The 262357-nt window shown below is 30.7% G+C and overlaps 22 protein-coding genes, 2 long non-coding RNA genes and 3 other non-coding genes across 47 annotated transcripts; 11 read left to right on the top strand and 16 right to left on the bottom strand.

The window, feature by feature from the left end:
* Positions 1 to 2628: 2628 nt before the first annotated feature.
* LOC137834612 (UDP-glycosyltransferase 88F5) lies at positions 2629 to 9356 on the top strand. 2 transcript variants are annotated; one of them, XM_068642686.2, is made up of 2 exons: positions 2629 to 3440; positions 8558 to 9356. In XM_068642686.2, exons 1-2 carry the CDS (start codon positions 2681 to 2683, stop codon positions 9229 to 9231), a joined length of 1434 nt encoding a protein of 477 aa, XP_068498787.1. In that variant the 5' UTR covers positions 2629 to 2680; the 3' UTR covers positions 9232 to 9356. The 2 variants fall into 2 exon arrangements, with proteins under 2 accessions (XP_068498787.1, XP_068498788.1); XM_068642687.2 differs by having other exon boundaries at positions 2649 to 3440; positions 8567 to 9356.
* Positions 9357 to 12642: 3286 nt separating this feature from the next.
* Positions 12643 to 15014, top strand: LOC137834613 (UDP-glycosyltransferase 88F5). 2 transcript variants are annotated; one of them, XM_068642688.2, is made up of 2 exons: positions 12643 to 13435; positions 14211 to 15014. In XM_068642688.2, the coding sequence occupies exons 1-2, from the start codon at positions 12679 to 12681 to the stop codon at positions 14882 to 14884; spliced, it is 1431 nt and encodes a 476-aa protein (XP_068498789.2). In that variant the 5' UTR covers positions 12643 to 12678; the 3' UTR covers positions 14885 to 15014. The 2 variants fall into 2 exon arrangements, with proteins under 2 accessions (XP_068498789.2, XP_090158143.1); XM_090302017.1 differs by having other exon boundaries at positions 12660 to 13435; positions 14220 to 15014.
* A 1212-nt stretch (positions 15015 to 16226) lies between these two features.
* LOC137836182 (uncharacterized) lies at positions 16227 to 20765 on the top strand. The gene is made up of 2 exons (XR_011085200.2): positions 16227 to 16350; positions 16498 to 20765. It is a non-coding gene; the product is annotated as an uncharacterized LOC137836182 (long non-coding RNA).
* Positions 20766 to 22302: 1537 nt separating this feature from the next.
* LOC137834614 (UDP-glycosyltransferase 88F5) lies at positions 22303 to 28219 on the top strand. 2 transcript variants are annotated; one of them, XM_068642689.2, is made up of 2 exons: positions 22303 to 23133; positions 27358 to 28219. In XM_068642689.2, exons 1-2 carry the CDS (start codon positions 22371 to 22373, stop codon positions 28026 to 28028), a joined length of 1434 nt encoding a protein of 477 aa, XP_068498790.1. In that variant the 5' UTR covers positions 22303 to 22370; the 3' UTR covers positions 28029 to 28219. The 2 variants fall into 2 exon arrangements, with proteins under 2 accessions (XP_068498790.1, XP_068498791.1); XM_068642690.2 differs by lacking the exon at positions 22303 to 23133 and adding an exon at positions 25911 to 26839.
* A 270-nt stretch (positions 28220 to 28489) lies between these two features.
* On the bottom strand, positions 28490 to 31668 carry LOC137834615 (nucleoid-associated protein At4g30620, chloroplastic). Its single transcript, XM_068642691.2, has 7 exons — positions 31390 to 31668; positions 30679 to 30833; positions 30078 to 30178; positions 29963 to 30002; positions 29276 to 29347; positions 28757 to 28813; positions 28490 to 28659 (listed from the first exon to the last, which is right to left on the bottom strand). The coding sequence occupies exons 1-7, from the start codon at positions 31478 to 31480 to the stop codon at positions 28585 to 28587; spliced, it is 591 nt and encodes a 196-aa protein (XP_068498792.2). The 5' UTR covers positions 31481 to 31668; the 3' UTR covers positions 28490 to 28584.
* Positions 31669 to 35055: 3387 nt separating this feature from the next.
* On the bottom strand, positions 35056 to 39894 carry WRKY2 (WRKY DNA-binding protein 2). 3 transcript variants are annotated; one of them, XM_068642692.2, is made up of 6 exons: positions 39306 to 39894; positions 38297 to 38752; positions 37278 to 37466; positions 36165 to 37039; positions 35925 to 36080; positions 35056 to 35813 (listed from the first exon to the last, which is right to left on the bottom strand). In XM_068642692.2, exons 2-6 carry the CDS (start codon positions 38723 to 38725, stop codon positions 35291 to 35293), a joined length of 2172 nt encoding a protein of 723 aa, XP_068498793.2. In that variant the 5' UTR covers positions 38726 to 38752; positions 39306 to 39894; the 3' UTR covers positions 35056 to 35290. The 3 variants fall into 3 exon arrangements, with proteins under 3 accessions (XP_068498793.2, XP_068498794.2, XP_068498795.2); XM_068642693.2 differs by having other exon boundaries at positions 38297 to 38812; positions 39306 to 39893; XM_068642694.2 differs by having other exon boundaries at positions 38297 to 38771; positions 39306 to 39697.
* Positions 39895 to 47926: 8032 nt separating this feature from the next.
* On the bottom strand, positions 47927 to 52316 carry BRL1 (BRI1 like). Its single transcript, XM_068642695.2, has one exon. It carries the CDS (start codon positions 52121 to 52123, stop codon positions 48434 to 48436), a length of 3690 nt encoding a protein of 1229 aa, XP_068498796.2. The 5' UTR covers positions 52124 to 52316; the 3' UTR covers positions 47927 to 48433.
* Positions 52317 to 60550: 8234 nt separating this feature from the next.
* Positions 60551 to 63794, bottom strand: LOC137834618 (immune-associated nucleotide-binding protein 9). The gene is made up of 6 exons (XM_068642696.2): positions 63743 to 63794; positions 63314 to 63538; positions 62500 to 62768; positions 61280 to 61444; positions 61094 to 61189; positions 60551 to 60880 (listed from the first exon to the last, which is right to left on the bottom strand). The coding sequence occupies exons 2-6, from the start codon at positions 63516 to 63518 to the stop codon at positions 60701 to 60703; spliced, it is 915 nt and encodes a 304-aa protein (XP_068498797.1). The 5' UTR covers positions 63519 to 63538; positions 63743 to 63794; the 3' UTR covers positions 60551 to 60700.
* Positions 63795 to 66444: 2650 nt separating this feature from the next.
* LOC137834619 (COP9 signalosome complex subunit 6a) lies at positions 66445 to 73825 on the top strand. Its single transcript, XM_068642697.2, has 9 exons — positions 66445 to 66990; positions 67497 to 67585; positions 68439 to 68532; positions 70277 to 70338; positions 70448 to 70526; positions 71098 to 71190; positions 72038 to 72138; positions 72586 to 72641; positions 73281 to 73825. The coding sequence occupies exons 1-9, from the start codon at positions 66684 to 66686 to the stop codon at positions 73360 to 73362; spliced, it is 963 nt and encodes a 320-aa protein (XP_068498798.1). The 5' UTR covers positions 66445 to 66683; the 3' UTR covers positions 73363 to 73825.
* Positions 73826 to 86543: 12718 nt separating this feature from the next.
* On the bottom strand, positions 86544 to 91949 carry LOC137834621 (immune-associated nucleotide-binding protein 10). The gene is made up of 7 exons (XM_090301943.1): positions 91572 to 91949; positions 90759 to 91027; positions 89760 to 89924; positions 89192 to 89417; positions 88006 to 88274; positions 87179 to 87343; positions 86544 to 86944 (listed from the first exon to the last, which is right to left on the bottom strand). The coding sequence occupies exons 1-7, from the start codon at positions 91777 to 91779 to the stop codon at positions 86717 to 86719; spliced, it is 1530 nt and encodes a 509-aa protein (XP_090158069.1). The 5' UTR covers positions 91780 to 91949; the 3' UTR covers positions 86544 to 86716.
* Positions 91950 to 93019: 1070 nt separating this feature from the next.
* Positions 93020 to 95370, top strand: LOC137834622 (immune-associated nucleotide-binding protein 9). The gene is given in 7 exon segments (XM_068642699.2): positions 93020 to 93112; positions 93326 to 93550; positions 93732 to 94000; positions 94275 to 94439; positions 94525 to 94620; positions 94994 to 95098; positions 95100 to 95370. Coding segments are annotated over 6 exon segments (867 nt in total). The 5' UTR covers positions 93020 to 93112; positions 93326 to 93345; the 3' UTR covers positions 95127 to 95370.
* Positions 95371 to 97237: 1867 nt separating this feature from the next.
* On the bottom strand, positions 97238 to 102999 carry LOC137834623 (ankyrin repeat domain-containing protein 2B). 3 transcript variants are annotated; one of them, XM_090301944.1, is made up of 9 exons: positions 102953 to 102999; positions 102228 to 102342; positions 101822 to 101970; positions 100962 to 101171; positions 100726 to 100874; positions 100446 to 100614; positions 99388 to 99480; positions 97768 to 97907; positions 97238 to 97657 (listed from the first exon to the last, which is right to left on the bottom strand). In XM_090301944.1, the coding sequence occupies exons 2-9, from the start codon at positions 102229 to 102231 to the stop codon at positions 97558 to 97560; spliced, it is 1014 nt and encodes a 337-aa protein (XP_090158070.1). In that variant the 5' UTR covers positions 102232 to 102342; positions 102953 to 102999; the 3' UTR covers positions 97238 to 97557. The 3 variants fall into 3 exon arrangements, with proteins under 3 accessions (XP_090158070.1, XP_090158071.1, XP_068498801.1); XM_090301945.1 differs by having other exon boundaries at positions 102228 to 102438; XM_068642700.2 differs by lacking the exon at positions 102228 to 102342.
* Positions 103000 to 109416: 6417 nt separating this feature from the next.
* PEX5 (peroxin 5) lies at positions 109417 to 121745 on the top strand. 2 transcript variants are annotated; one of them, XM_068642705.2, is made up of 16 exons: positions 109443 to 109719; positions 109800 to 109928; positions 110068 to 110197; positions 110986 to 111179; positions 111774 to 112025; positions 112873 to 112989; positions 113656 to 113814; positions 115628 to 115821; positions 116279 to 116525; positions 117184 to 117268; positions 117627 to 117736; positions 118068 to 118292; positions 118753 to 118818; positions 120415 to 120509; positions 121035 to 121118; positions 121383 to 121745. In XM_068642705.2, the coding sequence occupies exons 1-15, from the start codon at positions 109603 to 109605 to the stop codon at positions 121114 to 121116; spliced, it is 2202 nt and encodes a 733-aa protein (XP_068498806.1). In that variant the 5' UTR covers positions 109443 to 109602; the 3' UTR covers positions 121117 to 121118; positions 121383 to 121745. The 2 variants fall into 2 exon arrangements, with proteins under 2 accessions (XP_068498807.1, XP_068498806.1); XM_068642706.2 differs by having other exon boundaries at positions 109417 to 109719; positions 121035 to 121745.
* LOC137834625 (vacuolar protein sorting-associated protein 9A) lies at positions 121224 to 127196 on the bottom strand. 2 transcript variants are annotated; one of them, XM_068642707.2, is made up of 6 exons: positions 126915 to 127196; positions 126294 to 126441; positions 124924 to 125094; positions 123361 to 123537; positions 122610 to 122910; positions 121224 to 122298 (listed from the first exon to the last, which is right to left on the bottom strand). In XM_068642707.2, exons 1-6 carry the CDS (start codon positions 127019 to 127021, stop codon positions 122039 to 122041), a joined length of 1164 nt encoding a protein of 387 aa, XP_068498808.2. In that variant the 5' UTR covers positions 127022 to 127196; the 3' UTR covers positions 121224 to 122038. The 2 variants fall into 2 exon arrangements, 1 of the variants encoding a protein (XP_068498808.2); XR_016520725.1 differs by having other exon boundaries at positions 121878 to 122298; positions 123347 to 123537; positions 126915 to 127149.
* A 1078-nt stretch (positions 127197 to 128274) lies between these two features.
* Positions 128275 to 142590, bottom strand: LOC137834626 (Zincin-like metalloproteases family protein). Of its 6 annotated transcripts, XM_068642708.2 has the most exons (17): positions 142378 to 142589; positions 141879 to 141960; positions 141236 to 141288; positions 140617 to 140671; positions 139711 to 139849; positions 139558 to 139612; positions 136505 to 136727; positions 135527 to 135622; positions 134691 to 134810; positions 134462 to 134587; positions 134215 to 134370; positions 133053 to 133169; positions 132470 to 132595; positions 131565 to 131632; positions 129856 to 129991; positions 129554 to 129719; positions 128275 to 129427 (listed from the first exon to the last, which is right to left on the bottom strand). In XM_068642708.2, exons 1-17 carry the CDS (start codon positions 142554 to 142556, stop codon positions 129159 to 129161), a joined length of 2166 nt encoding a protein of 721 aa, XP_068498809.2. In that variant the 5' UTR covers positions 142557 to 142589; the 3' UTR covers positions 128275 to 129158. The 6 variants fall into 6 exon arrangements, 5 of the variants coding, with proteins under 5 accessions (XP_068498809.2, XP_090158315.1, XP_090158316.1 ...); XM_090302189.1 differs by lacking the exon at positions 140617 to 140671 and having other exon boundaries at positions 142378 to 142576; XR_016520906.1 differs by lacking the exons at positions 128275 to 129427; positions 131565 to 131632 and having other exon boundaries at positions 129583 to 129719; positions 142378 to 142590.
* A 1086-nt stretch (positions 142591 to 143676) lies between these two features.
* LOC137834627 (uncharacterized) lies at positions 143677 to 149082 on the bottom strand. 5 transcript variants are annotated; one of them, XM_068642710.2, is made up of 9 exons: positions 148970 to 149082; positions 147975 to 148214; positions 147726 to 147835; positions 147212 to 147252; positions 147043 to 147119; positions 146085 to 146193; positions 145159 to 145172; positions 144330 to 144431; positions 143677 to 143917 (listed from the first exon to the last, which is right to left on the bottom strand). In XM_068642710.2, the coding sequence occupies exons 2-9, from the start codon at positions 148017 to 148019 to the stop codon at positions 143801 to 143803; spliced, it is 615 nt and encodes a 204-aa protein (XP_068498811.2). In that variant the 5' UTR covers positions 148020 to 148214; positions 148970 to 149082; the 3' UTR covers positions 143677 to 143800. The 5 variants fall into 5 exon arrangements, 3 of the variants coding, with proteins under 3 accessions (XP_068498811.2, XP_068498810.2, XP_090158319.1); XM_068642709.2 differs by having other exon boundaries at positions 147975 to 148194; positions 148970 to 149080; XR_016520907.1 differs by lacking the exon at positions 143677 to 143917 and having other exon boundaries at positions 144416 to 144431; positions 147688 to 147835; positions 147975 to 148194; positions 148970 to 149077.
* Positions 149083 to 151075: 1993 nt separating this feature from the next.
* Positions 151076 to 153693, bottom strand: LOC137834628 (uncharacterized). Its single transcript, XM_068642712.2, has 4 exons — positions 153507 to 153693; positions 152637 to 152765; positions 152096 to 152233; positions 151076 to 151474 (listed from the first exon to the last, which is right to left on the bottom strand). Exons 2-4 carry the CDS (start codon positions 152763 to 152765, stop codon positions 151286 to 151288), a joined length of 456 nt encoding a protein of 151 aa, XP_068498813.2. The 5' UTR covers positions 153507 to 153693; the 3' UTR covers positions 151076 to 151285.
* Positions 153694 to 155143: 1450 nt separating this feature from the next.
* Positions 155144 to 157017, bottom strand: LOC137834629 (uncharacterized). The gene has a single exon (XM_068642713.2). It carries the CDS (start codon positions 156701 to 156703, stop codon positions 155255 to 155257), a length of 1449 nt encoding a protein of 482 aa, XP_068498814.2. The 5' UTR covers positions 156704 to 157017; the 3' UTR covers positions 155144 to 155254.
* A 3877-nt stretch (positions 157018 to 160894) lies between these two features.
* LOC137836183 (receptor-like protein EIX1) lies at positions 160895 to 164172 on the top strand. Its single transcript, XM_068645035.2, has one exon. The coding sequence runs from the start codon at positions 160967 to 160969 to the stop codon at positions 163955 to 163957; it is 2991 nt and encodes a 996-aa protein (XP_068501136.1). The 5' UTR covers positions 160895 to 160966; the 3' UTR covers positions 163958 to 164172.
* Positions 164173 to 164416: 244 nt separating this feature from the next.
* On the bottom strand, positions 164417 to 164488 carry TRNAD-GUC (transfer RNA aspartic acid (anticodon GUC)). Its single transcript has one exon. It is a non-coding gene; the product is annotated as a tRNA-Asp (tRNA).
* A 967-nt stretch (positions 164489 to 165455) lies between these two features.
* On the bottom strand, positions 165456 to 166038 carry LOC150027406 (uncharacterized). The gene is made up of 2 exons (XR_016520762.1): positions 165731 to 166038; positions 165456 to 165589 (listed from the first exon to the last, which is right to left on the bottom strand). It is a non-coding gene; the product is annotated as an uncharacterized LOC150027406 (long non-coding RNA).
* Positions 166039 to 179731: 13693 nt separating this feature from the next.
* On the bottom strand, positions 179732 to 179803 carry TRNAD-GUC (transfer RNA aspartic acid (anticodon GUC)). Its single transcript has one exon. It is a non-coding gene; the product is annotated as a tRNA-Asp (tRNA).
* A 12221-nt stretch (positions 179804 to 192024) lies between these two features.
* On the bottom strand, positions 192025 to 192096 carry TRNAD-GUC (transfer RNA aspartic acid (anticodon GUC)). Its single transcript has one exon. It is a non-coding gene; the product is annotated as a tRNA-Asp (tRNA).
* Positions 192097 to 196878: 4782 nt separating this feature from the next.
* Positions 196879 to 197904, top strand: LOC137834632 (21 kDa protein). The gene has a single exon (XM_068642716.2). The coding sequence runs from the start codon at positions 197206 to 197208 to the stop codon at positions 197773 to 197775; it is 570 nt and encodes a 189-aa protein (XP_068498817.1). The 5' UTR covers positions 196879 to 197205; the 3' UTR covers positions 197776 to 197904.
* Positions 197905 to 217148: 19244 nt separating this feature from the next.
* LOC137834631 (pectinesterase inhibitor 4) lies at positions 217149 to 217930 on the bottom strand. The gene has a single exon (XM_068642715.2). The coding sequence runs from the start codon at positions 217897 to 217899 to the stop codon at positions 217273 to 217275; it is 627 nt and encodes a 208-aa protein (XP_068498816.2). The 5' UTR covers positions 217900 to 217930; the 3' UTR covers positions 217149 to 217272.
* Positions 217931 to 228309: 10379 nt separating this feature from the next.
* On the top strand, positions 228310 to 231714 carry LOC137834630 (pectinesterase). The gene is made up of 2 exons (XM_068642714.2): positions 228310 to 229325; positions 230859 to 231714. The coding sequence occupies exons 1-2, from the start codon at positions 228413 to 228415 to the stop codon at positions 231551 to 231553; spliced, it is 1608 nt and encodes a 535-aa protein (XP_068498815.2). The 5' UTR covers positions 228310 to 228412; the 3' UTR covers positions 231554 to 231714.
* Positions 231715 to 234517: 2803 nt separating this feature from the next.
* LOC137834634 (NAC domain-containing protein 7) lies at positions 234518 to 240806 on the top strand. Of its 3 annotated transcripts, none has more exons than XM_090302795.1 (6): positions 234586 to 235161; positions 235584 to 235622; positions 237520 to 237707; positions 237772 to 238043; positions 239301 to 239577; positions 240127 to 240806. In XM_090302795.1, the coding sequence occupies exons 2-6, from the start codon at positions 235594 to 235596 to the stop codon at positions 240459 to 240461; spliced, it is 1101 nt and encodes a 366-aa protein (XP_090158921.1). In that variant the 5' UTR covers positions 234586 to 235161; positions 235584 to 235593; the 3' UTR covers positions 240462 to 240806. The 3 variants fall into 3 exon arrangements, with proteins under 3 accessions (XP_090158923.1, XP_090158921.1, XP_090158922.1); XM_090302796.1 differs by having other exon boundaries at positions 234588 to 235161; positions 237772 to 238047; positions 239308 to 239577; XM_090302797.1 differs by lacking the exon at positions 235584 to 235622 and having other exon boundaries at positions 234518 to 235161.
* Positions 240807 to 262357: the final 21551 nt, after the last annotated feature.

Genomic DNA, 262357 nt, shown 5'->3' on the forward strand with positions numbered 1-262357 from the left:
GTTTTTAATAGAAAAATGATATACTAACCTCCTCCAATATACAACTTCATTTTTCGATCTAATGAAAAAAATACTATTTTTTATATTAATTAAATGATATACATTCAAGCAACATGTTGTTGTGAATATATTCTTTAAAATGAATAAATATCAAATTTCATTTGTTTGTAAAAAAAATATAACACCACTTTCCATTTAAAGATTGATATGGAATGAAGAACTAAATAAAAAAGAACAATTTTTCTTGTTGTTTCACCTTTTTTTGTTGTTGTTAACAATTAATTGGATTCTTTTAGATTGAATTTGGTTTAAAACCTTAAAATCAACTTTATATATATATATATACTTATTGTGAAAATTAATTGTAGTTAGTATTTTAATTAACTTTAATAATGACAAAATTCATTTTAAATCATTGTTATCAAACATAAACAAATATTAAAAAATAATTGAAGCAAACATGGTGGGAGATAATTAATCCTTCTTCCAACACGTGATGCTATTTCTTAATATACTCTTGAATATTCTTTTATTTTTAATTGAAATTCATAATATTTTATAAAACACGAGGTCCACTATATATTAAATAATTGCCTCCTTTAATTATCTGTTTAACCAAATTTATGTCTAATTTATGATGTTTAAAATTTTTTTAATGAAAAAGTATTATAAATGATTCCAACTACGTATTCTTAACTACGAAAATAATTAAAATAAATTGTTTTATATGTAAATTTAGTTCAATTTAAGATTTCATTCCTTCATTATATCAGTATTGATATATCACAGATTTACTTATATATGATATAAAAATTATTTACATTAAAAATCATGTTTGACTTGATAGTTTAAATAAAAAAACTCATGAAAGTTTCACAATTTATTTTAATTATTAACTTTATATCGAAAACACACTTACAGTGATGTTTTTCATCTTTATAATTTTAGAAAACTAAAATTTACAAAAAAAAAATTGACGTAAATTAGCAATTTCATTCAAAACTTATATCAGAAAGTGCATGAGAAATATATTAAACATGCAATTATTAGTTTTATTTTAAATTTAAAACAAGTAGAAAAGTCAATAATAAAACCGAAGACTTTTTTAATCACAAGATTATTTTAAGTGAATGTTGATAATCAAAGAACCCTACCTAATTAGGTGGTAGATTATTTTAACATTATATCAGTTGAATGAACTTCTTTCTAAACTCTTTTAAATAAATAAGATTAAATTTTCCATAAACAAAAAAAAATTAAAACTTATAATTTTTTTATAAATTAAAATATGCAATAAAAAAATAATTTAATAAAGAGGAAGATTGGTCTTTGAGGGAAGAAAAGCTATCTTATGACAACCAATGTTTTTATAGACAACTATTTCATAACGTGATTTTAACAATAAAATATTAAATTAGTTTAAAAACAAATTCATAAAAATATTATTTAAAATTTAAATAAGCTGTATAATAATAATCTAAGAAAACCGAAAGTATGTTTTAACACCCACGTTCAAATTTCTTTTTCTGCACGTGTTCCGCTTGGTGTGCATAAAATAAAGAAATAAATTATTTTGTCGGTGTCAAGGAATCTATCACAGAAAAGGACACACAAAAACTTAAATCATATATTATTATACCTTTTCAATTTTATATTGTTATTTTTTTAATAAGATTAAATATGTTTTTTTATAATCTTATATTATTCAGATATTTGTTCAAATCTTATATGTTATCCTAGTGTTCTTACAATCTTAAATATTGTCTATCAAATTGTTTATGTTTTTTTTCTTCAAAATTCTGATTGTTATTTCAAGTTAAATGAAATTAATGTAAGTGATCCAGTTCAGAATTTAAAATAACATTACTTTTGGATCAGTTGGCACTGGACGACCGAAAGATTTACATTAAATGACTTAATTAAATAAAGAATGTGGTTATACGTGGAACGAGTAGTTATAACCTTCGTGAAACGAGTCAAACACGTTCTCTGAAACACTTCCTGGATTTCAGGAAACCACCAAGCACAACCCAGAGACTACTAAGCATGTCTCTAGCCATCAGTTGCTGGGCCCACATGGCCAAGGCCGAAGTCAACCTACTAAAGGAACTTCTGAAAGAGACGTTTTTTATATGATCAAAGAATTTTCACTGAGCACCATCACTGACTTAACCGTCGGAGTACAAGGTACTCCACCGACTGACCGAATCACGCGAAGAAAAAAAGAGACTTCAAAAATAGGTACAACTTTTTATTATTATTATTATGAAAGTAGCATCTTAACTGTTCTCAGAATTAATTCTATGCACATGGAGACATAACATGCACAGTCCTTTTTACTGAGAGACAGGTAGGCCTTCGGTTTTCGCTGAGTGGAGGTTTTGTTACTCAAGAAAACTCCCATTTTAACATTTGGTATATCGCGTAATATAAAAATAATTGAAATATTTATTTATTTTTTATATAAAATTGATTCATACTACACCACACAAAAAAAAAATCGTATTATAATACAATGAAAAGATATTTAACTATTTTTTAATGTTATTAGTCTAGTTTGTTTTTTAAAAATGAATAAATATCAAATTTCATTTGTTTATACAAAAAAAATATATAAGACCACTTCCCATTTAAACATTGACATGCAAGGAAGGGCTTGAGACAGTGAAGGATAAAAAAAATGGAAGAAGAAAGAATAGTGATGTTTCCATCAGCAGGCATAGGCCACATTGTTGCCATGGTTGAGCTTGCCAAGCTCATCAAAACGCACCGTTTCTCCATCACCATCCTCCTCACCACCGGCCTCCTCGACCACCCCTCCATCGACGCCTACATCCGCCGCATCACCGCCCTCCACCCCTCCATATCCTTCCTTCGCCTCCCCCGCACCACCCCCGCCACCTTTACAACCGCCGTCAGCTTCGCCGCCAAAGGCCTCAGCTTCAACAAAAGAAACGCCCCCCACGTAGCCGCCACCCTCACCCAAATCTCCAAAACCGCCACCATCAAAGCCTTTGTGATCGACCTCTTCTGCGCCACCACCATGGATTCAGCCTCTTCAATGGGTATCCCAGTGTACTTCTTCTTCACTTCCGGCGCCGCCGTTCTCGCTCTATACTCGTACTTTCCGAAACTCCACCAAGAGAGCAGCGTGTCGTTTAAGGATATGGTCGGGGTGGAACTGCGCGTGCCGGGCAACGCGCCGCTGAAGGCGGTGGACTTGCCGGAACCCATTTTGGACAGGTACGACCCTGCGTACTGGGACATGCTGGACTTTTGCACGCGCCTGGCGACGGCGCGTGGGATTATAGTTAACTCGTTTGAAGAGCTTGAGCCTACGGCGGTTAACGCAGTCGCGCAGGGCGCGTGCTTTCCAGATCCGACACGTGCGCCTCGTATTCACTATATCGGTCCTCTCCTCGCGGAGCCGCAACAATCAGGTTCTTGCAATAATTCAAAGTTTCATATTAAGTCACAGCTATCAAAATCAACAATAAAATAATAATCAAATAATTCATATTTAAATATTCAAAATTTATATTAAAAGTGTATCAATAATATTAAACAAATAATTTTAAGTCTAACATAATTTTTTTTTAAAATTTATATAAGATGAGTTATATATATATTAATTGCTTCATTATAATATAATCATATATTATTCTGATTATTTAGAGTAGTCGATGTTAAAAGTAGTCTATATATATTTTCTTATTTTAATTTTTTTAATCTATTTGTACGTATTTTAAAGATAAGACTTTGACAAAGTTTTTAATTTTAAAATAAATAATATTTCACATTGACTATGTTATCTCTCAGATTTTAAGTTAAAATTGACGTCATCTGTAGGTTAAGGGTTGATTCTAGTAAATTTTGGATCTCTAATATATTAATATTGATAAATACTAAATAAATGTAAAATAAAATTTTAAATTAATTCAAGTGTTATAAATTTTCTTTCATCAGTGAATAAATTAAAAATATTGAAGATGCCAGGGTTGATTATTGTTATTTAATTCGCTCTTTTATAAATATATAGAAAAGAATATTAATTAAGTTGCAAAACTTAACGTTGTGATATTATAAATTTTTGTTATGCACATTATTTCTTAAACATATATTAATGATCAAATTGATTTGTTGACCAAATCACCAAAATAGAATACTTTAATAATTCCATAGGAAAGTTCTGTTTGTCCTTTTGCTAACTTTTCCAAAGAGTGTGGCAAATTTTAACGATAAAAAGATATTTTCATATTATTTTTGTCATGTTCTAAGTAATGTCATATTATTTTCAATAAATAAATTAATATTTTACTCTAATGGGTTAGTTTAAAAAAACTCTTAAATAGATTTCATTACTTAAATGACTACACAACATAAAATTATTTATTATCCGTTTGATTTTTAAAAGAAATAACATAAAAGTAAACACAAAACATTTTAATTCATTAAATTAGATGACAGCTTTTTATCTTATTTATAATAAAAAAATTCAAAAATTATTCTTCTTAATCTATGTGGCATAAATGCAGTATAAAAATAGAAAATTATTGCAAAATAGAGGTTCAAATTTCAATCTGTGAAACTAAAATCAATCACAGCTAATATTATTTAACAAAAAATCTTTTTTTTTTCTTTTGTTTGATTATATACTCATATACTCTTCCACATTGGTTTTTTTTTTTTTTTCATTAATTCCCTTTTATTTTATGATCATTTCTTGTTTCTATTTTGGTTGTTACTACTTTATTAGGTGTTCTCATCATCCAATTGAACCCATTTTATTGTTGCCGAAACAATTCAATTTAGGTTATTATTATTTTTTTAAAATAACTCAATTCATGCCTATTGAGAAATTATTATATCTAAATATTTCTTAAACACATTTTTATCACGTTATTTTATTTTAATAGGTTAACATTTAACATTTATATTAATTTTATATATTTTAAAATTAAATTTTTTAAAAAGATAAGCTCACTCAGTGAAAGATTGCTAAAGTTTAATGTGATCTGTGTAAATGGTATTATAAAATTTCCATCTCATTTTTTTAATTATTATATATATTTAAATAACTATATATTCTATTAAAATTAAAATTACTTAATCTCTAGTTGTGGATTTGATATCTCCAAAAATGAAACTATATATCATAGATGATTTAATAATGACTTGACCGTAGATGTCAATAAATTATTTAATACTAAAAATAGAGATTTATAAGATGAGATTTTGAACTTTCTTATATGTGTTTTTCTTATATGTGTTGTAGGAACTAATTGAAGGAAATAAGAAAAGACAAAAGGTTATAGCAACTCATTAAACATAATTGCATAAAATTGCAAAACTGATCTTATATATATATATATATATATATATATATATATATATATAATAATTACAATTACTGGAAGCTATAAACTAGGAATATTAACGGGCCTGTAAATTGACCATTAATGCAATATAACGGTAAAATAGTTTAAGGGTAATAAAATCTGAATTAATAATAATAAAATCTGAATTAATAACCAACATCCTCCCTTAATTCTGATTTAGAACAATCTTCCCAATTTGAGTCATGATATTGTTTTTCTCAATCGCCATCAATTCTTCATTCATAGCCTTTTGCCATTTGGGGTGTTGAATGGCATTGGCAAGTCTCACAGATTCTGAATCAGCAAGAAAAGCAAAGTGAACCAAATCTCCATTGTCATCAACTTCATCATCAAGATTTACTTCGCAATCTTGAAGATGTACAGGTTGTCGTTGCTGCCTTCTTGGTCGCTCCATCATAGTTGCAATTGGAGTTGCAATTTCAGGTTGAATTACATCTTCAGGTTGAACTGCAGGTGCTTCAGAAGTGACTCCATCTTCCACATCATCATTCAAAACATAAATATATCGTTTTTTTGAATCCATTTCAGTTGCTACATTCCATTGTCATTCCTCATCTTCGGTAAATGTAACATCACGACTGATAATCACTTTCTTTGTCATTGGATTGTACAATTTGTATCCCCTATGCTTATATCCAATGAAAATGGTCTTCACTGCCTTATCATCCAACTTTGATCTTGTTGCATTGGGAACATGAGCATAAGTAATTGACCCAAATACCTTGAAGTGTTGCACATTGGGTTTGAATCCACTCCATGCCTCAATCGGAGTTGTGTTAGGAACACTCTGAGTGGGTGATCTGTTTATCAAATATACCGCACATGTTACAGCCTCAGCCCAGAAATAATTTGGCGTACCTTTCGCTTTAAGCATGCTCCTCGCCATGTCCATGATGGTTCTATTATTTCTCTCAGCAACTCCGTTGTGTTGAGGTGTGTAGGGGCATGTTATGTTATGTTGCAACCCAAGTTCTTCACAGTGCCTCTTGAATTCATTAGAGTTGTACTCACCTCCTCCATCACTACGCACCATCTTAATTTGTCTGCCACTCTCTCTTTCAACAAATGCTTTAAATATTTTAAAGTATTGGAATACCTCATCCTTGCTTTTCAATACATAAATCTAGGTTTTCCTTTAAAAATCATCAATAAAGGTTAAAAAATACTTATTACCTCCAACTAATGATATGTTCATCGGGCCACAAACATCTGTATGAACAAGCTCCAAAGGAAATTTTGCACGCCAAGGCTCCTTAACAAATGGTATCCTGTGATTCTTTCCAAAAATGCAAGCCTCACACAATTGATCAGGGTGATGAATATGGGGTAAACCATTCACTAAATTTCTTTTGGAAATATTTTCCAAACTCTGAAAATTTAAGTGCCCAAAGCGTAAATGCCATAACCACGATTCATTATTCACTATTGCATTCAAGCACTTGAAATCACCCATATGAATATCTAATGGAAACATGCGGTTTTTTGATAAAAAGGATTTAAGAATCAAACTACCTTTTTTTTATCAAAAATTGATAATTTATTTTCAACTATGTGCATCACATAACCCTTCTCGGCCAGTTGCTCCATACTCAACAAATTACTTTTCATATCAGGTACATAGAAAACATCATAGATGTACCTGTGATCACCATTCTTCAATGTGATAAGAATTCGCCCTTTTTCAGTCACCGGAACGAACCTGCCATCACCGAATTTCACTTTTGTGCGAAATGAGTCATCCAAATCTGCAAACAACTCCTTCTTACCACACATGTGATTTGTGCAACCTGTATCCAAATACCAAGTATGATTGCTTGGAGTTTCATTTGATGTGGCTGCCATTAGTACTGCATGATCCTCTTCATCTTGTTCATGATTACTGTCTTCTTGAGCACAATTGGCAACATGATTATCACCTTTTGATCTGCACTCATTTGCATAATGGCCACCTTTATGGCAATTATAACACTCAACATTTGATTTATTATAAATGCCTCCTCGTCCTCCGCGTCCACGTTCACCATAAGAGTTATTTGAACTTGGATTGTGATTGGAACCAATGTTGTTTTGCTCAGCGCCTCCATGATTCTGGTCACCACGACCTTTACTACAATAAGTACCATGTTTATGATAGGATCTACCAATTGAGACTTGTGCTTGTAAAGCCTGTTCAATTGGTTTTTTCAATCTTATTGTCATTCATCCGCTGCTCATGCGCTCGTAGGGAACCAGACAATAACCTTACTGTCATTTTTGAAATGTCATTGGCCTCTTCAATTGCGGCAACAACATGTTCAAATCTGGGAGTTAAAGATCTCAAAATCTTTTCCACCTTTGCCTGCTCCGAATGTGTTTCACCATTGCTCTTCGTCTGATTTGTCAAGGCAAGAACTTTGTCTATATAGACATCAATAGTCTCTCTGTGGTTTCCATCTGCAGCAATTCATATTGGCATCATAGGGTTTAAAGACGCACCCTCTTGATCTTATCATCACCTTTATAATTGGTTGACAAAATTGTCCAAGCCTCAGTAGCAGTTGTTGCTCCTTCTATCTGTTCAAACGTCTCGTCATTCATCCCTTGATGGATGAGATACAAAGCCTTATTGTCTTTTTTCTTTTGATCACGATGCGCTACTCGTTGCGCCTCAGTTGCATTACCAGCTAATGCAAATACTCCACTCTCAACGACATCCCATAATTCATGATAATCAAACAAAACTCTCATTTGCACACACCACCGATTGTAATTTTTTCCATCAAGGATAGAGACTGATAATTGGGTAGAGTTCATGATAACAACCTAGCTCTTGATACCAGTTGTAGGAACTAATTGAAGGAAATAAGAAAAGACAAAAGGTTATAACAACTGATTAAACATAATTGCATAAAATTGCAAAACTGATCTTATTCATTTTGATTCACTCAATCATATATATATATATATATATATATATATAATAATAATAATTACAATTACTATAAACTAGGAATATTAACAGGCCTGTAAATTGACCATTAATGCAATATATAACGGTAAAATAGTTTAAGGGTAATAAAATCTGAATTAATAATAATAAAATCTTAATTAATAACCTAACATGATATGAAATGTATCTCTTGAAAATGTGTGATCTCTATGTTTGGTGTCTTCTTCAGATGGAGCAGAGCGAGGAACAGAGAGCAAAGAATGTCTGAGATGGCTAGATGAGCAACCAAGTAGAAGCGTGGTGTATCTGTGTTTCGGAAGCAGAGGATCGTTCTCGGTGTCACAGTTGGGAGAGATAGCAAAAGGGTTAGAGAGAAGTGGAAAGAGGTTCTTGTGGGTTGTGAAGAAGCCATTGGAAGAAGATGGAGCAAAGCAGGGTCAGGAGTTAGCAAAGCCAGGGGATGAATTCGACTTGCCTTCACTGTTGCCAAATGGGTTCCTGGAGAGGACAAAGGATCGAGGCATGGTGGTGAAAGCCTGGGCCCCGCAGGTGGAGGTGCTGAGTCGTGAATCGGTGGGTGGGTTTGTGAGTCACTGCGGGTGGAACTCGGTGCTGGAAGGGGTGGTGGCGGGGGTGCCAATGGTTGCATGGCCGCTGTATGCAGAGCAGCACGTGAACAGGGAGGTGATGGTGGGGGAGATGAAGGTGGCGGTGGCGGTGAAAGAGAGGGAGGAAGATGGGTTGGTGAGTGGTGAGGAAGTGGAGAAGAGAGTGAGAGAGGTTATGGAGAATAAGCAGATCAGAGAGACAAGTGTGAAGCTCAAACACATGGCTATGGCTGCTGTTTCACACTCTGGATCCTCAACAACATCACTTGCCAACTTGGTACATTCATGGATTTAAGGAAAATGTTACTTTCACCATGTTAATGTTAAATTGAGATATATTAGTTTATAACTCTAAGTTGATGAATATAAACTTTAAAATTATATGGTTAATAATGGATTGAGAATTCCAATTTTTTATACTATCACCTTATTATAACTTATATATAGTACTATTATTTTAATATTTTTTTATATTATTTAATTATAAATTTATTTTTTATTATATATATTTATTTTTAAACTAATCACATCCATAATATACCAACTTAAAGAATTATCAAATTATATTTTTTAAATTATATATTATTATTTTTTAATTATAATATCGTGTCTATGGTTTTCAATATACCAACATTTTTTTTTCTTTAATTTACTTAATAGCACCATTGTCAAAATTGTGTTTCGTCATTTGATTTGTAATGTTGTAAAACTAGATGAATTGCCAACTTGCATCACTCATGGAGGTAATAAGAGTTTATAGTTATGTAAAATATTACTTTCACAAGAGTTGGAATGACACCAATTTATCACTTTATCACTTTGATGTTACACAGCATAATTTTAAAATTATTTCTATTTAAATAAAAATTATTTCATTTCTCTTCATATAATATTTTAGTATAAGATAACATTTTTTAATAATATTGGTATAAATTTTATGTTTGTAATTGATACATTATTGATATAGAAGTTTAAGATTTATTTTGAATTTAAAATAAAACCTAAAGAAAAATAATAGATAAACATATTAGATTAACTGAGTTATCATTTACCAAAATGAAAATTGTGTTGATTCTAAACATGTTTTTATCCAATTAATTTAGATGTTATAAAAACTTCATTTTTTCATCGTATACTCTAAATATTCTGATAAAGGAATAATATATAAATAAGGAATGCTAATATTTCTTAATGTACTCTTAAATATTTTTTTTCATTTTTAATTGAAATTCATAATATTTTATAAAACACGAGGTCAACTATATATTCATAATATTTGTAATGGTTTAAACTTTAAACTAGATATTATAATAAAAAATAATTAAAATGTGTTTCTTAATATATATACAATTAATAATTGTAGTATGAAAATAATTGTAATATCTCACTTTGTATATGAAATTATTTTTAGTCTTTTTTTCAAGATTTATTGATTGTTGATGTCCATTATCATTACTTCTACTAGGTTAATAGGTTAATAAAGTGAAATCTCAATTTTATATACAATAGAATTAATTTCAATCATTTTCATGTGAATAGTCTATAATAAAAATATAAAAAAAAATTAAACGTTTTCAATATTATTAGCCTAATTTATTTTTTTTGAAAATGAATAAATATCAAATTTCGAAAAATATATTTAAACATTTTGAATATTAATAATCTAATTGTTTTTAAAAGAAAATTGATATACCTATACAACTCCATATTTCGATTTAAAATTTAAGTTTTTGAATGGAATGACAAAAATACTATTTTTTTTATATCATTAATTAAATGATATACACTCTAAACATGTTGTGAATATATTCTTTAAAATGAATAAATATCAAATTTTATTTGTTTGTAAAAAAAATATAACACAACTTTCCATTTATAGATTGATATGGAATGAAGAACTTAATAAAAGACAATTTTTCTTGTTGTTTCACTTCTTTTTCGTTGTTAAGAATTAATTGGATTCTTTTAGATTGAATTTGGTTTAAAACCTTAAAATCAACTTTATATATATATATATATATATATATATTTATTGTGAAAAGTAATTGTAGTTATTATTTTAATTAACTTTAATAATGAGAAAAATCATTTTAAATCATTGTAATAAAAAATAATTGAAACAAACATGGTGGGAGATAACTAATCCTTCTTCCAACACGCGATGCTATTTTAATATACTCTTAAATATTCTTTTATTTTTAATTGAAATTCATAATATTTTATAAAACACGAGGTCAACTATATATTAAATAATTGTCTCCTTTAATTATCTTTTTAACCATGTCTAATTTATGATGTTTAAAAAACATGTACATATTCACTGATCAATGTAAGTGGCTGTCCCATACAAATGCTTTTTAATGAAAAAGTATTATAAATTATTCCAACTTCGTATTGTTAACTATATATACATTCTGCACTTATAGTACTAAAATAATTAAAATAAATTATTTTATATGTGAACTTGATTTAATTAATTAAGGTTTCATTCCATCATATATTGATATATTACAGATTTACTTATCTATGATATAAAAATTATTTAAATTAAAAATCATGTTTGACTTGATAGTTTAAATAAAAAAAACTCATGAAAGTTTCACAATTTATTTTAATTATTAGCTTTATATTGAAAACACACTTACAGTGATGTTTTTTCATCTTTACAATTTTAGAAAACTAAAATTTATAAAAAAAAAATTGACGTAAATTAGCAATTTCATTCAAAACTTGTATCACAAATTGCACGAGAAATATATTAAACATGCAATTATTAATTTTATTTTAAATTTAAAACAAGTATAAATTTATGACAACCAATGTTTTTATAAACAACTATTTCATAACGTGATTTTAACAATAAAATATTAAATTAGTTTAAAAACAAATTCATAAAAATATTATTTAAAATTTAAATAAACTGTATAATAATCTAAGAAAACGGAAAGTATGTTTTAACACCCACGTTCAAATTTCTTTGTGTGCATGTGTTCCGCTTGGTGTACATAAAATAAAGAAAAAATATTCTTTGACATTGTCACGATATATTTTTATTGTAACTTTTTCAATTTCATATTAATAATTTTTTAATAAAATTAAATATGTTTTTTTATAGTGCTTGTCACGACTTCAAATCTTATATATTTGTACAAATCTTATATATTATATTTATTTTTCTTATAATTTATCCGACAAATTATTTTTACTTTTCTCTACATTGTTCTACTTAAATGTTGAAAAGAATTGAGTATATGCAAAATACTCCGATATTTAAATATTTTCTAGAATGTTCTTAAAATTTAATTTATTCGAGAACAAATATGTCATATTAAATTTTTTTTTTTTCTTTTTTAGTTTCAGTTGTTTTACTTGAATATTTGAGAGGGTGGAGTATCTGGTATCTACTTGGATGCAAAGATACTTTGACGCTCAAGTTAAATGGAATTAATGTAGGTGATTTAGTTCAGAATTTATAATAACATTATCTTTCATCACGAAAGTTCTCTCTTATTTATATTGTTCTAGTCAATCTTATTTTATCATAATAATTAAGAAACACTGAATTTTCGTATTATAATACAACAAACAAGTATTTAACTATTTTTTAATGTTTTTAGTCTAATTTGTTTTTTAAAATAAATAAATATGAAATTTCATTTGTTTATACAAAAAAAAATATAAGACCACTTCCCATTTAAACATTGACATGCAAAGAAGGTTTTGAGATAGTGAAGGACAAAAAATGGAAGAAGAAAGCATAGTGATGTTTCCATCAGTAGGCATAGGCCACATTGTTGCCATGGTTGAGCTTGCCAAGCTCATCCAAACGCACCGTTTCTCCATCACCATCCTCCTCATCACCGGCGTCCTCGATCACCCCTCCATCGACGCCTACATCCGCCGCATCTCCGCCCTCCACCCCTCCATCTCCTTCCTTCGCCTCCCCCGCACCACCCCCGCCACCTTTACAACCGCCGCCAGCTTCGCCGAAGCCCTCAGCTTCAGCGAAAAAAACGCCCCCCACGTAGCCGCCATCCTCACCCAAATCTCCAAAACCGCCACCGTCAAAGCCTTTGTGATCGACCTCTTCTGCGCCAACACCATGGATTCAGCCTCTTCAATGGGTATCCCAGTGTACTTCTTCTTCACTTCCGGCGCCGCCGTTCTCGCTCTGTACTCGTACTTTCCGAAACTCCACCAAGAGAGCAGCGTGTCGTTTAAGGATATGGTCGGGGTGGAACTGCACGTGCCGGGAAACGCGCCGCTGAAGGCGGTGGACTTGCCGAAACCCATTTTGGACAGGTACGACCCTACGTACTGGTACATGCTGGAGTTTTGCACGCGCATGGCGACGGCGCGTGGGATTATAGTTAACTCGTTTGAAGAGCTTGAGCCTGCGGCGGTTAACGCAGTCGCGCAGGGCGCGTGCTTTCCAGATCCGACACGTGCGCCTCGTATTCACTATATCGGTCCTCTCCTCGCGGAGCCGCAACAATCAGGTTCGCTTGCATGCAATACTTCAAAGTTTCATATTAAGTCACAGCTTACAAAATCAACAATAAAATAATAATCAAATAACTCATATTTAAATATTCAAATTTTATTTTAAAAGTGTACCAATAACGATCCGAAGAATTAGATAACTAATATTAAATAATAATTTTAAGTCTAACATAATTTTAAAAAATAATTTTTAAGATGAGTTATATATATATATATATTAATTATTCTGGTATAATACAGTGACATATTATTTAGACTAGTCGAGATTAAAAATAATTTATATACAATTTTTTTTCTTTAATCCATTAGAAGATCGTGATATAGATTTCTAAATCTTAAAACAAACAATACTTTGGATTCACCTTAATGATACTTTCTCTCCGAATTTAGGTCAGAATATCAGTGTCATGTATCTCGGAATTTAGGTCAGAATATGAGTGTCTTCTATATACATTGAGCTTAGTAAATTTTGGATCTCCAACACATTAATACTGATAAATACTAAATAAATGTAAAATAAATTTTTAAATTAATTCAAGTGATATAATTTTTTTTCAGTGAATAAATTAAAAATATTGAAGATGCCAGGGTTGATTATTGTTATTTAATTTGCTCTTTTATAAATATATTGACAAGAATATTAATAAGTTGCCTCTTAGAAGATCAATTAATTATAAGATGAGATTTTGAACTCATTTATATTTATATATTATATATTATGAAATGTTTTTTGTCTGGGATTTTCAAAATTATTGTGTTTGGTGTGTACAGATGGAGCAGCAGCAGGAACAGACAAGAAAGAATGTCTGAGATGGCTAGATGAGCAACCAAGTAGAAGCGTGGTGTATCTGTGTTTCGGAAGCCAAGGATCGTTCTCAGTGTCGCAGTTGGGAGAGATAGCGAAAGGGTTAGAGAGAAGTGGAAAGAGGTTCTTGTGGGTTGTGAAGAAGCCATTGGAAGAAGATGGAGAAAAGCAGGGTCAGGAGTTAGCAAAAACAGGGGATGAATTCGACTTGCCTTCAGTGTTGCCAGATGGGTTCCTGGAGAGGACCAAGGATCGAGGCATGGTGGTCAAAGCCTGGGCCCCGCAGGTGGAGGTGCTGAGTCGCGACTCGGTGGGTGGGTTTGTGAGTCACTGCGGGTGGAACTCGGTGCTGGAAGGGGTGGTGGCGGGGGTGCCAATGGTTGCATGGCCGCTGTATGCAGAGCAGCACGTGAACAGGGAGGTGATGGTGGGGGAGATGAAGGTGGCGGTGGCGGTGAAAGAGAGGGAGGAAGATGGGTTGGTGAGTGGTGAGGAAGTGGAGAAGAGAGTGAGAGAGGTTATGGAGAATAAGAAGATCAGAGAGACAAGTTTGAAGCTCAAACACATGGCTATGGCTGCTGTTTCAGAATTTGGATCCTCAACAACATCACTTGCCAACTTGCTTCATTCATGGATTTAAGGAAAATGTTACCTTAAAATTATTCTATTTGGATAAAAAAATTATTATTTTTTGAATTATAATATTCTGTGTATTTTTTTTCAATCAATTAATAAAATAAAATGAGACCACAACGAAACTATTATAAAAATTTTGTAGTAAAGTTATAAAACTAGAACAAGTGGAATGCCACCAATTTATCACTTTAATATTACACCATATAGTTTCAATGAATAAAAATAATTTTATTTTTCTTTGTAATAATATGATGGAAGATTATCAACATATATTGGTATAAATTTTATGTTTGTAATTGATACATTATTGATATAGTCAATCTTTAGTATTGTACAATCTTTTCTTCTTCTTTTTACCTTATAAAACACGAGGTCAACTATTTATTAAATAATTGCCTCCTTAGATTCTCTGTTTAACCAAATTTATGTATAATTTATGATGTTTAAAAAACATGTACATATTCACTCAATGTTAGTGGGGGGGTAGCCATATCCCATACAAATGTTTTTTTTTTAATGAAAAAGTATTATGAATAATTCCAATCAGCAAGATATGCACTTAATCATATTTTCCCACAACTATGCCTTACAAATCAATATTAATTAGCAACTAATATTAATTATGATTAAATATGTTTTTTATCTTGTAATATAATTCAAAATTAGTTTTTATTTTCTTGTTCAAACTTTTAAACTATATAGATAATTATATTATGGAAATAATTGAAATGAACTTTTTATAGGTAAAATTGACTCAATTTAAGATTTTACTTCATAATTCAATGAAAATAACTATATTAGACATAACTTTGCAACTAAAATAATAATAAATTTTGAATTTTTTTAAATATATTGATAGTCTAAATTTGAACTAGTAAAAAAACATTTTTTTATTATAAATAAAAAAAACAATATTGATCTCTATTAATTAATATTCTATCTCCACTCTTTCAAATTAAGTATCATAGACTCTTAACATAAGCCCTATAAATTAATGACCATCAAATCCAATTTAAGTAGATCTAAATTATGTGACTAATCATTTAGTATAAATTTTGTGATCAACTTCCATCGAATTAGTGACAAGGAAATTAGTACTAGAGTAATTGAAACTTACTTAATGAATTAGAAGAATTTAAAACAATGTTCAGAAATTTCAACAGAAACTCCAAAAAAATATGAACAAATGCAGTAGCAATTCTAAGTACATTTTTTATATACATTGATGGTATTTGAAATGGCCTGCAACAAAGTACAATGTTGGGTGGTTCAGCATTTATGCATAATTACTATTTGAACAACCCCATTTACCATCTTCTATTAAATCATCCTCTTCCCTCTCCTTTGGAACACATCTCAACTTCTTTTTCTTCAGTCTCTCAAACTTTTCATGGTGCCTCCCATGTTCATATTTAAACTGTTACCCTTATGGTTGCTTCTCAAATGGCTACACCATGCTTCATGAAATAGGTATACCTTCTCTATCAACTCTTTTTTCTTTTTTCAATCTTCCACATCACTGCTTTTGTTTCCTACATTTTAATGGATTTGTTCTGTTACTCACTTTTTTGGAGGCATTCATCAATAATTCCTTTTACTTGTTTAAATGTATGACAGGAATTCGCATCAGTTCAACAACTTTCCGTTTCGGTTAATTTCTTATCAGGTTTGTCATGTTTCGCAACCAAATCTTTTTACCGAAGTCCTTCCACCAAGCTTTCAGATCCAATATTATCGGTGTGAAGTATATGTCCCAGGTGGTCTTTGAGTAATCGTTACCAAAATGTTTATCAAGCTGAAGTTTGCTTTGTTGGAGGGATTGCAACTTAGTATATTCGATGACTTTAAAATAAATAAATTTTACAAAATTTGAATCTAATATATTTTCAATTTTGTAAAATTTATTTATTTTAAAGTCATCAAAATATATTGAGGTGCAATACCTCCAACAAAACAAACTTCCGTTTAAGAAACTTATTGGTAACGATTCCCAAAAATACAATAATCCGAAGATTACCTGGGACATATATTTCATATCGATAATGTACCTGAGTGGAGAGATGGGGCCCAGGCACGGTCGGTTGGCGTGGTGTAATTGCTGACGTGTTGATCTTCTTCTCCTCTGGTCGATTGTCCTTTCTTGCTGTCTCCTTTGGTCGGTCGTCCCTTCGTGCTATCAACTTCGGTCGGGCGGGGGAGGGTACCTGCGAAGGCACTCCGACGCTCAAGTAAGTATGAGATTCTAAGCGCAGTTTCGTAAGTGAATGAAAACGTACCTTTCTCTGGCTTGAGCACAGTATTTATAGGATTTTCCGTTCGCTTTCTTCACCATAACCACGTTGGCTAGCCATGTGGTGTAATGGGCCTTCCGAATGAATCCAGCCTGTAACAATTTGTCGGCTTCCTCACGTGCGGCTTGACGTCGTTCCTCGCCTATATGTCTTTTCTTTTGAGCTATTGGTTTAGCTTCTCTATACAGTGATAATCGGTGAGTGATAACCTGTGGGTCTACGCCAGGCATATCAGCGGCTGTCCAGGCGAAAAGATCGGAATTTTTAACAAGTGTCGTCCCGACGGCCATTCGGTCGTCCGGTTTCAGCGAAGTACCGATGTGCGTAGTGTGGCGATCATCGCGAAGCGGGAATGGATGCAAGTCTTCTCCTGCTTCCATACGGGGATCGTCCATGCGAGGGTCGAGGTCAACAAGGGCTATCATTTGACGACGGGACATGTGTCGTCCGGAACGCCGTGTGGGGGAACGTCCTCGTTTTTGCGGGACTCGGTCGTCCGTATTGGTTGTATAGAGTCGTCGAGTTGGCTCACTTTTCAAACTTGCTACATAGCATTCCCTAGCGGTTTTTTGATCGACATGGATGGTTGCAATGTCGTGGTTAGCCGAGGGGAATTTCATGGCTAAGTGTGGAGTGGACACAATGGCTTTTAATCTGTTAATGGACGGACGACCGAGCAGGATGTTGTAGGAAGTTTGTGCGTTAACCAGGAGGTATCGTACGTTTATTGTTTTATGGGGGCCGTCTTCCTCACCAAAGGTTGTGTACAAGTCTATGTACCCCTTAGTATCGACCCGTTCACCTGAGAACCCTACAATTTGTTCGTTATAGGGCTGAATATGTGCTTCTGGGATGTGCATTTTCTTGAAAATGTCCCAATACAGTATGTCGACCGAGCTACCCTGATCTACCAAAGTCTTGGCAATTGCGAACTTGTCAATTTCTACAGTGATGACCATGGGGTCGTCCTGGGCTGGATCTATGGCTGTAAAGTCTTCGTCAGTGAAAGTAATCGGAGGTATATGTGGACGCCTCCTCGTGGTAGCATGAGCGGACTGGATGTCACGAAGATGTTTCTTTCGGGCGGAATTTGAGCACCCGCCACCGGCAAATCCTCCAGCTATATAATTTGTTTCGTGGTTCGGTTCGCCCAAGTTAACGGGTCCAGCAATCATGTTGATGACTTCGCGGATTCGTTGGCGAGGTCGGGCGTTTCGGTCGGGACTTGTGCTACGGGGGCGTGTACGCCGAACGGGGCTTTCGCTGCGTTTTCGCGAAGTCTGGCTACGGTCAGTGTGGCGTTTGTAATCGTTACGGTACGACCGGTCGACACCACTGGAAGGACGGTCAGTATTCCGTGGTGGGGATCTTGAACTCCTTGTCCTCTTGACGAACTGCCGTAAATGGCCAGCTTGGATGAGTTCTTCAATTTTATCCTTCAAAGCTTGACATCCTTCGGTCGTGTGACCGAAATTCTGATGGTATTGACAACGCTTAGCAGTATCTGCATTCGATGGTGTTTGATACTGCTTCAATGTCGGGATTAGGTCCGTTTGTAGTGCTTCATCTAGGGCTCGTCCCCTCGGCACAGTTAAAGGGGTGTAACTGTTAAACCTGGGGATTCGGCCTCCCCTATTCCGGTCGGACCTTGGAGTGGTTCGGACAGTTCGTTCGATCGCGACTTCTCTTTCTTTGCTCGGGGTTTGGTCTTTGAGGACTCCGGATCCGACGGTTTTGAACCGTTGGTGGTAATCAATGTGTTCCTCGATTTGCATGAATTTGGTTGCTCGAGTTCGAAGGTCTTCCATGTCTTGAGGCGGCTTCTTGATGAGACTTTCAGTAAAACGGCTCGGCCGGATGGCCGAGACCAAATGGTGCAATGCAACCTCTTGTTTGAGCCCTCGGATGTTCATGCATGCTTTGTTGAACCTATCTAGAAAGGTTCTAAGAGATTCACCTTTTTCTTGTTGTACCGCTAGGAGAGACATGGAGGACATGTGATGCGGTCGGCTAGTGGCATATTGAGTGGAGAATTTTGCGGCTAGGGTGTCAAAATCGTTAATGGAGTTTGGAGGCAGCTCTGTGAACCAGGTAAGAGGTTCTCCCTGGAGCGACGTGGGAAATACTTTACACCACACATTGTTATCTGTGGTATACAAAGTCATTTGCGTCTTGTAGACATTTAAGTGTTCGTCCGGGTCGGTCGAGCCGTCATAGAGTTTAATGACGAGGCCTCTCCATTTGTCAGGAAGTGGAGTGGTGATAATTTCGTCTGTAAAAGGATGACCCCTTTTCCTTGACTTTCTTTCGACTGTTTCAGCTCTGGAAGCAGGATTGGTATTGGCAGGTGTAGGTATGCGAGAGGCGGTTCGGTCGGCCATATGGGATTGGCCTTCTCGTTCGGGATTATCGACCTGTTGTTGGAGTCGTGCATTCTGCTCTCTTAATAAGGCGATTTCTTCTTCTTGGCGGCGTCTATCTTCTTCTTGGAGGCGTCTATCTTCTTCATGTTGACGATGGTCTTCCATCCCCTTTTGTCGCAGTTCCTCCATCTGAGCTTGGAGGATTTGAATCATAGTCATCTGTTCTGCCATAGCGTCGTTGTTGTTTCTTGTCGCAACCATTATAGCTTCAAAAATTGAAGATTTGCCTCGGCCCCACGGTGGGCGCCAATTGTACCTGAGTGGAGAGGTGGGGCCCAGGCACGGTCGGTTGACGTGGTGCAATTGCTGACGTGTTGACCTTCTTCTCCTCTGGTCGACTGTCCTTTCTTGCTGTCTCCTTTGGTCGGTCGTCCCTTCGTGCTATCAACTTCGGTCGGGCGGGGGAGGGTACCTGCGAAGGCACTCCGACGCTCAAGTAAGTATGAGATTCTAAGCGCAGTTTCGTAAGTGAATGAAAACGTACCTTTCTCTGGCTTGAGCACAGTATTTATAGGATTGTCTAATGGGCTTTCTATCCCTTGGGCTCAGGGTGGTTATGGATATGTCTTGTCAGTCGTGCTCCGGAATACCCGGGGAACATATCTTCTCTAAACGCATATTCCTTATTCTTCGGAGGTGTATCTTAACCACCTTAGCCTGTCACATAAATGCCCTTACATTTATTGTGTACACGGCCGGTCGGCCACGTGCGTTCGTTTCCATTTAGTGTATAAGGCCGGTCGGCCACGTGCGTTCGTTTCCATTTAGTGTATAAGGCCGGTCGGCCACGTGCGTTCGTCCGGTGCCTACCAGTACAGATAATATTTGATCTGAGAGTCTGATGAAAGAATTTAGTAAAAAGATTTGGTTGCGAAGCATTGGAGCATTGTTGAAAATGATACTCACGAAGACGTATGTTGTATTTGAGGCCTATTTGGAGTTGGGAATATTAGTAACCAATATGTTTTTTTCATTTAATTTTAGATGGTTGGTCTATCTGTTTTTCTCCATTGGAAAGAGAGTGACCTTACACTTTCAAGAAGAATAATAGAATCTACACTTCTATTGTAATTTTGTTTCTTATATTTTACAAAATTTACATTTTGAATCTTATTTTTATTTTAGTTTTTAATAATCCATAATTTAATTTCTATATATTTTTATGTAATAATGCTTCTTTAATATTTAAATTCTTTGTAACTTTATTTAACTTTTAGTTTTAAAAACTATTAAATTACATTTAGTAACAATTTTAAATAACTACTTTCCTGTGGACATCATACCTATCATCCCAATTTCACAATGTCTTTTCAAAATAATAAAAATTTAAACTGAAAAATATTTTTTTTTAGATAATTAAAACATGAAAATTTATAAAAATATAGAGGTGAAAGAAATAATTAAAAGTTTAAAAAAATTACAAATTATACAAAATATAGAATCAAAATGCTAAGCATATCTAACATCTAAAAATGCATATTGTGATTGATCTATAATTTTATGTAGCACTTGATTCATTCTATGGGCTAATCTTTAATATCTTATACAACTCACAATCAATGATATATGTTTAAATTTTTCTAATCCTTGTGGATTTTGCACCTTAATTAGGTATGAATTAATGTCAAGAATCAGTGCACAGGTTCCAAATTTCTTTAGCAATGATTTTGTGTGTGCACACAAAATTCATTTTAAATCATTGTAATCAAACATAAAAATAAATTAAAAAAAATTTGAAACAAACATGTGGGAGATAATTAAACCTTCTTCCCCACACGATACCATATAAATAAGGAATGCCAATATTTCTTAATATACTCTTAAATATATATTTTTTTTAATTGAAATTCATAATATCTTATAAAGCACGAGGTCAACTATATATTAAATAATTGCCTCCTTAGATTCTCTGTTTAACCTAATTTATGTATAATTTATGATGTTTTAAAACATGTACGTATTCACTCAATGTTAGTGGGGGTAGCCATATCCCATACAAATGTTTTTTAATGAAAAAGTATTATGAATTATTCCAACTACGATCTAACTATATATTCTGCAATCAGCAAGATATGCACTTAATCATATTTTTCCACAACTATGCCTTACAAATCAATGTTAATTACCCACTAATATTTAACTAGGGTTTTTCTTTATTTATTATAACTTGAAATTAGTTTTCGTTTTCTTATTTAAACTTTAATCATTTAGGTGATTATAGTGTGTAAATAATTAAAATGAATCATTCTACATGTGAAATTGATTTAATTTAAAGTTTTATTTCATCAATTCATTGAAAACAAATTACAAACAGTTATTGATCTCGACTCTTAAGCGACGTGAGACTATATATTGATCATACTGGAACAATAGCTTCAATCGAGGGTTAAGGGAACGAATTTACGATTCTCACATACGACATTATTGTTCTGATCTCAAGTTCGAAAGATAGCATCGTTAGGGTCAATTACCACATTCGAGAAGTATTGTTCGCTTTGGAGATCAGTACTCCATCACGATTTTGTCCTTAAACAATTTTTTAATAGATTAAAAAAAAATATTTAAATTGCCCATTAAGTCGACTAGTAAGTTATATAGTACCGTAACTATATTAATTAATATCCTCTCTCTCAGTTCAACCAAATTAACCTAATCAACCTTAAAGATATATATAATTAAAGCACATGAACAAAACCAAAACCAAAAGAAAGAATTCAGCAGCTACAAATTAGGTTTGACACACCAAATCCAACCAAACCAAAAAGAAAGAAGAAAAATGAAAGAAGAAACACTAGTGTTGTATCCTGCCCTAGGAAGAGGCCACATTGTTTCCATGGTTGAACTTGCCATCTTCATTCTCCAAACTCACCATTACTCCATCATCATCCTCCTCACCAATGGCTTCCTTGATCACCCCACCATCAATGCTTACATCCACCACATCTCCACCTCTCACCCTTCCATCTCCTTCCTCCACCTCCCCCCCACCCCACCTCCCACCTCCACCACCACCGTCAGCTTCGTCGCCAAACTCATGAACTTTATGAACAGCAACACCCATAATGTAACCACCACCCTCTCCCAAATCTCCAAAACCACCACCCTAAAAGCCTTCATAATCGACTTCTTTTGCTCCTCCGCAATGGAAGCAGCTTCTTCACTGGGAATCCCACTCTACTACTTCTTCACTTCCGGCGCCACCGTTCTCGCGCTCTTCTCGTACTTTCCGAAGCTCCACGAAAGTGGGAGCGTGTCGTTTAAGGATATGGTCGGGGTGGAACTGCGCGTGCCGGGCAACGCGCCCCTGAAGGCGGTGAAGTTGCCGGAACCCATGTTGGAGAGGGAGGACCCTGCGTACTGGCACGTGCTGGACTTCTGCACGCGCCTCTCGAAGGCCCGTGGGATTATTGTGAACACGTTCGCGGAGCTGGAGCCTGTGGCGGTGCAGGCCGTAGCAGACGGCGCGTGCTTTCCAGACGCGGAAAGTGCACCTCGTGTTTACTGTATCGGTCCCGTGATCGCGGAACCACAAGAATCAGGTACTATAAACGCCGTCGTGTTAAAATCATTTTCATTACAATTTATACTTATGGATTTTGACGAGGAAGTTGTAATTTATAATAGTAGATTTTAAAAATAAATTTTCAGTTATTAAAATTATTTTTTAAATAAAATCTTAAAATCATGCTTAAAATGCAAGCATAGATTTATTATTTAAATGAATAGAGTTTGAGATTAATAAAAAAACACGAAGTATTTTTTGTCTTTTAGGTCAATTAAGAAAAGAAAAAATTATGTGTCTTAGTATTTAAATTAATAACATAAGAAGGTAAATAAAAGAGACACTAAAATGAGTCACTCATTTGGAAAAAAAAGATAATTGATGAGTGGTTAAATTACTAATAGTCACTATAACCTGCAATTCAAACACTATTTATCATGTTTGAAGTAGTTAATTAGAGATTTAAGATTCATAAAAAGAGTTCAAAAACATTGGATGAATGTATAAGTATATTAACGTGACCACTTCATACTAAAGATATTATGATTTCTGACATAAATTTAATAGTAGGATATGATTCATAATAAAATTAACAAAATTAGTTAAAATATGTTATAAAAGTAAAATACAAGATAAATATTAAATGATTTTACCTCTTAATTATTTTTTGGAATAATTTTCTCTTCTTTTCCTTTTTTTCATATAAATGGTTTTACTTCATTTTTAATACCAAAGTCAAAATAATATATATAACATATAATTCAATTATAAATTAAGATAAAATTTATATAATATACATCAACAATATTCTGAAAAAAAAAAATTATAATCAAATAATTTTTTTTTTGAAATCATCTAAAAATTTAGCTTCCATGACTACAACTTATTCTTTTAATTAGTTTTACTTCCGCTTGCACTTTTAACTTTTTTTCTATCTTTTATATTCTTTATGTTTTGAAATTCAATTTAAACTTTTTTATAATTTGATTGTGTATACTAGTATGAAAATTTTAAAATAATATGCTATTTTTATATACTTGGAATATATACTATAATATGTTAGTACACTATAATTTATTTGGTTAGTTTAAATTTTTAATTATTTTAATGTTTTAAAGTCATTTTCTTAGACAATTTTTTTTATTGTATTTATAAAACCAACGCGTAGAAGTGAGAACCAAATCCCTCGCTTTTGAACTAACCCTTTTAATCTTTCTAGACCCTTCTGAACCCTAATAATTAATTTTTTTTACTTTTCGATATTTTTCATCCTAATAAATGAGGTATATGTGTAATTGTATAAGAAAATAAATCAGAGAACACTGTAGAAGAAAGTCGTGGAAGTGTTGCGCATTTATTGGTGACGGTGGCTCTTTTTATAAATCTTCCTTTTCCATTTAAATATGAGTTTCTAGTTGCTACAAAATATACTTTTAATATTTGAGATCACATATAGCACATAAAGAACATTTTTTTTTTATATGAGTTTTCTTGGAATCTTCAAGATAAATCTCTTATTCATGATTTCGCCCGCATTTGTGTAGGAGATAAACACATTTTCTTTTGCAGATATGTATTTGGTAGTTTTAGAGTAAACACATTTTTTCATCTTTGAAACAATAATGGTATATTTATCTTAGGAAGTTGAGAAAAAAATAAAATAAAATATTATCCTGAAAACACAATGTCTCTTTTCTTGAAGGTGAAGTTAGTTTTATTGGAGCGAGAATTTTTATTATTATTTTTTTTTTGTGATTAGGTTTTTTCTCATACTTTTTTTAGGTTGGTTTGTCTTCTATCATATTTATCTTAAATGTTTTAGTTTTATACATTCCTTTTTATTGATATCTTTAATGATAAGTATCTTCAATGATAACACGAGTGATTAAATCTAACAGTGACATTGGTTGTGTTGTGTCTCCGCTTCAATTGTTATTTGTATTACGTCTAATATTGTGAAATTTTTTCAATCAATAATTTGAAACGAATTCATCAGACAAGATTATGTTATTTGCTTTAATATCTTCAAGCAAACAACTTGTAAATGTTGATATTTTTGTCTTCAATCAACTAGAATATCAGTTATTTGAAAATTCAAGAAAAGAAGAATAAAGATATCTTTACCTAAATCAAAATAATTTAATATCACATACTTTTACATGTGAGACTTCAATTCATAGTCCAAGTCAAGCATTCGTTTATCTGAATCTAATGTCCTTGTCTTCAATTATCTTCCGGCGATAATAGTTTCTGATCACGAACCTTTTGTCTAAGAACGTCTTTGATAATATATTTAAGAATAAGAGTATAGTATCTCAAATATCTTTTGTTTCCTTATAAGAGCAATATACATTGAACAAATTATTAAATAACACACTCAACAAGATGTGACGAGATACCTTATTCACATGAGTTCATTCTTCAATTTATTTCATAAACAAACTGAAGTCTGATTTGAAAGTTCTAAGAACAATAAAAACTCCATACATATCTAAACTCACATTCTTGTCGACATAAAAAATTATGACCAATGAAAACTTCAATTTTTAAAATATCCCAAAATTTGCAAAAACACACATTTGCAAAAACACCATTTATGTGTGTGTTTGTATTCATAGATAAAGGTGAGTAGGAAGCCAAATCCTACTCCACACAAAATTAAAAATAAATCATACTCTAATATCAAAAGAAGAATAAGGAGATCTTTACCTAAATCAAAGGAATTTAACATCACATTTAATCTTTCCTATATATAATTGTTTATCACTTACATCTTATTCAATTTATCTACTTTTACATTTAAGACTTCAATTCATAGTTGAAGTCAAGCATTCCAAGACTCCATAATTACATAAAATCTAGAACTAAATACAAAATATTTTTCTTCTTCTTTTTTCCCCATAAAGAACACTAATATAAATGCAGCACCTTGGCAAGAGTGTCACATGGTATCACAAAGATCTGAGCAACCGAATCAACGAAAATGGAAAAAGATAGAATTGTGATGTTCCCATCACCAGGAATAGGCCACATTGTTGCCATGGTTGAGCTTGCCAAGCTCATCCAAACGCACCGTTTCTCCGTCACCATCCTCCTCACCACCGGCCACCACGACCACCCCACCATCGACGCCTACATCCGCCGCATCACCGCCGCCCATCCCTCTATCTCCTTCCTCCGCTTCCCCCACATCCCACTCGCCGCCGCCCCAACCACCGTCAGCCGCGCCGCCAGGGCCTTTGCCTTCATCAAAGCAAATGCTTCCAACGTCGCCACCTACCTCTCCCAAATCTCCAAAACCACCGCCGTCAAAGCCTTCATCATCGATCTCTTCTGCACTTCCGCCATGGAATCAGCTTCGTCCATGGGAATCCCGGTCTACTACTTCTTCACTTCCGGCGCCGCCGTTCTCGCGCTCTTCTCGTACTTTCCGAAACTCCACGAAGAGAGGAGCGAGTCGTTTAAGGATATGGTCGGCGTGGAACTGCGCGTGCCGGGCAACGCGCCTCTGAAGGCGGTGAACATGCCGGAGCCCGTCTTAGACAGGGGCGACCCTGCCTACTGGGACATGCTCTACTTCTGCACGCACCTTCCCAAGGCGCGTGGGATTATAGTGAACTCCTTCCCAGAGCTCGAGCCTCTGGCGGTTAACGCCGTCGCGGATGGCGCGTGTACTCCAAACGCCGAACGTGGATCTCACGTTTACTATATCGGACCACTCATAGCAGAACCCCAACAATCAGGTTTCGTCTCGTGGTTCTTTCTTCCGCTAAAAGATGTTTTTTTTAATAATAATTTTTCTACTTTCTTTCAGATTCTTTCTTCTTTCTCAACATTCAATACAAATTAGTTTTGTTCTTACGTTTTGGTCTCCGAATGCCATGGTTGACTCTTCTTTTACTTTTTCAATGCTATTGTCGACTCTTTTATTAATTTTTGAAGGATCTTAATTAAAATATTTTTTAAAAATCTCATGTTAAAGTTCCTACTTTTTTGGAACTTCTCTTACACTTTCATCGCCATGTTAATGTCAATCAAAGGATTTAAGCGAAGATTCATTGGTAAAAACCCATATAAGAAATTATTACCCCATCTGTAACCAAAACTTTAAGACTCTAGCTTTATGAAGTGTTTTCTTATATATTGCTTAGTTTTTTCATTTCTACCTTAAAAAACTCATATTTCAGTTCCTAAGAAATGCTTTAACGTATTAGTAAATTACGTGAATTTGATTGATTTAGCATTGTTTTGGTTTGTGCAGAAGGAGCAGCAGGAACAGAGAGCAAAGAATGTCTGAGATGGCTAGATGAGCAACCAAGTAGAAGCGTGGTGTATCTGTGTTTCGGAAGCCGAGGGTCGTTCTCAGTGTCACAGTTGGGAGAGATAGCGAAAGGGTTAGAGAGGAGTGGGAAGAGGTTCTTGTGGGTTGTGAAAAAGCCATTGGAAGAAGATGGAGCAAAGCAGGGTCAGGAGTTAGCAAAGCCAGGTGATGAATTCGACTTGGCTTCAGTGTTGCCAAATGGGTTCCTGGAGAGGACCAAGGAACGAGGCATGGTGGTGAAAGCCTGGGCCCCACAGGTGGAGGTGCTGAGTCGTGACTCGGTGGGTGGGTTTGTGAGTCACTGCGGGTGGAACTCGGTGTTGGAAGGGGTGGTGGCGGGGGTGCCAATGGTTGCATGGCCACTGTATGCAGAGCAGCATGTGAACAGGGAGGTGATGGTGGGGGAGATGAAGGTGGCTGTTGCTGTGAATGAGAGGGAAGAAGATGGGTTAGTGAGTGGGGAGGAAGTGGAGAAGAGAGTGAGAGAAGTGATGGAGTGTAAGGAGATCAGAGAGAGAAGTGTGAAGCTCAAACACATGGCTTTGGCTGCTGTTTCAGACTTTGGATCCTCCACAACAGCACTTGCCAACTTGGTTCATTCATGGACTTAATTAATTCACTTCCTACCACCATTGTCAAAATTGTGCTTGATCATTTGATTAGTAGTGTTGTAAAACTGGATGAATTGCTTTGTATTATCTTTCTGATCATCTTCATCATATTTGATATAATACTCATACATTTTACAAAGCAATCTCATGTACTATTTTACCAGAAATTTCAATTTACTGTGTTAGATTAACCAAAGTCCAACAGAAAAGTTTGATGGTTTATTGACTATTTCAATATGTTTTTTAATATGCTCATTTCCCTAATTCTCTCTGCATGAAAATGAAGGCCTTTGGATGGAAGAAATTTCAGATAGAATTCATAGAAGAGAGGTTTATCTGTAATTCAAACTATTGTTCTTTATGAATAGTTAGCATTCTAGAGAAGGTATCACAATAATTTGATGCTTGGCTATTGAAGCTAACAAAACTACTATTCATGTCAACCAGATCAGAAACTCAGATTTCAAATAATTCTAGGATTACATTTCTTTCTGAATAACCAAGAGTACAAATCCACAGGCATAGTTGCAAAATTGAATAGAATTAAAAGTATAAATCACTTCAATCCTTCACTAAGACCTGGTGGCATTCCTAAGCTCTGTGCAAGATCATTCATCCTTTCCTTCATAGCCTACAAACATAAGCAATAACATTCTCTTTCAATTCAATAACCACAAATGCAAATGAAAATTTGTTCTTTTCTTCCTCATAAAGATAAGGATTTTTACCAGGACACTCTTCTGGTGTGCATCCTTGTATGCCTCAGTGATTAAAAGCGAGAGTTTCTGCAATCCACAGGTGTTTAATAATGAATAATAGTTTTATTATTGGCATTAAAGACCACATTTTTTTGTAAATAAAACTAGGGTCCTATTCAGAAAAGTTTCTTCACAAATGCATACCCAAAACATTAAAAGATAAAATGACTTGAACTTCTTCCTTAGTTAAAACCAACCAATGCACTTCCAACTTCTACAGAACTAGTTCATTTAACATTTCCAAAAGTTGAAATGCAAGAGTTTGTTTTGACAAGTTCAATGCATTTTCTTTTCATATATAGAAAATGAGAATTTTTATGATTTTAGTAAAAAGGTCCAAACCAAAGCATTGTTCTTCACAATTAACATGAATGAAAAGAAAGAAACTATAATAATGAAAGGATCTAGTATTTAATCCATTATCCTCCGATATTGATATAACAGAAAATAGAATATATAAACACAACATCACTTGAATTATTTACTTACTTCAGCTCCCAAATCCATAGCTGCCTCAGTAATTTCGGTTCTTACAGGTTGCTGGTTCCCCGACAGTGTCACCTAAAATTATACATAATCAAAAGTAAGTAACAAAAGATAATTATACTTACAAATTAATACATCAATATTGATAATTTAATGCAAAAATCATGATCATGAATAAGGATAGAAAAACATAGCAGTTATTAAAATTACATTTGGTACAAATAATGAATGACATTGTTCCATGAAAAACCTCATCTATATTGAAGTTGATTGTCACTTTGTTAGAGAGAAATTTGTGCCTAGGGTGATCAACTGGTAGATATATTCACTAAGTTACCAAGGGATTAACTACACATGTAACAAGTTAGATTGATTTCATATCGATGTTATTAGTTTAAAATAGGATAGCTGAATATATTCTATAACAACACACGAAATTCGATAGATCCGTTTTGGTCTAAACACAATTCATCATTTCTTTAGTGCAGCTATGTTAGCTAATTCCATTAGCACTTCTTTAGTTAGATTCTAGTTGGTAAAGCTTTCTGACAGTAAAAAAACATAAAGGGAGAATCAAAGAATAAATTATTCTGCTGGGAAAAACATAAAAAGGTTACAAACTTCAAGAAAGAGACAGATAGACAAACACAAAGAGGGCAAAGGGGAGGAGAGAGAGAACAAAAATCATACCTTCACTAACTCACCCTCACAGTAACCATCAAACTCTGCTCTGCATAATAGAACAAACGCTTGTTTATAAAAAGAAAACAAGCAAAGCTAAAACTGTATAATAAGAGAGCCATACGCTGCAAGTTCTTTCTGCACCCGCACTGCTTCAACTTGGACAACCATTTGTGCCTTCTTCACAGTCTCAAAAAGATTTTGCATGTTTCCAAGAATTCCTGCCTAGAACAATTCCACAATAAAATGTAATTTGTCAACTATAAATATCCAATACATCTAAAAATTCGTGTTATAACCAATGTACTTAGTATCTAATACATTTAAAAATACAAAGCATGGAAGTTAACCAAGATAGACAGTTGTTTAGGGGCTTCTGTAGTTGCTAGTAGGTACTATTAAGGTGACCCTTAGACTTGGATTCCTTATTTCTTATACAAGGAGCATGTTTGTGTAAGAAGTATCCTAAACAGAAGTATTTCTACATTTTACAAATACCACCTCTTGTTAGAGAGTAATGTGTGTGGACACAGCATCAAAATGGTGTGACTGTAATGATCATAATGCTTAGTTCAAATAAAAATTTCAAATAGCATAACAATTATGTTCGATGACCATTCTCTTGCATGTGAATGAAATAAGTAATCAAAGGAGAAACATGGATACCGAAGAAAATATGTGATCCCATCAGTATAAACATGACATTGACTGCACGAAACACTAACCTTAGAAGGAGCATCATCACTTTTTCCATTATTGTCTTTCTTCCCTCCAAATAAGGCATATAATCGGAAACATCTTTGGCCATGTCCAACTTTCCGACAACCACACCGAGATAATATCTTTACATCAACTATATGAGAGCTGGAACTTAGTTTACCTATTTCACAACAGCCAACTATGAGTAACTATTGTGGATAATTTTGTGAATCAAAAGCAAACATGCATTCCCCTTACATAACCCAATTCTCACTCTTATAATGTTCAAGTTCATCACTCTATCATCTAGTAAACATATTCTCAATCAAGAAGGTAAATTTTTCAATCAAGCCTTAACTGCATTTTGATTTAAAAGACAACTCTGTGGATAGAAACCCCACCAAACTCTCAACAACTCACATCAAAATAAACCTCCAGTTCATTGTCATAATTTGAAGATAGTTTCACTCTAAACAAAATGAAACAAAAAAAGGGGGACTTCATCCACATCAATACAAATAAGATCCCCTACCCAACAACCCAAAAACCACAAATAGACAACCCTCATGAAAATTAAAAAGTAAGCAAAAGAGCAGAACAATTTAGACAAACTAATTGAAACCCCAGAACCCAAAAATGACAAAAAAAAACAAGAGACTGGCAGAAAAGGGAAAAAGTTGCAATTTTGACGAATCTGGAGAGGACCCAAATGAAAATGAATGGGGAGAAAGACTCACAGAGAGAAGCTGAGAAAGGGGCATGCTTTGTCCGGTGACAGAGTCCGACAGCGTTTGAGAAAGGGGCAGTGAGAGAAGGCGTGGTTGCCATTGGGTTGCAGAGGATGAAAGAAGAAGATGGAATTTGGGTTTTGAAGAAGGATGAGATTGAAATGAGAAGTGTTGGATAAAATTGAAACAAGAGGTTGAAGTTTGGGTTTTGAAGGTGGATTATGATTTTGGGACAAGTTTTGATTTTATTTTGCCCCACTTTTGCAATGTCAGCACTGCAGAAGCATTCAAATTAAAACTTTCTTGTTTAATTATATATTTGTTTTCACTATTTTTTTAATTTTGTTTATTATCCAATTTTTAGAATCAAGACAAATTCAATTTTTGTGTTCAAGTAGGAGAAATTGGGTTAGGATTAGAATTTTCACTTATTTATTTTATTAAATTTTAACAATTTTGTATTAATTAAATATTTTCTTTATTAAATATAAAAAGATTATAGTTTTAAATTGAGTTACTGTCAATTTTTTTCTTTAATTGGATGAGATATTTGTTATCTTTTTTTTTATATATTGTTTAAGTCTATAAGAAACTTAAAAAGTTAATTAATATTTACTTTTTACTTCTAGTTAATAAAACTTAATAATTATAAGAGCAACAGAGATAAACATGACTCTAAGCTTTTAACCTGAAAAATAAAAACACAAAATAGTTTAAGTTTTTTAATAATTTTTCAGTTTCAAACAATTTGATATACTTTTGAATATTACTTTTAAACATTTCAATTTATAAGTTCAAAATATTTTAAACATTATAACTCTAGTAACACTCATTTTCGTCCGGAAAAATAAAGTTTAAAAAATAAATTAAATTAAATTAAAAATAAAAAAACATAAATCTTTAAAATTGTTTTCTTTTTTATATAAATTATAAAATACCATTTTTTTAGATTTTTATCATTTATTTATATTTTCGTTCTTTAAGAAAACATAAAATTTTTGGGCTCAGCCCATTTTGTTTTTAACCTAAATAAAAAAAATTCAAAAAATCAAAACAAAATTAAACAAGATCAAAAACAAAATATGTTGTTGCTGCACACTTTTTTTTCCTCTGGCGATTTGTACACCACCTCTATGCATGATTTTATGGTGCAGGTTTCACTTTCTGCAAGTTCTTTTTTTTTCTCAGATTATGTGTTAGTTTTTATATATATATATATATATATATACTGCTTTGTGATTTCATTTCCTTTACAAACAAATTGGATTTCTATTGAATGCACCACAAATTGATCATTTGATTAGTAGTGTTGTAAAACTGGATTAACTGTTTTGTATTATCTTTCTGATCATCTTTATCATATTTGATATAATACTCATACATTTTACAAAGCAGTATAATTTTACCAGAAATTTCAATTTACAGTGTTACTAATTTAAGTCCAACACAAAAGGTTTTTTTTGATGTTTTGCATAAGATTTTGTAAGGTAAACATTAGGTTTTTGCTTAGTACATCAGTTACTTATGGTAAAGTTTGTATTTGTTAGAAAAGATAGAAAATGGGATTCCGAGATCCTCTTGCTTACTGGTAATTAAATTTATTGATTAAAATCTCATAATTCAATGGAGAATTATAAAGAAATTCAAAAAGTTTAATCTTTCATACAGAAACAAAATAAAAGAATTATAAGAAAAAAGAAACTAACAAAATCCCGTGGAACTTCGAAGAGATTGAATTTAGAAATACATTAAGTTTTGGTCACATGTTGTTTGATGTATAACTTGCATTTTCTTTGAAAATGTAAAACAAAGTAAGATTGTTGGAGGTGTATGGTTTATTATCTGGTTTTTTGAAAGGAACAAGTAATGGAGCAATCTACAAGGTGAACTTTTGGCATTGGTTTCCATGGTCTTAACATTTGAAGTTCAGACTTTGTTTTGACCAACTTTGGAAAGATGATCTTGCATTGATTGAATGTTGTTACAGATATTTTGTGGATGCATTCAGAGATGATGTAAGGATTTGTTGAGGGGAATCAATGATGATGCACATTATATGGATGGATGGATGGACCACAACTATACCTCACTTAGGTCACATTTTCATGACTCTTTTCTTCCTTCTAGAGCTTTGATTTCCAATTTGTATCTAAACTGCTCATAGTTCCTTCCTACTATTGTTTGTGTGTGTTCAAATGAGTGGCAAATTTTTAACTCTTTAATCAGAATTTTAGGATGAAGATTGGAAAATGATTGTATCATGTTTAGCATAATCTTAATGTTTATTCTTTTAATCACATAAGTAGGAAAAAATAAGTTATATATTGAATGTGTAAGATTGTTTTCCTTATTGTTCCATCTTACCCACAAAATATGTGATTGTTAATATTTATTAGATAATATAAATATTACGCACTTGTAACCGTCTGATTAAATTCAGTTAAAGTATCAGAAATCGCTGATAACCGTTTAGAGTAGACATACTCTAAAGTAATCATAAATGTGTATCTGTGAAACTCAGCACCCTATCTATGCGGTTATTGATACTCGTCATGAATTCTATCACTTACAATATAAGTTCAAGGACTATTTCTCATTCACTTTATACTTGATATTCACTTATTACTCAGAGATTATTATATTAGTATTGACGCAACTATTTCTCATTCATTTTATACTTAATATTCACTTATTACTCAGAGATTATTATATTAGTATTGACGCTAACGTCGAAGAGTATTTTGTAGTTGGACTTTTCCTCAACATTTGATTATAAAATTCGACAACCCTTCAAGGAGAAGCTCGATCTTTTACCAACAACTCGAATCTCATATATCAGAAGACTCAGTACCAAATATAGTAAGAACGTTACATTAACAATTATTTCTAATTGATTGCTAATGTGACAATTAAATTTAATATGAAAAATGCACGTATGTCAATTATAATTGTTTAATTAATTTATCAACTTCCTTAATGAATCCTTAAAAATATACTATACATTAAGATTACCTTTTTTCCTTCGCTAATCTAATAAAAAGTTTGGCAGTTTTATTAACCAGTCGTGATTCAAAAGTTTGGAGTTTCATTTTTGAAAAAAGCAATTAATGTTCTAAAAAATCATGGTACAATTATTGATATTGGAATTTGGAAATAAGATTTTAAAAGTGGGCTTAGAATAATTCATAGTGGAAAAGATCACTTTTGAAAGGAGAATATATAATATTGACTTTTATATATATATATATATATATATATATATATATATATATATATATATATATATCTGACATCAATCAATTCCCTTTAAGTGGAAAATGTTTCAAAATTAATTAAAACATTGCAGAATTATCAAAATGAAATTCAGCAATATAAACTAATTATATTCAAACATTTAAAACCAAAATATTCAACAACTCTATGAATTCTATTACTAACAATATGCAGAACAAGTCAAAATAATGCAGACTTTTTGCTCCAGCTATTTAGAGAAATGATGTTATAATTTGACAAAGATGTTGCAAAACATAATCAAATTATTCTATAAAGTGTCTTGGTCAATGTTGAATCTAATAAACACAGTTTTCTGTCAAGAACAAATCTCAATGAAACACAATCTATCAGTATCATAGCCACTATGTCTTGAATTGACCTGGATTTGTTGAATGCAATATATCAGCAAATTGAACAACATATACCTTTGACATGTGAAGAATGTCAAACATTACAATGAAAGTCTGATAATGAAAATGTTCATCTATGTATGCTCGAGCATTACACATGTATATACTATATATATGTATGTTATAAGATGTAAACATTAGTGTTTTCTTTGAAGAAAGAATCAGGGAATGAAATTTTACATGTGAGGTCCAAGGGGCATGCGACTCATGATTTCTTGGTACACTGATTAACCATTTGGCAGGTTAAGGCCACCACCACCCTCCACATTTGGCTCTCCCTTTGGCATCATGAAACCAAAATCGTTTGAAGGATTTTGCTGTTGCTGCTGCTGCTGTTGTTGTGCCAAGAATGGATGAACAGGCATAACAGGGAGCTTGGCTTGCATGTGGCCTAACCCTGACATCGCCAGATCCAAAAGCATGGATTGGTTCATGCCGAAGGAGAAGCCATGGGAATGTCCTAGCTGCTGCCTTCCGGGTAGGTTGAACGAGCCAAGGGACGGCCTCTCGAGCCTTCCCATGCCATTGTGTACTTGAGATGATTCAGGTCTGTGAACATGGGTGTGAAGAACACCAGAAGCTTGGCCAGCACTGGAAGTGTTGGCATTGACATGGCTGCTGGCACGAGCAGCAGGAACATCATGGTTGTGCTTTCCCTCATAAGTAGTGATCACGGATTTAAGGTCATGTGAAGCTCTCTCCACATGTTTCCTTACTGTGCAGCCTGCATTTGTGCACTTGTAGTAACTCCTGCAGCAAAACAACAACATTCAGTCAGATTTTTACCCTAAACCAAATGATGTGTTGTTACTATAATTTCTGTTGTGAATGCACAGACAAGATCAAGAGGAGAATGACCACCTTGGGTTGGGATTTCCTTTGACAACTTTTTGTCCATACTTCCGCCACCGATAACCGTCATCGAGGATATCTACTTCACTGGTAGTCTGTACAACAACTCTAGGCTCACGGATGGCTCTAGTAGCTCCACTCAGGTCTGCATATGATTCCAGTTTCCTGAGAAAATCAATCATTGATTTCAATAAGCAAGACAAATAAATGTTAGTTTTGAAAAATTAAAAGATAATGGTAAGTAAGTACCTTCTCTTAGATTCTGATTCATCTCCTTCCCCATCATAACCTAATGATACACTACCATGTGTGCCTCGGTCGTCTTCTTCTTCTTCGTTAGAAAAAGTAGACGAGGCATCAACTGCCTCTCCTGAATCAATGAGAGTACCAGCATTTTGACTCTGCAAATTGGTGGACTGGTTGCAGTACTCGGGTCCGATAGATGCCGATGATGTTGCTTCAAGGTTTTCGTGCTTCCAGTTACCAGCTCCAGCAACATTTCCCTTTTGTACATTACCCCAATCCATGTCGCCCTCACCACCATTGTGTGATTCAACATGTTCAGGGTTGTCCACTTGCATTTCAGTGTGAGGGTTGACCGAACCTATACCTGACCGACGATTTGGAGGAGGTTTCGGATGGCTGTGTGTTCCCTTGTAGATGATCTCGGTTATATGGCCCTCATGAGATCGTTCTACTTTCTTCTTAACCTGACAGTTTGGATGCGTGCACTTGTAGTAACTTCGAGGGTACTCGCTGCCTTTCACTTGCTTTTGGCCATATTTTCTCCAGTTATATCCATCATCAGATGGTGTGCCCCCAACACCACCAGTCAATGAATCTCCATTGCCTCTTTGATCTCCTTCTTCATCTCCATGCTCTTCAACTGGAGTAGAATGTTCAATGCCACCACCAACAGCATCAAAAGCCCTTTGATCAGCTGCAAACATTTTAATATCTTTTTCGGGAGGTGATTCAACAAAGTCTGCCTGAAGATGAAGACCACTTCTGTTCTCAGTTTGAACTTTAACAGCATCAACACTTTGAGAATGAAAGGAATTTTCTGACTGAGCCGAAACCTCGATACCATGACGTGATTGTTGAGGAACTGTAGTTGGATTTATCTGCAAAACAGAGGACAGACTAAATGACCAAAAAGGAGAAATAGATCTAAATATCATTGCCAAGACATACTGTAAATTGTCAACTCACTACATCAACCCCATACTATATCTAACCTGAATTAAATATCAATAATTGCATAACAATGTGTTCTAATGACATGGGATGTTGACCAGAAAGTAATCTGTCAAAGAATAGTATCTAAATGTGGTAATAAAAAAATTATTAGAATGTGCTTACTTTTCTTCCAGCACCATGATAGAAAGAGGAGCCTGAGTCTGTTGCTGGCTTGAAGGCAAAGGATGATGCATAGATATCATCAAAGCCATTATCCTTGCATTTTTCTGGAGCATCAGATGATAATTCTGAGTGCCGCATGTTGCCATTTGACATAAACAGAAACTTTCCAGTTGTTGGAGATGGCTGTGCCTGAAATTACATAGATTCATAGTTCAATAGGAGGCAGAACAATGTCAACAACAGAACAAGGAACCAGTTTCCGACATCAGCAGACAAATTACTATTGGTGCATCTGACAGAAAGTAAAAGGAAAAGTGATAACATGAGACTCTAAAAACTAAATTTGCACCATCTGTCAAGAAAGAGAATAAAAAAGTGCCTCATTGCACAGCATTCAGAGCAGTAAGAATCTAAACAATTTATAGTTTCCAAGTTGACAATGTAACACTATAAAATGAAAATCAAATCCAATTATTAGCACAGTCACATACCATTACCAAGACAACAGGGTCCTACCTATCATTCTTTTCAAAGTTAAAAGGACCAACATCTATTTAGATATAATTCTATGCCTTAATGCACCACTACTGTCACAAAAAGTATATTGAAAAAAGAAAAAGTCACAATGAGACATGATTTTTTTAAGCTGTTCTAGAGTATACATTCAAAATTATGATGTAATGAAATTTGAGGAGTTTAAGAAAGGACAGAAAAGAAACATAAGGAAAGCACGAAAATTCCAGAGGTGAAACAGAAAGGGTCATACATAGGAAAACTCGAGATCAGAAAACAAAACCATTATACACCTTGAAGAAATGACCTCGTATGAATCCTCAGAGTGTCCAAATTATACTGTTGTCTATCCTATCAGACATACACATCAAGAGCAATAAGGGTTTGTGCTCTGTAGTGTAGCACAGCATACTAACAGCCAAATCTAGGACTATCTTCTTGGGTTTGAAAGAATGAAAAACAGATTTGATAAAGAAACCACAGAACACAAATAAACAAGAGCTCACCAGTGAATTTGCAAGGAAGACTGGAGAATCCAAAAGTGTAGTAGGACTGAGACCTGGTGGGATGGTCAAGTAAGGAGAGTGAATGTCAGAATTGAGTGAAAGGTCAGTAGTTCTCATGCTTTCAGTGTTCAACCTAGGAGCATTGAACCCAGCTCTAGCAGCCATTCTTTCCACAAGACCACCCCTGGAGTTCAACTTTTGGGGTCCAGAATCACCATCTTCTGCTCCATCCTGCATGTTTTTCTTCCCTGTCTCACTAGGCTCATGAGGTCCTGAAAAGAATTCCCCAGTTCTACCACTTCCAGAATGTTCTGAGACTGATCTTGTTACATGATCTTCCTCCAACATTCTAGAGAAAAATGTTCTTGGACTTGGGCTAGCAAGACCCCAATCGCCAGTGAGGGCAACATTATCATCAATCCCAGCCATTCAGACCTCACCCCAAGAACACCTAACCTGAAAATGGAAAAATTTTCTGAAAATAATGCAAAAACATGGAAACCCCACCTTCAGCACCTGCAACACAGAATGACAACTACTCAAAAGAAAAAAGCAAATGATTTTGTTCACAAGCAAATATGCAATTTGCTTAATTGGCTGACAAAACAAAAGACAACCCTGCCAACATGAATCATCAAGGACAACGCTTTCAACAATAAAAATCTCAAAAATCCATGCCCCCCACTTTGCTCATTCACCATTTGACAAAGTCCCAAAGCTATCGATTAAAAAAAGATCCTATTTTTTTCTTCTATCCGCTCCACCCAACAAGAAAAATAAGAAAAACCACAAATGGGACAAAAAGGAACCCAATCCAAACACAAAAAACACGACCCAATTCATCAAACGCAACGAGCAACGACATTGTTTCAGAATCGTTTAAATCACCAAACAAACAAGGTAAAAAACACACAAAAAAAAGAGAAAATAAAAAACAAAAGCAGAGGGACACAGAGACAGAGAGAGAAAGAGAAAGAGACAAAAGAGAGAGAATGATGAATGGGTTTACCTAGAAAACAATGAATTATTGAGATTCCTGAAAGAGAACAACCACGACCAGTGTAATCACCGCAACAACAACAACAACATCAACGGTTGGAACCAGAGAAACGGATCCGATAAACCCGAACCCGACCCAACCAGTTATCTGGGTTTTGTTGGTTCTCTTTTTTCCCTTGGTTAATGGAATTTGATCCAACTTTGTTTTCTTACCATGCTGATGTTGTTGTTCCTGTCAGTTGTTTGTTGTCTCTGTCTCTGGCTGTGTTGTGTTGTTCTTTGTTGTGTGTTTAGAAATAATTGTCCCAAAATATAGCCATGTAATGAAATGATTGTGCTGTTGAATGAGGAAAAGGAGGAAGAGGAAGGAGAATAGTTACAAAAAAAAAAAACCATTTTTTTTCATTGCCCACATAAATAAATAAAATTATTTTGAAAAGGTTAAATTGATTATTGCATTGTTGTTAATTTGGAAAATGAAAAATTATCATCACTGTTGTTAAAGCAAAAGGGTATAAGGAGTTTGTGGGGAAGGTGGAAGAAAAAAGAGTGGTGGACCTCAAAAAATCAAAGGAATCTTTCACACACAAACATATCCTATCTTTAATTCTCTTTTCAGACACTTATTCATTCCCTTTCAATTCTCTTCTTTTTTTCAATTTTTATTTTAATCAATAATAATAACACACCCAAATTCTTGTTTTTGTTTTTTTTAGGACCTATGTTGTTGCAATTATGGATATCTTAGGGTAGGTAGTGATATATTAACACTCTCAATAATAAAAATATACACTTCACATCTTAATAAATTAATATTTTATTTATTTTTTAATTTAAAAATATTATTATTTATTATAAACAGTATTAAATCTATATTATTTATTACTTTCAACAAGACTTTTCTTTGATTTTAATAATTTTTTAACATACCCTCTTTCTTAAATTTAAATTAATTATAGATCTTTACTTTCTTGTCTTATTTAATGTTTTTCTTTTCTCATTTTATACCTTTTAATAATGTTTTATCAGTTCTTATATTTCAAAAAAGTGTTGTATTGTCTCTCTACCATAATTGAACACAATTTTTCAACTTTTTTCATTCAAAAGAATGTATGATAAATTTATTAACTTTTATGACAATTATATATTGTACATCAAAGATATTGTTTTATTGACTGAAAATTTGTAAATACAAAAACATTTAATTATAAATGACCAAGCATGACTGAGAAGGAAAATAGATACTCATGATGTGGATTTAATTAAATTTATTTTCATTTTTTAAATACAAATTTATATCAATAGATACTCTTGTATTTTATTGATATAAAATTATGTATTGTCTTCATATTTATTCGTGCTTATTTAAATATTTTTATTTAAAATATAATATTACCAAAAATTCAAAATAATACATATTTTTCTTCTTTTCAATGTTAAATAATAATAAAATTATTATAATTATATAAATTTTAAAATAAGTTAATAAATAAATTTAAAATGTTTTATAGTAATTTGGGATGATTAATGTTCTTCCCTATTCTCCTATTCGATTTACATATAGTAATGCCTTATAGTTAATTAACACTAATGTTGTATTATTAATTTAACTAATTACTAATTAGCCTTTTAGTAGTGCTGCTTAATTTTAATTACATGATAAAACAACTTAAAATAGGTTGAAATGTCACTTGTTTTTCAATTATTATGCTTAAGTAAGTATGACATAATGTGGTACCATATTAACTTTATTATTGTTCATGTCATATAAGGATTTACATTATTTTAATTATTTTGATTATTTTGTTGGGGTCACTCAATGAGCACTATTTGTAATGATTTGTGCAATGATAAATCTTGTTTCATCGTTTGATCTTTATTATTAAGAAAAATGATCAAACTAACAACCATTATCATAAATTGTATTAGTTTTTAGTTTGGTATAAATTTAAAAATTATTATTAATTAAATTAGTCATTTTAAAGATTTGAGTATATACTATATTATTATATTGTTCACTTAATAATATCATTAACGAGTTACAAATTATTATTGTGTAAACATCTTAAGATGAAAAATAATGTAATTATAACTCTAAATATATATAATATACTTAGATCAAAACTAATTTGAACATCAAAGTATAATCGCAAGTGTCCTATGTAATTATGACTTTAAATATATATAATTTACTTAGATCAAAACTAATTTGAACATCAAAGTATAATCGCAAGTGTTCTATCGATAAGGCTTGAGAGATTGAATATTTGAAAACCAAAGATTTCAAAGACAAAAACATTGTAGATAAAGAGAAATCCAATTTTAAATGAACAATTATATTTTTTTTCTAAAATATTAGTAATTTTATTAATCTAAATCTTCTTCAAATAATGTAATGTAAAGACAAATTATGGCATATTGAGTGAATAAAGAAAATCAAATGATAGAATTTGTGTAGTTATTTCAATTGAACCAGATTGTTTTTCATGAGATCTTAATGGAACCTTTGATTTGGTGGAAACTATATGTTAATAATCTATTAAGAGCACCATTAATAATTTGATAAGAACCATTTTAAGCTATTCATCAAATGAGGACGAAAATAATGATGAATCATGGTTTTGATTTTTGTTATGAGAAATATTCTAAAGTAAAAGATTCTTATTCTTGTACTATTATAGTTTTCATTCTACTTGTATATCTTGATCATATTTTAAGTAATAAATATTTTCTTAATATTTAACCGTGATTCGATCAAAATTATATACCAAGAAAAATAAGTGTAACCAAAATTATTGATGTCACTTGAGTAAATTTTTTAATATTTAATATAGACTTAATTAATTTTTTAATCCTTATATTAATGTTTAAAGGTTAATTTAGTTCAGAATTTTTTAAATTTTTAATATGGTTTTAATTTTATAAACGGTTCAATGTGATTTATTTTGATAATAATACTATAGTAATTTGAAGAAGTGAAGATGTTGGTTGTATAAATCGAAACTTTGAAGACTCCATAAACTTAGTTAATATTTTGTAATTGCAATTCAACCATAAACTTTTATAAAATATGTGAATTTAGTATTTTTGTTATTATTATAAATGATGCTGAGGAAGCATATTGGATAAATCTAATCGAAATAATAAAGTGGTTCTTAATTAATATAATATATTTAAAAGATAAAAATATATGGAAATGGATATGATCCATAAGTAGGTGTTTGATCACTTATATCTCGAAATCTTTTGTCGGTTTTTCACATATACCACTTAAATGTGATTTCATCTCTTGAACAACATTTAAACAATAATGTACAAACTAATATTGCTTGAGCGACAAGTTTGATGCTTAAACAATATAGTTCTTCACTCAAAATATGAATTAAAGTTTGTGTGCTAAACATTTCAAAATAATTCTCCATTTTCTAGGACTCATATCACTTAATTTACGATTATTAATGATCTTTCCACTTGGAACTGAAAGTTTAAAAACTCGTTTGGACACTTAAGTGAAGACAAAATCAATTATATTTTTTTCAAAGATAAATGACTCAACATTAGGATAACACTCAAGTAACATATTTTATCACTTAAGTTTGTAGTAAGAATGACAAACATCAGTTATCCCAATTATAATAAAAAAACCAAATTAACTTAGATTGAGTTTAGGTTTTCTCTAATAGAATTTGTAGAGTTGGGGATGAGTAGTTGAATTGAATGCTTTATCACGTTTTAAAGAGTTAATATTAGAAAAACTTGAAATTCTACAATTGGAGATGAACTCATATATATACCATTATATATAACTTCCATGCATTATATATTTACCAAGTTCTCAATACTAAACAAAATACTAAATTGAAAATCACAAAAGGGTAGGTTTTCATGATAATAATAATAAGTACATAACTTTTTGTTATAAATAGTTAGAATAAGAACTTTTAGAAAAAAAATAGTTATAAATTAAAAATAATTTATAGACAAATTAAGAGCCATCTTTTAAGAAAATAATACAAAATGGTTTCTAACATTTTCTTTCTTTCTTTCTTTAAAGTACTTTTGAGAAAGTTTAACTTTAATTGTATATTTTATCATTTAAATGTCATCATTGTGTTCATCTTATTATCTAATCTTTTTTCTTGTATTTTACACCAAACTTTTAATATTTCATGCATTTATTAATTCATTAATTTTCTAACCAAATGATAATATATCATAAAAGTAAAAATGAAAGTTATATATATATATATATATATATATATATATAAATCACACTGTTGATTCAACTTTTGTTTGGGATACACTCATTTAATTGGTAGTTTGACCTATGTAAAAGTTAAAATTTTGAGCATCAATGTTAATAAAATTATAAAATAATAATATTTATATTGTAAAAAAATTATATTAAAACAAAAAGAGTGTATAAAGGAGAAGGAGGAGTCTTAAACAATAAGGTCCACAAAACGATAAATAGAAAATGACAAATAGATGCATCTTTTTTGGAATAAACATATATATATATATATATAAGAGAAAGAGAGATGCTAATTTTTTCTTAACACTAATTAGTAAAGCTTTAATTCTGTTGCACGTCTTTCATTAATTATTAATAGGAGAACTTATGGTTTCCATATACTTGCTTTTTCCTTTACAATTATGATGATGATTTGATATGATAATTTCCTAACTTTGTCAATTTATTGAAAATTTTATATGGACACTTTTTATGAGATTTTGAATATTTTTTAATGAATATTTTAACTAAAAAATTGAATTTCTATGATTTTAATATATGTTATTTTTACAACATCAAATATTTTTCCTATCTGATTTTTCAACTTGTCTTTTTGTCGTCTAGTCTTTCATCTTTTGTCTTATTGACAAGGGTGAGGTACCTGCAAAGATACTCTAATACTTAAGTCAAACGTGATTATGTTCAGGTTACGAGTTCATCTTTTAAATTTTTTTACCTATTTATAGTTTTGTTATTGACCCTTTCCTAGGGGAAGAGATTGTTCTAGGCCTATTTAGGTCCAATATTCACCTAATTGCGTGCTCTTAGGGAGTAATAAGGTTTTACTCGTAATTAATCACATCACATTTGTAACTTACCAGACCGAGAGGTCGAATAGTCGCAATTTTTTTGCTAAGTGACTATTTGTCCTGTCGAAGGACAAAGTGGTGCTCTGCTTGATCATGTACCAAAATGTTTGGATTGTGTGTCAAGGTATGTTCTCGGCGTCGTGTGGCAAGTGTGTTCTCGATGTCTCAGTGCCTGCATTTGTCCCTAGGCTTGAGCGTATGCGAAAAAATGTGTTAAAGAAAAAAAATTATTTCTAGTGTCATGTCATTCGTCTGACAAAAATCGATATGATCTCGAAAGTGAATATTATTATAGATTAAAGGAATTCAGTAAAACTTAGACAAATTTAAAGAATTTTAATATATTGTATATTTATTTTGTATAACCATATCAACTATATATTCATTTTGAAGTTATTAGAATGTACAATTTTTTTCATCTACAATATATCTTTTGATAATAGATAAGAAATAGAAAAGGATAAATAATTGAGAAATAAAATAGATTAAAATATATTTAATTTAGGAAAAATAGAAATGAGAATTTGGAATAACTGTATTTGGAAACAACAATAAATATTGAATCAAAACAAGAAATACATAAATTATGGATGCATCATGCTACTTAGTAGCATTATTATGTTGTGTAAGAAACTCATGATTAATCTTATTTTATATATATAAAATAAAATTGGATATATAAAGAAAATTGTAACAATATTTGTTAAAAATGTAATAATATTTATTGGTAAATAAGAAAGTGATATATAATTGGAAAAATATGTAAGTTTGTGTGTTTAGCTTTTAGTGAACAACCAATGGAGGTGGGTGATGGAGAAAGCTCTAAAGAAAAGGAGAAGATAAAGAAAAAGTGGATGGAGATGGAAGATTAAAAGGCCATTCTAGCTCCCAATCTTTATTTCTTATGGATCTCTCTATCATAGGCCAATAGTGCCCAATAACATAGGGGCTACTGTCCCTAAAACAAACAAAATATTTATTTTATTTCAATCAGAGTTTTTTTTTTATATTTAAAATTTAAAATCACCCTTTTTAGATGAAAACAAAAGCAAAAGGGATGAAGTAAAAATAACTAATTTTGCAAAAAAAAAAAAAAAAAACTCGCATATATAAATTGTTAACAAATATTTTTTATATGTTATTACTAAAAAGTGAACTTTAAATTTAATTTGTGTGTGAAAATTTGTTATGGATAATCTAATATCGATCCAATAGCGGGTGAGATTCAACAAACTCTCGTTAAGATAGACTTTAAATAATTCTAATACCATGTTAAAAAATGGATTTTAAACTTAATTTAATCTCGTAAACTCAACTTATAAGATAAAGTTTGTACTCACTTATAAAAAAATAAAATATAAAATTAAACTCTGGAATTATCTAATTGATTCAATCTATATAAATCTTTTTTTATTTGTTAATTAAAAGTTCAATTTTAATCCTTTGAGAAGCATCAGATCACCATTTTTAGTCACCACTGCTCTTCCACAACCCCATAATGTATAAATCTTTTTGAATATTGTATTATGCAGCAGTGTCTGATTCAGATCAGAATTGATTAATCCATCATAAGGTAACAATGGGACAGGAGAACAATCTCTGCAATAATTAGAGCAAATTAAAATCATAACAGTTGACCTACTAATGAGAGTCTGAATTATTAAGTTATCAGTTTCAATAAAAATAAGTTTTTTTTTTCAAGAAAAATCAACCCAAGCTACATTCATGTCTCATGCAGGCTGAAGTTTGAATCTTGATGTTGATACAACAATTTTGTTAGTGCATAATCTGTTAGTGTTCTTTGAACATTAAGACTTATCTTGTTTCTGATAAGTTTTTAGTATGCAGTTCACCAAAAAATTTCACTGAAAAAAGGTTCATACGAGCTATAAGAATCTGTGGTAAAGTATATCTATAAATAAACTCAATCTAGCAACCGTATTTGGTTGAGTCAAGATACATAATGCTAGGAACAAAACAGAGTCATCAGAAGAAGATATAGAATAGATTCTTCTACTGCAGTATGATAGTGCTCTTTCTTTAAAGACCAAAATATACCAGTCAACATTACATGATTCGCAATTTCGTCCTTAGATTTCAAAACGAATAACTGTGCAAGATGGTTCTATATCTTCTCAATCTATACCAATTAGTCTCCCCAAATGACAGCTAATCCATTTGACAAAAGTGCCACACACCATTCACAGACAAAATTCTGACCAAACACGTTACTTTAAGTGGCAAAGTTGATCAAACTTTGGACAAATGTGAGCCATGATGAACATTATCTCACATTCACTATGGGAGATGATTGTGATTACTTGAAATATCAGTCTAATTGAAATGTCAAGTTGCATAATAATATCTAACATGAAAGCTTTTATAAAAAAAAAATATCTCACATGTTAGGAACTTTGCGACCATCTTGCTTGTTTTATAAGTTTTAACAGACTAAATTGCATATTATTGTTACGTTAAAAGTCTTAAGACTATTGGCATTTTCCTTTTGAACTTTGAGCATTGCAAGCAGCTAACTATAAATTGAATTTCAGAAAAATCCTCTTCTACGTTGGTACTCTCCACAATCCTGTTATGATTTTTAGTGATAACATTTTTGGTTTCGATTTACTGAAATTAAACTTCATCTAAATCTTGCGGAATAAGAATATATTAAAGCTTCATATTCACTCATATTCCCTGTATAAGCAAAGACAGGTTGCCAAACTTGAATATTTAAAGCATTATTCTGATGAAGATGTTTAGTGCATGTGCTTTGCGTAATAGGAATGGATTAAGAGAATGAAATAGATTAAATACCAGTTCAATAAGCAAGGTACCAAAACCAGGATCCATAAAAGGAATAAAATCAGTTCATGACTTCATTGTGTTAGGAAATATCAGTGAAGTGCAATTTATAACAAGTCATTAGACATACATGGTATGCTAGGAAAATTGGAAAATCAGGAGCATTGCCATCAAATAAAAGGGTACAAGTGTAAGGGGAAAAAAACATAGCTGCATGCTAGGTTAGAAGAGTGCAACCTACTGAGTTCATAGATCTAACATGTGCAACTTCCATGTGGTTTTTATGCACTTCAATATTCTAAAATGCAACAAAAATGAAATGATAAATAAGAGTACCACTGAATGCTGGTAGCTTCTCCATTCACGTAATTGCCATAGCACCTGCACGGACATTCTCATCATCATATGAGTAATAGTTGGCAAAAAGCTTCCACCTGCTACGGGAGAGTGCAGTTTAAAACTGGGGGTATCTGTGTTGATTTTAACCAGGTTAACCTCTCACTACTGAGGTTATCACATGATATTTAACCTCCAGGATCATTAAAATGTTAATACATGAAATCTTATGAATTTATCAAATATACATTATAAATAGGTTATGAGGACTCTATTTAAAATTTGAGTAGTTAGTAAGAAACCAGAAAAGGGAAAATTGATCATTTGGTGTTAATCCGTATAAAATACAGTTATACTTCCATACAAGTGAGGAAAAGTACGCCCAAATAAACACTAAATCCATAGCAGATTTCATTTATATTTACAACAGACTCTAGGTTTCTACAAAAAATAAAAATTGCCACTTGCAGTATGAACCAAAACACAAAATGAGCAAAACTGTGGTAATATCAGAACCCAATGGAAATGACAAACAAAATATTGACCGTCAGCAAAAGTGGGGTTGATGATGGAGTGACAGAAGTTCATAGGAAAAAAGTGTATATATCTACCAATTTCAAGTGACTGAACACTAGATCAGCACAAAAGTAAAATACAAAACTCTGTCTATAACCTCAGGTTTCATCCTTCCATGGTTTCCTTCGATCTCTTGGTCTCATTATGTGTTTTATATACAGAAAAAAGAAGAGCAAGGACCCTCCAATATCAGATAGGTAGGATACGTAAGTGTCACAAGAATTGTCAACTCTGTCCGGCAACACTCCAAATGTTGAGAACCTATCATTCCTCCTCAACTGTCAAAGGGCTCTGAGTCTTACAGTAAAGATCCTATTTTCATGCTTCATCAATGACATTGTCTCTCAGAGAGAAGTTATCAAGCATATCATTATCTGTGTCAACCTGAAGCTCTTTGAACATGGCCATCACTTGTATCATGGTGGGCCGCCGGTAGGGTCTCTCATCTAGACATTCAAAGGCAATTCTCAAATATTGAAATAGTTCACTTTCACTAGATGTTTGCACAATTAAATCAGGATCAAGTATTTCATTAATTCTTTTCTCTTTGTAAAGCTTCTTAGACCAACCAACAAGATTGCTGTCATCACCAAACTCGGAAGAGTCGATTGGTCTTCTCCCTGATAGAAGCTCAAGCAGTATGACACCATAGCTATAGACATCCCCTTTAGCTGTACATCGAAAACTCTGGTAGTACTCGGGGGGTACATAACCCGGTGTTCCGGCAAGTGTGCTGACAGTTAGATGAGTATCGAGGGCATTAACCAATCTTGCCATGCCAAAATCAGAAACCCTAGCCTCGAAGTTTTCATCAAGAAGGATGTTGCTGGACTTCATGTCTCTGTGTATTATGTGAGGAATGCAACTATGATGAAGAAATGCAAGACCTCTTGCTGACCCTATGGCAATCTTCTTTCTTGCACCCCAATCAAGATTCGAACCTCCCCCTTTTGCCCTTTCATGTAAAACAGCCTCAAGACTTCCCCATTTCATGAACTCGTACACAAGAAGCCTCTCCTCCCCAACCTTACAGTAACCCAGCAGCTGAACCAGGTTCCTATGCTTAATCTTACCAATAGTTTCCATCTCAGCCATGAACTCCCTATCTCCCTGACCCGTCACATGAATGAGCTTCTTGATGGCAACAACACAGCCATCTTTCAGCTTCGCCTTGTACACTTCACCAAATCCCCCAGAACCAATCATACTCTCAGCACTGAAGCCATTAGTAGCCTCAAGAAGATGCGCAAACGTCAGCTTCCGCAGAGGCTTCTCAAAGGTGGCAACATTGATGCTCAGAGGCTCAGGAAAGCTGGAAAGCTTCCAACTACTGCTCCCCGAAGTCGGAAGACTCTCTATATACTTTTCTCTGATCTCCTCCTTCCTCTGCCCCCTCCTCACCCTGTACAAAGCCAACACAATCCCAAGCGCAAACAAGAGGAAGCAGAGCAAACCAATGACAACCCCAGCTGCTGCAGGCTGCTTCTTCTTCCAACCCCCAACACCCACTGAGCGATTCCTCGAAGCACCACACTTCGGCAGCGGCAGGCCGCAAAGGCCAGAATTGTTGTCGTATCTAGAAGCTGGAAAAGTAGTCAACTGACCTCCAGAAGGAATGGACCCAGTGAGATTATTATTAGAGACGTCAAGGTCACTGAGAAAAGAAAGGCTCTCCAATGAACCAGGGATGGACCCATTAAGACTATTATGAGACAGATCAAGCACCCCAATTGCTTTCAAACCACCAAAACTATCTGGAATGTTCCCACTCAACCTATTGTGCCCCAAATTCAACACCTGCAAATAGGCCATGACACCCAAATTCCCAGGAATAGTCCCAGACAACAAGTTGTAGGAAAGGTCAAGGTAGATCATGCTCCCATTGGAAGAAAAAGTATACACAGTCCAACCGGAGTAAATTCGAGTCAAGGGGCACGAATGCACCATGGGAAAACCTTCAAGCCTCTCTGTTCTGATATCCTCAAACTCAACCAGCCCACCAGCACCCCTGCAACTAGTCCCACCCTCGTTCCTCACAAACGCAAACTGCTTCCCCGAAACCCTGCCCGGGATAACCAACCCCGCTTGATCAGCAAGCTCAAACGGGATACTCCCAGTTAGGTTATTGCTATTCAAATCTAACCATATCAGCCTCCTACACTCGCCTATCTCCGGTGGAATCCTCCCACTCAGCGAGTTGTTCCCCAGCTGGAGAATCGCCAATGCATTCAAATTCCCAATCCCAGAAGGTATCGCCCCGGTTAACCGGTTGCTCGCCAGCGACACCCATATCATGTTGGTGCAATTAGCAATTGACTTCGGAATTGACCCAGAAATTAAGTTATTGTTGAGAATCAAAGTCTCTAAGTTCCCTCCTTTAACACAAATCCCTTCTGGGATTTCCCCAGTTAGATTATTCGCCCACATAATCAAATCAGCGAGATTAGGCAAAGCCCAAACCTCCCACGGTATCGAACCGTTCAAGCTGTTAAAGCTGAAATCTACCGTTCTCAAACTCTTACAATCACCGACCTGTGACGGCACCGTCCCGGAAAGGTAATTCCCGGCCAGGATCAACTTCTCCAACCCGGAAGGGCAAAACGACGACGGAACATTGCCGTTTAACCGGTTCGAGCTCAAGTCAAGCACCCGAAGCCGTTTCAGGTTAACCAGCGACAACGGAACCGGTCCCGTTATGTTATTAAACGCCGCGTTTAGATACTCAAGACTCTGAAGCTTGCTAACCACGGAAACCAAGAAGTTCCCAGAGAGATAGTTCCTCGCGAGGTTCAAACTCCGCAGAGAAGAACAGTTCACAAAACTCAACGGCAACGCACCAGAAAGCATGTTCTCGGAGAGATCAACTTCCACGAGACTTCCACAGAGGCTTCCGAGCTCGCTCGGAATCTCGCCGTAGAATCTGTTGCGCTCGAGAAACAAAGACTTCAACCTCCACAAACTCCGAAGAATCTCCCCCGGAATCTCCGCTTCGAACTCATTCCGAGAAAGATCCAGAACCTCGAGCCTCTCGCAGCCGCTCAGCCCGCGCGGAAACTCGTCTCGGGAGAGCGCATTGCGCGAGAAGCTCAGCCGCGTGAGGCTCCCGCACGAGACGAAGTCCAGCCGCGAGAAGTTGTTGAACGAGAAATCAAGCACCTGAACGGCGTCGTTCACGAGCCGGGGCGGCACCGCCCCGGAGAGAAGGTTGTAAGAGAGGTCCAACGTGGAGAGGTTCGCGCTCCGCGAAACGAGCGACTCGCTGAGTTGACCCGCGAGCCGGTTGTCGGAGAAGTTCAGAAAAACGAGAGCAGAGCCGTTGAGAGCGGAGACGAGAAGACTCACGTCGGAGACGAGGTTCCTGGACAAGTCGAGTTGGGCCAGCGAAAGCCCAAGCCCAATCCCGGGCCCGGAGACGAGCCCATCGGTGATGAGATTATTTGAGAGGTTCAAGTAAGTGAGACGGTTACACGGAGTTAGGTTTGCAAAAGGAAACTTCCCGGAGAAGTTGTTGGAAGAGAGGTCAAGTTTCTGAAGCGCGCAAAACGTCGAAACGCTGAGGTTGAAAGCGTTGAACGAGTTGCCACGTAGGACGAGCGTGTGCAGCGAAGGGAGCGACGTGAGGGTGGGGAGGTGGAGGGTGCCGGAGAGGGCGGCGTCGGCGAGGTCGACGGCGGTGACGCGGCGGGACTCGCCGGAGCAGGTGACCCCGCGCCACGCGCAGGGAGACGGCGCGTGGGGGAGCCAGTCGGAGAGGAAGGCGCGTGGGTCGGAGGAAACGTGTAACTGCTTGAAGCGCATCAAGAGAAGCGCGTCGGAGGTTGGTGGTGGCTCTGCTTCTGCTTCTGCTGGTGTTGGTGTTGTTACTGTGACGAACAACGCAATGAGAAGAAGAAGGGAGCTGAAGAGTGTTGGTGGTTGTTGTGGTGGTGGTGACCAGGACATGTTCCTCGTGAGGTATGGTTTGGCTCTTTTCATTTGGCTTTTTTGGGGTTTTGAGTTTGGCTTCATGGAAAATTAATCATTGGTTTTAGCTTATGCGTATGCGTAATACCATATCCATATGCTTATGCTTATGCTCCCTTCTCATTCATCAAATATTTCACTGTGCTTCCCTGCGTGCGTCTCTGTCACTCAGAGTCTCTCCAAATCCAAAACTGCAACGAATATCTTTATCTTCTTTTTGTCTTTTCCTTCACCTTTAGGTAAATAATTACACATAGCTTATTCTCTACTTGAGTACTCGTAACCTAAAATGAGACTATTAGGTTAATTAAGAAAAATATATTTAAACTCACATAGTAGGGAGTTTATACACTTTTCTTAAATAGCGTGTGTGTTCGTACCAGATAAATCTATGGTGTCGACACTTGTAGAATACTTATCAGTAGGGAGTTTATACACATCTCTTAAACAGCGTGTGATGTAACAGATACACCTATGATGTCGATACTTGTAAAATACTTATTAGTGAAGTGTTCAATTTAAAAAATATTTGTTGGATTTTTAACAATTAGTTCTAACACAATTTTTAGAAAGAAAAAATACAGTAATTTTCTAAAAATTCAAATTTATTTTATAAATTTTTATTATGATTATAAAAATAAGTAATACATTTTTTTTAATTATGAAAAACATCTTCATGTTAAAAAAAATCTAAAATATATTTGTACACATAAATATTTATTATTAATTTATATAATTTATAAATATATAATATATAATTCGTGCTTTTGTGTCTTACATTTTAGAAAGATTATACGTATCTTCGTGTCAATATCCGTATGTTGTATGTTCGTGTCAATATCTGTATGTTCGTATCAGTATCCGTATGTTGTATGTTCATGTTCGTGTCAGTATCTGTATGTTGATGTCAGTATTCATGTTTGTGTTATATAGCATAGTATATTTCGTGTATGTGTTACATGGCATATTTCACGATAAGTATAATATTTAAAACAAATATAGGAAAATAGAAGATATAGGATTATGAAATAAGGAAAGTGTGAATTTGTTGTCCCGAATTTCAGACTTGTGTGGCTCTACTTGTACCTACCGTGAGCTAATAGGTTTGATTTAGCTGAAATTACGTGAGGGGTGTTGGTGTTTTTAAATGAGAAATATATTATTATATTATAAGCATGAAAGAAAAATATTAATGTAGTTCATTCTTTTAAAAAAGTGGTCCAAACGGGTTTCCGGTTTCAAAGAAGCAATTATGAGGCAAACTTTGGGTTTTGAAAACGTTGAAACGGGGAAGCCGGTGTGAAAAATTAGAGGAAAGCTACTAGAACCCTAGTTCCTCTCTACCACAAATTACAAAACTTTCCATTTTGAATCATTTGGCAAATAGTTTTGAAAGGAATGGTCTCAATCATGTGGTGGTAGTGTAGTATTTTTGCAGAAGGATAATTAATAGTACATGCTTCAATAATATATCTGAATCATCTACTATTTTTATGAAACTAGTCTTCATAATGAAACACACACATAGATCGTGTGTTTCGGGGAGCTTGCAATAATTCCCCTGTAAAAGTAGTTGGAATTCTCATTTATTATTGCTTTATGTATCCGTGCGGAGGGAAGAGACCCATAATCTATGAAATGGTGCATAGGATGATGAAGTGTTCAATTTAAAAGAGAAAAAAAAAATATTTTTTAAAAAATTTAAATTTATTATATAAATTTTGAATATCTATACCTATATATAAATGGATTCTCCTCTTAACTCCTCTCTTTATTTTTTTTCCTATTTTATTCTTATATTAATATTTAATTTTTTTTTTTCCATTTTATCTTTATTTCTCTCTCCTATATAGGTACCTACTTCTCACTTTCTCTCTCCACTACTCTTTAACTTCTCATTTTAAATGTTATTAAGAAAAAATGTTTTTGAAAAATAAAAAAAAATACTAAAAAAATAAAAAATACAAATATATAAGAGTGGAGATTTGATAAATTACTTTTCTGATTTAAAATGATATTTTTTTATTAAAATTGATTTAAAAAAATTTATGATTTTTCACCACTCAAATACTCAAATATAAGTAAAAAAAAAAGAATATTGGTTATATATAGATAGGGAGAAGGGTGTGTGGAAAATAGGTTTTGGAATTTGACAGAGAGTGTGTGCAGCAGGTACGATGTTCAGGTCATGTCTAGTGGCACTGTGCTAAATAAAACAATTGCTAGATTTGTGGGGATGTTTGGGCTTTCAAGCAAGACAAATGCACAAACACAGTTTATCATCATGTGCACCACCAACCTTGGTGGGGTAAGGTAAACAACACAAACACTGGAATCAACAAATCTATCACATTCATTTTTACACAATATTCTACTTTCACAACTTCAACACTCTATTTTAAGAATTAACACTCTTTATTATTAAACTATTATATTTACTTATCAGTTTCGCAGACATTTTCTTCGTGTTAGTTTTTTATATGAAAACTCACATATCGAGTAACACTCTAAATTTCAATTATTATCTCTCATAAAAGAAAATATTATTCGAAAAAAATAATGAAAAACAAATTAGTATGAAAGTATTTTTTATATATATAAAACTTTTTATTTTAGGTATGGTGAAACTTGAACATCTCAACTAGATTGACACTTTAAGTAACAACAATTATCTGTGAGCATATAAAAATATAAGAGAATTAAATCAAAACTTATATATTAACAAAAACGATGTATAAATAATCTATAGATATTAATAAAAAAAACTCTAAGAAAAAACTAGATGAAAGTTTATTGTACCTTGAAAATACTCTTTATGAATAAAGCTCAAGTTAGCAAGCTTATCAGCAAATGAATTCTCTTTACAAAATCACAGAAAATTGTCAGAAATCTTAAATCTAATTTTTTCACGGTAGGTAAGACTAGAAGTTTCTTTCTTCAGATTAAGTTAAAATAAACACTTATAATGCTAGTAGGGTTCTTCTCATCGTGTTACTTGTGGTAGTGATATTTTTAGTATGAGTATGAGAATGATTTATAGTTAGAAAAAAAGTGTGAGATTATGTTTAGGAAAATGTTGAGCATGAAAAATGGAAAAGGAGAAGGAGAGAAGTGATAATAGGAGAGGTGAAGGACAGGTTACGGATAATAAGGTAAAGTGGTGCCCCCACTTCTCAATATTTTCTTACTTTAATTGCTCATTTATCAATGTTCAGTCAAACTTTGGATTTGGATTTGGATTTATGTACCACCCACATCCCACACCTATCTCCTCTTAATCATTTTTTAATTTCAATTACTCTTCCATTCAAACACAATTAACAATTACCAAACCACCAGGGTCCCACATCACTTTCAAATTCTTTCCCACCACCATATTAAATTTCTCTTTCCAATTTTAATTTTCTTCAAATTACACTTCATCAAATCAAACTTATCATAAAAAAAACATAATTAAAAAATAATAATTATCACTATTTTAACTAAATTAAATATTATTTTAGATATTAAAAAAATATCGATCTTTAAAATAGTTTTTATGATTCATAAAATTTATAATTAGATTTTAAATTGGTATGTAATTGGTTACTAATATTTTAGTTATTAATTATTTTAAATTTTAACATTAGTTGTTAAAATTTCAGTATCTAATTAAATATCAATTTAAAAAATAGTTTATAAGTTTTATTAATAATAAAAATTATTTTAAATAATAATTTTTTTAGTTTTTAAATTAGTATATAATTTAATTAATATAGTAATTAATTTATTTTCTTGTAATGTAAATAGCCTAGTTAATTTTTCTTGAATCAAAAGTTCAAAGCTTTTATTTTTTGCAATGTACTCTCTAGTAATTTTCAATGCAATTTTAAATGTGAATTTGTTTCAAAAAAAAATTCTGTTCATTGGTTCTTTAATTGGCCAAGTTCTTTATTTCTTATTGAGGATAACATATAAAGTTAATTACTCGTTTAATATCTATAATTATTTTAGTTACTCAAGTAGGTTTTATAATTATAATAATTTTTTTAAATAAAAACTTTGATGTTAAAAATCATTATGCAACAATAATTTACTTCTATATTTAAAAACGGCTTCTTCTAATTCATACATGCATTTTTTAATTTCCTTTACCTATGGAGTTACAGATTTAAAAATTGTATTTGCATATATTAAAATAAGATACTTTTGCATTTCAAAAACAATAAGAAAACGTTTTTATAATTATAAGGATTAAATAATAAATTAAATATTAAAAGAATTATCATAAAAAAAACACTTAAAATAATTTTGCCTAAACCATGAAGATTTTCTTCTTTCTAGTGTCATAGTTGTCAGGTTTTTTTCTCATTACACGTGTTTATTCTATTTTTATTGAATCTAACATCTCCACTTACTTACGTTATTAAATTATGTCATGAAATTTAATATATAAATAAAATTTATATAATTATACTATTATTATGTCATGAAATTCAATATATAAATAAAATTTATATAACTATACTATTATACTATAAAATTACACCAGTTATATAATATATATATATAGGTAAATTAGTGTGTGTATGTTATATAATATTATATCTCAATTAAGATAATTAATTTATATACATATTTAATATAAATAATTTTAAATATGAATAATTTTGTAGTCTTTAAATTAATATCTAATTTAGTTAATATAATGACTAATTATTTTTGTCTCTAAATTTAATTAATATTTAATAATTTTTTTTAGCGTGTATATGGAAGAATAATAATAGGATGTGATAAGTTACATAGGTGAGGCTCTAAGTCCACTAGAAAAAGTGTTATATTATAGTTTGTGTATGGAAGTGCAAAGAAAGAAAGAAAGAAATCCTTCATAGCCACTTCCAAACCAACATTCACAAACTATTTCCACTCAAAGATAAAGGAAATCCCATTCACTACTTTTCATGTCATAAAAATCAAAGAAAAAAAAGTTTGTGATGAGACAATTCAATATACACATCTTTCCTTTTCTTTTTTACATTTTTTTTTCTTAAGCTTACTTTTCTTGAAGTATACGTTTGTGCATAGAGAGAGTTTGTTTGTGCTTCATTGTCAACTTGTTGCTCTCCTAATTTTTCAATTGATTTCAATTCTTTATTATGTCACCACTTTCTTCTTACTTAATGTACCTGGGTGGATCCACTTGATACATAATTTGTTGTCGTGCTGGTAGTTTCCGATTTCTTTAAAGTTCTTCTTCTCCTACGCGTGTGCTCCGCTGATTGGTGGAGTACCTGCAATTGCACTTCGACGCTCAAGTCAGTTCTAGTAATTAGTTTGTTCTCTTAAGATATGAAAAACGTATATTTTCCCTCCCTCAGAAGTCTCATTTATAGGTTGACATGGGCCTCCCTTTGTGTGAGCCAGATAACCAATTTGCCAAGACATGTGTAGTGGTCATCGGGTCGTGTGTAGTGGCTTCCTGATATTATGGAAGTGCGTTTCGAAGTGTCACTGACTCATTCAACGTTAGTTGTAACTACTTTCTTGTCACGTATTTATTACATTATATTGTTAATTCATGTCTTCGGTCGTTCGGGGTCTGACCGGTACACTTAATATGCACAATTTAGGTTTTGTACTGAAATGTTAGAGTAATTTCATATTGGCAAATGATGTTTTGACAACCTTTAGAGTTGTACACAATTTTAGATGTGATGAGTTTATAAATAAATATATATAATAAAAGGTAAATTTGTAATTAAATTATATGAAAAAATATTAAAATAATAGTATTGAGAGTTGTAATGTGGTTGTCAATGTATATTATCTTATAATATTTAGTCACTACAAGAAAATCATTAAATAGAAACCAATTTTAGATATAAAAAATAATTAGTTTTTATACTTACTAAATTAGAGACCATTTTAAAGACTAAAAAAATTATTGGTTTCTAAATTAGTTTCTATTATTGATAAATAGTTTCTAAATTGATATCTAATTAGCTACTAAGGTTTTTGGTACCAAATTTAAAATCTAAATAATTGGTAGTTAAAACCTTGGTAGCTAATTAGATATAAATTTAAAAACTATTTATCAATAATAGAAACTAATTAGAAACCAATAATTTTTTTAGTCTTTAAAATGGTCTCTAATTTAGTTAGGATTACAACTTTTCAAAGTAGTAGATGATTGTGTTCGAACTATCAAAGAAATATCATCAACTTATTAGTAATTAAAGATTTGTTGTGCATTTTTATTACTACAATTACATAAAATATTGTATTTTAGAGTTAGTTCTCAAATCTTTAACAAATATATAAGAATTATCTTTCGCCTTAAAATATGAAAATAATTAATTTTAATTCAAAGCATGAATTTTTTAAAGGTAATTCCATTAATTTAATTGAGTACATATTTGTTATATTACTTTCATTTTATCATTATTATTATACAAATATACGTATATGATAATGAAAAGATCATAATTATGGAAAAGTGGATTATGATATGTGTTTGAATGTTGCATTGTTATTGAAATGAAAGAATAATAATATTGTTTTTAAAGAAAATAGAAGACAATGATTTATTTTTTTTATAAAATTTTCGTGTTAGGCATCACTATGCAACTTGACATCTCAGTTAAGTTGACACCTCAAGTAACAATCATCTGCCATCAATTAGAAAACAATGATTAATTACTAAATTTTTTTTATAGATTTCTTTCAAAGAGGTTAGACAATCATTTATTTCTCTCATTTTATTAATGAAAGATTAAATTCTGACATTTTTATTTAGTCTACATGTTAAAATATTTACATATAATTTTTATTTATTTATAACTAGTTTGTAATTTTTTTTTGGATATTTTGTGAAATAAATGTGAGACGTACAAAACGGGTTTGACTAATTATAAGAGTGTTTATTATGTGATTTGTTTAATTTTTATTAAAAATACGTTTAAATAAAATATGAAAATTATATGTGAATAAGTTTGGATATATTTGAATATAAAAAAAAATTGAACCACACGAAACCATTTTATACCGTTTGGATTGGATCAGTTTTATGGTTTTATTTACACTTTTTTTTATTAGTATATGTATTTTGTTTTATCCTTTTTATACTTAAATATCATGATTAATAATTTTATTATCATCTTCATAATAATTAAATATTTGTTTTCTTTTAACATTTTTTTACGTATTGTAGTTTTTTCTTTCTTTTGTGCAGACAATTATACAATAATGCATGAAAATAAATAAAAACACATAAACTTAAAAATCAATCATTCTATATTGTTTTCTTCCAATGATCTTTTACTTTTGCTTTAACACATTTCAAAGGTTAATAAGGTAACTATCACATCACCATAACAATTATTCTTTCACATAATTTAATTTATATGTTAAAGCATATTTTGTTACTCCTTTATCATATATTAATAGGCAAGAACCAAAGTTAGTAATATTAATTTTTCTTCTTGTATAAACATCTTTTATAAAAGTGAAAAAAATAAATGATATAAAAATATTTAAATAATTAATTTTAGTTCGATTTAGTTTGTGTTAATTATGAAATGTCAAACCATAAACCGATTGAATCATTCAATTTTGAAAAATAAATTCAAATTCATCCAAAAAATGTCACTCTTAATTGATTACCAATGTTTTAGATTGATTTTTTTATATTTGAGTGAAAAATAAAAGAAGTGAAGCTTTTAACATTATTATTTCTCACTTCATTTTCTCCTAAAAATAAGGTGTTTTTCTTCTCATTTATTTAGGTGAGTAGCTTTATTCTACACTTTTCTTTGTTTTTTTTTAAATAGGGAAGACAATTTACTAAGATAATAGTTAATACATTTCAAAATAATAGAATGAATATATCTTAATTTTATGGAATAACTTGTATTCCTGCATTCTAGATTAAAAGAGTCATAAAAAATGGAAATAAACATTTAATCAACATCCTAAAAATTTAAAATATAAATATAATATAGAATTACATTACCTGAAAAAAAAAATACTAAAACTACTAGGAGTTTTGGATGTCTTAGGAAAGGTTTTAAGATGTTTGCTAATAAGAAATTAGAGACCTTGTTTTGTTGGGATCTTCATCTATAGGTGTTGTTTTGATTCTTTTATTTGCTTCATAGTTTCTTTTTAGGGTTCTTTCTTAAAAGGTGTTAAAAACATATGTTCTGATTGGTCTAAATTTGTAATTTTTTTCTTATGTATGAGCTTTGCCCTAATTTCCTATATTTGTTTGTTCTCTTTTTAATAATATTTTTTCATGTAATTTCAGAACGCCTAACATGAGACTTTATTAAAAAAAGAAAAAAAATTGAAGTTATAGAAAAAACCGTATAATTCAATCATATAATTATAAATATAGTTTTGTTTTATGATATTCTCCATGTGATGACAAATGATCGTTTAAATCTGGAATATCAATCTAACCGATATGTCAAATTTTATCGTGATGGAGTAACATAAATTTTAAATAATAAATCATATAATTCAAATATAGTTTAGTTACATAAGAAATTCTTGAAAGAGTATGAGGTGATATATATGCATAAACATAAACACTCACAATCATAAACATAAAGATAGAATACAAATATTTTGAAGGTATTTCAATCAGAGAATGGCACATGAACTACTATTTGCCTTTTGAAGATCCATTTTGAGCCTTTGAATTTCTTGTTTTGATGAATTTTGGAATGATTCATACTTTTTCTCAGCATTAACCCTAGCAGCCCTCTCTTCTTCAAACATAATCTTAAGCTTCCCCAATTCTTCCTCCAACTTTGATTGAATCTATACATTAAAATAAAAATTGTTATTTGAAAACTATAAGAATTATTACAATTAAGAAAACAATAATAAGTTTAATATTCAATAGGTAAATTGAAATCAAAACAATATCTTTTTACAAATTATTGTTTTTTGAGGTGTCAGTCTAACTGAGATGTCAAGTTGTATAATGATGTAAAAAATAAAACCTTTTATAAAAAAAAATATATCTTTTACCATAGCCGTCATTCGTTTAAGCTCATTTTCATATCTTCTTTGTAAGCGTCTTTTAATTCTCAATGTTTCTGCTTTTTCAGTTGCTGTTGCTCTCTCCTACAACATCAAATCATGAACTCATAACTCATTCACATTATAAAAATCTTAATATTTCGTAAATATTTTCAACATTTATAAACATTTCACCTTCAATCTTTTGAACAACTCATTTGTAAATGGTTGCCCACCATTTTGCTCAATAGTTGAGTCCACAAGATTGAGAAGTTGTTGATTTTGTTCCAATCTCTTATTTTCTTCAGTGATTCTATTGTTGAAAAGTAGTTTACGATTGCCACATAAACTCAGTATAACCTACAATGATGTTCAACCTTAATCATGATTTAACAAAATATACAGTACAAGAAAATCCTTAAATAACAATCGAATTTAGAGACAAAAAATAATTAGTCATTATATTAACTAAATTATATATTATTTTAGAAACTAAAAAAATTATTGGTATCTAAAATGATTTCTATTATTAATAAAAAATTATAAAATAAATTCTCAATTGATATCTAAAATAACTAACAAGGTTTTAACTATTAATATTTTAGATTATAAATTAGTTTCTAAAAGACTAATTTAAAATATAAAGTAATTAGTAACTAAAACCTTGGTAGTAGATGGTTAGATATCAATTTATAAGTTATTTTATAATTTTTTATTAATAATAAAAGTCAATTTAGATACCAATAGTTCTTTAGTCTCTAAATAGTTTATAATTTAGTTAATACAATAACTATTTATTTTAGTCTCTAAAATTAATTTTTATTTAACGATTTTCTTATAGTAGTAATAGTTAATTGTGGATTTAGAATAAAGAAATTCTCTATACTCCAACATATTAAATAAATTGTATTATAAAGGTATTTTTGTTTCAATAAGATACAATATTATGTGTTCATCTAAATATAATAATTATAAAGTTTAACAAATAAATTCTATATTAATCTATAGTTATTTTAAGGATGACGTTTGTTTTTTTTTTCAACATGATCTACTATATAAATTTTACTATAAGTCATATATTATATTAAAAAAACAATAAAAATTTATGTGTAATGAATATATCATTTAATCATGCTATTAAATATGGTTATCTATTATATTTGACGAGTAGATAACATTTATGTTATTATAGTCAAATTCTATATATTTAACAAATATATATAAATATAAATATATAGAGATGAAATCATTCTTATTAGTAATTTTTCTTGGAGACTAAAATTAGGAGTAAATAAAAGGTTAGATTATATATATTACTTTTACTTATAGTTTTTTTTTTACCATGAGAGTTTTGCAATTGTGAATAATAAGAATGAAATCGGTATATATTGATCAAATCAATTATGTTAAGAAACCTGAAGAGCTTGTGGACAGTCGAGACTCAAGTAATCATCAAGTGTTTTTCCATCAGCTTCTAGGTCATCTCCTCCCGTGAAGATCACAAGCATGTATTCAACAATTTTGGGTCCAAATAAAGCTTGTAAGGTAAGAAAAGTAGCTTGTTCTTCTTCAGAAAAACGACTTCTAGTGGTGAACACCAAAATGATAGCATGAATTCCATCTTTAGCCATATCAATACATTTGACTATTTCCTTTCCAACATCATTAGTTCCATCAAACAGTCCTAAAAATTTGTTTAGTTTTAGATTCATAATCCAATATATTTTTGTTCCCCCAAATATAATTGTTCCTTATTTTAATCCCAATAATTATTTTTCTACTTTTGATCTTCACAATACAAATGCAAAATACAAATTATTTGTTTTTCTACTAATGTTCTTCATGTTTTTTTTTTCACAATACAAATAGAAATTACTATATTTTTTTTAATGTTACATACACATATGGACTTAAATAAAAATATATTTACAAATATTAAAAATAAATTTCTCTTCTAGTACATAAAAAAAGGTTACTAATTTGTAAAGATAAAAAAAAATATTTTTGCTAATGGAATGTTAAAACAAAGACAAGAACATGTAATAACAAATTTTGAAAAGGAGTATAAAAACATGAGAGCTAAACACATAAATCATTAGAAGAAAAAAACTTGATATGTATTTAAATTTTAAGTTTCTATATGATAAAATTTGAAGCATCAAAGATATAAATTTAATTTAAATAAAATATATAATTATATACAAGTGACAAAGTCATATTATTCTTTACCTGGGGTATCAATAACATTAATAACTTGTCCACTTATAGTAGTTGTTCTCATACAAGAGACCTGTGTTACACCAGAGGCACCTGCACTTGACTTGAACACTCTCTCTCCAATAATAGTATTACCGGTTGCACTTTTTCCATTACCAGTACGTCCAACTAAAGCTATTGTCTTTTGTTGCATGTTAGATAACACAGATCTTCTCATTATATTAAATTTAGGTTACACTGCATGAAAAAATATTATAGTATAAGAAATATAAATCAAAATAAATATGAATTATATTATCAACAAATAAAGTGAAACATTTAAATAAAGTGACACATTTAAATAATAAGACATATGTTTGAAAATATGAATTGGGATCTCAAATCAACAATTAGTTTTCATAAGGTAATAAACTCTTAACAAAAGAAATAATGGTGACTTGCCTTTACAAATGTGTTTCAAATGTTGTTTCCACTTTCAATGATGTGATGACTTGAATTTTCTAACTTTGAGGTGGTTTTATATTTGCACTAGAAACAAACTTCACTTAGAAAACATGTTAAAAAAAAGGCAAGCATCTCATAAAGTAAAAACAAAGGGTGTTTGAGGATAACAAGAAAATAATATACCAAAACTTAAAAAACAAGAAAAAAATGAGATGAAGATATCCCTTGATAAAATAAAATAAAAACATGGAATCAACAAAATGAAAGTTTCCAAATTTTGCAAATTAAATTCACATATATTATTTTAGTAGTTACATTACACAATCATTAATAATGTGATCACATAAATATAAAGAACAATCATAAGTGGTATCAAATTACTAACATAGGTGAAATGTTAAAATTGTATTATTCTAATATATTTTCTCATATTTTAGAAATCCTATTTGGTCATTTACCCTTTTAAATTATATATTTATTAACAATTCTAGGAGATATTACTAATTAAAATATGGGATTATTTATTGATTTTAGTCGTGCACTATTAATTAAAAAATTGATTCAAAAGCAATAAAGGAATAATTTTATAACATCCAAAGTTAAGAAAGATAAAATTTAATAACTACAAAGAAAGATGGTTAGATTAAGAATAAAGTAAAAACTTAAGAGAAGATTAGGATAAGTTGAAATGACATTGAGAGAAAAGAATATTCTTACTTGTAAATAAAATAAAATATTATTAGTAACATGAACATGAAATGGGAAAAACCTATACAAATCTAAGTTAAAGAGTATTTTTTTTTTAATGTAGACTTAAATAAATGGGAACATAGTTATATGATATAGTAAAATTTAATCATCACTAGAGAATATTATTTTAGGATAGTGATGAATATATGTGAACATTTCTCATGAAAGTTAAAGCTATAATTAATAGAAAGATTTGATATTTATGACTCTCCAATGAAGATTTTATAAGAAATTGATTTATTTATCTTTTAAGATTTAAGATTGAAGATGAAACTCATTGATACTTGTAACATCATCACTTTTAAATAACAAGATTATTTATTTAATATATCTTTATTTTAAATATAAATTTTATAAAATCTTACATTTTAATTTGTATTGTTAAATTCATACTTTAAAAGTAAATTTAGTTAAAATAAAATTCTTTCCTTCAATTATATTTTTGGGTGTACACCTAAAAAAGTAAAGTTGAATATAAAACATTGTAGGTGTAGTTACACCATTCCAAGAAATTATTAAATAAAAATAAATTTTAAACACAAAACTAAGTAATTGTTATATTGATTAAATTAAACACTATTTTAGAGATTAAATAATTATTGGTATCTAAATTAATTTTTATTATTAATGGATAGTTTATAGATTTATATCTAATTAATTACCAAACTTTATGTGATTATGTTTGGAGTGTGCAAAAAATACGGTCTTTCAGATTCGTAAGGATTAACCTTGTCATATGAAATGATTTGAAATATTAAGATTTTTATACACGTAATCGTGTGAGTTAATGTACGAATCTTTTGGAAGTGGAGTCAAATGTCTGAGTATGTGAGTTAGTACAAGTTTAACACGAGTAATATGAATGATGAATTATGATATACACACTTAATGGTTTTGTGAGAATGTATGAGAGTTGATGAGTTTATGTTTGTTAATTGAAATTTTATAGATTTTTTTATAACTAGCTTAACTTTTTATTTGTTGTGATTTGTTTTTTCTTTATCTGTGATGATGATGTATTTTACACGAGAGTATACAAGACTGCAGGTAAGGGAGTTTCCAAGTTAAATTAGATATTTTGTTTTATTATTTCTTTTGATATTTGTGAATATTAAATTCTATAAGAAGAATGATATATTTATGAAATACTTTAGATAATATATAAACATATATAAATATCTATGTTAATAATTCATGTATATTATATGATTAGATGCGGATAAAATAGGAATGTTATGTTACAATCTATATATGTATAAATTAATTGTATTTTTTTATATACTTAACTTAAAGCAGTTATATAAAAATGGGTTGTAAAAATTAAAAAGTGTTGAAAGATTAATCAACACATTAACATATTAAATTAAGAAAAAATAGTCTGATTTTTCTATGAAAAAATAATTACAAATTATATTAGAAAAATAATTACAAATTAGATTACTTTATTATATTTAATATGATAAAATTAGGTTGATTCTACCTAAACCATATAAATTCAAATTAACACTCAACATATTGAGGTAAAATGTCTATTTTATCTTTATTGATTTAAAATCTATTGTCTTCTGGATATTCATATCCGTAAGTCAAATCACAAAATTTCGGATATACAAGTTCAAAACTAATATGTTACTTATCGGACAACACAAATAATCTTCTAGATGCAAAGATCTGTAAGCAAACATAAATGAGTTATGGATCTCGATCCTCAACACTATTTACAACACACCATTCCAGATATAAAAATTCAGAACTCAACTGATTTGCGAATATGACCATCCAAAAGTTTAACTGAAATACGAAAATTACCTTTCGAATATCGAAATCTAAAATATATAACAATCACTTCGTGATTTCTATATCCACAAGTAAAAATGAAAAGAAGGACAATGTTGAATTTGAAATGGACAATGTTGAATTTTAAATTGTGTTGTGTGTATCTCTTAAATGAAATGGTAGAGAGAGAAATGGCCTAAAATTATGTGTCTAAAGTTAGAACTCAAAGTTTCTTAATAACTTCACCAATTTTGCATTAAACATCTACACAGAAGCAGAGCAGAGAAAGAAGAAAGAAGAAGAGTGTTCCTAACAACTTTTCTCTTCCTTTTCCACGTTATTCTCAAGTTCCAACGAACCCTAACCAACTCCGATTCCAGCTATAAACCCTAAACCCCCAAATTCCTTGCTCATGGCTTCGTCTTCGAGTAGCGGATTGACGTTCAAGCTGCATCCTCTCGTAATCGTCAACATCTCCGACCATTACACGAGGGTCAAGTCTCAGATGAACCCAACCCTCGCACCACCGCACGCCAACAACGCCGCCGCACCCAACGGCGGCGACGGCGTCGTTTCGTCACTCCCTCCCCGGGTCTATGGATGCGTCATAGGAGTGCAGAAGGGCCGCACCGTCGAGATCTTCAACAGCTTCGAACTCCTCTACGATCCTTCCACTCATTCCCTCGATCGCCCCTTCCTCGAGAAGAAGCAAGAACTCTGTTTAGTATTCCTTTCTCTCTCTCTCTCTCGAATGTTTTAATTTGAGGCTGAGTTTAGCTCAGTATTTTCTTAATGGTTCGCGGCGTCAACATTTTTTATTCTGTTATCGATCGCAATTGTGGTGACATTTGTTCACAATTTCATTCTACATAAGGATTTCAATGAAATCATGATCGCAGTTTAAAACCTTGACCTAACATTGGCGTTGTGTGGTTTGTAAATTTTGGCGTGGGGTTAATTTGTCAGCTTGGTTTTTGACAATGAGCTGGGTCTATTTGGAGCAACTTCTCTGTAAGCCTCTGATGGTAAAGAAAATAAGAAGGAAAAATGAAACGAGCTTCTCCTAGTTAAAATTAGCTAATTTGTAGAAACTTTCTTAGGTACGAAGAAGTTTATCCTGACAGATCTCATAATTTTATTTTCTCTCTCTCAAATTTGTGTTTTATTTATTTTTTAATTTTGGATATGTTGATTTTATTGGAAGCTTTTTGTTTTTTTTTTCCAGATAAGAAGGTGTTCCCACACTTCTACATACTAGGATGGTATTCGACTGGGAGTGATGCGGAGGAGTCAGACATGCATATTCACAAAGCTGTAAGTTTTTGTTATTTCAATTGGTCTCAATTTGAGCATTCCTGTGATTGATTGGTTGGTTTGGGTTCACGAGGAAAATTTAGTTGTTGTGATAGTGTTTGGGAGAAGTTCAATGCCCAATGAAGAGGAATACATGCTTCTTGAATATGGTTTTATTGGATATATGTTTTGAATTAGGATATGATAAATTGAAATTCAGTTAGAGAATAATGCTAGATTATGATTGGGCTTAGAGTGAAGCAAATGGTTGTTCATTCTGGTTAAAAGGGTTGTCACCAAATGTTGGCCTTTTGCATCCCCTTTCTCCTTCCCTCATCATGGAGGGACTCAATTCAACAGTGAGCTCTTCCTCCTTCACTGTGGAGCTCCTCTCTTCTCAACTCTAGCTCAGTTGCATGGTTTATTCTTTCTTCAAGACCCTTGTCTACATACTACTGGGAACACTCCCATCTCAACCTTTTTGCATTTTGATCTCAGGATTTTGTCTTAGCAAAGTCTTTGTGCTGAACATTCTCCTCACTTTTTACAATTGCAGCTTTTACTATTATTTCCTTCAATGTTTTCTAGTGTCATTGCCATGCTCTATGTTCTTTTGTAAAACCTTACTGCACTATTATTACGAAGTGTCATCGCTATGCTGAACATGAATATAGTTTCCTTTTATGCTATATTGTAGCTTCTATTGTGTACAGGTTAATGATGACATATCCCAGATTTCGATTTTGATTTACATTATTTACATTGTTGTTCCTTTGTTTATTTGAAATTCTCTTCCAGTCATTATTCAGACAGTGAATACATTGAAATTCAAGTTGCTGTAGTTTCTGATTATTATGAACCTCTGCTGTAACAGCTGATGGATATCAATGAAAGTCCAGTTTATGTTCTTCTCAATCCTTCTATCAATCACTCTCAGAAGGATCTCCCAGTCAGTATTTATGAAAGTGGTACATTATCTATGTGATTTTTTCAACCACAGTTGCCAAAATGAAAAAATAAAAATTAACTAGGAAAGATCTTTAGTTACTTTACTTGTACTGTATTTTCATTCTTTTAGTTTTTGCAATGATTCTTTTAATATGAGAATAAATTTTATTGGGGAAAGAAATAGAAATATAGAAGGTTGGAGGATAACAAATCCTCAACAAGGGTTATACATACGGAAAAACCAGAGCCAGTGAAGTATGTTTAACATAGACCATGTGATGAACAGTGAACACCAAATCATTCTAATTCAGAGGTGAGAAGCACTTTTCATGATTATGGCATTGCTTTGGAACAGGAAAAGTCATAGAATCTCTTACATGGCACATTACCACAAGATTTTACTTCCTAACCCTTGAAAGCAAACTTGTGAGAACTAATCCAGTGAACTAGACTAAGTGACTAACCCACTGCTCAACAAGATGCTATTTTCTTTTGAAGGAATTGCACAGCTGTGCAATTTAGCCATGAATGAGGCACAGTGTCAGGTATGGATGAATACATCTAGCTGGTCCTTGAGTAAAAGGTGAGGGTTGTATTAGGTAGTCTACAAACAACTAAAAACATTGTTGAATATATTTGTATGGATCAATTAGGTGATACTGTTAATGGTAGGTTATTACGCCGAAGAAACACCCTTATTATGTTGTGCACATTGTCATGGGCATCTAAGTGTGGTGAAAAATAAGCAAGGGTCCTGCTTTTTCACGAGAAAGTGAGGGCAATGGAGTTAGTTGATGCGAGCAGGATTTGTTTTGGACTGTGTAATGTAGTTACACTTGTGGGTATATGTCAATGGAAACAGTAGCCACTATGATTAAGTGGATGGATTCTGTGTTCACAAGAAATCAAGGGGATATAAGAGAAAACGATAAGGAACTAAACACCCCTGGATTTAATTTGGGGTACACTGGAAAAATTAAATCAAGAAATGGGGTGGGTATAATTGTAGAAAATTATTTGAGGAGTTATTTTATTTTGTGGATATGAAAAAGTTAGGAAATTGGATCATAGTTCTGAAGCTTGTAGAGGAAGGGGAGACCTTTGATAGGATGAGTACTACTATACACCCCAGGTATGATTTAGAGGAGAATAGCAAAATAAATTTTTGGGAGGATTTAAATGCTGTAATTCAGGGAATACCATTAGGAGAATTAGATTTACCTAGGTGAGGATCTAAATTGTCATGTAGGGAGCACACCTAGTCGATAATAGGGTTCACATGGGGTTATGATCTAGTAGAAGCAAATGTAGAAGGTAAATCTATCCTAGATTTTTTTATCAGCGTATCATTACAACAGCCTACACTTCATTTGGGAAGAGGAAAGAGTATCTTATTGCCTACAAAAGTTGGGTAACGTGCTCTCAAATTGTAAATTTTCAGAATAAAAAAGAAACCTTTGCTTGTATTATAATGTCATACCTGGGGAGATGATAACTACCCAATACAGAGCCTTGGTCATGGAGTAAGAGATGTGAAGAAATTCTTATTGATCCATATTAGGAGAGTAGTAGGCTAATTTGACAAATTCTTATTTTTTCATTTGAACTTTTCTGCTTTCTATTCTTTCTAATGAAGGATTATGTTTTTGTTTTATTGGTATATATATGTTCGATTCTTTGTTGTCATATTGCCTGGCTGCTTATTGTACTGAGGAAATTAATTGTGTTACTGCTGGTGCTTGTAATTACAATTTGCAACTACAGAACTGCATGTCATAGATGGGATTCCACAGCTTATCTTTGTTCTCTCAAGCTATACTATCGAGGTTGGTTTTATGACTTCTGTTATACCCTCTTTCACATCTTAAATCACTGTTCCTCATCTGATTGATTGACTTGGATTTCCTTCGCTCTCTCCCTCTTGCTTTGTTGAAGACTGTTGAAGCAGAACGGATATCAGTTGATCATGTTGCTCATCTTAAGCCATCTGATGGTGGTTCAGCAGCTACACAACGTTAGTGTTTTTCTTGACTTTTATTTGCATCATGGTCGTATTATCTTCCATTAAGCCTTTGGAGTAGGGAAAAGTTTTGTTTTATTCTTATTGTTTGGCAAGTATACTTATGTTATTATATTCTTCTATAGAATTTTACATTGCTTGTCACAAGTCTGGATGAGGGGGAGAGTTGTTTTGGGCAGTTAACAGTGAACATGAAATTTGTTGAATTTATTACAACTTTGTTCAACTAAGATCAGGGAGGGTCCGAGTAAGTAAATGATATGTACCCAAGCACTTGGGGAACTCACCCTCAAAAGCTAACTTAAGGGGGCAGAACCAAACACTTAAATACTCCAGCTAGCATCCCATACTACACGATATGGGACTTGGACATACCCTTGTTCCTATCAATGAAGTACATAAATTGGAAGATGTTCACATTAAAACGAGTAGACGACGATCTAAGTTCCCTGCATTTTGGTCTTTGTGGAAGTAAACGGTGTTGATTGTCTGATCCCACCTAGTGGGATAAGCTTTGGGATTTTTTTAGTTGTATCTGATAATATATCATGTTTTCTTATTGCAGTGGCTGCTCACCTTACTGGTATACACAGTGCCATCAAAATGCTTCATAGCAGAATAAAGGTGCTACATCACTATCTTGTTGCAATGCAAAAAGGTATGAGGGTATCCTCTCTACAAAAGTAGCATTTGACAATAAGATATTCTTTGCTATTAGAAAATTTTCTAATAAAAAGAATTATTCTTTTGATCTGTCAACTTCTTAAGCTATTCAAGTTACCACATCTTTATTAATAGTGATTTAATAAGCAAATAAAAGTGAGATTATATACAGGATAATACTTGAGTATTTGGCTAATTTCTGAAGTGTATATTTTTCTATTATTGCAAAGAGGGTGACTTGCAAATAAAATCTTCGACATATATTGTAAGTTGAATCATCTTGACTAGTTAGAGACCAGATTCTGTTTGAAATTGTAATAGATTTATGATTAGGATTTAGGGGAATCACAGTAGCAGGGGAATTTTCTAGTTATCACTGCCATATATCTTATTGCACCTCTTCCTATTTTAGAAAATTAGATCCTTAGTTACAAATTATGATATACTAAATTTAGGATGGATTAGCGAATCATAAGCATTCATGAATTTGCTGAAGTTTTGAAATAAAATCTTTTACTAAGTATTTTTTGTGGAGTTTCTTTCTCAAAAGCTTCTTTTTAAATTATGAGAAATGTTGAAACATTTATTTTTTAACGAAAACAAACAACCAACTATCTTTTTAAGGTTTTCAGAAATGGTTTGTTAAAGTAAGAAATCCAGTTTTAGCTGCATGGCATTGTTTTAAGTGTTTATATTCATATTTTACAAATCACGGTTTCAAAACAGTATTAAATGTGATTATATTAGCAATATTTCCATTTCCTGCTTCAACTATAAATCAAACGTGTTCATATATTGAAACTCCAATAAATGTGATCATTAATCTTACTGTTTAAAACCAGGTGATGTTCCTTGTGAGAATTCACTATTAAGACAAGTGTCAAGTCTCCTGAGAAGATTGCCTGCTATTGAATCCGGGAAATTTCAAGATGATTTCTTAATGGTATGTTCATTCTGTTGGACTTCGTGGCATGCTTGTTGGTGTGTTAAAATTAGCCTTTGCGTGTAATGGGCAAGGAGGGTCAAGAAACTTGGTTCCTCTTGTTCTTGGGAATTATTTGAGCAACCATCATGAACTGTGATGGGTCACCTTTCTTTAAGCTAGAGGGGAGGCTTATGGCTTCCTAAATTCTAATGACAGAACAGATATAACAAGTGAAAGCTATGTGGGTGCAGATATTTGTATTAATTAAGTACCCTAGTGGTCCTCCATTACCTAGGTTAGCAGTATGATTAGTATATAGAGGACTTAAATATTCTTAACCCATTACGACGTCCTAGCTTTCATATTTCTGCAATTAGACGTCTTAGCATTGTTGTGAGCTTAATATTGAAGTTGGAATATAAATGCCTATGTAAACTTTTGCTTACAATATTTTTCCCCTTGTAGGAGTACAATGATACCTTATTGATTAGTTACTTGGCAATGCTTACCAACTGCTCAAGGTAAGACCTGTACTTTGTCTTTCTGTTTTTCAGGTTTTGTAATTTTAATTTTTCTCCTCTTTTATAAAAAAAAAACTCCCTAGTTTTTGTTTTAGCCAAACTTCCTTGAGGATCGGTGTGGTGGGACAATTTTTTGTAGTTATCCAATGAAGCAATGGTTAGAAACACCATTACCAAATTGATAAGTTTTGCTTTCATTTTACTCTGCTTGCCATTCCTATACCAGTGCAATTCACAATGAGAGACAGAAGCTTTTTTCTGTTATTAGAGGTGCATTCTATGGGACGAAGTTTGAGTCATTTTAGTTGGGTCTTAAGTTTATATAAATATATATATATATATATATATATATATAAATTGATTCTATTATGAAATTATGCTCGATCTTTTACTGTAGAATCATGAAGCTCCCCCTTTTAGTCTAACGATCTTAAATACTTTCTTCACTTTTTGCTTTATGAAATTGTTGAGTGGTGGGTTGGGACTCCATCGGATTGTCATATTATCCCAATGCATTCCAACATGTATAAATATATATTTTTCCAGAAAAGAAATGTGTACACTGTTTCAGTTCTAAAGTGTGTAACCTTGAATGCACAATGGTATTAACAAATGTGTTTTTTTTTTGTCTTGGTGTAGTGGAATGAATGAGCTGGTGGACAAATTTAATACCGCGTATGATAGGCATACCAGAAGGGGTGGACGAACTGCTTTTATGTGAGAGCTGCTTGGTTGCTCATTTCTGGTGGACATCCTCACCACTTTTCCAACTTTGTAGGCTTAGATTTTCTTTTTTCACCTCTTTTTGCTGGTTAGGCACAGGTTATTGAAGCTTAGTATTGCTTTGATTTAAGAAAATAGGGTGGAATGAAAACAATGGAAAGTCACCATATGATTGCCCCCTCCAACTAAAATGGAAAAAACAGTATTTATTTTGGCATTTTTCTATAACAAGTTTGCGATGTAGAGGGGGACAAAAGAGTTATAGGACAATATGTGATTTTTTTACTGTGATTCTTTGTATCCTTCATTTTCAGACCAAATTCTTTTGCACTGCTTTTGAAGGAGTATAACTCAAGAGGAACCTATGGTGGAAGAATTACAGTCGCAGCATTGAGTCAATCTGTAGTTATTTCACTTTTATACTTGTTAAATATGAAGTCTTTGTTGTGGGAATTTCTTCACATTGGTGTGCAAATCTAGATGGTTTTAAAAATTCCTAGTAAAAACATTTATTTCACAATTTTCTTTTACATTTTTCTCACTTCTCTGGGCATATAAGCAGTCAAATACAAGTGTATAAAAATGAAGTCAAATATATATTTTAGTGTGGATAACTTAATTCAACTAATTATATATGGATTTACATTGCACATTTTATTATATATATATAAATATATATATATATATATATGAAATGAATTAAATTATATCGATATAAATATTAGAAAATGTTACCGTTAATAATTATATAAAATAATAAATTTTGTTTATCTGAAATTTATATTATTTATGTTAAATTTTGTTAAAATTACATAAATAATTTAAAATAATTAAAATAAAATATAACTATACAATTAAATATGGTCATGGCAATTTAAAGCGTAATTTTTTTAGAAAAAATACGGTCAAATCAAAATAAAATGATACATAAGAGAATATCTTTGTAATTTTAGGTAATTTCAGATCAAATGGATGAGTATTTATCCATGAAAAAAAATCAAACAGTTTCACATACAAAAGAACATCGATAAAAAATTTATTGTCCATCTTGTGGGACGAATATGAGCTCAAATCTCAGCCAAAACTCAAGACATGGCGACGAACGTCTGGTAAAAATTTCAGACCAAAACACCCAAAGAGTAAGGTGTAGTAAGTCTCAGACCGAAAGTGAACAAATCTGGTTTTTCGAAAAAGAAACGTCCTGGTTTTTCTTCCCCGTACCTTTTTTTGTGATTCGTTTATAGACGTGCCTCCTTACTTGGGTGCAAACAACATATGAAAGTACTTGTGTGAATTTTTTCAGCGCAACATGGACGTAGAATAAAAATTGCAGAAAGTAGGACGAAATTTCACAAGTTTTGGTAGATGTTTAATAAATATATGATACAAATTCATTTTCATATAGATATATATTAATTAAATCATATTTTCCCTTTCTTTTATTTTTTCACCCTATATAGATAGACTTTTAGCTATCTATAATAGCTACTACTTTTTATCTTTACACCTATGTGAGAATTCAACTGATATAGGGTAGGATAAAAGACTTTTGATTAGCTTTTTACCTGGCCATACAATTATAGATAACTCTATCATCAAATCGTCGGGCGATAGCCTTGGTTTGTGCGAAATTTTTTGAAATATTCTTCTGAAATACTTTTTTTCCTGAAATTCCACGTAAGAATCTCCACTGAATTCGGGATAAAACGTGACAAATTTCAGGTCAAACGGATGAGTATTCACCCACGAAAAAAATCAAACAGTTTCACACACAAATGAACTTTCCTTTCAGCCCTGGCAGTGATCAATAAAAAATTTATTGCCAATCTTATGGGACGAATCTGGGCCTCAAATCTCAGCCAAAACTCAATAGACACAGTGTCGAACGTCTGGTAAAAGTTTCAGAACAAAACACCCAAGGAGTAAGGCGTAGTAAGTGCCAGACTGAGAGTTCACAAAACGGGTCTCCGAAAAGAAAACGTCATGGATTTTCTTTCCCGTATCTCCTTTTTGTTATTGTTTTATGGACGTGTCTCCTTACCTGGGTGCAAACAACATATGGAAGTACTTGTGTGAACTTTTCCAGCGCAACACGGACCCAGAATAAAAATTGCCGAAAGTAGGGTGAAATTTCACAAGTTTTGGTAGAGGATAGCCTTGGTTTGCACAAAATTTCCGAAAAATTCTCCCGAAATAGTTTTTCCTGAAATTCCACATAAGAATCTCCACTGAATTTGGGACAAAATGCGACAAATTTCAGGTCAAACAAATGAGTATTCGCCCACGAAAAAAATTAAATAGTTTCACACACAAACGAACCTTCCTTTCAGCCTTGGAAGTGATAAATAAAAATTTTATTGCCAATCTTATGGGAGGAATCTGGGCCTCAAATCTAAGCCAAAACTCAATAGACACAGTGACGAACGTCTGGTAAAAATTTCAGACCAAAACACCCAAGGAGTAAGGCGTAGTAAGTCCCAGACCGAGAGTGAACAAAACTGGTTTTCCGAAAACAAAACGTCCTGGATTTTCTTCCCCGTATCTCCTTTTTGTGATTATTTTATGGACGTGCCTACTTACCTGGGTGCAAACAACATATGGAAGTACTTGTGTGAACTTTTCCAGCACAACACGGACCCAGAATAAAAATTGCCAAAAGTAGGGCGAAATTTCACAAGTTTTGGTAGAGGATAGCCTTGGTTTGCACAAAATTTCCGAAAAATTCTTCCGAAATAGTTTTTTCCTGAAATTCCACATAAGAATCTCCACTGAATTTGGAACAAAACGCGACAAATTTTAGGTCAAAGAGATGACTATTCGCCCATGAAAAAAATCAAACAGTTTCACACACAAACGAACCTTCCTTTCAGCCCTGGCAGTGATCAATAAAAAATTTATTGCCAATCTTGTGGGACGAATCTGGGCCTCAAATCTCAGCCAAAACTCAATAGACACAGTGACAAACGTCTGGTAAAAATTTCAGACCAAAACACCGAAGGAGTAAGGCGTAGTAAGTCCCAGACCGAGAGTGAACAAAACTGGTTTTCCGAAAACAAAACGTCTTGAATTTTCTTCCTCGTATCTTCTTTTTGTGATTCTTTTATGGACGTGCCTCCTTACCTGGGTGCAAACAACATATGGAAGTACTTGTGTGAACTTTTCCAGCGCAATACGGACCCAGAATAAAAATTGCCGAAAATAGGGCGAAATTTCACAAGTTTTGGTAGAGGATAGCCTTGGTTTGCACAAAATTTCCGAAAAATTCTCCCGAAATAGTTTTTTTCCTGAAATTCCACGTAAAAATCTCCACATAATTTGAGACAAAACGCGACAAATTTCAGGTCAAACGGATTAGTATTCGCCCACGAAAAAAATCAAACAGTTTCACACACAAACGAACCTTCCTTTCAGCCGTGGCAGTGATCAATAAAAAATTTATTGCCAATCTTGTTGATCGAATCTGGGCCTCAAATCTCATCCAAAACTTAATAGACACAGCGAAGAACGTCTGGTAAAAATTTCAGACCAAAACACCAAAGGAGTATGGCGTACTAAGTCTCAGACCGAGAGTGAACAAAACTGGTTTTCCGAAAACAAAACGTCTTGGATTTTCTTCCCCGTATCTCCGTTTTGTGATTCTTTTATGGACGTGCCTCCTTACATGGGTGCAAACAACATATGGAAGTACTTGTGTGAACTTTTTTAGCGCAACACGGACCCAGAATAAAAATTGCCGAAAGTATGGCGAAATTTCACAAGTATTGGTAGAGGATAGCCTTGGTTTGCACAAAATTTCCAAAAAATTCTCCCGAAATACTTTTTTTCTTGAAATTCCACGTAAGAATCTCCACTGAATTTGGGACAATACGCGACAAATTGCAGTTCAAACGGATGAGTATTCGCCCACGAAATAAATCAAACAGTTTCATACACAAACCAACCTTCCTTTCAGCCCTGACAGTGATCAATAAAAAATTTATTGCTAATCTTGAGGATCGAATCTGGGCCTCAAATCTCAGCCAAAACTCAATAGACACAGTGACGAACGTCTGGTAAAAATTTCAAACCAAAACACCAAAGGAGTATGGCGTACTAAGTCTCAGACCGAGAGTGAACAAAACTGGTTTTCCGAAAACAAAACGTCCTGTATTTTCTTCCCCGTATCTCCTTTTTGTGATTCTTTTATGGACGTGCCTCCTTACTTGGGTGCAAACAACATATGTAAGTACTTGTGAGAACTTTTCCAGTGCAACACGGACCCAGAATAAAAATTGCCGAAAGTAGGCGAAATTTCACAAGTTTTGGTAGAGGATAGCCTTGGTTTGCACAAAATTTCCGAAAAATTCTCCCGAAATACATTTTTCCTGAAATTCCACGTAAGAATCTCCACTGAATTTGGGACAATACGCGAAAAATTGCAGTTCAAACGGATGAGTATTCGCCCAGGAAAAAATCAAACAGTTTCACATACAAACGAACCTTCCTTTCAGCCTTGGCAGTGATCAATAAAAAATTTATTGCCAATCTTCTGGGACGAATCTGGGACTCAAATCTCAGCCAAAACTCAATAGACACAGTGACGAACGTCTGGTAAAAATTTCAGACCAAAACACCCAAGGAGTAAGGTGTAGTAAGTCTCAGTCCGAGAGTGAATAAAACTGGTTTTCCGAAAACAAAACGTCGTGGATTTTCTTCCCCGTATCTCCTTTTTGTGATTCTTTTATGGACTTGCCTCCTTACCTGGGTGCAAACAACATATGGAAGTACTTGTGTGAACTTTTCCAGCACAACACGGACCTAGAATAAAAATTGCTGAAAGTAGGTCGAAATTTCACAAGTTTTGGTAAAGGATAGCCTTGGTTTGCACAAAATTTCCGAAAAATTCTCCTGAAATAGTTTTTTCCTGAAATTCCACGTAAGAATCTCCACTGAATTTGGGAAAAAACGCGATAATTTTCAGGTCAAACGGATGAGTATTCGCCTACAAAAAATATCAAATAGTTTCACACACAAACGAACCTTCATTTAAGCCTTGGCAGTGATCAATAAAAAATTTATTGCCAATCTTGTAGGACGAATCTGGACCTCAAATCTCAACCAAAACTCAATAGACACAGTGATGAACGTTTGGTAAAAATTTCAGACCAAAACACCCAAGGAGTAAGGCGTAGTAAGTCCCAAACCGAGAGTGAACAAAACTGGTTTTCCGAAAACAAAACGTCCTGGATTTTCTTCCCCGTATCTTATATTTGTGATTCTTTTATGGACGTGCCTCCTTACCTGGGTGCAAACAACATATGGAAGTACTTGTGTGAACTTTTCCAGTGCAACACGGACCCAGAATAAAAATTGTCGAAAGTAGGGCGAAATTTCACAAGTTTTGGTAGAGGATAGCCTTGGTTTGCACAAAATTTCCGAAAAATTCTCCCGAAAGAGTTTTTTTCCTGAAATTCCACCCAAGAATTTCCACTGAATTTGGGACAAAACGCGACAAATTTCAGGTCAGAAGTATGAGTATTCGCCCACGAAAAAAATCAAACAGTTTCACATACAAAAGAACATCGATAAAAAATTTATTGTCAATCTTGTGGGACGAATCTGGGCATCAAATCTCAGCCAAAACTCAACAGACACAGTAACGAACGACTGGTAAAAATTTCAGACAAAAACACCCAAGGAGTAAGGCGTAGTAAGTTCCAGACCGAGAGTGAACAAAACTGGTTTTCCGAAAACAAAACTGGTTTTCCGAAAACAAAACGTCCTGGATTTTCTTCCCCGTATCTCTTTTTTGTGATTCTTTTTTGGACGTGCCTTCTTACCTGGGTGCAAACAACATATGGAAGTACTTGTGTGAGCTTTTGCAGCGCAATACGGACCCAGAATAAAAATTGCCGAAAGTAGGGCGAAATTTCTCGAGTTTTGGTAGAGGATAGCCTTGGTTTGCACAAAATTTCTGAAAAATTCTCCCGAGATAGTTTTTTCCTGAAATTCCACGTAAGAATCTCCACTGAATTTGGGACGAAACGCGACAAATTTCAGGTCAAATGGATGAGTATTCGCCCACGAAAAAAGTCAATCAGTTCAACACACAAACGAACCTTCCTTTTAGCACTGGCAGTGATCAATAAAAAATTTATTGCCAATCTAGTGGGACGAATCTGGGCCTCAAATCTCAGTCAAAACTCAACAAACCCAGTAACGAACGGCTGGTAAAAATTCAGACCAAAACACCCAAGGAGTAAGGCGTAGTAAGTCCTAGACCGAGAGTGAACAAAACTGGTTTTCCGAAAACAAAACGTCCTGGATTTTCTTCTCCGAATCTTCTTTTTGTGATTCTTTTATGGATGTGCCTCCTTACTTGGGTGCAAACAACATATGGAAGTACTTGTGTGAACTTTTCCAGCGCAATACGGACCCAGAATAAAAATTGCCGAAAGTAGGGCGAAAATTCATAAGTTTTGGTAGAGGAGCCTTGGTTTGCACAAAATTTCCAAAAAATTATGCCGAAATAGTTTTTTCCTGAAATTCCACTTAAGAATCTCCACTGAATTTGGGACAAAACACGACAAATTTAAGGTGAAACGGATGAGTATTCACCCTCGAAAAAAATCAAACAGTTTCACACACAAACGAACCTTCCTTTAAGCCCTAACAATGATCAATAAAAAATATATTGCCAATCTAGTGGGACGAATCTGAGCCTCAAAAATCAGTCATAACTCAATAGACACAGTGACGAACGTCTGGTAAAAATTTCAGAACAAAACACCCTAGGAGTAAGGTGTAGTAAATCCCAGACCGAGAGTGAACAAAACTGGTTTTCCGAAAACAAAACGTCCTGGATTTTCTTCGCCGTATCTCCCTTTTGAGATTCTTTTATGGACGTGCCTCCTTACCTGGGTGCAAACAACATATGGAACTACTTGCGTGAACTTTTCCAGCGCAATACGGACACAGAATAAAAATTGCCGAAAGTAGGGCGAAATTTCACAAGTTTTGGTAGAGGATAGCCTTGGTTTGTCCAAAATTTCCGAAAAATTCTCCCGAAATAGTTTTTTCCTGAAATTCCACGTAGAAATATACACTGAATTTGGGACAAAACGCAACAAATTTCAGGTCAAACGGATGAGTATTCGCCCATGAAAAAATTAAACAGTTTCACACACAAACGAACCTTCCTTTCAGCCCTGACAGTGATCAATAAAAAATTTATTGCCAATCTTGTGGGACGAATCAGGACCTCAAATCTCAGCCAAAACTCAAAAGACACAGTGACGAACGTCTGGTAAAAATTTCAGACCAAAACACCCAAGGAGTAAGGCGTAGTAAGTCCCAAACCGAGAGTCAACAAAACTGGTTTTCCGAAAACAAAACATCCTGGATTTTTTCCCCGTCTCTCCTTTTTGTGATTCTTTTATTGACGTCCCTCCTTACCTGGGTGCAAACAACATATGGAAGTACTTGTGTGAATTTTATAACGCAATACGGACCCAGAATAAAAATTGCCGAAAGTAGGGCGAAATTTCACATGTTTTGGTAGAGGATAGCCTTGGTTTGCACAACATTTCCGAAAAATTCTCACGAAATAAGTTTTTTCTGAAATTCAACGTATGAATCTCCACTGAATTTGGGACAAAACGCGACAAATTTTAGGTCAAACGAATGAGTATTCGCCCACGAAAAAAATCAAACAGTTTCACACACAAACGAACCTTCCTTTCAGCCCTGACAGTGATCAATAAAAAACTTATTGCCAATCTTGTGGGACGAATCAGGACCTCAAATCTCAGCCAAAACTCAAAAGACACAGTGACGAACGTCTGGTAAAAATTTCAGACCAAAACACCCAAGGTGTAAGGCGTAGTAAGTCCTAAACCGAGAGTCAACAAAACTGGTTTTCCGAAAACAAAACATCCTGGATTTTTTCCCCGTCTCTCCTTTTTGTGATTCTTTTATGGACGTCCCTCCTTACCTGGGTGCAAACAACATATGGAAGTACTTGTGTGAACTTTTATAACGCAATACGGACCCAGAATAAAAATTGCCGAAAGTAGGGCGAAATTTCACATGTATTGGTAGATGATAGCCTTGGTTTGCACAACATTTCCGAAAAATTCTCACGAAATAAGTTTTTTCTGAAATTCAACGTATGAATCTCCACTGAATTTGGGACAAAACGCGACAAATTTTAGGTCAAACGAATGAGTATTCGCCCACGAAAAAAATCAAACAGTTTCACACACAAACGAACCTTCCTTTCAGCAATGGCAGTGATCAATAAAAAATTTATTGCCAATCTTGTGGGACGAATCTGGGCCTCAAATCTCAGCCAAAACTCAATAGACACAGTGACGAACGTCTGGTAAAAATTTCAGACCAAAACACCCAAGGAGTAAGGCGTAGTAAGTCCTAGACCGAGAGTGAACAAAACTGATTTTCCGAAAACAAAACGTCCAGGATTTTCTTCCTCGTATCTCCTTTTTGTGATTCTTATAAGGGCGTGCCTCCTTACTTGGGTGCAAACAACATATGGAAGTACTTGTGTGAACTTTTCCAGCGCAATACGGACCCAGAATAAAAATTGCCGAATGTATGGCGAAATTTCACATGTTTTGGTTGAGGAGCCTTGGTTTGCACAAAATTTCCGAAAAATTCTCCCAAAATAGTTTTTTCTTGAAATTCCACTTAAGAATCTCCCCTGAATTTGCGACAAAACTCGACAAATTTCAGGTCAAACGGATGAGTATTCGCCCACGAAAAAAATCAAACAGTTTCCCACACAAACGAACCTTCCTTTCAGCCCTGGAAGTGATCAATAAAAAATTTATTGCCAATCTTGTGGGACGAATTTGGGCTTCAAATCTCAGCCAAAACTCAATAGACACAGTGATGAACGTCTGGTAAAAATTTAAGACGAAAACACCCAAGGAATAAGGCCTAGTAAGTCCCAGACCCAGAGTGAACAAAACTGGTTTCTGAAAACAAAACGTTTTGGATTTTCTTCCCCGTATCTCCTTTTTGTGATTCTTTTAAGGACGTGTCTCCTTACCTAGGTGCATTCAACATATGGAAGTACTTGTGTGAACTTTTCTAGCGCAATACGGACCCAGAATAAAAATTGCCGAAAGTTTGGCGAAATTTCACAAGTTTTGGTAGAGAATAGCATTGGTTTGCACAAAATTTTCGAAAAATTCTCCCGAAATAGTTTTTCCTGAAATTCCATGTAAGAATCTCCACTGAATTTGGCACAAAACGCGACAAATTTCAGGTCAAATGGATGAGTATTCGCCCATGAAAAAAATCAAACAGTTTCACACACAAACGAACCTTCCTTTCAGCCCTGACAGTGATCAATAAAAAATTTATTCCAATCTTGTGGGACGAATCTGGGCTTCAAATCTCAGCCAAAACTCAATAGACACAGTGTCGAACGTCTGGTAAAAGTTTCAGAACAAAACACCCAAGGAGTAAGGCGTAGTAAGTGCCAGACTGAGAGTTCACAAAACGGGTCTCCGAAAAGAAAACGTCCTGGATTTTCTTCCCCGTATCTCCTTTTTGTTATTGTTTTATGGACGTGTCTCCTTACCTGGGTGCAAACAACATATGGAAGTACTTTGCGAACTTTTTTAGCGCAATACGGACCTAGAATAAAAATTGTCGAAGGTAGGGTGAAATTTCACAAGTTTTGGTAGAGGATATCCTTGCCTTGCACAAAATTTCCGAAAAATTCTCCCAAAATAGGTTTTTCCTGAAATTCCACGTAAGAAACTCCACTGAATTTAGGACAAAACGCGACAAATTTCAGGTCAAACGGATGAGTATTCGCCCATGAAAAAAATCAAGCAGTTTCGCACACAATCAAACTTTCCTTTCAGCCCTGGCAGTGATCAATAAAAAATTTATTGTCAATCTTGTGGGACGAATCTAGGCTTCAAATCTCAGCCAAAACTCAATAGACACAGTGTCGAACGTCTGGTAAAAATTTCAGACCAAAACACCTAAGGAGTAAGGTGTAGTAAGTCCCAGATCGAAAGTGAACAAAACTGGTTTTCCGAAAACTAAACGTCTCGGATTTTCTTCCCAATATCTCCATTTTGTGATTCTTTTATGGACGTGCCTCCTTACCTGGGTGCAAACAACATATTGAAGTACTTGTGTGAACTTTCTCAGCATAATACGGACCCAGAATGAAGCGAAATTTCACAAGTTTTGGTAGAGGATAGCCTTGGTTTGCACAAAATTTCCAAAAAATTCTCCCGAAATAGTTTATTCCTGAAATTTCACATACAAATCTCCACTGAATTCGGGAAAAAATGCGTCAAATTTTAGGTCAAACGGATGAGTATTCGCCCACAAAAAAAATCAAACAGTTTCGCACACAAACGACCTTCTCTTCAGCCCTGGCAGTGATCAATAAAAAATTTATTGCCAATCTTGTGGGACGAATCTGGGCCTCAAATCTCAGCCAAAACTGAATAGACACATTGACGAACGTCTGGTAAAAATTTCAGACCAAAACACCCGAGGAGTAAGGTGTAGTAAGTCCCAGACCGAGAGTGAACAAAACTGGTTTTCCGAAAACAAAACGTCCTGGCTTTTCACCATTGTATCTTCTTTTTGTAATTCATTTATGGGCGTGCCTCATTATCTGGGTGCAAACAACACATGAAAGTACTTGTGTGAATTTTTGCAGCGCCGTACGGATGCAAAATAAAAATTGCAGAAAATAGGGCGAAATTTTACAAGTTTTTGTATAGGATAGTCTTGCTTTGCACAAAATTTCCGAAAAATTATCTCGAAATAATTTTTTCCTGAAATTCCACGTAAGAATCTCCACTGAATTCGGGTTAAAACGCGACAAATTTCAGGTCAAACGGATGAGTATTCACCCAAGAAAAAAATCAAACAGTTTCACACACAAACTAACCTTCCTTTCAGCCCTGGCAGTGATCAATAAAAAATTTATTGCCAATCTTGTGGGACCAATCTGGGCCTCAAATCTCAGCCAAAACTCAATAGCCACGGCGAGGAACGTCTGGTAAAAATTTCAGACCAAAACACCAAAGTAGTAAAGCGTAGTAAGTCCCATACAGACAGTAAACAAAACTGGTTTTTCGAAAAAAAAACATCCTGGATTTTCTTCCCCGTATCTTCTTTTTGTGATTCGTTTATGGACGTGCCTCATTACCTGGGTGCAAAAAACACATGAAAGTACTTGTGTGAATTCTTTGATCGCAGTACGGATGCAGAATAAAAATAGCAGAAAGTAGGCAGAAATGTCACAAGTTTTGGTAGAGGATAACCTTGGTTTGCGCGAAAATTTCTGAAAAATTCTCCCGAAATATTTTTTTCCTGAAATTCCACGTAAAAATCTCCACTGAATTCGGGACAAAATGCGACAAATTTCAGGTCAAACGGATGAGTATTCCCCCACGAAAAAATCAAACAGTTTCACACACAGACGAACCTTGCTTTCATCCCTGGCAGTGATCGATAAAAATTTATTGTCATTCTTGTGGAACAAATCTGGGGCTCAAATCTCACCCAAAACTCAATAGACACGGCGACGAACGTCTGGTAAAAATTTCAGACCAAAACACCCATGGAGTAAGGCGTAGTAAGTCCCAGACCGAGAGTGAACAAAACTGGTTTTCCGAAAACAAAACTTCCTGGCTTTTCTTCCCCGTGTCTTCTTTTTGTGATTCGTTTATGGACGTGCCTCATTACCTGGGTGCAAACAACACATGAAAGTTCTTGTGTGAATTTTTTCAGCGCAGCACGGACAGAGAATAAAATTGTAGTAAGTACGGCAAAATTTCACAAGTTTTGGTACAGGATAGCCTTGTTTTGCGTGAAAATATCTGAAAAATTCTTCCGATATAGTTTTTCCTAAAATTCCACGTAAGAACCTGCACTAAATTCGAGACAAATCGTGACAAATTTCAGGTCAAACGGATGAGTATTCACCCACCAAAAAAATCAAATAGTTTCACACATAAACGAACCTTCCTTTCCGCCCTGGCAGTGATTGATAAAAAATTTATTTTCAATCTTGTGGGACGAATCTGGGGCTCAAATCTCAGCCAAAACTTAATAGCCACGGCAACGAACATCTGGTAAAAATTTCATACCAAAACACCCAAGGAGTAAGGCGTAGTAAGTCCCAGACCGAGATTGAACAAAACTGGTTTTCCGAAAACAAAACGTCCTGGCTTTTCTTCCCTGTATTTTTTTTTTGTTATTCGTTTATGGATGTGCTTCATTACCTTGGTGCAAACAACATATGAAAGTATTTGTGTGAATTTTTTCAGCGCATACGGACGCAGAATAAAATTTTCAGAAAGTAGGATGAAATTTCACAAGTTTTGGGAGAGGATAGTCCTGAAGCAAAACAAAGTTTACATGAACTCCACATTACCCTTACTCATACTTATCAAATCAGATTCCCTTTCATGTTAACTTGGTTTAAATCAATCTTTTTAAAATTTTTTGATGTGGTTTAGTTATCTTTGGGAATCGCTCTTTAATTTAGTGGAAAACCATGACCAATAAATATTGGTAATTGATCCATTGAGTATATTCAATGATTGATATTCCAAAGTCTTGGAATTATATATTTCTTGAACACTTTGAAACTCAACCTAGAAAGTTGTAGATAAGCATTAATTATTCACTATCTCTTTACAAAGAAGTCTTCCTTTCATTTTCTATATAAAGGGAACTTGTGAGTAAGAGAAAGGCCAACAAGGGAGAAGAGCAACATACAGAGAAATGAGAGAATAGATATCCACCATAGCGTGAGATTAGAAATTCCAGTGAAATACTAGAGAGACTTTGTATTCTATCCTTCTTGGGTGAAATTAAGTGTTATCCTCACAGATTGAGAGAAACAAATGTTGTAATCCTACTTTCATAGTGGAGACATTTTCTTAACTAGGTCCCATGGGCTTTGCTTCTCAAGTTGAAAAGGTTTCCCAAGTTATCATTATTCTATTTTGCTCTATTTTCTATTATTTACTCATTGCGTCCGTAAGTATCCATTTTGTATCTACACCAAAAGGGATGATTAGTTCTGATTTTCCCAACAGTTTGTTACGAATTACATCAGTTATACTCACCCAACTTTCACACATATGTTATACTTTTTAAGCTAAAATATTTAAAATTAGAGATTGAAAATTTCTCTTGGATCCTATGCAATCATACATTTTATTTAATGGAATGATGAAATACATAAGTTTATTCAATGCATCACACACATCACACTCATCACACAGATAATGCAATACACACATTTTTACACACACATACATTACATATAATTGAATTGAAAAGATAAATTAGTGGTAAAATCAGAGCACTTGACAGGCAACCTTTAGTAGTTTTGATAGTTTTGGTAGTTGGAATATAAGTTGTCTTCTACTTGCTGACTCAATGTTCGACCTTAGTGTTTGAGTTTCATCATCCATTAGAGCTTGTGTTGACTTATAATCTTCCTCAATCCTAAGTCTTTCAAGTCTTTCTTCTTCCAACATCTCCAAAATGTTTCTACTTTCTTCTTTCATCAATTTTGATTCTCCCTATATATTCAAATTAAATTATCATTTCTAATAACAAAACAACAATAATAAACTCATATTCAATATTCAATATTATTATGAAGTGGAATCCCACATCGACTAGAGATTAGAACATTTCATCATTTCATTGTATATAAGTGGGTGCAAACCTCACTTTATAAACTGATTTTATGAAGTTGAGTTAAGCTTAAAGTCCACTTCTTAATAAATATTCAATTTAAAAGATGATTTTACCTGTGACTTCACAAATATCTTATTTGTGTATGGTTGTCCATTATTCTTTGATATAACCATGTTTACAAGATTAAGAAGTTGTTGAACTTGTTCTAATTGCTTTGTTTCATCCTTTGTCTTGTTATCAAAAAGCACTTTGCGATTCTCACATTGGACTAAAATATCCTACAATAATATTCAAAATCATCAAAATTCTAAATATATAATCTAAGAAATTAACATGAAAATAGGATTAAAAGAAAAGCATATAACTGGACAATATGTCTATGATATTATAATTATCGATTTATTTAAATATAATTTGAATGTGCATGAAAAATATAAGTTAAATAATATTTTTAATCTACAGTTATTTTGGATATATATATATATATATATATATATATATAAAATTTAAAAAGCTCTTTTTTTCTAACATGACCCAGTATGAATTTTTAATTTTTTAGTGACGTTAACCATCTTAAATTTATTACATAAAAAAAGTTATCATATACAACACTACAATGTATTTGTAACTTTTAATAATTAACATAAATTTAACAATCCTTATTAACATGTCTAAATATTCAAATGTAAATAATTTGTAGTTTAAATCTTGATAGCTAATTAGATACCAATTTAGAAAACATTTATTAATAATAGAAACTAATTGAGATACCAATAACTTTTTTAGTCTATGAAATAATATCTAATTTAGTTAATACAACAACTAATTATTTTTTGTCTCTAAAATTGATTTATATTTATGATTCTCTTCTAGTGTTACCTAAGAATAACGAGAACAAAAAATTATAAATATTCATCCAAATGATAATATGATAAAATACCTTAAGAGGTTGTGGACAATCTTGACCTAAATAATCTTCCAGTGTCTCTTCGTTATATTCAAGCTCGTCTCCTCCAGTGAAAACTATAATTATATAGTCCATAATTTTATGTCCAAATAAAGTTTGTAAGACACGTAAAGTAGCCTGTTCCTCTTCAGAAAATCGAGTTCTAACAGAGAACACCACAAGAATTGTATGAATTCCATCTTTAGCCAAATCAATACATTTTATTATTTCTTTTGCAACCGAATCATTTCCATCAAATAGTCCTACAAAATATATTAGATTTTAGATTAAATAATTTATGTATACACGTATAGTATCTATTTTTCTCTCAATACAAAAAGAAACCACTATGGATTAAAAAAAAAAAAACACCATATTAACATGTATGCTAGTATACATAAATCATTGTTATTATTAATAACAAAGTCGAGTTTGGGTTATGTTTTTTTTAAAGGTTATATAGGAATCATAACATAGAGTTAGAACATTCTTAAAATATTCTACATTAATTTATTTATTTTTTTTATAAAAAAAATGTATTAATGACAAAAATTTAAAACAAGAACAAAATAAGTGATTTGAATTTTTTTCAAAGGATAAAAAATTATATGAAGAAAATTAAGGAATTAAGAACATAAACCTTTTATTTCCGGCATCCAAAATATATTTAACCATTAAAACAAGATAAAATTATAAAAACACTTGGAGAAAAGTGTTGGTAGCACTCTTTTTGATATGTTAATTGTGATGTTGGATAGTTTCGTTTTTTAATTATTTTTATTTAGAGGTGACACTACAAGAAAAATCATTAAATAAAAATCAATTTGAGAAATAAGAAATAATTAATTATTATATTGACTAAATTAGATAATATTTTAGAAACTAAAAAAGTTATTGGTGTCTAAAGTAGTTTCTATTATTAATAAAATTTATAAACTAGTTTCTAAATTGATATCTAATTAACTATCAAGATTTTAGTTATATTTGTTGTCTCTGAAATTGAATTTAAGGATTTTCTAGTGTGAAACCTTCAAAGTGTGTAATTTTCAATAAATTTTAACTAATAAGAAAGAGAATATTGTTAACATTCTTAATAGTGAAATAATCAAGCTAACTACATTTGTTTTAACTCAAATCAACTACAAATTACACAATGAATGAATTATAAGTAACATGTTACCTGGGGTGTTAATAACATTAATAATTGATCCATCTTTGGTGACATTTTTTTGTAATTCACAAATACGAGATGTACTAGAAGAATGAACTCTTGATTTGAAGACATTTTTTCCAAGGATGCTATTTCCAGTTGCACTTTTACCATTTCCAGTTCGTCCAATTAAAACTATTGTCTTCTCTTTATTAAATAAGGAATTTTGTGCTAGCATAGCAGATCCAGGTTGCAACTGCAAGTTAAAAATAACATAAATATAAAAACAATAAATATATTGATATCTAGGGTGTCAGACTAGCTGAGATATCAAGTTCCGGTGTAAATGTATCTAGACTATCAGTCTATAGTCTATCTGAGATGTCAGATTTAATTGTAATGGTATCTAGATTGTTAGTGTATCTGAGATATCAAACTTCACTGTAATGTTGATCATGATGTTTTAATTTAAAAAAAAAAAAACATAACAAACATATATTTATAATAACAAATAACATGCTGAAACAATTAAGAAAAAAAATCTTATGAAACATACACCTATTATATATATATAGTAAAATTTAAGCAATGTTTTTACCTGTGAATTTACAAATGTCTTATTTGTATATGGTTGTCCATTATTCTTTGATATAACCATGTTCACAAGATTCAGAAGTTGTTGAACTTGTTCAAATCGCTTTGTTTCATCCTTTGTCTTGTTATCAAAAAGCACTTTTCGATTGTCACATTGGAGTAAAATATCCTACAACAATATTCAAACTCTATCAAAATCATCAAAATTCTAAATATATAATCTAAGAAATTAACACAAAATAGTATTAAATGAATGAGTAATAGGTAAACATGTATAGCTCAACAATATATCTATAATATAATAATTCTTTATTTATTTAAATATAATTTGAATATACAAAATATAAGTTAAAGAATATTTTTTTTAATTTATAGTTATTTTGGTTGTATATAATAATTCTAAATTTTTTAATTAGCTATTTTTTTTCTAGTATGATCAATTGTAAATTTTCAATTTTTTTTACTGATGTTATGAATAAAAAGGAAGTATCTTAAATTGGTTACATTAAAAATTTTATCATATACAACCCTAGTATTTATCATTTTTAATAATTAAACATGTATTTAATAACCCTGATTAACCTATCTATTGGTAACAATATCTTTTAATTATACATTAAGAAATTTAAATCTAATATATAGAGAAAGATAGATAAGGGTAAGAAATTTATGAAAGAGGTTAGAACTAAATTTGAATAATGGAATGATAGGCATATTGTTATAATTAAGAGTTTCTTAATATTAACATAATCATAATCATATGTATTTACTTTTAAAACTTTGAAATTTAAGTATAATAACAAGGATTATTATCTAAGAATAACGAAATTTAAGTATAATAACAAATATTGACAGATGATATCAAATTTCAAAGTGATGCCTAACCTGAGACGCTTATATACAAAAAAAACAAGGATTATCATTTAAGAATAATGATAATAAAAAATTATTCATATTAATCAAAATGATAACATGATCAAATATCTTAAAGGATTATAGATACCTGAAGAGGTTGTGGACATCCTTGACCTAAATAATCATCTAGTGTCTCTTCATTGTATTCAAGCTCATCTCCTCCGGTGAATACTATGATTGTGTAGTTAATAAATTTGTGTCCAAACAAAGTTTGCAAGACACGTAAAGTAGCATGTTCCTCTTCAGAAAAACGAGTTCTAACAGATAACACCACAAGAATTGCATGAATTCCATCTTTAGCCAAATCAATGCATTTGATTATTTCTTTTCCATCAGTATCAGTTCCATCAAATAATCCTACAAAATATATTAAGTTTTAGATTTAAAATTAAATTCCTTATGTTTATACATACACTATTTATGGTTTTCACAACACAACAAGAAATCACTATAATTTTCAATCACATAATGACAATCACTAAAACAAAACACCATAATTAAAAAAAATCATCATACTTTTCAAAGACATTAAAACAAAATTAATATAAATTAATATATATGTGTGGGTATAGTTGTTATTACTAAAAACAACAACAAAAATAAGTGATGATAGATAAAAAATCATAAGAACAACGTTAAGCAATTAAGAACCAAAATCTTTTAATTCTTGCATCCAAATTATATTTAAGCTTTAAATAGTAGAAGTACTCTTTCTAATATGTTTCCTCTTATATATAATTTTTCAGTTTTATTGGTTCAAAGGTGAGACTTATCAATTTTCAATAATTTTTAACTATTGAGAAAGAGAATAATATTTGTTAGCATTCTACAATATTAAAATAATCAATTTAACTTTTTAATTTAAATAAAATATAATAAATTACAAGTAATTTTGCATTACCTGGAGTATTAATAACATTAATAATTGATCCATCTTTAGTGATATTTTTTTGTAATTCACAACTACGAGATGTAGTAGAAGATTGAATTCTTGATTTGAAGGCATTTTTTCCCAGAATACTATTTCCAGTTGCACTTTTACCATTTCCTGTTCGTCCAACTAAAACTAGTGTCTTCTCTTCCTTAATTAAGGAAATTCGCCTCATCATATCAAATTCAGATTACAACTGCAATTAAAAAATAACATAAATAAAACAATAACAATACAAGAAACAAATATTTATAATAAAAATAATATATTGAAACAATTAAGAAAAAATGTTTTAAAGCATGCAAAATATATATATAATAATCATAATGACCTATCTAAGTTTTGATTGAACTATCTAAGTTTGAGAACCATTTTATAGTAGTTAAAGTGAGAAACTAAACTTGTTTAAGAAAGCACAGATGAAAAGAAAGCATATTGAAATGTATAAACCAAAGTGTAGTTGAAAGTAAGAAGATAATAATATACTTGTTTCAAAGTAACAAGATAATAATATACCTAATATGAGATGTGGAAAAGGAATTAATTGCAAGTTAGATTAACAAACCATCTTAATTAATAATTAGCAATTCTTTCACATTAGTGTTTGGAACCAGTGACTACCAGATTCACATTTTTGTGTTGCACAAATTTATTTATATTTTTAATTAATATTTAAGCGTGTCTATAAATAAAATTCATATTTTTAATGGGATTAATATTAACAAATTTTAATTGGATTATATACTATTTTAACTTGTCAATTTTTAAGTTTGTATGATAGGACATATAATTGTTCTTATAAAGCATACTATTATTTTATTTATGTTCATTAGAAAATGATATGACAATTTTTTTAAATGATCTTTTTTTTTAAGTAACGAGTAAAGATATAACTAAATATATAATAAAAAAATTATCTGAAAAGCTTTTAATTCATGGAGAAAGAAAAATTATATATATATATATATATATATATATATATATAGTGTCATTGTAGTCACATTGTTATCATATTTGACAAACAAACATATTAACCTGTTTTTTAAAAGTATTCATTTTCTTGTAACATGTCCAAAAAGAAACATATATTTTGAATAATTTAATAAACATGAAAAAAGTTATATACAAATCAAACTTGAAATATTTGGAAACTTTTATTTAGTGGATTTCATGTTTTTGTAAGTTCCTTTTCTATTTTCCCAAGTTTTTTAAGAAGAGAATTTTACCTTTCTTTCATTTCTAACTTATCATTCTAAGTTCTCTTGTTCATTCTTTTCTCATAACTTTAGTCTAGGTATATTATTTTCTTGTTAGATTCAAACACACATTGATTTTACTTATTAAGATGCTTGATTCTTTTTATGTGTTTTTCTCTAGTATAAAATGGTTCTGAGATTTTATGTAATCATATCATTGAAATTTGAATAACACTTTATATATATTTTTTATCCTCTATTTGTGCAAAGTGATTTTACATCACACATACACAAGTTTCTTCAAAATATTTATAGGCATGAAACCACTACATCATTTATCTCTTTATAACAAATTACATTTAACACTATTGTTATTTAATTTAACACAATTACTTGTTGATTTCAGACACATTTCAAGTTTCAAAAAGCTTATTTCTTTCATAAATATTTCTCTTTTTTTATTGTCCATAGAATCAATGTTTATTTTGTTCATATATTTCTGATTTAAAATTATTATTTTTCTTATAGTGTAACCTAAACTTTCTATAATGGGAAAAACTCCCTTGTCTAATGAGGTGAAGACAGTAGTTTTAGTTGGACGTACTGGTAATGGAAAAAGTGCAACAGGAAATAATATTCTTGGAAGGAAAAGCTTCAAGTCAAAAATAAGCTCCTCTGGTGTAACAAGTGTTTGTGAAATGCAAACAACTGCCATAAAAGATGGACCAATTATTAATGTTATTGACACCCCAGGTGAACCATCATAACTTCTCACTCACTATATGATTCTACATTTGTGTTCTTGCAAAATATAGTAATTTCTTTTTGTAGTACGAAGATAAAAAAAAATAGGATTAAAATAAAGAACAATTATATTTAAAAGGGAAAAAAATATACTTAGTTATGAATCTAAAACTTAACAATTTTTTTGTAGGATTATTCGATGGAACTAATTCTGCTGGAAAGGAAATAGTTAAATGCATTGATATGGCTAAAGATGGAATTCATGCTATCATTTTGGTGTTCTCTGTTAGAACTCGTTTTTCTGAAGAAGAACAAGCTACTTTTCTTACCATACAAGCTTTATTTGGACACAAAATTGTTGATTACATGCTTGTGGTCTTCACGGGAGGAGATGACCTAGAAGCTAATGAAGAAACACTTGATGATTACTTAGATTCCAACTGTCCACAAGCTCTTCAGGTTTCTTATTATGATAATCATTTTCCTATTTCGTTCTTAATGTTCACAAATGCAAACTGTTATTATGATGAGAAATGAAAAACTATAGATTAATATAGACTTTATTTATTTGTTAAACTTTGTATACATTTAAATTGTATTTTTATATTTAAAAAAATACATAGTATTGTATCATGTTGAATCAAACTAATGGCTATTGTTGTTACTTTTAGTACAATTTATTTAGTATGTTGAAAATCTATAATTAAATTTTTGATTTTGTTGATTATTGTAGGATATACTCACCTTATGTGGCAATCGCAAGGTACTTTTCAATAATAGAACCAAGGATGAAAGTAAGAGATTGGAACAAGTTCAACAACTTCTAAATCTTGTGGATACAATTATATCACATAATGGTAAACAACCATTTACAAATGAGTTGTTCAAACAATTAAAGGTGAAATTTTTGTAAATGTTGAAATTATTTTTTATTAAATATTGAGATTTTGGTAAATAATATATAATATCAATGAATGTTGTAGGAGAAAGCAAGTGAAACTGAAAAAGCAGAAACGTTGGGAATTAAAATGCAACTACAAAAAAAATATGATGATGAGCTTAAACGAATGACTCATATGGTACATTTTATATCTTCTAATATTTTTCTCAATATTTAATTTTTTTTATCTACAATGAACTAATTACATTAAATAAAATAAAACAAGTAAGGAATGCACCAACCATATACACAAAAGAGGTTAAATGTCTCTAAGTCAGAACTCATTACAATCAAACAACATATCATCTCAAAATCCTATATACATATCATGAAACCTGTGAATGAAATTATTTAAACATAAAAACCTAACTATAAGTCAAAAACATCACATAAATACTTGTATACATTCTCAATATTCGGTTATAGGTTACTTGTTGAAGGTTAAAGATATTATCAGTTTCTTAATTTTGTTTCTTTCACTTTTGAAATAATAATTTTATTGTGAAACATAGATTGAATCAAAGTTAAAGGAAGAAATTGGAAAGCTTATGAAAATGTTAGAAGAAGAGAAGGTTGCAAGATGTAAGGCTGAGCAAAATTATAAATCAATCCAATCTTCATCAAATAATGAAATTCAAAAATTGAAATGGGATCTTCAAGTGGCAAATAGCAGACAAACAAATGGCAGAAGAAGGAGTGGGACATGTGCCATTCTCTGATTGTAATACCTTCAAATATTTATGTTTTATCTTCATCATTATCATTATAAGTGTTTGTATTTGTATATTTATGGTGTAATGCTTCCTATTTCCTATTGTTGTATATATTTACTAAGTAATTATGTATGTAACTAAATTATGTTTGAATTACATTTCTTATTTGGTCATAATTCTTATGTTATTGTGATTATCTATTACTTTATATTCATATTACTATATATGTTTTTATTAAGCAATATATTTTTTTCCTTTTTGGCTTTCATGTGTTCCTTTTCTTTAAAAATAATCAATTCAAAAGAATATTTTGATAGGGAACTTATTGTAATAAGGTTCTAGATTTTTCGATTTTGTTAGGATCCTACTTCTAGTAGAGATTAGAACATTTTATAATATATAAGTGTGTGCAAACTTCACCTTCAATTTTATGATGTTAAGTTAAATTTAAAGTTTATTTCTTAATATGATATCATAATCATTCTTATAAGCAAGTTTTATAAGATTTATTTATTTTTAAAATGTTGTTATGTTTGATTAAAGTATAAAATTTAAAATGTAATTGAACTTTCAGCCAAATTTCAGTTTACATTTCAACTGTTTATGATGTTCTTATATTTTATAATAAATTATATATTATTAATGTGTTATAAATGTATTGCCTTGGTTTTGTTTAGGTAATCTTTTAAAATTAAAGAAATTATGAATGACGTGTTTTACACTTAATTAATAAGACTTCTTCAAATATAAATTATATTTTCTACTTAAAAATTTCAAAGTTTTCATTACAGATAATGGAAGATCCATTTGCACGAGCAAGAGCTAAAAGAAGAAAAACAATTTCAAAAGCTTAGTCATGAAAGTAAAAGTTAAAGAAAATTTAACTAAATTGGAGTTTAACCCGTGAAATGTTTAAATCTATAGTAATTTTAGCAAACTTAAAGAGAAAAATGAGTTCATACTTAATACTTAGATATGTGAACTAAAATATATTTGATGGATTGGTTATATTTTAGCCTGAAAAATCAACAAAGGAATTTTGTTACTTTTCATGAATTTTGATGCTTAATTTTAATGTAAAAATTTATGACTTTTTCATATTTATTAGGTTAATTTTTTAGGATTAACCATTATGATGGTTAATAAAAAAAATATTTCAAGTGAGATCAAAAGCTTTCTGGAATTTATTTCTCTTCTGGAATTTTAAAAAAAAAATCCAAATCTAACATTCTTTTAAGACAATCTATTCATTTTTTTGAGCTTCTTTCAAAAATATTGTAATTGATTTTTGATTGCTTCTTCCTACACCTCCATATATTTTACTCTCATTTCTCTAATTTTTTTATTTTAAAAATATCTTTCTATAATATTCTGGATTACATAATCTGAAAATCTTTTTTCAAATTTGTAATTAGCTTGAATTATGTAATTCAAAAACTTTTTCTTTTCATATCCATGACATAATCCAGAAACAACATTTTTTTCATATGCATATCCAAATTACATAATCCTGAAGCTACTCTGAATCCAGACTTTCAAGCTATTCTGAATCCAGACTTTCAAAGTATATAATAGAAAATATCATTTTTTTAAAATATATTTCGAATTATGAAATCTAAAATATAAATAATTTTTTCAAAATTTTTAAATTTCTTCCAGATTTTATAAATTTATGGAGATAGCATAAGAAAAATAAAAAGGTATTTTCATGAATATATGGCACCAGAAGAAGCAATCTTGGATTTGTTAAAAGAATATTTGAGTAGTTGTAAATAGTAGCATGCAACATATACTAAAATAACCACAAGTGACAAGTAGCTTCAACCCTTTAACCATATGACCATATTTTATGAATTCAATCCCAAATCATATGCATAAAAAACATTAATCCCAAATTCTATTAATTGATACTCTATTTCTTCGAGAGAATAATTTTCATGATATTTTACTGAAAATACCTCGTTAAGAATTAGACAAGACTAATATAAAAACAGATGATTCGATCCATTGAATCATTTTTCAAAATCTACAACACACCTTATATTGTGTTTTCAACTTGCCTTTTATTCTCATTAGACACCATTGAACTATTCTTGCCACAAAGTAACATCGTAATAGTAAAATTGAACATGAATAAATTATGAAGGAACTAAGCTTCAAAATCATGCAATGTAACAATCAATGCATTACAAGAACAGAGATAACAAATTCTATGGTGACTCACATCCAACAACGTTAATCGAATAGTTCAACACACTAAACGGTTGGAAGAAACCAAAGGAGAAATAAAGTCATCATGCCTTCTTCACCTCAGTTTCCCCTCATCTTGTTGGTGACAGCATGCATGGCGTCACACATTACAACTACAGAAAAGCATCTTTCTCAAGTAGCTTCAGGACTTCATTTTGATTGTTTAGCTTCGCAACATCTATAGGAGTTTTCCCGTCCATATTCTGGAGAGTACTGCAAATTCAACAACAAAGAAAGAACAATAAATGATTAAAACAATAGTAACTACATGGTATTATTGTAAGCATTGGAATTAATATTTGAAGGTGGAAAAGACTACTTACACTGCAGCGCCATTTTCAAGGAGAAGGGCCACACAGTCCTTTCTGCCATAACCAGCTGCGTAATGGAGAGCGGTGTTCTTATTCTTGTCCAAAGCATCCACTTTTGCTCCAGCCTCAAGGAGAATTTGAGCACACTTCACCTGAAAGGATATGAAGAATGTCAACCAGGTATTAGAAAAAGCTACTTAGAGTCTACAACAAAAATTCCTCATGAGCATTCCACTTAGCTTGGACACAAAGGGGAGAGGTAACTGAAGCAAGGTAGAACCCAACTAGTATTATCCATTCACCGCTGACTCTATTGCCTCTCTCCACAACCACTTTGGCCATCTATGTCACTACCCCTCATCAACATAACCACAACCAACAATGCCATTGCTGCTGCCAATGTCGCTACACATTGCCATGGTTATTTCCACTCTACCATAAAGGAATTAAATCTCAGAATTTTTCTATGGGAGGAATCTGATCATTTAAAAAACCTTCTGTACCACCCCACTTTATACCAGTTAGCATCAAGATTCTTCATGACATGAACATACGTTGATTGAACCACACTTTCTGATTGATGACTAATAACAAAATAGCATTGATAACCAATTCCTTTAAAAATTAAAGGAAGCTGTCCAATTCCTTCACTTCTGAGAGATAAATCTCATTGAAATAACCATGCAAAAACGGCATACCTAGGGTATCCCACAACACAAATAATTAAGGGTAAATAAATGCCCCTTGAAATCATAAGCATTCTGCAAACAAGATGAACTCAGATCTTGTTTTCATTCTCCTATTAATGTTCCTAACTCCCTAAACAAATACTGACAACCAAGCAAAAACTAATATATCCACTTAATAGTTATAACTTTTTGCTAAGTTGTCAATATTTGATCGGTATAATGGGAAAAGCAGACAAGATTTTCAAAGCAGTACCATCAGGGAATGGTTTAAACAGCTAGCTACAAGTATTCTACTTGTCACTTTTCCAATTGTTAAGTAACACATGAAAATTCTTAAGTTCAAGGTGTAAGAACAAATACAGTATTAAGCAAATCCAATGATTCACCAAAGAGATTAGCTGCCAGCCAATGAAAAAAAGCTAATAGGCAGATGATTCCAAACTAGCCTTGCATATAATATCATCAACTTGCACATGATCTCCTCATTCCAACTGCGTTCTTCTTTGCTCTCAAACTTTCTTCTCCAAATTGCAATCCATCTTATTCGTAGTCATTTTATGTTGTTTTTCTTACTAGAACAGTCAGCCCCTGGTAGTGTCTCCTTTATCCAGAGAAATATGACAGTTTGAAATTTCAGATGCATCCAATGATTATGTCATCGAACCCAAACCGTACTCACCCCTAATTTCAGCAATGCTTAAGAAATTGTCTCTCATTACAACATCTTTGACAACCCTGAACTGCTCACCCAGGTGGAAGAAACAATCAAAGCTATAGCCTTTTACTAGACAACACCCTGAGCCTCAATACATCCTTTATATCCTTCCCACCATGGTTCTAATCAAAGTCACGGACACCACCCAATATCATAAGCAGAAATTCTGAGAAACAAGAGGCATGATATAAAAGATGAGGAAATATTTACACCAATTTATTAGCATACCTCGCCATATCCACAGGCAAAATGCAAAGCAGTTCTTCCCTCTGAATCTTCTTCATCCTTGTCGGCACCAGAGGCTAGTGCAGTTTTCAAGCCCTAAAGATATGTCTAAAATTTTAGCTCTCAAATATTTCAAAATCATACCCAATGCCAATAAAGAGAATGGCTGAATTTCACAAATATAACTAGATATCTTAGCAGCCTAAACAACCCTTAATAAATGAATGTTTTGAAATACTGTCCATGCAACTGCCATAATAAATGGCTAATTTCCATAAATTTAAAAAAGAAATCGCGCATAACTTATTTAAGTTTTAAAAATACTTTAATCCACCTTTTTTTAAATGATTTCACCAGTTCTAATTTATATTGTATAATCCAAAAACCTTAAAGATGGATTTTTAAATTGATAAAAGAAGAGATTCATTGTAGAAAGATTTAAGAAAGTGGAAAAATAACAGCAATCAAGTGATAACATCAAGGGCTAAAAGCTACCCAACATTTATACAGTTATTAGAAAATCAACTAATCAAATTCAAAATCACTACAGATAGCCAGAGACGATAAAATGTCCTTAGAAATACAAAGTTTACACTCCTACCAACTGCATCGACCAACTAATAGCATAGATTACATGTTGCAACTTGCATGAGAAATAGCATCTTCACTTCAACCAAATCAATCTAAAGTCCATGGGCAACCCATAGTCCTTTAGCACAAAAAACCAGACAACCTACTCCATAAAGCCACTGAATTAAAATAATATCAGAACAGATGAGGATATAATTCTAAATAACAATAAAACCTAAAGCACATTTCCAGCAAAAGACATTTGTGTGACTAGCAAACTTGTGACAAGTGATGAAGAATATTTCTAAGCTTGGCTCTCCAAAAAAAATATGAAGTTAGAGGGCTCTTAGTCTCAACTTCCAAAGGAGTTTATTTGTCCTTCATTTATCATCAGAATAACTTCAAGTTTTCAATTATAAAGTAAATTCATGATTTCTTCAAAAAGAGAGAATAAAGAGCATATGCATGTAGATAATATTGCTCTATCTCACCTCCACATCACCAACACTAGCAGTATGATGAACAATTGATTCATCTTCATTTCCCAAATCTTCTGTCTCATCTACCCCAGAATTTTCAGCAGTGGCACCTGCTTCTCCAGAATTTGCAAGACCCATTGCTTGCCCCAACTTCCGCAAAACATCCTCATCATTCCAGTACCTGAAAAAGAGAGAACCACTTCAGAAGCTACTTGACATAACATATTAGAGTAAAAACATATGGAAATGTCAAAAGAGTTAGACATCAAAAAAATATTTTTAGCTTCTAAACCTCATCATAGCAGCAGGACCACCAGTTTCTATCTCGTCCAAAATATGTTTCAGTGATGGATCCTCTTTGATGCGTGCCATCCTTTCTTCAAGCTGGTCTTTATTTGATGGATTAGAAAAGCTTTCAAGCATGGCAGACATAGATGGATCCTGCATAGACAGCCTCTAATTCTATCAACCGGTAAAAGTTTTTTTGAAATAAAAAAAATATAATGAAGAAGTTTACAAAATAGTGACCTGCATCAATGCATTACCCAGGCGCTCGGCCATGGTCATAAAATTAGGATTCTGCATAACCTGTTGCATGGTTGAAAAATATTGTTGGTTATCAAAGTTAGGGACACTATCCGGTGGAGCTCCTTGAAAAGTTTTCTGAAGCTGTTCAGCCATCTGATTGAATGATGGATCTTTTGCTATCTGTTCAGCCAATTCCTTGATACTTGGATCCTGTGCATTTAACAATTAAGCATTAGTATGCCAATATGAAGAAATGTTACTATAGAATTGAAACTGAGAGCCGACTCCAAACATCTGACAAACAAGTTTCCCTTGAGAGTGAAAATTAAAAAAAAAAAAGGAAGACAAGGATCAACCCATATAAAGAGCTAAAGAAACAATAAATTCCCTCATTTATACTCTTCAATACATTCCTATAAAAAAACTGTAAAGGATTAATTCAAAGATAGAAGCTATAAGAAATGAAACTACCAACCAGAATGTAATCCAAATACACAAAATGTTCACTACTATACTCTCATACTCTGGAAAGCTTTGAAGGAAAAGACAAATATAATTCTGATGAAGTCTTAAAGACAACAGTGAAGATTTCTAAAAATATCTAAATAGCCTTTTTGCATCAGAAATTCCAAAATCATTGTCCAACCACAGGCTCAAAATCCAGAGAACCACCACCGGGACATGTAAAAACAAGCATTCTTAAAAATCAACAATATCTAAAAGATTGTTTGTGATCGTAAAATGCATGAAAAAACATACTCAACGTCATTAACAATTAACATGGCCTAGTTATTAAGAAATATAATTATAACAGACATATACATAATACAGATAAGAAAAAAACAGAGATACTGATTTACATTGAGCAGACCAGACATTCCTGAAAAATCGAAAGGGTTGCCTGGAAACCCAGTTGCAGGTCCAGAAGCAGCTCTTTGTCCTGCTGGAGAATCTTTAGATGATGTTTCGTCATGGGAAGCTTTATTCTCAGTTGTACCAGCTTTGTCATCTAAGAAAATCTCAATATGTGTGAAACTAGGGCACTTTCAAGGGTTCAAAAAAACATTGCAGCTATGCTAAATCTCTAGCACTAAAGGTAGAAGACATATAAATGATGGAGACAAAAGTAAAAACAAATTACACAAAGAATAAGTCAAACATAGAAGGCACCAATAAGCAGATAGCAAACTGAAATTTTTAAATATCCGCTTACTCTACAAGGAAATGATAGTCAATCAAAAACCATAAAGTGTAGAGCAGATTTACCCATGATGATGAGTGCAATCAAGATTCATTAAGCAAAAACTTCATACAGCAAGTACTTTTATATAATAGTGCAACTTCAAATTGCCAGAACATTATCCCTTACTCTTTGCAATGCCTACACACAAATCCAAACCTTTTTTTCACCAGCAGATAAGATGGAAGGAATCCGAACAGGGAACCACAACTTGGTAAGCAATTTCCCCTTATTGTTCTGATTCCATGGAAGAAGAATGAAAATAACTAGCAAAATCATAAATTCAGGCAAATAAATAAATAATTAACTTTATCCTGGGCATATAGCAGCATTAGGAAAGCTTGTTAAACTAAAACAAAAAAACAAAACAAAAAGTTAAAAAGAAAGCCCCGTCGAGTGTAACCAAAGAAAAGAATAAAGGGGCAAAATTAGATGCACTTAATATTCATATCCGTACTTTATATATAAATATAAACACTCATGAAAATAATTAACTTCTAAAAAACAAACTCATATTGTAAATTCGATTGAGCAAGCAAAAGGCGTTAATCCGTTAATCCAAATCCCACGTATCTTTTGACAAAGCATCAATTAAGATCAAAATGAAAGCAAACTTTGTTAATTTAGGGAAATTATTTTTTTCAATACCAATCTACAAAAGAAGCTGAATTTGCAGCAGATGGGACAAAAAAAACCCTACAAAGCAATAGCATGATTACTCCGCACACCACATCTAGAAAAGAAAACATACCAGCAGGAAAATCCTTTTTGGAATCGGAAGCCATGGGAGAAGAAATTAAGAAATCGCTGAAAGAAAAGCAGAGAGAGAATCATTTAGGTTAGGAGAAACAGCGGATTGAAGAATTGAGAAAAAATGGAAAATTGGAGAAGAAACCTAAGCGGCGAAAGGAGAGAAGAAGAGTTTGAACCTGAATCTGAGTCTGTGAGAGAAAAGTATGAGAGTGAGGAATGGATGAAGAGAAGTGAAATGAAACAAAACCCTTTTTCTTATTTTCTTGCTATTTATTTATTTATTGAGCCAAAGGATTCAAGCCCCACATCGAAGAATAGATGACGATAGAATACAACACACAAATAATAGTGATATCTGTGGGCCCCCTCAATCCCCATCCTCGCAAATGAATGGCTCCCTCTCTTATGTGATATACCCAATTTCCATCAACTTTTGCTATTTCAATAATATACTCTTATACCAAATTTCTTGTTAGATGTCAAATTTTTTCCCAAAATTTGTAGGTTCAATTTATTTATAAATTTATAAAAATAAAATAAAAGAACAAATATATATTGTACAGGTAAGGTTCAGATGATCTGACTGCACCGTCCGACCGACAAGTATAAACACATCAAAAGACGATAAATCAGTTAATTCTATTTTTATAATTACACATCAAATACAGCTCATAACGATAGAGCATATTACAAAATTGTATAAATAAATATATTGGACAAAATAAAAGTTCATTACCAACATTTAAGTACCGAATATTCACTTGAGTGTGAAATGCACTTGTAATCGAGAATCAAATTTTAAGTTTTAATCGAAAAGATAAAAAGGAAGAGAAATACGATGAGGAAGACGAATCAATTGTTACCATATATTATTTATATTTATTTTATTTTATTTTATTTATTTTTCATCCCTTTGATAAGAATAATTTGGAAATTGAATTATTTAAGAGATTAATTAATGTCTCACATGTTTTATAATTTTCTTTATTTATTATGTATTTAAATTTTCAGTATTTAGTTTAATATGTTACTAATTAAAGACTTGTGCATTTAAGTGTATTAATTTTATAATCAAAATTTATATTTTTATGGTAGGTTAAACTTCTAAGTAGAGATGACAATATTTTTATGGTAGCTTACGTGTAGGTTTGGGTTGGTGTCTCTTTGTTCTTTAAAGAATTGGTCCAAAAAACTTGGAATAGTTAGAGAACTCCTAACTTAATATCATGATGCTTAATTCAAAAACGAAATATATTATTAAGGACATAGTTTAATAGAGATTAATTTATTCAATCGTACCTTAATTCTTGTGTTTTTCAATGGATTGTTACAAAAACTTAATCTTATTATGTATAAAATAAATTAATTTATCCAAATTTGATATTATATGTGGTAACAAAAATTCTCACTTGCAATTGAAATTAGAAAATGGAACTTGAGATTTAAGGAACATAAAAATTGTTGTCCTTTGAAAATTTAATTACTATGAAAGAGTTAAGGATAAGCTTCTCTCATACTTTCTTTCAATTCTCAAGTCAAATTTTTCAATCTTTATAGGAATTACTTTGGTTAAACAAACCACAAGTCAAATTTCTCAATCTTTATAGGAATTACTTTGGTTAAACAAACCACTTTGGCTAGGCTAACAACTTTATTCCTTAATTGTTTCATATGATATTCTTTAACTTTTACATGTCCAATTGTCTAAAGATAAATTATTTATAATTTGAACTTCATTTGATTCTAAACACGTGACTCGAGTTAGGTGTGTACTTTCTCGACTTTGATACATGAAAAAATTGTATAAATTAGTCAAAGATGGATGCAAGGTTAATTCATAAGTTATTGGACAAATATATTGATTAATCTAGTATGGGTTGAGGAACTTGAGAGTTAACTTCTTTGACTTGATGAATCTTTCTACATTTGTGGTGAGTGTACTTTCAAAAACTCATGACCTCCATTGAAAACTCCAAAGTTTTTCTCCTTTCATCAACATAAGATTTTCTATGACTCAAAGATGCTCTAATCTTTTCTTGAATTTGTTCCACTTTATTTGTGGTCTACTTTAGTAACTCGAGTTTTACCAAAATATTCTCTTTGTCCTTATGCTGACAAAGTGGAGTTCTAAACTCCTTTTCATATAGAGTCTCACAAAGAGTCATCCCAATTGGAATAATAATTGTTATTATGCATGACGTTTACAAAGAGTAAAATCTCATCCTAATAACTAATTCAAAATACATTATCTAAATTCTTTTTCAAGGACTGGATTATCCTCTCATACCGACCATCTGTCTTAGGGTAATATACAAAAGTGAGTCCAAGTGTAGCCCCCAAAACTTTCTACACGGTCTAAAAAACCTTGAGGTAAATCTAGGATATCTATTTAAGACTATGTCAGAAGGTACATCATTCAACCGTAAATATCTTTATGATAGGAAGTGAATGTTCGTCATCAATTTATCAATAATGATATATTGAGTATGTTTTTTCATAGTTCTAAGCACATGGGGTAATAAAGTCCATGATTATGCTATACTATTTTTACTATGAAATCTCGTACTTTTGCAACATTCCTCCAAGCCTCTAATGTTGAATTTGACATTTTCACAACTCAGACGATAAACTAATAACTAAGGCACATCTCTTTCGTTTTGATACATCTTAGTTATGCTTGAATGTAGACTAAAATTATTTTATGCTCTTCCTCTAAAATCACCTTTTTCAACTCATAATGTAACATTCCAAAAATGTAATATATTACTTTATATGATTGAATGATTTGGATAAATTATATGAATAATTTGAACAAGTATTACGATAAACAAAATAAATAATTTAGAGACATGAATTTGTCAGCTACCCTAAGTCATGATAGACTAAGATAAAATGTAGTTCAAATTGTTAGTGACCTACAAGAATGAATACATGAAACTCAATGATAAATTAATTTGGAAGAAAAGGGGGGTGATAGGACAAACAAGGGGGACGAGGATTAGTCTAAATAAGAAAGGAATCTTGAAATTTAATGATATAGTTTATGTCCCTGGTAAAGTCTAAATTAAGAGAATGGTTTTAAAAGAGACACACAAAAGCAAACTAAGTATTCCCTCAAACTTAACAAAAATATACCAGGATGTTAGAAAAATGTTTTGATGGCCTAAGATGAAAAGATAAGTAACACAATATGTAACATCATGTTTAATTTATTTGAAAGCTAAGATAGAACACCAAAAATTAGCAAGGATGCTACAATCCTTAGGAATAGATAACATAAGAATGAATTTTGTGGTTGATTTACCCCAATTAATCCAAATTTTTGTTTACATATGGTTTATTGTAATCACTCCAAAATTTTGTTTACATATGGTTTATTGTGGATAGACTAACCAAATATGCTTACTTTTTACATATTAAAATTAGGTATTCCTTAGAAAAATTAATCAAATTGTACATAAAAGATTAAGATTACATGGAATTCTTTCTAGTAAAATACATTATATAGATCCCATATTCATTTAAATTTTGAAAAACTTTACATCAAGTCTTAGGCACAAAATTTCGCATGCGTTTGACCTACCATTTTTAAATGGACGAACAATTTGAAAGAACTATCCAATCTTTAGGATATTTGTTAAGAACATATGTGATAAAAAGTTCAAGTAGTTGACATTAATACTTACCATTAATAAAGTTCACTTACAATAATGATTTTCATTCTAGTATAAGCATGACACCTTATGAAGCACTATATGACAAAAAATGTAGAACATTATTACGTTGGTTTGAAATATTTGAATTGCCTTTTTCACTCAAAATAAATATTTGAATTGTTTTTTTCACTCAAAGTATTTGCTACCATATTAACCTTTCATGAATGGTGCATAAACTGAAAATCATAATCCTTTAAGAATTTCATCAATCTCCTATGTCATGTTTAACTCTTTATAATAAAAACAAGTACTTCAAACTTGTGTGGTCACTAGAAACATTAAATTGAACTCCATTTAAATAATACCTTCATATTTTCAAAGCAAAAATGATTGTTATAAACCCTAAACCATAAGTCACGAGTAAGATAATTTCTTCCCTGAACTTGCAATCATCTTTAAGCATAATCTACCCCTTTATTTCCTTGCATGAATACACCTCTAAGCCCATGGTGTGACACATCACAATAAAACTAAAAAAAGTTTAATAGTGTTGGAAATCATTAAGACTGAGGAGCTAGGCATCATCTGCTTCAGCTCAAGAAAAATCTACTCACATTTGCTTGTTCAAGCAAGAACTTGATCTTTGTGAGTCAACTATGTTAAAGGCATCATTATACTAGAAATTAATCACTAAATTTTTTATCATAGCAAACTAAATCCACACAAATTGTAACCTCTGATACATTCTTGTGATGTTCTATTGCAATATAATCTCCACTTTAGAGAGGTTTACTACAATCCTCTGGGTTAATATCATATGCTCCATAAACTTCATTTGTCTAGTCCAAAACTTCCCCATAAACAATTTGGCTTAAGTTGTTTTTCTCGCAAATGCCCAACATTGTGTTGAGGTATTCCTCATGTTCTTAATGAATACATGAATAAACAATAATGTCATTTATGAAAACTTGTCCAAGAATAAACAAAAAATAAACTTTTCCAAGAATAAACAAAAATCATATTCATGTTGTCCATAAACAAAGTTAAAACATTCATCACTTCAAACAACATCACAACATACTCATGGTGGTTAAATTTAGACTTAAAGGTTGTCTTTTAGACATCTTCATCCTTTGCAAAAAAAATTAATGATATCATTCTCATATAGATAACCTTGACGTATAATAAAAAATGACACTCATAAACTCATGTAATACTCGTTTATCACTCTCCACTCCTCCATATGAGCGAAACTACAAAACACTTTACTGAATTATGAATTCTGACTTGAGTATCAGAGTGTTTTTTGCAGGTACCATTCGAATCTGAACTTTGTTGAGACCGAGAGATAGAGTGACAAAAAGAGAGTAAGGAGTTCGCTTGGAGAGGAAGGGAAGAAGTGCCGACCAACCGAGGAGGTAGAGGAAAGCTCGAATAGTTCTCTTAGTTCCAACCCCATTCAAAAACAATAATAATGTTTTTTTTTTCTATAAAAATAACTATTTTAAAATTTTATTAATAACATTTATTTCAAATAACATCAATGACACTTTTAATATTACATCAACCCACTTACCATTTTTTTTATATTCACAATCCTCAAACCTAATTTAGTTACAATTTGTCGTGCAAATAACATTTTTCTCGTTATAACTCATAAATTAAAAAAAAAATGTTAATATTAATGATTATACACTTTGAATCTTTGATTTTATACATAAACTAATAATTATTGATATCACTTTACTACTAAATAAACTGTGCAGTGAAAGTGAATTTGATTGTTTATTAAATAAAAGTTCAAACATCTTGTTAAGAAAATGACTAAGTCTATATTTTTTAGGACTATTTAATACGGAAACGAATTGAAAATGATTGAAAGAAAATAAAATTATTAATTTTTGATAGTTTGGTTGTGATGAAAATGAAAAGGAAATAATACAAATTGTGTGAGACCCACACAAAACTTGTTTCTCTCCAAAACTAATATGAAATTTCTAGCAACAACAAGAACATTGATTTATGTTGTGTGTATTTATAAAAATTTCAAATTAAAAACATCTTTTCAACATAAGAATAAAGTTATTAAATAAAACACGGATTAAACCATACAAATATTAAATAATACAAATATTAATTATGACAATACTTTAATCTATGTCAAAAATAAAAGAATTATATGTAGAACAAATACTGACATCGTGATACAACATGAACACAAATACGAAAATACGTATAACTTTTAAAATTAAAAATGTAGGACACAAAAATACGAATTTATATATTATATAATTATGAATCATGGAAATTGATTTATGTGTACAAGTATGTTTTAATTTTTTTTTGGAATGTAGAAATGTTTTTTTTACGACTGATTCAAAAAGATTTGTTCATTATTTTTATAATTATAATAAAAATTTATATAATAAATTTGAGTTTTTGGAAAATTAATGTTTTTTTTTGTTAAATTGTGTTAGAACCATGCTACAATTATAAAAAATTAAACAAATATTTGTTTGAATTAAACACTTTACCAATAAATATTCTACAAGTATCGTTCAAGTAGTATCGTAGAAGTGTTTGTGTCTGATATATATGTTCGACACCAACGCCATAAAAAAACGAGTGTACAAACTCATAAACCATAAAAAAATCATAAGATAGTAGAAATATGTACAATAATAATAAGTAGAAATTCCCACTTTTTTTTATTCTTCAACTTATCCAAATAAAAGAGGTAAATTTTATGATCTATTTATATTTTATTAATATTGATATAAATAATACAATTTTAAAATTTCTTATGAAAAATAAAAAAAATGAATAAAAAAAGAAAATGAGAAGCATAGAGGCAGATACAGATAACAAAAGAGCGCAACCAACGAGGGTGGCTGAAGAAGGGAAGAAACACCACACCAAACAAAACCATCGAAAAGCCACCGCCAATCGCCGAACAACACTGGCGGAAGACTGAGAACTGCAACGGTGGACCATGGCGATGCGCGACCTCGTTTCCGGTGCTGCCGCTTGCGGCGACTCTTCTTCTTCCTCCGCTAATCCTCTCGCTTCTCTAGCCAACGCCCTTGTTGGCTCTTCCTCCAAAACTCAGGTCTCAGTTTCTCCCCTTTTTCTCTTACTATTTCTTCACTCGTCACTGATTTCAATTGTTTGGTCGCGAAACTGTAACAGGAGAGGCTGAAGGAGATTCCGACGTCCACTCTCACTGATCCTACCTCGCAATTTTACTCCACCGCTCTCCCCGTCAATCACCTTCCCGGCTCCGAATTCGATAAGCCGCTATTGGATGCAAACTATCAGGTTCGGTTTGGATTGGATTATTGTGTGTCTGCGATTGTTTGTGCCGTGTGTGTGTTTGCTATAATGTTATATCGTGTGATACAGATACTTCTCAATTATGAATTATTTGAGTTATTGTGTTTTTGTTGACGTGAAACAGGCTTCGGAGTTTTTGCATAGGTTCCGTGGCGCGAGTGGGCTCGAGGAGACGTGGGATGAGATACAGCGCGAGGGCGGGGTTGCCGGACAGCGGCAACTGGTGCCGGCGATTCAGCAGCCGCCGTTGGATGGTAGGTTGTGTTTGGATTTGTGAGAAGATGTTTTATGTTTTCATTTTGTTGGCTTTCAATAGGTTGTGCAAAGTAAGTGTAGACAGATTTTTATGTTTTTACTGTTTGTCTTCCTTTTGCTTTATGAACTTTAGGAAACCGAAAATAGAGTGAAAACAGAGAATAATATCGGAAAGCGTTCTTTCAGAGATGAGTGCGACCTACCAAATTATGAGCGTGTTTCGTTGAATAAGGACTAACCAGACAGTTTTGTGATTTTCAGCAAATTTCGTCCGGCAGTGGAACAAAAATGTGTTTGATAGTGTTGTTAGTGTTTCTCGTGAACAAAATTAAGTGATTTTTTTTATTGTTTCTGTTTTTAATCGTCTGTTTTTTCCTGTATAAACTTCAGAAAACATAAAATGGAGTGAAAATGGAAAATATAAACAGAAAATGTTTTCTTGAACAAAACGGCTCTTATTAGAAAATAACTTTTGCCATGGCTGTTTTGAATTGGCTTTTTTTTCCTGTATAAATTTTAGAAAACAGAAAATTAAGTGAAAATAGAAATTATATACCGAAAATATTTTCTTGAACAAATCGGTTCTTAGAAAATAATCTTATTCTGTTGACTTGCCATGCTCTGTTAGTTGTGTATGGTGTTTTCTGTTGTTCCTTTTGTGGGCATTAGTAGCAGTGCTGTAATTAGTGGTGGTTGTACTGTGGACTTGATTTTGTTATATGGATGGATGCATTGACAAACTGAGCACAGAAGAAGAGGTGTGGAATTGATGTTGTTTTCTCTGCAGGGACACCACAAAGAGTTCTATCGAGTTTTCTGCACTCATTTCTTGACAGCAGCCGTGGTGGAGTGCCTTTTCATCCTACCCCTCTTCCGATGCTGGGTTTATCTGAAGGTGATAAACAATGCATACGGGACCGCAGCAGCATAATGGCCAGGCATCTCTTTGCAGATAAAAGTGAAGAATTTATTGATGCCCAAGTAAGGGAATTCATGGATACATTCATCTGGTTTCACTTGCTTTAGTCATACTCGTTGATGGAAAAGAGTAGCAGAAAGTTTTTAGTTGTTTGTGTATTAGAGATTTAGAGTTCAATATTTGATTACTGGTTAGGTGCAAAGATGATCACTTAGGCTCTGGTGTAATTGCTCAAGATGTTCTTCCTGTGTAACCTACCTTCATGTTTTGCTAAAATGATTTTTCCTTTTTTGTTGATAATTAACCCTGGATTTGATTAGATGGGCTTGGAGTTGCACCTGTACCATAGCTGTTTCTTCATGCACTTTGACTGACCTTTTATTTTTTTGAGTCAAATGTCAATCAGCATCACTTCGTTCTTAAGTTATATCTTCACCAAAGATTTACTTAGAAATTAGAAATGCTCTTCCGCTAGAGTATACCGACCTTTCCTTTTATAAAGCATGTGTAGTGATGATGTATTCTATCTTCTTGTGATCAATAATGATTTCTACCAGATATTTTGCTTCGTTGTCTTACATAAAATGTTGTCTTTGCCTATATTATTTTTTCTTGATTGTTTGACTCTGAACTCATCATATGTAACTACTTTTCAGGTAAACGCCCTTCTATGCTCTCTAGATATTGATAGCAATGTCCGTGGTAAGGGACCTATGCCTGAAAGATTTCGGGAGCTGGAGGACTACTGGAATGAGTCTCAAGGCAATATGAGACCTGGTCCTCCTGCTGCAGACGGGTGGATTACTGAATTTAGTCAACATAGGGGAAAATATGATAATCCCGATTCATGGGCTAACTCCTTTGAGCAACAACATGGTGCGAATGGTTGGGTGTCTGAATTTGAACATGTGAGAAGTCTTTAGTGTTCTATTTGTAGCTATAATTTGAAGTTACTTACCTTTTTTATCTGCAAATTATAGTATTGAACTTTATTGAGCAGACTTGTTATACTTAATTGTCTGTTGATGCAAACGTTGGGCAATTGTTCTCATATCTATGTTTCACAGTTGTATACAGTCTGAATAATGTTAGACTTCCAATACCCATTTTTTCTCAATTCATGAAATCTCCCAAACAAGTTCATCATATACTTAGTTAGTGGAAATTACTTCCGGAGCATCATTTCCAAGTTCTAATTTTAGATTTTCCTGGGCTAGCACGATGCTTCTACAGCCTTTTCATCCATTGTAGGTCTGTTCCTCCAAAATTTAGTTTCACCATCCCTACGTTTTTTTCCTTTGTCTGCGGGCTTCCCTTCCAAATAGTTTTCTTAACTTTGATGGAATGTCACATTTCTTCATTGGTGTGGATGTTGGCACCCATCACTTGTAGCACACATATGAGGAGGAAAGAGCAATTTCTGGAATGTCTTCAGAATGTCTGACTGCTTTATTTATTTTCTGCTTTGAGATTATTATAATTTCAATCAGAATTTCAAAACAAATAGAACCCATATAAACAGGTCATGAAAGAACATATAACTTAAAAAGGAAGGGTTGCATCATATCTTGTTTTATAGAATGTTTCTTTGATGCAATGCCTTTTTTCTTCGCTGGTCTTAATTTTGGTGTCACTAGCTTGGATTATACTGGTACTTGTAGAAAATAATCAATTTTTCGTTGTACCTGAGTATAAATTGTTATTTGTAATTCATTTCTTAATTTAAGATTATTTTCTCTTGCAATCTTTTTGCAGTCCCAATTGTCATCAGTAGGTCAAATGCAAGGTATGAACGTGTCAAACTTTGCTGCAATGGAACAGACTCGTATGCTTGCAAATACATTGGCCCAAAATGGTGACCCTAAATTTCAGGTTTCTCCACTACACATGAATTTTATATTTCCAATCCAGTACTTCAAACTGTGAGACAGTAGTTCATCAGTTTTTGACTTTTTGCTAATTTACTCACCCTTTCTTATCATGCTCGTTCTTTTTTTTAGTATACTAAGATAATTAAAAGAGAAATTTGGGAGAAATATTTATACATTAATCCCTTAGTGGATAATTGTTTACTCTTGCAATCTTAAGAATGTGAGCATTGAATTTAAAGTGAGTACTGTGAATAGATATTGAATTTAGCTAAATTTTCTACTTGTGTCAAGAATTTGACTACTTTGGGATGGATGGTCACTGTGTTCCTTAGCCTTAATTTTAGGAGCTCTACACATAATTTTTTGGTCTTGCACAATGATAGGACTTAGGTATTATGGGGGTGTCTGAGTCCCACATCGAGTAGTATGGGAAAAACTGTGAAATATTGATTATGTAGATTGTATGTGCTATGCCTTAATGTTTCATCGAAGGATCTCCTTGAAAGTCCCATGGATGGAACAAAAAACTTTCTGATTAATAATGATAAGCTTATTTTTTCAGTGCTATAATATTCATGCGCCCAAGATGAGTGTTTTATTTTGTTGTTGCATTTCTTTTCCCTCCTTGAAATAAAAATATTCAATTACATGCTTTTGTGGTATGCAGAACTCAAAATTCCTTCAATTTGTGTCAAAGATGAGCCGTGGCGAGTTGATTATTGATGACAACCAGGTTAAAGAGAATGCATCTGGAAATTGGGCTACAGAATATGATCAGCAATATAATGGTGGCCATGCATGGTCTGGAGAATTTTTAAATGATAAGGCATGTCCAACGAGCATGGAACCATATTATTCTTTTGCTAGTGTTTTATATTATTGATTGGCATATATTCAGTTATAAGGCTAACTTATATGAAGATATATTTTTTGGTTACTGTTAACCGTGTATTTGGTTATAAAACTAAATGAAAAGAGTGGACCTTTCTGAAAAGGCACTGAATAATTATGATATACCACAGATCTTAATCTCCAAATAATTTATACTTATGTAATAAGTGGTAACACAGCTGCTCTTAGTTGCATTATAGAATGCATGGTCTGGAGAATTTTTAAATGATAAGGCATGTCCAACGAGCATGGAACCATATTATTCTTTTGCTAGTGTTTTATATTATTGATTGGCATATATTCAGTTATAAGGCTAACTTATATGAAGATATATTTTTTGGTTACTGTTAACTGTGTATTTGGTTATAAAACTAAATGAAAAGAGTGGACCTTTCTGAAAAGGCACTGAATAATTATGATATACCACAGATCTTAATCTCCAAATAATTTATACTTATGTAATAAGTGGTAACACAGCTGCTCTTAGTTGCATTATAGAATAAAAAGAGGGAATGTTCAGGTTAAGTGAAGATTAAAATACTCCTGAACAGAAGGAAGAAAATACTTCAGGTGAAAAAAATGCAGCAAGGTTGCCCAATATATGCTAATTATTGGAAAATCAACTCCTTTCAAGCACCCATTAGAGTACCATAGAGACCAAGATAACTACCCCATCCCAGAGTTAGTCATGGGTTAAAGAAGCACATATGAAAATGCAAGCATTTCACTTCAAGTAGATAAACCCAAGGACTGTATAAACTGTGCAACAATGCAAAATTTGACTCATTATAGGTAAATATCCTTTCAAATTTCAGGGTTAGTCTTTTCATATTTAATACAATTAAGGGAAGTTTGTATTATGAGGATAAAATGCTTGAATTAGATAAGCTGGACAGGGTTGTAGTCATTTTATCTTAGCTGGGTTGAGCTGGAGTTGCAGACCAAATTTTGATACGGTGTTTGTAAGAGTTGGGAAGCTTACTTGGATTGTAGTTTCAATAAGTTGATTTCTAATTTATTAGCAATTTCTTGAGGTTAGTTTCCATGTCTTTTGATGGTAATTTGGGTTGTTGTGGAGAATAATATATGAATTGGATGTTTTTTTTCATTCAGATGAGGTTTTGAAGGCTTTGACTGAGAAGGATAAGGAGATTTCCTGTCCTATTGGTGCTTGTACTTTACCATTTGTTCAGAAATGTTATCTGAGTTTTTGATAGAGTTCTTGAGAAACTATATCCATATGGGAAGTGGGTGTTAGCATGGGTTCTATGATCTTTATCCTTGAGAGTGGGTTTTTTCCTTTTTTGGGACTATTAAATAGCAGACTTCCCTGTATTCTTACTTGTGATTGTAATGCTGTGTGCGAACACTTGTGCAACTGTTTGATTAGATTGTTGGTTGTTTTTATTCCTAAATTCCAATTTTCCTTAATGTTTGGATGCGGGAGCCTTGGTGCAAAGGTAAGATTGCTTTGTCTGACCTGGAGGTGAATTATGAAAGCAGCTTCTCTACACATAGGGTATGCCTGCATATATTTGAACGTCCCTATACCCAAAACTGGTGGGAGATTCATGCATGAAGTCACCCTTTTATATGCATGCAAGTTTGATACAGCTCACATTTGATTTACTTTTGACTTGATTTTATTTTAAGAACAAAGTAATGAAATCATTGATGTGCATAGAAAATTAATTAATTGACGATCTCTTTTCCTAAAAGTTTTGAATGCTGACTTGTGGTGTCTCTAGGTTTATCATGGACCTGATCAGTGGGTGAATGAATATACAACTGAAGGACGGCAGCATGATGCACCTGATGATCAGTGGGTTAATGAATTTTCAAAGTTGAATGTTAATGATTGGGCAGATGAATTTGGTCAGCAGTTAGGTGAAGCAGCCTTAGGAGATGGCACTTCTGATAGTTGGGCACATGCATATGATGAGTAAGTCACACTTTTGAACAGAGTGAACTAAATTATTTTTTTCAGCATAAATAATATATACTGGATAGAGTGACAAACAACAGATTTTGTTTTAAGTAATAAGAATATATTGAATGAATCATAAGTATGCATCATCTTGTGTACTTTTGGTTGGGGGAACTTTTATGAATATAATTGGATGTTGCAATTTGAAAGCTGCTTTTGGCTGATGTGTCTCTAGTGGATTGATGTTTAATCTGGTTTTCTTCTTTTCTTTATTAAGAACTTCACTTTTTTCATCAATTAATTATTCTTTCACTAACATTAAAAAGTGTCTGTTCTTGTTCCTTTCCTACTGTTTATGTTTTTCTCTTTTTGCTTGGGTTATGCCATATGTTTTCTCTTTAGCATAAAAATATTACATGCCAGTGAGGAGGTTATTGCTTTATTAATAAAATTTCTTTGGGGTTATATGAAGGTTCTTAAATGAGCAAGTTGCTTCCAAGCAGCAGTTAGACAGTTCGAGGGGTGTGTATGTCTTTTCAGATTTAAACCCTTATGTTGGTCATCCAAATCCCCTAAAAGAAGGTCAAGATCTATTCAGAAAAGGACTTTTAAGTGAAGCAGTTCTAGCATTGGAAGCTGAAGTCCTAAAAAATCCTGAGAATGCTGAAGGGTGGAGACTGCTTGGAATAGCACATGCAGAGAATGATGATGACCAACAGGTTAGCTTATGCCTTATTGATATCCCATATCTGTGTAGTCTGCAATCCCATGTATCATTGTGTAGGTGTAATTTTCTGGAGCCATACACATGTTATACAGAACAAACAATTCTATTAATTAATTTGTTTGAATTTATATGTCAACAGTCTATGGCAGAGATCGTATTTCTGTTCAATGTATTATGCTGTTCAAATTTGCTTCTTTGGTGAACCATAAGATGATTGTTCTAGATATATTCTTTTGTGCTTCCAATTTCATTTTGCAAAAAATGGTTCACTGAATAGTATATTTGTTGGCCATTTCATATGTACAAAAAATAGTAACTTAAGATGTAGAATATGCATTTAGGTGCAATTAAATAGAAATCTTATTATTTCATGACCTATATTTACTCTTTTTTGCTGCCTCTAAGGTCTTGTTTTAATATGGAAACCTGCCAAATTTCAGTGTACATTTTATGTAGCCATCATGTGATTTTTTTTATATTAGACTATTTGGTAAAAGACTAATACTTTATTTTTCTACCTTGTCCTTTGTTACACAGTGTAATTGTCTTTGTCAACACTTATCACAATTTAACTGCTTTGAGCGCATCACTCTTATTTTAGAATGTTTACTTTAGAACTTACTGTTTTAAAACTATTTAAACTTACACAGGCTATTGCAGCAATGATGCGTGCGCAGGAGGCTGACCCGACAAACTTGGAAGTGCTTCTTGCTCTTGGTGTTAGTCATACAAATGGTTAGTGATGGTCTCCGATTTATTGCCTCGATGAATGATATAAATGATAATAGCAATCTAGCTTAAAGATCATTTATCACATTAATCCTTGATGCTCGAGTTAATTTTATATGTATATTCCTACTCAGTTTTGAAATTTTTCTTTGATGAAAATTCTAAAAGTTGGATATTTCTTTAAAGGAGCTAATATACTTTTACTTGCTTTATTTTGTATTTGCTTGCTTTGGAAGGATTCTTATACTTCAATTTATACTTGTCTTCTGAATTTGTAACTGAAAGCATTGATGCAAAATGACTTCTAGGTTTTTCCATTGTATTCCTAGATATAAGATATTGAGCTATCTGCTGATATTTGCAGAACTAGAGCAATCTGCTGCTTTGAAGTATCTATATGGATGGTTGCGCCATCACCCAAAATATGGAACACTTGCCCCACCCGAGATGTCCGATTCTTTGTACTATGCTGATGTAAGTGCATTGATTACCTAGTTTTGGAATTGTGTAAAGGATTATTAAATATAGTAGTGGGCCATTAAAACCTCATGCATACATTACCCGGGTCTTTAATGACACCGAACTAATTTCCCTCTAATTCGGTTGGCTCATTTATTCCTAGTTGATATGGGATCTCCAACATATACTAAGTATAATTTAGAAAATGTACTCTTATATTATATGAAATCAAGAGTATTAAATGAACCTAACTACCATTCTTAATAGATGTGAAATTAGTTATTTTTGCTTATATATGAGACGAAAGTGAGTATTAGATTGGAAAAATTGATTTTCCTTTCTGCAGGTTGCTAGGTTATTCAATGACGCTGCTGAACTATCTCCGGATGATGCAGATGTCCACATAGTTCTTGGGGTTATGTATAACTTATCCAGAGAATATGACAAAGCTATTGCATCTTTTGAAAGAGCATTGAAACTTAAGCCCCAGGATTACTCATTATGGAACAAACTGGGTGCTACACAAGCAAACAGTATTCAAAGTGCTGATGCAATAATGGCTTATCAACAGGTGCTGTGTATAGAATTTAATGCTGTTATTGCTGTAGCTTTAATGTAATTGTGTCAAGATATTTGGAAATCAAATGTGTGATCATGAGGGGGACATTTATCAAACTATAAGTTACGGAGTTTTTCATGTCTCTTTCCAAATCCTTGATTTTGCTAATTTGATGATATATCACTAGCTCTTTAGTTATTTTCTTGTACAGATATTTCCATCTGCAAATTGTATGATTAGTGAGTATTATGTATATCCTATGCTAAGTGACCAAAAAAAGAGTTGAGCAATTTTATGAAGATGACAGTCAAATAGGCTTTTATTCATTTTGTGCAAGTTTAGTTAACTGGCTTTTCTATAATTTTATTGTAAAATCATGTTTTTGGAGTGAACGTGCAATCTATTTCTTTTAGTTAAATACATTCTTTGTCGGATGCAATTCACCCTTTGACTAAAACAATAATCATTTCAGGCACTGGATTTAAAGCCTAATTATGTTCGTGCTTGGGCAAATATGGGTATCAGCTATGCAAACCAGGTCAGTTCCCTGCTGGACATTTATCTTTATTTGTATCATACATATCAAGCTAGAAGTAGAACTATGCTTGTCATATCAGTTTTCACTATCGTTATGGTAACTGTATTCCGCAGCTGCAAATGTAAAACTGTAATATGTATGTGTGTTACAGCTATATCAGTAAAAAAATACTCAACTATACGATTTTAGGTTCTGGATTTCAATCTTTTCTCCAAAGCAAGGCAGTAAACATTGTAGTGTTGGTGGGTGTACCTTTGGATGCCCATCTATGCAGCATGTTGGAACATGTTAGGGGCGATTTTTTTTGTTGTGGAATAAGGAAGCCTGTAAAGTATTTTGGATAAGTTTAGCTTCTGTTGTGGAGATATTATGGTGCAGTTGTTTGCCTTAATGGTTGGAGAAAGACACCATTTTCCTTTTACTTGTGAGAAAGAGAGAGGAAGGAAATAGAGAGGAGGAAGATAGGATGGAAATACCTAACTTTTACTGTTTGAGAGGATAAAAAAGAAGAATAATTTTTGGTTGGGGTCCATTTAAAATTTCCCAAAAGTTGTATTTAGGGGTGGCAATGCGGGCTGACCCGTCCAACATAAGCCCACCTCTGCGTTTGGCCCGCAAAACACGGACCGGTTTGACCCGTCCCGCACAAGGAGTGCGGGCACATTTCACTGGCTGCCCCACATAAGAGGTAACCCCGCATAAGAGGTAACTCACGGGCTTGTGGACCAACCCGCATAAGAAAAATAATTTTTTAAAAATTAAAATTTCATTAGTTATAAAAAATCTTATTCCTACAGTTGAAAATTTAGAATTTTATCCCTATTTCAATTCATTCAGGGCAATTGCTTCCTGCACCTAATCAATTTTGACTGGCACCCAACCTAATGAGCCTTCATTCAGTTAAGATACAAATATGAATTCTAAGTATGAGGGTTCCTAGAAGGCTTTATTAAAGATAATTAAAGTTTTGTTTTGCATCTATTTTTCCTATATATGTATATAAGAGTATCTTATCAAAGTTTTGTTACCAAATGTTTTAAGGAAGATGACTAATTTTTTAACTATCTTATTGAAATCTCTTTTTATATTAGTTTTTTAACAAATTTTAAATATAACACTTTATTTAAAACTAAATCCACTGTCATTCTTAATCTTAACTCCTTTAGATGATTAAAATGAAACATTTCTTTTTTAGTACATTAAATTCATTTTTTTTAAATAAAATAAAATAAAGATCACTCTGGGTGAGTGGGATATGATTTTTTTTGCCAAAAAAAAATAACTACTTTTTTATTTAGGCGGGCTAGCGGGTTATGCGGGACGGGCTAAGCGGGTCAGCGGGTTAGATTAGTGAGCCCGCCCTGCGGTCTTTGGTAGCGGGCTACGAGTGAGTCTGCATAGCCCGTCCCGCATTGTCATCCCTACTCTCTATTCTGTAATAGATGTCAAAGATGCAGGAATAAAAATGACAGTTATCTAAGGCTACCAATTTCGCCTTTTCTATTTTTTAATCTAATTTGCTATTTTGTATATATTGTATCTTAACTGTCATGATAATACTAATTTACTATACCTACCTTTCACACTTCCTTACAGGGTATGTACGACGAGTCCATTCGATATTATGTTAGAGCACTTGCCATGAATCCAAAAGCAGAGAACGCATGGCAATATTTGAGAATTTCATTGAGGTATGATATTATATTATATATTATTAACAGAGAAAAGTATTGCAGGATTTTACTGACAATAATAGGATAGTGATAATTCAAATTACACTAAAAAAAATTATTAAATAGAAATCAATTTTAAAAACAAAAAACAATTAGTTGGTATATTAACTAAATTAGATACTATTTTAGAGAGTAAAAAAATATTGATTTTTAAATTAGTTTCTATTATTGATAAATAGTTTCAAAATTGGTATCAAATTTAACTACCAAGGTTTTTTTATACCAAATTTAGAATATAAATAATTAATAGTGAAAACTTTGGTTGCTAATTAGATACCAATTTAGAAATTATTTATCAATAATAAAAACTAATTTAAAAATCAATAATTTTTTTAATCTCTAAAATAATATTTAATTTAGTCAATATTAGTAACTAATTATTTTTAATCTCTAAAATTTGTTTTTATTTAATAATTTTCTAGTAGTGTTAGATGTTGATTTTATATTCCCGTGACTTACCTTCTGTCTCATCCTATTTTCCAGTTGTGCTTCTAGGAATGACATGTTGGAAGCTTGTGATAGGCGTAATTTGGACCTTCTCCAGAAGGAGTTTCCACTACAGTAGGGGTGCGTTTGAGTAAACTGTTTAATTAAGCACTAATAAGTGCTTATAAGCACTTCCGCAGAAGTTATTTTTATAATTGAAAGAGGAATTTTCAAATAAACTTGAGGTATTTTTATGAGTGTACTGGAGAGCTTATTAAAATAAGTTGAAAACAACTTATTAGACATGTAATAAGCTGATTCTATAAGTTTTCACACACACTTGCGCAAATGGCACTATTATAAGTTCAAATAAGCTTTGACTTTTTCTGAGTGGGTGAATTACAGGAGGAACTGTTCTTATGTGGAGGTGGTTGCTTGAACATGAATCCTAATTTTCCTTAATACTTTTGGATGAGTAAACGGTACCTTTTCTGACATTAAAGCTCGCAGTAGATGTCTGCTTCCATTGAGATTTCTGGAAGAATTGAAAGGCCATAAAGTGACTAAGCCTGCAGGTGAATACGATGCATTATTATTCTATCAATCTTTGAACATATATGGTGTATGTATATTATGAAATAGGCACAGCTACAGACTCCATTTCTTAATGTTACAAAAACTACTTTCCATAATAAAGTTGGGTTGTCGTGTATGTAGATAAATACAACTATACAAGATTAATCGCATATCATGTATTTAATTTTCTTATATTATCATTTGATTATCCTTTTTGAGATTATACTCTATTAATTATCTCTATGTATCACTCATTTAACTGAGTGTGTATTCGGCACTCAAGGTTAAGCCTTGTTTGGATAATCTTGTGTATCAGTACGTATCTTCATCTACAAATGAAGCTTAACATACTTATCTTCATCTTTTTAGCATCATTTAAGTCGAAGTTATCAAGAAGTTAGTTAACATACTTATCTCAAATTTTCGTTAGTATCATTAAAAAATTACATTACTAACGTAAGGACGGAAATTGGTGTATGTATGCATTAATTATCTTGGTGGGTGGTGGGTGTGTTGATCCCTGGATGCTGTGAAAGCAGAGTTTCTGCACTTTGTTTCTCTATCTGACGAAGGAGGGGTTCTCTCTCTGATGTTGAAAGGCAACTGATAGCTTTGCATAGAATTGTGTACTTAGCAACTAAATCCTTGTAGTCACTTAATAGCATGTCCACATCTCCGACTGTTAGCTCTTTGCTCTTTGCTTCCATGTAAGGATAATTTGATCCATGTTCTACATCTTTAAACACTGCAAGGCTCCAACAAGTATTTATAGAAATGGATCAAATTAAAGAGTTGAAATAAATCATAGTTAAGTAACGTAACTTCTTTTAAACAAAACATAAGTTAATTTTAACTTGGATATTTAATCATTAAAAGTTTATCCAAAATGACAGTGCCTGTTTGGTAAGGATTATTTTGATTGAGTAAATAATTGTTATTTGAAAAGCTCGTTTCCAAACAGTTATACTGATAAACTAATTATTAATTTTTTAAAATAAACCAAACAGTGCACTTCATACTAAAAAAACAGGGATTAAGAAAACAAGTTATGCTAACCTCCAGTGTCATCAAGTTTGTGGTGCATTTTCTCTGAGCAACTGCACTTGTTGTTCTCTTGCTGGCTCATTTGACATGTAGAGGACGATTCATTTGTGACTTTATTGATCAACTTGGCTGCTTGCATGCTCTCCTCAAATTTGATTTCGTCCATTGAAAGTGATTTGGCATTTAAGTCAACTATAAATGCCGCTGCTGACACAAGATTTGTAAAATAATATTCAGCTTCTGAGATGAGTTTTGCTTGCCTTCTGAACAACTTGATGAATTTGAGGTTAGAATGCAACTTTTGAGGATTTGCCTGAAAGTGACAAACCAAAAGGAATAAACAATCAGTGTAAAGTGAAGCCTACAGCGACCGAAAATCAATGAAATGAAAAGTTAAAATTTAATTAAAACACAATTTATAGGCTCAAGACAATGCTGCCGAAATCATGATGAGGCTTTACCCGTCATTGCTATTACAAAATATTTTTATTTTTTATTGAAAAAAACATGACTCAAGTTCTCTCTCTACATAGGACCTTAAAAGTTGGACTGAAGTATCACTAGAGTATGTTGGATTTTAACACACCATCATCACACCGCGGAAGATGTCAACAAATATTAAAATAGATTATGATATTATGTTGGAATTAGATACAAAGCATCTTCTATGTAACACTGTTATAATATAAGCAAAAGAGGGTCTCGTTATCCTAAATTTTTTTTTGACACCCAGTAGAATGTCTCATTACCAAGGGGGGCTTGCCTTGATCGTAACATATATGAGCACAGGAAGAAAGTCATCTGCCCCAGCTGGAACATGCTCAGACACTGCAACATTTAGCAGCACCTTGTTAATGACCCGGCAACAATTCAAAATGCTCAGGAGTTTCTCACGGGGAGCTTTGAAGGCATTGATTTTCAGCAATTCTTTCTCTGCAAGCTGAGTGAAAAAGGAAAATGGTGTCAATATTCTTCCTCATACCTGTTAATTAGTCGCTTTTGGACTATTTTAAGGGGCTCCTTATTATCTTTATTTCTTTTAATTTGTTTTTAATGTTTCAGGTTTTTTTTTTACTTAGGCAATAAGTGATTCCTAGTAGCCAGTTATCCAAGATAGTTTAAATCTTAGTAGCACGTTAGTTTTCCATTTTATCTGAAATATTATAAGTTGGACTGTTGCTGATTAATAAAATAATTCCCCACTCATTAAAAATAATCCTACCTACGTACATGCTTCTCTGCTTTTTACTCTTCTTTCATAAAACCAGCAAACTGGTGTCATCAAATTCTGCAATACTTATAAATAGTTCTTATTTATAGAAAAGCTGAAGGCCTTTTATTTAAATATTGGAATTGGCATTAACTGTTGCAATTTAAACTCCATTTTTTTCTTCCAAAAATCCTCTGCTTGACCTCTTACAGTTTCATAACAAGGTGCTAAGGATTTCTCAAATCAAGATACAACTATTCCAAAAGTTCAATTTATTAATTGAAGACACATGAACAACTTTATACCATATTTCTAACATTCCTCCAGACAATAGTCCTTTAAACATAAATCATAGACAGAGGATACGAATCAGTTGATGCTTGGAACTGTCATTCTTCTAATAACACTGACTGTCCAACTTGTTAGTAACATTCATTTACAATGATGATTCTATATGCTTAACGTTTTCCAATTTTACTAAAAATTGTATAGAAGACTTCTATATATTTTTAAGAGAATGAATTATAGTTTTTCGTCAGTAGTTTTTAACCCATGGCTCTTTTTTCTCTGTATCAGTAATTCAACTACTATAGTATTTTTAGTGAATAATGTAAAAGAAATAACAGAATAATTGTTTTGAACAATAATGACATAATTACTTCCTATTGATAGAGATAGGAGAAAATTTTCTAACTTCTATTAGAAGATTAGGAGTTCCAAGTATTAGGTGAAAACACTAAAATGATTTTATATTTCATCTCTAACCTAACGAATACCAACCACGAGTGAAAAGAATTTGCTTTTCAAAGGCTTATTATTAGAGAGAAGAGAAACAAAGTGTCATTTCTTATCTTCTCTGCTAGTGTTCTACTGCTGAAAAATAACATTATCCCCACAAATTTCTTTCCATGTCTCACCAAAAATGCTAACAAATGGACAGTTTCCTTCAATGCTTATATTAAAATATAATTTCATTATGAACAGGCGTTAAAAGCTACATGATAAGAAAAAGTAATGGCATAATTTGTCTAAGCCAGAGCCTATTCAATGTAATAGTTGATGACTAGGTAGAAATTACCAGAATTAAATTTAATCTTGGGTTCTAATGAAGCATACCAGCCATGAGGCTTCATTTTGAAGAATTGGCGGTATATCCAAATGTTCAGGCTTCAGAAAGGTTTGGAGCAGGCATATTTTCTCAGAGATTTCATTGTCAATCTTTGCATCCTCAGGAGTAGCAGAAAATGTTCGAGAGAACAATTTAATCATTATATATTTTTCTAAACCCTGCAGGTAAAATACATAATGTAGTCATATTCATATACTAAATCAAAAACATCCCCTCGATGTTGAAATGCAAGCAGAAATATCACTATGCTCTGGTTTAAAAAAAGGAATTAGAGAGTCAATACCAACTTAGGCAGTGTTGCATTAATAGCTTTCACTAAGGAAGTTACATAATACTGCTTACAAATACACTGATAATATAAAGTAGTTTTGTACTGTTATTCAATCACAAATCATTGTGTATGGTGAATTTCTTCTTAAATTACTACCTACCAACGGTAATTTCTGGTTGATTGATATTGTAAGAAATTTGACTAACATTACATAGTTATTAATCTAATAAACATATTTAAGTGGTGTTCAACCTTTGTGTGTTACATAATGAATGGAGAAGCAAGTTGTTGTCATATGTCGTGTTTGTGTAAGGAAGGAGAGACGAGAAAAGAGGGAATAGCAATTTTGAATACTCCTCTGAGCTTAGTTTGAAATATTCTAAATTCCTCTATTTTTGCAAAAAAATAATATTGTATAACCCTTCTATTTTTGGGCAAATATTGGTGAAGCTTAGCTTAGGTTTTATTAAATTAGTTAGGACAACATTTTTTAAAAGGTTAATCAGTATGAAAATATTAGGTTTAAACTCATTGAAAATGGTTTTTAAAGTCAACCTGTTTGATTAGGTATATATGATGTAATATTATAATGAAAGCCTATGAGAATAGTATATGTACTTGGATATTTAAGGGCCTTAAATCTGAAGCATACTTTTAGACTTGTGAACCTATACAGGAGGTAACATTTTTACCTTTTTAAAAGACTGTTACTATAAAATAGGATTTAAATAAAATTTTAAGTCAAACTTAGATCTTAAATTCGAGAATCAAGAATTTAAATTTCCTATCACTTAATCTGACAACTCATTTTCACTCTTGCCTTCCATTAAGACAATTGTAACATGGAAAATAATAATTTGAAAACTCTTGAGTGGTATACAATTCTTGGGATAAATTTTAAAATAAATATATATAATAAAGAGCAAATTTGTAATTAAATAATATGAAAATTTAAAATAATAATATTAAGAATTGTAATATGGTTATAAAAAATTAGAGTTATTTATAATATAGACATCTGTTGATTTGTTAATATATTAAATTGATGTAGTGTGGTACAAGATTATAATTATTTGATGAACGAACCTCCATGGCACAATCAATGTCTTCTTCAGAGGCAGTTGTCCACAGTGGATGATCTCTCATTGCAGCTTCCATTGACAGAAAAAAATCTTGAACTCTTTTCCCATCGTTTTCAGGTTTCGGTTGGTAAAACGAAAACGATACTATAAAGCTGATAAAATAATTTGCCGTCAGGATTAATAGGAGCACAAAACAGACAAAACAAAATTTAACATAAGAATTCATCACCAAAGCTTATTCAATAGTACTGAATAATTATTTTTGTTGAACAAAAAAGTATCATACACCTGGAATACAAGGGATCGATATCCTGTTACAAATTCCTTTTCATACAAATAAATTGAGCGATCGAACTTATGATCACATTATTAAACAACACAGTTATTTTCGAATCACAGCACACAATATTGATAATAATACTGAATAATTGAACTCATAAAAGGTAAATTGAATGCAATGCAATGCGGTGAACGGTGCAGTGATAATAAAACTAACAATAAACACAAACTAGTTTCTCTTAGAACTTCTGAATGCATAAACAGAGTGGAAGAAATGTGTAGCATAAGCATTGAAATTGAACAAGAGAAAATGAAAAAAGGAAAGTAGAGTGAAAGTGGTGGTTGCCTCTTGATGGATCGAACGAGGTCAAGGGAAGCAGGGTGATGCATGCGATTGAGAAAATCAGTGAAAGAGGTTTTTGATCTTGAGTCTGCGAGAGTATCGGTGTTCATGTTGTTGATGATAATCGAATCGCAATTGAAGAGAGATTGAAAGAGAAAGAGGAAGAGGAAGAGGAAGAGGCAGCATGTTCCAGAATGAAAGAGAGGAAAAGAATTAGGTGATGAATACACGTGATTCACGTTTTATGCAACTACCGGTACAACATACTTACTCTACTGATTCGTCAACTCTTCTTCTCTTCTACGTGGTCATATATATTATATTGGATGGTGTTACGTTGACACGGTAAACAGTAAATATATACACTTCATATTTAAATAAATTAATACTTTAATAATTTTTATTTTTATTCTTAATTGATGATGTTAAAGAAACTTTTCTCTTATATATTATACTAAAATATAAGATAATTTTTTAATACTTCAAATTAGGATGAACGTAATTTTGGTTTCCGTGATTTAAAAAAAAGAAAATCATTTTCATTCACAATTTTTGAAAAATACATTCTCTGTTAATGTGATTGAATAATTTTGTACTCTTCAAATAGATAACTTTTTAAAAATTTGTGAGATCTAGAATAAAAATTATGGACTAAAATCATAATTTTTTTACCATTAATGTATCAATCACTTAGCATCTATCAATATAAAATAATAATTTTTGTGAAGTTAAGGTTTTTTGAATTTATTGTTTTACCTATCTGAATATCCTCAGCTTAAGGAGTATGTTAGAAATATCAAATAAATTGAGTACATAAATTAAGTTTTGACAACATCTCTAGGAACACTATATTGATAACACCAGATATCTATTTCGATTATATCAATCAGCAATTAAATTACAAAATCTTGTATTAATTTTGATTTTATATAATACGTATTGATAGTAAAGTTGTATTTCGAGAATTGCAAGAATCAAAATACTTAATCTAAAAAATATGACTACAATAAAAAAATTATTTATTTGTGAGGCTTGTTTTGTTTTAAAAAAAAATATATAAAACACGCAGAGCATCACAATATAACACATTGATATGCTATGTTATATCTATCATTTGCATTATATCCAAATAGCATTAAAATAAGAAAAAGAAATGGAAAAGAGTAGAAAGACTAAACCAAAACCTACTCAAGAAACTTATAATAAAATAAAGAACATGTAACATAATAGGACATCTGTGAGGCTTTGAAACAATGACAAGTCACTTTATTAGGACAAATTCTCTTTACCGTTAATTTCTGTTTAAGATATGATAGCTTTTAAAGCTGCACAATGGCGTCAATTTTCTGAAGGGTCTATGATATGTGCCATGTAGAATTGTTTCTTCACTTCATTTCTTTCAATGTGAGTGCATATGTAGTTTACACTTGAAATTATGCCTTATAACAAAATTGGATCCTCTTTCTTTCATATGGACGGTTTCTTCCTGCTCCTCCATATATTCTTCTCCCACCTTCATAAATTTTTTATATTGCAAAAATGTCCCTCTATAATATTCCAGATTACGTCATCTAGAAGTTTTTTTCCAAATTCGTAATTAGCTTTTGGATTATGTAATCCAGAAGTCGTTTTTCAAATGCATGATTAGTTTTCGGATCATATAATCTGGAAATCCAAATTAACTTCCAGATTATATAATCCAGAAGCCTTTTTTCCAAATGCGTGTTCGGATTACATAATTCGGAAGTACTCTCAAATCCAGACTTCTAGATTATATAATCTGGATTATCATTTTTTAAAAATATATTCTGGATTATATAATCCATAAGCTATTTCCGAATATGAGATTAACTTTCGGATTATGTAATCCAGAATATGGAGGTGACACAAAAAGGATAAAAAAGTATTTTCATATTTTGTATGGGATGACAGAAGAACATATGGAGGTGCAGGAAGAAACAGTTTTTCATATGATAGGGTCGTGTAAACAAAAATAGACACAGCCCAAAACAAAGCCTTACAAATTTTGACAGGATAGTTTGGATGGTACCACTATTTGCTGTGTCCATGAGGAAAATATGCTGAGTGGTAGCTCATGGTGATATTACTTCTGTTGTTGCCGAACTGAAAAGAGAGCTATCCAATTGTGAACATGTGGAAGGCCCACATTGGGAGACCCGATTCAGTTATCTGCTTAACTATGGTGCTGGTGTGTCCGAAGTCTGAATTTTCTTATAATTCCTTGTATTACAAATGGACCTGCTGCATATATTCTTCAACCAGCTTCATTTCATCACAAAGACATGAAATATCAGGCATTATCCCTCCATCATGATACCTGTATATTCCATCTCCCACTAGATCTTTCAACACTGCATCTGGTTCTCTGGCTCCTCCATGCTGTAAGAATTTTGTTCTTAAAGCAAATCCTGTAGTTGATGACAGTGGATCCTCCTGGCACACTTTCTTCCATATGGTTGCAGCAAAACACTTAGCATACAAATAGCTATAATAACCTGCACGATAAATATATTAAGTATAGGCCTAAACTTCAAATTTTCAATAAATGAAGAATTTCAAGTTGAAGGCAAACACTTTTTGGTGGCATCCACATTATAAGAAAATTCAGACTTCAGACACACCTGCACCATAATTAAGTAGATGACTGAATCGGGCCTCCCAATGTGTGCCTTCCACATGTTCACAATTGGTGTGCTCTCTTCTCAGTTCCGCAACAACAGAACTAATATCACCATGAGGGAGTGGCTGCTCTCCAAAAAGTGTCTGGTCAACAAGAGCATAGAAGATCTGACAAATATAATTAAAGTGTTAAACTATGTAAACTATTTATCCTTTATAAACAGAAAAAACAAGTTCTGCTTATGCGCTAACAACCAATGTTTGCCCTACACAGGCATGAAAAGAAAAGGAAAATATAACAAACCTGACGTTGCAGTTCAGTTGCAGCAAACATATCTCTAGCACCCTGCATTGACTCAACCAACTTCTGAGGAATTTCTTCACCAGTTGAATAGTGTCTAGCAAATTTTCTCAAAACTCGATAATCCCATGCATAGTATCTGTCATGAAAAGCAATTCCTCTATCAGAAATGAGAGGTAACCAAATTTATTCAGAAGCATTGGTTCAATTTGTTATTTCTTTCATCAGTTCAAATATGGGTTTGGTCCTATTTGCATTGTTCTTGTGTTCTTATGTGATTTCTATGATCCAATTAGTTGAATCATTATCTTAGATGTTTCTAAGACAACCTATGGAGAGAGATCACGTTTCTATGGTTAGATTTATGGTTCTTACACTTAGTTTGATAGATCCTCTATTGCAAACGCATTATTTGAGTCCACGTTAGGAGCACCCCTTGGTGAAAACACCTACCGATTAGGGCCCCATCCAACTTATCTTTAGTGAAGTGCCCATCAAACTCTATGCTTTGTTTTGCCATGTCAAAATGGACCGTGAGCAATACTAATGGCTAAATTGCTGTCACAAAACAGCCTCGTAGGTCCCTCATTTTTTAGTGGTCATCAAGAATCATCTTCATCCATAATCCTTCACATTGGCATGCATCGTAGGTTGCAATTATGCTTCTGCCAAACAATACTACATTTTTCTTTCGCTCCTCCATTAGTATATTCCCTCTGAGAAACATGCAGTATTCGGAGGTGAATCTCCTACAGTCTACAACTGACTTGACATAATCCACGGACAATTTACCTTCTCTCCTGAATAACATTCCTTCCCCTGTACTTGCCTTTAAATATTGGAAAATCTTATCAACTGCCTAAAGGCGATTTTACAGGGGACCATGAAAAATTGATTGACCACACTAACATTAAATTCATGCAGTCTTAGAATAATACCATGAACCATCACTCTTGGAATTTAAACTTACAACAACAACTAAATCGCACAAAACCGGGTTATAAGCTTTATAACCTCTATCTAAACAATGTAGAGCTAAACTACTAACTGAGGTTGCAATTAAAGTATCCCCAAAAGACGCTGAAACTAAAGTGGGCTAGAAGTGACACAATTAAGGTGAATTTCCAGCATTAAAAACAACTTATTTAAGTGTGTTTATGTGTTTAGCTACAAACAAAATTATAACAAATTTAAATGTCAGGGGCCACATTATGAGTTAGAGACATAGAGTTGACATTTGTCAGTGACAGTAAAAAAAATATTCGGCACTACCCCAATGCCGTGCAGGGTATAACATGTCACATGACCTTTCTATAAGACATCTTTCTCATATTGTTCTGGTGGTGGATAATGACATTCGGATAGCAGATCCCAATTGAAGATCAACGAGTCTCTGAATGTCATGGTTCCACTCAGAAAGTTGAAATTTCAGGGACACTTGACTTGAAGATGATGATGGATGTAAAGGAGTAAATTAAGGTTTCATTAAAAAATCAAGAGGCTAAGGTAATACACTTTTACAAGACTGGGATTATATTAGCTTAATTCTGCAAAATCAAACCAAAGTACATATATCATAGAAAAATAGGCAGTTGCACAGCAAGTACCATCCAATTAAACAGTTCATTCAAAACTTTTATATTGTATTTATTTACCACCCTGATTTAAGGGATAAGACTTAAAGTACATAGTTCTTGTTGCATTCTACTCACTCAAACAGGTTGGATGGTATTTCTGCAAAATCCAGAACTGCTCTGGTGCCTGAAAAGTGCTGGTAGTCCTACAATAAGAACATGGCATCATCTCATTACATAAATGACAGCAGTAACCACTTTTCAAACATTTTAATTATGAAGAAATGTTTGCAAAGGTATTTAGTTCATTAAACAATATGGTAAAGAGTTCATATAATTAGAATTTCAAAATGATTTTTAAAAAAATGTCATGTTAGTAAAGATTAATTAAATTTGCTCAAATCATGTTCATACTTGTGCCTTCATATTATTTGATGAGGAAGAAATTTAACTTCTATAAATATTAGTATTAGACTGAGGTAGGGAGAAAATTATTATGATTCTCTGTTACACAAGTTCTATATAAAGGTCAGAGAATCATCAAGGCCTATGGCAGTTACATCTGGCTATTAGTGCAATATGCCAACTCGTGAATGAAGAGTAAAAGAGAAGACAAAACCATTAAATTATCAAGGGCAAGGGTAAATCTTATTTATTATGTATTTTTCTGTTATTTACATAATAAGATTGTTGAAATTTCTCATATATTGTAGCTATTCATAATTGTAACTAAATAGGTAATATCTTGTGTAAGTTATGTAAACAGGTTATTAATCCCAACGGTTTTGCAAATCCCTAAAATTGGGGGATTGGTTTTACAACATTATCACATGCTTAAGGGTTGGACATCCTTACAGCCTGACTATAACACAGTTATTGTAGAGATATCACAAAATTAAAAGTAGTTAACTTTGAAAACTAAAAATTTATTTATATCATCAACAATTGATTTGTATCGTGAATCCAACTTGCACATCATAAAGCTTTATCCTTATTTTGTAATGCAATTATGCAACTATTTCTTCATTAGTTCAAGAGGATACCGTTCTTGAAAGCAAAGAATGCAGAGCATGTCCAAACTCATGAAATAGAGTTTCTACTTCCCCATGATTGAGCCTTACAGCTAACGGATTTTGAGAACCCGAAAAGTTACAAACAAGTGCTACAATCTGCAAAATCATCAGAACCAAGCATAAATCAGAAAGAATAAGAAGTCTGCCTCCTCTATGGTGGATACAGTAAAAATGTATTTAAATATAACCATTGTGCATTGATATTTGTCTAAAAAAAGGAAAATGTCTTTATGAAAAAACTCATTGAATACAGTGATTTAGTAAAAAAAAAATGAATTTAAAATGAGCATTGCACATTAGGCGTTGAACAGTTCCAATTAATTGGTGAAATAATGTGGTTCCCTTAGTCTCATATCACATCACCAAGCATCAAGTTTTTCCACTAGAGGATGACGCGTCTCTTCTCTTTTAACTAATATTAGGCCTTATTAAAAATGGAATAGAAAACTTTCACATAAAAGGAACTACACGTGTGACAAAAAGAGAAAACTATATTTCTAGTTAAATGCCTCAATCAGAGTAAGAAACTGAGCGTAAAGAAATTTTCACATACTGGAAGTTGGTATTCTGTTTGAGAAATTCTGCGACCCCCTTTTATTGCAAAGTGAGCACAACCAGGATACTTTCCCTTTCTAGAGTATAAATCGAGGTACAAATATCCCAAGTCACCCTGAAATGAGCTTGAGTATCAGTGTCTTCAAACTAATTAATTAAGAATAAAAAAGAAAAGCATTATTGATATCAATCATCACTGACAATGTAATAAACATGAGGTGTCAAATCTTCAGAAGTACATAAATTTAGTAAGGCCCAAAAAAAATAAAAGATCTTGGTAGAATAGAAAAATATTAGGACCGTATAAATACTTAATTAGGAAAGCATGACAACTAAAGGAGCTCAGAGAGAACCGGTGAAAGTACATACAGAGAATTCCATACTTAAGCAGTGGTTTGATAAATTACCACTCCTCCTAACTATAGTTTGATGCAGAATCAGATCATCCCACCATGGTAAGGCCAATCATCAATTTACTTTACAGTATGAAAAAAATGTGTTTTTGAGTGAGAGAAGAAATAAAAGAAAACGATGAAAACAGTAAGAAGCATGAGTGTGTCTGTAATTTGTGAACTAAACTAATTGAAAAAGATTTCTCATTTATATTTTCAGTCGAGAAACAGAAGCTAGTGTAGATGATGCTATGTCTGCAGTAATAATTCTGATTACACAATTGACTATTGTCAGTTGTCTGATTGAGCATATTTAAACATGGCATACACTCTCTCACTTAGTATTAGCAAAAAGAAGGTAATGGCATTAGTCAGAGAGCTGGCATTCTCTTTTCAAACAAAGGTAGATAATGTGATAACAGACCAACCCAGGATTTTTAAGAGTCCTTATAGATAAAATTTACAGAAATTTGGACCAAAAATCAATACAGAATTCATATTCAACAATAAAAGTGTTAGATTAAATAGCCTTAAATAGAATTTATTGTAAAGGTGCTTTGTACTGCACCTAGTTCCTAGATGTATCCTTTTAGTTTCTTAGTTTCTCTTCTCTTCCCTCTCATACATTGTATCTAAATCTGATATAAATGTGACATCCTAAATACAATCTCTATATTTCTAATTCCTTTGTATTATTCTCAAGTTATGTAAAAATGTTAAAACTACAGAAATATAATGTATGACTAAAATATTCTTTGCACCAAATACCTCTTCGGGATGATGAAGAGATAGTTTAAGCACATGTGGATCCCAAGATTCATCAGGGGCTAGAGGGATGCTATGAAAGGTTGCACCAAACAATGACTGCACCAGCACCTTCAAACCCTCAATACAGTTTGAGAGAGAAAAATATGAACCTACAACCTGCAGACATGATTTTTGCATTTATGTGAAAAATACAAACATGGATATGTTGAAGTATTAATGACACAAAAACATGTCACATTTTAATTACCGAAGCATCCAATTTATAGGCAGAGGACTTCATCATTGTCATGTAATAGGTCTCATCCCATGGCCTTAAATCTCCATCACTTTGACCACATTTCTCTCTCTTGAATTTCGTGAGTAACTTATGCTCCTAATATCATAAGTAAAAGAGAATAATTCTCAGTGACAGGCACAAGCAACTTCAGCTATTACACCCTCATGCCCAAGAAAGTATGCCTTGAAGGAATCTATACCTCTCTAGTCTTACTCTGGACCATCTTGCTCATTTCAAGTAAAAATGACATTACAACTTTTGGTGATAAAGCCATGTTAGGCTTAATAGAAAATTCAGCATAAGAATTACACCCCATTATCTGCATCAAATGATCACACGGAAAAATCATTATGTTATAAATTCGAAATAGAAGAAACAATTAGCTCTGTTATTAAATACCTACAAAAACAATCAAGCAAAGTAAAGACAAATAAACATCCTACACTTTTTATTGAAAAAAAAATTTGACCTAAGAGAATTCAAACCTTACTCAACTGTTGTAGCATATGATACTCTTTCCTGATTTCTTTATTTCAGTTTCCATTAGTGAAGATTTATTACCCTGTAATTTATTTTTCTTTTTTAATAGTAACTATGACATATAGCGATGTTTGTTGGGTCTATTATTTCACCCACTATCAGGCCGTCATTAACCCTCCTGTTTATATCTAGTCTCACTCAATATGTATATGCCTATGCGTGAAGAGGTGTGATAGAGATCCCACGTCGACTAGGAATATAGTTGAATTATAATATATAAATGGGGTGTAATCCTCACCTTATGAACCAATTTTGTGAGGTTAGCTAGGCTTCAACTCACTTCTTAATACTCCTCTTCCCAAATAAAATTCATCTATACCCAAAAACAGAAAGTAACAGAAGTATCAAATATGTTACGCAAGCATACAAATGCATGATGGCGATCTAGAAACATGTTGCACGAGAGTGCAACATGGAAGAAGAGAGAGCATACTTATGTTACAGCACAAATCAAACTGGTTAAAATGAGTCAGTGGGCCTCATGATGATACAGACCTGAGCTAGCTCATGTCGTGCAGATATAAGCCTTTTGAGGACATCAACATTTGCCTGTGGAACAGAATTTCCTCGTATATATACCTCTTTCCTAACCTTAAAATACAGAGAGAAATTGACAGATATCCATTAGTTAATTACAGTATTTAGTTAGTTAGGTTGAAGAAAAAAGCATGTTGCCCATAAATAAGAGGGGAAGTTAAGAGCAGTATTTTTAAAACCAAATTGATTATGGAACAGGTTAAAGTACTACTTCAAGGTTCAATGTTCGAACTGCTAGAAATAAAATAATATTTTAATAAAATATATAATATGGGAATAAAAAATAGCAACTCCATAATATGCATTCCAAGTCTCAAGGTTTCACACTAGTTATGGCCTCAAATGTGTGAAAATGCAATAATGTCAAGTCTATTCAACTATCACACTTTTTAAGTAGAGATTATTAAAATAAAATAAAAAATTAAATGATTTGGTTTAAACTGATTTTTTACTGTATTTGCCAGTTTTTGACAGGTCACTTCAGAGGTTCAAATGGATTGAATTGAACATGGGACCAGTTCACTAGGTTTTTTTTATTTATTTGGACAATCTAGTTCAATTTTCAAAACATAAGTTAAGAGAGACATCATCCTCTCAATTGAGAGGAAACTAGAGCCTTTGGGCAGTTAAAGGTTCAGACCCTTTAAGTTCTGCAGCATTTTATCTGTGGAATTGAGTTTTATCCCATTAATTTATAGTTCAAAAAGTGGGAGGGAATACACAAGTTCATTACTTCAAGGATCATATGAGAATACCAGCAGAATTCATGAGTACTCTAGAGTCTTAATACTAGATTGTTTAGAAGATGAGATGTGATTACAAATGTTTTTAGTTCACATGAACTTACTTCACAGTCCTTAATAGGACTTGTGAGTAATGCTTACTAGTAGTATCAATATACTAAGGTAAACTTAAAAATCACCGCATAGAAACTACCTTATCATCAGATGACAATTGTAGTACAGAAGCAAGAGTTTGTGGATCCGTTGTAATCCGAAATCCTTTCTCTTTAAGGGTGCCCTTGGGCCCTGATAAATCCTTGGTTATTAACCATTCTGACCGATATACAGGCTTTACAAGATAATGCAAATTCTTGGGGATGCGAGAAGAAGGATATATATCAACCTTTCCTGGGTCCATGACAATATTTTCATTGTACCTAACCAAACCAAGAAATTGTAAACCAATCAAACAAGATCACAAAATAAATAAGCCTAATTCAAACATACAACAGATTACTTTTGAGGAGAATCAGTCATAAAGTAATGACTGAATTGAAATGACATAGAAACATTCACAAGCATGATCATTAGTAGTCAAATACAATTTATAACATGATAAGATAAGAACCTTAAACGAACCATGTCACAAAATCTAGCTGGAGGATAATAAACCCCACATTAGAATCCCATACTTACAAACCCAAGTCTCATACCTTGCAATTGGATCCTAAGTACTTGCACCCCCCACACTCTACAACTCAAGCACCCAGGCAGTGTAAACACTGAAATGCTGGCAGCACCACTTGTGCCACTCGTGTCCGGCCGAGAGACACTGGAAGACTCAAAAACCAATCGATAAGCACCTGGTTGTTAAGGAGGGAGAAACAAGTCAAAACTAACAAGAACTTACATAGGAAAAGGCCTTTAGAAAGTCCAAACAACATCACAAGGAACTTAAAAGATCCTTGATGTGTTTTAAAAGCTACCTATGGATGCATGCTTCATTCATTATGATTTGGTGGTAGCCCTTATACCTATCTTGGAAAAGTATCATGTCCTTGTAATTTATCCAACAATTCCTCAATCAGTGGAATTGGGAATTTATACAGGAATGTAGCCTTGTTCAATGCGTGGTAATCTACACGAACCTCCAACTTTCATCGCTTTTTTTACCAAAATAATTGGGCTTGAAAAAGGACTCAAACTTGGCCAAATGATGCCCTTCTCTAATATCCCAGCCACCATTTTCTCAATCTCATTCTTTTGGGGCATGTGGGTACCTATAAGTCTTGTATTAATGCCATCAACTCACAAGAATTTTACAATTGATATCACAAATAGGTGGTAGTCCTTTCGGAGTGGAAACAACTAGATTATATTAGTCCAACAATTGTTGAAACTGAGTTGCTAGCTAATGAGTGATTTTCAGCTCCAAATCACTATCCTCCATAGAAATTTTCTCAGCTGCCAGGGATAGTGCTGACGAGGCTAATAAGGCAAAAGCAAAATCCGCATTCTGGACATTCATCAATGCTTTAGAAGAATTAGTGATTAAGTGTTTCAGTCTACCACTATTTTATAGTCCTTCTCTTGCTCCATAAATGTCATTGATAAGTGTTCCAATTCACCCTTGCCTCTCCCAAAAGTATTCAACCATCTACTCCCAAATTCACATCTACCCTTTTCAATCCAAACACAGAACCCTGTAGAGAACTCATATCCAACCATACTGCAAGATTGTGGAGATAGAGGACTCTGCACCTGAGAGAGCACAAGTTGAGGAGTTGGAGGAGATTCCTTAAAAAATAGGACTTTTTTTATTTTCTTTTAAATTTAGAATTATGTTTTAATATTTTTATTTTCTTTTAAATCGAGCCAAGATGACCCATTGGCCAATACAAGACCAGGACAGGTCAAAAAATTGTGGCCCATTTTAAATATGGGTTAGGCCGAGTCAGCACAGTTTTTCAGTTAGCTAGACCTTACTGCCTGTTTTCCTAGCTTTACCTATATCTCATTTGGTTTCAACCCACCTAAGAAAAAACCCAATAATTGTTTGCCATTAACAGTCTCTGCTTTGTGGTGATGTCCTTCCATTATAACCCAAGGGTTTTCTTCTTCAAGCCAAAGAGCGAAACCAATGCATTGTTATTCCTTCCATGCTGATAAAAGCGAGTCATCTTCTCAAAAGTTTTAGTTTGTTGAACCTCAAAGAACATCTCTCCTTACAAGCCCATCCCAACAAATCATTCCTATCAAAGGTTGGTAGATCCCCTTTCTTGCGCCAGAGAGGTATCTCATCACTACCATTGTTCAACCCATTACCCCATGTGTCCTCTTTGTTCATAGGAATGATTAAGAAACTAATTGCTAGTCTTGTCATTCTCCATCAATAATCGTAGTTTTTTCACCATAAATTCCAATGTGGTCTCAATCTTATCAATTTTTCCAAGCTGCACCATCATTTCAGATAGTTGATTCCCTTGCTCCCATGTTACTTCAATGTTTTCAACAACTTTTCTAAAGCATCTACGTTAGATTCCATTCCTCCTTCCTTTGCATCCAATAGGTCAAACCAAACTAGTCAGGCACCCAATTTATGAGAAAAGAAAACGAGATAAATACAAAAGAATTTTGTAATGCAATCAAGACACAAGTCTCTCCAAAGGGTTTTTTTCTGTTCCACAAGCTAATTGCTCAAATGGAATTGTTCACACATGCCTACTACTAGCGATGTAACTAATGTTCATATACAAGTTTGATCATTCTGACCCATTTTGTTCCTACAGGAATAGACCCTTACAGTTCGCTGGGCCCAAACCGAAACACTTATATTAGCAGGAACCATAAAAGTAGGTTTTAGATATGTCCAAATAACATGAACTAATAAGCCAACCCCACAATTCACACGGTGTGAAAAGGCTTTGTGGCAGCAGTACTTATAAATCATATAATTAGTCTAAACACAGTTAAGTTAATTTCATAGTCTATCAAATTTGTTAATGTGACTTCATGATATTTAGGTTTTGAAGAAGAAAATTTTGAATCTTGAGATTGCTTTGTCGTCACCATGTAGTATTTAAGGACCCTCCCTCTTTACATGGTACCAGTTTATATAAACGAAAAATAAGGGGAAAAGGCACTAGAAATATAAACTTATGTTTTGGGAACAGACTGCTTCCACCATAAAAGAAAATTATTCAGTTTTCATAACAAGCAACAGAATTGTCACTGCAACCAATGCATCAATATCAGTGATAAACATACTCTCTGCATAGATGAGACATTTCAATATTTAGCGTGTTCACTCGATCTAATTTCTCTGCAAAGAAAGCACATCACATAAGAAACAATTTAGAGATAAAAGTTCCCTAGATTTTTATTGTGAATAAAAGATGAAATTAAGAGTAAAATAATTACCAGAGCAGAGATTAATTCCACCCCTTTCAAAGTCAACACGTAAGTTTCTAACTCCCCTTTTAGCTTCCTCAGAAAGCGTATGACATTCTCGCTCTGCTTTCTTAATCGCATCATATAGATCATGATTTGTGTTCAGATACTGCATAGCAAAAAGATAAAATAATGAGCACAGGTGTTGGGGTTAGACCTCTGTGTAACTTGAGTTTTCTCATTTGTTAATATAATGTCTGCATCTTACTTATAGGAATACAGTGAAGACCAGATCTTCAATGGTTAAGTTTACCACATGCTTTTTTTCTCAAATCATGATTGATTGGCAAGTTTAATCAAATACTATACTTCTTGGTTTAGTTGGTTGTGTGATGTCAAATTGGTTGCTAACTCTAAAGTCTACACTCATTTCTGTCATGATTAAAAATTCACATGTACTCGACTTCAATTTAAAGAGCTTCTTCAGACTATAAGGTCAAACATAACTAATCTGTCTAACTTCAGCATTCCAACCAGAAGTGTTTCTTTCCCATTCTATCAAATATACAGAAAATATCTTATAGAGAAAAAATAGCAATAAACTCTCTAACATATCCTTTCGAACACAATCCCATTGATTGAAATTCACTAGAAATCACAAAATTTTGTGAGTCCGCTCCTGTCATTTGACTAGTCTCAAAAGATCTGCAGTTTTGAGTAAATTTTAACTAATAGTAGAGAATGAGGTTCCTCAACATACAAGAAAAATATAACCAAAGTACGTGGCTAAGCCCATGCACACACTCAAACTTTAAACACTTTATGCAACAGAACAACAACAGCACATGATTTTTCATTTTTCTTAGGCTATGCTTTTGTTAAGTTAATTAACAATAAACATAAAAAAAAAACAGTGAGCATCACCGGTCAACTCACATGTAGATATTCATTAATTCTCATTGATGCCTTGCTGGCCTCCTCAACAAACTCTCTGATTTACCCAAAAAAACAGAAACATAATTTCAATCATGAAAGAAGCATTACAAAATATAATAGCCAAAGATTTCATCAGTCATTTACCAGAGAAAAAACAACAGTGTGAATTAGTTAAAAAGAGAAACCAATTACTACAACCACTAATAAAAATAGTAATAATAATAACAACAGCAATTTACTCTTATATTATAAATTAGAATTCACAACTAAGAGTGTGGGGCAACCATTCTCTATAACAGAGATTCTCAATATATTTTTCTCCTCTCTCTTTCTGAGGTGCATTAACCAAAAAGTTTATTTCTCAAATTATTTTACTTGTATAGTCAATTTTATTTGTCTGTCTCTTTTAATTCACCTTCCTTTATCTCCATTTTTAAATCCAATAAAAAAAATAAGGAAATTGAAAAAAAATAGTTAAAAATAACCTTCTTAATTCTTATACCAGAGTTTAAATTGTTTATTGTAAATCCAACATATAATTTAGACCACAAAAATGTTTTCTTTATAACTAAGGCAAAAGCTAAAATACAAATAATAATAATGTTAACAAGAAGATAACCTGTTAGGGTGGGTATGCCTACACAATTCAGCAGAGTCAACAACAGAACATACCTGAGAAATGAAACATGCAAATTGAAATACATGTAACAAGAGAGTAAAAGAGTGAATACAACAAGTAAAGTACTTATTCTCAAGATAGTTGAATCGGGATACAAAGTGTGAATTGGAAAGCCTATTTTTTGAATCACAAATTGAACCATATTGAGAATATTAAGATTCACGATCAATAACAAAAATAGCAGAGATACATACACAAATCTGTGTGTATAAATAAAACCACAAATCCAACAACAAAAAGCACAAACCCATGACCAACAATAACTTAAAAGCATAACTATAGCATCATTCTAACAAAAAGAAAAACAAGAAATGAAAACAAAACATGCATATTAACATAACTCTATGCCTATCTGTTGGGATTTCTAGCTTAAAATTGCAGCCCAATTAACTACATAGCCTAAACAAATTAAAAAATAACAGAGGAGGAGTTTTAAAATCTCCCACAACACAACTTAATCATCTACACATGAGTTTTACAAATTTTGAAAGCACCCAATTCCCAGCACCAAGCTTCCAAATCAATCAAATTGGTGCGATTTTATCAACCACCATGCTCAGTCATTCTCATTAAAACAACTTACAGCGTCAGAAATCTCATCCATTGCTCGCATTACTTCAGCAGCTGGCTGTTTCGTACTAATGTAACTGATTAGTTCTCCAGACCTAACAATCCACAAAAATCAAAATCAACCGGTGGTCATGACACCATTACTAATAGTAATAGAGATTATGTGCGGACTGTTTAACACTTTGGTTGTTAACCAATAAAACAAATGCACATTTATCATTACAACCAGATAGACATGCGTGCAACAATTAACTCATAGCAGTAGCAATAGTAATTGAGTGCAGCTATTTTACCTTTTGTAGGTTAAACAATGAAGCAAATGCACATTTATCAAGTACATATGTAGAATTAGCCAGTACAATGAATTACAAACAATTCCATGCATAATAAGAGAAAATATACATCAAACATATCACAATACAAATGCTGAAACTCACGCGTGCATTAGTATCAGTTTAAACAGTAGCAATAATATTAATTGCGTGAGGAACACGATTCGATAAGATGAATACCTTTGAATGGCTTCATCGACGAAGGATTGAAAGCCTTTTGCGGTCTTCAAATGAGGGAAGCCATAGAGACCAGTGGAAGCGGAAAACGCACGAACAGTGACGGAGAGAGGATTCCATTTCCTCAGATGGAAAATCACCGAACTGTCTCTGCTCACCACTCTCCACATCGCACCGTTCATGCTTCTTGCTCGTTCAGCTCGTTCAAAACGCTGCGCACACACCTGCTTAAATATGTTAACTGAACCCACGCACTAAAGCCAAATCATCCGACCCGACCCGAACCGGATCCGGACCGAAACTTGTGCAATTTTCCTACAGAACACAAAAATTAAAAGAATAATTGTAAATTTGATTTTTCTAAAACATTGGATCCCAAACAAAAAATTTGAAAATTCTAGCAAGTATGTTGATTCTTTGACCTTTAGTAACTAGTTATATGTTAACTATTTTTTTTTAGTTTTAAATTATTATCTATAATAATATATAATGAAAATTCTTCTAAAAAATGTCTCTTAATATTTTCTATTTTATCTTTATATTAATATTTTATTTTAGACATTCCGTCCATAATTTTTTTATTATTTTATGTAGCATAGACATTGATACGATACGGAAACAAAGATATATATAATCTCTAAAATTTAGGACATGGAAACACAGATCTATATATTATATAATTATGAATTATATAAGTTGATATAAAGATTTATGTGCACAAATATATTTTAGTTTTTTTTAGCAAAAAGATGTTTCTCATGGCTGGTTCAAAAACATTTGTTCCTTATTTTTATAATCATTAATGTATTTCTTTTTTTTTAAATTGTGTTAGAATCGTGCTAAAATTGTGAGAAATCCAACAAATATTTTTTTGAATTGGATGTGTCTTACGAATGTCATGTTCGATATGTGTATTCAACATGAACACACCATTTAAGAGACGTGTCCAAACCTCATATTAATATTTTATTTCACTATTTTATCATTGTCATTATTGCTAAGTTTATCATTGTCATTATTGCTAAGTTTCGAATGTGAGAGTGGTTGCTAAATAAGGAGCAATTTTGAGTGTGAAATACTTTAACATTGGTTTTTAGTAGTACATAACCCAGTTTTTAAAAATTCTTTTACATGTTTCTTTTTTAATACTAGAATACATGAGGAGTTTCTCTTCATCGTCCGTGCTCCTCATTTTTTTTTCTTTTGTTATGCTTTTGATAAGAGAATAGAGTTAGACATTAAATTAAGCAGGAATCTACACTGAGAATGCAAAAATTTGTTCGCTATAATTTAAGAGTAAGATTTTTAAGATATATTTTCTTTTCATAGAGCAATATTTTGGAGTAATTTATATTAGGTAATCAAAACTATCACATTGAAAAAGCAATATTTGAGATAAAATTTGAACAAATAAATGTAATTCAATCTAATTTTTAAGCTCAAGCACAACATCAAAGCTGAATTTTTCCCCTTCTACAAAAGTAGTTTCAAGATCTTCAAAGCTTTGCTCAACTCTCAGGTCCTTGCTAACTATCAAACTCTCCTGCAATCATTTTTTCCAGAAAAATTGGTATTGACAGAAGGTTTGAAGTTCATATATCTAACAAAAAAGATATTAGAAAGAGAACAAGGTATAAAAATTACAAATTGTAAATTTAAAACACAAGGTAGTGTAGATTTGATATATACATACTTGCATAAACCAAAAACTGTTTTGAAGTTATAGAATGAATGCCATCAACTCTTTACTGTTAATATTTTAATTGATCTTTGTTTAAACGAATGGAAGAATATGAACAACTTTATGCAGAGAGTGGTTGAGGATTCCATAGAAGGATCTTTCCCTTGCCATCATTCTACATTATACTTAACTTTTCCCTTTTTATGCTACTACCTACATAATATCCTTGAAAGACAAAATTAAGAAAAACTAGATTTCGCATATGGCAAAATACCTTTTCTACATATTCAGCTACAGTTGAGTTGATTATCTTCTTTATAACTTCCTTGAAAACTTTGGAAGGTCCAAGCACCTCTAATAAAATGTCTTTTGGTATCTGTTGAACACAAAACATAATACAACCATACATTGAATTGATATCCTTTATAACAAAGACTTCAGCATTTTAATATATGTAGTTGAACTAAATTTGCATACATGTATAATCACCTTTATGCAATGCTAGCAGGTAACTAATAATCACAGGATAAAACTTTTCCCACACTTAGTGTAATCACAATGAGACAATAAAATAACAACTGCCATTAAAAATATAATGGAATACACTAATAACAAATAATCTCACAAATTGTGGTCAATGATGTAAATTGTCGTCTTTGTGTAGACAATATATGTGAATGATTTGAATTGTTCTTTTGATATATCAACATTTAAATTAGCTAGCTTACTCTGTTTTGCTTGTGTTTGTTTCCAAACCTCCTATGATCGTATTTTGACACGAGCAAATGACTCTACTGGTACATAGGTTTGGAAGGAAGGCTTAGGGATGTCCTTGAACTATTTATTCTTTGATGTTTGTAAATATAATCAAATATATATATACTATCTGTGTATAATAATATATTTTGGGTATGTTACAACTTCAACAAAAAATAAGGCATAATATAAGTCTCATTTGTTTCAATTCAACCTAGATATACAGACTTTGAATGGCATTATATATACCTCTAGTGGTAAAGGAGACAGGAAAAATTAGAGTATCTATGAGTATCAAAAAATTACATGACAAAAGATTGCCAATAAGATAGATAACAGAAACTTACATCTGGCGTTTTTCCTGGTAGTCCTCAAGTTGTTAGTGCAGCAGTTGGTCATCAAACAAGCACAGGAAAATGTCAATTTATTGATATAGAAGTTACAATGAAAGAGTCAAACACAAGAAAACCTAAATAGAAAAAAAGAAAAAAAAATGGAATTTGGAGAACTCAATTGAAATTCACAGAAATCTCCATCAGTTCATCATATTTATGGTTAGATGTAACAAGCTTAGTCCATACGTTTTGTATGTTTCTTATCTGTAAATACATAACTCTGGGTGTTCATTATACACAAGAGATTAATCATATTCCTCCTTTTACTTTATTTTAACATTTACAGGTTTTTCTTTATCAGTTACTACTATCATCATTGCTGAATAGTTGTGCTGCAGTTTTTGTTGTCATTATTATCATCTTTTTGTTGTGCTAAAAATAAATTGTATGCTTCCAGTACATAAATATAATCTTTCAGAAATAGAAAGTGAAAACTATATTATACAGCTTCTGTAAACTAGAAACTCAAACTCAGAAAGAGATAGAATCTTACACCCGAAATATGAAATTATTATAATTATCATTTACAAGATTTACATCAAAATGTATTTGACTTTTTATCTTCTTTTTGTTTTTTCCCTCTTTTTTAATAAAGGATCTAATACTCTTAACTAACAAAATTATGCATCAAACATCCTTAATTGCCTTAGAAACAAATTGAACATGAATCACACCAAAATTCATGGTAAAAGTGAACACTTAAGGGGGGAATAAGTATGTCAAAATTAGATGATAACAATTATGATTGGCATGCTATGCATTCGTGAACAGCAGAAAACACATTATCTTTGTATAGATTTCCCACCCTCCCCAAACATACACACAAATAAAACTACATACAGAGTACTCTCATATCTCAGTACACATAAATACTCCACCTCCTTTTACTCTTCGAAATCCTGGGATTGGTTGTGCAGCTGCAACCATTCTCTTAAAGACATCATCGAATATCCTTTGAGTTTTGTTTCCATATACCTCTATGCTTATCTGGACAGAAAAGTTAAAAGAGGGTTCAAAATTTATAAGCAGATGTCAACCATGAGTGTTGCCAAATTTTTTGAAAAGAAAACAGTAGAAAATTATATATGCTCCATCTTTGTCAAAACACTTAGCTTCACATGAAAACATATTTATGTTTCAGAAAATTCAAGATATTGTCCACGTTTATTGTTGATGTATATACCATGTGTACATAACTAAACTATAATTTTACCACAGCAGTATTCTCTTTGCAAATAGAGCTAATAAAGCTGTCTCACTCACTTATGTATTCCAGTTCTAAAAGTTTTCTCTCATATTCAATGCATCCTCCTGCATTTTTGGTTAAGCATGTTTTCAACATCACAAGATAAACCCTGCCAAGTTATTCTTGTGTTAACTCTTAAAAAATGGCACTCATCTTTTTCACCAGACACCAATCAACAGTTTCCATTTCAATTCTGCAAATGTTTTTTTCATTGACATTATCCCATTTTACACTACTACTGCAAACTGTATTTATCTGCTGATGACCTCCTATTCCTCCAATATGAATTTATTACTTCTGAGTTAGGATCAGGATTCATATAACTCTGCTTCCATCTAGCCTCTACAAGTGTTCCAGCTGACTCACCCTTCTGCTTTAGTGCCTCTACCTACACTGTGATCCATTCCATTCCTATAATGTACTAGCTCTCAGCAAAGGTATTGATTTGATCCATAATTCCAACCCATCATCCTCTTCTGAGCTGTCATTGTGTATCTCCTCCATATTACACCTTTGCCTCTCCTTTTTTTTCTAATCTGTATGGATATTTTCACTTTTTTTAATTATTTCAATTAAACATTTTATGATACCTTTAGTTCTCTGGTATCATCCTTCTCAACAACAGAGACAGAGAAGTCCTCAAACTGATTGGAAGAAACTTCGGCATCTACAACAAGGAAATCAAATTCCAAAAGAAATTATATATAAATCATGATTTATGATTGAAATAATCAAGCAGCCAGAAAAGAAAAACAGCACCTGATAATACACCAACAGCAGGAAGGCATTTAATGTCTTGCCTGTAAAAAGCAGATGACGTTTCAAAATCAGTTTGTGTCATTTATAAATAAATTCAGTCAAAAATCATATGGACAACAACTGTTAGAAAACTAGCTGCACTGAAGCAATAGAGTAATAACTGGACTATAATACAATAACAACAACTACAGAAGCCTTAACCCGCTAGGTAAGGTCAGCCACATGGATTGCATGACACCATTGAACATGGTTAAAGACCAAATTTTCAGGGATATTATTCACTGTGAGACCCTTTTGAACTATTCACCAAGACTGGACCATAATAGTTGAACAAATTCTACACCAAACTCTATCAAGTAAACAGAGCAACTGATATTATAATTAAGGAAAAATGTCATGATGCCCCCAACCTTTGCAGTGTAATCGTTTAAGAAATTTAAATGGCTTTTGTATAATAAAGTACAGACTCAAATAACCTATGCAATTTGAAATACAATTCAGAAAGCAGAAGTGCCTTTTTAAAATATTTCTTGCACCAACTTTAAGTTTCCATGAAAGACCAAAATGTCCATAATTCAGGATAGGCACAATATACTCATCTACTCTCTGCTTGCACCTGGTCACCTGAAAACAAAAAATTATGTTACCAAAGAACAAGCAACAAACCACCATTTAATGACTTGGCTTACTTAAACATAGAAAAAACAAGACAAAGGGGAACAAATTTTTAAAAATCAAATGAAAATGGGAAAGGGATTATAACCTGTGGAGTGAGATTTAAGATGAAAGTTTGGGATGCTGCATGCATTCTTTCTTTCAATTGTAACCACAGTACTCTGATTAGAATCCAGTCTTTTTCTTTGTCCAAGAGGAAAGCCTCTCTTTGTTTCTACCTATGACAACCACCTCCAAAAGAGAGGGTGTGCCAGAAGAATATTAAATATGCCCCACAGTTCTTGGAACCTGTAAGAATGTTCTCCTCTCTAAGGATGAAAAATGCACCCTGTAAGTAATCATACTGATAATGCTTATACAAAATCATCCATTAAAAAATCTGACAACTCTATATTCACATAACTATCTCTTTTAAAACATTAGAAAATTTGAAACCTGATGCAATCAGTTATCTTCAACTTGAAATATCATCAATTGGGGAACCAAAAAATGTTTATACCCCCATACATTTTGTCTAACATAGTCATTTTTTTTTTTTAATTTTAAATGATGAATTAGTCTTCAAAATTAAAAAAAAAAATACGTGAATTTAGTCTTTTTTTTCTTTGTCAAAGTCAAAAATTTTATAGCTAACTGTTAAGTTGAAGCATGAAAATGACTAAAGTCTCTTACTTTCAAAAGGGAGAACTAATTCATCAATTCTAAAGTACACCCAAAACCAAATTTAACAAAGGAATAATACTAAATAAGGAAGCATTAACTATTGTTAGATTATCTTTTGAACACATTTCTTCTTGTTGGGTAAAATTTTATATTTCACAAACAAAAAGTGGACCCAAATGATGACTTAGTTAATTCCATAAAAAATTCAAACAAAATAATAAAATTTGTTGAAACAATGTGTTGTCTCTCTTCCTTAAGACATAATTTAAATCCTAATACAGAGTTTGCAAAGATAAAATCCATGAACTGAACCCATAATCATAGTTTTTTAGTTCTCTGCCACCAAATTGAAATTTCACAAGTGTGTAAGCCATTAACATAATTTCAGTTTCATATAACGTGAAAGAGAAAAGTTATCACCTGCGGAGGGCTCTACGGCGAGACTCTGCTGAAGAAGCTGTGGCACTGCCTTATCTCTGTTTCGCTTTGGGAAGTTCCAATTTAAACAACTTTTTTTTATGACAAAACTGTACAAAGAAAGAAAACGTATGAGTAATTTTTTTTTGTTAGAATAGGGTTTTTTTCTTAAAAATAATATGTTTCTTTCTATTTTTCATTAACACATTTTAATTTTTTTAAAATATACTTGTTAAATATGTTTTCATATCACATTATTATTATTAACTGTAATTTATGTTATAAAATAGTAGTATAAACACATACTTTTAATTTATATGATATAATACTGGCAAAAATCTATACATCCATTCCATGTATATTTACATTTTTCTATATTAAAATAATACGATCTTAAATATACATATATATTTATTATTTTTATGAGTACTAAATAGAAAAATATGAAAATAATTTTTTAATAAAAAAGCTGAGTGAATATTTATTAATTAAACATATTGATAAAAAAAAATCATTCAACGCTGTTACTTCACATTAATACTTGTTTAAGCATTAGTTATTATATATATATATATATATAATTTAATATTTACATATTTAATTGTTAACTATTAGTTCTACTCATTCTTTTTCTAAGGGGCTAATTCTCGGTCCACTAGATTAATTGTAATATGCACCTTTTTTTTTTTAAACCTTCAAAATTGTTTTTTTTTTCAGATTTTCACATCCAGAAATAAAAAAAATAAAAAAAAACTTCTGAATCTTAACGTCCGGACAACGTTTTTATGTTACGGATGGTCATATCCAGAAGGTACATCTCAATTTTTTATTTGTATATCCGAAACTGTCTTATTTATGTTGTGGATATAGATGTTCAGAAGAGTAAGAGTGTTTGTGCAGTGTTGGATGTAGGTCACAATTGATCTAGTGCATGAAGAATTTGTCTTTCAAAGGCAGAAAGTAATTAAACTTTATGCAATTTAACATTAATAATTTATTGGTAGATATAATTTAGGGTTAGCATACAATCAATTCAAGTATATGGGTTTACTTCAAATTTTAAAAAAGATGGAACTTCCTCATAATCCTACACTTAACAACTTTCACATTGTGAGACTAATCACTGTTTAGAAAGTAAGTTTGTTATAATTTTCTAATTCTAAACACTAGTGAAATAAAATATATTGTACTTAACTTATAAAAAAAATCATCATAAATCATTTTAAAGTTTATTAATATGTCTTAAGGAAAAAAAAATTCCAATTCATTGTTTTTGAGTTTTCATGTAAATGATACAAACTTCAAAAGAAGAAAAAAAAAAGTATAAGTCACTTTAAAAAAGCATACCTTAAACTTACAAAATCAAACAATGGCAAATTCTCCATACACCATATCAATTCTAACATAAACCCAATCTGTTATTAGAAATGATAAAAATATCCTTAAAAAATTATGAAAATAACTTTAAATAAAAAGAAAGTATAGATAAAAATTATTTTTGAAACTCTTTTTCCAAAAATATTTTGAATTTAAATTTCCATAACACATTTTTTAATTCTGGAAATTCTTATCTAAAATGCCTTTTCAATTTTGTGTTTCGGATTTTTTTATCCGGAATGTAATCTTTTAGTTTTGAAATATATTTATCATTCCAAATTTTCAAATTCAGAATAAGAGTAATTTTGGAAATTTCAAAAAACGATAAGGTGCAGGTTAAAAGTGATAGTGCAGAAAGAAATTGCCTTAAACAATGTACGTAGCCAATGCTTTCATGTGGAGTACACTGTATCTATTACCATTTTTTTCGTTGTTTTTTCTTTTTTTTTCCCCAAACTACTTTCACTCCCCTTCTCTCTCCAACACCTTTCACCTGGTTCATGTTTTCTTCCCTCTTTGGTTGAAATATCTGTTCATCAGAGAACACACATGGTGTGGCAGTTCACAGAAGACAAAAGAGAAGAGAGAACCATGTTTAAATATTCCACCCTAACCTCAGGGGATTGTATTTTAAAACCACATTCTTAGCTTGTACACACATCCTTTATTTGATGACTATAACCTGTTACTCGAATGTTAACCATATGTATACAAATAATAGTCTATTGGAAGTGTTCAGATAAACCTTTTTCTTTTGCAAATTACAACATCCATCAGTTGGCTGAATTTCTCAACTATTGAATAAAATACCCTTATGATTTGTTTGAGATGCAAGATTGAATTGCACCCAATTTGATTTGCATATGGGGTTAAATGTATGGATGAATAAAAAAGCTACAAGGAATCAATAACAAAACAAGAATATCCCACTAGGTGAGTAAGCTACATGGAGCCATTGTCCCTAATTCCTAAGGAAGCTTTCAACTTGTTGGCAAGATGTGGCAGAGTCTTTATACTTTCCTGGATTGACTGGTCAGCACAGGAAACCAAATCATGCATAGCCTCAGTACGCTGGAGCTTAGCTGCCTCATACTTATCTTGACACACCATCAGAGATCTATTCAACCTTTCCTGCACCATGTTGAAAACAATGTCAGACCAAAGAGGAAGAAGGTATTGTATGTCAAAATGCTTTCAGGAAATAGAACATGCTGTGGATGTCAGATACTGAATTCATGCAAAATATTAGGAGCAACGACAAGCAGAGCAGATAACCCAATGGGGTGTGTGGATAACACAACAGAAAATCCATTCTACCGCACAAAGGTCACAGGTAGAAGCAAATATTTTTTGCACTACCTTTACCATGAAAGAACAATCGATTATTTCTCATCATGAAGATATTCAATAACACTATAAGCAGCTTGAATGCACAACTAGTTAACCATAAGCCTACATGTTGATGCAATCTACAAACTTGAAATGAGGATAAGGATAAGAACAGAGTCCTTTTTCAATAAAAAATGTGTAAATGCCACCGGCAGGTAGTAAAAACGATGATGAGGGCATTAACAACTGTAAGTCTTGGTTTTCCTATGCATAAGGCCATAGATCTTGAGGCTATAATTCTCCATTTTCAACAATTTCATAAGACATTCCTTAACAATTTTATACATACGAAGGAAGTTTAAACAAGAAATAACAGATAATAAAACAGAGAGAGTAAGATAACAAAATTACGGGGTAGTTTACCTGAAACTTTGCCATCTCCACATCAAATGTCTGTTGAGCATTAGTAAGAGGAATGTTGCAATTTTCCACACAATTGCTTATCTCTTCCTGCCTTTTGCTTCTATCAAAGCACTCGTGTGCACATTTAAAATAGGCTTTCTACAACAATTCAACCAAACAATGAACTACATGGAATTGAAAGTATGCTTTATCACAGAAACCAATTACCACATATACCAATTGTCTGCAAAACTATATCAATCTGGTCGAAAGAAAAATATAGGACTCGAGGTACAAAAAGTCAAATCCTTTGATACCAAGAAATTTGAAATCCATGTCAATTAATATTTTGCATTTATGACTTATTAGACTGGAAGAATATCATGGCATAATAATTTGAACTAAAGATACAATGTGAAACAAAAACCAGCTAGTTATACAATTTGTGTTATCAAGACATATCAAGACTTTTAAATCTTCTGATGAAATATTCACTACTACTGGCATCAAATAGTAAGAACAAATACTGAATTACTTGTTACAGAAAAGGACCAGAAAGAACCTGAAGCGTAAAATTGACATAGTCTTGCACAGGGGCAAGATTATTTTGAGCAGCGACATTTACTTCTTCAAGTTTCTGCCTCATTCTTTGAGAAGCAAGTTGCTCTTCGTTTGCTGCATAGTGATCCATCTGATATTCACCATCAACAATGAGATCAGCAGCACCCTTAGCTTGGTGACAACAAACTACTAAATTTGGTTTGATTTGCTTTTTAAAAAGGATGTCAACCATAGGTAAACAGAAATTCCCAAAGCTAGGCTTCGTAATATGTAATGTAGAGATACACCACAGTTATGTACAAAGTAAAGACATGCTCAGATAAACTTCTCTATAAGCTCTTGTAGAGTAAGAAAATAAAATTAAAAACAAAATAAACCTTTTTTTCTTCTTATTTTCTCTGTAAGTTTATTTCGTTTTCTTCTTATTCTCTCCTAATATAATCCAACTGTGTATACTCTAAGGAAGGAAATAAACAATATTTAAGACCTAAAAATATAGTAATGCAAATCTCAAATGTCCCCATTATCTTTCTTCTCTGAGCATTGACTTTTTTTCAAACACCTAGTCAGTAACAGTATGTAATTGTAAAAATAAAAATCACCAGGCATGAATGCACGAACAAGGTCTCACTTTCAGCAAACAAGGTTTCGGTAAAGGATCATAGAAGGAAGAAAAAACGAGAGAGAGTATAAAAAAATTAGGAGCAAAGAAGAAACCCACGAACCCAGCACCTAAGACCATGGAAATAATTGAAGCTCTTGCAATCATGAAAAAAAATAAAAAAATTGAAATTGAATTTGGAAAAAAAAAACTGTTTTAGCGTAATGAAGAATAGAATAGAATAACGAAGCAGAGAGCCGTGATAATCACCTGAAAACGTAGATGGCGTTGGTTGTTGCAAATGCTTGAAATGAATTTCTTTTGGGAAACTCTGATTCAATCTATGGTGAGTGCTGAAACTCTGATTTACAATTCCCTTTGAAAGGGTTTATGGCTTTTTTAGGGTTTTTGGCTCTTCTAGGGTTTATCCTCACCATCGAATACCCTAAAAATATAACTACAATAATTTTTAAAAAGTTATAATAATAATAATAATATTAAAATTATTAAATAATAAAAACATAATTTAATATTTAATTAAAATTAATTTATATTAATACAGATAATTTGATTATATTATAAATATATCCTTTTAGGTATTGTTTACAAATTAAACAATCTCAATTAAAGAAATAAGTGCAATAAAAATGTAAAATCTAGTAAAAAAAATCAAAATCCAAAAATGGGATTTCTTATAATTTAAAAAATTTATTGAAATTATTTTTGTCGTACTTGTTTAGTGGAGAAATTTTTTTGAAAGAGATCACGTTATACCATATAAACAAAGTGAATTTGTTTGTTAAATTAATATAAAATTTTGGATATAAAAGTTTTGTAATAAAATGTTTAATCTAAGGTTGACTTATAAATATATTTAATGGTGTAACATTTAGTCTAATTTATAAGAATGTAATTTGATATATGAGAATAAATGTGAGATGATAAGCATCAGATTATATATAATTTAAACTCAACTCTTTAAATCAAGTATATATATATATATATATATATATTATTTGATATTTTTTTTTAAAATTATGTAATTAGAATTTTGTTCTTATTATTTAGCATTAGATAATGAAATATATATTATTTTAGAAATGAATTATTAATAATATCATATTTTATTTGTTATTATTTCTATTTTTATAAAGAATATATTTAACGAATAATTAGAGTATATTTGTCCTAATTGGACCACAATGAATTGCAAATTGTGTGACATCATATACAAAGATAGGTATGAAAAAATAGATATAAATATAGTGATTCAAGAATTTATTGCGTCTCATTTATTTGACTAGTTTATTCATAATACACAAAATTTAGTAAGTATTACAAAATAATTTATTTTAAATGTTTTTATATTGTATAGTTTATTTATTGGACTACTTTGTATTTTTTATGTATCACATGTATGCATAAAAACACCACATATAATCTGATAAAAAAATTAATATTCTTAGCGTGTAATAAGATTTGAAGTATTTTTAAATTTATGCGAATATAAATTTTCATTTGGTTACTAAAGATATGTTTTACAAGTATCATAATTAAAATAAGGTTGTGCACAATATATTGAAAATAAAAAAAAAATAATGGAGAAAACTTATAAAAATAAATTATCAAAATCGATAATTTGATGTAAAATAAGGATTGTTCTTATTTATTAATTTCTTTCTTGCATTAATAAATGTTTGACTTTTATTTTTCACACGTGCTTTTAAACTAATTTATTAAACAATATTAACATATTCATTTTCATATAGATTTTTGTTCTAATAAAAATAGCACACTTATTAAGAGAGTAAGGTTATTTTAAAATATATATTTAGTAAGTTTTTTTTTTCATATATATATTTAGTAAGTAAATGTAATTAACTACAATACTAATTAAATTACAATAATTTTTAGACAAGTTTATTTATTTATTTATTTGAGTGAACCCATTATTTAAAACCAAAATAAAACACCTCAAAACTTAAAACAGAAACTTACTTAATGTAATACATTATTAATTAACTAGGCTTTTTGCAAGGGTTCAGAGGAGAACCGCAGAGACAATCGTTGCCGACAAAAGCACTTGCCGGAAACGTGTTTTTGGGAATCTGACCGCAGAGATGGTTATAACTCACGTTCAACTTCTGAAGCCCAACGACGCTGTTCGGAACCTTGCCAAACACGGCGTTATGCGACAAATCCAAAACCCTAAACCTTTCCCCAAACTTCAATTTCCCCAAATCAAACTTCAAGTTGTTCCTCGCCGCCCAAAACCCCACCAAATACTGCGTGCTGTTCACCAAACTTATCGCGTTCCCCGATATCTCGTTTCCCGAGAGATCGATGTAATCGTAGAAGAACGTCTCCGAAGGCTTGAAATCCTCGATTTTCATCTTGATCCCGCAGTTCGCGAGCTTCAGGGAGAAGATTATCGGCGACGAGAACACCCACTTCGGAATCTTCCCCAGGTGGAAGCTGTTGTTCGACAAGTCCAGCGATTCGATCCCCTTCACGTTCATCTCGGGAAACGGGTCCACGAGTAAATTGTTCGAGAGGTCAAGGTTGAAGATCTTGGTCAAATTCGCAAAACTCGCCGGCACGGTTCCGGTGAACCTGTTCCACGACAAGTCCAGCGTGTCCAGCGCCTTGAATTTTCCCAAAAAATCGGGGATTCTGCCGGAAAACGAGTTGTGCCCTAGCTCCAGGTAAGCCAAATTGGACGCCAATTTCGAAATCGACGCCGGAATGCCGCCGGAAAAATTGTTCCGGGAGAGTCTGAGACTCCGGAGGTTGGAGGAAAACGCAGGTATGGTTCCTTGGAAGTGGTTCCCTTCGAGGGAGAGGTAGTTCAGGTTAACGAGTTTGTTGAGGGCTTTGGGGAGTGTTCCGGAGAGCGAGTTGTTGTCGAGTTTGAGCTGAGTCAGGTGAGTCAACTCGGTGATCGAACTCGGTAGGGTTCCGGTGAAGCGGTTACCCACCAAACTGAGCGCGTATAGTTTGGTGAGGTTGCCAATGTTCTCGGGGATCCGACCCGAAAGGTTGTTGTTTTCCAAATAGACGTATTCGATGTTGGGAAGTTGGAAGAGGAAAGTGGGAAAAGGACCCGAAATGTTTTTGAGGTCGAAAAGGTAGAGTCCATCAAGAAGTCGGAGCTTCGATAAGGTGGGTGAGATCGTACCCGATAAGATGGATTCGGGGTTTTCATCGGGTTGACCCGTTAGGGAGATTCTCTGGACCCGGGTGCTGTTGAAGTGGCACTCTACTCCGTTCCACTTGCAGCAGTCCGTACCCGGTATCCAGTTTTTGAGGATGCCGGACGGGTCGGATCGGATGGCGGATTTGAAGCCCAAGAGGCCCGCTTCCTCGTCGGGGAGACACGTGGCGGCGGTGGCCTTGTGGGGTGTGAAGAAGATTGTGAGGAAGATGAAGAGGGTGGTGATGGCTAAGGGAGAGTTGAAGAGATTCATTTTGGGGTATGAGAGTTTTGAAGTGAAAAGGGTTTTGAAAGTGTCTTTAATGGGAGGGGTAGTGCCAAGCTACCAAGTTTGTCTAGACAAAACGGGTTCTATATAGTATGAATATGGCTTTTACGTGTGCAACTTGTTCACTAAACTCTGAGATGGATAAGGAGTAAGTAAGTAAAACTGAAGATTTCTAATTGTTTTGTCTCATACAATAACATAGAGTATGTTGAACGATTAGAAGTATAGGTCATGGGGAATTTATATAACTTTTTTTAATTTATTAAAATGTTTTTTAAGAACAAAATCGAAATAAAGTTTTAATCGGATAATATATCAGATATGGAAATATCAAAAGAATTCGGATTGTATACATTTCTTAATATGAGTTTCGGATTGTATACATTTCTTAATATGAGTTTATGGTTATTAATGACAATTATAAATAAAATAAAATAAAATAAAATGATTTAATCAATGAGTCTTAAATGATAAACTATATGAAAAAATTAAATATGACAAATTTAAAAGTTTCAATTAGACTAAAGTTATCAAAAAAATCTATAAATACTTACTCTTAAAAAATACAAATCTTATCTCATAGTTTTAATTTTATTCTCTTATTTGTTAAATATTTATCACCATCTTTATATTTAATTCTTTATATTCAAACTAAATTAAGCATAAAATAAAATAAAATTCAGGTGTATCTTTCCTTTCATCACCGAAAACTAACTAAAATTTCATTCTCTAGAAAACTGTATTATAATCCTGGGTAGAGTTAGACTTTCTGAATTCATATATGATAAGAAAAGAAATAAAATCATTTTTGTTTTTGAACATTATCTAAATCTCCTCAAGAGAACTCTTTATAAATAGTTGTAGTATAGATTTTGATATAAACTTGACTTGTATTTTGTGAAAGGTTTTGTTTGTGGGTGGTGATATTTATCTGGAAGCAGCCACCACAATTGACTCACCGACGTGACCATGTGCAACAGTTTTCTTCATAACTTTTGCACAAAAGTTTATGTAGATTCATCTATAAATCAGAAGAACTGCGTGCAAGTTTCACTTTCTCTATAGATCTCAAAATTTATTTTTCATTCACATGTTTCTTTCAACTTTTTCCTTACCTCCTCAATTATCATGTATATTAATATATTAAGTATTATTTTTTATCCTATATTAATAATTAACTAATTAATATTAATAATCATATATGGATTGACATGGCTAATAGTTTTATATTACATAGAAATCGAGATAAATAATAATTTATATATATATTACTAAATATTCTTGTATTATAATAACAAAATCGTGATAAAATTTTAAAATAAACAATATCTTAAATATAATATGTTAATTAATTTTAATGATATTATAGAACTTAAAATCATAACAATATGTATTAGTCTTGTTGTTATATATATATATATATATATATATATATATATATTAAAAATAATAAAATAATACTAATTTAATATGTTATTTAGTTCATTTTCACTTTCTCTTCCTTTAAAAAATTTAATACTTCTTAAAAATTTGACTCTCTCATTAATTAAGTCCTTTTCTATTTTGTTTGTGTCTTTCACATATCCTTTTCTATATATTAATGGTAGAGACATAAATGGTATCCGTACCTTGAGTGTAGAACTAGTGTAAGAAACTTTAATGTGACTAATTTCTTATCAATTTAATCAACAAAAGTTCGTATAAAACTCAAATAATTGAATAGGGTTATCCTTAAATACACATACATGAAATATGAAAGTATAACTTGTAATATAAAATATTTAAATAACACTCATGGTCTTCACATTTATAAAGCACAAATATTTCTTATCTCATCAAAGACCACTTAAACATCAATTTCAGAAAGGAATGAAAAAGAAAATTTTAGGGTTCTTGAACTTTGAAGAAGAATAAGAATGCGAATAAGAGAAAAGAGGTTTTGAATTCAACATTGCGAAGAAGAATAATACAAAACTAATACTTTAGGTTTTGAATTGAATTTGTAAATTAACACTTTAGGTTTACAATTGAATTAATTCAATACATGTTTTTCAAATTCATTGAAATCAAATTGATTAAACTTATTCTTTAACATAACCAAAATAGTCCAAGTTGAATTGGATCCATATTTTCGTAATTTACTAATAAAATTGTAAATTTTAATTAATAATGAATTAATTTAGGTATAGTTAATTTACTAAATAAAAAATATTTTTTTTCTTAAAAGTATAGTATTGATATCTTATTTAAACACATTAATGGATTAATATATTTGTTACCAATTATACCTCATAAAAACAAAAGGATTTAATACTCAAATTTACTAATGATGTATAACATAAACTTTTTTATAAGAAAAATAAAAAATAATAAAATTCAATATATATCTATATATATTAGTTTGTAAAATATAAAAACAGTTAACTATTATTACTATTAGTATATTTAAAACTAATTTTTGGATATTTATAAATTAAAAAAACATGTAAATATTTTTTTCTACCTAAACATAGTTAGAATAAATTATTTAAAAGAAAACAAATATGTCATAAGGTGTTTAACGATATAAATGTAAAATCAAAGTAAAATATCCTGTAAATGATTTGTAATTTGTTAGATATCTAACCAAAATTTTAATTGAAATTAGGATGTTGGTACCTAAAAAAAATTTAAATTACAAAATTTAAGAGGTAAAAACATTTCCAATTTTAAAAAAATATAAATAAAAAAATATATTACGTGGTAAAAAAGGTTACGTACTTCCCATTCGCATTATTAATGATACTTAAACCTTTATTAACATTTATTAACATGCGTGTTATAAAAGAACTCAATTATTAGAATGTTTTATGATGTTGCTTTTGAGCTAGAGAAAAAGATAACTATACGTAGAATAACTCGTAAATAATAAATATTTTAAGTTATTTATTTTTAAAAGTTAAAACAATATATTAATAAATATTATTTCACTAAACTGGTTTCAATCGATTTTTTTTTTGTTTTGATTGTTTTTCTCTTTTTTTTAATTGATTATTTTTTGGTTGATTTTATTATTTCTTTTATTCTCTTATTTGACTGATTTGCTGATTTTTAGGTCCTATTTTTTAAAACAGAGATAAAAGCTTCAAAAGAAGTAAGATAAAGAGAAAAAACTTCGTTTAATCTTAATCGACTCATCATTAATAAAATAATAGTAATAATAAAACAATACATAAATATTTTTTAATAAAATATTTAATCTACGCCTAAAAGATAAATAAAATATATCCTAATAATTGGGTTTATATATTAAAGAAATACAATATTGTTTACTACCAAATATAAATTGATATATAGAACAAAAAAACAAAACTATAAATTAATATTGAAAATATAAATTATATTAATGACTAAGTTATATTTTAAAAGATATATACAAATTTTCACTAAAAGAAATATAAAATTAACGATAATTGACAAAATAACTGATTCCTATGTGTTGCCTTATTAAGTTTTTTTTTTATTTACCTTACAAATATTTTAAATATTTTTCTAAAAGTATACTTAAATCATTTTTTACTTGTTGACACTGTTCTAAATCAGTTAAATAAGCTCTTGCCTAAATCTTATACTTACGAGAAGTGCTATTTGTTTTATTTTAGAATAACTAATCAAGTCATGAAACCATTTTTTGTTAAAATTTCAATTAATTAATTGATGTGGACTATATATTGTAATATCTGTAATTGCTATTTATATTAAATTTTTATAATTTTTAATTAATTAATGTGGACTATACTTATAATATTTTATTTTTCTTAGTTATAAGGTTAGAAATTCCACTCCACTATAAACATATTTAATTTAGAGTATATAAATAAATATAAACACCATGTTATACATTGATTTTGGTTTTATAGAATTGAATTATATCTAAAGTCCAAATTTTTTAAGATTTAAAGTTCATTCTCTAACACCATACTCAAAAGATCAAGAAATGTGTAGCATAATCTACATTAATTGACTAAAGAAAAAGGAATTTTGAAGTGGTCAACATTTTCATAATTCTTAAAGTATGAGGAATTTACTGAGAAATCAACATTGGTTGAGTCAAGAGGAAGAAAAGATAAAAAAATATTATCCAAAAAAGAATTTTGGTGTCATGTAAGACTAGATTAACTGTATAGTATTATACACAACAACACTTCAATTCTTTCCTACATTGCTTTTAGTTTATGAGAAAGAAAATTGATTTCACTTCCTTACAAAATGTTCATCATGTTTGGTACAAAGTTAAACCTTAAGATTCTGGTTCTGTGTGCAATTATCCTAACCAACATGTGCTTACAGGTTCAGTGCTCAAATATGGTGAAATGCATGGAGAGAGAGAAGCAAGCACTTCTCATATTCAAACAAGGCCTTATTGATGAATCAAATGTTCTTTTCTCTTGGGAAACTGAGCAAGACTGTTGCAAGTGGAGGGGAGTAACATGCAGCAATGAAACTGGTCATGTCATCAAGTTGGATCTTCAGTTTTGGGTGCAGACAGAGCAACCTTTGATAGGTGAGATCAATCCATCACTGCTTCAACTGCAAAATCTACAGTACCTAGACCTTAGTTACAACATTTTTGGTGAAAATGGAATTCCAAATTTTATTGGCTCTTTTACTCAGTTAAGGGACCTCAAACTTTCAGGCATTGGATTAGAAGGAGCAGTTCCTCATCAACTTGGAAACCTCTCCAATCTGAACACCCTTGATCTAAGTTGGAATATAGGTATCAATACCAATGATCTTAGTTGGATATCTGGCCTTTCTTCTTTGAGATACCTTGATTTATCACTTCTTAATCTTAGTAATGCAGTTAATTGGCTAGAATCAGTTAGTAGGCTTCCTAGTGTTGTTGAGCTTCATTTGGAGGGTTGTGAGCTTCCAGATGTCAATCCCAAGTCTCTCTCCCATTTTAATTTCTCAACTTCTCTTGAAGTTCTTGATCTCAGCTCAAATAAACTCTCTTCTTCAATATTCACATGGGTAGGGAATGTTGGGGGTGGAAGCCTAATGGATCTCAGGTTAGATAGAAACCATTTGAGGGGACAAATTCCAAATGTATTTGCACACATGTCTTCTCTTGAAATTCTTGTTCTTTCTGAGAATGAACTTGAAGGGCCAATACCAAATTCATTCCAAAACTTGTGTAAGCTAAAGGAACTGTATTTGTTTTCAAACACTTTGGTATGCCAAGTTAAGGATTTAATGGACAAATTATCTTGTGCAAAGAATACCCTTGAGTTGCTTCAGTTAAGTAACAACTCATTTGCAGGGCCCTTCCCTGATATTGCTAAATTTACATCCTTGAAAACCTTTGAAGCAAATTCCAACAAGTTGAATGGGACTCTTCCAAAGAGCTTGAGAACATTACCTCATCTTTCCAGCTTTGACTTATCTTTTAATCTCCTAAGTGGACCATTACCTGATTTTTCAGGTGTATCATCACTTCAAATATTAAGCCTTAGCCACAATAAAATTAATGGAATTCTCCCAAAAGGCATTGGAAATCTTTCCAACCTCAGACTTCTTGATCTTTCTTCCAATTCCTTAAAAGGCATTGTAAGTGAATATCAGCTGTCAAATCTGTATGATTTACAAACATTGGATGTCTCTGGCAATTCATTCACTTTCAACTTAAGCTTGAATTGGATACCACCTTTCAAATTGCAATACTTAAAAATGTCTTGGTGCAAACTAGGGACAAATTTCCCACGTTGGCTTCAAACCCAAAAGAATCTTTCTATCCTTGACATGTCAAATGTTAGAATTTCAGAAGAAATACCTGGCTGGTTTTGGAACCTTACAAAATTACAGTATTTGAACTTGTCCAACAATCTTATTTCTGGTGTGTTGCCAAACTTATCATCAAAAGCATATGTTCTTCCTCAGTTTGATTTGAGTTCTAATCAATTGTATGGTCCACTACCAGCATTTCCTCCCAGTACAAACATGTTGATTCTCTCTAGAAATAATCTTTCCGGGCCAGTATCTTCACTGTGTAGCACATTGAGTGGCAACTTGGCTTACCTTGATCTCTCTCATAACAAGTTATCAGGAGCTCTTCCAAATTGTTGGAAGCAAGCTCAAGGGTTGCTAATGCTGAATCTGGCACATAACAACTTCTCTGGGGAAATACCAAACTCAATTGGTGCATTAAAGCAGGTGCTGTACCTGCATATGAACAATAATAACTTCCTCGGAGGATTGTTCTTCCTAAAGAATTTCACAGAACTAGTGGTCCTTGATCTTGGAAACAACAGATTTTCTGGAGAAATGCCAAATTGGGTAGGGGAAGCCTTGACTAAGCTTGTAATACTGCGGCTAAGATCCAATGAGTTATATGGTAGCATACCATTGAGTTTGTGCCATCTTTCATACCTTCAAGTATTAGATGTCTCAGGAAACAACTTACATGGGGCCATACCATACTGTTTCAACAATTTGACTGCCTTGTCTCACAAGCATGGTTCAACTGATCTGTTTTATTTTGGTACCAGTTACAACTTGTTGGATCTGAACATCATTGACTTTGTGCAGTTGATAATCAAAGGGATTGAAATTGAGTATGGAACAAATCTCAGATTCATGAGAAGCATAGATATTTCGAGCAATGGTTTAAGTGGAGATATTCCTAGCAACATAACCAGCCTTGTGGAGTTGGTTTCTCTGAATTTATCAAGAAATAATTTGATAGGAAAGGTTCCTGATGAGATTGGTCGCCTGGCAATGCTTGAGTCTCTTGATTTATCAAGAAACAATCTTGTTGGAGAAATTCCTACTAGTTTGTCTGATTTATCTTTCCTTGCTCATTTGAATGTGTCATTCAACAACCTATCAGGGAGGATTCCACTGGGCACCCAGCTGCAAAGTTTTGATGCTTCTGCTTATATTGCAAACAAAGGACTTTGTGGACCACCACTCACAAAGGATTGTCAAGGAGATGAAGGTTCTACCAACCACACATTTCCTAGGGACAACCAAAACATTGATGCAGAAGGAGATGAAAGTGGATTCATATCCCTTGGATTTTATGCTAGTTTGGGTACTGGATTCATCACTGGCTTGTGGGGAGTTTTTGTGTGTTTTCTGATTAATGTTTCATGGAGAAATGCCTATTTCAGGTTCTTGAATGAGGTGAGTGATTGGATTCATGTGAGAGCAGCATTGTTTAGGAAGAGAATAAGGGAAAGATGGCAAGCTAAAGAGTGAGTGAAGTATTTTACTGGATGAATAAATCACACCAGTTTCATAGCATTGATTGCACTACAAAAGTTTCAACAAAACATTCTATTTCAATCACAGCCTGAAACCTTGCTCCTCATTTTTTATGTATTGTAGTTGTTGAAGTGAAACTACTGAATCAAAACCACCTCGTTACTAATCCCAAATCCCATGCAAACTTGTGAAAATATGAACTAGATTGAATACAATGCAGCAGTCTTGTAATCAAAAAGTGAAATCATAAGATGAAAACACAAGTAAAAAACACCTAAGATTCCCATAATTTTAATGATTTCCTCCTAAACACAGTTCCCCCAATTGAGATTTATGTAAGCTTTGATATGAACATGCATTTAACAACAAAAAGGCTCTCATTGGCAAAACATCATACATGTAACCTTCATGAAAGAGTTTTACAAAACTCTTTTAGGTCAAAAAAAGAAAAAACGCCGTTGCCGGGGATCGAACCCGGGTCACCCGCGTGACAGGCGGGAATACTTACCACTATACTACAACGACATTGTTGTTTATGAACTCTGAAAGTTTTAATAGTTTACTTAATTTATTACTATAGATATTATTGAAATGGATATATTATGTTAATAATTTAGCTAGTCTAATATTGTTAAAGCAGATATTACTGAATTTCAATCAAATCAACAATTTAAATTTAACTAATTAATTTTATAAAAAAAATTGGGTGAAAAAACCCTAGATAAGTCACACCAATCTGTCTAAAAAAATTAAATATTTTTTAAGATCATTAAGATATTTTAAAATATTTTTGTAAAGCTGTATATTTGTATTTTAAATATATGAATATGAGTTTTTGCAGTACGCTATATACTTGTTATAAATTTAAGAATTGCAATAATCTCTTACCATTTTATTTTATTTCATTTTTATATAGTATTGATGAATATTCTCTTACAAGGTTAAAACTATAGATTTAATGCAAAACTCTACTATTGTATCCATTCAAATGGTATCTCCAACTGTAATACTTATATTTAATTTCTGTAAGTAGTATTAATATATATGGGTTTTTCATATGATTGAGAAAAATTGCTCAGAAAAAAAAGTCATATACGGATAGAAACACATTTTATATACATATAAGAATATTATATTATAAGATACTAATAATTTTAAGATGTTATATTTAGAAATTGAGAGTAGTTTTTTTTTTTTTAAATAAGAAAATATTAATCATACCATAACGCATAGATATAAATGTTTGTCTAACATTTTTCATCTTTATAATTATTCATAATATTTTACAAAATTATGTAAGTTTTGCATAATAATAAGAGTTCTACACTAGGATAGAGAATTATCGGTATATTATATACGTTCTCTAGAGATATTATTACTAAGTTCTCCATGAGTTAAATATCTCCAAAAATCTACCTGAATTATTTTGACTGAGTGCAAGGTCTACTTCTACACGTAGAACATGTACATATAAAAAAATAAATAAAAGGAATATAAAAATATGGAGGGATGTAGATAAAAATATTTATTAATGAAACACTCTTGCATTATCTTAAGAATTTTATAACTTTTTTCCACACTCTTGCAAGCAAGTATTCACCACGTTGTTCATAAGATCATGAGCCCCTAAGAAACAAGTAAAGTCAATGGTCAAAATCATAACAAGGCAGTGAATTACCAAAATCATGAAAAAAATAATTAATGAAATCAAATATAGAGAAAAATTATAAAATCGTGAAAATAAGTAAATATATTGAGAGTACATACCGATGTTGATGGCAATGGACTTCATTAATCGACAACTAGTAATACAATTATAAACCGTATTAGAAAGTAATTCACTACAGTGTGATTCACAATCTGACATACAATTTGGTTTAGGAAATCTTTCTTCATTACATTTGAGAAAACACTTTATTTTGCATCCAACTCCAACATCAATTTTGTTATTTGATTGAGCTTGTGTAAAACTCAATAGAATCATGACCGTGATTATAACTCCAATAATTTTAATCTCAGTATTTCCCATAACTCTTCTTTGAATTCTCTCTAAGGATATAAAACTTTGTACAAAATATCAAATCTCACTTTGTGGTAGTTCAGAAAAATCTAAACATAAATTTATAGAAAAAATATTGTAATATCATTTTTTTTTACTCTAATATATTTTGTTAATCAAATATATTTTAATAAGGAAAAGTATTAATATAATATACACACATTAATAAATTATTTATTATTTTCTTCTAATAATTAATATATGTAATGAATGTAACATTTTGACTATGTATATTTTTTTAAAGTTAGTAGAAAAACAAGTTATAAATATTAAAGCCCATTTAATTTAAATATATATTTTTACTAAACTTCTTATATCTATTTTAATGATTTGAATGCTGTCATATTAGTTTTAATTGAGTATTTATTGAAACTTTAATTATATAATTTAACAACTTTCACTCTCACGAGATATAATCTCTACTAAAAACATAAAATAATAACAAGAAATCATCTAACTCATATATTTGCACATGTCAAACCACCTCAATATGAATTCACATAGTCATGTGCATAATAATCTCAATATTGAATCATCTCAGATGACAAGGTTAATTCATATGACCTGTCAGACTAAATTATTTTTTAAATTGCAGACAAAGTCATATGAACCTTTTTTTACTCTCCCCACTTCAACAACTTCATTTATGTGATGTCATTATATTAGTAGAGTCAGGATATCTCTATCTAGACGAATCACTACTAATGTACATCCTAACAATCTCAAAATGGTTTTTTCTTTTATGAAAATACCATGTCTTGATTACAACCTCGTATTTCATATCTTAAATTGTACAAAATCAAACCATTTAATCACAACAAAGCTTAGAAAGCAAACAAACCAACATATATCTACAAATCACATAAAAACATAAAATAATTACTTTTAACCACATATTAAAACCTATACCAAAGACATACCTAACAAGTTTAAACTGACCAAAAGGAAAATGTGCAAAAGTCAACTTACCATAACTAAAACTCTATTCAAAGAGTATTGTAATATTTGTTGTCAGGATTCCAATGACAAATTATGATCCTCAGTCTGACAGAGGGGTTCAGAAAGTTTGATAGAAAGCAGATAAAGGAAAAATAAAATTTATAGAGTGATGATAGTTCTTTTAAATTGAAACCTGAATAACTAATTTTTTTTATTTCTATATTATTTTCATTTTAATAATAAATATTCTAGAGTCATTTTTTTTTTTAACAAATTTATAGTAAAGAAACACATTAACTAAATTGGTTCAATTTTTGTGATAATACATTTATTAATTTTTATTAAACACAAGTAAATATATTTTCAAGAATAAAATAATAAAAAAGAATAATTCTCCATTATTATTACTCATTACATATATTCACAATAAATCCTACCCTTAATCTTAATAAAATAGATCTCTCAAATTATGAGGTTTTCAATAAAAATAAAACATAGACTTAAAGTCCCAATAAATATTCAACTAAAACTAATATGATAGAATTAAAATATTGAACTAAAACTAACGTGATAGAATTAAAATAAATATCAGAAGTTTCCTAAAATATATATTTAAATTAAATTGGTTTTAATATTTACAAACTGTTTATGTACTATTTTTAAAAAATATACATAACTAAAATGTTAAATTCATTACATATATTAATTATTAGAAGAAAGTAATAAATAAACTATTAATGTGCATATATTAGATTGATATTTTTTCTTATGAAAATATATTTGATTAACTAAATATTTTCAAGTGTTAAAGATTGGGCAATGAAGGTAAGAACTGCTGTCACCATCAAGTTTATCATCTACTCCTTTTTAATTTTCTTTTCTAACACAATAGTTTGATATTGTTAACAAACAATTTACTCACTTCACTACAAGAAAAACATGAAATAAAAATCAATTTTAGATAAAAAAAATAATAATTAGTTGTTATAGTAACTATATTAGATACCATTTTAGAAACTAAAAAAAATGATTTATAAATTAGTTTGTATTATTGTTAAATGGTTTCTAAATTGGTATTTGATTACCAACCAAGGTTTTAAGTACCCATTATTTAGTTTTTAAATTTGGTAGCAAAAATCTTGGTTGCTAATCAGATACCAATTTAGAAACCATTTAACAATAATACAAACTAATTTAGAAAAAAAAAATTAGTTACTTAAAATTTATACTTATTATGATTGCTTTTTTCTTTTAATAATTAATATTTTTTTATTTTCCCTTCAAGCCTTAATTTTTTTAAATAATATAATTGTAATACATTGTATCTGAAAAATATTATTATAAATTTTTTTATTTAGACATAATATTTCTTAAAAAACATTTAAGTTATTTTTCAATGTTTAAACTTGATCTAGATACAATTAATTATATATATATATATATATATATATAATTATAACTATAAGAGATAAAGCAAAATATTTACTAATTCTTATTTGAAATTGAAGATAAAATAACTAATATAGTTATATAAAAGTAAGACGTTATTCTAAATTTTCATCATAATCTATTTTATTTTCACAAAACTTGTTAAATCTATTTGGAGACTTACTCCTTTCTTCTTTCACTTATCAATCTTTTTATGAAAATGATATTTTGTTTCTAAAGTGCTTTAAGCTTTTTAAAGTGTATTAAATATTCAAAGCTTTTCTCATCACTCATCCAAGTCCTCATCAATAAATAAAATAAAATATTTATTTTTTAGCATGATAAGGGATACTCATAAGACTATATACATATATATATATATATACACAAATTCTTTTGTCTCTCCTTATTTTTTTTCTTTTAAAAATGGATGACATTGATATTTTTCATGCATACATCATTCAAATACTCATTTTCTTTTCTCAATCTTTGGTAGCCCAAACACCATATTCTTTTGAGAAAAAGAAAGCTCATTGTTCATTGCAATTTAAGTGTTGAATTTACCATAAACAAAAATTTTCTTCTTCTCTAGCAAATCAAGTTGAGTTTTCCCTTGTATTTAAGAGGCTGTGGAAAACTTATTATTTGTCATTTGCAGGAAACTGAAGAATTCATGCTAACAAAAAAAAAATTATTTTTTATTTTGTGGTTGTTACAATTGTTGTCTAAATATTATATGTTCTTGAATTGTCTTTTGATAAACAAAACAATTTTATTCACCTTTTCTGCTTCAATAAATCAATTATGTTGATGATTGGCAAAGTGACAAATTCTTTAAACATGTTCAAACCTCTTGCAATTATAACATAATGATCTACCCTTATTCTAATAATTTTTTATTTCATGATTATTCTACGTACAAATTTCACTCAAATCTCTCATTATTCCTTCCTAACCTCTTCTTTTTTCACATGATTTTTTCCCTTCCTTCGCCTCTTTCAAATGTACGAACATTATAAGACTTTAAAATATTTATTGATTGATTCTGTTGGAGATCCCACATCGACTTGAGATTAGAGCCTTTCATTGTATATAAGTGGGTGCAAACCTCAACCCTATGAACTGGTTTTATGGGGTTGAGTTAAGCTTAAAGTCCACTTCGTAATATGGTATCAGAGCCATTTTAAGCCTATCCTAGCGAGTGTTTGTGTTGGATCTATCGTGCCACCCGCTATCGGGCCGCTATTGGACCACCCAAAATATATAGTCCCACGCACGAGTTGGCAGTCTCGGCGTGAGGGGGGTGCGTTGGAGATCCCACATCGACTAGAGATTAGAGCCTTTCATTGTATATAAGTGGGTGCAAACCTCAACCCTATGAACCGGTTTTATGGGATTGAGTTAGGCTTAAAGTCCACTTCGTAGTTTAGATTGAATTCAACTAAACTAATAAAAAATTCACCAACAATTATTCAATCGTTAATTGTATCGACAAAAATTTATTTTCATCAACATTTAATTCACCAATATAAACAATACACTGAAGTATCTATTCATTTATTTAACTTTAATTTTTGTGTATTTGAAAAGTATAGATTAATTAAATTTTTTTAAACTTATTCTAATTTTATACATCCAGATGTATATTAATGTATATTAATGTCTTATTATCGGTCTCACAAAATTTACATCTAAGAATATTTTCTAATTATCTTCCTTAATAAAAATTAATTTATTAATACACAATTTATAACAATATAAAGGAAGATAATAATATGGAGGGATTTAGTTAAATTTTTTTAAAAAAATAAACAACAAATACTATTTATTGATTAATATTTATTTCTCATAATTGTGTAGGAATAAAATTTCTTCTAAGAATTTTTCACTAAAAAATTCTTGTTACAAATTATAATTTTTTTCCACACTCTTGCATGCAAGTATTCATCACGTTGTTCATAAGATCATGAGCCCCTGAGAAACAAGTAAAGTCAATGATCAAAATCACAACAAAACAGTCAACTACCAAAATCATGAAAAAAATAATTAATGAAATCAAATATAGATAAAAATTATAAAATCTTGAAAATAAGTAAATATATTGATAGTACATACCGATATTGATGGCAATGGACTTCATTAATCGACAACTAGTAATACAATTATAAACCGTATTAGAGAGTAATTCACTACAATGTGATTCACAATTTGATATACAGTTTGGTTTAGGAAATGTTTCTTCATTACATTTGAGAAAACACTTCACTTTGCATCCAACTCCAACATCAATTTTGTTATTTGATTGAGCTTGTGTAAAACTCAATAGAATCATGACCGTGATTATAACTCCAATAACTTTTATCTCAGTATTTCCCATAACTCTTCTTCAAATTCTCTCTAAGAATCTAGAACTTCTGCAAAAGATCAAATCTCACTTTGTGGTACTTCAAAAAAATCTAAGCATAAATTTATAGAAAAATATTGTAATATCATTTTTCTTACTCTAATATATTTTGTTAATCAAATATATTTAAATAAGGAAAAATATTAATATAATATACACACATTAATAAATTATTTATTATTGTCTTCTAATAATTAATATATGTAATGAATGTAAGTTAGTAGAAAAACAAGTTATAAATATTAAAGCCCATTTAATTTAAATATATATTTTACTAAACTTCTTATATCTATTTTAATGATTTTAATGCTATCATATTAATTTTAATATAGTATTTATTGGAACTTTAATTATATAATTTTTTTTATTGAAAATTCCATAACAAAGGGATATAATTGTATTAAGATTTAGGGTAGGATTATGATATGGTTTTCGCCGGTTGACTTGAGTGGAAGGCTCTACCTGTTGATCACCCTCTGATGATCAAGTTACTAAAAGCATACGAAAATAGATAAATATTCAGTTTCGGTCTAGAATTCAGAAATAGTGTATCTTTACCTGGGGTCTCAAGCCCCTTTTATAGCTTACTGGTTTAACAACTTTCACTCACGAGATATCATCTATACCGAAAACATAAAATAATAACAAAAAATCATCTGACTCGCATATTTGCACATGTCAAACCACCTCAATGTGAATTCACATAATCATGTGCATAAAAATCTCAATATTGAATCACCTCAGATGAGAAGGTTAATTCAAATGACAAGTCAAACTAAATTATTTTTTAAATTGCAGACAAAGTCATATGTGTTAGAATATATGGCCTTAAACGAGAGGGGGGTGAATTGTTTAAGATAGATTTTCGCAAACTTTGAAGGTATAATGAAAATCAATGCTGAATTACAGAGAAAAGAATCAAGGAAACAAATACCAAAAACTATTTTAAGATGATATCAGAAAAACAATCGGTTGTTTTGTCGAAATAATCGGTTGTTTTTATCAACAGTTTATAAAAACAACTTAAAAACAGAATTTAAAGATTTAAGGGTAAGAGATAAGCACACAAGCAATTTATACTGGTTCACTCTTACACCAAGAGCTACATCCAGTCCCCAGAAACCACTGGGTATTCCACTATGCAATCAAAACCAGATTACAAACACCACACACCAAAGTAGTGACCTTGAACCCCTCAAGAAACACACTACCTTTGGCAAACCACACCAAGAATGTTGATCTTGAACCCCTCAAGAACACACAACACTCCTTGGCAACACAACTACAAAAATACAATAATCAAGGAAGAAGGGAATAGAATACACCTGGATATTACAAAGCTTAAAGTTCAGAATTACAACCCAATCCTATTCCACACACTTAAGAATGATCCAAAGCTCTTTCAAATCTTAGAAAAACTGTTTTGATAAACTTTTTCTATTACACCAAAATTAGGAGCGTAAAACTACCTTTATATAGATAAACCAAGTGGTCAAAAGCATTTAATAAAGGAGTCAAGTTAGTTAGGATCATTTAAAACATATTAAAACCGCTTAACAGATTTCTGTTAAGGTTTGTAGGAAAACAATCGGTTGTTTTTGTCGAAACAATCGATTGTTTTGGTTTGACAACAAAGTCAACCAAGTCAAACAACTTTCAACCTTTTTCAAAAACTAAGGTAAAACAACCTGTTGAAATTTTGACAACTTTTTAGAAAACACATCTTTTCAAAAGGTTAAAGATTCAAATGAACTTGGATCAACTTAAGAAGTGAATTAACAAGTTTCAAACAACTAGACAACACACACACACCCATCAGCAAGGTCTTCAAGCTTTCCTCTTGGATTTGGAGACATCAAAGCATCTTGTTCAACAATATGAACTTCTTTTGACTCTCCCCACTTGAACAACTTCATTTATGTGATGTCATTATATCAGTAGAGTCTGGATACCTCTACCTAAAGGAATCACTATCAATGTACATCCTAACAATCTCAAAATGGATTTTTCTTTTCTGAAAATACTATGTCTTGATTAAAACTTCATATTTCATATCTTAAATTGTACAAAATCAAACCATTGAATCACAACAAAACTTAGAAAGCAAACAAACCAACATTATCTACAAATCACATAAATACATAAAATAATTACTTTTAACCACATATTAAAACCTATACCAAAGACCAACCTAACAAGTTCAAAATTGACTAAAAGAAAAATGTGCAAAAGTCAACTTACCATAACTAAAATTCTATTTGAACAGTCTTGTAACTCACTATTGACCGAATTCTTCAACTAAACTAATAAAAAATTCACAAACAATTATTCAATCATTAATTGTATCGAAAAAAAAAATATTTTCATTAACGATTTAATTCACCAATTTAGACAATACACAGAAGTATTTATTCATTTATTTAACTTTATTTTTGTGTATTTGAAAAGTATAAATTAATTAAATATTTTTAAACTCATCCTAATTTTATACATCCAAATATATATTAACTTCTTATTATCCGTCTCACACAAGTTACATATTACTTTCTTTTAAGAATGCTTTCTTATTTTCTTCCTTAATAGAATTTGATGGTAATATTTCTAAAAATATTCATTTATTAATACGCAACTTTTTTTTTTATCAGCATATTAATACGCAACTTGCAACAATAAAAAGGAAGATAAAATTATGGAGGGAAGTTGTTAGGATTTTTGCTTTTGGAAATAAATAACAAATAATATTCATTGATTAAGATTTATTTCTCATAATTGAGTAGAATAATATTTCTGTAAGAATGTTTCACTCAAAAATTCTTGTTACAAATTATAACTTTTTTCCACATTCTTGCATGCAAGTATTCATCACGTTCATAAGATCACGAGAACCTGAAATGCAGGTAAAATCAATGGCCAAAATCAAAACAAAACAAAGTCAATTATCAAAATCATGACAAAAATAATTAATGAAATCAAAATAAATAAATGTTTTGAGAGTACATACCGACGTTGATGGCAATGGACTTCATTAAGCGACAACTAGTAACACAATTATAAACACTATTGGAGAGTAATGCACTACAGTGTGATTGACAATCTGATATACAATTTGGTTTAGACTGTGCTTCTTCATTACATTTGAAAAAACACTTCAGTTTGCAAAAAAATCCAGCATCAATTTGGTTATTTGATTGGACTTGTGTAAAACTCAATAGAATCACGACTGTGATTATAATTCCAATAGTTTTTGTCTCAATCTTTCCCATAACTCTTCTTCGAATTCTCTCTAAAGATCTAAAGTTGGTGCAAAAGTTGAAATCTCACTTGTGATATTTCAAGATATCTAAACAAATTTATAGAAGAAATTGTAAATTGTATTTTCTTACTCTTTAAAATATTTAGTTAAAAATATAATTTAAGAAGGAAAAATACTAATATAATATATACACATTAATAATTTATTTATTATTTTCTTCTAATAATTAATATATATGTAATGAACTTAACATTTTGGTTATGTATATTTTTAAAAAATGTATCTAAACAGTTTGTAAATATTAAGGCCAGTTTAATTTATATACATATTTTAGGAAGCTTATGATATTTATTTTACTGATTTTAATTTTATCATATTAGTTTTAATTGAGTTACTCATTGAGACTTTAATTTTGTATTTTATTTTTATGTAAGCTTTGATATGAAGATGCAGTTAACAACAAAAAGACTCTAATTGGCAAAACACCATACATAAAACCTTCATGAAAGAGTTTTATAAAACCATATTTAGGTCAAAAACTGAAAGAAAAAAAAAACGTTTTTTAGGTTAAAAAAATAACGCTGTTGCCGGATTATGAACTCTGAATGTTATGTTATTGAATTTATACTTTCATTAAGTTTTAGAACTAATATACTATGCTTTCATACTTGTTTAAGGAAAAATATAATATTATAAGTTAGTATTAAAATTTGTATTTTCAGATCAACATTCTTTAAATTTTTAATTATTCATCTAAATTCTTGTAGTTACTTTTTAGTTGTTATAAAAATAATTTATTTTAGTACTTACAAATATAATTTGAATATCCTTATTCTACATGCTTTTTTTTATTTTTATTTTAATAACAGAGACTTATAAAATGAATATGTATATAATAAATTAATTACAGGAATCAGAGAAGCAATTAATCCTTATTTTCACTAGTTAAATGATGAAAATATGTAGAACTTACATAACATATATACCATAATTTTAGTTTGTAGTGTATTAGTTGGAAGTTATGAAGCTTGGACATTTCTCTTAAATGGCGTGTCCGTGTCAGACACATATATCAGACACTGACACTCGTAGAACACGTATTGATGAAGTGTTCAATTCAAAAATTATTTATTGGATTTTTGACATTTCTAATGCAGTTCACAATTTTAAAAATGAGAAATACACTAATTTTCTAAAAATTCAAGCTTAATGTATAAATTTGTATTATTATTATTATAAGAATAAAGAACAAATTCTTTCGAACCAGCTATGAAAACCATCTTTCTGTTAAAAAAAAAACAGAAACATACTTGTGCACGTAAATATTTATTATCAATTTATATAATTTATAAATATATAATACATAGATCCGTGACACCGTGTTCTATATTTTAGAGATTATACATATCTTTGTGTATAAGTGTTCATTTCAGTGTCATTGCTATATAGGTTGGAAGCATATGATGAGTGAAGAATATTGGATATTGGGAAGTTTCTTCCACAAGAGTCTCATGCAACTTTTGAATGGGCCTATTGGGCCTAGAAGTGCAAGCTTAGGAAGACAGATTCTCCCTGCACCCAATCAAAAATGGCTGACACCCAATTACTTTTGTAAAAAGACTAAACTAACCTTAATGAAATGAAAATTAGGATTTTTTTTAGTCTCTTAATTTTCCCTGCACCCAACACACTGCAACCCCTTCGTTTTCAATCTTTCTGCCGCTTTCTTCGCTGTGCCGTTTTCCGTTCAGTAGCAGCGTTTACCTTTTACCTGTGTCGAAGACCAACTGAACGAGGACGTCAATTGTGGTGGTAGTGGTCAGTGAGGCGACATCGAATGTGACGGAGTTGGACGGCGAGAGAGAACGAAGCTACCAAGAGAGACGACACGCAAAAAAGTGAGTTTTCTCATTGACGTTGCCTTCCAGATATAGTGGAATGCATTTATGCGTTGCGGATAATTTTATCTGGAATTTTTTTTTTTTTTGTTCCAGATGTGGATTATCGAAAGTGTGAGTTTGTGCTGCGAATGTCTATGTCTGGAAGTTCTTTCGCTATTTTGGATGTGGGTTATCCAGAAGTGCAACTTTGTGTTGTGGATGCATATGTTCGGAAGTTTTACCATAATTCTTAGTGTATTACACTGAAAACGACACGTCCACTACCAGCACCAACCAAAGAGAAGAGGAAAACTAAGTTTTTTTTTGCACCCTACACCTTTTTCAAAATAAAGAAAACAAGGGTAGAATTAGGTTTTAAAAAATTCGTCGGGTGCAGAAAGCAATTGATTGGGTGCAAGAAGGAATTGTCGCTTAGGAATGAGGGGGCAAATTTGTTTTGCACCTTACCAATTCTGACCTGCTCTCGATTTTTTTTTTTTTAATTTTCTAAAATTATCTTTCATTCTGTAATTGAAAATTGAAAATTTTAAAAATATATCTTGGTAAAGCAGATTCATAATCTATTATTTGGAAATAAAACTCTGAAATAGAATCTGAAAATTAAAGTCTTTTTAAAAAAATAATTTCAAAATATAAAAAATATGTTATGAAAAAAAATTAGAAAAGAAAATCTAGAAACGTATTTTGAAATTTTTTTATGAAATTCAGAAAAAGATTCTGAAAATCCAAATGTAAAAACATGTTCTAGAAAAATGATTCAAGAAGTATTTTTTATCTGCACCCTTTTATTTAAGATTATTTTTATCATTTTACATAAAAATCAAGTGCAGGTTGCAATTTTATCGGGTGCAGAAAGTAGTTGCTCCAATGGAGTCTCAAGTGGATGATTCAAAACAATTACATAAACCTCTAGATTTGGAGAAAATAAATAAATAATAAATAAATCTTCTGGAAATTATATTTTGAAATCTGAGTTATACTCTAAATAGTTCTAATAAAGACAATGTCTTATATTCTGAAAACAATATTATAAATAATTATATATTATTAGTACAAATTTCTTATTATTATAGATATTAGTGAATAATTATTAATAATTTTTTATTATAAAATATACTTGATTTAGTGTTTTGGATATCTCCCATTCTTATTTGTCTATTTTTTCAACTTAAAAAACTAGATATATTATTAAAATAGATATTATGTTAATAAATTTAGCTAGTGTGATATTAATGCAGATATTACTAAATTTTAATCAAATTAATAATTTAAATTTAAATAATTAAATTTATCAAAAGTTTGGGAAAAAAAACCTAGATAAAAGTCACATCAATCTATCTAAAAAAAATTCCCTAAGGAAGATTTATAATTAACCTATTTGTTTGAATATTGATAATCAAGTGTCATATTCATTGATAAGAATTGTTGTATTGTTCAATAACGATTGCTATTAAATCACAAGTTTCTTCCATTTTTATATGGGGAAGGTTGTAAACAAGAGTTCAACATTAAATAGATAAGTATTCAATTTCGGTCTAGAATTCAAAAATAGCGTACATTTACCTCGGGTCTCAAACCCCTTTTATAGCTTACTCGTTTAACAACTTTCACTTACGAGATATAATCTCTACTGAAAGCATAAAATAATAACAAAAAACCATCCGCCTCAAATATTTGCACATGTCAAACCACTTCAATGTGAATTCACATAGCCGTGTGCATAATAATCTGAATATTGAATCACCTCAGATGAAATGGTTAATTCATATGACCTGTCAAACTAATTATTTTTTAAATTGCAAACAAAGTCTTATGAACTTCTTTTGACTCTCCTCACTTGAACAACTTCATTTATGTGATGTTATTATATGAGTAGAGTCAGGATAGCTCTATCTAGATAAATCACTATCAATGTACATCCGAACAATCTCAAAATGGATTTTTCTTTTCTGAAAATACTATGTATTGATTACAACTTCATATTTCATATCTTAAATTGTACAAAATCAAACCATTTAATCACAACAAAGCTTAGAAAGCAAACAAACCAACATTATCTACAAATCACATAAATACATAAAATAATTACTTTTAACCACATATTAAAACCTATACTAAAGACAAACCTAACAAGTTCAAAACTAACTAAAAGAAAAATGTGCAAAAGTCAACTTACCATAACTAAAATTCTATTCGAACAGTCTTGTAACTCACTGTTGATCAAATTGTTCAACTAAACTAATAAAAAATTCACCAACAATTATTCAATCATTAATTGTATCAAAAAAAATTTATTTTCATAAACGATTTAATTCACCAATTTAGACAATACACGAAAGTATTTATTCATTTATTTAACTTTATTTTTTTGTGTATTTGAAAAGTATAAATTAATGAAATATTTTTAAACTTATCCTAATTTTATACATCCAAATATATATTAACTTCTTATTATCCGTCTCACACAAGTTACATATTACTTTCTTTTTAGAATGCTTTCTAATTATCTTCTTTAATAGAATTTGATGATAATATTTTTAAAAATATTCATTTATTAATATGCAACTTGCAACAATAAAAAGGAAGATAAAATTGTAGAGGGAAGTAGTTAGAATTTTTGTTTTTGGAAATAAATAACAAATAATATTCATTGATTAAGATTTATTTCACATAATTGAGTAGAATAATACTTCTGTAAGAATTTTTCACTCAACAATTTTGATTACAAATTATAACTTTTTTCCACACTCTTGCATGCAAGTATTCATCACGTTCATAACATCACGAGAACCTGAAAAGCAGGTAAAGTCAATGGCCAAAATAAAAACAAAACAAAGTCAGTTATCAAAATCATAGAAAAAATAATAATTAATGAAATAAAAATAAGTAAATGTTTTGAGAGTACATACCGATGTTGATGGCAATGGACTTCAATAAGTGACAACTAGTAACACAATTATAAACACTATTGGGGAGTAATTCACTACAGTGTGATTGACAATCTGATATACAATTTGGTTTAGACTGTGCTTCTTCATTACATTTGAAAAAACACTTCAGCTTGCAAAAAAATCCAGCATCAATTTTGTTATTTGATTGGACTTGTGTAAAACTCAATAGAATCACGACTGTGATTATAATTCCAATAGTTTTTGTCTCAATCTTTCCCATAACTTTTCTCCGAATTCTCTCTAAAGATCTAAAGTTGGTGCAAAAGTTCAAATGTCACTTGTGATATTTCAAGAAATTTAAACAAATTTATAGAAGAAATTGTAATATTGTATTTTCTTACTCTTTAAAATATTTAGTTAAAAATATAATTTAAGAAGGAAAAATACTAATATAATATATACGCGTTAATAATTTATTTATTATTTTCCTCTAATAATTAATATATTTAATGAACTTAACATTTTGGTTATGTATATTTTTAAAAAATTGTATCTAAACAGTTTGTAAATATTAAAGCCAGTTTAATTTATATATATATATATATATATATATATATATATACATTTTAGGAAACTTATGATATTTATTTTACTGATTTTAATTTTATCGTATTAGTTTTAATTGAGTTACTCATTGAGACTTTAATTTTGTATATTTTATTTTTATTGTATATTTATTTTTATGTAAGCTTTGATATGAAGATGCAGTTAACAACAAAAAGACTCTAATTGGCAAAACACCATACATAAAACCTTCATGAAAGAATTTTATAAAACCATATTTAGGTCAAAAACTGAAAGAAGAAACGATTTTTAGGTTATAAAAAGGAAATCGCCGTTGCCGGGGATCGAACCCGGGTCACCCGCGTGACAGGCGGGAATACTTACCACTATACTACAACGACCTGTTTGTTTATGAACTCTAAATATTTTAATATCTAAATACACGTTCATTAAGTTTTAGAACTAATATACTATGCTTTCATACTTGTTTAAGGAAAAATATAATATTATAAGTTAGTACTAAAATTTGTATTTTCAGATCAACATTCTTTAAATTTTTAATTATTCATCTAAATTCTTGTAGTTACTTTTTAGTTGTTATAAAATTAATTTATTTTAGTCCTTACGCATATAATTTTAATATCCTTATTCTACATGTTTTTTTTATTTATTTTAATAACAGAGACTTATAAAATGAATATGTATATAATAAATTAATTACAGGGATCAGACAAGCAATTAATCCTTATTTTCACTAGTTAAGTGATGAAAATATGTAGAAATTACATAACATATATACCATAATTAATTTGTAGTTGATTAGTTGGAAGCATATGATGAATGAAGAATATTGGATATTGGAAAGTTTCTTCCACAAGAGTTTCATGCAACTTTTGAATGAGCCTATTGGGCCTACAAGTGCAAGTTTAGGAAGGGTGATTCTCCTGCACCCAATCAAATTAGACCTGTACCCAATTGCGTTTGTGAAAATACTGAATTGTCCTTAATGAAAATTAAATTAGAGTTAAGTGATTTCTGCGCCCAATCACACATCCAATGGTTTCTCCCATTCTGCACCCATCGTTCTCTCATTCTGCACCCAACGTTCCCCTATTCTCGTATCCAATCACACATCGAAGATTTTCGTTCCCCATTGTCGCACCTAACTCGCATCCTCGCACCCAACAACGAAGACCAACCCAGGAGCACTGCGTGAGGCATCATCTGTGAGGACAACGACAGTGAAGGAAGGCACCAGAGAAGACAAGATGAGTTTTAACATGCGTATGCGTTGCAGATTGTTTTAGGCGGAATTGATTTTTGACTTGCGGATCTTTTGATGCGTCACGTAGTGGTGTGCTGCGGATGGCTTCTCTGCAGCTCAAATCATCACCAACTCAAACCATGTTTTTCTGTACCACACCCTACACGCTTTTTTAAAATAAAGATGACAAAGGTACAATAGAGTTTTAGAAAGTTCGTTGGGTGCCAATCACAATTGATTGGGTGCAGGAAGAAATTGTCGTTTAGGAATGGAGGGCCAATTTGTTTTGCACCTTACCAATTCTGACCTACACTCGATCATTTTTTTGAAATTTCTAAAATTGTCTTTCATTCTGTAATTGAAAATTTAGAATTTAAAAAATATATCTCGGTAAAGCAAATTCGTAATAGATTATTGTTTGGAAATATATAACACTGAACTAGAATATGAAATGTACTGTGAGGTTATACCGAAATATATATATATATATATATATATATATATATATATATGATAAGATAAATAAATAAATAATTACTGTAGCAAGGCCCAATTTGATAAAGTCCAAATTAATGATTGTGTTTAAAATAATAGGTGGTGCCAAAAGAAAGGCCCAAATAAGTTATAAGTCCAATAAGGAAATACTATAAATAGGACATCAGTCTAAAAGGTAAATAAAGTGAATTTCATCTGATGAATATATAAACTTTTTTTATTTTGGTATCGGAGCGCCTTACAGGTACACATACCCAATTGTGAGAGGAGAAGCCGAAAGCCCAACTTGGAGAGCATCACTGTGAGAGGAGAAGCTGAAAGCCCAACCTGGAGAGCATCACTGTGAAATGAGAAGCCGAAAGCCCAACTTAGAGAGCTCAAACCCAAAAGCCCAATCCAAAAGATCAACCCGTGAAGTTTGTGTCATCAGCTTGAAGAGAGTCCTCGACCCCTTTTGCACCTTTTGCAAGAACATGAAAATTAAAATCTTTTTTAAAAAAATAATTCCGAAATATAAAAAATATGTTATGAAATAAAAATTAGAAAAGAAAATCTAGATGGTTTATTCATAGAAATTTCACTCAGATCTCTCATTATTCCCTCCTAACCTTTTCTTTTTCCACATGGTTTTTTCCCTTCCTTCGCCTCTTCCAAATGTACCAACATTATAAGACTTAAAAATATTTATTGATTGATTCATACTTGAGATTTGAGATTATATTAGGTGTTTAGATTGAAACACACTTCTTATTGACTTTTCAACACTACTATAATCTTTGTTCTTAAGATCTAAGTAACTATGCCAACCCTCGACTAATCATGATTGATAAATTCTGAATTTGTTCTATAACTCTGTTGATCAAATTGTTCAACTAAACTAATAAAAAATTCACCAACAATTATTCAATCGTTAATTATATTGACAAAAATTTATTTTCATCAACATTTAATTCACCAACATAAACAATACACTGAAGTATCTATTCATTTATTTAACTTTAATTTTTGTGTATTTGAAAAGTATAGATTAATTAAATATTTTTAAATTTATTCTAATTTTATATATTCAGATGTATATTAATGTATATTAATGTCTTATTATCGGTCTCACAAAATTTACATATAAGAATATTTTCCAAGTATCTTCCTTAATAAAAATTAATTTATTAATACACAATTTATAACAATATAAAGGAAGATAATAATATGGAGGGATGTAGTTAATATTTTTTTAAAAAAATAAACAACAAATACTATTTATTGATTAATATTTATTTCTCATAATTGTGTAGGAATAAAATTTCTTCTAAGAATTTTTCACTCAAAAATTCTTGTTACAAATTATAACTTTTTTCCACACTCTTGCATGCAAGTATTCATCACGTTGTTCATAAGATCATGAGCCCCTGAGAAACAAGTAAAGTCAATGGTCAAAATCACAACAAAACACTCAACTACCAAAATCATGAAAAAAATGAAATCAAATATAAATAAAAATTATAAAACCTTGAAAATAAGTAATAAGTAAATATATTGAGAGTACATACCGATATTGATGGCAATGGACTTCATTAATCGACAACTAGTAATACAATTATAAACTGTATTAGAGAGTAATTCACTACAATGTGATTCACAATCTGATATACAGTTTGGTTTAGGAAATGTTTCTTCATTACATTTGAGAAAACACTTCACTTTGCATCCAACTCCAGCATCAATTTTGTTATTTGATTGAGCTTGTGTAAAACTCAATAAAATCATGACCGTGATTATAAGTCCAATAACTTTTATCTCAGTATTTCCCATAACTCTTCTTCAAATTCTCTCTAAGAATCTAGAACTTCTGCAAAAGATCAAATCTCACTTTGTGGTACTTCAAAAAAATCTAAATATAAATTTATAGAAAAATATTGTAATATCATTTTTCTTACTCTAATATATTTTGTTAATCAAATATATTTAAATAAGGAAAAGTATTAATATAATATACACACATTAATAAATTATTTATTATTGTCTCCTAATAATTAATATATGTAATGAATGTAAGTTTGTAGAAAAACAAGTTATAAATATTAAAGGCCATTTAATTTAAATATATATTTTAATAAACTTCTTATATCTATTTTAATGATTTTAATGCTATCATATTAATTTTAATTGAGTATTTATTGGAACTTTAATTATATAATTTTTTTTTTATTGAAAATTCCATAACAAAGGGATATAATTGTATTAAGATTAAGGGTAGGATTATGATATTGTTTTCGCCGGTTGACTTGAGTGGTAGATTCTACCTGTTGATCACACTCCGATGATAAGTTACTGAAAGCTTACGGAAATAGATAAATATTCAGTTTCGGTCTAAAATTCAGAAATAGCGTACCTTTACCTGGGGTCTCAAACCTCTTTTATAGCTTACTCGTTTAACAACTTTCACTCACGAGATATCATCTCTACTGAAAGCATAAAATAATAACAAAAAACCATCTGACTCGTATATTTGCAAATGTCAAACCACCTCAATGTGAATTCACATAGTCATGTGCATAAAAATCTCAATATTGAATCACCTCAGATGAGAAGGTTAATTCATATGACATGTCAAACTAAAATATTGTTTAAATTGCAGACAAAGTCATATGAACCTCTTTTGATTGTCCCCACTTGAACAACTTCATTTGTGTGATGTCATTATATCAGTAGAGTCCGGATGCCTCTACCTAAAGGAATCACTATCAATGTACATCCTAACAATCTCAAAATGGATTTTTCTTTTCTAAAAATACTATGTCTTGATTACAACTTTATATTTCATATCTTAAATTGTACAAAATCAAACCATTTAATCACAACAAAGCTTAGAAAACAACCAAACCAACATTATCTACAAATCAAATAAATACATAAAATAATTACTTTTAACCACATATTAAAACCTATACCAAAGACAAACCTAAAATGTTCAAAACTGACTAAAAGAAAAATGTGCAAAAGTCAACTTACGATAACTACAATTTTATTCGAACAGTCTTGTAACTCACTGTTGATCGAATTCTTCAACTAAACTAATAAAAAATTCACCAACAATTATTCAATCATTAATTGTATCGAAAAAAATAATATTTTCATCAACGATTTAATTCACCAATTTATACAATACACGAAGTATTTATTCATTTATTTAAATTTATTTTTTTGTGTATTTGAAAAGTATAAATTAATTAAATATTTTTAAACTTATCCTAATTTTATACATCCAAATATATATTAACTTCTTATTATCCGTCTCACACAAGTTACATATTACTTTCTTTTAAGAATGCTTTCTAATTATCTTCCTTAATAGAATTTGATGATAATTTTTTTAAAAATATTCATGTATTAATACATAACTTGCAACAATAAAAAAGGAAGATAAAATTATGGAGGGAAGTAGTTAGGACTTTTGCTTTTGGAAATAAATAACAAATAATATTCATTGATTAAGATTTATTTCTCATAATTGAGTAGAATAATATTTCTGTCAAAAATTCTTCTTACAAATTATAACTTTTTTCCACACTCTTGCATGCAAGTATTCATCACGTTCATAACATCACGAGAACCTGAAAAGCAGGTAAAGTCAATGACCAAAATAAAAACAAAACAAAGTCAATTATCAAAATCATGGAAAAAATAATTAATGAAATCAAAATAAGTAAATGTTTTGAGAGTACATACCGATGTTGATGGCAATGAACATCATTAAGCGACAACTAGTAACACAATTATAAACACTATTGGAGAGTAATTCACTACAGTGTGATTGACAATCTGATATACAATTTGGTTTAGACTGTGCTTCTTCATTACATTTGAAAAAACACTTTAGTTTGCAAAAAAATCCAACATCAATTTTGTTAGTTGATTGGACTTGTGTAAAACTCAATAGAATCACGAGTGTGATTATAATTCCAATAGTTTTTGTCTCAATCTTTCCCATAACTCTTCTTCGAATTCTCTCTAAAGATCTAAAGTTTGTGCAAAAGTTCAAATCTCACTTGTGATATTTCAAAAAATCTAAACAAATTTATAGAAAAAATATTGTAATATTGTATTTTCTTACTCTTTAAAATATTTAGTTCAAAATATAATTTAAGAAGGAAAAATACTAATATAATATATACCCTCTAATAATTTATTTATTATTTTATTCTAATAATTAATATATGTAATGAACTTAACATTTTGGTTATGTATATTTTAAAAAAATGTATCTAAACAGTTTGTAAATATTAAAGCCAGTTTAATTTATATATATATATATATATATATATATATTTTAGGGAACTTATTATATTAGTTTTACTGATTTTAATTTTATCATATTTGTTTTAATTGAGTTACTCATTGAGACTTTAATTTTGTATATTTTATTTTTATTGTATATTTATTTTTGTGTAAGCTTTGATATGAAGATGCAGTTAACAACAAAAGGAAAGACTCTTATTGGCAAAACACCATACATATAACCTTCATGTAGTATAATTAAAGGCGGAAATACTTACCACTATACTATAAGGACTTAGTTATTTATTATTTCATTAAGTTTTAGAACTAATATACTATGCTTTCACACTTGTTTAAAGAAAAATATAATACTATAAGTTAGCATTAAAAATTGTATTTTTAGATTAAAATTCTTTAAATTTTTATTTATTCATCTAAATTCTTGTAGTTACTTTTTATTTGTTATAAAAATAATTTATTTTAATCCTTACACATATAATTTGAATATTCTTATTCTACATGTTTTTTATTTTTATTTTGATAACAAAGACTTATAAAATTAATGTGTATATAATAAATTAATTACAGGGATCAAACAAAAAATTAATCCTTATTTTCACTAGTAATATGTAAAACTTACATAACATATATACCATAATTTTAGTTTGTAGTTGATTAGTTGAAAGCATATGATGAATGAAGAATATTGGATATTGAGAAGTTTCTTCCACAAGAGTCTCATGCATCTTTTGAATGGGCCTATTGGGCCTATAAGTGGAAGTTTAAGAAAGGAGGGCAAATTTGGTTTGCACCTTACCAATTCTGACCTGCACTCGATATATTTTTTGAAATTTCTAAAATTATCTTTCATTCTGTAATTGAAATTTTAGAATTTAAAAAATATATCTCGGTAAAGAAAATTCATAATAGATTATTGTTTGGAAATACAAAACTATGAAATAGAATCTGAAATGTACTCTAAGATCCAGAGGTGTAATTGAAAGAAATATATATAAATGATAAAATAAATAGGTGGTGCAAAAAGAAAGGTTCAAATAAGTTATAAGCCTAATAAGGAGATACTATAAATAGGACATCAGTCTAAAAGGTAAATAGAATGAATTTCATCTGAGGAATATATAAATTATTTCTGATTTTGGCATCGGAGCGCCTTACAGGTACACGCACCCAATTGTGAGAGGAGAAGCCGAATGCCCAACCTAGAGAGCATCACTATGAAAGGAGAAGCCGAAAGTCCAACTTAGAGAGCCCAAACCTGAAAGTCCAATCTGAAAGATCAACTTGTGAAGTTTGTGTTATCAACTTGACCAGAGTCCTCGACCCTTTTCGCAAGAACATGAAAATTAAAATCTTTTTTAAAAAAATCATTCCAAAATATAAAAAAGATGTTATGAAATAAAAATTTGAAAAGAAAATCTAGAAACGTATTTTGGAAAAAAATTATGAAATTCAGAAAATGATTCTGAAAATCCAAATGTAAAAACATGTTATAGAAAAATGATTCAAGAAGTATTTTTATCTGCACCCTTTTATTTAAGATTATTTTTATCATTTTACATAAAAATCAAGTGCAGGTTGCAATTTTATCGGGTGCAGAAAGTAATTGCTCCAATGGGTCTCAAGTGGATGATCCAAAACAATTACATAAACCTCTAGATTTGGAGAAAAAAATAATAATAACAATAAAATAATAAATAAATCTTCTAGAAATTATATTTTAAAATCTGAGTTATACTCTAGATAGTTCTAATAAAGACAATGTCTTATATTCTGAAAACAATATTATAAATAATTATATATTATTAGTACAAATTTCTTATTATTATAGATATTCGAGAATAATTATTAATAAATTTTTATTATAAAATATACTTGATTTAGTGTTTTGGATATCTCCCATTCTTATTTGTCTATGTTTTTTTAACTTAAAAAACTAGATATATTATTAAAATGGATATTATGTTAATAAATTGAACTAGTGTGATAATGCAGATATTACTGAATTTTAATAAATTAATAATTTAAATTTAACTAATTAAATTTATCAAAACTTTGGAAAAAAAAAACTAGATAAAGTCACATCAATCTATCTAAAAAATTCCCTAAAAAACTTTGAATATTGATAATAAGTGTCATATTCATTGATAAGAATTGTTGTATTGTTCAATAACGATTGCTATTAAATCACAAGTTTCTTCCATTTTTATATGGGGAAGGTTATAAACAACAGTTCAACATTAAATTGAAAATCATATTTGTTTGTAGCCACATTACTTCTATTATTGAGGAATGTCATCTTTTTCTTGGTTCTTCAATTTCTTCAAATCACCATCACCTTTCATGTCACACTCATTATTTTTAATTTGTAAACAAGAGAATACTAAATAGTTTTTAAAAAAATTATATGCATTCTCATTCTCACTTTAATATTTATTTTAATAAAATTATATACAAATTATATTTATTCAATATTTAATAATTGAAATATAAGAAGAGGACTATTCACTGCTAGAAAATTATTAAATATAAAATAATTTTATAAACAAAAAATAATTAGTTACTATATTGATTAAATTAAATATTATTTTAAAGACTAAAAAAAATTATTGGTATCTCACTACAAGAAAATCATGAAATAGAAACCAATTTTTATTAACCAAAATAATTAGTTGCAATAGTAACTAAATTAGAGACCATTTTAGAAACCAATGTTTTAACTACCAATTATTTAATTTCTAAATTTGATAACAAAAACCTTGGTTGGTAATTAGATACCAATTTAGAAACTATTTAACAACAATGGAAACTAATTTAGACACAAATTAATAAAAAATTGTTCAACTAAACTAATAAAAAAATTCACTAACACTTATTCAATAATTAATTGTATCGACACAAATTTTATTCATCAACATTTAATACACCAATTTAGACAATACACGGAAGTATTTATTCATTTATTTAACTTTATTTTTTTTGTATTTGAAAAGTCTAAATTAATTAAATATTTTTAAACTTATCCTAATTTTATACATTCAAATATATATTAACTTCTTATTATCCGTCTCACCAAATTTACATCTAAGAATATTTTCTAATTATCTTTCTTAATAAAAATTAATTTATTATTAATACACAATTTGTAACCATATAAAGGAAGATAAAAATATGGAGGGATGTAGTTCATTTTTTTTAAATAAACAACAAATACTATTTATTGATTAATATTTATTTCTCATAATTGTGTAGGAATAGAATTTCTTCAAAGAAATTCTCACTCAAAAATTCTTGTTACAGATTATAACTTTTTTCCACATTCTTGCATGCAAGTATTCATCACATTGTTCATAAGATCACGAGCCCCTAGGAAACGAGTAAAGTCAATGGTCAAAATCACAACAAAGCAGTCCATTACCAAAATCATGAAAAAAAAATAATTAATGAAATCAAATATAGAGAAAAATTATAAAATCTTGAAAATAAGTAAATATATTGATAGTACATACTGATATAGCTGGCAATGAACTTCATTAATCGACAACTAGTAATACAATTATAAACCGTATTAGAGAGTAATTCACTACAATGTGATTCACAATCTGATATACAGTTTTGTTTAGGAAATGTTTCTTCATTACATTTGAGGAAACACTTCACTTTGCATCCAACTCCAACATCAATTTTGTTAGCTGATTAAGCTTGTGTAAAACTCAATAGAATCATGACCGTGATTATAACTCCAATAACTTTTATCTCAGTATTTTCCATAACTCTTCTTCAAATTCCCTCTAAGGATCTAAAACTTGTGCAAAAGATCAAATCTCACTTTGTGGTACTTGAAAAAAATCTAAACATAAATTTATAAAAAAATATTGTAATATCATTTTTCTTACTCTAATACATTTTGTTAGTCAAATATATTTTAATAAGGAAAAGTATTAATATAATATACACATATTAATAAATTATTTATTATTGTCTTCTAATAATTAATATATGTAATGAATGTAAAATTTGGCTATGTATATTTTTTAAAGTTAGTAGAAAAAAAAGTTATAAATATTAAAGGCAATTTAATTTAAATATATATTTTACTAAACTTCTTATATCTATTTTAATGATTTTAATGCTATCATATTAGTTTTAATTGAGTATTTGTTGGAACTTTAATTATATAATTTTTTTTGATTAAAAATTCCATAACTAAGGGATATAATTTTATTAATATTAAGGGTAGGATTATGATATTGTTTTCGCCAGTTGACTTGAGTGGAAGGCTCTACCTGCACACTCTGACGATCAAATGAGTGAAAGCTTATGAAAATAGATAAGTATTCAATTTCGGTCTAGAATTAAGAAATAGCGTTCCTTTACCTTGGGTCTCAAACCCTTTTATAACTTTCTCGTTTAACAACTTTTACTCACGAGATATAATCTCTACTAAAAGCATAAAATAATAACAAAAAACCATCTGACTCAGATATTTGCACATGTCAAACCACCTCAATGTGAATTCACATAGTCATGTGCATAATAATCTCAATATTGAATCACCTCAAATGACAAGGTTAATTCATATGACCTGTCACACTAAATTATTTTTTAAATTGCAGACAAAGTCATATGAATCTCTTTTGACTCTCCCCACTTGAACAACTTCATTTATGTGATGCCATTATATTAGTAGAGTGAGGATACCTCAATCTAGATGAATCACTACCAATGTACATCATAAAAATCTCAAAATGGATTTTTCTTTTCTGAAAATACTATGTCTTGATTACAACTTCATATTTCATATCTTAAATTGTACAAAATCAAACCATTTAATAACAACAAAGCTTAGAAAGCAAACAAACCACCATTATCTACAAATCACATAAATACATAAAATAATTACTTTTAACCACATATTAAAACCTATATCAAAGACAAACCTAACAAGTTCAATATTGACTAAAAGAAAAATGTGCAAAAGTCAACTTACCATAACTAAAATTCTATTCGAACAGTCTTGTAACTCACTGTTGATCAAATTGTTCAACTAAACTAATAAAAAGTTCACCAACAATTATTCAATCATTAATTGTATCGAAAAAAAATTATTTTCATCAACGATTTAATTCACCAATTTAGACAATACACGAAAGTATTTATTCATTTATTTAACTTTATTTTTTGTGTATTTGAAAAGTATAAATTAATGAAATATTTTTAAACATATCCTAATTTTATACATCCAAATATATATTAACTTCTTATTATGTGTCTGACACAGGTTACATATTTCTTTCTTTTAAGAATGCTTTCTAATTGTCTTTCTTAATAGAATTTGATGATACTGTTTTTAAAAATATTCATTTATTAATACACAACTTACAACATTAAAAAGGAAGATAAAATTACGGAGGGAAGTAGTTAGGATTTTTTTTTTGGAAATATATAACAAATAATATTCATTGATTAAGATTTATTTCTCATAATTGAGTAGAATAATATTTCTGTAAGAATTTTTCACTCAAAAATTCTGATTACAAATTATAACTTTTTTCCACACTCTTGCATGCAAGTATTCATCACGTTCATAACATCACGAGAACCTGAAAAGCAAGTAAAGTCAATGGCCAAAATAAAAACAAAACAAAGTCAGTTATCAAAATCATGGAAAAAATAATTAATGAAATCAAAATAAGTAAATGTTTTGAGAGTACATACCGACGTTGATGGCAATGAATTCCATTAAGCGACAACTAGTAACACAATTATAAACACTATTGGAGAGTAATTCACTACAGTGTGATTGACAATCTGATATACAATTTGGTTTAGACTGTGCTTCTTCATTACATTTGAAAAAACACTTCAGCTTGCAAAAAAATCCAGCATCAATTTTGTTATTTGATTGGACTTGTGTAAAACTCAATAGAATCACGACTGTGATTATAATTCCAATAGTTTTTGTCTCAATCTTTCCCATAACTCTTCTTCGAATTCTCTCTAAAGATCTAAAGTTGGTGCAAAAGTTCAAATCTCAGTTGTAATATTTCAAAAAATCTAAACAAATTTATAGAAGAAATATTGCAATATTGTATTTTCTTACTCTTTAAAATATTTAATTAAAAATATAATTTAAGAAGGAAAAATACTAATATAATATATACACGTTAATAATTTATTTATTATTTTCTTCTAATAATTAATATATTTAATTAACTTAACATATTGGTTATGTATATTTTTAAAAAATTGTATCTAAACAGTTTGTAAATATTAAAGCCAGTTTAATTTATATGCTTATTTTAGGAAACTTATGATATTTATTTTACTGATTTTAATTTTATCATATTAGTTTTAATTGAGTTACTCATTGAGACTTTAATTTTGTATATTTTATTTTTATTGTATATTTATTTTTATGTAAGCTTTGATATGAAGATGCAGTTAACAACAAAAAGATTCTCATTGGAAAAACACCATACATATAACCTTCATGAAAGAGTTTTATAAAATCTTATTTAGGTCAAAAACTGAAAAATAAAAAACGATTTTTAGGTCAAAAAAGAAAAACGCCGTTGCCGGGGATCGAACCCGGGTCACCCGCGTGACAGGCGGGAATACTTACCACTATACTACAACGACTTATTTGATTATAAACTCTGAATATTTCTATATGTAATATACGTTCATTAAGTTTTAGAACTAATATACTATGCTTTCATACTTGTTTAAGTAAAAATTTAATATTATAATTTAGTATTAAAATTTGTATTTTTAGATCAACATTCTTTAAATTTTTAATAAAATCGACTTAACCAATGTTAAATGTGACAGAATAATTAAAAGAATTAAATATTTAAAAAATGTAACGTTGCTACAGCGAATGTCATTATATAATTTAAATATAAATTTGATAGTGTCATAGAAAAATAAGACAAAAATATCCGATATGAAATTCCATACAAAATGAATATGATCAAGATATACATGATACCTACTTTAATCGTTGCCGAAAAGTAAAAGTATTTATCAAAATTATATAAATAAACATAATAATCAAAATAAAAAATATGATTATTTTTATATTTATTGCATTAACACTAATCTATTTTAACTAGTTTTTCTAATACGGGATATTAATTATTTATAAACTACTATTAATATATGAATAAATAAATAAATTATTCTAATTTGTGTTTGGTAAATAGTTTAAATCTTCTCTTTTCAAGCCACATGCATAAAGTTTTTTTTATAGTATTACGTGTAAAAGTTTCTGTTTTTAATGATTTTTTTTATTTAAAAATTTGTGAAAGTGAGATGTGTTAAAACTTTTTGTGTTTTGTTCTCTTCAAATGTATTAAGTATAAATTCGTTTTAAATTAACTAAAGAATTTGAATTTTTTTTGTATTAAGTATACATTGTTGTAGGACTAGCTAAAGAATTTTGATTTTTTTTCCCAAATAAACACTGAGGAAATACCTTATAATGATAAGTATAAAAGTTTATGCTTTTATTAAATTATTTTTTTTATTTGTTTATAGTCAAACAAATATATTATATTAATTATTTAGGAAGTTTCATTTCATAATTTTAATATAGATCAGATGTTTGTTATATATAAAATTAGTTTTTATTTAATAATTTTCTTGTAGTAAAAAATAGAGAAAATCATGACAAAAATTTAGTGGAAAAAGTTTTCTCATATTCTTTAAAAAAACCCATTTTATGCATTTTGTTTATATATTGTTCCGACCTCAAGTCCGTTTGACAACATTGCTAGGGTCAATCACCGCATCCGAGGTATTGTCCGCTTTGGAAATTGATGCTCTGTCACGATTTTGTCCTGAAAAGGCGTCTCGAAATGTGAAGGAGGAGGGAGTATAAAACTGTCATTGACCTCGATTCCTGAACGATGTGTAACTATATTGACATACGGGAAAATATATATATATATATATATATATATAAATTTGATGAATAAATAGTAATTAGTGTTTTTAAATGATTGGCCTTTGGTGGGGTATGTATGCATGTTGTGGTGGAAGTTATTGATAGAAAGGAAAAGAAAAAGGAGAGTGTCCATACTTTAAGGGGACAGTTGGTTAATTGGACATTTCACATCCCATTTATACCAAAGAAGTGTGAACTTGAACGTTTCACACCATCATTTTATCTGCTTTTCATTGCATCATTCAATTAGATATAAGATTCATTTTTTGTTTTATTTTTTCTTTGAAGTTGATATTTTTCTAACTTATGTTGCGTCTAATCAACCCTCAAATACCAATAACTTATAATCTTACAATTCCTCTATTAAATCATTCCATTCCTAGACTAATTACAATGAATATTATTCATTCTAAAAAATAAAATAAAATATATGGTCTAGCTTTTATAACTAATTTTATTTTCAATTATCTACTTTAACTGTTGACTAGATATTTATTTTCCTCACATTCTAATGCATCATCATCATGTCTTATATTGCAAATTCATTTGTTTATTATGTACTCTTTATTTATTTTTTTAATGAAACTTGATGTTTAGATATATTATTATGTAAATTGACATTTTGGTTAAACTGGCATTTGATATTAAACCTATTATTTGTTATTATATAAAAATTTTATTAAACAAAAGTAAAAATAAAAATAAATGTGAGAGACTGGGTCAAAACTCATACATATAAAAACATTACAAATCTAAACCAAATAAAACATAGAAGTTTTACATATCAGTTAACTTATATGAATACATGAAAAACTTTTTAATCTCTAATTCAAATACCTTAATAATTACACAACCAAACCGTCTAATTTTGTTTTAAGGTAAATCATTTGTCACATCTTAATATTGTTTTACTGCTAAATAATGTGTTATACCACTCTTCTTACAATGTGCGAGACCGAATATTCCCTAACAAGTATCTTCTCTCTGTAATCTCCTTCCTTAGTTTATTCGTTGGATTCAAATGGTGGAATACTTGCAAAGATACTCGAACACTTAAGTTAGTTGTAAGTGACAATATGTTATGAGAGGTTCAAAGCCAAACGAGTTATTACCTTTTATCATATGGTCTACCTCTATCTATATTTTTTATGGGACTTTATGCTCAGCGAAGATTAGGACGGACCCAATAATCTTTTAACCATGTTTTATTATCTTTAAACTATTTTTTACTCTAATAATAATTTAAAGAATAACAACCAAATAACCAGTCGCATTCAGTAGACAACCACAATTAACCTTATTCAACTTAAAAACAATGAGAACAAAGAATATTAATTCTCTTGAGAGTTTTTCCATAAACACGTTTTAAGAAAACGAAGGAAACATGTCATTTTCTTAAACTTGGCTTAACCGTAAACGAATCTTTTCAATAATTAAAGAAGACAAAATCACACTAGATATATAACTAATTAATATCAATGAAACCAACATTTATAAAAGAAATGGAGATTTAGCACGTGAGGTCTAAGAATTAGAACATGATGAAGAAAAAAAAAAGAATAAAGAAAAGAATGGAACGTAGCAGACGCTTCTAGATGAGTCCAAGTTGCAGTAATCAAAGGGTGTGTGTGCACATGGCTGCAGTCACCACCACATCTCAACACCGTGTCTGAAAGCTATACTTTGAAATAATGTCGACCATGTAGGACCATTTTGTTGGTTAAAAAAACACTAATCATCATTATAAAATTAACCAAATCTCATTCATATAAGAGGGTGTCCCCATTATGCATTCTTTTAATGCATATCTTAACTCATACAAATATTATTTTAAATATCTCAAAACTAAATACAAAATCGACAAGTCGTGAGGTTTAGGAAGACATGAATTTATGATGTCCATAAATTTGATTGCCAAATAACATCAATTTTTGAGTATTGAATGTATGAATTAACGGATACAACACTAATAAAATCGGTGCAAACGTTCTTACATAAGATCATTTGATGAGCTTCTCATAATAAATGATTTTATTTATTTGTTAATGCAATTACTAGATATTGATTTTGTACCAGTCAGTTTGTACAACAAGGAAAATCTAAACACTTGGTCAAGTGTTGATAAACATGATTAAATTTATTATGCTTAAGTAGAGGATTGATAAGACTAATGATGAAACATTAGTTAATATACTTTTAATCATAATCTAAAATTTTAATCCAGTCTAATCATAAGGAATCCATGATAATCATATAAATAAACATAAATTTTGATAATGAGGTATGTCATCATTCAGTACTAATAGCATCGAAAACTGAATATCAAAATTTCACTTGAGCATCAGAGTGTCTTTTGCTGTTGTCATCCGAGTTTGGAGTTTACGAAAACGAGAAGCTGAAGAGTGAAGGAAAAATAAGGAATCTGTTATGAGGAGAGTGAGAGTAGACCAACAGATCGAGAAAGGAGGTAATCGTTTTTTAGTCCCAACTTCGTTCGAAAACAATTTTAAAATTTTTTACGATTTAATTTTTATAATTACATTTAAATATATTAAAAAGACATATATATATATATAAATTATCATTCTTATTTTATTTAAGACTACATCATAACAATATTTATTTACTTATTTGTTTTGTTTATATTAGTTTTGAATGCATGGCATATTCTTAAATACCGTGGATTTGTCTTTGTGGTATTGGTCCAAGAAGAAGAGCTTATTCTTGACCGACATTGAAACACTTGTAAATTTGTGAGTGTACCAAAACCTTAGTCTCTAATTTTTAACTGGAAGACACTTCACGCTCTCCGAGAGAAGAAGAAGAACAGAGAGAGTAACGTGTGAACGCGAATTTCTTAGAAACTTTCACATAGAGTGTTCACAACGTCGGTAGGGGCCAGGTAAACTTTTAAAATCAAACCCAAAGCTACACTCCCACATTGCTCACTCCTATTTTTTCATAATTATTTCACCTCAAAATTGGTTAAGAAGTGGGCTTTAAACCTAACTCAACCTCATAAAATCGGCTCAATGGGATGAGGTTTGCATCCACTTATATACTATGAAAGACTCTAATCTCTAGTCGAAGTGTGATTTCTAACAAAATTCAACAAATTTATTTATTTTCTCTAAGAATAATTATTCTACCAAGTTGGGTCTATACGACACTTCTTGAAGATTCAGCATCCGATCAAGATCGACCAAAACGATTCAAACCATTATGTCCAAACAAAAATTAACGAGACTAATTAGTGATTAAACATTAGATAATACACTCTTAATTACCATCCAAATTCTTAATCCAATGTAATAACAAAGGTCTATAACAATCATATAAATATATAAATAGACACATATTCCAAAAATCAAATACGTCATCATTCATACTAATAGCAACAACATTTTACAAATACCATCCAACCCAAAATTCATATAAACTTAGAGTATAAAAGCAAAAAGGATACTAAAAAATCATTCGAGTATAAGGAAAGATGAACGGAGGAGGAAGGAAGATAATCGTTTTCTTAGTTTCAAGTCAAAAATAATTATTAAAAAATGATAAAATAATTAAGGTATAATACCTAGATATTTGGCATGGAGAGCCCACACGAAAGAGCGTGATTTATTTAATTGTGGTGCGACTACCCCACGCAAACAGTGGTAGAGAGATAGACACGGACACAGGGTTGCAGTGTTTGTGTGTGAGAGTTTCTTCTTCTATAAATCCAGATCCAAATTCCCCTTCACTCTCAAATCTCAATTCTCAATTCTCTCAAACCTCAAACAAAAAAAAAAACAATGGCAAACTCTGGGATTCTCCTTCTGCTTCTCCTCTGCACCCTCCAGTGCGCCCTCACTCTCTCCAACCCCACCAACTTCATCAAGTCCTCCTGCAGCGCCACCCAGTACCCCGCCCTCTGCGTGGAGTCGCTCTCCGTCTACGCCGCCGCCATCCAGCAGGACCCCCACCAGCTGGTCCAGACCGCCCTCTCCCTCGCCCTCAACAAAACCGAGTCCACCAAAACCTTCGTGGCCAAGTGCAACAAGTTCAAGGGCCTGAAGCCGCGAGAATACGCCGCCCTAAAAGACTGCGTGGAGGAGATCAGCGACGGCGTGGACCGCCTCTCGCGCTCCCTGAAGGAGCTGAAGCTCTGCAAGCTGAAGGGCCAGGACTTCGACTGGCACATGAGCAACGTGGAGACGTGGGTCAGCTCTGCGCTCACCGACGAGAGCACGTGCGGCGACGGGTTCGCCGGAAAGGCGCTGAGCGGGAAGATCAAGGACGCCATCAGGGGCAGAATGGTGAATGTGGCTCAGGTCACCAGCAATGCCCTCTCTCTCATCAACCAGTATGCTGCCAAACACTAGTCCAAGTTTTTGCCCTTTTCTTTTGCTTTTGAGAAAAAAAATTTGTTTTTTTTGTGTGTTTCGTCCTTGTGTATGTAAGAGAAGTGAGCCACTTTCAAAGTTTAAATATAAATATGAATCTTGTTATAATTCTCATGCTTCTTCTTCCTCTTCTCAAACAAATGTCAAATATGAGGTTAGTAACACATCATAAGGTGATACTCTAAGATCAAAATTACTTCTTGTAGAATGCCTCTAATATATCTCCATATTTGGTGTTAATCGATCTTCATGTAAAAATACATCAAATTAGGTAAACAATTAACTTAAAATTAGTGTAAAAAAAAATACATTAAAGTAAGTTAACAACTAATTAAGAATGACTAGTAATACTATCAAGTTGGATATATTTCTTAAATGGCACGAACTCTCATACGATACTTGTAAAATAAATATTGGTAAAATGTTTAATTCAAAAAATGTGTTGAATTTTTGACAATTTTAATATAATTTTAAGATAATTTTGAAAAAAAATACATTAATTTTTTAAAAATTTAAATTTATTATATAAATTTTTAATATAATTAAAAAAATAAGGAAAAATCTTTTCAAACAATTATAAAAATCATCTTTGTGCTAAAAACAATTAAAACATATTTATATCTATAAATTTTTATTATCAATTTATATAATTTTGTAATTATCAAATATATAGATATGAATGATTTTTTTTATTTGTATCGATATCTATATTACATAAATATAAAATAAAGTAGTATGGAAAATTAAATAATATTTTTAATCATTACTTTAATAGTCGTCAAAACCATATAAGTAGGTATCACAATACCACCAGCACAAATATAAGTTATTATTTTATATTTATTATATAAAAATACTTACCCCTTTCAAATGAAAAAAAAAATTATTCATCCAATTAGAATTAGTCTCTGTCCTTTAGAAGAACATTCTCATTAATGTTTTCGAAAATCATATTTGGTTTTCTCACTTAAGGCTCAATCTAGATTGCCATTTAAAGTGGATTAATAATAATTATTTAAAAAACTGTAGTTATAATTTCGTTGAATTAATAATAATTATAATAATGTTTTCTTAGTGGAAACAATGGGGTTGGAAATTGGAGGAAATTACGGAAAATTTTCCGACAGAAAGGAATGTTGGTAACGTAACACGCTTTCTTAGCGCGTAAAACTCAATTGATTATGTTTCGGATTAGCTGTGAATTTGTGGTAAATTATAAGACAGCTAATTAAATTAACTAAAATATATTTTATCAATGGGGAATAATATTTTAAATAAATTTATGATGACAAAAAATTAAAGAAAAAACATGTAAAACTAGTTTTGAGTTGCTTCAAGTCAAGAAATAAGTTAATATATCAATTCTATTAAATTCGGTTATTAATGAATGTTTTATTTTACTAAACGCTTTTCGAAAATTTATTCGTTTAGTTAGGTAATATGTTTAAGATATCCAAATATTTATTCACTATGTTTGAGAGTATTAACATAATTTTAATAATTAGAAAGAAAACAAGCATATCACGTAACATTGAGTAACAAGAAAAATTATTCTATCAACAAAACATTCGCTTTACAACTTTATTTTAATAATATAATAATATATATTAATAATTTAGTTTAAAATAAAAATATTAATGTAATAAGTTGTCATTCTTTGAATATTATACTTAATAGTGTAATTCTAAAGATTATACAAGATTAATTAAGAAAAGAAGATTATTAAAAACATTCTAAATTTGAGACTTTGAATAATGCTTAATCTTTTGAAAGGAACATAACAAGCAAATATTCATCGAAGAGAAGTGATAGAACAATGTGATTCTGCCTTGGTTTGTGTTGCATTTATTGTTAGGACTAATATTTTATAGATACTTCGTAATCAATGAAATACTTGTCTAAATTATTGTGTGAAAATCAGGTTTATAGGATTACTCCTATTTTTCGTGAAGGGAATACGTGTGCTGATAAATTGATTAATTTAAGATTTATTCATAGAGAATCATTTCATTGGTATAATAGGTTTTCATTTAGTTTGTTCTTAGAATTATTTATGAATAAGTATAGTTTACCTATGTATCGTTTTTGTTAACATATGGATTTTGGCCTAGTCCCCATATATTTGTATTTTTTCTTTTTTTTAATAATATTTTTTTCATGTAATGACAAATAATTGTTGTTACTTGAAGTGTCAGTCTAGTTGAAATGTTAAGTTGCATAATGATACCTAACATGAAAGCTTTTATAACTTTTTTTTCTTAAAAAATTTTACCACAATAAATTTGTAAATTTTTTTATTTATATATTATTCCGATCTAATATTAAGATAATATCGTTAGAGTTAATTATTTTATTTAGAGTATTGTTAATTTTAAAATTCAAAGTTTGGTGATGTTTTTGTATTTAAAATACCCTTCAAAGAATTAAGAAAAGAAAAGAAGATATATATAGACTATTCTTAAGAACGTGAGACAATATTAAAAATATTGAAACATATCTTATTTATATTAATTTTCTCTAATGAATATTGGACTCCTACCATGTTCTCAAAACCAAAACATTTATGAGTGAAAAGATAATTGTAGGGTAGGTCAGCCCTAAACATTTAAGACCCATGTCCTACAATGCTGAAGCGTAAATTATGGATGAAAAAAGAAAAAGAAATCGAAGTCTAGAAATGTGAGCAATGAATACGGTAGAAGAAGAAATAAAAGTAGTCTGAAGTGATCACTGGTTCAAATGGACCTTCTACTCTTCCCCACTCTTACCTACTAACCTACTTTTTCTTCATCTTTATTCTACAATTTGAATTATCACCATCAAATTTCAACTTTTTCTATTAAAAACCCATGATGGAGGACACCTATGAATTTCAAGTTTTAATTCAACAACATTTAGAAATAGTTTTTAAATTTTTTAATGTTGATAACCTTATATAAGAGAAAAATAATTTTGTATTAAAATGTATTAATTTTAAAAGAGTGTTGATATTTTGACAATCAAACATCATAAGATAACACTAAAGATAATTATTTTTTGTTGAATTGTTGCCTCCATGTAAAGAAATAAAATAATTTTGAAATTACATTGTTGCACATCACAGTTGTATACCAGTATCTTTCACTGTGCAATTGTCAAAATAATTGTTGGAGATCCCACATCGACTAGAGATTAGAGCCTTTCATTGTATATAAGTGAGTGCAAACCTCAACCTCATGAGTCGATTTTATGGGGTTGAGTTAGGCTTAAAGTTCACTTCATAATATGGTATCAGAGCCATTTGTTTTTTCAGTATACAGTTATCAAAGTAATATTTTTTTTACCAAATGTGATAATAAAATATGATATATATTTCATGATTTTAGATTAAATGTGTTACTTATGTTTACTTGTGGTTCACTTACAATTTATTGATGAAGATCTTCTTAAGTATTTTTTTTTTCTCCCTCAAATTATATGTGTGAGAATTTTGCTTATGTTGTCGACTTATAATATATCAGTAAAAATCTTGTAAATGTTTCTTCATCTCTTATAATCAAAACTGCGATTATTATAGTACATTATGTAGCATATACATAAAATATAAATTATTAGTATTGGTATTTTTTTCTCTATTTTTTAAATTTTATCTTCAAGTTCCCAAACAATTTTGTTTATTTATTTTTGGTTCAAATACTTTGCTTTGTTAATCCTTTTATACGATATGTTGGGTCAAACTTTTTTATAAAATAATTTTTTGTCTCATTTAGTCTGTCTATTTAAAAATATTAAATTGATAACTACTTTTCAACTTTCTTTATGTACATTTATTCTTTTGTTCTTAATTTCGAATTATTTATATTTTACTGATCTATTTATTTAAATTTAAATATATTTCAGTTACTTTATATTTAAAAAATTAGCGTAAATTAAAAAGTACACGTGCTATATTAATTGTTTAAAACTAGAATGGTACACGTCTAACCAACCCAAATAGACTATTAAACGAAAACAAATTATATACGTACCTTTTTCTATTATTTAATTATTGTTAAGTTTTTCAGTTTGATTTTGCTTAAATCATCAAGATGCTACTTCAATATTTTATTTATTTTAAAATTATTTAAAACATCATTGATGGTGTTTGTTATAGATAAAAAAAAAAGAGAAACAAATTATTTATAACCCTAGTTTTTTTCCCCTTTGCATTATTATACTAACCATATATAACCCAGCAGTGGTGGTTTTCATCTGGTCTTTCAGAAGTTCTTTTGTAAACATTTTGCATTATTGCCAACTTTTTCATAATAATTTTGTTTCCTTTAATATATATATTCTATACTTGAGAATTTGAGTAGCAATTAAAGTCAAATGAATTAGTTTTACTAAAATTAATTTTATAGGTTAATCAATAAAATAAGTAAAATTTTAAAAAATTATTGAAATATGTATTATTTTGACATGATTTTAGTGTAATAATTATTAAATTGTGTCAAGGTGTCAACAATTTTAATTGAAATATAATTATAACAAAATTGTACTACCTTAACACGATTTAACACCATCTGAACACGATTTCAATTCAAATGTACTAAATCGTGTTAAGTGACAATATTTCTTCACACTAAAATTGTGTCAAGACACAATATACATATTTTAATAATTTTTTAAAATTTTATCTATTTTAATAATTAATTTAGTAAAAAAAATTGAGTGTGATGAAAACTGTATGCATAAAAAAATTTAAAATTGTTTTGGGACATGATTTGTGATTTTTTTTATAAAAATAGAATATAATAAAAGACACTTTATGATTTCCGAGTCCGTATACAAATTCTAAAACCTAAATTCTAAACTTAAATAACTAAGAGTTAGTAATTTGTGTGAATAAGAGAATTGAATAAGAGAATTTGTAATACATTCTTCTACATTCAATAATTAGTTGAAAAGTAGAAATTTTTGAGATAAAATCATTAATTAAATAAAATAAACTCAATAGTTGGGTGTGTGGTTGATGATGAATGGGAAAGAACTCAAAGGGTTTTCATGGTCATGAAGAAGATGAAGAAGTGTGTGGTGTGAGAGTCAAAGATGTTGATTGTATGAATGTAGGACAAATTTAACAGATTCATAGTTCATAAACATGTCACTCATTTCATCATTTTGTCACCATTCCCACTTGTCAATTAAGAAAGGTTTCACCATCACAATTACGAATTTATTCATTTTTTTATGACATAAACAAAAACATCAATTCAGGATTTGTTTAATTTTAGTTTAATATAAATTTTAAATTAATATTTTCTAGTTCAGTTGATACTGTTGCCTTATTTTATCATTATAAAATTCTTCAACATTTTAAAAAACTATAAATGTGTTAAATAAAGAGATATTATGTGAATTATATTTATATAATTGTTTTTAAATTTATATTATATATGTTTATAAATAAATTATGTAACATTACAGTTAAAAAATTATAATGCAATTTTGTTAAATATAAATATATTTTAAATATAATACAATCAAATCTTAATCAACTTTAAAATAGATACTCATGTGTATAATTACTTTGTGAATTTGGTTTTGTGTAGAAATGATTTCAAAAAGTAATAATTATGTTTAATTATCCCTTTAGTTCTTATATTAATGGTCAAAAATTAATTTTATCTTCTAACTTTAAAAAATCAAATGTCAATTTAATGTTTTTTAAAATATTCAATTTGGTCTTAATTTTGTTTGAAAGTTCAATGAAGTCTCAACTATTTTAAAGCGAATTCAATATGGTGATCTAAGTCTTTTTTAAATGTACACTGAAATAATTATTGAGATAAAGATGTTTTAATGAGTACAATCTAAAAAAAAATCATATTTAATTATTTAAAAAAAATTGAGATCATATTGAACTTTTTAAAATTTTGAGAATTGACTTTTAATTCTTAATATAAGGATTAAAAGGCTAATTAGGCCTACAAATTTTTTTTTTTATGTTATATTGAGTATAAATTAGAATGTTCACTTACTTTCCTCAAGAGATACTGTCCATGAGATGATGACGAAATGATGCTCAATTTTGACCGATTAACATTTTAAATAGTGTCATTTTTTCTTCCTTCATATCTCAATGTCTATTTTCTTGTTTTAGTTAGATATAAATGTTTTTGTTACTTCATTCTGAGATTAAAATCAATAGAAGAATCTATGTTAGACTAGGTTTGTAGCGATACATTTGATTTGCAAATCAAACATCCTAGGAAAAAAATAGGACCTTTCCTAAATTTTTGGAACAATTTAGTAAAACAACAATTAAGGTTAGAGAAAAATAATGTTATTTTGTTTATTTGATGACTATTATGATCATTCCAAATACCAGATAAGATGAAATTGTTGGTTCAAGAGATATGCCAAATACTATATAATGAAATAAAAATGTTATTTTCTTAAAATTATATTGTAAAATTTTATTATTCACACTTGTTTTTTAGATACTTTTTATAAAATGATCCTTACATGTATCATAAGTATAGAAATTTTGACAATCTCTTATTATGCTAAATTATGATCATTTGGTCATGGGAAGCCATTTTCCCCATTTGTATATTTTCTTGATTCCCCTTTTAAGTTAGAGTATCAAAATGGACCCAAATCCCTTTATAACTCTTTTCATCATCTTTTCATTTTAATTATTGACTATTTTTTATTATGTAAGTTGACACTTTATTGTTTTTAATACTAGAATGTTGTTCAATAGTATTTAAATTTGTTCAAATATTATATAAGTTAACTCTTACTATCTTCACCACTTACTTATAGTTATTGTTAATGTTTAGTGAAACATGAACCTAATTAACTCACTAATTCATGGTGAATAGAATCAAGTTATAAATTTCTTGATTTATCAAAATATGAATCGAATTATCATAAATGTTTTATGTAAACAAACATTAGGGAAAATGAGACGGTGATAAATTTTTACTTTTAATCTTGATATCCAAACATAACCTAAAATATAATCACATTAAATATTATTTTGTTAAAATGTCAAATAAACCGGGAAAGAAGAAGTTTATGTAAATCACTTACAATAAATAATCCCCTTCTAAAAAATAATCGTCTTTTGAAAATTAATTTCTAATATTTAAGACAAAGCAATAATTTTATGATAAATCCTATATTTTTTATTACCAATAAAACAATTTACTTAGATACTTTGACCTCACATGTGCAAGAAAATTATTTAATAGTAACTTATTTTGAAAAAAAATAATAAATTACTATAATAACTAAATTTAATACTATTTTATGAATTAAAAAATTATAATATTTAAAATAGTTTTTATTATTAATAATAATTTCTAAATTAATATTTAATATTAATTATCAAAATTTTAATTATTAGTTATTTTAGATTTTGAATTAATTTTCAATTTAAAATTAGAAATTAATTTAAAATTTAAAATAGTTAGTAGTTAAAATGATAATTAATGTTTGATATTAAAAATTATTTTTATAAATATTTACTAATAATAAAAAATATTTTAGATACAATAATTTTTAATTTAAAAAATAATGTTTAAGTTAATTAAATAATAATTAATTATTTTTTATATTTAAATTAGTTGCTATTAAATAATTTTTTAATATATATTATGATCCAATAAATAAATATAAAAGGATGTTATTTTACACACAAAATGTAAAATATTATTTCTTTCTATCTATCTATCTCTTTCATGCTTATCGTTCATTAGATATCATAATTGACCCAATAAATAATATTTTACAAGCTGAAAAGTTAAGTGTGTATCACTTTTTAATAAATATATAGTATTCTTATTAGTATTGGAATTGGTAAAAAGAGGAAGTTTATAATTGAAAAATAAGATTCTTTGAATAATCAACTTACGTATAGAATTTGGACTCTTGTACTTCATTCCAAATCGTTTTGTGATTACTATGAAAACAAATAGGAGGGTTCCATAACAAAACTAGTAAGAGTTGAATCAAAGTGATAAACTAAGATTTAAATTTGTAAGAAGATATGTATTCTTTTTATTTCTCCTGGTTTTAAAAGGATTTAGAATTATCGATGTTTCTTGATTTTTTTTAATATGTGAAATAGTCTTGATTATTGTAGGAAAATTAAAATTAAAATTTATTATATTTTTTTTAAGATAATGCTTGTATTAATAAGTTTGTTAACTTAGGTTTTATTCATAAGAAACAATTCCAATGGTATAATAGATTTTTTTTAGTTTTTCTTTTAGAATTCTTTATTAATAGATATATCTTATCTAAGTATCGCTTTACTTAAGTTCTTTTATGAGTTTTGGCTTACTTTTCATATATGATTGTTTTTCTTTCCTTTTTTCTTTTTTAATAATACTTTTTTCATATGATAAGAGATGATAGTTGATTCTTGAGGTGTCAGTTTAGTTGAAATGTTAAATTTTACAATAATACCTAACATGATAACTTTTTTATATAAAAAATACGGAAATAGATTATAACAGTATGTATACACTTATTTTAAAAGCTAAAATACGTAAATATAAATTATAAGAGTTGAAACATCTATTTAAATTTATTTATTATTTTATTATTGATAAAAAAAAATATGATCTCTGAAAGAAGATATACTTGAAAATAAAAAGAAGTGGCCAAACCTCCATAAGCTAAAGCTTTTGAGGATAAGAGTACCGAAATTTGGGACTTTGTACCATAATTTTGTGGTAGTTTTCCTTGTTGAGGGTCCCAAAACCATGGAAGAGATTTTGTTGAAAGTTGTATGAAAGTGATTGTGGCCATCCACCACTTGAGGCACAAGGCTCGAGTTTATGGCAGAAAATAAGGTTTAAAAGATGGGCAAATATTCAAAGTTTGTTAAATTGAAACTAAACATTTCAATAATGTGATTATGACCTTTTAGGTTAGGGATATGTCCAAATTTCCACCTTTAGAGATTAACACCAAACTTGGGATCTTTCTTTGTCTCATTCTACATGCTTCTTTCATTATTGTTATTGCCCAAAATTCAATTACATCATCATTGTTCTTACTATGCAGCTCATCAAGATGTTTTTCTTGGTCAAGAATTAATTTATTATAGGAATAATTTTGAGTTTCTCAACATCTATATATGGTTGTTCTATATTTATCTGTTAGAACATGAATATTAAATAACTACCAATTTTTCCTAAATCCTATGTTAAAATATAATCTATCAATTGGTTATTTTCCAAAAAAAATATATCAATCATAAAGAACAAAATGAGATAGAATAAAATAAAACATTGAATTGAATGTATATAACTAAGTTTACGTATGAGTTTAAAAAATTACATCTATCACTACCAATATTTTTGCTATCAATTATTTAGATTCTAAAGTTGGTAACTAAAACCTTGGTATCTAATTAAATGATTTAGAAACTATATAATTTGATTGTTTGAAAGAATGTACTTGAATATATATTTGGCTTGAACAAGTTAATTAAGAGGAGGAAACACATAAAACATAATTAACTAAAGAAAAAAAGTTGCATAATAGACGACGGTTGTTGCCAAAACCGCCTTTTAAAATACAATATAGACGATGGTTTTGGCCAAAAATACCGTCTATACCCTTATCTGGATATGCTTTGACCACATTTTATTTTCAATATACATTGCGGTTGGTCAAAATAACCATCGTCTAATTGTGTCGTATAAACGATGGTTTGGAACTATCCTGCAATTGCAAAATCAATGTTTAAGAGCTCTAAAGATCACTATTAAGAGCTTTTCTGCACTAATGACCCTTATTGCAACAATTTTCTATTTCATGATAGTTCTTCTTACAAATTTTACACCATTTGTTCTATATCCCATTATTTATTCTTAGCTTCTTCCTTTACCAAGTGGTTTTTTCCACTTTCTCCACCTTTTCCAAATCTGTCACCTTTACAAGATTCGGCAATATCTATTGATTCATATTTGAGATTATGTCATAGGCTTAGATTGAAACACACTTCTTATTTACTTTTCAATACCATACAACAATATTTGTTTATAGGATCTAAGTAACCATGTCAACCCTTGAACAATCATGATTGATAAGTTCTTAATTTATTTTATAACTACCGCGGTTGATCGAAATGTTCAAATAAACTAATAATTTTTTTACCAATAATTATTCAATCATCAATTGTATCTTCATGAGACTTCATTTGATTCATCAATAAAGAAAATAAATTGAAGTATTTATTTTTGTACAATTGAAAAGTATAAATTAATTAAATATTTTTAAACTTATCATAATTTTATACATCCATATATATATATATATATATTAGCGTTTTCTTATCCGTCTCACACAATTTACATATAAGTTTTTTTTAGAATATTTTCTAATTGTCTTCCTTAATATAATTTGATGATAATGTTTCAAAAAATAATTAATTTATCAATACACAACTTGTAACAATAAAAAGGAAAATAAAAATATGGAGGCAAGTATTCAGGATATTTTTTGAAAATAAATAAAAATACTATTTATTGATTAAGATTTATTTTTCATAATTGTTCTTTTAAGAATTTTCATTAAAGAAATTCTTGTTACAAATTATAACTTTTTTGCACACTCTTGCATGCAAGTATTCATCACGTTGTTCATAAGATCATGAGCACCTGGGAAGCAAATAATGTTAATGGTTAAAATCATAACAAAGCAAAGTTTATTATAAAAATCATGAAAAAAAATAAGAATCAATGAAATATAGAAAAAAAATTATAAATTTGTGAAAACAAGTAAATATTTTGAGAGTACATACCGATGTTGATGGTAATGGACATCATTAAGTGACAACTAGTAATACAATTATAAACAACATCAGAGAGTAATTCACTACAGTGTGATTCACAATCATGTATACAATTTGGTTTAGGAAATCTTTCTTCATTACATTTGAAAAAACACTTCAGTTTGCATCCAGTTGAAGCATCAATTTCGCTATTTGATTGGACTTGTCTAAAACTCAATAGAATCATGACGGTGATTATAACTCCAATAGCTTTTATCTCAATTTTTCCCATAACTCTTCTTCGAAACTCTCTAAAGTTATAAAGTTGGGGAAAAAGTTAAATCTCACTTATGGTATTTCAAGAAATCTAAACAAATTTATAGAACAAATATTGTAATATTATTTTTCTTAGTTATGAAAGTATTTAGTTAATCAAATATATTTTAATATGGAAACATACACTACAAGATTCTTTAAATAACAACCAAAATTAGAGACAAAAAATAATTAATCACTATATTAACTAAATTAGATACTATTTTAGAGACTAAATTTGTTTTTATTTGTATCTAAAGTGATTTCTATTATTAATAAAAATTTATGAAATGGTTTCTAGATTGGTATCTAAATTCGCTAATAGGATATTAATCTTGGTAGCAACTCCTTTATAAATTTTTATTAACAATGGAAACTACTTTATATACCAATTTTTGTTTAGTATCTAAGATACTTTCTAATTTAGTCCAATAGTAACTAATTGTTTTAATCTGTAAAATTAGCTACAATTTGATGATTTCCTTATAGTGATATTAATATAATAAATACACATTAATAATGCATTTATTATTTTCTTCTAATAATTAATATATGTAATGAATTAATAATGCATTTATTATTTTCTTCTAATAATTAATATATGTAATGAATGTAACAGTTGACTATGTATATTTTAAAAGAATAATATCTAAACCGTTTGTAAATATTAATAATTGTTTTACTGATTTTAATTCTATCATATATGTTTTAATTGAGCATTTATTGAGACTTTAAGTCTGGATATTTTGTTTATATTGAAAAATTCTAAATAATTGGTAGTTAAAATCTTGTTAGTTAATTAGATACCAATTTAGAAACTATTTACCAAATAGAAACTAATCTATAAACCAAAATGATCTCTAATTTAGTTACTATAGCAACTAATTATTTTTTTATCTAAAATTGGTTTGGTTTTTATTTCATGATTTTCTTGTAGTGTATTACGATTAATGATTAGATTATGTTAAGATGTACATATATTCAATGTATGTAATAAGAAATAAGGAGTGAAAATTATTCTGTGTATTATCTTTTTATTCCTAAAAATATATTTACTTGTGTGTAATAATAAAAAAAAAGCATTATTAATTTAATGCATTTGTTTATTATAAATTTGATAAAAAAAGGAAAAAAAATTACGAAAATATGTAAGGATCTAGAAAATAGTGTTAGAATAAAAATGTTATATTTTAGATGATACTTAAGTATTTTATTACTATAATAAAAAGAGTATATAAATAAAAAAATAAGGTATTCAGGTTTCATGTTACAATAACTATAATCTCTCTAACAATTTTATTTTTCTTTCTTTGTCTTCCCTCTAATTTTTTGAACCCCTTTATCATCATCAAACGAATGATTAGAGTTTGTCCTTGAACTTCTGGTAACGATTACTACAAGATTATCCGATCATAATTTTAGTTAGAATAAGTTCATTTTTTTTTTCTCATTTTTCTTTGAATAGGTTTTGAACTTGTTAGATTTGTGTTTAGTATAAGTTTTTCTATATAACTTTACTAGTTTCAGGATTAGTTTCTGTTAGTTTAGAATCCTAAGAAATAACAAATACATATTGATAATAATTCAGTTTAGGTAAGAAAGAAAAGATGGGAAAATATTCAAAGTTTGTTAATTTGAAACTAAAGATTTCAATAATGTGATTATGACATTTTAGGTTAGGGCTATGTCCAAATTTCCACCTTAAGAGATTAACACCAAACTTGGGATTTTGTTTGTCTCATTCTGCATGCTTCTTTCATTATTGTTATGGCCCAAAATTCAATTACATCATCATTGTTCTCACTATGTATCTGATGAAGATGTTTTTCTTAGTGAAAAATGAATTTATTATAAGAATAATTTTGAGTTTCTCAACATCTATATATGATTGTTCTATATTTACCTATTTGAACATAAATATTAAATAACTACCAATTTTCCCTAAATCCTATGTTAAAATATAATCTATCAATTGGTTATTTTCCAAAAACAAATATCAATCATAAAGAACAAAATGAGATAGAATAAAACAAAACATTGAATTGAATGTATATAACAAAGTTTACGTATGAGTTTAACAAATTACATCAACCACTACTAGAAAATCATTAAATAGAAATTATTGGTATCTAAATTAATTTTTATCATTGATAAATAATTTCTAAATTTGTATCTGATTGTCTTCCTTCCTATAATTTGATGATAATGTTTCAAAAAATAATTAATTTATCAATACATAACTTGTAACAATAAAAAGGAAGATAAAAATATGGAGGGAAGTATTCAGGATATTTTTTGAAAATAAATAAAAATACTATTTATTGATTAAGATTTATTTTTCATAATTGTTCTTTTAAGAATTTTTACTAAAGAAATTCTTGTTACAAATTATAACTTTTTTGAACACTCTTGCAAGCAAGTATTCATCACGTTGTTCATAAGATCATGAGCACCTGAGAAGCAAATAATGTTAATGGTTAAAATCATAACATAGCAAAGTTTATTATCAAAATCATGAAAAAAAATAAGAATCAATGAAATATAGAAAAAAAATTATAAATTTGTGAAAACAAGTAAATATTTTGAGAGTACATACCGATGTTGATGGCAATGGACATCATTAAGCGACAACTAGTAATACAATTATAAACAACATCAGAGAGTAATTCACTACAGTGTGACTCACAATCATGTATACAATTTGGTTTAGGAAATGTTTGTTGATTACATTTGAAAAAACACTTCAGTTTGCATCCAGTTGAAGCATCAATTTCGCTATTTGATTGGGCTTGCGTAAAACTCAATAGAATCATGACGGCGATTATAAATGTAATAACTTTTATCTCAATTTTCCCCATAACTCTTCTTCAAATTCTCTCTAAAGATATAAAGTTGAGAAAAAAAAGTTAAATCTCACTTATGGTATTTCAAGAAATCTAAACAAATTTATAGAAAAAATATTGTAATATTAGATTTTCTTATTCATGAAAGTATCTAGTTAATCAAATATATTTTAATAAGGAAACATACACTACAAGAAATTCATTAAATAACAACCAAAATTAGAGACAAAAAATAATTAATCACTATATTAACAAGATTAGATCCTATTTTAGAGACTAAAAATTTATTTGTATTTAAAGTGATTTCTATTGGTCTTTGCTCTTGAAAGCCAAAGTTCTTAAATCAAAATACGAGTTTCGAATGGTTTATAGATCTTCATATCTTTTGGTCTGGAATTAAGCAGTTTTATTATACTATACTTGATTATACGATGCCCATCCTTTTGGATTCTATATGAGTCTGGTCGATTCACTCTTAAATCACCTAGGACTTTTTTCTTGGATCCAGGAGTTCCTATGGTAGGAAAGTTTTTCATGGGAAGCTTCTTACCGTTCAACATATTCAAAATATAGGTGTGCATATTTGTTTTATGTGTACGCTTTATGAAAAAATACGAGAAATCTATTCAACATTTATTTTGGATTCGACAGATTTTTCCTACTTCTCATTTATTCTTCTCATTTATTTAATAAGGATGATCTTCTATCTTTTATTACGAGTGATAGTAGTCCTTTGGGTTAAATGGATTAAACGATTAAATTTGCTATGATAATTTTTCTATTTGAATGATATGACGTATGAGGAATTATGGTTGTTTTCAAGATAATCTTTTCATTCGTATGATAGGATAATAGGTTAGACTACCATCTACTCTGTTATGTATCGTTTTTGTTTTTTCTTGTAATAATATTAATATAATAATTACACATTAATAATGTATTTATTATTTTCTTCTAATAATTAATATATGTAATGAATGTAACAGTTGACTATGTATATTTTAAAAGAATATGTCTAAACCGTTTGTAAATATTAAAGCCTATTTAATTTATATATATATATATATATATATATATATATATATATATATATATATATTAGGAACTTCTGATATTTAATTTTTTGATTTTAATTCTATCATATATGTTTTAATTGAGAATTTATTGTGATTTAAGTCTGTATATTTTGTTTGTCTTGAAATTTCATAATTTGGAATACAATTTTATTACGAGTAATGGTTAGATTCTCTTAAAATGTAGATATATTCAAAATGTATGTAATGAGAATTAAGAAGTGGAAATTATTTTGTGTATTATCTTTTTATTCCTAAAAATATTTACTTGTGTTTAATCAAAAATTAAAAATAAAGCATTATTAAAAAAGTAACCAATTTATTTAATGTGTTTGTTTATTATAAATTTGATAAAAAAGGGGAAAAAAATTATGAAAATATGTAAGAATCTAAAAAATAGTGTTATATTTTAAATGACACCTGAGTATTTTATTATTAGAATGAAAAGAGTATATAAATAAAAAAAATAAGGTATTTAGGTTTCATGTTACAATCACTACCATCTCTCTACAAATTTTATTTTTTCTTCCTCTGTCTTCTCTCTAACTTTTTGAACGTCTATATCATCAAACAAGCGATCATAGTTCGTCATTGGATTCTTGGTAGCGATTATTACAAGACTATATCCGATCATAATTTTAGTTAGAGTAAGTTCATTTTTTTTCTCATTTTCCTTTGAGTTAGTTTTAAACTTGTTAGGTTTGTGTTTGGTATAAGTTTTTACTTGTAACGTTACTAGCTTCAAAATTAGTTTTTGTTAGTTCAGAATCCTAAGGATGTAGTTAGATATAGTTAGTTCCATAACAAATACATATTAATAATATTTATTAAGGATATTTATTAAGAAGATAAATTGATAATAATATATAACAATTTATGGCTTAATATTTATATTTAATAATTTGACTATAATGTGTATATTTAATTTTATTGTGTAGAAATTTTTAATTATAATATTATATTTTAAATTATGAGGTTAGTGAAATTTGTTGACAGAAGTAATTAAGAATATATTTATTTTAATAAAATGATTTAAAGTTCTACCATTCAAGATATTATATAAATTATATCGAAAAGAATATATCTTGATTTTCATAATGTCAAAAAATATCTTAATAGTAATTAACAAATTGTAATAAAATATTTTATTTTCTATATCTTTAGTATTGAGACATGGAAAATAACATATTTTTATCACAATTTGTTATTAGTAAAGAAATTAAATGTAAAACAAAACATAACATATGATTGAAATGTTATATATAGTTGCCCCCAGATAATAAGGGAGAATAGAGAATACAATTGGAAGACATGAGTTTACCTATGTATTTGACTTATTCATAAATACATACAAATATAATTCGTATATAACCTAGAATACGTCCATACGTAATTATATGTAAAAATAATTCGTACATACTTATAGATGGTATTCATACCTAATTACATACACATATAGTATATGTACGTTGCCTTGCCGTATGAATTTGTTTTGAAATTTTAAAATTATATGTAACTCTTACCAATGATGTTTTTATGTACGATTTTTTTTCCATAAGGTACTTGTAGTTAAGGTTTCAAGATTGCCTAAGGCTTTGGACTTTTCTTCAAGAGGAATAGGATTGTTGTGTGTAAAGTCAATTTTTCAATTTTGTGAATTGATCCAGGTGTATTCTTTCCTCTTCTTTTAATCTTTGTATTTCTGTAAGGTTGTGTGGTACAGATCAAGAGGGTTTTTTTTATCTGTGTTGTGGTTGCAAAGAGAATGTTGTGTTCTTGAAGGGTTCAAGAACATCTCTTTGTTGTGTGTGTTGTAAATCAAAAGAGTTTGATTTGTTAGTGAAATTCCTAGGTGTTTCTGGGGACTGGATGTAACTCTTTGTTAAGAGTGAACCAGTATAAATTTGTTGTGTTGATTTCTCTTCCCCTTATCTCATTTAAATTTGTTTGTATACACTGTTGATAAAAACAATCGGTTGAATCGAAGAAACAACCGATTGATTTTCTGAAATCAAGTTTAACACAAATTTGATTTTGGCTGAACTTGCTTTGTATTTTTTATTCTGCTTGTGACTTTCATTAAACCTTCAAAGTTTGCGAAAATCTTGCATAAACAATTCACCCCTATCTTGTTTTAGCCCTGAAATTCTAACAATTAGCATCAAGAGGTAAGTTCTTGAAATTTACTCAAGTTTTTCGATCCTAAAATCTGTTTTCATAGCTGAAAAGCTACCCTTTGGGGAGGGTGCATCAATTAACATACCACCTTTGTTTTGTGGTTTGAATTATCAGTTTTGGAAGGTTAGAATGAAAATCTTTGTGGAGTCTTTAGATAAAGGGATTTGGTATGCTATTGAAAATGGTCATTTCATTCCAACTATTGAAAAAGATAATGTTTTTGTTAAAAAACATCAGTCCCAATGGATTGAGAGTGAAAGAAAAAGTGCTCAGTATGATTGTAGTGCCAAAAACATCATTTCTTCTGCATTGAATTCAGATGAAACAGGGTCTTAAAATGTGATTATGCAAAGGAGATGTGGGACATTCTTGAAGTTACTCATGAAGGAGCAAATAAAAACAAGGAGAAATGGGCAAACAAGAAGGCTGAAAAGAAAGGCATTGGGCAAGATAATGATGATTCATCCTCTAGGTCATCATCAAAGGAAAATGGAAAAACCTATTTGTGTTTGATGGCAAAGGAAAAATCTGAATCAAGCAGTGTAAGTTCCAATTCAAGCACTTCTAATTTTAAAAATTATAGCCAACTTATTGATGCCTTCAAAGAAATACATGAGGAAACTAATATGTTGGTCCTTGTGAATAACCAGTTGAAAGGGTTAAACAACTTATTGGAAAATAGAGTTAAGAACTTGAAGGAAGAGTTGAGTCATTCAAAAACTGATTTTGAAACTTTGGAAATGATCTGTCAAAACTCTTATTGCAAGTGTATTGACTCTAGCTTTTGTGAAAACTGTAAATCTATTCAAAAGAAAAATCATTATCTTTTAAAAACATTAGACAAGTTTTCCAAATGTCAATCCAACCTGGAAACTGTTATTGTTTCTCAAAACTGTGTTTTTGATAAGGCTGAGTTGGAGTTTAATCCAAAAAGCAAGAACACACAGTGTTCAATACCTTTCTCAAGTTTCTTTGAAAATCAACTTGTTGTTTTGTTGAAACGGCTGATTAAAATTTGTCATTATTGCATGAAAAATGGTCATACTATTAGATTATGCAAAATAAGAAGGTTTTATGTTCCCAAAGGTATTTTAAGATGGGTTCCTAAGGTTTTTAAGGATTCCAAAGTTTCAGTTAATCCAATTGATACCCATGGACCCAACTTCAAAAGGGGACCAAATCTCTCTTCTTGATTCTTTCTTTTGTAGGGTGCTTTGATGGAAAATCAACATATGTGGTATCTGGACAGTGGTTGTTCTAAGCATATGTCAGGAGATAAATCCAAGTTTGTCAATTTTCTCCTGAAGCAAGAAGGGCATGTGACTTATGGAGACAACAACAAAGGAAAGATTATTGGAAGAGGCACCATTGGTGACAAACATAGTCTTGATTTATGATGTGCTACTTGTAGAAGGACTCAAACATAATCTACTCAGCATTAGTCAACTGTGTGACAAAGGTTATCAAGTAATCTTCAAGAGCAACTCTTGTGAGATACGTCTACCCAATTCAAAGAAAGTTTTGTTGATTGGTAAAATGATCAACAATGTACCTTCTTGATACCTCTAATTCTTCTTCCATTGGATGTCTTCTAACCAAACATGAGGAATCATGGTTATGGCATTGAAGGATTGCACACATCCATATACATCATTTGAATAAACTGATTTTTAAAGAACTTGTGACTCAAGTTTGAAAAAGATCATATATGATTGTTCAATCTTAATTAATGTTTGTTGATAAGAAAATGACCATAGAATACATAGATCTTAAACAAATTTGATCTCAAACCATTTTAAATACAATCAAGAGTTAGAACACCACTAATCTCTCATTCTCTAATATATTTATTATGACTTGATAAAAAAAAATTATAACTCAATTACATGCAAAGACTAAAGAAAACCCTTTTTATACAAAATAAAAAGGAGAGAAAATTCACTTCTAAGTCTATAAGTCTAAATTAATTTTTATTATTGATAAATAATTTCTAAATTAATATGTATTTAAAACCTTAATAGCTAATTAGATATCCACTTAGAAACTATTTAATTTAAATATTAAAAAATATTAATTTTAAAATAATATTTAATTTAATTTATATAATAATTAATTATTTTTATTTAGGATTTCAATGCATGGTTAAGAGAAAAATTACCAAAGAGCAAATAAGTTTTAAAGCAATTTCATCACAAAAAAAACCCTTTTAAATGCAATATCACAAACCAAATACATACCAAAGTCAACAGAAAAACCCTTTTCAAACAAAAGAAAAACAAAAACAAAAAACCACTCATTGTAATATTAATCAGTGCACATTGTTGTTGATGAAATACAAAGCATTGCTAGTCTTCCTTGCCACATCCAAAACAACCTTTCTGATTTCTTCTGTCAAAGATGAATCCACATTCATCTCATCAAACCCATCTGAGCAAGTTTGGTCATTGGTGATGGAAGCACTCACCCATGTCTTTATGTTGCTGATCTCAAACTTTCTGTCACTACCATCCAAATCACCCAATGAATCAAGAGAATCTTTGAGCTCACCAATGGAGTCCTTCACATTGCCTAAGCAATCTTCCACCACTTCTTCAGCAATCCCTGTCATGTTGTTCTTCTTCAGAATCTTTGATATGGTGGAGGATGCACTCTTTGCTGCCTTGTAGGCTAGGGAGAGAGACACACTGCATAGCTTCAGAGGATCTGCTTCAATTTTTGTGGCATAGGGGGATAAAGTGCTGTAGCATATTGATGGATATGTGGTTGAGTTGCAAGAGGTTTTGATGTAGTTTTTGAAGGTTTGTGTGGAAGTGGATGTGGTGCTTTTGTTTGCATAATTGGTGGGGATGGTAGAATTTTCACAGGATGATGAACTGATGCAGGGTTTGGCAAGAAAAATGAATGCAACAATTGTGAGAAGTTGGAAGGAAGCCATGTGTAGATCTCAGCTTCTTCTGTTTCTTCTGTGTTTTAATGTTCTCTAGACCTTGATTTGCATGATTTATAGGTGTGTTTCTTTGAATATTTTAAGCCATGTGAGTGAGACTTAAGAAAATGTGCCGGAAAATATGAATTGTTCAGTTATTCTATAGTTTTCTATAACTGCAAATTTTAAAATAGTTATTGTAAAAGCCAAAAATAAGTTATGTTATAAATCAATTTAGTATTTTATTTTTATGCTAAGGAACTTATCATGCATTCACTATTTCTCTGTAAAGTTTTAGGTAAAAAATATTTGGCTAGAACTACAGAAAACTTGGACTATAAAATTTTTTTCTTCTTTTGAAAAAGTATATGTTCTCGTACAAAACTACTAAGAGAATTTTCTATTGGTTGAACCATTAACTATTTTATTTTGGTCGGTATTAACTTTCTTCACTTCTTTTATGTGGATTTATTTATTTCAATTGGGTTTTGCATTCTTTTTTGTTCCTTGCACATTATCTTTGATTTTTGGTCGGAGGATACCTGCAAAATGTGTTCCGATACTCAAATAAGTGTTTGATATTCGGTACAATAAATATGTAATAATAATGTATACTTTTCTTAGTTATTGTGTCTATTTATATGTCTCTGGTGAACATCTTATTGTTAGGCTGAGATTAACATATGGATAGTGATTAATAACATATTATTTAATTCTTCATACGGCTTAACCTTACTAATCATTCTTTAACCTCAATGCATTTTAAACATGTTGATCGATACCGAGATACTGAGACATTCCGGAACCATCTGAGCTCGACTGGTACGTATAATATGAATAATATTGGAAAAAAATTTATTTGAATATATAATGTAAAGTTAAAAAATAAATATTGGTTTTAAGTTAGAAATGTTGTTATGTGATTTTATCTTGTCATCATTGCTTTTTGTTCATTATTTCTCCCTTTAAAGTGCGATAGATAGATTATTGATACATGGAGATCTTCGTGACAAGAGTGAATATTTTCTTATTGTCTCATCAGACTCGTCACTAGCCAAACAATGACAACTTATAATAAAATAAAGTAAAATAATATAGTTATATACTTGTGAATCATTATTATACTATATGTAATGAAATCTTAATATTATAGGTAATCTCTCAGATTTATAAGATATTAATAGAGGCATTATACTATAAATATCAAAATAATCAACTGATAGTTTTTCTAATTTAACTGAGAAAATTTGCATAATTTATTCCGATTTGTAATGTCTCGACTAATAATCAATATTTTAAACGAAATAAAAAATGTTTTACCCATAAACTAAGTGGTTTAGGGTTAAGCAACACTCTCTTTTCTTTGTATCTTTATTTCTTATTTAATTTTTAGTTAATTCATAATTATGGAATTAAAATGGAAAATAAAAAATTTCAGGACAATTATTGCATTTCTTGATTTTAATAAAGAAAAACTTACAAAATATATTTGATTAATTAAGTAATTAATCAAGAAAGTCTAAACATTTAATGTTTTAAACTTAAATTCCCGTGAATATACATATAAAAAATAAACCATACAGATTTTCAAATTTTAGTCTTTGTGATATTTTCTACAAATATTAATTTGATGTAATTTTACCTCTTAATATCTTAATTATTAAAATAAATATTTAAAAAAATTATTAAAATTAATAAATCAGTGTTACCTTATTATTATTTTAATTAAAATTTAATTATATTCAATTTGTGTCACGTTGATATATTTTAATGGTGTTACTTAACATGATTTTTTCATAATAAATTTTTATCATTTTAATACGATTTATTATTTTGATAATTTTAAATTATTTTACCCATTTTAATAATTAAGAGATAAAATCTCATTTATATAAGGTGAAACAACTTAAAAAGAATCACTTTTCTTACTATAAAACAATTAACAATAATTTGGAAATGGGAAAAAAACACATTTATTAATTATGCTAATATTTTTGCTACATGATAACTCATTATATAGCCGGCACTTTAGAGCTAAATGAGACAGATAAGCTTGGAAGATTTAAACGACACGTATCAAATTTTCAGAGTTTCAAAAGTCCTTAACCAGATTAACGTGCAGGCATTTTCACGTTCGCATGCGCCAAACGCTGCACAAACAAAGGAAATTAAGTCACAATTTTTAACTTAATTATAATAATTATTAATTACTTATGTCAACAATTTTATTGGGAAGTTGTGCCTAGCAACTTCTATGTCAACTCAACTCCTCTTAATTCCATTTAACAAAACAAATATTTCACTCTAATATATATATTATATCATAAATATATATGTTAAACAATACCCATTATAACACCCATAATTTTTTAATATATTCATGAACACTTTTATTTTTTTAAGGACTTTGTATATTGATGGACCCTATATAATATAAGTTAATTTTTTATTTTAGATATAAAAAGAATAGAAAATTATAATTTTGATAAATCTCATATCTCATTTAATAATACTTTTCATGTTTCATTTTTTTTATACATTTGAAAAGTGTGTATGATAACCAGGGTAAAAGCTATGCAAAATTTACAAGGGGGTTTTCCTTTAAAAAACAAATATTGCAAGAAGAAACTGATGAAAATACTCATGGTTACTTATAAATATAAATAAAGTTAACTATTTTGTATGCTAATTAAGAAAGCTAGTTAAGATTATTTAATTTTATAACTAATTTTAAAAAAAATATTCTTCATTGAATTTTAATATTAAGAATAACCAAAAATAGAATCTCGACTAATTGAAAACAATATTGGAGTGATAACATTAACTAGGATGAAAGCATTGAAAATTTATATATACTTGAGTTTATGATTTTTTTTTACTTAGAATTAAATTTAAATATATTATATACTAGATATAAAAAATTGTAATTAAAGTGTTGGTGATGGGGCCATAATTATGAATTTGATTTTGAGAAAAATAAAATAATTTTGCCTATGCTTTAACCTAGTTTAGGTTCATCAGCTAAGGGTATAATATAATATAATAGCAAAGTGCCAAATACATATTTTAATAAAGAAAAGTCAAAATACTTGCTGCAAATTAACACATGCATCCCCTTTGATTTAGGTTTTTTTTCTTCTCTTTATTCATGTTTACACGCTGGTTTTTTCAGAACAAAACTAATTCATATACAATTAATATTGAGTTTTCTCTTAGGATGTAGAAAGCTTATTATTTGTCAATTTTTTCAGGAAAATAAAGATTTTATGTTAACAAAAGTTTTTTTTTTTTTTTTTATGATTGTTGTAGCCGTTGTCCAAATATCATATATTCTTCTACTTTTTGAACTTTTGACAAACAAAGAACAATTATTTTTTTATTTTTCTGCTTCAACAAATGAATTATGTTGATGATTTTCAAATTGACAAACTCTTTAAACATGTTCAAATTTTTTGCAATTATAACAAAATGATCTATCCTTATTCCAATAATTTTCTATTTCATGATTTTCTTCTTACAAATTCACATCATTTATTGGATGTCGCATTATTTTCTCTTAGCTTCTTTCTCTTCCAAATGGTTTTTTCCTCTTCCTCTACCTCCACCTCTTCCAAATGTGTTACCTTTACAAGACTAAAGTATATTTATTGATTCATATTTAATATTATGTCAGGGGTTTAAATGAAACACACTTCTTATTAACTTTTCAACACCATACAACAATATGTGTTCATAGGATCTAAATAACCATGTCAACCCTTGAACAATCATGGTTGAGAAGTTCTTAATTTTCTCTATATCTACTACTATTCTATTTATCGAATTATTCAGCTAAACTAATCAAAAATTTACCAACAACTATTTAATCATCAATTATATCAGACTTTGGTTCACCAATTCAGACAATACACTTAAGCATTGATTCATTTATGAATATATTTTTTTTTGTATTTGAAAAGTATAAATTAATTAAATATTTTTAAACTTATCCTAAATTTATACATTCAAATAAATATTACCTTCTTATTGTCTATCTCACAATTTACGTATCACATCCTTTTAAAAATGTTTTCTAATCGTCTTCCTTAACAGAATTTGATGATAATTTTTTTTAAAATATTAATTTATTAATACACAATTTGTAACAATATAAAGGAAGATAAAAACATGGATGGAAGTAGTTAGGAATTTCTTTTAAAAGAAATAACAAATACTATTTATTGATTAAGATTTATTTCACATAATTATGTAGGAATAATATATCTAAGAATTCTTCACTCAGAAACTCTTGTTACAAATTATAAATTTTTTGCACACTCTTGGATGCAAGTATTCATCACGTTGTTCACAAGATCATGAGCACCTGAGAAGCAAGTAAAGTCAATGGTCAAAATCATGAAAAATAATAATTAATGAAATCAAATATAGAGAAAAAATATAAATTTGTGAAAATAAGTAAATGTTTTGATAGTACATACCAATGTTGATGGCAATGGACTTCATCAAGCGACAACTAGTAACACAATTATAAATAGTATTAGAGAGTGATTCACTACAATGTGATTCACAATCTGATATACAATTTGGTTTACTAGTTGCTTCTTCATTACATTTGAAAAAACACTTCAGTTTGCAAAAAAATCCAGCATCAATTTTGTTATTTGATTGAGCTGGTGTAAAACTCAATAGAATCATAACCGCGATTATAATTCCAATAGTTTTTCTCTCAATCTTTTCCATAACTTTTCTTGGAATTTTCTCTAAAGATCTAAAATTGATGCAAAAGGTCAAATCTCACTTGTGGTATTTCAAAAAATGTAAACATAAATTTATAGAAAAAATATTGTAATATTATATTTTCTTACTCATTAAAATATTTAATTAATCAATTATATTTTAATGAGAAAAAAATTAATACAATATATACACATTAATAATCTATTTATTAGTTTCTTCTAATAATTAATACATGTAATGAATTTAACATTTTGGCTATGTATATTTTTTAAAAATAGTATCTAAACAGGTTCTAAATATTAAAGCCAATTTAATTGATATATAACACATTCTTTTAATTTATATTAGAGTTAGCTAATTTGTATGCTAAGAAAGTCAGTAAATATTATTTAATTCTATAACTAATTTAAAGAAAATACTCTTCATTGAACTTGGAGATTTTTTTGTCTTAAGAAATTAAGGTGACTAAATATGTGGATGAGTTATAACTAAATGTATATACACTTGTTTTTTTACATATCTAACTTTTTTTTTATAAGGTTGGAGCATTCTTAAATATTCTAAATCTATTTATTTATTTATTGATAAAAAAAATTAATTTCAATATTAAGAATAACAAAAACTAGAATCTCCACTAATTGAAAGCAATTTTGGAGTGGTAACATTAACTTGGATGAAAGCAGTGAACAATTATATATACTTAAGTTTATGATTTTTTTTTTTTTACTTAGAATTAAATTTAAAGATATTATATACTCTTTCAAGTGTTGATATCAAGATTGTAATTAAAGTGTTGGTGATCGGGCCATAATTATGAACAAAAATGTAAAAGTGGAAACTAATTGATACACAATTAATCATTCTTAACTAAATTTTTGAGACATTTTTTAATTCAGGAGTTTGAATACTCTAAGTTAAATTTTTTAAACTTTTTATCAATCTTAATGATGAACTTATTTTTTTTCAAGTAAATAGAGTCTAAACTTGGCAATAGTCTCGCTAATGTAAAACATATGATAAATTTTATTAGCCTCACATGATTTTTTTTATTTTTTATTTATTTATCAGCTTAGCCTCACATGATATTATACAAAATTTATAAAGGAGTAGTTGTTGCTTTAATCACTTTATTGAATAAGGAATATTTTTTTTTTCTTAGTTTGGAAGTGATATTTGTTACGCATACATCATTCAAATACTTTTTTTTTTCAATCTTTTTTAACTCAAACACCATATTTTTTTTGAAAGAAGCATTGTTAGTTGTAATTCAAATGTTGAAGTTACCATAAACAAAAAATTTCTTCCTCTCTAACAATCAAGTTGAATAACAATCAAGTTGAGTTTTCTCTTGTAATTAAGAAGGTGTGGAAAACTTATTATTTGTCATTTTCAGGCAAATAAAGACTCTATGTTAACAAAAGTTTTTATATTTTTGGTTTGTTATAGCCATTGTCCAAATATCATATGTTCATGTGCTCTTGAACTTTTGATAAGAAAAGATTTTTTTTTTTTTTCTGTTTCACCAAATTAATTATGTTGATGATTTTCAAAGTGACAAACCCTTTAAACACTTTTGTAATTATAACATATTGGTTTACCCTTATTCCAACAATTTTCTATTTCATGCTTACAAATTTCACATCATTTATTGGATCTCCCATTATTTTCTCTTAGTCTTTTTCTCTTCCACATGCTTTTTTCCTCTTCCTCCACCTCTTCCGAATGTGTCACCATCACAAGACTCAAAAATATTTATTGATTCATATTTGAGATTATGTCAGGGATCTATTAAAACACACTTCTTATTAACTTTTCAACTTCATACAACAATATGTGTTTGTAGGATCCAAGTAACCATATCAACCCTTGAACAATCATGATTGATAAGTTTTTAAATTTGTCTATATCTGTTATCTATTGATCAAATTGTTTAGCTAAACTAATAAAAAATTCACCGACAATTATTGAATCATCAATTCTATCTTCATGATACTTCATTTTATTTACCAATTTAGACAATCCACTTAAGTATTTATTGATTTATTTAAATTTATTTTTTTTTGTACTTGAAAAGTATAAATTAATTAAATATTTTTAAACTTATCCTAATTTTACCCATTCAAATATATATTAACGCCTTATTGTCCGTCTCACAATTCACAATTTACGAGTGACTTACTCTTAAGAGTGTTTATCACTTAGTTTTAAGAATGTTTTCTAATTATCTTCCTTAACAAAATTTGATCATAATGTTTTTTTTTTAAATTATTAATAAACAATTTGTAACAATAAAAAGGAAGATAAAAATATGGAGGAAAGTACTTATGAATTTTTTAAAAATAAATAACAAATACTACTTATTGATTAAGATTTATTTCAAATAATTGTGTAGTAATAATATTTCTTCTAAGAATTTTTCACTAAAAAATTCTTGTTACAAATTATAACTTTTTTGCACACTCTTGCATGCAAGTATTCATCACGTCGTTCACAAGATCATGAGCACCTACAAAACAAATAAAGTCAATGGTCAAAATCATAACAAAACAAAGTCAATTATCAAAATCATGAAAAAATAATTAATGAAATCAAATATAGAGAAAAATTATAAAATCGTGAAAATAAATAAATATTTTTAGAGGATATACCGATGTTGATGGCAATGGACTTCATTAAGCGACAACTAGTAACACAATTATAAACATTATTGGAGAGTAATTCACTACAGTGTGATTGACAATCTGATATACAATTTGGTTTAGACTGTGCTTCTTCATTACATTTGAAAAAACACTTTAGTTTGCAAAAAAATCCTGCATCAATTTTGTTATTTGATTGGACTTGTGTAAAACTCAATAGAATCATAACCGTGATTATAATTCCAATAGTTTTTCTCTCAATCTTTACCATAACTCTTCTTCGAAATTTCTCTAAAGATCTAAAATTGGTGTAAAAGGTTAAATCTCACTTGTCGTATTTCAAAAAATCTAAACTTAAATTTATAAGAAAACAATATTGTAATATTATATTTTTTTACTCTTTAAAATATTTAATTAATCAAATATATTATAATAAAGAAAATATTAATATAATATATACACATTAATAATTTATTTACTACTTTCTTCTGATAATTAATATATGTAACATTTTTATGTATAGTTTTAAAAAATAGTATCTAAACAGTTTCTAAATATTAAAGCCAAATTAATATATATATATATATATATATATATATATATATATATGTAGGAAACTTCTGATATTTATTTTACTGATTTAGCCAATTTAATTCTATCATATTATTTTTAATTGACTATTTATTGAAACTTTAATTATGTATATTTTATTTTTATTGTAAATTCATAATACTATTTGATTAAGATTAAGGTAGCATTTTGATATTATCTTGTCCATTTATGTACATATTTAAATATATGTATTGAGAAATATTAAGTGAGAATTATTCTCTTTTAAAGATATATAATTACTTGTTTTAATAAAAATTTAATACATGTATTATTACAAAAATGTAACCAATTTATTTAAGTGTTTGTTCATTATAAGTTTTATTTAAAAAATTACGGAATGTATAACTTTTTCTTATAATATTTATTATAGTAATGTTAAAAAGATCAATATTTTATAAGGTGATATATTTTTTAGTCATGTTTTATATACTTAACTATTTGCATATATATAATTTTTTAACAATATTAATATTATTGGTAGAAGTATATTAGTCTTATGGAAGACCAAATTTTAATGAAGAACTCATGCGACCCCTACTTATTCAATTTTATGGATAAAATATATATTATTTTTAATTATCTCGATGCATATTATATTTTGTAAATATATATGTAATGTTTAATAATTTTTAATCATCAATTTTATAATAATATACATTAATTATGTATTTGTAAAACATAATATCTTTATTAAATTTTAATAAAATATAATTATTGTACAACAAAAACTTCTATATGTATAAGAAAAATCTTTAAACTGCTTTAAAACACAATACTAGAAGGGGTGCAAATAACAAATAGGTCATTTGCACCTCTTCGAGGCCCAATTGCAAATCCAGAACCCTCAAGCAACAAAAGCATGGGAAGTACTCAAACAGCTATATAGCATAGGAATGGATATGGACACTGACATGATATGGATATGAACATGAAGATACATAAAATCTCTAAAATGTAGGACATGAGAATACGAATCTATATATTATATAATTATGAATTATAAATTGACAATAAATATTTATATGCACAAGTATGTTTCAGATTTTTGTTGAGAATATGATGTTTTTCATGACTGGTTCAAAAGAATTTGTTCATTATTTTTATAATCATAATAAAAATTATACAATAAATTTGAGTGTTTAAAAAATTATTGTATTTATCATTTTTAAAATTATGTTAAAACTGAGCTAGAATTATCAGACATTCAACAAATATTTTTTGAATTGAATACTTCACTGATAAATGTCATACGAGTGTCGACACCGATACTTGTGTCCGGATACACTATTTAAGAGAAGTGTCCAAATCTCATATACCATTTTTTTTTTCAATTTCAAAACATTAAATTAAGCTTTTTTTCTCGTTTGGACGACTAAGCCACAAAATAAAAAAAAATAAATTAACCTACCAACCAAACAAGTCATATCCATGAACGCGTTGACACAGTGTGTATATCTTTGCAACGCCATTAAAATACACAATCCAAATTTGTCAAAAATGGCACATACAATTTTGCTTATTCCTCAAACCACTGCACATGGGTTACCCTAAATTTTCAGATAAACACATATGCTTGAAAATGAAGCATTCGAATACAAGCTCAGCAAGTGAAAATGGTTTCTACGTTCAAAGAAACTTCTCCTTCTCCTATGCCTGAATAACTCTACTCAAGAAAGGATAATATATACAATTTTTCTTTTGCCACATCGTACATGCATGTGAAACCTTAGCATACAACTTCAGACCAACTCAACCTTATTATCCTCAAACGATTCAAGTTTACTTTTGTGCTTTGTCACAGCCGTCACAACAACATTAACAAGTAAGCTTCAGATCTGTCAAGACCACAAGACACTTGTTTTTCTTGCAATTACACTTGAGCAAACCCTAACTTGCACTGGTTCAAGCATTTGAAAAATCATGTAATGGGAAATATCATGATTGTGTTGGTAAGTGAGATTTGGAGACATAAGAATAATTACATTTTTAAAGATAGAGTGGTTGACCATTCTGAAATTTTCTCTTTGATACAATTAAAGGTTTAGTCTTCGATCATATCAAAACTTTCTTCTATGAACTTCTCCTTTTTGGATTGGTACATATAACCTCTGATTTGTATGCATTCGATTAAAAGTTGTTAAAGAGTTTAGGTTGATCGGATGTTTTTTGGAGTCTTTTAGGAGAGTTAGCTATTATGATAGTCTTGTATGTTCGAGAATTTCTGAATAGTATTGTGTATAAGGGTTGAAACACGATAATATTTATTTATTTATTTTTTTGGATAAAAAAATGTTATGATCCTTTCATTCTTTCTTGCAAATGCATTCACAGATTGTATCTGTGTCATTCTTCTATTCAGCTCACACGTTTACCCCTTCCACACTCCACATCCACCAAAGAAATATATATATATATCCAACAACATCTCATCACAAGAACCATTACAAAACCAAAAACATATCAAACACTATTTGTTGTGCAAGTACAATTGACAAACAATACAACTCTCATTGTTAATTTCTTGAATCTCCACAATGGAAACCCTTATTGCAAAAACATGCTTCACACTGCTCTTCATGTCTTCAATCTTCTCACTAGCCTCATCAAGAAGAGGACCAGCTTCATCCAGCAACATAGATTGGTGGTGCAACCTAACCCCACACCCTGAGCCCTGCAAATACTACATCACCACTAACCAAACCAAGAGCCACCATTTCACATTGATCAAGCACAGAACCATCTTCCGAGGAATGCTTGCTGAACATGCCCTAAACCAGGCTCTCATCATGCAGAAAGAAGCACTTGAATCCGAACAATCCAACATGCCAACAAAGAACCACAGAACAGTGCATGGTGACTGCTTGAAGCTCTATGGAAAAACCATCTTCCACCTCAACCGCACCCTTGAGTGCTTCCATGGGAACCAAAACTGTTCATCGGTTGATGCACAGACATGGCTCAGCACTGCCCTCACAAACATCCAAACGTGTCAAGATGGAACGGTTGAACTTGGTGTTGAAGATTTCAAGGCTCCCAACAGCAAGAACAATGTGACTGAGATGCTGAGGAACAGCTTGGCCATCAACATGGACTTCATGAAACATGATCATCAGGCACAGAAAGCTGATGAAGAAGCGTTTCCAAGTTGGTTTTCAAAGCCAGAGAGGAAACTGTTGCAGTCTGCAACGATAAAGGCTCATGCAGTGGTGGCAAAAGATGGTTCTGGGAATTTCAGAACTGTGCAAGATGCTCTGAATGCTGCGGCAAAGAGGAAGGTGAAGACGAGGTTTGTGATACATGTGAAGAAAGGGGTTTATAAGGAGAATATTGAGGTTGCTGTGCACAATGATAACATTATGCTGGTTGGTGATGGAATTTCAAACACTATAATCACCAGTAGCAGAAGTGTTCAACAAGGTTACACCACTTATAGCTCTGCAACTGCTGGTGAGTCATCTTTCATCTTTCCTTTCTTTTTCTTCTTATTCCTTAAAGTAGAATATAACATTTTGGAGATTCTATTAAAAGATTATGATATTTTATAATATTATATATATATATATATAAAATGAGAGACGATTTTAAGAGGATGAGTTAAATCTAAAAATATGATTTTAGAATCATTTCCAACCTATTTTAACAATTTTTTGTTCAACTTATTTAATGATTCTTTATCGACTATTATAAAATAAGATAATAGTTTATTTATTATAAAAATTTAATAAATAAGAATCTTTCATAATATTATCAACCAAATCCTCTTACAAATCTTATGTAAGCACTTCCCTCCTCATAACCTAATTTTTCTTTTTCAAAAGACTTATTTTCTTTACTATAATACGTGTTTAAAATCTAACCAAAACAAAATTAGCCTCTTAAATGAGCTTATTCACCTATAGTATAGAAGAGTTTATGGTTCCTTTAGTAGTGGTTTTTTTGCTTCTGGTTTTGATTAATCACTTTTTATATTAACCCAGTTTTGTGCTATATATTAGTCCTCTCAGTAAAAGTCATTTCGTTTGTTTTCTTGTTTTCTAAACTATTGAAAATTTCATCTTTTGTGGTCTTTTAATAAGGTTTTAGGGCATGCATACGTATATGCGTATGTAAGAATACGAAACTTCAATTTTAATTTGAGGCTTTGATGGAAGAACAGTTAGAGTTTAATCTTTAATTAAATAGGCATATTATTCTTTGTTCCTTGGCTTTTACACATCCTTCAATACCTTTTTTTCAAAAGAAAATAGAAGAAGTCTCAATACTTTATTTTTAAATATTCCAAACAAAACATTAAATAAAGTCAAACCCCAGCTCAAATGAATGAATAATAGATTGGATTTTTTTCTTAATTCACCTTATTATTATCATCCATATAATTGTGTTTCTATATCATTAGGGAAAACATAACTTCCATATAATTTTATCATAAGTAAACATTTAGCCAATAAAATCTGATGGTGTGAAAAGTTTATTAGAAAATTACACTTCATAATTTGATGGCTTATCATTCCTTTCAATTGAGAATTGATTTGATGGTTAGTAGAATTTGAAAAATGTTTGTAGTTCAGGTGTTGAATAGATTGATTTTAGCCACTTTCAGTATAAGAGTTGAAACATCTCCTAAAGTGTCTGTATAAGGGTTGGAAGATCATGAAGTGTCTCATTTTATTTTATTTATTCTTTACTGATAAAAAAATACTCATTTATTATATAAAAATGTTATTTTGACAACGGTATATATAATCAAAGTCAATAGTTTATAATCTTTCAAAATTTCTCTACTCATCTCATGGATCCACAATCAAAGATTATTCTCTACTACTTTTAAATTTTTTTTGGATGAATTGTCAACGTATCAAGACTCTTTCATATATTTAGTTAAACCCTAATTATTAGTAACATGTTTGTTTGTAATGGTGTATGATGAAAATTGCTTCCTTCAAGCCATTCATATTCACTCTTTGAATGATTGAATTTCAGGCATAGATGGTCTCCACTTCATTGCAAGGGACATGACCTTCCAAAACACTGCCGGAGCTCAAAAGGGACAAGCGGTGGCGCTCCGGTCGGCCTCCGATCTCTCCGTCTTCTACCGGTGCGCCGTCATGGGCTTCCAAGACACCCTCATGGCCCATGCACAACGCCAATTTTACAGGCAATGCTACATCTATGGCACCATTGACTTCATATTTGGCAATGCTGCAGTAGTCTTCCAAAATTGCTACATTTATGCTAGAAAACCCTTAGAGGGCCAAGCCAACATGATCACGGCCCAAGGTCGAGGCGACCCGTTTCAGAACACTGGGATTTCCATCCACAATTCTCAAATTCGGGCCGCCCCAGACCTCAAGCCCGTGGTTGACAAATACAAGACCTTCTTGGGTAGGCCTTGGCAACAATACTCAAGAGTTGTGGTCATGAAAACTTACATGGACACCTTGGTGAGCCCGTTGGGCTGGTCCCCATGGGATGATTCTAATTTTGCCCAAGACACACTTTATTATGGTGAGTATCAAAACTATGGGCCTGGTGCTTCTACAAGCAGTAGAGTGAAATGGCCCGGGTTTCATGTGATCACAAGCCCAACTGAAGCGTCTCAATTTACAGTCACACGCCTTCTTGCAGGCCCAACGTGGTTGGGCTCTACAACTGTGCCATTTACCTCTGGTCTCTGAGCCTGTGCTATAGTATTGTTCCATTACATTTATTTGGAACTAAGTTTTTATATGTTGTGTAGTTTGTGTAAAAACGTTTACTATTGATATTCTTTTGTACACTATTTTATACTGTATTATTATTGTTATTCATTTACATATATTATTTTTTACATTTTATTTAAATTTTGTTTCATTTCTCCCCTTCACAACTGTGGATTGTTCTTTCAGTAGACAAATTTTGGAAATTACTCTTCTTTTTTCCTTAAGAATATGAAAACTGGTTTCTTTATTTATTTATTTTTTAAAATATAAATTAATTAATAGCTAAAACTTAGTGTTTAATTAAATACTAATTTAAAAATTAATTTAGAAAATTGAAAACTAGTTTAGATATCAATATTTTTTTAATTTTTAAAATAATATTTAATTTAGTTAATATAATAACTAATTTTTTATTTCTAAAATTAATTTTAGTTTAATAATTTTCTAGTAATATGAGAAGTTATTGCATTCTAAATTCTCCTATGCTTGTTTTTTTTTTTTTTCTGTTTGGTATCTTGATACTTTGATCTGTCTTTTTTCGCTTTAGTTTGTTTTTGGCAGGATTCATTTAGGTAGTTGTTTGGAAGGTACTGTGTTGTTAGGTTGTCTTGATTTTTTTGTATATGGGTTAGATCACCTCTAAATATGTATATATTGTTTATTATTGATAAAAAAAATCACATACCCTTCAAACATAATATTTGTGTTGTAAAATTGAAATATATATAAGAAGAATTATGAGTTACATTACATATTGATTACGTACTCAGCTACAATTTGAAAGTATGAGTACACTTAATTACTAACTTTAGAGTATTGCATCTATTACTTTTGTCTCACTACAAGTTAACAATTATTATGGGTTTAAGATTTTGGCTTTTAGAAAATAATGATTATAGGTAGCACCATTGTAATTGTTCCTAGGAACCACCTTGAAATTAGGTATATGGTGTGCAAATGTTGTATGATTAACCTAATTATATGTCGAACAACCATCACTTATGCAGAATTAATTAGAAAGAGACATGAACAGAATGATGAGAATGAGTTATCTGAACACAGCATCCATGAGATTCAGAGTCACTCATTCTCAGTATCATCATCACAACAATGTCATCACAGTTCAGAATTGAACAAGATTGTGGAAATGGTAGGGTCTAGGAACACACTGGGAGCCTAGGAGGGGCCACCATGCCTCATTTCTCACAGAATTAATGACCTTTTTTTTTTCTCTCTGAGTGTGGAAGCTGTTCCATTACGTCAACACTTGTGACAAGCAAATTAAAATGTTTTTTTTTTCTTTCATTCCACATGGAATATGCCACATGGAATATGGACCATAGGAGATAGAAATATATAGGAAAGAAGTAATGTAATAAGTGTTAAAAGAAAATCTACATAATAAAAATAATAAAATTTATAATATCCTATTTTCTTAAGTGCTTCGAGATTTCACATTAACTAATGATAAGAATATTTTATAGTATATAACTCGGTGCAAACTTTATTTTATAAGTTGGTTTTGTAAAGTTGAGTTATGCTTAAAGTTCATTTCGTTTTATCCTAATAAAATTTGTTAGACTTATTCTATCATCCGTTATCGAGTCACTATCGGACCACTTATAAATTGACCAATAGAACATTTCATAGTATATAAATAGATGTTAATCTCATCTTATAAATCAGTTTGATAAGGTTAAAATAGACTTAAAGTCCAATTTTTAATATAAGTGTTTATGGTATTATTTTTTATAATTAAAATCATAGTTTTTTTTCAATGACTTGTCATAAATATCAAGATTAAGTATTGGTATGGATTATTGAAGATAAACTTAAATCTTAATAAGGAGAATAATATATACTTTACAGAAATTAATAATGTTTATATATATATATATAAATAAAGTTGAGGTGTAATAAATGAGATTATTGATTAACTCCAAACTGTAAATACTTATACATTTTATTTCTTTTTGTTTCATTTCATTACTTTTTATATATATGTTTTCATTCTCTTTATGTTTTATCTATCTTTATTGATTACTACAAATGAGGAAAATAAAGTAGATGGGTGTGTAAGGTGAATGTAAAAGGAGGAAATAAAAATACATTGTTTTTTTTTTATATTTTTTTTATTAAAATTATAGTTTCACTTAACTGATATAAGTACAAGATTAAACTTAAAGGTTAATGTATGAATTAACAAGATAAAACTTAAATCTTAATGGGAGAGTAGGAATAATGCTTACAACCACATTATCTATTATGGTGTAAGATTTATTTGAACTATAAAATTGAGATCAGTGAAGTTTATTAAATAAGGTTTCATATCTGTAGCACAAGTTTTCTTTTCTGTACAAAAAAATGGAAACACTAAATTCTTACTAAAAAATTAAAAAAAAAAGCGCAAATACAAAATGTGATCTGATGTAATAGAAAAAGAAAGATTGGGAAAATAATAATTGCTAGTGAATGGTTTATTATATAAATATACTTATATACCATCATCTACAAATTAAGGTATAATTCAACGAAGGAATGGTAAATTATTCTGAAGTCTTTTCTTTGGTATATGTTAAGGTTTGGTTTTGAATATCGTAAAAGTATCTTCAGCGAGTTTCTCATTCTCTGATTGGTGCCTAAAATCTCTGGTATATATGTATTCAATTAATAGTTGCAGATAAGGTGACATGGTTAATCTTTGAATTTTAAATCGTTTTTTAACTAGTTGTAGTAGAGTAAACAGTCGAAATTTTCTTAAAATATATGTCTCTTTTGCTTTGTAAGAGAGTTTACAGCGCGCTACATTTATTATACATTTATTATATATTTTCTTAGTGATAAAAAAAAAGATATAAAATGTTTATAGGAATTGAATTTTCTAATCTTTGGTGTTTGGTCTGAGGCATTAGTTCTTCTTTTCCTTCACCTTTTGCACTTGGCCTCACATATTGAGAAACAGTGAAACTTGTTGGTGCAGCTACATAATAAAAAGACAGAAAGAAAGGCTTTTGAGAGAGTTTTCCTTTGTTGCATTCTTCACTCTTTGTTAATTGGTTGTGTCTCTATCGGTTGCGGGTAGAGGTGGCAGCATATAGACTCATTTCCTTTCCTTTCTTCTCTTCTCTTCTCTTCTTCTTCTGCCATTTTTCCTCCCAAACCTTTCCCACCAATTCAGCTCTCTCTGATAATGAGATCTCTCTGATCTCACACACCCTATTCTTTAAGAGAAAACAAACAGATTCATCCAATCATCCAACATATATACACTTGCTTCACCCTTTTCTACTTCCACCTCTTCACCCTCATCCTTCTTTTGCCTCTTTCTTTCTCACCCTTTTTTGCTTTTCAATCTCTTCTTTCTCTCAAATTTCTTCTCCCAGTCAAAATCCATGTCTTCTTTGGTCAAGTGTTGTTGAAAGAGAGATATCATATGTATATACACATAACCAGTTTTGTTATAACTTGCATCATATCTGCAGTGTGAAAGGCCAATTCATTTTTCTGAGACATCAAAAGATTCACACAGTTTTCATCTTTGGTGCTGCACCACTTGATCTGTGGCTTCCAAGAGACAAATCAAGGTAAATATTTTCTTCTGTTGCTCGATCTATAAGATCTCTCTCATCACACTCTTTTTTTAAGCACTTCAGGGATAACCAAACCTTATAGAAAAAGTGATCTAACTCTTCCAAACAGTATCATCACACTTTTTCTGATTTCTATTTTCTCTTAACCTCTTCATGCATATTGCTTTATTGATATGCACATACTTGCATGTTTATATGATGGTGGTGCAAACTTTTGCATAAAACTTTTGGTAAAGAAAAGACTGTGATTAATTCATTTTTGCGTTTTGAATCTCCATTTTGTTTGTGCTTGATTATACATTGTTAGGAATTGTAAGAGGGTTGATGAACTTTTTATCCTTCGGGAGCATAGATTATTATGAACTAGTGGGAATCACAATGAGTGACAATCACTTGTGTGTTCTCTTATTGTGCAGTGGATCGTGCATGTCTATAGACGCATGTCTGCTGACTATGTAAGCATCACATGCATAACAATCATGGCCATCCATGCTTTTTCTACATCTATTTATATCTATGTTTCTATAACAAGAATCAAATTTGGATCACACGATTTTGTTCAACTCGATCAGTTCCAACATTTTCACATTCTTTATTAAATACTGACATGGAGAAAAGTGCTATTCCCTAGTCTCAGTGTGAATTCTAGGGAGTTTTTTTTGTAGACCCAACAATCATTCTATTTTTCTGTTTCTTCTCTTTTGTGTTAATTATTCTGACTCTGAGACATCTCTGATTACAAATAATGGTGTTCCTCATCTGTGTTTCATAACCCTACTTTTAATTTTTTTGGCTAATTTTTTGCATAACTAGCTAGCTAGCTAGATTGCAATTGCATACAAGAAATCTGAAGAAATACTTTCATTTGATGCTAAGGAAATCTTGAAATATTTAAGATTAGTTATCTTTAACAATTTTTACTAATATTTAGGATTTTCGGAAGTTTTAAATACGAATTAATTTTATCTTACATTCCACCCAATCTTTCACTTCATTTTGCATTTATAAATTTACAATTAGAATAAAAAATTATTATATTTTTTTTTTCTATTTTCTACATAAAAACTTCAAAAGAAAAATAAGAAAGGAACACTATATATGTGTATGTATATATGTGTGTCATTTGTTTTGTTTGAATTAATAGTATACATCTGATTCGCTTATAATTTATTTTATGATGCATGTAAAAATTGTTTATAAATAATTCCTCAAAAGAATGTAGGAGTGAGAAATAAAACACTTATGTCAGAAACATATATATTATTTTGTGGCGTCATTCATGGTGAATTAGGTTTAAAAATTATGTTCTGCATGCTTCCAGAATTTGGGGAATAATGGGCTAAGGAATAAACCCTAATGTTCAACATTCAGTTTATCTGTCACTAAGCAGCTGGCAGAGTGTAGATCTGCATAAAATTTGTAATAATTCCCTTCAAACAGAAGCTCATCGCATCATTTTATAAAGTATGATTTTATGTTCAAATGTTTGGTGACGATTTAACTGGTTCTAACTTCTAATTATGGAACTGATTAGAAAGAAACCATCATTAAACAAAGATCAAGTAGAGAAATTAATAAGAGAAAGTGAACTATTTGTATAAACTACAAGAAAATTATTAAATAAAAACTAATTTTAGATGAAAAAATAATTAATTTTTATATTAACTAAATTATATATATTTTATAAATTAAAGAAATTATTAATTTCTATTATTAATAAATAATTTTTAAATTAATATTTAATTAGTCAAATGTTTTAACTATCATTTATTTAAATTCTAAATAATAAATTCTAAATTTAGTGGCATAAAACTTTCTCTAAAATATTGAAAAGTGTTACTACTACATTTAATATAATGCAAGAAAACCTCTTTCTCTTTGTCAGTTGAGAATAGCTGATGAAGAGGTTTTATAACTTTTGCATGCATTTCTTACCCTTTGCTTGCTCCATTTATTTACCAAGATCAACACAATGCTTAAAGATTGTAGAACACTATCTTCAAGATCAATTGTGTTAGCTTTCAGAAACATATAATGCCAATTATTCTATTGTTTTTATGGTTTCTTTTTTATCGGCAAGACTCTATGCTATCATGTACAACCAACATGTAAATGTGGATTGAAAGCCAAGCATATACATACTTGATTAAATCACAGCTTTTGCTTAGTTTTTTCTCCCTATTTTCCCACCTACTTCTGCAGCATGTTGCTGCAGGATTGTTATGTATCTTATGGCTGATTAAATTACACACATACACACACATTTCCAACTATATCACTCATAAATTTGGCATAGCAAGAAAACACAGAAGAAAATGGTCTCTTATAAGTGTATGTACTCTATAAATGCAGGGCTGAAAAGAGAAGAGAGAGGGAGAATATGAATAATTTTTCTCATGTTCCCCCCGGTTTTAGGTTCCACCCCACTGATGAGGAACTTGTTGACTACTATCTCAGGAAGAAAATCACCTCAAGAAGGATTGACCTAGATGTCATAAAAGATGTTGACCTCTATAAAATTGAGCCATGGGATCTTCAAGGTAGTGAAATTAGTGTGTAGAATTAAGAAAAAAAGAGATTGTAATGTTGATATTTTGGTTTCAGAGCTCTGCAGAATAGGAACAGAAGAGCAAAATGAATGGTACTTCTTTAGCCATAAAGATAAGAAGTATCCAACAGGAACTCGCACAAATAGAGCAACAGCAGCAGGGTTTTGGAAAGCAACTGGAAGAGACAAAGCAATCTATTCAAAGCATGAGTTGATAGGGATGAGGAAAACCCTAGTCTTTTACAAAGGTCGAGCCCCCAATGGACAAAAATCAGATTGGATCATGCACGAATATCGACTTGAAACAGATGAAAATGGCACACCACAGGCAAGTTCTTTAGATTTTTTTTATCAGTAAAAAATAATAAATATATAGAAATAGTATTTAAGGGATCTTCCAACCTGTATAAAAAAAGTGTTAACATTATTTTTTTAGTTTATAAACCAGCAAATCCAAAAGGTCTGTGATAGGAAAAATGACAGTTCACACCTCCTAATTCAGTCTCTGTGATTTTCCTAATTCAAGTTTACATTTTTAGCTATAGATGATTCTAAAAAACGGCATAAGTATAATTTTTAACAGTAGAATCATTTTACAATCCTATTCCAAAGTTGATTAGATGCTTTTTCTTGGAGATATAGGTTTTAGCTCTTGTATATATTTATGTTTGAGAATTACTTTTAAATTGTTTTGTGTATAGGTTGGATAATCCTTAAAATGTTTAATTTTTTTTGCTGATAATATATATATGCTTTTGAAAAAACTAAACTAAAGAGAAAGAAGCTAGGTTCATGATTTATTTTTGTTCAATAAAACTTAATTATTCATTACATTTTTTCATTATTCTTCAGTTTATTTTTATATATGTAGTTGGTGCATGTATCAGACAAAAGTATTGCACTTGATGGCACTAGAAAGCATGTTGAGTGTTTTATGTATGATGTCTGTATGTCATGCTTATTTCTTTTATAAGATTTCTTTAATTGGAATACATGTACAGAAAATTTATGATAAATATATGGGGTGTGATTAGATACAAAGTAGAAGTGCTTTTAGGAGTTTCATTCTTTGCTGATACAAAGTAGAAGTGCTTTTAAGAATTTCATTCTTTGCTGATACAAAGTAGAAAGTGCTTTTAAGAGTTTCATTCTTTGCTGATACAAAGTAGAAGTGCTTTTAAGAGTTTCATTCTTTGCTTATACAAAGTAGAAGTGCTTTTAAGAGTTTCATTCTTTGCTGATACAAAGTAGAAGTGCTTTTAAGAGTTTCTTTACTGAAAATATAGTTTTTTTTTCTTATAACAGACTCAAAAACTTTTCTAAATTTATATCCAAAACTATTCATAAACTTTAAAAAATTCAAGAAGAAAAAAGTATCTTTAATGTCACTTATTGGTTTCAAATCACATTTTGAAAAGCACTTAAGTTTGTGGATTTTGGAACTGTGTAATTATTCTGATATTGTATTAGCTTTTGTCACTCTTAAGCCATAACTTTTCCTGGTTTACCTTCTAAAATGAATGCCTTTTGAACTAACCAATAGATTAATCATTGAATTGAGAAAAAGAAGTGTGATGGTTTGTAGCAGGAAGAAGGATGGGTTGTGTGTAGAGTATTCAAAAAGAGACTACCAACCATGCGTAAACTGAGTGAGCATGATTCTCCCTGTTGGTATGATGAGCAAGTCTCTTTCATGCAAGACATGGATTCACCAAAGCAAACCTCTCAACCTAATTTGCCCTACCACTTCCCATATCCATGCAAGAAAGAGCTAGATTTGCCATACCATTTGCCTCTCCACCTTCCATTGGAGAACCAAAAATTGCTTCAAACTGCCTCCAACTCAATCACACCATATCGTGGTATGTATGTACTCAATTAATAGTTGTTGATAGAATAGCGGAGTTTGATCTTTGAATTTTAAGTCATTTAAAGGTGGCTGATGAGTGAGAATTGTTCGCACTGGTTCAAGTAAAAGTTTGATCTAGAATTTCTTTCAAATCACACGTTGTTTCGTTCTCTTACTCTAACTAGTGTCTGGACCATTTGGTTTGTATGAAGTTGGTTTCTTGATGTTGTACTTTGCGGGTTATTACTATTGTTGGTTTTTGAGGTTTTGACATGAGGGTTGCTCTTTTAGCCATTGAAAGTGTTTTTGGCCGTTAGGAAAGAATAAAGTACACTTTTTGTATAAGGATTGTATCATACCTGAAGTGGTTCATATTTATTAATTCTTTATTGCTGATAAAAAAAAATAGGATAGCGGAATTTGTTTTTGAATTTTAAGTAATTTTTTAGGTAGTTGTGACAGAGTAGATAGTCGAGATTCTTTTGAGATGTATATATCTTTTGTTAGGAGTTGACTACATTTATTATATCTTTTCTTACTGATAAAAGAAAATATGGTGCAGAAGAAAACCATGTGATGCAGCAGCCAGTATCATCAATCATGCAGCAGCAACAAGTTCAACACTCTGCTCAACAAAACTTTCATGCAGTGTTTGGAAACAATGTGACTGAACAAGTTGCTGATTGGAGAGCTCTTGACAAGTATGTTGCTTCACAGCTTAGCCAGGAAGATGCACCCAAAGAGAACAGTTACTCAAACACAGACAACAACAACAACATCTTTCATGTGAAGAACAATGACAATGTTGAACATTTGGGAGACTTGGACAAGGAAGAGATGATGCCTGAAAATGCCTCAACTTCAAACTCAAGCTGTCCAATTGACATGTGGAAATAGTGGCTGCTGTTAAATTGATTTTCAGTTTATACTATTAATAGGGTTACTATTAGTTATAATATTAAAAAATGAAAAAAAAAATGAACTTATAATTTCTTGTACATAATAAATGAAATGAAATACATGACATTAAAGCTAGTGCATGTGAACTCCTTGTCTTCACTTCTAGCTAGCATCAAGATCAAATTTATTGGAATAGAAAAATAATTAGTAGAATATATTGCCATGAGAGATAAGCTTGCAGAAATTTTAGTTATTGTGTGGTTTAAGAAGATGGCTTTATAAAGCCACTATAAGATGTTCTTGTGTTTGCATATCAAATAGTTATAGAATAAATGATTCTTTATCTTTTTTGTTGTTAATTATTTTGAATTTTTGTTTAACAACTTATTGCTTTCTTACCTTATTGATTTGCATTTTTTGTTCCTTAAAAAACCCTTAATATAGAATAAATGTTTCTCTTTTTCACTGTGAACCTTGTACTAGTGTAAAATTAAGAAATAATATATAGATACCACATCAAATTTTACCATAACCAATGTAGTATCTACATTGTAATATGTTTATTTATTTATTTATCAAACCATTGTAAAAAAGTAACATATATATCGATTATGAACTAAATCAATATTCTTGTTAATAAGAAAAAACTAAATCAATATAATATGTTCAATTTCTATATAAAAGGTGTCATTGTGTATTATATTTATTTAAATTAAGCTAGAAATAATATCAAATTTAGAAACCAACTACGGTATTGTCACTTCTTAAGTGGATTGAAAACTAATGTAACAATTTTATCATTTTGTATATCAATTATATAACTTTGATACAACTCATGTGAAATGTTAAAAATAATACATAAAAAATAAATTTTAGTAAAAAATTACAAGATAGATGCATAGTTTTCCCGTTGACAAACAATAAATATATTACATAATTTGTGATAGATTTAAATAGGAATTTCAGTGAATTAATTAAAAATGATTTATCTTGAGGTGTGCATGTGGGCACATCCTTGTATTGCGTGTTCCTTTCCTTGGCAGCAAAGATAAAAGAAAAGGTATAATTATTAGTTACAGTTTGTTGGTCGAGTATCAAGCAACACTCAGACAAAAAGGTTATGGAACCATATATATAATCCCAAAATTAACACATCAAATACGTTTTTAAACACCTCAATGAGGATATACATCTTATTATAAAAAAATAGAAATTAAATAGTAAGATAACTGATTTAAATAAAAAACAATAGTTACACTACAAGAAAATCATTAGATAGAAACCAATTTTAGAGACAAAAAATAATTAGTTATTATAGTGACTAAATTAGAGAACATTTTAAAGACTAATAAATTATTAGTTTCTAAATTAGTATCTAATTAGCTACCAAGTTTTTAAATATCAAATTTAAAATAACTAATTTAAAAACCAATAATTTTTTAGTCTTCTCTAATTTAGTCATTATAACAACTAATTATTATTATTTTTATCTAAAATTGTTTTTTTTAATGATTTTCTTGTAGTTTTATCACCAAAATTTTAATAAATTAAAATGAATATTTTATAACATCTCAATTCTTATAAAAAATCAAAATTTAACCATCTACATACATACAAATACAAACAAACAAGTATTCTAGAATTCTAGATAATGGACTTTAAGTCTACTCAATCTTATAAAATTTGTATTCAGTTAATGTGGAATTTCTTATAGAGAAGGACGAGAAGTGTAAAATTCAGTGGATTTTATACTAGAAAAATTTTAAACTTGAAAATTAGAGAAAAAAAATTATGTTGATAATGTAAGATAGTTTTGCACTGTGTACTATATTTATAATAATTATTTAAAAAGTAATACCAATTATGAAATAATTGAAGTTGGTGTAGAACTGTTTTATTAGTAAGAATAATAAAATTTGTTTTGAAGCTTACTTTTGGCCCACACCAGCAATTGTAACACATATGCTTTGCTGCTAAGTCTCGCAATATATAGAAACAAGTTGTGTAATCATATGCTTTATATAAAATCTCTTTGAGGTTTAGAAGGCAAGCAAAAGATCAACCATACATTTCCTAGGCTTCAAATTGGATTAGGTTCTTTCATTTAGCACCTAATCATGCAATAGCAAATCATTAGAGGCATGATGAAGATTAATTATATACACCAAATAAATACTTATAACTTCAAGACTTGTTGAAGAACCAAACTATATTCATTGGACTATTGGTCTTATAAATATAAGAATATTGTAATTAATATTTGACATAGATAATGTAACAGTATTCGTGAGGCATAACAGGATTTGATGTTAATTAACTATTTTCTTTTATCTGTAAAAAAAAGATAAAATAAATGTGATCTACTTTAGTAATAGTCAAACTCTCATAAAGAAAAGAAGCCACAACTGCTACTTTGTCAAAACTAACTAAAAACAATCTAAAATTCAATGATTAATTGCTCTATCAGCAACTTTTAGTTGACTGCATACATATTAAGGATTCGAAGTACCAGTAAGAAAAAGAAAAACTTGTTGATGTTAACTAAATAAAGTATAAAAGTGACTAAGATACATAGAAGTAACTATTCCTGTCAACTGAAAAAAATATACCAACCTTGACAACAAGACAACCATATTCTTGATCTCCAAAAAAAGAATTCAAACATAAATGAATCACAACATTCATTTTTTTTTGCTAAAAAAAGTTTGCATATTGCTATGAGAAGTAGCAAAATGTTGACTAGGTTGGTAAACCACAAAGGTAATAATTAAGGTAACATTAGAAAAAAAATAAAAATTAAATATTTTAAAAATGTTTCAATCCTTATAAAAGAAATTAACATACTCTATTAGAAAATAACTGTCCTATTGAAAACAAGAAGATCGAGTAGTCGATAAGATACACCACAATACGATTTTTCTATCAAAATTCCATACATCCGCATGTTAATTAAGATTAATCGCATGATGAAGGGACTATTGAGCCTACACTAATTCTCGTAAAACATAAAGCCCAAGAGAAGAATATAAATAAAGAAAGATCCCATAATAAAATGACAATGATTGTTATAATTCTAAATTAACTAGATATAGAAAACTTCAACTTAACTTGAACATCGAAATGTCTTTATAAGTACCCACTCTCACATACTCATCAGAAAGACGATTAAAGAAATACTTAACCGAGGATATTCGATCTCGTAAATTGTAATAACAATAATTATTATCTTCTAATAGTTACTCAGCTACTAATGAATTATCTACTTTTTATAGTAAGACAATTTATTGTAACTAGATATTTACTTTTATCTTCTATTCAAAGAGTATGTTGTTGCTTCCAAAATTCTCGATATTTCCATAATATTATGGAGAAATTGGTGGAAAACTCAAAAGTAGTGGGAACGTGGAAATTGCTGTGCCACAAAGCCATAAAAAATGAAAAAATTTACTTTGTGGCTTGCTGGAACATTCCCACTAGAATGAAACTACGCACGTGCTGTTCAAAATATTTTAAAATGAATTGGCTTCATTTTGTGGTGAAGAAGGATAAAGTTGGGGATTTGTTTCATATTTTAAAAGATGATGAAAATTTTTACTTTCTTCAAAAGAAGAAATAAAATTCAGCAAAATTATAACTAAAAAAACGAAGTTAGAACAAGGTATATCATCGAAGAAATTTCTATCCATTGAAAATAAAATAAAAAAAATTGAAGAATACAATACACTACAAGAAAATCATCAAATAGAAACCAATTTTTAGAAACCAAAATAATTAGTTGCAATAGTAACTAAATTAGGGACCATTTTAAAAACTAAAACAAAAATTGGTTTCTAAATTAGTTTCTATTATTTTCTATTATGGTTAAATAGTTTCTAAATTGGTATCTAATTAGCAACCAAGGTTTTATCTACCAATTATTTAGTTTCTAAATTTAGTCTCTAAAACCTTGGTTGCTAATTAGAGACCAATTTAAAAACTATTTAACATTAATAGAAAATAATAGAAACTAATTTAGAAACCAATTTTTGTTTTAGTTTCCAAAATGGTCTCTAATTTAGTTACTATTGCAACTAATTATTTTGGTCTCTAAAAATTGGTTTCTATTTCATGATTTTCTTGTAGTGATACAAAATCTTCAATAATTATGATGATGTATGAGAAAAGGAATAGAGAGTAAAATTTAAGCTATTAAAAATTTATATATTTAACAATAATAGAAAATAACATAAACTAATTTAGAAACCAATTTTTTTTTTAGTTTCTAAAATGGTCTCTATTTTAGTTTTTATTGTAACTAATTGTTTTGGTCTCTAAAAATTGGTTTCTATTTCATGATTTTCTTGTAGTGATATATTAAAAATTAAATCGTTTTACAAGTAATTTTTCGGTTTGGTTGATAGATAAAAAAAGTAAAGAAAATTAAAAGTAAAGGTAAAAAAAATTGAGATAAAAAGGAGAAAGGAAAAAGAGAATCAAACAAATTGTAACTAAAAGAAATTTTATTTGTATGAAAGTTTTTATAAAAAAAATTATAAGGAATTTGATATTCAAATTAGAATATGAAAATGAGAAAAATAATAGAAGGAAGACAACGTAATGTTAACGCATAGTAGGAAAATAATGAGAATTGAATCACTCATTTTGGTTTTAATTGAATTTTAATCTCAATTCACATTATTTTAATCCTCATCACCTAGTTATAGCGATTGTTCTTACATAAATTATGTCTTAAAAAGTTTGTATACAATTAAAATTATTTAAGAATTCATTTATACACTTTAAAACTTTCCATATACACACAAATAAAATATAAATACTATAGTATATACTTCTATAGTTGTTTATTTTCATAAAAAAAAATATACCTATAATCAATATAAAATATAATTATAATAAATTATTAGATTGATTAAAATTATATTTTGTATAAAATTATTAATAATGTCATAAATTATACTCCATCTATTACTTAATATGTGAAGTTAAAGGTTTTTAGTTTTTAATAATTTTTTTCTAATAATACCTTTAATGTTTTAATGTTTTTTATATTAAAGATCAATTATCTTTAATTTTTGCAATAAAGTATCAATTTTTTTTCATACAATAATTTCTCTTTCTCTATAAATAAACTAACAACTTTTTCTCTATCCACGTTTTATATTTATATTATTGAAAAATATATTCAAATACAAACTTATAGATCATAAAAGAAAATGTTTTAACTCTCTTCGAATTTTGAAAAGTAATGCAATTTTCAACTTTACAAAAACATATAAATAAATAAATAATTTGAAAAAAATAATGGACAATTAAAAATTAAGAAAATGAATAGTTATTATAGAGAATTTGAATTTGGTGAGCAATGAATGAAGATGCATTGGGAAAAGTAGCCATAAAGACATTAAAATTTTCAACATAGTTGTTAAGCTAAAAGGAGACACAACCAAATGAATATACAATTATCAAAGGGTTCCATGATCTCCACTTGTAAACATGTACTACCTAAACCTCTAACATCGTCTTACTTTTTAATAAAATTTCTGAAAAATTCTTCTAAATTAGTTCTTTTTTTCTTTATGAAATTCACGTAAGAATCATGACTGAATTTGAGACAAAAAAGACAAATTTCAGGTGAAACGGGTGAGTATTCACTTAGAAAAAAAAATAAAACAGTTTCACACAAAAACGAACCTTCATTTCGGCCCTGCAGTGATGAATAAAAAAACTATTGCAAATTCTATGGGACGAATTTGGACCTCAAATCTAAGCCAAAACTCAATAGAAATAGTGACGAATGTCTAGTAAAAATTTGAGATCAAAATACCCAAGGAGTAAGGAGTAGTAAGTCCTAGACCCTGAGTGAACAAAATTGGTTTTCCAAAAACAAAAAGTCTTGGCTTTTCTGCCCCGTATCTTCTTTTTGTGATTTTTTTATAGGCGTGCCACCTTACCTGGGTGCAAACAACACATGAAAGTACTTATGCAAATCTTTTCAACGCAGTATGAACCAAAAATAAAATTGCAAAAAGTAAGGAGAAATTTCACGAGTTTCAGTATAGGATAACCTTGATTTTCAATAAAATTTCTGAAAAATTCATCCGAAAGAGTTTTTTCCTGAAATTCCACGTAAGAATCTCGACTGAATTTGGGGCAAAATGCGACAAATTTCAGGTCAAACGAATTATTATTCACCTAGGAAAAAAATAAAAACAGTTTCACACAACAAAACGAACCTTCCTTTTGACCCTGGCAGTGTTGAATAATATTCTTTTGCAAATCCTGTGGGACGAATTTGGGCTTCAAATCTCAGCCAAAACTCAATAGACACAGTGACAAATGTCTGGTAAAAATTTGAGACCGAAATACCCAAGGAGTAAGGCGTTGTAAGTCCCAGACCAAGAGAGAAAAAAACTGGTTTTCCTAAAACAAAATGTCCTTGCTTTTCTTCCCCGTATCTTCTTTTGGTGATTTGTTTATGGACGTGCCTCCTTACCTGATTGCAAACAACATATGAAAGTACTTGTGCAAATATTTTCAACGCAATACGGACCCAATTTTTTTTCCAGAAAATATGGCGAAATTTCACGAGTTTCGATAGAGAATAACCTTGGTTTTCAATAAAACTTCTAAAATATTCTCCCGAAAAAGTTTTTTCCTGAAATTTCACGTAAGAATGTCGACTGAATTTGGGGTAAAACCCGTTAAATTTCAAGTCAAACGGATGAGTATTCACCTAGGAAAAAATAAAACAGTTTGACACCCAAATGAACCTTCTTTTTAGCCTTGACAGAGATGAATAATTTTTTTTTGCAAATTCTGTGGGACGAATTTGGGCCTCAAATCTCAGCCAAAACTCAATAGACACATTGACAAATGTTTGGTAAAAATTTGAGCCAAAATACCCAAGGAGTAAGGCTTAGTAAGTTCCAAACCGAGAGCGAACAAAACTGGTTTTCCGAAAACAAAACTCCTGGCTTTTCTTCCCCGTATCTTCTTTTTGTGATTTGTTTATGGATGTGCCTCCTTACCTGAGTGCAAACAACATATGAAAGTAATTATGCAAATCCTTTCAATGCAATACGGACCAAAAATAAAATTGCAGAAAGTATGGCGAAATATCACGAGTTTCTTTAGAGGATAGCCTTGGTTTTCAATAAAATTTCTGAAAAATTCACCCGGAAGAGTGTTTTCCTGAAATTCCACGTAAGAATCTCGACTGAATTTGGGGCAAAACACGACAAATTTCAGGTCAAACGAATGATTATTAACCTAGGAAAAAATAAAACAGTTTCACACACAAACGAACCTTCCTTTTGGCCTTGGAAGTGATGAATAAAAAATTTATTACAAATCCTGTGGGACGAATTTGGGCCTCAAATCTAAGGAAAAACTGAATAGACACAGTGACGAATGTCTGGTTAAAATTTGTGACCAAAATACCCAAGGAGTAAGGCCTAGTAAGTCCCAGACCGAGAGTGAACAAAACTGGTTTTCCAAAAACAAAACTTCCTGGCTTTTCTTCCCCGTATATTCTTTTTGTGATTCGTTTATGGATGTGCCTCCTTACCTGAGTGGAAACAACATATGAAAGTACTTATGCAAATCCTTTCAACGCAATACAGACCCAAAATAAAATTGCAGAAAGTATGTCGAAATTTCACGAGTTTCTTTAGAGGATAGCCTTGATTTTCAATAAAATCTCTGAAAAATTCACCCGGAAGAGTGTTTTCCTAAAATTCCACGTAAGAATCTCGACTGAATTTCGGGCAAAACGCGACAAATTTCAGGTCAAACAAATGATTCTTAACCTAGGAAAAAATAAAACAGTTTCACACAACAAAACGAACCTTTCTTCCGGGCTTGGCAGTGTTGAATAATATTTTTTTTTGCAAATCACGTGGGACAAATTTGGGCCTTAAATCTTAGCCTAAACTCAATAGACACAGTAACGAATGTCTGGTAAAAATTTGAGACCGAAATACCCAAGGAGCAAGGCGTAGTAAGTCCCAGACCGAGAGTGAACAAAACTGGTTTTCCGAAAACAAAACGTCCTGTCTTTTCGTCCACGTATCTTCTTTTTGTGATTTGTTTATGGACATGCCTCCTTACCTAGTGGCAAACAACATATGAAAGTACTTGTGCGAATCTTTTACACGTAATACGTCCCCAAAATAAAATTTTAGAAAGTAGGGCGAAATTTTACGAGTTTCGGTAGAGGATAGCCTTGGTTTTCAATAAAATTTCTGAGAAATTCTCCCATATAGTTTTTTCCCGAAATTCCGCGTAAGAATCTCGACTGAATTTGGGGCAAAACGCGACAAATTTCAGGTCAAACGGATGAGTATTCACCTACGAAAAAAATAAAACAGTTTCACACACAAACGAACCTTCCTTTCGGCCCTGGCAGTGATGAATAAAAAATTTATCGCAAATTCTGTGGGACGAATTTGGGCCTCAAATCTCAGCCAAAACTCAATAGACACAGTGACGAATGTCTGGTAAAAATTTGAGACCGAAATACCCAAGGAGTAAGGCGTTGTAAGTATCAGACCAAGAGAGAAAAAAACTGGTTTTCCTAAAACAAAATGTCCATGCTTTTCTTCCCCGTATCTTCTTTTGGTGATTTGTTTATGGACGTGCCTCCTTACCTGATTGCAAACAACATATGAAAGTACTTGTGCAAATATTTTCAACGCAATACGGACCCAATTTTTTTTCCAGAAAATATGGCGAAATTTCACGAGTTTCGGTAGAGGACAACCTTGGTTTTCAATAAAATTTCTGAAAAATTCTCCCGGAATAGTTTTTTCCCGAAATTCCACGTAAGAATCTCGACTGAATTTGGGGCAAAACGCGACAAATTTCAAGTCAAAAGGATGAGTATTCACCTAGTAAAAAAATAAAACAGTTTCACACACAAACGAACCTTCATTTCGGCCTTGCAGTGATGAATAAAAAATTTCTTGCGAATCCTGTGGGACGAATTTTGGCCTCAAATCTCAACCAAAACTCAATAGACACAGTGACGAATGTCTGGTAAAAATTTGAGACCGAAATACCCAAGGAGTAAGGCGTAGTAAGTCCCAGACCGAGAGTGAACAAAACTGGTTTTCCGAAAACAAAACGTCCTGGCTTTTTTTCCCCGTATCTTCTTTTTGTGATTTGTTTATGGACGTGCCTCCTTACCTGGGGGCAAACAACATATGAAAGTACTTGTGCAAATCTTTTCAACGCAATAGGGACCCAAAATAAAATTTCAGAAAGTAAGGCGAAATTTCACGAGTTTCGGTAAAGGATAGCCTTGGTTTTCAATAAAATTTCTGACAAATTCTCTCGGAATAGGTCTTTCCCGAAATTCCACGTAAGAATCTCTACTGAATTTGGGGCAAAACGCGACAAATTTCAGGTCAAACGAATGAGTATTCACCTAGGAAAAAAATAAAACAGTTTCACACACAAACGAACCTTCCTTTCGGCCCTTGCAATGATGAATAAAAAATTTGTTGCGAATCCTGTGGGACGAATTTGGCCCTCAAATCTCAGCCAAAACTCAATAGACACAGTGACGAATGTCTGGTAAAATTTTTTGACCGTAATACAAAAGGAGTAAGGCGTAGTAAGTCCCAGACCGAGAGTGAACAAAACTTGTTTTCCTAAAATAAAACGTCCTGGCTTTTCTTCCCCGTATCTTCTTTTTGTGATTTGTTTATGGACGTGCCTCCTTACCCTGGGGCAAACAACAAATGAAAGTACTTGTGCGAATCTTTTCAACGCAATACGGACCCAAAATAAAATTTCAGAAAGTAGGGCGAAATTTCACGAGTTTCGGTAGAGGATAGCCTTGGTTTTCAATAAAATTTCTAAAAATTCTCCCGGAATAGTTTTTTCCCGAAATTCCACGTAAGAATCTCGACTGAATTTCGGGCAAAACGAGACAAATTTCATATCAAACGAATGAGTATTCACCTAGGAAATAATAAAACAGTTTCACACACAAACGAACCTTCCTTTCGGCCCTCGCAATGATGAATAACAAATTTATTGCGAATCCTGTGGGACGAATTTGGGCCTCAAATCTCAGCCAAAACTCAATACACACAGTGACGAATGTCTGGTAGAAATTTGAGACCGAAATACCCAAGGAGTAACGCGTAGTAAGTCCCACACCGAGAGTGAACAAAACTGGTTTTCCTAAAACAAAACTTCCTGGCTTTTCATCCCCGTATCTTGTTTTTGTGATTTGTTTATGGACGTGTCTCCTTACCTGGGGGCAAACAACATATGAAAGTACTTGTGCGAATCTTTTCAACGCAATACGGACCCAAAATAAAATTTCAGAAAGTAGGGCGAAATTTCACGAGTTTCGGTAGAGGATAGCCTTGGTTTTCAATAAAATTTCTAAAAATTCTCTAGGAATAGTTTTTTCCCGAAATTCCACGTAAGAATCTCGACTAAATTTGGGGCAAAATGCCACAAATTTCAGGTCAAACGGATGAGTATTCACTTAGGAAAAAAATAAAACAGTTTCACACACAAACGAACCTTCCTTTCGACCCTGGCAGTGATGAAAAAAAAATTTATTGCAAATCCCGTGGGACGAACATGGGCCTCAAATCTCAGCCAAAACTCAATAGACACAGTGACGAATGTCTGGTAAAAATTTGAGACCGGAATACCAAAGGATTAAGGCGTAGTAAGTCCCAGACCGAGAGTGAACAAAACAGGTTTTTCGAAAACAAAACGTCCTGGCTTTTCTTCCCCGTATCTTCTTTTTGTGACTTTTTTATACTTGGAGGCAAACAACATATGAAAGTACTTGTGCGAATATTTTCAAAGCAATATGGACCCAAAATAAAATTTTAGAAAGTATGGCGAAATTTCACGAGTCTCGGTAGAGGATAGCCTTGGTTTTCAATAAAATTTCTAAAAATTCTCTAGGAATAGTTTTTTCCCGAAATTCCACGTAAGAATCTCGACTAAATTTGGGGCAAAATGCCACAAATTTCAGGTCAAACGGATGAGTATTCAACTAGGAAAAAAATAAAACAGTTTCACACACAAACGAACCTTCCTTTCGACCCTGGCAGTGATGAATAAAAAATTTATTGCAAATCCCGTGGGACGAACATGGGCCTCAAATCTCAGCCATAACTCAATAAACACAGTGACGAATGTCTGGTAAAAATTTGAGACCGGAATACCAAAGGATTAAGGCGTAGTAAGTCCCAGACCGAGAGTGAACAAAACTGGTTTTTCGAAAACAAAACGTCCTGGCTTTTCTTCCCCGTATCTTCTTTTTGTGATTTTTTTATGGACGTGCCTCCTTACCTAGAGGCAAACAACATATGAAAGTACTTGTGCGAATATTTATGGACCCAAAATAAAATTTTAGAGAGTATGGCGAAATTTCACGAGTTTCGGTAGAGCATAGCCTTGGTTTTCAATAAAATTTCTGAAAAATTCTCCCGGAATAGTTCTTTCCCGAAATTCCCCGTAAGAATCTCGAATGAATTTGGGGCAAAACGCGACAAATTTCAGGTCAAACGGATGAGTATTCACCTAGGAAAAAAATAAAACAGTTTCACACACAAACGAACCTTCCTTTCGGCCCTTGCAATGATGGATAAAAAATTTATTGCGAATCCTGTGGGACGATTTTGGGCCTCAAATCTCAGCCAAAACTCAATACACACAGTGACGAATGTTTGGTAGAAATTTGAGACCGAAATACCCAAGGAGTAAGGCGTAGTAAGTCCCACACCGAGAGTGAACAAAACTGGTTTTCCTAAAACAAAACGTTCTGGCTTTTCTTCCCCATATCTTCTTTTTGTGATTTGTTTATTGACGTGTCTCCTTACCTGGGGGCAAACAACATATGAAACTACTTGTTCGAATCTTTTCAACGCAATACGGACCCAAAATAAAATTTCAGAAAGTAGGACGAAATTTCACGAGTTTCGGTAGAGGATAGCCTTGGTTTTCAATAAAATTTCTGAAAAATTCTCCTGGAATATTTTTTTTCCCGAAATTCCACGTAAGAATCTCGACTGAATTTCGGGTAAAACGCGACAAATTTCAGGTCAAACGGATGAGTATTCACCTAGGAAATAATAAAACAGTTTCACACACAAACGAACCTTCCTTTCGGCCCTGGCAATGATGAATAAAAAATTTATTGCATGTCCTGTGGGACGAATTTTGGTCTCAAATCTCAGCCAAAACTCAATAGACACAGTGACGAATGTCTTGTAAAAATTTGAGACCGAAATAGCCAAGGAGTAAGGCGTAGTAAGTCCCAGAACGAGAGTGAACAAAACTGGTTTTCCGAAAACAAAACGTCCTGGCTTTTCTTCCCCGTATCTTCTTTTTGTGATTTGTTTATGGACGTGCCTCCCTACCTGGGGGCAAACAACGTATGGAAGTACTTGTGCGAAACTTTTCAACGCAATATGGACCCAAAATAAAATTTCAGAAAGTAGGGCGAAATTTCACGAGTTTCGGTAGAGGATAGCCTTGGTTTTCAGTAAAATTTATGAAAAATTCTCCCCGAATAGTTTTTTCCCGAAATTTCACGTAAAAATATCGACTGAATTTGAGGCAAAACACGACAAGTTTCAGGTCAAACCGATGAGTATTCACCTAGGAAAAAAATAAAACAGTTTCACACACAAACGAACCTTCCTTTCGGCCCTGGCAGTGATGAATAAAAAATTTATTGCGAATCCCGTGGGACGAACATGGGCCTCAAATCTCAGCCAAAACTCAATAGACACAGTGACGAATGTCTGGTAAAAATTTGAGACCGGAATACCAAAGGATTAAGGCGTAGTAAGTCCCAGACCGAGAGTGAACAAAACTGGTTTTTCGAAAACAAAACGTCCTGGCTTTTCTTCCCCGTATCTTCTTTTTGTGATTTTATTATGGACGTGCCTCCTTACCTGGAGGAAAACAACATATGAAAGTACTTGTGCGAATATTTATGGACCCAAAATAAAATTTTAGAAAGTATGGCGAAATTTCACGAGTCTCGGTAGAGCATAGCCTTGGTTTTCAATAAAATTTCTGAAAAATTCTCCCGGAATAGTTCTTTCCCGAAATTCCCCGTAAGAATCTCGAATGAATTTGGGGCAAAACGCAACAAATTTCAGGTCAAACGGATGAGTATTCACCTAGGAAAAAAATAAAACAGTTTCACACACAAACGAACCTTCCTTTCGGCCCTTGCAATGATGAATAAAAAATTTATTGCGAATCCTGTGGGACGATTTTGGGCCTCAAATCTCAGCCAAAACTCAATACACACAGTGACGAATGTCTGGTAGAAATTTGAGACCGAAATACCCAAGGAGTAAGGCGTAGTAAGTCCCACACCGAGAGTGAACAAAACTGGTTTTCCTAAAACAAAACGTTCTGGCTTTTCTTCCCCATATCTTCTTTTTGTGATTTGTTTATGGACGTGTCTCCTTACCTGGGGGCAAACAACATATGAAACTACTTGTTCGAATCTTTTCAACGCAATACGGACCTAAAATAAAATTTCAGAAAGTAGGACGAAATTTCACGAGTTTCGGTAGAGGATAGCCTTGGTTTTCAATAAAATTTCTGAAAAATTCTCCTGGAATATTTTTTTCCCGAAATTCCACGTAAGAATCTCGACTGAATTTCGGGCAAAACGCGACAAATTTCAGGTCAAACGGATGAGTATTCACCTAGGAAATAATAAAACAGTTTCACACACAAACGAACCTTCCTTTCGGCCCTGGCAATGATGAATAAAAAATTTATTGCATGTCCTGTGGGACGAATTTTGGTCTCAAATCTCAGCCAAAACTCAATAGACACAGTGACGAATGTCTTGTAAAAATTTGAGACCGAAATAGCCAAGGAGTAAGGCGTAGTAAGTCCCAGAACGAGAGTGAACAAAACTGGTTTTCCGAAAACAAAACGTCCTGGCTTTTCTTCCCCGTATCTTCTTTTTGTGATTTGTTTATGGACGTGCCTCCCTACCTGGGGGCAAACAACGTATGGAAGTACTTGTGCGAATCTTTTCAACGCAATATGGACCCAAAATAAAATTTCAGAAAGTAGGGCGAAATTTCACGACTTTCGGTAAAGGATAGCCTTGGTTTTCAGTAAAATTTATGAAAAATTCTCCCCGAATAGTTTTTTCCCGAAATTTCACGTAAAAATATCGACTGAATTTGAGGCAAAACGCGACAAGTTTCAGGTCAAACCGATGAGTATTCACCTAGGAAAAAAATAAAACAGTTTCACACACAAACGAACCTTCCTTTCGGCCCTGGCAGTGATGAATAAAAAATTTATTGCGAATCCCGTGGGACGAACATGGGCCTCAAATCTAAGCCAAAACTCAATAGACACAGTGACGAATATCTGGTAAAAATTTGAGACCGGAATACCAAAGGATTAAGGCGTAGTAAGTCCCAGACCGAGAGTGAACAAAACTGGTTTTTCGAAAACAAAACGTCCTGGCTTTTCTTCCCCGTATCTTCTTTTTGTGATTTTTTTATGGACGTGCCTCCTTACCTGGAGGCAAACAACATATGAAAGTACTTGTGCGAATATTTATGGACCCAAAATAAAATTTTAGAAAGTATGGCGAAATTTCACGAGTCTCGGTAGAGCATAGCCTTGGTTTTCAATAAAATTTCTGAAAAATTCTCCCGGAATAGTTCTTTCCCGAAATTCCCCGTAAGAATCTCGAATGAATTTGGGGCAAAACGCAACAAATTTCAGGTCAAACGGATGAGTATTCACCTAGGAAAAAAATAAAACAGTTTCACACACAAACGAACCTTCCTTTCGGCCCTTGCAATGATGAATAAAAAATTTATTGCGAATCCTGTGGGACGATTTTGGGCCTCAAATCTCAGCCAAAACTCAATACACACAGTGACGAATGTCTGGTAGAAATTTGAGACCGAAATACCCAAGGAGTAAGGCGTAGTAAGTCCCACACCGAGAGTGAACAAAACTGGTTTTCCTAAAACAAAACGTTCTGGCTTTTCTTCCCCATATCTTCTTTTTGTGATTTGTTTATGGACGTGTCTCCTTACCTGGGGGCAAACAACATATGAAACTACTTGTTCGAATCTTTTCAACGCAATACGGACCCAAAATAAAATTTCAGAAAGTAGGACGAAATTTCACGAGTTTCGGTAGAGGATAGCCTTGGTTTTCAATAAAATTTCTGAAAAATTCTCCTGGAATATTTTTTTCCCGAAATTCCACGTAAGAATCTCGACTGAATTTCGGGCAAAACGCGACAAATTTCAGGTCAAACGGATGAGTATTTACCTAGGAAATAATAAAACAGTTTCACACACAAACGAACCTTCCTTTCGGCCCTGGCAATGATGAATAAAAAATTTATTGCATGTCCTGTGGGACGAATTTTGGCCTCAAATCTCAGCCAAAACTCAATAGACACAGTGACGAATGTCTTGTAAAAATTTGAGACCGAAATAGCCAAGGAGTAAGGCGTAGTAAGTCCCATAACGAGAGTGAACAAAACTGGTTTTCCGAAAACAAAACGTCCTGGCTTTTCTTCCCCGTATCTTCTTTTTGTGATTTGTTTATGGACGTGCCTCCCTACCTGGGGGCAAACAACGTATGGAAGTACTTGTGCGAATCTTTTCAACGCAATATGGACCCAAAATAAAATTTCAGAAAGTAGGGCGAAATTTCACGACTTTCGGTAGAGGATAGCCTTGGTTTTCAGTAAAATTTATGAAAAATTCTCCCCGAATAGTTTTTTCCCGAAATTTCACGTAAAAATATCGACTGAATTTGAGGCAAAACGCGACTAGTTTCAGGTCAAACCGATGAGTATTCACCTAGGAAAAAATAAAACAGTTTCACACACAAACGAACCATCCTTTCGGTCCTGGCAGTGATAAATAAAAAATTTATTGCATGTCCTATGGGACGAATTTTGGCCTCAAATCTCAACCAAAACTCAGTAGACACAGTGACGAATGTCTGGTAAAAATTTGAGACCGAAATACCCAAGGAGTAAGGCGTAGTAAGTCCCAGACCGAGAGTTAACAAAACTGGTTTTCCGAAAATAAAACGTCCTCGCATTTTTTCCCCGTATCTTCTTTTTGTGATTTGTTTATGGACGTGCCTCCTTACCTGGGGGCAAACAACATCTGAAAGTACTTGTGCGAATCTTTTCAACGCAATATGGACACAAAATAAAATTTCAGAAAGTAGGGCGATATTTCACGAGTTTCGGTAAAGGATAGCCTTGGTTTTCAATAAAATTTCTGAAAAAATTCTCTCGGAATAGGTCTTTCCCGAAATTCCACGGAAGAATCTCGAATGAATATGGGGCAAAACGCAACAAATTTCAGGTCAAACGAATTAGTATTCACGTAGGAAAAAAATAAAACAGTTTCACACATAAACGAACCTTCCTTTCGGCCATTGCAATGATGAATAAAAAATTTATTGCGAATCCTGTGGGATGAATTTGGCCCTCAAATCTCAGCCAAAGTCAATAGACACAGTGACGAATGTCTGGTAAAATTTTTTGACCGAAATACCCAAGGAGTAAGGCGTAGTAAGTCCCAGACCGAGAGTGAACAAAACTGGTTTTCCGAAAACAAAACGTCCTGGTTTTTCTTCCCCGTATCTTCTTTTTGTGATTTGTTTATGGACGTGCCTTCTTACCTAAGGGCAAACAACATATGAAAGTACTTGTGCGAATCTTTTCAACGCAATACGGACCCAAAATAAAATTTCAGAAAGTAGGGCGAAATTTCAGGAGTTTCGGTAGAGGATAGCCTTGGTTTTCAATAAAATTCCTGAAAAATTCTCCCGGAATAGTTTCTTCCCGAAATTCCACGTAAGAATCTCGACTGAATTTAGGGCAAAACGCGACAAATTTGAGGTCAAACGGATGAGTATTCACCCAGGAAAAAAATAAAACAGTTTCACACACAAACGAACCTTCCTTTCGGCCCTCGCAATGATGAATAAAAAATTTATTGTGAATCCTGTGGGACGAATTTGGGCCTCAAATCTCAGCCAAAACTCAATACACACAGTGACGAATGTCTGGTAGAAATTTGAGACCGAAATACCCAAGGAGTAAGGCGTAGTAAGTCCCACACCGAGAGTGAACAAAACTGGTTTTCCTAAAACAAAACGTCGTGGCTTTTCTTCCCCGTATCATCTTTTTGTGATTTGTTTATGGACGTGCCTCCTTACCTGGGGGCAAACAACATATGAAAGTACTTGTGCGAATCTTTTCAACGCAATATGGATCTAAAATAAAATTTTAGAAAGTAGGGCGAAATTTCACGAGTTTCGGTAGAGGATAGCCTTGGTTTTCAATAAAATTTCTGAAAAATTCTCCCCGAATAGTTTTTTCCCGAAATTCCACGTAAGAATCTCGACTGAATTTGGGGCAAAACGCGACAAATTTCAGGCAAACCGATGAGTATTCTCCTAGGAAAAAAATAAAACAGTTTGACACACAAACGAACCTTCCTTTCGGCCCTGGCAGTGATGAAAAAAAAAATTATTGCAAATCATGTGGGACGAATTTGTGCCTCAAATCTCAACCAAAACTCAATAGACACAGTGACGAATGTCTGGTAAAAATTTGAGACCGAAATACCCAAGGAGTAAGGCGTAGTAAGTCCCTGACCGAGAGTGAACAAAACTGTTTTTCCTAAAACAAAACGTCCTGGTTTTTCTTCCCCGTATCTTCTTTTTGTGATTTGTTTATGGAAGTGCCTCCTTACCTGGGGGCAAACAACATATGAAAGTACTTGTGCGAATCTTTTCAACGCAATACGCACCCAAAATAAAATTTCAGAAAGTAGGGCGAAATTTCACGAGTTTCGGTAGAGGATAGCCTTGGTTTTCAATAAAATTTCTGAAAAATTCTCCCGGAATAGTTTTTCCCCGAAATTCCACGTAAGAATCTCGACTGAATTTGTGGCAAAACGCGAAAAATTTGAGGTCAAACGGATGAGTATTCACCCAGGAAAAAAATAAAACAGTTTCACACACAAACGAACCTTCCTTTTGGCCCTGGCAGTGATGAAAAAAAAATTTATTGCAAATCCTGTGGGATGAATTTGGGCCTCAAATCTCAACCAAAACTCAATAGACACAGTGACGAATGTCTGATAAAAATTTGAGACCGACATACCCAAGGAGTAAGGCGTAGTAAGTCCCAGACCGAGAGTGAACAAAACTGCTTTTCCTAAAACAAAACGTCCTGGCTTTTCTTCCCCGTATCTTCTTTTTGTGATTTGTTTATGGACGTGCCTCCTTACCTGGGGGCAAACAACATATGAAACTACTTGTGCGAATCTTTTCAACGCAATACGGACCCAAAATAAAATTTCAACGAGTAAGGCGAAATTTCACGAGTTTGGGTAGAGGATAGCCTTGGTTTTCAATAAAATTTCTGAAAAATTCTCCCAGAATAGTTTTTTCCCGAAATTCCACCTAAGAATCTCGACTGAATTTGGGACAAAACGCGAAAAATTTGAGGTCAAACGGATGAGTATTCACCCAGGAAAAAAATAAAACAGTTTCACACACAAACGAACCTTCCTTTCGGCCCTGGCAGTGATGAATAAAAAATTTATTGCAAATCTTGTGGGACGAATTTGGGCCTCAAATCTCAGCCAAAATTAATAGACACAGTGACGAATGTCTGGTAAAAATTTGAGACCGAAATACCCAAGGAGTAAGGCGTAGTAAATCCCACACCGAGAGTGAACAAAATTGGTTTTCATAAAACAAAACGTCCTGGCTTTTCTTCCCCGTATCTTCTTTTTGTGATTTGTTTATGGAATTGCCTCCTTACCTGGTGGCAAACAACCTATGAAACTACTTGTGCGAATCTTTTCAAAGCAATACGGACCCAAAATAAAATTTCAGAAAGTAGGGCGAAATTTCACGAGTTTCAGTAGAGGATAGCCTTGGTTTTCAATAAAATTTCTGAAAAATTCTCCCGGAATAGTTTTTTCCCGAAATTCCACGTAAGAATCTCGACTGAATTTGGGGCAAAACGCGACAAATTTCAGGTCAAACTGATAAGTATTCACCTAGGAAAAAAATAAAACAGTTTCACACACAAACGAACCTTCCTTTCGGCCCTGGCAGTGATGAAAAAATATTTATTGCAAATTATGTGGGACGAATTTGTGCCTCAAATCTGAACCAAAACTCAATAGATACAGTGACGAATGTCTGGTAAAAATTTGAGACCGAAATACCCAAGGAGTAAGGCATAGTAAGTCCCAGACCGAGAGTGAAAAAAACTGTTTTTCCTAAAACAAAACGTCCTGGTTTTTCTTCCCCGTATCTTCTTTTTGTGATTTGTTTATGGAAGTGCCTCCTTACCTGGGGGCAAACAACATATGAAAGTACTTGTGCGAATCTTTTCAATGCAATACGGACCCAAAATAAAATTTCAGAAAGTAGGGCGAAATTTCACGAGTTTTGGTAGAGGATATAGCCTTGGTTTTCAATAAAATTTCTAAAAAATTCTCCTGGAATAGTTTTTTCCCGAAATTCCACGTAAGAATCTAGACTGAATTTGGGACAAAACGCGACAAATTTTAGGTCAAACGGATGAGTATTCACGTAGGAAAAAAATAAAACAGTTTCACACACAAACGAACCTTCCTTTCGGCCTTGGCAGTGATGAATAAAAATTTTATTGCAAATCTTGTGGGACGAATTTTGGCCTCAAATCTCAACCAAAACTCAGTAGACACAGTGGCGAATGTCTGGTAAAAATTTGAGACCGAAATACCCAAGGAGTAAGGCGTAGTAAGTCCCAGACCGAGAGTGAACAAAACTGGTTTTCCGAAAACAAAACGTCCTAGCTTTTCTTCACCGTATCTTCTTTTTGTGCTTTGTTTATGGACGTGCCTCCTTACCTGGGGGCAAACAACATAAGAAACTACTTGTGCGAATCTTTTCAACGCAATACGGACCCAAAATAAAATTTCAGAAAGTAGGGCGAAATTTCACGAGTTTTGGTAGAGGATAGCCTTGGTTTTCAATAAAATTTCTGAAAAATTCTCCAGGAATAGTTTTTCCCGAAATTCCACGTAAGAATCTCGACTGAATTTGGGAGAACACGTGACAAATTTTAGGTCAAACGGATGAGTATTCACGTAGGAAAAAAATAAAACAGTTTCACACACAAACGAACCTTCCTTTCGGCCCTGGCAGAGCGGAATAAAAAATTTATTGCAAATCCTGTAGGACGAATTTGGGCCTCAAATCTCAACCAAAACTCAATAGAAACAGTGACGAATGATTGGTAAACATTTGAGACCGAAATACCAAAGGAGTAAGGCATAGTAAGTCCCAGACCGAGAGTGACCAAAACTTGTTTTCCGAAAACAAAACGTCCTGGTTTTTCCTCCCCGTATCTTCTTTTTCTGATTTGTTTATGGACGTGCCTCCTTACCTGGGGGCAAACAACATATGAAGTACTTGTGCGAATCATTTCAACGCAATACGGACCAAAAATAAAATTTCAGAAAGTATGGCGAAATTTCACGAGTTTCGGTAGAAGATAGCCTTGGTTTTCAATAAAATTTCTGAAAAATTCCCCAGAATACTTTTTTCCCAAAATTCCACGTAAGAATCTCGAATGAATATGGGGCAAAACGCGACAAATTTCAGGTCAAACGGATGAGTATTCACCTAGGAAAAAAATAAAACAGTTTCACACACAAACGAACCTTCCTTTCGGCCCTGGCAGTGATGAAAAAAAAATTTATTGCAAATCCTGTCGGACGAATTTGGGCCCTCAAATCTTAGCCAAAACTCAATAGACACAGTGATGAATGTCTGGTAAAAATTTTTGACCGAAATACCCAAGGAGTAAGGCGTAGTAAGTCCCAGACCGAGACTGAACAAAACTGCTTTTCCTAAAACAAAACGTCGTGGCTTTTCTTCCCCGTATCTTCTTTTTGTGATTTGTTTATGGACGTGCCTTCTTACCTAAGGGCAAACAACATATGAAAGTACTTGTGCGAATCTTTTCAACGCAATACGGACCCAAAATAAAATTTCAGAGAGTAAGGCGAAATTTCACGAGTTTCGGTAGAGGATAGCCTTGGTTTTCAATAAAATTTTTGAAAAATTCTCCCGGAATAGTTTCTTCCCGAAATTCCACGTAAGAATCTCGACTGAATTTAGGGCAAAACGCGACAAATTTGAGGTCAAACGGATGAGTATTCTCCTAGGAAAAAAATAAAACAGTTTCACACACAAACGAACCTTCCTTTCGGCCCTGGCAGTGATGAATAAAAAATTTATTGCGAATCCTGTGGGACGAATTTGTGCCTCAAATCTCAGCCAAAACTCAATACACACAGTGACGAATGTCTGGTAGAAATTTGAGACCGAAATACCCAAGGAGTAAGGCGTAGTAAGTCCCACACCGAGAGTGAACAAAACTGGTTTTCCTAAAACAAAACGTCCTGGCTTTTCTTCCCCGTATCTTCTTTTTGTGATTTTTTTATGGACGTGTCTCCTTACCACAACAAATGAAACTACTTGTGCGAATCTTTTCAACGCAATACGGACCCAAAATAAAATTTCAGAAAGTAGGGCGAAATTTCACGAGTTTCGGTAGAGGATAGCCTTGGTTTTCAATAAAATTTCTGAAAAATTCTCCCCGAATAGTTTTTTCCCGAAATTCCATGTAAGAATCTCGACTGAATTTCGGGCAAAAAGGGACAGATTTCAGGTCAAACGGATGAGTATTCACCTAGGAAAAAAATAAAACAGTTTCACACACAAACGAACCTTGCTTTCGGCCTTTGCAGTGATGAATAAAAATTTTATTGCAAATCCTGTGGGACGAATTTGGGCCTCAA

The sequence above is a fragment of the Phaseolus vulgaris genome, chromosome 5 (assembly GCF_051622355.1).
Source record: "Phaseolus vulgaris cultivar YP4 chromosome 5, ASM5162235v1, whole genome shotgun sequence".
NCBI classification, from domain to species: domain Eukaryota; kingdom Viridiplantae; phylum Streptophyta; class Magnoliopsida; order Fabales; family Fabaceae; genus Phaseolus; species Phaseolus vulgaris.

Bases quoted from the DNA above. Each gene is read 5' to 3' on its own strand.
- LOC137834612 (XM_068642686.2), top strand. From the start codon at position 2,681: ATGGAAGAAGAAAGAATAGTGATGTTTCCATCAGCAGGCATAGGCCAC. The intron at 3,441-8,557 runs GTTCTTGCAATA...TGTCTTCTTCAG, and splicing joins CGCGGAGCCGCAACAATCAG to ATGGAGCAGAGCGAGGAACA.
- LOC137834613 (XM_068642688.2), top strand. From the start codon at position 12,679: ATGGAAGAAGAAAGCATAGTGATGTTTCCATCAGTAGGCATAGGCCAC. The intron at 13,436-14,210 runs GTTCGCTTGCAT...TGGTGTGTACAG, and splicing joins CGCGGAGCCGCAACAATCAG to ATGGAGCAGCAGCAGGAACA.
- LOC137834614 (XM_068642689.2), top strand. From the start codon at position 22,371: ATGAAAGAAGAAACACTAGTGTTGTATCCTGCCCTAGGAAGAGGCCAC. The intron at 23,134-27,357 runs GTACTATAAACG...TGGTTTGTGCAG, and splicing joins CGCGGAACCACAAGAATCAG to AAGGAGCAGCAGGAACAGAG.
- LOC137834615 (XM_068642691.2), bottom strand. From the start codon at position 31,480: ATGGCAACCACGCCTTCTCTCACTGCCCCTTTCTCAAACGCTGTCGGA. The intron at 30,834-31,389 runs GTGAGTCTTTCT...GTTGTGAAATAG, and splicing joins CCCTTTCTCAGCTTCTCTCT to GTAAACTAAGTTCCAGCTCT. The intron at 29,348-29,962 runs GTATGATTTTTG...GTATAATTTTAG, and splicing joins GTGAGGGTGAGTTAGTGAAG to GTGACACTGTCGGGGAACCA.
- WRKY2 (XM_068642692.2), bottom strand. From the start codon at position 38,725: ATGGCTGGGATTGATGATAATGTTGCCCTCACTGGCGATTGGGGTCTT. The intron at 37,467-38,296 runs GTGAGCTCTTGT...ATGTAATTTCAG, and splicing joins TCTTCCTTGCAAATTCACTG to GCACAGCCATCTCCAACAAC. The intron at 36,081-36,164 runs GTACTTACTTAC...TGATTTTCTCAG, and splicing joins GAATCAGAATCTAAGAGAAG to GAAACTGGAATCATATGCAG.
- BRL1 (XM_068642695.2), bottom strand. From the start codon at position 52,123: ATGAAGCCAAACTCAAAACCCCAAAAAAGCCAAATGAAAAGAGCCAAA.
- LOC137834618 (XM_068642696.2), bottom strand. From the start codon at position 63,518: ATGAGAAGATCTGTGTTATCTAACATGCAACAAAAGACAATAGCTTTA. The intron at 62,769-63,313 runs GTAAAGAATAAT...ACAAATTTTTAG, and splicing joins TAATGTTATTGATACCCCAG to GACTGTTTGATGGAACTAAT. The intron at 61,445-62,499 runs GTTTCTTAACAT...ACATCATTGTAG, and splicing joins ACTGTCCACAAGCTCTTCAG to GTTATACTGAGTTTATGTGG.
- LOC137834619 (XM_068642697.2), top strand. From the start codon at position 66,684: ATGGCTTCGTCTTCGAGTAGCGGATTGACGTTCAAGCTGCATCCTCTC. The intron at 70,527-71,097 runs GTTAGTGTTTTT...TTCTTATTGCAG, and splicing joins TGGTTCAGCAGCTACACAAC to TGGCTGCTCACCTTACTGGT. The intron at 72,642-73,280 runs GTAAGACCTGTA...GTCTTGGTGTAG, and splicing joins ATGCTTACCAACTGCTCAAG to TGGAATGAATGAGCTGGTGG.
- LOC137834621 (XM_090301943.1), bottom strand. From the start codon at position 91,779: ATGATGAGGCGAATTTCCTTAATTAAGGAAGAGAAGACACTAGTTTTA. The intron at 87,344-88,005 runs GTATTTTATCAT...ATATTATTGTAG, and splicing joins ATTGTCCACAACCTCTTAAG to GATATTTTAGTCCAATGTGA. The intron at 86,945-87,178 runs GTAAAATCATCT...TTGAATATATAG, and splicing joins AGATATTTGTGAAGTCACAG to GGAGAATCAAAATTGATGAA.
- LOC137834623 (XM_068642700.2), bottom strand. From the start codon at position 102,986: ATGGCTTCCGATTCCAAAAAGGATTTTCCTGCTG. The intron at 101,172-101,821 runs GTAAATCAGTAT...TTAAATGCACAG, and splicing joins GAATGTCTGGTCTGCTCAAT to GATCCAAGTATCAAGGAATT. The intron at 100,875-100,961 runs GTCACTATTTTG...CTGTCTATGCAG, and splicing joins TGGGTAATGCATTGATGCAG to GATCCATCTATGTCTGCCAT.
- PEX5 (XM_068642706.2), top strand. From the start codon at position 109,603: ATGGCGATGCGCGACCTCGTTTCCGGTGCTGCCGCTTGCGGCGACTCT. The intron at 115,822-116,278 runs GTAAGTCACACT...GGTTATATGAAG, and splicing joins TGGGCACATGCATATGATGA to GTTCTTAAATGAGCAAGTTG. The intron at 117,737-118,067 runs GTAAGTGCATTG...TCCTTTCTGCAG, and splicing joins ATTCTTTGTACTATGCTGAT to GTTGCTAGGTTATTCAATGA.
- LOC137834625 (XM_068642707.2), bottom strand. From the start codon at position 127,021: ATGAACACCGATACTCTCGCAGACTCAAGATCAAAAACCTCTTTCACT. The intron at 126,442-126,914 runs GCAACCACCACT...TTATTTTATCAG, and splicing joins CTCGTTCGATCCATCAAGAG to CTTTATAGTATCGTTTTCGT. The intron at 122,299-122,609 runs GTTAGCATAACT...GGAGCCTTGCAG, and splicing joins CAAACTTGATGACACTGGAG to TGTTTAAAGATGTAGAACAT.
- LOC137834626 (XM_068642708.2), bottom strand. From the start codon at position 142,556: ATGAACGGTGCGATGTGGAGAGTGGTGAGCAGAGACAGTTCGGTGATT. The intron at 136,728-139,557 runs GTATGTTTATCA...TGGTTTGGTTAG, and splicing joins ATGTCTCATCTATGCAGAGA to GTACAATGAAAATATTGTCA. The intron at 134,811-135,526 runs GTCTGTATCATC...CATTTGATGCAG, and splicing joins CACGACATGAGCTAGCTCAG to ATAATGGGGTGTAATTCTTA.
- LOC137834627 (XM_068642710.2), bottom strand. From the start codon at position 148,019: ATGCATGCAGCATCCCAAACTTTCATCTTAAATCTCACTCCACAG. The intron at 147,836-147,974 runs GTTATAATCCCT...TTTTGTTTTCAG, and splicing joins TCTTAAATCTCACTCCACAG to GTGACCAGGTGCAAGCAGAG. The intron at 147,120-147,211 runs GTGCTGTTTTTC...TCCTTGTTGTAG, and splicing joins TGCTGTTGGTGTATTATCAG to ATGCCGAAGTTTCTTCCAAT.
- LOC137834628 (XM_068642712.2), bottom strand. From the start codon at position 152,765: ATGGATCACTATGCAGCAAACGAAGAGCAACTTGCTTCTCAAAGAATG. The intron at 152,234-152,636 runs GTTCTTTCTGGT...GAATTGTTGTAG, and splicing joins ATGTCAATTTTACGCTTCAG to AAAGCCTATTTTAAATGTGC. The intron at 151,475-152,095 runs GTAAACTACCCC...AACATGGTGCAG, and splicing joins TGGAGATGGCAAAGTTTCAG to GAAAGGTTGAATAGATCTCT.
- LOC137834629 (XM_068642713.2), bottom strand. From the start codon at position 156,703: ATGAATCTCTTCAACTCTCCCTTAGCCATCACCACCCTCTTCATCTTC.
- LOC137836183 (XM_068645035.2), top strand. From the start codon at position 160,967: ATGTTCATCATGTTTGGTACAAAGTTAAACCTTAAGATTCTGGTTCTG.
- LOC137834632 (XM_068642716.2), top strand. From the start codon at position 197,206: ATGGCAAACTCTGGGATTCTCCTTCTGCTTCTCCTCTGCACCCTCCAG.
- LOC137834631 (XM_068642715.2), bottom strand. From the start codon at position 217,899: ATGGCTTCCTTCCAACTTCTCACAATTGTTGCATTCATTTTTCTTGCC.
- LOC137834630 (XM_068642714.2), top strand. From the start codon at position 228,413: ATGGAAACCCTTATTGCAAAAACATGCTTCACACTGCTCTTCATGTCT. The intron at 229,326-230,858 runs GTGAGTCATCTT...ATTGAATTTCAG, and splicing joins TTATAGCTCTGCAACTGCTG to GCATAGATGGTCTCCACTTC.
- LOC137834634 (XM_090302795.1), top strand. From the start codon at position 235,594: ATGTCTATAGACGCATGTCTGCTGACTAT. The intron at 237,708-237,771 runs GTAGTGAAATTA...TTTTGGTTTCAG, and splicing joins TGAGCCATGGGATCTTCAAG to AGCTCTGCAGAATAGGAACA. The intron at 239,578-240,126 runs GTATGTATGTAC...AATATGGTGCAG, and splicing joins CTCAATCACACCATATCGTG to AAGAAAACCATGTGATGCAG.